Raw genomic sequence first — 284,684 nt, 5'->3', positions numbered from 1 at the left:
CGCTGCTATTCTTCTCTCATCTCCTTTTGCTCCCTTTATTCAGCTGTTCCTCACTCAGCCCTGAACGACTATTCGGCACTCCTTTAATTCCTTTATCCCATACCAACTCTCCTCACCCTTTGTAACCCTTTCTTCATTCCCGTACGAAATCTTTCTTCGAAATCCGTACTGCATCCTCTTTATGCAACAACTGGACGGGTTTCTTAGACGAGTTCCGTGAGAATTTCAAACCTTCTTTCCCCTTAACTTTTCTATCCCGTCTTTGCGAGTCGCACGCTCGTTAAACCGCACAACGATTTCCCCTTGTTAATCGGGTTAAGCCTCGGCCGATTGCCCTGGGAATATTTAATAAGCTGCCCTCTTCCACTTCCTTCTGCTTCTTCGATTTCCTTCAGCGCGAAGCCATATCTTTTTCATTATACAAATATATTAAAGACATTATAAGATACAATATACTGCCGTCGAAATACACAACGCTCCAACTAGAAGCTTTTCTTCTTAAATACTCTCTCCGGTACACTCGAATCTAGCATACCGAATTTTCGCCAACGCATTTTCTCCAGCGCGGAGAATCAAGAGGTGTTTACGGTTAATTGAATGGCGCACGAGAGAGCTGCTTATTTTGTTTCACAATCCTTTCTCCCTTCTGAAAAGCAACTAGCTTTCTTTCTCAACCCTTCTTCCCCGATCTCTTCATTTCTTCTTTCATAAACTCCTTCCCCAATCTCCACTAATTTTTTCCTGTTACGTGAGACAACGACTCCCATATTTTCACTACTTCAGATGCTCCTACTAATTGAACTCGTACCGTCATTATTCCCTCTCCGACTGTCCAATTGCAACATTCATTTCCATATTATCAGAGTGTTCGCAGACTCGCGCTAAAATATGAATCATACTATATTTGCGTTTATATTCTCCTACATCTCACCGATGCCGAAATATTCAGGCCAATATTACAATATCGTTTGTTCAGAATCTAAAACATTTGTTTCCGCAGTGCGAAATTACGATGCTTTAAACTTTCTATTAACTTATTAGCAAGAAGAAAGTAACCGCAGAAAGGATAATCGAGTGATTTTAGTGACTAAATGTCTGCACGATACACGTAGCTGAGCATATGCTGCAGGATTTCGAAACAACTAGTTTGGCGCATCAAGATAATTTTTCAAGTTTTGTACACAAGTTGCTATATAATAGTAAGAGTTTTGTTATGATAATAACAGATAAAGGGGTAATTTACAGTTGAGTAGTTGTAATTAGAGATCGGACTGGAGAATGACATTTAAACGCTCAAGTTTGGTAATTTCCTTTATTCCGTGTGGAATATTCACTTATCCGACGATAGTCATAATTTATTTCTTTGCTGAATTCCGCCCATGAGTATCCGGCCGAACTCTGAATTGTCGGAATATTCAAATGGGTTATCACTCCATGGCAAACTATGATTTTCCACGCGGAAATAAATATTGATGTAAAGCAGTTATCGGAGAGAAGTATCTCTGCGGTGTCGACGGTCGAAAGAACACTCATACATGAACGAAATTCACTGGCGTCATTCCATGCCCATTTTTCAACGCAGTTGTCGTGATATCTAAAAGTTAAAATCACAGAAACGAAGTTGAGAAGTTCCAACGAGTTCTTGGATTCGAAGACAGTTTTACAGCGTTATATTTAAAGGGGCCATTTAATGAAGGATGAAAAGATCGTACCCATGCAACGTCTATATATCTGGGGGAGAAAGTTCACCCTTTATTTTTGGAAGCTTCTTGATTTTTTCTGAACACCGTGCTCATTTGTATTGTTCGTCGTCGTAGTCATGTGGTTATATTCAGCCAAGATAAAAGGAAAATAAGAGCTCGTTGGGAATTTAAGAGGAACGAGAAAACGTGCAGGTTTGTACGGTTCTTCTTTTGCCACGTACGTCCTGTACGTGTCATACTCAAAGCTCCAGCCACGTCGACATATACATGTATGGAAGCTTTTCAGTATATACAAAATGCAGCTTTCAATGTTTGTATATATACGTCTACCAGCGAGTGTGAGTGTAAGTAGAATGAAAAGGGCTGAGGAATCCTGATGCCAGAGTAAAGAGAAACAACGCAGAACGACCCAGGTGAACATTCAGGGCTGGTTCCCACATTCACGTTGGTCTCGGGGTAGAGGTCGATTCGTTTAATTTTAGAGAGCGGTGTGTAGCCAGTGTGCCAACAACTCGGTACTCGCTTCTGAAATGGTCGAGAGATGCAATACCATTAAGCAACACAGGAAGAGACACGGCGGAAGAGAGGGATGGAGTGACCTACATATCTCTCCAACTCTGGCGGTTCCCTCTTTTACCGTGTGCGCCCTTCTCCCGCAACTTTAGATTTTGTCTCAAGCTTCGTTTGTTCTTTCGTACGTACAGTTTGTTTTATAAAAAACAAAAAAAAACAAACAAAAAAACAAAAAAGCCTTTCTATTTTCATTTCCCTCGAACTCGATGATAAGGGTAGCTCCGACGGTTACAAATTCTTTGCAGCCTTTTCGTTCTGACAGAATTCAGGCCGCATGCTTTCAGTTAAACGTTAAAAATCTCATGTGACATTGCGCCAGTAAAACTTTCTTTGGAGAAAGCAATAATAACGAAAAACAATTGTAAATAAAACTTATTATTACACCAGACCGGATTAGAGCTATCGAGAGCAAAACTCAAAAGCCATTGAAACGATGCGAGATCGCCGAGATATTCACACTAACTTGCCACAGGCGACGAGGCATATATGCCACGAGTTCTTCGAGGCTTAACGTAACGTGTCGCTAAGTCGACACAAATTAGATTCGAAGATTTTCGCTCCCATAGAAAAGCGTTGAGATTGTAGCCGCTCGAGCTTATCCTTCGCGATAAAAATCAACGTCTTATCTGCCACGACGATAACCGCATGATGTGTCTGACGGAAACTCTTCGTGGAGGAAACCACCTTTTCTCATCACGTCGACGCGATAATCAATAGTAAGGATAAAAATTTTCAACACGTTCTGCTCCCGATGACATGCCAATAATGTCATTTTAAATTGATATATCAGATGATCATTATTCGCTGGCTTGCTGACTGTACTACGGAACAGAGCTTTACGAACTAAAAGAGTATTCGTGATGATTCAAAACCAAAACATCGAAAGTTGCTAAACTACAAATTTTATGAGTTGTTAAATGCAACAAAAAAAATTATTAATTCAAAGACTGATTCATAATTGACCCACCCAATTTTTTCCAGTTTATTTTTATCAACTTATTCGAAGACTTTTTGGAACGCTAACTGTTTTTTTTCTTAGATGTGCATCTGCCTGAAAAGAGAATAAAAATAAATGCCGCAATAACATGTACAATCGATGTGTAACCATTGAAAAATGAGTAATTCCAGAGTGCTCAGAAAAGGCGTTTTGACGATTAGAGTTATTTAATTTAGAAGTTAATTTTCAGAGAGTGTAATCACTTGGATACGCTGTTTTTGTAGTGCCGAAAGAAAGGTCGGACAAGAGCTTTCCGAAAAATGAAGAACGGTGCGACGGAGTAAGGAAGAAAACGCCTCGGTTAAAGTGAGTGCTGGAGGCGAAAAAGAGTGTAAAATAACGAAGTTGGATCGGGGAAGCAAAAGGCAAAGTATACATATTCATAATCATGTAATTAAAGTGAATCCACGGGTTAATGCACATGAAAAAGCATGCCTGGTATATATTATTTGTCGCGGGGTTGGTTTGGTATGGAAATGGTGGGAAAAGGGTGGTCACAGATAAACGAAAACGTAATTTCACAGCTCGACAGAGAACAAGTTATACATCGCTCTTGGCAACACGTTCCCCTCACTCCTTCCTCCCTCATTCGTTTCTTTTTTTCGCTGCATTTATTCACGTTTTATTTGCCAGTTAATTATAAAATGTGTGCTATTCGACACGTGTGATTCTTTTTCATGGCATTTCCGCACTCGAGAACCGCCAACACCTCGCTATTCGTCATCCCGCGGACCTCTCTGACACTGGCAGATATATTTCCAACTTTTTCACTTTTATTTCTCACAAGAGGGAGAAAGAGTATAAACTAATGTTTGAGTGAGCTAGCAAACAAGAGGCCGAACAACTCTGTCATCGCTATATACTTTCATTCACTCGCCACAATTTAGGCAAGAAGTTCTTCCAGGTCCAAAATATTGTAATTATCATTTTAGAACAATTGATATTATTATTCATTATTACAATCACAACTACAATTCAGCGTAAAGCGCAAACTCCGAAGAATGAAGAACGAACGGTGGAATATAAAATCTGATTGTAATTGATACGCCGTAGCAGCTATTTCAATGAATGACGTATTCAATAACAGTAATAACAATAATAATTATAATAATATAGCATTGTGTGGAAATAATCTATATTAATCCGCCATAAAATTGACGCGGAAATAACCGGACATTGAAAATGTGGAATGGCTGCTCATAATTGTGTTTCTGGTTTCAGATGAAATATACGAATAATTAATCATTCTAATAGCAATAGTTATATCTGGATAGAAGTAAAACGGCGCAACGTAATGCCAGTGAAATCGAGTTGAATGTCGTACAGTTAAGAGTTCCATAAAACGTAAATACATGCTGCTCGATCGAGCAGATATTTTTGGGCGTTTATTCAACGTATACAGGCGAACAACCGACCCGAGCGTCAGACACATGCTTCGAAAATGTTTGTACATATTAAGCACATACTTCTTGGGCATTTATGTGAAAACGAGAGTTTGGTTGAATGCAACGTGTATGTTAGTGAGCAAGCTAGACCGATACATCATCATTTTAACACCATTATTTCGCCTGTCCCATAAACCGTCAAGAATATAAAAAGAAGGAAAGAATAAGAGTGCGAGGAACGGGACTACTCGAGGCTTTTCTGAGCAGAGGTCGTTCGTATCGTTCCCGCATGATTTAAATGGCTCGATTTGGCAGTAAAAGTTCTGACCCAAATATGAGCAAAAAAGACGGCAAGAGAAAGATAGACGGACAGAGTAAAAGAGAATGAGAGCTCTTTCGGCCCAAGAGGGCAATTACGTCGTTCAACAATGCTGACGACGAAGCGTTCTTCTCTCTCGCCGGTAATAACAACTTCAATTTGGCATTGGGCGTCTGACTTATGCTAGTCTGGTAAAACCGAGTGTACACGTACATATAAATTGTTGCGTTATGTATTACAACCAAACTGAGAATGCAAACGTTCCTTTTCGTTGTTTCGTGCTTCAAACGTCCTCTTAGCCCTCTTTCCTTCTTCACGGATGCAACTATTTGGCAGAGAGAACCGAGTCCCGACGGAGTACTCATACGAAAATTTACTTCTCCCCGTCGACGTCCTCCAACTTTTCTATTTTTCTCCTTAACATCGATAAAACGTTGCAAATTCTTACTCCTTCTTTTCTCAACCGGCACGGAATTCGGAAGCAATTTATACGCGAGAATGCTACAAACGCTCGATTCAACCTCGTTCCTTTCATGGGATTTGGAATTTGCTGGCCAATTGCGGCGCGTCACGAATCCACTTACTTGTCTGCATTAAATAGTCCGACCGAATATTTCGATAGTGCCGTCGAAAATTGCTCCCATCAAACGGATCTAAGTTTCCAATTACTCGAGATTGATTAACAGCATCTCGTACATTCAAATTGAAGGTATTAATGCGGAGATGAAAAGAATTGTTTTTGGCTGCGAGACGATATTTTATTGAATAAGTGATGCGTCATATTCAACTTCAAACAGCGAGCAGCAAGTTTGAGGGCGTTTCTTGAATACGAACTATTTAGGAAGACAGCCAGAGGCGGGGAGACTGCCAGACGCATTTGTTAAATAGATACAAAAAAGCTGAGATAAAGTGACGATCTAAATAAGAGTGGGAAGGCGAAGACGAGCAGGAAAATAGGTGGACGAGAAAATACAGAAAGCAAGCAGACAAGCAGAAGGAAGAGGAGAGCATGGGGATGACGAAGAAGAGCGCGCGTCTTCGGTTTATCGCGGAGCGTGTTTAATGAATTCAAAAGCGTGTTAACGCCGACGCCAAAGAGCCTCGTGAATATGCAGGCCACGCTGTAAACTTCGAGCAGTTATTTTTTAATTGCAGTTTTTTGTTTCCTCCTCCAGCCGCGAACGGGCAGCTTCACCACGCGTATACGACGGTCTGCAATTCCGTCGCACACCCTAATGTACTTCGGTGCAGAGAGGACATCGCGATTTTCAACGCGTCTCGCCTCCCGACGCCTTCCTCGTTCGTGCTCTTACGAAATATTATTAGCGGTGGGTACTGCAACGTTGCCGAACAATCTTTCATATATCTATATACGTTTAATCCTGTGCATACATTTTTGTATATATATATTTCTGTGCGAAAAGCTTTTAGCTCTTCTCAACGGAAAGAAGACTTTAAATATGACGAGATCCGAATACCGAAACTTATACGGTGACGCGATGACGACGGACTTCGGGTACCTTCAGATTTATAAATAAAAGTCTCGGATTTTTTACTGAAATGAAACCGTCGTCGGAAATCGTATCGGACCATGAGCGGCACATACCAAATTGTGCTTAATTTATATCCACTCTTATTAACGCTCATCGTTGTTTGACGATGCAAAAATGTGGAATTAAAATTGAAGGTTTTCATTAATGTTTTTCATGAAACATTAAACTATGAGATTTTTATTGAAAAAATCCAAGTTTTATATTCTTTCTAAATCTTCTCTCTCTCTCTCTCTCTCTCTCTTACATTTTTGTCTATATTTATCGAACTTTTGTCTCCGATATCTCGATAAAATTTATATATTTTTCGTGTATAAAGGATAAACGCTGAAAAAAAAACGGTAATATGCTTCGAGTTTCCTAAGCTCGTTCGGAAGAGAATAGAACACTGGTAGAAAAGAAATGCCCTGATTCTGGATCATTGTGTTCCCTCGACCTTCGTTCACGTTTTCATCCTGATAGCGGGTATAAGGGAGAGTCGAAATGGTTGCATAGAGAACACGAGCATTGACTATTTCGCCAGAAGGGGGGGGGGAAGGGTTTTCTCCGGCTCTTACATTCTATGACCGTTTTTCCTCTTCCATTCTCCCAAATGATTTTTCCTGTATAACCTTTTACCTTTCGCTCACCCCTTTCGCGAAGTCAAACTCCCCACCCCAGGCTACATCGGAGTAGCATCTCTCCAAGCTATTCGCATCCGAATGCAAATTTACTCGCGGTCCCGAAGCGATCCTCGACTCCTAGGTATCTTATATACCTTCACTTACACACGGACATATATGGATATAATTTTATGTACGGGCTGATCGACGTCAAATAACCTTACCCAACGATATTCACCGGATCCTTGGCCCGTTTGATAAAAAGTAGCAAAAAAATTTCTATTTTCTTCCTCGCGTTATGACGGATTAAATCCATATCGAAATTTTAAAGGATTATTCAGATCGATACAAATACACGAAACGAAAAGTGTAAAAATTAAAAAAAAAAGCGATTCAAGAAGATGTGGAAAAAAAACTTCTTGAACCAGAGCATATTAAATTGGTTTGGATTTTTTACTTTATCATGAATATTTTCTCGCCTTGCACTAATTTCAAAAAGTTTTTGAAACCCGACCAAGAAAATTGAGCGATCCAAATGTCTTGATAACATAAAACTCAATTCCTGTGAAAAGGGACTTTTGATTCATACAAAAATAATTTGTATGCCTCATCGTGATACAATATCTCATTTCTACCATGAAATGTGGATTAAAATCTCATACTTTAAAAACTTTGGAGAAAAGATTCGGATTTTTTCGCAAGGGTTTCGAGAATATCACTTTGTAGCAATAGACAGAGAGGCCAGAATGAGACGAGCAGGACGATTCGATGCGAAAAGACCCATGCATGTAGGTATGCGTAATTGTAAGGGTAGGGAGCATTCGCGCAACGGCCGAGGAGGGTGTATTACTAGCTCTCGGTGCGCATGCTATATACACCATACCACAACGTGGGTATTCAAGTCGTCGTTGCGTCGAGAGGGTTCCCGAGAGGTCGAGAGGGCTGAGACCGAAGGTTTCTTGTTCTCTCTCGCTCTCTCCCTCCGAATCTCTTTCTCTGTCTCGACCCCATTTGGTACGTCTCTGTGTCCTCTTGCTCTTCGCGCGGTATTGGAATATCTTCGAACTCGCAGACGAAGGGAGCACGAGCTGGTCTCGTTGCTATCCCGTTGCTTTCGTCTATATACACACGGGAGAACACCCCAGCTATTCGTACACAAGTTATATGTATACGTATACACACATTTTTTTACATATACAACGTACAGACCAATGTCAATACTCGAAGCTCGCGGGGGAGGCTTACAGCAGAAGAGCCCAAAAGGTTGTAAAAGGGAAGGACAGAAAGCGGATCGTAGAGGATCGGAGGCCACAGAGGGAGATCCGCTAAAAAAATTCTATTTCTAGGATCCCAAGTACGCCGCGCGCGCAATTCGCGAAACGCGCCAAAAAATCAGAAAGAACGAGAGATTCGTACGATAATTCAACCGTATTCCACAAAGGAACAATGGCACAAAGACTCCATCTCGTGTTCGAGGAGTAGAATAGGAAATGTAATGCAATGTCGAGGGAGTCTCGCGGTTACAATTTAAAGGATATTAATACTGAAAAAATCAAGTTTAAGTAGACTAGTTCGTCATCTCGAATGGTAACAAAAATATTAATAGAAATCATTTTTTAAGCACCTTCCGGAAGCTTCCATGGCACCAACGCTCTTCAGTTCGATGAAAATTCAAGAGCTACGCTACCGATGATACCGAAAAGACGAAAAATCATGCATTTATTGTACAATAAGTTTAAAAATACAATAAACCTTTGCAAAAATGGTCCTGTGAATGTTTCCCACATAAATTTCGAAACAATAAAATTTTATAAAAAAATCGTAACATATAAAATGAATTCAACGAGCAAAATACCGTGCGTGACTATTTCCGCCGACTTCGGCATTCGAAAAAATTTGAACGAATATTCGCTTGACCATTCCAAATAAAATTGGAAGTAGATGGGAGAAAAAAAAAATACGAGTTGCGACGAAAAAATTTTCCGTTAAAATGTCATACCTGCGAGAAAAATGTATGCTGCATAGATATATAACACTACGGTTATATAAGTACAAGCACGGTACAATTCGTACGAAAAAAAACTCACGCGTGAGTTTTGAAAAGTAGAAACTCAGCGCAGCGAGTATATAGTGACCGAAAAGATATATACCTTTCCACTTGAGGACCTTAACTACTTCGCGCCAGAGCCCTCGACTCTCGCATGGTGGAGCCGGAGCAGGGAAGGTCTGACCATTGAGAGTCCGTAACTACTGCCATGTGGATAGCGCCATATATGGGAGAGCGAGTACGGACGGAATAGCTTTTTCCCGGGCGCATAACATAGCTGCAGAGTCCTTCGCAACGTTCGTACGCTGGAAGTTAATAGGACTCGGTCAGAAAATATGGAAACAGTGCCTCTGCAAGCCCTTTGCCTCCAATACCTTTATATTGCGGCGTCCTTTATAAACGGACAATTGACTCGAATCCCGAGCGAAATGTTGAACTTTACAAAAGATAAAAATCACGTAAGGGAATCCATTGGATCTGCATCAATATATACGGACAGGAGAGACTATTAAATAAATATTGTCTTGACATTTATGCAGTTTATGCGAGATAAAGCAGCAGTTGCAATGTATATATACGTGTATAGGAGTATCCTTATAAACTTGAAAAGTCAATGCCGTCGAGTCCTTTCGAAACGAAAGGAGAGAGAAGGGAGAGCGTGGCAGCAACCGGGGGATGGGAATCTCACGCAAGAGGTAACTACCCTGAAAAACGTGTCTGGAACACGGGTGGGCAACGGAGGGAAGAAGGAGAAAGCTGAGCACGAAAGATAGTTCGAGCCGGCTCGGAGGAAAGCGCGCGATTGTGCAAGAGTTGGAGAAGCGATGGAGAGGGCGGAAGAAGAGAATACGGTAACATGTACCTATCCACTGATGTATGTGTATGGATGTATATACGTATAACAAACTCAAGAGTCAGCCGGGGGAAGGGATGCTGATAAATTCCGGTCAGATCTCATCGGAGATATACGGAGAAGGCGTTTTATTCCCCTTTCCTTTTCTCATTCGCTATCATCAATCGCTATCTCTTTTCCCCTCTTTATTTTTTCCCTCCCTTGGCCTGGTTGCATCACATACGAGAATACCTCCGAGAAATGGATCTCACAAATTTCTAAGCAACGATTCTCACCTGTATTCGGGTGGAAAAATGTTCATTAGCCTCGTTGAAACGTCGAGAAAAGAGATGAATCAGGATGGCGCAATTAAAGCAGCACATGCATCACCTCCGCGCTTTCTCTCGGCCATATATTTCTCTGTGTATCTCTGGCAGCGATCGCTGTCCAGGTTATTCCGTTTTATGCAATTCTTCGTGTCTCGTTAGTCTTTTGTTATGTGTCATGCTTTTTATTCGATATTCGCTCGATCACCATGTTTCCGTGGATAATGATGGATGTGCGCGGAGGACTCGAGGGAAGGTAGAGCAATAGGAAAAAAGTTGAGCTCTCCTCCATCGCTATATTTGCACAGAATCTTCCACCTAATTTAGTTACAGTTTACCTCCAGGCATTCAACTACTTCTACTGTATACAAATCCGTACCGTTCAAAACCTGACATGTATACGTAGCTCGTGTACCGAAGAGCTGAGTCGTCTGAACGTGCGAACTCTCATCTCGTGTCAAGGATTGTGTTAACCTATCTGCTGAACCGTCGAATTAACAACAACAGAAGCAGTCGAGGCAGACTCGCTGCAGGGCCTCTTTCCATCTCGATATTCTTTCCTCTTTCGATCTCCCTGCTTCTCTCCCTTTCTATCTTTCACCGACATTACGAACGATTCCCTCCACAGGAATCGGCCGAGTCGAGGGCGGACGCGGTGATGGTGTGTGGCGGCGTCCCGGCGCGTTGGTAGAACCGAGCTCGCCAGTTAGTTGGGTATTATAGCGTGCATGCTGGCCAGCCCCCGTAGTTTCAACTCTATAACTATTAACACGGTCGACCTGTGCATGTCCGTACCCACACCTAGCCCCGATCCTACCAGTAGACTATCTTTACCCTTCCCATACACGGACCTTTTATACGTATATTTACACACGCGCGCGCACACCCGCACACCGTGGATCTTTCCGTGTATAAAGCTCATCGAGCTTTCTCGCTCCATCTCGTATCCTCCGAACATTCGCTCTTTCTAACTCGGATATTTTCTCTCTTTCTCTCTCTCTCTCTCTCTCTCTGGCCTCTCTCTCCCTTTCGCTCCGACAGACTGCCAGCTATGCCAGCCAACCCCCTAATAATTTAATCGCTTTAGCGTCTGTGTTTTCACGCGCAAAGTAGGATTTACTGTAATGGCTCCCCGCTATACCCTCCTCACGTCCTCTTCCTCACGAGAGCGGAGCTACACTCTCGCGAGCGCGAGAACAATCCAAACCCCTCGCGTTTTCACCCGTCCTAACATTGCCTCCATTTCTCTCACTCCCCCTCGCTCATTCTTCCATTTTCTCACTCTTCCTTTTTCCTCCGTCTCTTCATCTCTTTTTATACCTGAATCTCTATTTCTCTTTAACCTTATCCATATTGTGTGTATTAATATATATCGACCTTCAGTAAGCGCAAGGGATTAACCGACATCACCTTATGTGTTAAGCCGCTTGGGTTATGCTATGTTCTCATTGTTATAAATCGATTGGATGGATACACTTTATTTACGCCATCTTTCTTTTATTCATATCCACAACGATCCTCTAACGTCTTACTCCATTTTCTTCGATAATCATTAACGGTATCAAGAAGAACGAACATTTCTCCATCACCCAGCTTCGGTCTATGACCAAACTGTTGACGAAGAGAATATCCGTATCGATTCGTTGATCAACGGTTTTATTTATGTTCAACGATTTTGGTCAGAAATCATGTCAGAAGCATTCCGTAATAGAGATGTGGCATTTGGACCAGGGTTCGTATCCAATCAAGGAGATTTACCTCTATGAATACTTTCAGGCAAGAATTGTAATGTTGTAAGCCAAACAAACATTATTGGATGCATGGATCTGCTCTATATTTGTATATCCGCAATAAGACACGTTACAGTATTCGATGACGTTGTCAGAATTATTGGAAAAATTGAAGCACGTATTCTAGATCATTGAACACCGGAGGTGAAGCTTCATGCTCACTGGGGCAGCTCTATAACGGTACAATCACATTTGTGAGCTCTGCACCGCGTTTTCTGGTATTGCTTGTCAAGCTAATTCTATTTGTTCTGACACCATGTTAATACAACGTTCGAGTTGCTCTCTCGACACATTTTTCCATAACTAAAATAGTTGGAGTAAATTTCAAGATGAAAATTGAAGCATTGCGGGCAATCGCCGAGTGCAAGAAATAATTTCTTGTAGTATTGATCACAATGCCTGATTGGAGAAGCGATAACCATTGTCCAGGCACCGATACACTTGTGCTAGTTTAACTTATATAAAATCAGTCAAAATTTGTGATGATCGCAGTGATTTTCAACGTTTTTGACACTTGCAACTCATATCCAATCGGCTTGTCGATTTCAGGCACGAATTGGATCGCTCAATGAACCGGGCCCGGTGGTCCAACGACTGTCGATCAATACAATCGACACTTAGCAACGTTTTATGTATAGTGACGCGCGATAATAATGACATTTGCGGCAATAAGTTACGATGACTCGCACCACTCTGAATTCCACAGAGCCTGCAAATACATGTCGAACTTGTGCTAAAAAGGTGTCCGCATTTTCGTTGGGAATGGAGTAGGTGCACATTGGGACACACGCACGAGACATGCGCACACGTCTTCGTCGGTCTCAGAGGGCTTTATAGACGTATACGGATAACTGGCGAACATAGCTCTCCATATTTCTCGGCATATTCGATTTCGATAAATCAACCACAGGCACATATATAGAACACATCCAGGCACCTATCGGCCATTATGCCTGTTGTCGTGATAAGCATCGATAATTTGAGCCCCGACGCTCGTCCCGCTTTTCGCAACAGGGACAGGAGCACGGCTATCCAGACTATAAGGCACCGAGGGTGCCGAAAGAGACGAAGGGGGAAATCGACGCGTGTTATATACAAAAGGCATTTATGTGTGCACCTAGCCCTGTTCGTATGCGTATGTATGCCGTCGAACAGTATTCGAACTGGGAATGCGATTACAGGATTTTCCTGTTGCACTCTGCGCGCGTCCAGCATGTCCAGGCCTAAAGGATTCGGGATGCGATACGCGAAATCGCGATTTGATACAATGTCTCTCATTCTCCCTCTCTCTCTCTCTCTTTCTAGCTTTCCCTCTCTTTAGCAGCCTCTCTCTCTCTCTTTCTCTTTCTCTTTCAATATCATATCGCTTTCAGTTTCTCTCTCCCAATGCTGCAACTCTTTGAATCGATCGAATCCCATGTCAAAGCCTCGAGGCAAACCAACACATCGTTCCGGGCAGTCTCTTCCTCTCGCTTTCTCCCCCGGTCATGCCGTTCTCAATACGTATGTACCCCCAACGTGCCAGCATTGTGCCAAAATTTTCAAATATCCGTATACAAATACGTACAAACTTCAATATCTCTTGACCATATTACAGATTCGAAATGATGGTTAGTTCGTCGCAGTGCAAACGCGATTTCCAATTGCACGAATTTATACTCCATTCTGAATTTGAAGCAGGGGAGGAATCGCGTGGCAAGATTATTAGATCCAACTTTAGTCATAATTTATTATTACAATGACGGTGTCAACGGTGTGCACTGCTAATATCAGCTGATGTGCACCGATGGTTCCATAAAAACATGCCCAATGCCTCCGAAACCATCGCACATACGTTGTCATGAAAAAGCTCAATCCACCTCGTCCTTTATGAACTTTATCGAACTGAACAAAATTAAACTATCGTTCTACCCAACCTTTTTACCCAAATAAATATACATTACAATATAACGGTTCGAAATTTAACGACCCTGTACTCCTCTTTTCACTAATCCTTATTTAATGTTATTTTACGAGGTCAAAAACATTAAATAAAATGGTACAAGTGAAAGATTCCGACGAATGATGCCGTCCCTGAAATTATATATCTCCCATAAAGTGCCAATTTGGATCACAGCGCTATATTGTATTTATGATTTCGTATTTCGCCGTTGTAGAAGAACGCATTACCGTGGACACTGCCAAGGGAAATACGAAATTCTATACGCCCTGTACCGTAATAAAGGAGGCTACTAACCATTAACGACCAGCGCATATACCAACCCCAAAATCGAATCCACGCAACAACGCGTGTAACGTGATCTCATCCCCGCCACGTAGTTTCTCCCTGGCTATGCGTGAATCTGCCGTACAGTTTTGTTTACCTAACACACCTGAGCTGTTCCGCCACCGCTTGTTTCGACGGCACTGTCCAGCGAGATCATTATTTTTTCTAACATCCCACCAATTCGACGTACTCTTTCGAAAAAGTGCACGATTTCTTCAGAGAATTTATTGCTGCTGTAAAAGTTTCATACAATCTACAACTAGAAACAACTTTCGTACCTAAAGGTACTATTTTATAATTTATAAAATTCTTTCGAGATGTTGAATCTAGTGTAGCTTCGAGGGCAATCGATGACGCAAACATTATAAAAAAAAAAAAGTAGAATTTTCAGCAGATTATTTTCAATGGTCTTAGTGAAACCAAACCATTTATCATTTTTTATAATCTTCCTATATACTTCAATATAGTTCGTATCGATCGGCTAAAAAAATCGTTACGTCCATGGCTGTGCTCCTGTTCCAGGAACACGGCAAGAATTTATATCAACGACGAATGTACATCAAGAGCCTTAAATTTGAGACGAGTTGACAATAACTGCAACGTTTATCGGTTCAATCTAATTCTGTTACGATTTTCAGATATGAAGGTATGAGCATGAAATTTCACATTTTGATATACAGATAATTCGCTTGTCCCTGCGACAGTACCATGGACGTACCGATTTTCGTGATAAATGTTATGCATCCGTTGTAAATCAGCTGATAAGTTATGAGTACGAAAAAATATTCTCCCTTAGGCTTGTCAAGACACAATTACTAATTTTCTGGTTTCACGATATAATTCGTGCCAGAATCTTCTAGATTGTGGTCTGAATAGTATCTTTCAACATTCATCAAGATCATTCTACAGACAACTTGAAAGATTATCGTGCAGAATCTTCGAGAGTGAGTAGATTGTGAAATAAAAATGGTCTACTATTGTTTTCTCTTGGAGTACCGATAACGGAATGATAAGAAACTAGAGATTGCTGCGTCGGAGTGATGATGTGACGAAGACAAAAAAGACAGTCGTTGAGAGATTAGCTCGAGCTTGTTCAGCGCACCTAGATGAAAGCTCACTTTCACTTTGAAGCGTTTCTTCCCACCAAACTATGGAACTGAAAAAATGCGGATCAGGAAACAACAGAAATAACGGAGCGTGCTTATCGAGTAAAAGTTTCGGCTCCGAATTTAACTACGTCATCAATATTCATCTAAAACAACCGAAGAAAGGTTTCGATGAAACCGGAACTGACGGTTAGAAAGAAAATATGAGAATGTACACGCATGATTGTGAGAGCGTACCGTTGCGTGCGAGCGACAGATGGCGGTGTGCACAACGCCATGGTTTGTGCGACACGAGGGTAAATGTCCACACGATAAAATCTAACGATCACACATATGTGTATATAATCGTACAATCGTATTCGAATTTTATCATTATTTCTGTACTGCAGGTTTGTAAACGGTAAAGACCGAAGGAGGTCATTTTGGGCTATAAAAAAATGATAGAAATATCGAGCTTGAGCACCGTTCAAATACCGTTTTTATAAGCAGCATAACTTCTTCTCGTTGTGCTTCGAATCTGTTTTGATTTACGAAGAAATGAGCGGGAAGCTACTCGTTTTGATAATTGCCGGGCAAAAAGTGTACAAATATATATGCCTTAAGGAACTGGGAGCAAAGAAAGCGGGAATTTCCCTGAAATTGTGAGGGTAAACGTCCGTCTCAATCGACTCCGTTAATTGGGAATAAATGAATTTAGCCAGCCACAAAGTGGGCAAATGAAAATATTTAATTTTCAGGATTGCTCGGATTTATTTATTTTGTTTTCTTTTTCTCTCGTTTTTTTCATCCCGAGCATTTCGCCGGCTTCATGGCCTCATTATGAGAACCCTATTCAGTTGCAGCTCCACCTCATCTCCCCCTCCCTCCGGACAGTATAATGAATCTGCGCGGTTCCGCAACTAATTCGCGACGATGAATAAGCCCAGGCTTTAGTATCACGGAACCAGCGATGGTTCATCGAGCCCATTAAAGAGCGCCGCGATCCACCTTTCCCTTCAGCCTCTCCGCTTCGTACCGAGCAGGTTTAATCTATCGGATTAATTATCTCGTCGACGGACCGCGAAAGCACTGGCACGCGATTCGTCCAACCGACGATCGCCCGCCTTCTGTATGTGCAATATACTCGCACCTAATACATAAATATATATGCTCACGAATATTCCATTACGAGCCCAAATGTTCTTTTCAATTTTGTCTTGCTGCCTCGTCATGCCAATAATAAGGGATCGGCTCGTTTATCTATGTTGTTACACCAACAAATTTTCAAACATTTTTAACATCAAATAATGGAATGACTACTTGGATCGGATTGCAATTACAATGATCAATTGAAACCTGGTGAATATTTAGTCGATGGCATTGCCGGTGCGAACTGGAAAAGTGGCACGGTGTGATTGAAACTCTACGAGAGTCGCAGAGTGGGGAGAAAGGAGACAGGACAAACTTAATGAGATGGCGTCGAAAAGCCCCGAAAGAATATATATAAAAAACGGTAACTGAAGGTGGAAATGATTAATTGCGACGTTCGAAGTATTCAATGTTTGTTCGTTTCGTGAGAAAAACAGTTCTCTCGCATGACTAACTGCGTCTTCTCGCTTTTTATTAGCGAAGAAAACAAATAAGGAAAGGTACTGAGCATGGAGTGGAGAGAGAGAGAGAGAGAGACACGACGGCGTGGGCTAACGACGATCGATGATGCATCACGCTGAAATTCTCGTCAACAAATTCCAGTTTAGAGAAATCAGAGAAGCGGAAACTGAGTCAAGGTCGTGCGGAAGGATGAGGCAACTCGACGAATCGATCGAGCTTTCAACGTGGTCCGCCCAAACGTTCTGTATAGCAAACATCCACTCCCCAAATTGCTGCTCATCAACTGCTTATGCAACCGTTATCAACGTTTCTACGGAGAGAATCTTACTCTAATTATTTAAGTAAATTTCAACACATTCGTCCTGCTTTGTAGCACCTTCATACAAAATTTCACGAAAACACATTTTGTCGACCGAAGCTTCATTGGATCATGTCATTTCGTAGATCTTTACGGCTTCGAAAAAATCAAGTTGATAGTGAAGAGTCTACTTATGTTCGATTGATTTGAGCTGGATGATTCGATTTTTCCTCGAGCGCTGTTCAAGAATTGTTATAACATACCTTAGTACCTTAGTATGCGCGTGTATGTGTCCATATACCAAGAACATATAACTACGTGAAGAAATAAGCGTTATGTTATTCACGAAACCGTTCAAGTAAAGTAAATAAGTAAGTGAATAAGCTTCAGCACGAAGGAAGGGAATAGCTATCAAAGCTATCAGCAACGGTGTCGACCAACTCGGTCGCAGCTCAAGCAACTGGCGGATGTCGGGGGTGACGACTCAGCCAGCACACTCCATTTCACTTCCTTTTCTCTCGCCTGCATCTTTCACTTTCTCTTATTTTTCGTCTTGTTTCTTCTCTGCTTCTTCCACTTTTGAGTCCGAACACGCCATCTTTATTTCTCTCACATCTGGAGGATCACTGCTTTCTTGACGTCCTTGGGATAATTCCTGCCTGGGTTCGGCTTTCCATATCCTCTTATCCCCTTCTCGAGATTTCTTTTCCTCCGTTTCTCTCAGTCCATCTCTTGTTGCAGTTTGCTTGAGTCGTTTTAAAGAGAAGAATGTGAAAGAGGTATTTTCGACTTTTATTATATCTCTTTATTCTCGACTTAATTTTCATTCTTCTTGCAGCACTTTTTTACTTTTTCAAACATGCGTAAGAAAACGGGAGCCGAGTTGGCCTCTATTCAATCCTCAAAGTTGATAAATCGATATCGTGGAGGAATCCTTGTCACGAAAAATGATGATTCACGTGGAGTAAGACGAGCGTAAATAAGAATCATGTTTTTTTTCCATATGGTTCGATCGATCGAATTCGAATCTACCGACCTTACAAAATAAAGAGAAAAGGTTGGGTACGGATAAAGGTACTTTAATTAAATATTAGCAACGAAATCCTGTTTACAAAGATCAACGAAAATGTTCTGAATCGTTTCTGGCATCCGGGTCAAGGTGGTCGAATAAGGATTCTTTGTCCAGCATATGGCAACTTCTATTCGGTGAGAGAGAAAAATGTGAAAAATTGTAGCAATTTTTACTCCACTAAAATATCCTGGCTGGTGGTCTCCAGGCTATAGTTTAAAAAGTTTTCATTGATGTCCAAGACACTTCCAAAAAGTAACGCCATCGAGAAGAAGCATCACACAAAAAAAATGCTTCAATCATGCTATGAACAGCTCACTCTCACCGTCAGCCGACTTGAGCTCGCCAGGCAAGCAATCAGACATTTCCAAGTTCCAGGGATCACAGGGCAGAGATATAGTGAGATAGAAAGGAGGGTGCGAGGGCTCGAACGCGAAGTGGCCAACAATTCATTTTGCCGCGTGGATTAGAGTAGGGGGCGGAAGATCACGTATTAAGGAAGAGCTGCGATTCCTCGAGGGACATTCAAGGGACCGGGCCTCCCTCCGGAGACCCCCTAATTCCTTTTCGAGTCTCCCCACTCTCAAATCATTCCTATTCTAACGGTGAAACAATCGAAGCAATATCTCATCTCCTCTCATCGTGGACCTTCACTTTCCTTCATTTTTTCTTTCTCACCAGTGAATCTGCTTCGACTCACGGCCGGCCTTCCCTTACGTGATGTTTTTATGGAGAAAAAGAACGAAGCAAGGGAGAGAGGAGAAGCGAATCAAGAGAGCAATTCAATACGTCGGACGAGCCTCGTAAGGTCGAGGGTCATGGGAGACAACAAACTAATTAACGCACTCATATTTACCCTCTAAAATAAATACGACCCGAAACTCATAACTCACAACTCATTTACCTAGAAAGCTTGATCATCATGGGATATACAGCTCAGCAGTATTAAATTTGCACCGTTATTTATAAATATATTCATAATTGAGTCAAGAAGGAACCTTAAATATTAAAAAGAAAATTAGTTGCGCTGATATTTCCGTTCAATCAATCAGACGCTTATGGATTTCAACTTAATCTGCTGAGTTAATCTAAACTTTTAATCCGGTAACCCTGAAATTTTCTAGAAATACTACTATGACCTGTCCCCCAGCAGGTAATTTGAAGTGATCAAAATACGATTATTTATAAAATTTTCGAGAGTCTTAACACATGATTTCTAATACTATAATACATAGAACATTTTTGTTCCCAAACTCATTATTTTACGTCCATCAAAACTGCGCTTTTTCTTTTTCGAAATAAAGGAGAGACACTGAATTTTTTATGGTCACGTGAAAAATCTAACGAGTCACGTTACGAAATATGTGACTTACCTTCGAATTAAACATTACACAAAAATAACATTTGAAACAGCGAGTTCTTCGAGAATATTCCGACTTTGAAACGTACCGGAGAAAGCAACTACGGGGATTTCTGACAATTAAGTCTAAAAGGTTGTTTAGCCACTGAGCTTATACATATGAATGTCTTGCAAGGTGCTTATCAGACTCCGTTGTCTGCAATCCTCTTTATTCGAGAAGTGTTTTTTTTTTTGGATCCAAGCATGTACTGTTCTAAGGGACAATTCGAGGACAAAAAAAGCTAATATAGGAAAAAATTCACATATTTACATATATGGACCCATTTTCTGCTGCGTCCCTTCACTCTGCATTACACTTGTTCACGTTTATGTGAATCTTAGGGATATCTCAGGCGCTTCTCCACCAACAAAAGCACGGCTTATCTCAACTCAGTGTACTTTCATTTTACTCAGTAACATTTCCGGAGAGTGGAACTCTGAAGGGCTCGACCCTTCATGGAAGGGTTGCTAATATCACTGAACACGCTTAACACGACATTACTGTGTAACCATTCAGTGGAATTTTCGTACCGGTTCATGATAAATATGAGCGACTCGGTAAACAAAAAACCTTGATACCGCCAGAATTTTGAATGATTAATGGAACTGCCGATGGGAAGCGCGCAGCAAAGTTTATCTCAAGACCTTGGCCCAATGAGTAAAACCCTTATTTATACGAATGCAAATTTTTATTATTACCCTTTTCCTGACGCTGAGAAAGAATAATGTTTTCGTAATACAATTAGTAAAATCAGCATTGATTTTGGTACCGCTCAAGTTCTGCTCCAGATATAAACATATCAACGATGATATTTATTGCAATTCTAGTGAAAAATTCATTATTGTCCATCTAGAAATCGAAGTGACGCAAATCATATTCCGTCACAAAATTTTTCGCAATTTTCGAATAAGCTATTTCAAGGTTTTACGAAGATAAATATTTAGCCAACTAACTTTTATTTTTATTTAACACAATTTAAATTAAAATATTTTTATTAAAATAAAATTTAGTATTAACTATTTATTGTTTTTATACAATTTAATTTAACGATCATTTTTATTTTAACTATTTTATTTTCCTTGATTTGTTCTAGAGTGATATTGACCCATATAAAAATACCACCCTAGCCAATCGCACCACTCAGGAACTCAGTTGGCGTAGTATCTAGAGACGTGGCAGCGTCTTGACGCCAAGTAATGAAAAAAAATTGATGAATTGGATGTGATTAATGCGCCCCCGATGATAAAAAATTTTTCTTGGTGAGACATCAGGAGAAGGATTAAATTGTAATTATAAGAATTAGGCACTCCGATTTCACGATCGAAAAATTTCTTCAACAATATATATAAAAAAACCGTCTCGTAAGATTGCCTGATATGGTTTTATTGTAACGTGCTCTTCGATTCGTCGCCCAAGACACTAACAACGTCCAATTGCTGAGTGTCTCATTGACCTCTTTAGTGTCATTTGTTTACATACGAGTAGACCATCTTCATACCGCTTAATAACTTCCGGTTTTTCACATTAACATTTAATCTTTGCCAACGTGTGATCCAAATTATCAATTTTTCCGATACAGATCGATATGACTGATATCTTGACTAATGTTGGGAACCTTCTTTAATAAGATGGGATAGTCTCCAAAACTGTTATCATGGATCTCGGACGGTGAAGATTCTCGGCATGTATATGTTTCTTTCAGAGCAATTACTTCGAAATAGCTCGTCATTCAAACTGACCACAGAGATGGCTCGAGATATGACTGACTTTGCACAAGTCGGCATCAGTTTTTGAATTTACAGCACGGTATGTGGACATAAACAATGGTGCGGTTTTTGACTCTTGCCATAAACTTGTGCCTCCGCCATATTCCTAAAAAGTGTTCGATTTAATTCTGCTATTGAAGTAAAAAAGATATTATAGATCTTGAAGATCATTATTGAGTAAATTATATTTTAAATATTTTAATTTAAATTTATAAATGATTTTAAATTAAAATTTTTAATTTACAAAAATATTATTAAAATTATAATAGATAAATTAACTTCGTGTGAAATAGATTACTGTAAAAAGGTCGGAACTGAAAGGGTTAAATGAAAATTTGGTTGTGAGAAGTAATAAGGCTTAAAATTTATAGGATTATGAGTTTTTAAGACATTTTGATTGACAAAGTAATGTATAAAATTTTTAGTGGATTTAAAAATGTTTTTTGGGAATTAAAAAAAAAATCCTGACGTGAAAGACCAAAACGGACTGCAGATTCATGTTCAGCGGGCAAAAATATACAAGAAGTTCTTAAATGTAATAATGACACAGAATTTTTTTTTTTTGTTGACCTGTATAATTCTTCCTTTGGATATTGATTTGATTGCCTCATTAGGATCTTTACGAATTTGAATCTAACTTGATAATTTTCATTCTAAAAGAGTTAAAAAAGCTACTCTTAGTTAATTAAATTATAGTTATTACAATAATTATAATAAAAGTTGAAATATTATATTAATGTAATTTTTTAATAATATTTGTGCTAATTTTCTTAATTAAAAATTTATATATAAAAATTAAGAAATATTAAGGGGTATAAACAGTGTAAACGTTGAAATTTTAGGTGTTGCTTGTTTATTTTATAAATAAAAATTGTTTGGGTGGATTTAAATAAAATCTTGAACACATCTTTTAATACTCAGAAATATTGGGAAATTTTTTTTTTTTTTATTTTTCCAATTGAAGAAAAAATGCACAACTTTGGTGGATTTTCCAGTAGAAAATTGTATGTTCTCGTCAGTATGTTCAACATATTTATCGAATTTCATTATCTGGAATAATAACTTCATATAATATACGTTGCACCGATGGATTTTTAATAATAATTTCTCATGGTTTATCTTTCTTTGGATTTTCTTTCTATTAAATATTATCTATAAACGTTTAAATTCTCGAAGTTTTATATTATAACTACTTGTCTTTCCCTTTCTCTTTTAATTTATTTAAAGAATTTTTTTAATTTAATTCCTTTTCCCTATGAAATAATTGAATATTAATTATTTCAATTATATTTTCATTGTTTAGAGTTGTTTATTCAATATATTTTCATTCGTATAGACAATATGAAAAAATTTCAATTTATTTTTTTAAAATATTGAATTTATAATTTAATTATTACATTGAATTTCTTTGAACTTTTTATTTATTTGCATTCATATATTTATATAGTTTAATAAAAATAATGATTTTTCGAATCAAAGTTATATTTAATATTTTATACATAATTAAAATAATAAAAAGTTTTATTTTTCGATCGATGACCTGGGTTTTCCACTGGGTTTTGCTGTGACGTTTCTTTGTCACAATAACGAGTCATTTCGCTTCAGTTTCCTTTCCCATTTGATAGTTGATCATTTCTAATCGTGCATGAGAATTTAATGAGGTTGTGTCATGCAATGGAAATATAGTTGCCTGGTACGTCGACTTTGAGCCACCAAATCGGAAAATCTAGGGAATGAGTCCGGCTGCTACAGCTTCACTGAAAATGTGAACATTTTGGGACAAACAAAAACATAGACTGCAAGTGTATGAATGAGTCTCCGTTCAGTTCCATCGTGTTTAGGAAAAAGCGAAACAATGAGTACTGGCACATGGAAAAGCTGGAAAAAAAAAATTATTTTAAGTAAAGTAGATCTTCTGAAAACTAGCTTCGTTACACACAATGACCCGAAGCAAAATATTCCTGAATGTTTATCAAACGATGTTTTAATGAAATTAATTTGCTGTGAATACGCAATCCGAATAATTCCAATTTGTGTATTTAATTGAAAGCCAAACAAACGAAAACTGGAAGAGAACTATACTCGGTGACTGGTGTTTCCCAAAAATTCCATACGCTTTCCCGTTTTTGCCTCTCGCCGAACTATTCTCGGACCATCTCGCGTTTACGTCTATCGAGGCAACATACGAGTTTGCTCAATGCTGGGGTGCGCTGGGACGGCTTCGTGGCTATATATGCAACGACGTGCTCCACGTCGAAATCGTCGAAGTAATTGTACAGAGTGGATGGTCCTCAGTTTTTAATTGTGTTCGTTAGCGAGAGTAGCGTGCAGTAACGTACATCATTATGGGACTGCCACGTTTTGCGCTCCATTATTTGATTCTCTGGTCTGCGAAGAGACATATAGCCAGCAAATGCATTCATATGTTTATAAGTTTCAAGGAGCACCGGGAATTGCATCTTTTTCAACTCGTTCCACTTTTCGATTTCATAATAAACTACAAGCCATGAAAAATATGCGCGGATTCGGGTTTTTCGTCCTTGAGTCACGATCGTCCAAACCTTTCGGCGTAAACGTTTCAACTGAAAAAGCACTTCAATGCCAATAATTTTGCTCTATCCGAATATTCGCGAGCTAGCTAATGATGTATAGAAAACTTTTGGAACCATTTTAAAAAATCGGAATCAAGCTTCCAACTTGAAAGTCAAAATTATTTTATGTTGAATTTCGTTGCTCTCAAATATTCCTCAACATTTTCCATTCATAAATATTTTTCAACCTGCATGAAGTCGTTTATTCCTTTTTTATTTATTCGCTTATTCGTTATTAATTATGTTCAATTTATTCCCATCGTGTCGGTTATTCTCATCTTATTGTACCTTGTTTCTCAGAAATTGGCCACGTAACGAAGTCCGTGCAAAAATATACACGCTTCAGACCCGTTTGAATACGAATTTCGGGTAAAATAATTGGTTGTATCAATCGATGAAAATTTTACAGAGGATGAAAATGGAACCATCTGATTTTGAACACCGTAGAATCGTCATCACGTTTAAGAGCTCTAGCTTTGTAAACTCAATTTCTCTGTAAATCCAATTTTTTTTCAACTGCCATTGTCACCATACTCAATTATACTAACTAGTTGAAAAATTTAGTCATAAAGTAAATGGTGAGATAATGAAACTCAACGAAAACGAAGCTTATGTAATCACAGGCAAGCCTTTACCTATCCATTTTGGCATCATTCATAGATTCGTGCTGAAGTTGAAAACGAAATAAATTTTGATCCTTTCAAAATGAATTCCCCGTTCGATGATGACGTCCTTGCAGAGTAAACTTGGATTAAAAGTTGCAATTTCATTCGGAACATTGATGGAACAAATTTGAGTAATTCAACTACGATGGGAAGGAGTATCACTGAACTTCAAAGTGATGTACACCCCTTGAATTTAATTACAATATTGAAAGCATGAGCCATGTTTATGAAAAGTGGATAATCGTATACACATTATAGCTCGTATATCACCTACTATGTCACGAGTTGTCAATAAAACTTGCCGGGTCTTGGGGAGTCGCAAAATAAAGGGACCACTTTATGCCCCAGGATATCTTTTGCGGATTCCGTAATATCTGTCGAAACGACACGGGATAGCTAGTTTTATGCCTTTTTCTTCTCTTCCTCTCTCTGTCTCCATAGCACAGCAGCGCGACCCCGCTAGTGTATACGTCGTATATTACGAGGATTGGGGGATATAAGTCCCACTGGGTAGAAACCTGTGCCCTCTCCCTGCCCGAGAAAGTAATATCCAGAAATTGATACAGCCTTATTTTATACCTGATTTTATGCACCTGATACACCAGAGTGCTTTTGGGTTGCCGAATACCTTATGCTTTTAATACATCGCAGGACAATTGTCCTGCTCGAGATTGCCGAGCTGCATTGTTCGTCTACGTGCATTCCAATTCCTTAATAATTCAAACGTATCCTCTTATTCCATTGTTCGTTAACAAAACATATATTTATTCGAGTTTATCTTTGAAGACCAGATAAATTAGTACATTTGCACCAAATTTGTTTTGTGAAGAAACCACCGAATAATATGCATTTTGGTTATTCCAGCCATTTTCCAGTCGAGAGAATTAGAAGAACGAAATGTTTCTGCGAAAATCTAATTTCCTCAATGTTCCCTTCTCTCTTTCTCTCACATCAAGAGTTCAAATTAATTTTCCTCGTGTATGTTAGCTATAAATCCAAACTTAAAGACAACTCGGAATATGCAGCAGAAGTTTTCGAGATACATTTCGAATTTCTTGGGGTACATGCTCGTTTGAGACTTTTTCTGATACAAGACTGTTGACAACAGAAGCATAGCCGACGATGAAAAACATCGCGGATGATTAAATATCAATTACTTTTATCATTCTGCGATGCGGAATCTCGATGACACGCAAGAACCGAGTACGAAGAATATTGTAAAAGATATCGCAGTTTCAAAAGGCACGTATAATGGCTGCCAAGAATGAGCGAGAATCAAAGCTTTCTTGCCCCGAGCCCCTCGTGATACCAGTGGAATGGTTTAATTAGGAAGTTCGAGTGAAATAACAGCCACCCTTTACCTAAGAAAGTTTCTTCGCTGTACGAGCCCTTTTCTCCTCCTGGACGCTCTTGTCCTCTTGCTCTTTCCGCTTCTTCAGTTCGTCGTTCCGACTCTCATGCCTTCCTGTATGATTCCGTTGTTGCACGAGCCAAGAAGTATTTCATGTTAACCTCCGCCTGTCTTTTTCCATCCCTCTCTTTTCCAGGGATAGCCTTCTTCGTCCCACTGCGACCGCTCCGATGGCTGCATCCTCTCACCCGTTCGTTCCCTTTCTCTCTCTTTTCTACTATCACGAACCCTTGACTGCCTGTACAGCACAACACTATGCATGTATATTGCGTGAAAAGCCGAATGTACCTCTGACGAACAGCATGCTCGCAACGCCATCAGTCTCATCCATTCGAGATGAGAGGCTAGCACAGCCGCTCCCGCGGTTTAATAAGCAAAGTTTTAAGGAGCGAGAGTTATAGAGAGAGAGAGAAAGAGAGAGAGAGAGAGAGAGAGAGAGAGAGAAAGGGATAGAGAGAGTCAGCAAAGCAGCGAGAAAAGGAGAGCAAGTGCTGGTTAGCGCACAAAGCACATCATGCACGGGCCTTGCACCCTCAGATCTACAATAAAGAGGGCACCACTCTCACGACATCACTCTTCAAATATCTCTCTGCTCTCAGCGCGCATCATTTTGTAAGCTGTTTCCCCTGGGGCTGCATATATCGTTACAAGGTCAGCAGCCCTGGTGAGCTCTTATCACCACGGGGCTGTTAGAATCAAAACTTTGACGAAGAACAATGAAGGGATTCAGATATTTTCTTAACTGATTATCGTTACGAGTGCTATGTCACCGGCATTGGTCGCTTCTCACGGACCGCATTCGCCGAGCTGCTCTGTTCCGTGATAAGCAGGATTGAGGAATCTGTTAAGTCTCCAGCGTCTCTTGGTATCTCCGAGAATAACTTTTCTACTGTCATACACGGATATTCGTGATTTCTGGGAGAATCGTAGAAGTGTAAGCGTAGGCGTTGTAACGATTCCCTACTGCCCAGTCATCGCTTAACGACACATGCTTTTTCAAATTTCCTTTTTACGAATGAGATATAATCTTCCGACTCGCTGAGATTCTCACTGATTTCCTTGGCAAATGCTCGGAACACGCGATACCACTCACACTTCTTCTGCCAAGGTTGCGATAGGGAATAATGACTTCAAGTGGAATACGCTTGTTAAAACTTTTTTTTTTTTTTTACTGTTAAAACGATCGGTTTTATACGTTACTGATTACACTATGCGCACCTGGTGAACAGATAACGAGTCGCGATAAAACGCCGACTCAACCGTTCATAAAATAACCCTCGTTTTTCCAAGGGACTGCGTTCTATCGATAACCAGTGTTTCTTTTACACTTTTTTATGCTAAAATCTGAGAATACATTTGCATGTTATTGTTAAGCAATTACCCACAATTTGTACGTGCCATGAGAGCAATAGCCGCGAAGTAATGAGACTTCGGTGAAAATTGACGTCGAAACTTTGAGCGGAAAACAATTGTTTCGATGAGTCGGTCTTATTGAATATACGAATATGAGAGGTATACTCGTGAAAATGTAAGTTCATAAAGATACTATTCCCACGGGAATTAATCTTTCGCGGATCCTTAACCACGTTGAGGCCGAAGAGAAGCAAGCATTACAAACGTAAGACAAAGGGCGAAATGTACACCGAAAGCAACTCATGCTCTTAAACATCATCGCACATTTTACCACTACTGCGATACCGTGCCTGCACAAGCGTATGTGTAAGTGAGTTGGCCGTCGGAAGGGCAAATGCTCCGGTCGGCTAATTCGCATAAACAAGCCACTTTTGCGGACCAACGTCTAATTGCGTTTTCTCTTTCTCTGTTTAACTCCTACTTCTCTCGACAACTCCTCCTACTTTCCACCCATTGCCCAACCCTTCTATCTCCCCACTCGGCGTTCTCGCTCTGTCTGCATCTACCTCCGTTCCACACACTCGCTCGGCATATTCCACGTACAATATTCTACTCTTTGTTTGGCCGAGGCTCGGTTCGTTTGCTATGCAGCCTCGCTGTAACAGTGTCGACAACGCTGCTAATGTACAAATGCTTCGCTGACATATGGGTCACTCAACGAGAGGAGACTGAAAAACTTTTCGGACATATCCCCTCGCCAGAAAATAAACGGGAAAGATAAAAATTCAAAATTGCATTAAACCTGCTCTTCATTAGCTTTGAACACGAGTAGCAATGAAAATCTTAATCCGTTATATCAAAGTGCTGCTTCGTCAGATTCCATGCTTATTATATACGTCCTCTCGTGAATTATAAGGATACTCCCATTTGCATCCAAAGTTTATAGATAGCACGGTTTGCCCGTACCATCGCAAATGAAACCTCCTTTCTGATTGGTACAACCAATTTCGCAAAAAGTGGGACCAAATAAGGTTTCTTGGGGAACCAGAATCTTGAGCATAAAATCGTCCAACGTTTAGATTCAAACAGTCCCGGAGGAGGAAGCTGGAAACAGTTTTTGTACAGGAAAATGGGAAGAGATTCTAAACGCATGTTGAATTGACCGAGTCTCAAGCCAAAAACAGTTCTAAATTCTGGATGCACACACCCCCGCATATATATTTTTGTCCTATACGTATAGAGAAGTATTCTCTGTTCTCGAGCACTGTAGTCGTCAAGCAGACAGGACGGAGCTTCCCCGTGTACCCCGGATCGAAGGTATATACAAGCGCGGCGTCCATGCGGCGCCCGTGGTCCGACTTCACGGCGCCTAGCGCGGTGGTGTGTGCTACGCGAAGTGGAGTGGCATAGCCGCCTGCGGTGTGCTTCCGCAATTGCTCTTTCCGTCTCTTTCTTTCTTCCTTCTCCCTATTCGTCTTCCTCCCCTTCTCTTTCTTTCTCCCTTTCTCTCACCCGAATTCGACTCTCTCCCTCTTCCTTTTTCTCCCTACTTCGGTCATACCGTAACTCCGACGATCATCCCTCTCGGTACGAGAGAGCGAGCTTTTCACTCGTTATTTTTTCCATCTCCTTTATCCTTGTATATTCATACTTGTACAGCGAGAGAAACGAGAGCAAACCAGCCGCCGTTTTCGGAAAATTATTTTCATCCCCGCATACAACTCTCTAACCTATCCCGTATAGTAGACCAACCCGACAGTCCCGTGAGCGAATAACGGCAGCGCAGCTCCCACGAATATCCATTAGCCCGTCGACGCGACGCGAAATGTATGGAAGAGGGTGTACGAAAATTAACGTATTTTATTCATTGTGCAACCGGAGCTTTTTGTACAAATATCCACTCCCCAACTGCTTTCAGTTATTAGCGACATGTTCATTATTCATTGTACATTTTTTGTATTACCTTGACTGGCTAATAGAGATATTGTGCCAGTTTTTCAAATAACTGCGGCCTATAAAATGGAACGATCATTTCGAATGAAATCCTATATGGAATTCCACTCAATGTGCAAGCGTATTAAAAGTCATTCAATGATTTCACGGTACCCTTTCATAACGGTAACCTTTGTTTCTTTCATTTCCATGATATAATCTTATTGAAGAATAATTAATACGAGGGTAAATGCGCCTTGTTGGAATTTATCGAGTTCACTACTGGAATTTACTTCCGCCCATGCAAACCTGTGAACATTAATGCTCGAGTGTTGTCGAATGAAATTCTGATTACATTCTCGATGTAATTTGTTCTGAAATCTGGAGAAACGAGCCTTGGGACGATAGGAACATCGTTGATGAGTTTTGACGAGCTCAAGGCTGCTTCACTACCAATTATCGTTCGAGGCGAATCACTCGAAGCATTTCAAGATATTTTATGCAAAGGAGATAAACATGAACGATATTGCATTATGGAGAATAAATTGTATTATAAAGGAAAAATCATTTCGTGTGGATTCGCAATTCAAAGAGGGCTCGAAAGAACTGCTGGAAAAAAAACCAAGAGGACGTAAAAACAACGTAATAAAGTATTTTCAATTTGAACCCGGCGGAAGTGAAGGTGGATGGCATCGAGCGTGATGCTTTCATATCACTGGCTCTAACCAAATTGGACCATCAAATCTTTTTTTTTACTGTCGTATACGCTTAGCCGAATTCGGTCAACGGAGTACTCTCCCCGGACAGCGAATCAGAAAACATAAATAACGGTCCTTCAATACTTTAGAGATAAATTAGAGATTGGAGGATTCGTTGAATACGCCGACTCTGCAAGAGGAAGAATCTCTGCACGAAATAATCGCGCATTCATCACCTTTAAAATACAAGCTCAGCTTCAAACTCAAAGCTCTCGAATGTTCTTTGATTTTTCAAATTCTTTTCAGACGTAAAGTAATTTATAATGGCTTTTGCAACGTGGAAGTATACGAAAGGTTCTCTCCTCTGCATTCCCTTTCCCGGCCAAACAAGGCCGCGTTAAAACCTAACTGTATAAATAACCTCGTTCACTCTGATTTATACATTTTAAGCCATGAATTCGATAGCGAGAGATGAAGCACGAGAGTGAAATATAACGAAGAAAAATCTCCACAGATAAAGACGGAGAGGGCAGACCGAGCAGAGCGGGAGAAAGGTACGTATTTTCGTCACGGTGAGCGAGAACGCTATTCCCAAGGCAATCTTGGGTGGTAATAGGGAAACGTAACAGAGTTACCTTTTGCACACGGTGTGCGCTTCAGCTGTTCAACGGACTATGAGTTCGTATGTCGGAACACGCGTTCTATGTGACGCATACACGTGTGCATACAGTGTCCTGAAAGCAACATTTTCAAATTCATCTGCCAAGTAGATGACTTGATTCAGATACGAATGGTCGCCATCCGTTATCTTTTCCAAGGCATCCTCGTTGGCGGATCCATCAATTTGGGGTAACTGATTGCGGAGAGGACTTCGTGGCTCCGGTTTCTCGGTAATTTTGCGTCTGCCATTTCACGACAACCGCGAACCGTCGAGTCGTCAATATCAACCGGACGTTTACTCATCAATTGTTTGCGATAGGAAAAGCTGCTTAAGCAGTTCACTCGGCAGAATTTGTCGGCCCGGAAACGCTCGTTCCTCCTCGCGCGACTTTCAGCACAGCCTGTATACTCCGATGCCCTTCTCGTCGTTTCTGTCGGTCTCTTCGTCGTTGTTTCTGCTTTCCCTTTATTCCCATCGTACCTGTACGATATAATCGCAAAACCAAATTCAATAAGGCCTTCCCAAGATTCCCCGTGAGATTGCGTCGCCACTAACATATGGGAGAAGAGGATCGTCCGAGGAAAAAACGAAAGTGCAAAAAATTTATCAAGAAAAACACAATCTAATCCGGCCGGTGGTATCTACAACGGCACAGTCCGTCCTGGCTATATATTTTTGATGTCTTATCTCTCGCGAAAATAAAATACCTTAAGACCACCCGGAAAGTCATGAAATTCTGGTCGACGAGAACACGCTACTTTTTTTATAATCCAAGATTTTCTTAGTGCGTTACTTAGCAGTTTTCTCTTGAAATTCCATCGAATGAATCTTCAAAATATTAAATATTCGTGAGACGGAAGTCCCTCGCGTCTAACTTGATCAACCAGCCTGGCATAGGTGGCTAGAAATAAATGACTTGCTCCCAATTTACCAAAATTGCAATAAAGTGCAATCAAATTTCAATAAACGAATCATTGAACAAACTCGTCTCTTCCAAAAGCCAATCTACAATACCAATCGCGAGTGATCGCGATGAATGTTAATGACGAAATCAAATGGTGTTGGATCGCACAGCGATCGTCGAGCATTGGCCCCTCCGCGGGCGTTTCATTATCGATTTTATTTAACGATGATATAACGATTTCGAATTTTTTTGGAAACCAAAATTATAGTTTTATCCCGAACCCAAACATAAATCAACTCAACTCCCTCAAATAAAAACTTCCAAATTGGGTATCATCACGCCTTTAAGAGAATGAAAAACTTTTCTTCCTCCATAGAAAAAATATCTATATACAACTTATATGGAATTGCAAAAAGTAGGTCCTTCATTGCAAAGAGCCTAAAAACCGTAGAGTACAAGAATAAGACACGTGTCGGATTCAGTAAGGCTCGTAAACGAGAGAATTGCCTCTCGAGTCCATTACAAAACAATATTCAGCAGGCCGCCTCCCTCAACACGTATCGCTATTTTCTCCTCTTCATTGTCTCTCTTTCGCCTCCGCTCTCTTTTCCTCTTTTTGCCTCTCGCTCTCGTATGTCTTTTGCCCTTCGCACCACTGTGACCATCATTTTCTTTTTTTTGCGTTTCCTATTCTCGTTTCGAGTTTTACGAGCCTCCCATACCAAGCGAGAGCCGCTCTCGTTATTCTATATATGCTTTGCTCCCTTATATACGCGAGCACAACTCCCATGAAACCCATGAAAAGTCCCCGAGTTTGCAACACGATATTCCCTCCGTCGACGATTACGTGATATTCGCGAGGGGAAGCGCGAGTTAGAATCGGGAAAAATTTTCCCCACCATGTACGAGTGAGTCAAGCTAAGAAATTCTAAGAAAACAATGCGAATTTCGTTTCTTCTCGGAATTATTCCGATATGAATCAATCTGATGATTCAAAGTTTCTTCGAAACTGTACATTTTTCTACATATACGTTCATTCGCGAAAAAAAAAACAGAATACCATTGAGATACGAGTGGAAGAAAATATGCGATCTCAGAGAAATAAATAGTAATATCATATCCACAAATTTCCAGAACAAAAAACTATCACTGGATGAAAGCGATCTTGAAAGTTACGGTAGAAAATTTGTTTCTTTCATTTGATAAAAATAGACCGTTTCATCACGACTATTCAGCCACGACCAGAGAAAACGCGTAGATTCTTTACAATTTTTCCTTATATACGACACTTTTATGGTAAAAACTTCTCGCTCACGTTCGCAGACGGTCTCGGAGTCGGATATTTTCATATCTCAATCAAATCCGTACGAATTTTTAGGAAAACCAATATTCCGACGTTTTCCGTTGAATATTTCGCGTTTCCCTCGGAAACTATCAACAATACTGATCGAAGCTGTTTGCTTCTTACTAAAACGAACCCTGGGATTGGGCCCTAAAATTCTGAAAATGTGTTATCACCAATTTTTCAAGTATATTATTGAAGAGCGCAGATTTAATCATCGAAAGTGAAACAAAGTTTCCTCCACAGCTCCAAAGCTTTTGAATATATTTCTCATTGGATTATCTTTCTCAGAAGAGAAGATTAAAGGGCGGCGAAAGGGGGGGGGGGAGCAAAAGAAATAAATGTAAAATTGAAATGTCAGGGTTCGCCATGAATTTCTAGCATTGTCTGCGACAAGTTTGTCAGTAATTTGTGAGATTCCTTCCATTTCATAAATAGCGTCGATATAATATCATGCCTCATCTCGTGTGCGCTCGATCTCGTTCTCATTCGTGAAATGAATCGTTTGTCATGGATGCAACGCGGAGTGCAGGGAAGAAGCATGGCACGTAAAACGTTATCGATTTCACTGATCGGTCAAAGAAAGAAATCTCATAAAATTAGCGAGCTAGAAGTTATCGTCGTCTATCTATACGTTAGAAGACGCACAAGGGAATGAGGGCTTTTGCGAGGCAAAACGTCGAAGGGATGCGAGAGCATATATACCCGAGGGCTTTGCCAATATTTGATCCTACGAAGCGTGGAGAAATGAACGATCGGAAGAGATGAGTAACCGAGAGTGAGCGTGAAAAAGCACAAGAAAAATGACAGAGACGGAGAAGGAAAAGATCGAAAAGGACCGAGGGACAGAAGAAGGGAAAAAGAGGAGAGCACGGGAAAGAGAATGAAAGAGAATCACGTTGAAATCAGGTGCAGCAACGAGAAGCTATGGAATTGATAACCAGGAGAAAAGCTCATCGTAGTCACGAAAGTCCTTGCTCTTCCGGTTATCGAACACATGATATCATACATATGATGTGCACTTTCGCGTCGGTATTGTAAAAACTGAAGAAGGAGAAAAAGTAGGAGCGTATTCATATGATAATGTTGGAGAACATGCCATCAGGGAAGCTCTCATCGTCTTTATTCTTTACCAGAGGCACCAACCCATCAGGCTTCGACGCATCTCTCGGCTCCGTTCCCTTTAGCAAACTCCTTCATTGCTATGTCAGTCGCAGAATATTCTTTGACGGGTGAGCCTCCAAGAATACATATCGGCCGCATATGAGAGTTGTGTTCGACGAGCAATTGTTTGTATAATGTCGATGTACGAAGGGTGAGTAATGCGAATGAGTTATTAATGTCAAAGCTTTTTTTGACTAGAATATCCAACCGAACATCACCGAATATTGACGCGTATATGACTCTGATTATTTTTCAAATTAGAGCGGGATTCATTAGAATATATTGATTACGTTGTTGCGAATCGTATTGTAAGCTATTGCAAATGTTTGGAATTTATGATTGAAGGATTTTATGTAGAGCTATTGAATCATCAATTGAACTGATAAAAACTTTATGGGTATTTGATTATTCAATGTATTTGGTCGTTATGGAGATAACTGTGACAGTGATTTCGCATTTGATCGATTATTCAATAGGACGTTTCAATCGTTGGAAAATAAAACAAAATAACCGGAGGGTCTTGCTTCGTTCAAAATATTCATCATTCGAGAGAGAAGAGACGCCAATAAACTCGACAACCATTGCCACGAATGAATGCAAACACTGTCGCCGTGGTTTCCCTTTGAAGCGACTCAAAACGAAACAATTCCAAATGCTGTTTCATTGTGCGTGTTAGAGTTGTGCTTTGTGGCCAAATGTATATGGAATTGCAACGATTGGACAAGGGGATGGTCGTCATTTCGAACTCTGCGTAAAACACATTTGAGTCCTTTTACGAACCTTTTGGGCTGTTGTCATGAAGCACGGACGGTTATATATCTACGTATGCACGAGATGTTTGAGCGTATTTTTTTCATACAATTTTTTTTTATGAATCGATTTGATTTTATCTCTATCACAAATAGTATATTACACTACAAGGGCAGAAAGTTTGAAATTCCGGCATTTGACGCGCAGTTCAGGGCTTTCAAACGTCTGCCCATGTGGTGTATACTATTTTTCTTTACAGCCGGTCGAAAGTACGTTTCTTCCGAAATGTTCATCTATCGATGAAGAATTTGGTGCCTGCCCCGACATTTGCGGCACGAGAGAAGCGAGTGCCAGCTGGTCGGGGGCAGGCATCAATACAAAAAAAAACAGCAATATAATTAGAGTGAAAAAACAACAATAATGAGTTCAAACTTATGCCATTTTTTTTATTTTAGGTTATAAATAACGGAACAAGTATAAATAATCGAACGATACAATTATTATAGTTTAAAGAAGGCTATGTCTACACGGAGAGAAAAAAATAGTAAGAATTACTATGCTGCCATGGTGTTGGGGTTCTATATCGCCCATTTTGAAGGTTTTTACCAAAAATATTGTAATTTCCAAATCAATTTTGAATGAAAATTTTTAAATTGCGTATTTTCATGTGACAAAGGTTTAAACTGTGCTTTTTTTTCTTAACATAGTTCACCAAGGAAACGTTGTAAAATTTATGTTGACTGGATGACAAACTGTCAAGTATAATTATTATGCCGTTTTGCTATATTTAGTGCCATTTTCACAATTGAAATTTACAGTTGACCATAGTAAAATTTGAGGAGCTCGAACACAAGCATAGAGAATACGCCAAAGTGTTTAGAAATTTACTATGGTAAATAACAGAATTTCATTCGCGATTGTACGATAATATATCGGTGTACATGTGTACCGATGTATTTATTTTGACATCACTCATCAATTTTCATCGAGTCGCTTCACAAAAAATTACTACGTATGTTCGTAAGAATTAATAAATATTACCGATATAGAACTCTACTTCTATGGGACCATAGTAGTTTTTACTGAAATTTTCTCTCCGTGTAGTTGTCTGGTAACCGTATGAATAAGGTTATGTTATCAAGACAGCGCTAAACTGCTACAAGCTACAAGTCCGGATGGTCCGGACTACGGATTACGAAAGTACACACGACAAAAGTTCTCAGCAGCAATATATAATCCGGACGAATAGGCTAATGCTAAATATACGGTAACCGGACGTCCAGACAATGCGTTTAAATAAACGTGTGTACTTTCGTAATGTGTCACTGCTTTTGTTAAATTTATTCTACGCATTTTTATTTTCCGCTACATTTAATAATTTCTCTATGAATATTTCCCGCTATACTTGATAATTTATATGAATATTTGCTTTCCTATGCACCTGAAAATAGATCATTGTTCCGGACATTTCATCAATCCGATTACATTATTTTTTGCCGTCAGACACAGCCTTTTTCAAAAACTGTGCAGGCAATATCGATCTAAACGTCAAACGTCAAAAAAATCACGTCAATAAAATCATGTCAAACCTTTGGGGATGCACAAAAAAATGTTTGTTCCCGTTGTAACAAATGACCCGCGTGCAGTTTTGACAGTGCAGAAATGTTAGACTTTCGCCTTTGAATTCGGTGCCAAAAGTATAAGTACTTTTGACCGAGGTGTAAAGAAAAATAAGTTCCTTATCTGGCATGATGTACCTTAATTCACCATTTTGCCCTAATAGATTAATACTGTTCAGCTTTATATTGATTTCATGAGAATCTTTTGATCGTTGTCAAGTGTTTTTAACTCTCGAGCAACATTTGAGTTCGAAAACTCGATTTTTAATAAATTTTATGGACAAACAATTCTTCTCCACGTTTCGTTACAATTTTTCGATTCCAATGTTTCAGCATGACTCATTGTTCATTAAAAGGGTTGTTTGACGCAGCCCGCTATCAAGGGCTCGACGAGAGTATCAAGTACGCAGCAGCATAAAAAAAAGACAAAATTCCGAGGCTTTTTGGTCAGAGACCACACGAAGTCCCGCTGTTCCGGACATGAAGGTAAGTGGCAAAAGCGGATGAAGAGGAGATACGGTTGGACCTTCACGTGCTCTCTTACCGGTCATAAAACTGCCCTTTCCGCCGTAGTATAGCATGACCCTCGTTTCGTTACCTGTAGCGAAAGATTCTATACAGGAATACGTACATACGTATATATACATGATGGGTCCACCTACACCGCATCCTTGCGATGGGCAGGATATAGAGTTGGCGAGAGAAAAAGAGGTTTGCGTGGTGAAGAGAAAGACGCTGGAACTAGTAATTCACCCCTGAGGCGAGAATCCAGAGGGAGAGCCTTCTGAGGTCGGGCCCTTTAACCGCCACATGATCCTGACCCCCCCCCCCCCCCCCCCCCGTGCTCCCGACCTCTGTTCAACCGGCAAAGCTCACACGGATCCACGGGGTCAGCCGAAGCACAGCATCATCACGGGGTTTCTTTGCGCGAGAAAACTCCGCTTCGTTCGAACCCTCAAGGCTATGCCACTCGCGTGAGTTCTATATATATATTAATATTCTTTTTTCTTCAACTACACGAGTACAAGAGATCGTGGTGAACATGATTTTTTACTCCGATATCAGGTCGCTCCTATATCTTACAAAGAAATAAAATGATAAGAAACGTCAACTTGATGCTGGTCCGGTAAGGTACACTGACAATGTTACACACTTTATTTACATTTGATTTTGTTGTCGATGTCGATTAATACCTTACATATAATAGCAGGATTTAAGCGAAAACTTTGAATACTAAGAGAAATGGAAGGTTGATTAAGTTCATGCACGAAACGATTTTCTTAAGAAAGTCTTGAAATTTTCATATAGTTTAAATGGATAGTCGACTGACACGCATTTCAAAGTTTAAAGGATTCCTCTTATTGGTTATTGAGATAAAAGTATTTGAATATGAAGAAAAATACACAGGGGCTATGCGTAAATAATCGTTTATCTTTATTCCATATAATGAATGAACGCTTTTTACGAAGTTTATGAAAAACGTACACAATGACAATGAAGTATATAATTAAGGTTTGGGAAAAAAACTCGAGACGATTGTTTTACTGGTAATAAAGAATATATTACGTTAAAGATTGAACGCAATTGGTAATGAGCACTCGTATAACCTCAGATTTGCTTATTTAGGCACTTTGTTTCTTCTTGGCTTAGGCCATTCCTGTCATAGCCTTCTGGCTTTTTGTTAATACTTTTATCTTGATCTATTGCCCTTTGTGTTTACCCTTTGCGCTCTCTAATGCGATTTATTACATAAAAAATAATAATATTTTCGCCAGAGACGAATGAAATTTCGGGTTCGGTCAGTGGTGGATCCTCGTTCAATTAATGGCTCGTAATTTCATTCGCCAAAAGATAAGTTGAAAAAATGTATTTACAATTTCGAATTAATAATTCAGGCATTAATTTAAAGTGATTATATCTTTAATTAGAAAGTAAAAATCGATCCAATTGAGACACCCACAAAATACGATTCTACGGGCATGATCTATCTTAAATGCCACTAGAATTGTATTTCGGAAGCAGCGACCGAAGATCTGAAACTACGAGATTTATTTGTGAATAGCTGAAGTTTAGATTGATAGTATAACTTTCCTGTGTCCCATTCGGGGGTTTTATTGCGAAAAATGAGGGGAAAAATCGTCACGATAAAAAAGATTGATAACTTCATTAGCATACGTGGAAAAAACGTTTTTTAGTTTCCGTACGTAAATTAGCTGAACAAAATGAAAAGTTTACCGACAAAACAATCGATTAATAGCAAATCAATGGTGGAACAAAGATGAATCAGGAAATTATTATCGAATCAAGCGAGATAACCATTCATATATACCAATACAAATGGAAGAGTCCCTCGCCGGTTCTGCGGTTTTTTTTCCGCCAGATAGAAAAAAAAGCCATACGATGATACTTCCTGCACTTTCAATCGCCATAGCTTCGGTACACGTACGACTATAGTATCTCCGACAGCAGGTATACATAGAAATATGGATCGTTCCGCTTACTCATCGTGTGGTCATTAACGTTGTCTGCCTTTTCAAGACTCGACGATATAGGGCGAGCGAGACGCTGCGCTATGCCCGCTCGTCGTTGTTTCTCATTCCAAGCCTCGCAGCAATACAGCACGGTATTTTGCTTGGTCTGCACCGTCTGCACTCAGTCAGTCCACGTACCTGTTTTACCACCAGCAATCTTGTATCATAACCGATACTAATGCTGCCTATACGACTTTCGATTTAGCTGTAATTATGACGTGTGTAGGAAGGTCTAAGAGGGTGACAGATAGCGCGATATTGCACCAGAAAGCAAGAACTACGAGCCCAATATCTCGGCAAAAGACGTCAAACGTTCTGAGCATAAACCTTGCGCGTTTAACTCGCAATCATCGTCGTCGTCGCCGTCGTCGTCGCCACCGCGTTGTCGTAGCTCGTGCCCGAATGTTGGATAGGCTCTATGGCGTCTCACGCGACTTACCAGACACCTTGGCGCCGCAACGTTTCCGCATTGCTTCGTTTCGTCCTAGCTAACCCAGCATGGGTCGATGCATCCTGGACTTTCGTATAACTGTACCCTACTCGTCTTGGGTACTGCATGTATGTTACGAGTTATTTCTGCAGTATTTCGCCCAATCATTACGTACATCGTTATGTTATCAAGGGACGACACTTCCCTGAAACTTGATGACTTTAACACTTTGGCTGGTCCGAAATTCGACAGTCTTAATAAAAGGTGGAAACCGCGTGATTCAGCTCTTTCGATTTGTCTCAAAAAGTGAGCGTTTCCAACGGTATGTAAAACGATGATCAATTCTTTCCATCGACACAGTGCTACTTTATTGAATTATAAACATTATCAATTAATCGATTCAAAGGCCACTAATGGAGTAATCGTATCAGCTCTTGTTTCAGCAAGTAATCTGCTAATAAGCTCTCATGCCACTTTATAATCGATAGACAAAGGAACTAAATTTGCTAGCATATGTAGAGTTTACATCAAGATTTCATGACGAGATACGACTGGAATCCTCAATGAAAGATTCCAGTGGAGAGATTAAACGAGAAAACACCGTGCATATATGGTCAATTTATAGAATTATGACTTCGTGATAGTTTTGACTGGATATATATTATACGATAACCGTGTCCGTTAGCAAACTCTTTTGTATACACTATTTATCAATATCGCACAAACATAGTTCAATGTTTAATAGCTTGCCTGTATCTGAAATAGTTATCTTGTATTTGAATATCGTAAAATTCTGAACAACGCAAAGGAAATGGCTCCTTCACAGATAATAACTTCGTTAAAAAATCATTGCAAATGGATTTTCACTCGAATCGTGCTCATCGCCGCCTAGCACGAGCTAACAAACGCAATGTTTGGAGTATATATTGAAAAAGAGAAATGTAGAACAGGCTTTGCAGTATAATAGCAAGTAGAAGTGCCGGCGGTAGTTATGATTACGAGCTTTCCTCATTCCCGCGAATAACCAACCCTCGGCAAACATATCACGATAACATTTTACCCGCTTCGAATGTCACGTTGTCACGCTCATTCCACTTCTATCGCTCCATCTCGTCATATCGTTATACCTACTCCGACACACGCGCTCTTGGAAGTGGCTGCGTTGAAAAAAGATGGAAGATTTAATGAAGGACAGCGATAATTAATTTCGATGAAGAACCAAGAGGGATATCAATATGACTAATGGAGGAGTCCAAGCATTTTGCGGTTCGGGCGTGTATTTCACATGTTTTTTGTGCTCACTGAACCCTTCGAGTTTTCAGCCCTCACTAGGTATAAAAGGTACTCTCCAGGGAGTCTTAACATCGAGCTCCGCTGGTGTGAAACAAAAAGTTTCCCCTCTGAAAGTGGAAGGAAACAACAAATATGTTTCAATTGACGTATTGTTTTCGCAGAATTTAGTTTTGATCGATATCTACGCCAAATAATACCACGGGCATAATACCACGACCGTAACAAAGTACGAACTCGAAATAATTTCGTCGTCAATACGTAGAATACAGTACGAAATGTTAATTATGATAATCCACCATTAGAAGTTTATCTCTACTAAAAAATGAACTTTCAACAGTGAGCGTGTTTCGCTATATGCTAGCTGCGGCAAAGTTGGTAAACTGGCCAACGGCTAACGATATGTGAAACGCTGTAAAAAGTAGTGACTAAATCGTCGAGCTGTATGGCCGCTAGTGAGCTAAATATCATAAAAATAATCCTTCAAATATATAAATAAAAACATGTTGTTAAAATATCGTAAATTTTGCTGCTACTGCAATAATGTTTAGTCCACCGTATTCAGTGAGTTATCGGTTTTCCGAAAGGTAAGAACTAAATTCAAAAATAACGCATATTATTATTTTTATAATTGGAAATACACTGGTGCGCAGCCAATAAAATTATAATAAATGACATGACTTTCGCTGAAACGTCAGAGCGTTCCATTTTCCGTTCGATCTTCCGGCGTTTTTCCTCTCACCGCGTGTTGAGAACTTTTTCCCTGAGCGCGACCGGGAATTCCCCCTCGGATTAAAAAAATATACTATTTCTTAAGCCTGGCCAAATATTTTTGTTTTCCAAATTCTTCATTTCTGACGACCAGTATTATTATATATTTTTCACCTTTCTCTTTTTACATTGATTTCCGGGAAATATAGTGCATTCAAAATTTAGTGCATAATCACGGAAGTTATAGAAGCAGCAGGAAAAATACTCACTCTTTTCACTGATGCGACCGAATTTTTTAGCCATCGTAGCTTGTTCAGTTGCTTATATCGCCAGAGGTGTCTTGCATCCTCTGCCGAGTCAAAAATTTTTTCCTCTCGGTGTCTTTTATGAATATCGACTAAAAATTTTCAATAATTTCATAACGATCGATCAATAACGAATAAGTTATTCATATGTATGACTTTCAACAGTTAACTCTATTTTAATAATTGTTTGAAAACAACTGACGACAAACAAAGTTTGTACAGAGTCCGTATCAAGAATTCCTTTTTTGAAATATGATAAATACAACACATTCGGGTGAAGCGAGGATCAACTTATTGATCGCAGTGTGTTAACATGCTACCAGCGACAACTTGAGATACGTTTGGCAAAAAGGACCGACCGATTATGGACATTCTTGAGAAAGTTTGAGCCAACATATGAAAACGGAATTGGCACTTTGGAAACGCTGGTCATTAAGGGGGAAAGGTTTCTATTTTAAAAAGACGTTTAGAATACAAAGCGGAATATTTCGATAAAACGTTAGAGTTTGGTCGGGGACACGAATACGATGAGCTCGAGAAAGAGGGTGGTAAAAAGAAAAAAATAAAAAGTAAGAGGTTTGGGTGCACCGGGCGTAATTCGATCCACAAGACCCGAGACTCAGAAGAGGTCCTTTTGATGCGTGGTGGTGGCAGCACAGCCCTCCGGACCTGATGTTGTGTTCGTCGAGCTATAAAGGGGATGGGTCAACCCTGGAAACGATTGAGACCGAGGGGGAGGGAAAAAGGAGAAGGCTTCGAACGAAAGGCTCGTTGGTTGTGTTTAGGACGAGAAAAAGAGGGAGATAGAAACGCGGGGTAGAAGCCAGACGGGATAAAATATTCAGCAAGAACAATTTTGTTTTAGTACACGTCGAGGTGCGGCTTGTGCTCTTTTCTCCTTGTCTATCCTCCTCGTCCAAGCCCACCCTTCGACTCGGTCTGCACCATCCACTCTCTATATTGAACTTACAAGGACGTTGGGACAAGAATCGAAGAAAAAGCGCTTCGATTCCGAACGAAATACATAGAGAGAAGTGAAAAAGCATGTGGAAGTTAAATGAAAAACGGAAGCCAAGGGTGAAATAAGTTTTCGATCGAATAATATTATATATTGCGTTTTCTTGTTCTGACTCATTCGCTTCTTATCAACTCATATAAAACGAGTGAAGATGACCAAAATCATTGAAATGAAAACCAATTTCACTGTCCAATTATTCCCCATCGTTAATCCCATAAAATATTGATTTTCAAAATATCCTTCAACTCCAATAATTCTGGCAACATACTGCCAGGAAATACTTTCAAAAACTCTCCAAAAAATACAATTCCTTTCTATACTATCGACACAGGAGACCTTTAAATATGTCAGTACCGAGTTTTTAGCGTCGAAGGCACACGAGAGCAGTTCAAGCTCACCAATACATTGAACTGTTGCAACCCATCATCACTTTTACGATATTTCTTTTTACTGATGCGAAAAGGATGCGCGAACCACGCAGCACACCCACGAGATATCGTAGAAAAATTCTTCCCTCGCACTAATTGCAACCTTACTCAAACCATCCACACCTACACCCGCTCCCCCCACACGTGCTCATACACATCCCCACAGAGATGAACTCGAGCGCACACTCATATGATACTGCACGGATCCTAGAATCGCAAAGCAGTGGATCGAGGTCACCTCTCGAGATCTGCGTACATCTAGGTCTGACCAAGCCTGACTTACTCCACTGTGACGCGTCTTCTATTTACCATATGAGTTCTGTTTCGATTGGATGGAGGTTCGATCCGCCAAGAACGTCAAATTTTCGAAGAAAAAAAATACAGATTTCGTGTAACGCTGAACATCAACTGAAATCAGTGCTCAAAGTTTGGTGATTGCTTTCAAACGAATGAAAACTCAAATTTAATCCCACTGGACGATTCGAAGGATTCCAGGAGCCCTTGAATCGAGCCTGTGCTAACAATTGATTAAGTTTCCCATGCAATTTTCGATTTCCTTCAGAAGTTATCGCCAATAAAATGCATACAAAAACGATATCATTAGTGGTAATGGATACGTCACATCTTCTCATAGTACGTGATAAGATAAGGTCGATAATGTTTTCAAGGACATCGCAGCCGGGCACCGGGCTGAAAATCACGTCCATGTTTAGCAGATATTGGAGGGGACGTGAATTTCTAGAGAGCATAAGAAAAATGATTTATCTTTGATAACTCTGAAGAAATAGAAATGCAGAAAAATCCTCCGAGTGTATATATAAAGGTGGGATCGTATGTGACGAGTCAGAGGCATCGGAACCTCGACGATTATTCGTACGTGCAAAGAATTATTTATTCTTCAATATTTTTTTGACTTACTGGCTTGCAAAATGACTTTGCACGGAACCACTGTGCTGCTCGGTATCAGCCTCCTGCTAGGAGTTACAAACAGCTTGAAATTGGCCGAGCCATGCATTCCGGATAAGTGTAAACTTCCTTCATGCAAGTGCAGCACTACGGAGAGCGAAAGTTCAATACCAACGGCGAAAATTCCCCAGGTAAAAACGTTGAAATATAACGAATCGAATGATATCTTGAGCCGAAACGAATGGTTTTGCTCGTCTCTTGTGTATTCACTCCGAGAAAGTGTCTTAATGACTGTTTTATCGAATCGTTATTCAGATCATCATGTCTTCTTTCGACGATGGAGTCAACCCCATCACTTATGGTAAATTCAACGAATCGCTTTTCGGTCGGAAAAATCCTGACGGATGTCCAATAGGAGTGACGCATTTTCTGTCCCACGAATACACCGATTATTCAAAAGTTCTCGATCTCTGGTTGAGAGGCCACGAGATTGCATTACATTCGGTGACGTATGTATTAAAGAACTGAAGATTTGCAGGCTTAAGGTATTCCTTTCAGGAACCCAAATATTCTACAAATAAGTGATTTTACATTACAGTTAAGTAAAAGTGCATACGAATAGACTGGCGAAATTTCCGGTCAGGTTATCGAACATATAATAAAGAATTAAAACTTGAAAAATCGTAAAATTTATACGGGAGCTTATGGAGATTCTATCATCACCACATTTCTATTCAATAATTCATATATACTAAATAATTCTAAATTCCTGATACAAACTGTCTTACTCAAAGAAAAAAATTTGCAAATTGCTTCCTCAAGATGGTCAAGATGCACGATGCTCAAAGCTTACTCTGTGAGGTGCTATATTTTTCATTTTGGCTTCGAATTTGTACCCCCAAAAAAAACGCTCATGCGAAAGGAATACCTTAAACTTTTGTCCGCAATTTTGTCATCGATTCAAATTCACACAGCCACAACGCCAATATCCCGAATTACTGGCGCGATATGAATCTAACGGTGTTCAAAAAGGAGTTCGGTGATATGAGAACCATGGCCAACAACTTCGGTCTCATTCCCATGAGCGAAATGCGAGGCGTCAGAATCCCGTTTCTGCAGCCATCCGGAGACGTAAGCTTTCAAGGACTCGAAGAACTCGGCCTCTCGTACGACAGCACACTACCAACACGTGCTTACGTTGATCCACCGATGTGGCCTTACACATTGGAGTACGCCACTCATCAAGACTGTCAGATAGAGCCCTGCCCAACAGCGAGCTTTCCAGGGGTCTGGGAAGTGCCGATGGTCATGTGGTTCGATCAGCAAGGCGTCGGTTGCAGCATGGTCGACTCGTGTGTCAATATGTGAGTACTCTTATTATAATCAATATCAATAGGAGGATTAAAATTATCATATCATAGCACTGAAGAAGAAAAAACTATTCAGTTTTTCTGGTTGTTCAAAATTAGAGAAGGAATTTTAACTTCTCGTTCGCCTGCCAGACAATTCTCGTTGAAAATCCTTTTCGGTTAATTTCACATCGCAGTATTCTTTCTAATTTACGCTTCCGTAGGATTTCACACGTGCTACGCATTTCCGGAAGTAGATGAAAGTTAATACTTAGTGGCTTACGAAGAGCTTATCCTGACTCAACGCTTTTTCAAATTTATGAGTGACTTTCAGAGGAACAAATCTCTCGTGAATTTTTGAAAAAAGAATGAAAATACAAAGAAGATGCATGAGGTAAAAGTCAATTCTTCCAAAAAGTCTAAGCCCAACGTCTAACTACGTATTGACAATCGTCTCGCTAATTGCCACGTTTGACTGATGCACAGTTCCTAGTGATTATTTTTTATTTTTCAAAAAAATTTTCTGAAGGATTATCATCTTGACTGCGTCAATTGGGATTTGAGGCGAAAGAATCGTCGAATCTGCTGTCGAAGCGTATAAACCAGCTCTCGTTATTGCTTCTCGTGTGTTTTCGGCCCAATTTCGATAATCCGGAGGGAGAACGGAGTTGGGTAAGCCGAGCGGGAATACAATGGACGAGAACACGTTTCGCGAATGAAATATAACATATATAGACTGGAGATAGTGAAAGACAGGATGATTGGATGCGCGAACGGTTTTACTATATAGCGAATGGGTTGATTCACGTGAATTTATCAAGAGACGAGTCAGCCTCGTCCTTCCACCGATTCATCGACGACGTCGAGTAATGAAACAGAAAGATTTTTGTGCCCGAATTATTCAACGCTGCCGTTCATTGTGTCTGTGTGTTATATATGTATGCGAAATTATGAAAAAATGGTTACTAGTTCGTCAACGTATTCTCCCAAGACCTAGTAGCTGCGTACCAATTTTCAATACCAAAGCTCTTCAAAGAGCAGTCCAAATCCCAATGTCTTGAGACCATCTAACTTGTTTTTTCCATTTGATGATTGAGAAAATAGTGAAAATTACAGCACCAGATGCATGAATAAAGAGCTTCACTGTTATTGCTGTTTTTTTTTTTCCAGACCAACGGACGCTCCCTCTATAACAAACTGGATAATCGAGCAGTTCAATCGTCATTATAAAACCAATCGTGCACCATTCCCTATCTTCATGCATGCAGCTTGGTTTCTTCGGAATCCTGAAAACTTCAAAGCTTACGTCAAGTGAGTATGACGTCATGGGAAACTCACTGGAGACTGATCAGCACTATTATGAATTTTAATAAACTATAACTTTGAATTTCTTCACTGCGTGGGTTCCTCGGGGTCGATCGATACAAAATCTACTTTTGCATTTAACCGTTTTACATTCGTCAATGAAAAAACTTTTGAGGCACTCAAAAGTTTGAGCGTTTCTACTGGAAAGTAAAATAGTGCAAATTCCTAAAAACTTACTTTCTCATCATTCAAGAAAATCTGCTTTGTATTTCTACTGATCGGCCTTAAGAAAACCTACGAGTTGAGAGATCGTTTGTTTTGCGAACTTTCAAACACAACAGTCATTCGAATATAACAATCCACTGAACCCTTTTATGACAATCGTATGATTTGTGTGATTCAGCTTTGTCGAATACGCACAATCTTTGCCGGACGTTTATTTCGTGACGGTGAACAAGACGATAGAGTGGATAAAAAACCCAAAGTCACTGGACAATAAAAAACCGTTTGGCGAATGCACAGTAAACAAAGCGCCGGGAACATGCAAGCCACTCGGTTGCTCTTTACCGACGAGTACTGGCGACGTTAGATGGTTCGTCTCATGTGCCAAAGTTTGCCCCAGAAATTATCCATGGCTTGGTAATCCGCTGGGCGAATGATGATCACGCTATAAACCAACGGAAATAGATCAAAAACACCGAAACTGTATACGAACAGAGAACACATTTTACATTGAAACATCTGTGTAAATAAATTTATTTAAAATGAATCAAAATATTAAGATGAAATAAAAAAAATAATAATTTGTGCGAAATTCTTTTGAAAAATTTAACGTCAAAGCCCGGATTTCATTTAATTTTTCAGAATGTCACTCGAATTCAGGGATTTCTACAGTTCAAAAGACGTCTCCAATTTACACGTGTAATTCGAAAAGAATCCGAGTGTACGGAGGTATCTTTTTCTTGCGAAAATCAAATAGGAATAACAGAATTTAGTTCTACTTTCATCTTCATAAAAATGGAATGAACGAGAAAAAAATTAATCGGTATGTTGTCAACACGCTGCAATATGACAAGGGAGTAAAGTAAAAATGAGCGTAAAAGTAAAAGTCGAACTGAAATTGGGATTTTTACTCCCTCGCTACTTTTTGTTGGCTGATTCATTTAAGGATTTCCGTAACGAGATTGCGGAAGGATGTTTCTTTATAGTGGGAAAGAGGACATACGCTGCTCTATGTTACTAATAACATCTCGGTACTGCAACAGGAGATGTATTAACTATAGGTGTATACCGATAGTACAGAAGGGCTAAATCTTTTACTGGACAACGCCGTAAGGAAGGAGCATTCGAAGTATAGGATAAGCTCACGGAACGTCACGAAATTGCTCGTCCACGAAGTATTAAGGTTACACCTTGCTGAGACTGCTCGTGTGCTCTAACCCGAGGAGCCATTTTCTCGAGCGCATTTTCTCTCTGTCTCTCGTTTCTCTCTTCCCTAAGACCACACATATCCTCCAGGTCGTAAAGTCCAAACCCAATTTCTGGCGAATGCCATTAGTGGGCCCCATTAAACATTAAACGACAAGGAAAATGTAACCGGAATCTCATTGAACCAGCAGCACGTCGAGCTATTCGTCGTTCTCGTTTTCCACTCGTGCTAGTGCCAATCGCAATTAGGATATTAATAATGGTCCAGTCCGTCAGTACATGTCCAGGGCATCGCTACGATGCCTGTATAATGTTCCCCCTTGGTCCTACTTACTTTCGTGACTACTTCAATTATTCGTGGCTCCTTCACCGGCCACTGTACGTCTTAAAAGTTCCATAAGTTGATTAATGGAAAGCAGTCCGCCAGACTATAGCCGACGTTTTCGGCGCCACGGTCTTTCATTTTTTATTGCAATCCCGAGAGCTTCGCTTCGTTCTTCTGCCTCTCGACTCCTCCCACGACTTTTCCCCACCTTTCATTCCATCGATGAGATTCTATCAGTTCGAAATAATTATTCGAAACGAAGCTCAAGTTCAGGAGGATTCGAACTACGAGAAACCAGCCAACGCCATCTCTCGCGAGGCGAACAGACCACCACGTATTGAAATATATGATAGCATGTTTTTACGACACACGACACCTTGGATAAAGTCGACGTAAATCTTTGATATAAATCAGTACGACAATTAAAAGCTTACGTATTTTATGATCATTCATGATAAATTGTAATATTCAGTCCAATGAAAACGTCCGAATGATTTAAATTACGCGTACCTGAAACCTTCCCATTTTTTATGTCGCTCTATCAGAATTATAATGATGTTTAATTTGTAATTGACACGGCACAAGTAGAAACTGAAAGTGCTTTTTTTTATTACATTTAAGTATAAAGTTGTTTCCATCGAGCGAATATAGTTTTTCGGGCAAAATATATTTCTTCTCGATGGCACATATCGGATACCGGATTTATAGATAAGAAAAAGTATTTCCCACAAGCCCAATGTCATCTTTATTCAGATGAGGCCACAGGATGTTTCAACAATAATAATAAATAAACGAAATTGTATAAGTTACGTAGAAACGACCGTTATGCATCTGGTTGTCCGTATCAGTCCCGTGATGAGATTCGTAAACGCGTCGTCGTATCGGATATCGACTTGCTGTTATATATGCGAGCATATACCATCCGATCGTAGCTAAATCGGCTCGCAGGATGTTCTCTATGGAAAGATCTGTACCATCGCTAGGTTTTCCTTTTCCTCTAGCCTCCTTTCTCTCTCTCTCTCCCATTGACGTTTCGTTCCTCATCTTCTTTTCATCCAGTCCACAAATCTTTTGTGATCGTTACATTTACAATCGTACGTACCAGATTTCGCTGCGCATTTACACAGCTGGAAGGGTCCTTGTTCCAACATCGATGTCTTTCGTTCCAGATGACGTGGGCTTTTGAAAAATAACTAAAATGGATTATGCTCGGCAGATTTTTGTATATCATTGACGAAAACACAAAAAGCGACGCATCCAGAATCGACCGGGATTGCCGAACTCGATCGACTCCAATGATGGAGAAAACTGATGCTTCGACGGAATCGAAGGTTCAGTTCTGCACAGCGATGCCTCGGTGAAAAAGTCATTCAAATTGATGGCACTCCTCGTTCGTCAAGGATACGAATTTGAAGTTCCTCGAAAAAGAGATTCCTGTACAAGGAAGCGGAAGAAGCTCACGTAGAACATCTCATATGTGCATTTCATTACCGAAAAAGTCCTTTTTTTTATTCAGGATGACACTCATACTTCCTACGGTTTCGGGTCGGTAAAATCTGCACCCATAGCACTCTTTTTATGTCCCCAACATACACCGGAAGAGGTTCTTTTCCTGCGCTACCACAGCTCGTACCCGTGTTTTTTATTATTTCATTTTTTAACTTCCATCAAATTGCGAGTATTACGGGGAAAGTTATATTAACTTGGGAGTTATAGTCGTACAAATATCTGGCGGGTGTTACATTTACAGGTTGTCGGATAACTTATGGCAGCACGTGACCCTTACGCGCGCACGATCGCCAAGTTTCTCTGTGTGCTTTTTCCCCCATTTCATGGCAGAAACAAGGGACACTTGGATTAAATTCAAGAAAAGTCGTATTTCTCGTCCCCCAACGCAACGTAAAAGACTAAAAATTCCTGATCGGCGAACACAGCGAAATGATGATTCACATTTCAAATAGATATTCCATGCCAATCTAAGATTTGACGAGTTTACTCGCGAGAGACGTATGACGAGACACTTCAGCTAATGCTCTGTATCCGAGATGATTCATAAATATTTCGTGAAAACGACGAATCTGCGTAAACTGTTTGTCATTTTGAGAGAAACAGAGACAGATGAAAATATCTGATTTTAACATTAACAACGAAAGACGAGCGAAAATGTTGCTCGACATTTGACAAAATGGAGAGTTCATTCCGAAGGATAATGCAAGCTCACGAATGTCAGCAGGAACATTTTGGAGTAGTGACTTTTTATAACAAGTACGTTCACAAGAGTGGGTGGACTTGAAAAGATCATGGAAGAGAGGACGAGGAAGAGAACTCTTTCGGTGCCTTTTCCTTGGAAAAGACAAACCACAAGAAGAGATGCAAAGTATTCAGCTCTCGAGCGTTTCCATCTCTGTCGCATCCCACTCTCTCGTTTCTTATTATCCCGTCACGTTTCACCCGTGTGTCCAGCAAATCTCGCAAGACGCATCAGGATTTTGTCATGGCAGCGTACAGCCCCGATAGAAACGCGAGAGACCAAGGGAGAGAGAAAGAGAGGGAGTAAAAGAAAGGAGGAGAGAATAGCTTTTCCAGAGTCACGGTTTTTCCATCTCTTGAAAGAGCTGAGACAGCAGAGCATACGCAGACAAGGAGACAGAGTAGTCGATGTGAAAGTTGAAGGAGAAAAGGTTGGCAAGAGTGAGAAGAATAGACGCTTCAGACGGGATGGCTTGATAAAATATTCTTGCTGCGTGAAGAGCATTAAGTCTAGCACACAGAAATCTCGTCCGGCACATCGTCAACGCGATCATTCGTCATTCTGCGAAAGTTTGCTTACCCGCGTTTCCTCTTTCTTTCTCTCTGCCTTTATAGCTAAAAGTGAGTAGGAGAAGAGAAGAGGAATAAAATGAAAATTTCTTTAACGCACCGGCTCTATGTGTGTACATTTTTTATCGCATATAATACACGCACTACAGTTTATAAAAGATGAGCGTTTCTCACCCGTTGTTTCCCTGCAACTAGCTGAAAAATCGCAACCCAACTAAATCCGGGGCTCTCGCGTCATTCGCGAAACACTCAAACATTTGGACGGAGATCAAGAGAATGATTTATTAGTCGCTCCAAGAACAAGGGATTCGACTGAAATAACGATTTTTGTTTATATACAGAGAAAACGAAACATCCTGTCGTTCCTAACTTACATTTCACTCACGTGTCCACCCGGAAGAGAAAATTCCCAGTTGTCCATTTATTTTCTCGTAGAAATAATACTGACTCCTATTTCAGCCAAATAAAATGATTCCGCTCAGTAAAATCCCTTATTCCAGTTGGGAAACTCGTTCAGTGTCGAATCAACCATTCTTTTGTCCAACTAAACGAGATTTCGTTGGAGAAACAAATTTTTTTTGCCCAGTCCGACGTTCGTACGTATTTATTTCCCCCCCCCCAAGTAATATTTTCTTATCGAAAAACAAAATGAATCCATCGAAGATGTTAATACGAAGAAAAACCTCAGTCGATGTTGCTCCTCGTATCTTCGTATCCTAAACGAAAATGAAAGCTGGATTTGCAGGAATAAGCTTTATCTCTTCAAAGTGGCATATTATGGCTCGCAATTGATCAGTCTATATGGCCTCGTACTTTTTCTTTCTGTTCGGCATTTCTGGGTGTCATAACCGTATCATATTTTTATACGCATGTGTTTAGTATCCAAAAGCATGTGATACAAATGGGCTTCGAGAGAGCTGATATGCGCTGCGTGATACACATTATTTACCGTTTTTGTCTTGACGGGAGCCACGCGAGTCTGTTTCCTCTTCTTTCTCTTCCCGCATCATCCTCCCGTCTGACCATCCTCCGCTTCCCGGCATTCCCCCTCTCCGAGGGTTGGAAAACCTGAAAAGTATATACATCGACGGAAAGGTACGCGGTGGGAAAGAGAGCGATCCTGCAATTCCCCGGTTTGAATAAGTTTTCGATTCTCCCTTTGACGTCGGACATTCGTCTTCTGTTCCTGAAGAAGTGAGAGAGCTTGCGTCGACATCCCAGTCACGGCGTCCCCTCGTTTGTCTGGATGAACGTAATGACGGTGCGCGCCGGCTTTTTATTACTTCTCAAACACCCGGCGCGTGGAATATCTTAAACCCATATGCCATCAGGGCCCAGTGCATACGTGCGTTTTCCAAACCGAAAGAGTCAGACCGAATATATACTACTACAGAATTTACGAAAACACAGAGTAAGAAATGCCAAACGTATCGAATAGCGTTGCAGTGTATCTACAGCCAACATTTTATTCGCTCAGTTCCCATTGCTTTTGTATCGACTAAGTGTACGCATTAGATATTGAAGAGGGCGATGTAAAAAATCTGAAATCATTGGAACATTGCGAGGGTAATTGAATATTCAGAATTATTAAAATTCCAAATCCTTATCCAGGTCTCACTTTCGCATGTCTCTCGAATCGTTAATCTCATTTTTATTACATGCTCAACGACTTCGGAGTTTTGGAGTTTTACACCCTAAGATCACACTCCAAACTCGATTCATCAGGTTTCGTACGTTACAGCAAAGTCGATTGAATCGTTTACGTTTCATAAACTCCGAGACCACTCTGCTGATCATTGATGCAGATCAATGATCGAGGTAATCCACTCAAAAAAGTGGGAAAAAATGAAAAATTCGTCAACTCGAGCAAAACTGGTTTACACGTGGTTATTTTAAGAAGCTTTTTTGTTTACTAAAGCTTAAGGGGTCTACCTTAATTAGGATTTTCAAAAAATTTATTTTGTTTATTGCATCTTTAGAAATTGCATATTTAAAAGTATTGTACTCAAATTTTATAAAGATCTGAGCAGTCCAGTTTTCCTCAAAGTGACGTTTTTGGACGGCTTGTTGATAAAATCTCCGAAATTGCTATAGCGCATTTCGTACGAATTTTGAAATTTTGAGCAGAACTATTTTTTTTTTTGCAAAAAACGATGAAAAAAAACACACTCTTTCGTAGTTTTTGGAAAAAGCGGCCGCCATATCGTCTAAAAATCGTATGATATGCGCTATAGCAATTTACCTATTGAATCTAAAACCGTTTTTATTTTCTTTCTGATCATCCATATTCTAGAGATTTTATTAACAGCGCACACCCATATTTTTTCTGGACCTGTCTTCTTCTCCATTTTTCTGTACTAAAACTGAGTAAAATAAAAATAAAATTTTTGTTTTTGTATATTTGAAAAGATATTTTTTAAGCCTAACACTTTTTATATCCATATTTATAATTTATACCGGTCAAAAAAATTCGTGAAAGCAGTCTTTTTTTGCCCGCCCAATTAGGGTAGATTCCTTAAGCGACTTTCCGTTCGGTTCCGAAAGAATTCTCAGCGTAGCCAAGCGGTTAATTCGCCCTAGGAAACGCCTCTTGTTTATAGCTGCGGATAAAAAAATGATAAAATATACTTGTCGAATCTTGGATTTAATCGCGAGTTCTACGACTTTTCTTAGCGCGCATTTGCTCTATATTATTAGAGTATCTCTCTCGAAGTGAATTGGTATTTTCCACCGTGGTGAGAGAAGACTCCGATATTAGCACCGGTGCGAGATCAAAGTAAAGTGATGCAAGATGGCGGCGTAGTCTCAAACGTGCGGAGAATGACAGCAGCATGCAAATGACGTGCAGCAAGGAGTAGCAGGCAGTAGACCCGTTAGCTAATGTGTCAGCGTAAAGACGTGGTGAGGGTGGGAACCGCGAAGCTCGCCCCCACTTTTCTGCATAGCCACTGGGGAAAGAGTTTTCCACAAAGACACTCGCTCCCGGTGCCGTGATAAAAAGAGAAAACACCGGCGCAGAAGAAACCACCGGGATAGAATCAGGAAGCGGATTTGGAAGATGGTGAAAAAAGTGAAGTTAAAAAAATGTTTCAAGAAAAACAAAGAAGCAGAGACAATATGAAGAAGCTTGAAGAGCAGCAAAGGGAGGAGCGTAGTAGAAAACACGAACAGAATGTGCGAGACCCAACTGTACGTTTCGTCTTTTCCTTCTGCTCGAGTAGTCCTGAAATGAAGAGAAAAAAAAATTGAGACCAAGAGGACTCCCTTTCTCCATGGTCGTCCATTTATTCACCAGCGTTTTTCCTATGTTACGTTCCTTCAAGTGCCATTTTAATTGATACAATCATGACAGATTAAATTTCTCTTTGAGAATCAGACCAGTACAAAGAACATAACAGAAAGAAAGGAAACACACGCACGTGAAAAAGCACCATGCCACGAGGCAGGGGGGTGAAAGGAGAGTGCAGCGACGAAAAGTTTCCTAGACGGAGGAATCGTCACGAAGGTATTTTCGGAGCTCACTGAGACTTCCGGAGTGTGGTTTCTCCCAACTCGAGAGCGTGGAGACTCCAAATGCCTCGGAGCTCCAACAAATGCCACCAGAGAAACGTAAACTTCTAATCGGATTTATTTATCTTGCGAACACAGTGTGAATAATATTCCGCTTAGATTAGATGCTATGATTACTATGTTTTCACTGTACGAGATGCTGCAGTCTACTAACTTTTATTTAAGCTGAAGGATCTTTCTTTTTGTAAGAATATTCCTTTTCGAAAAGTAGAGAGAGCACTGAAGCTACTAGCAAGTAGTTAATGTCAGCGTGTGGTCAACCACTTGATAGTCCGAATTGCTGAATAGCAAAAAATGATTTTCCAAGTCGAAACGTATATCGTAGTTAATAATGAAACACTTTAAAATACCAAATCACCATTCGTTAAACAGTTCAAACGTTAATCCTCTTACCCTTCGCAATGTCCCTTCTGATTCTTCTCCAGCGATACTTTGTGACTTGTGTAAGAAAAAGAAACCCAACCAACGGCAATTTGTTTCAAAATTTAATCAAATTCAAAAAGCATGCGAATCATTGATAAAGAATTCGATTGAGTTTCCTCAAGTAAGAAAAATCGTTGCATCAGGATCAAAACCTTTTGTTTTTCTTCGCATTGAGCCCTCACAAAAAGACTTCATTTTCGTAGAACAAAATTCCCTATCAGTTTCCAGTCGATGGGAAAAGCATTTCGCTGAATAGGACGAGGCCATTCGAACTATACGCGCAGGTATATTCATACGGTATGGTAATGTTCGAAATGCCACGAAATCAGTTTTCACGTGCACAGACGCTAGTGAAGTCATTTTCGTTCGCGAATGGGCGCTGAATCGTTTCAACCGAAAGAGACTTTTTATGCAGCTCAAGAATAATCTAGATATAATAGAAGGGGAAAAAAGAAAAAATGGAGCAAGAGAGAATGAGATCTATCAAAATATACTGGGGGAATCCGAAAAAGCGAATAGCATGAAACCGCGAGTGGAGAGCCGCGCGGATTACGATGGATTAGGAACGTTTTGTCATTCTGCCAAAGGTATTTACTCCATGTGTTTCCCCCTTTCGTAATCCTGCGTGGGTTGCTACGGCGCTCTCTCGGAACACGACGGTTAGCAAACGAAAGGATGTAACGGAAACGATATCCAACACGTGCGACGACCTGGGCGAAGACCTTTCGTTTCCAGCCAGTATATTTATGTCTGCAAAACAGTCGAATCATGATCACTGTGTACGTCTTTGTAAATGTATAAACGCAGTAAGGATGGTGGGTGTAGCTCAGTCCCTTGAGCGATACAAAGGTATAGTCGTGAGAACTTCGTGGCGGGATACGGGGCAGGACGAGATCCTTGACTGCAGAAGAAGATCGATGAGGAAGCTTGTTCCAACGCTCTTTCTCCCCGCTCAATATTCTCTGTCTTCCCTTCCAAAAATCTTTGTCTCCCCACGCTGTTATGGTTCGAATTTCTGCTGCTCCTTTTTCGGTTTTCTCTCTTGGACCAACTATTTTCTCTTCCATGCACAGAGTTATGACCGAATGGAATGGTATCCTCTATCGTCGACTTCGCACTTAGCAGACAAATACCCTGAACCGCTGAAGCTACAATGCGGTAGACCAAGCAATTTTGCAGTTTACGTTGTAAGTTATAAGCTTATTCGGTTCGCCACCGAATGATGTACCGCCGGAGGTCGATATAGAACGACGATTTTCGATTCAACCCGCCGCTCATACTATTTATATCCACAAATGGCTTGAAGAATTCAAAAATATGTTGGGCTCGTGGCGATGACTCGTTTCAACACTCCGAGATGCTGATTCAGCTTCGTGTGTAAAGAAAACTTGGGCGATTTCAACATCGAAATGTTTCGAATTGTTTTGATGTGAGAATTTTTGAGATTTCATGCAATATTCGTATCGGGATGGTTTGAAAGGATTACAAAATGCTGAAATAAGGAGTCCGAAGGAAAAAACACATGAGATTTTTCATAGCCAGACCGAGACACTGATAAATTTGGCAAAGAATATCCTGTGCCTCAACATTTTTGCATCTTCCTTCTTTTATTCTTGTTTCTGGAGGAGCCTCGCGGGGCATCCAGTTGAGCATCAGTGAAAGAAGAAGAGAAAGAGGAGATGAAGAAGAGCCGGAACTTTTAATTTCACGCTGTTGGCTGCAGAGACCGCGGCGCGCGCGCGCCTTGTCTCTCCGTCTCGTCTCGGCAAACGTCACCGGTGGATACGTGTACGCAGCCGAGCGATCAGTCATCTTCGTCGGCGTGTCTTCTGCAACTCAGACAAACATATATATGACAAGACCAATGTGCTACGAGTCTCGAGCCTCAGGCATTTTTCTATTCACCGTAGTTACTCCCGAGGGGTATAAATCCAAGTCAGTGGTACCGTAGATTTTCATCAATGCGATACGAGCCGAGAGAGTGAGTAAATTTTCGATACTCCCATCTTGCTTAAGAGCGCGTACTTTTCTTTGGTTGCATTTCTGCAAATGATCAATTTTCTACCCTTACAGTGTCAATTACATTTCATTCAAGGATCCAACAATTTTCCAATAATTCATGTATCAAAACATTGCAAACAAACAACAGACCCAACGTCAAATCAAGTCCCATTTTGACACTGTCCAAGCTCAGAACCTGATTGTGGGTCGCAGTGCAACGAAAGATCACGATAGTCTCTTTTGCTACGGAAGTGCCTATAGATATTGCGTGAAGGTCATATTGTCTCTGATATTGTGGCATTATATATAGGACAATAAACTCTAATAGTTCAGTATACGAGGACACCACCGCTGTTGCTCGGATGCTGTTGCGACCTGCTGTTACCGGGAGCTGCTGAAGAGACGCACGTGGCGCCAAACAAGGAAGCGCATAGGGCGATGGGTAATATAACGATATCCACAGTTCTCCTCGTTTATATCTTTATATCTCTCGTCCCGTCTCATTCTTTTGCTTTTCTTACAACTGGCACGAAATATTTCGTGCTCGGGAAAATGACTACAGCGGAGTTTCCTGCTTGAATACAAAAATGACGGTGAGAAAAAAGGAGAAAAACAACGGTGTAACTAGAACTTTTGGAACCGCTCGTTTGGCCGTGTCTCTCATTGTATGATAAAACAAGAAAAACTGGCGCGCTACTTGATCGAGCTATATCTCTATGAAGGAGGAAAAGTCGTGTAAGAACGCGACAACGAAAAACAGAAAAAGGGGCAAAATCTCTTGGCACATAGTTGGAGGCTCTTCCCTCGTAACGCCGAGGAAAAAGCAGAAAGATAAAGTTCATAAGACACGAGGAAGGAGAAAGAGAGAAGCTTGAGAACGAGATCAAGGCAAACAAAGTTTTAAGATTCTGCGTATACCAATCGGCACTAATTGTAAGAAGAAACAAAACGAAGCGAGCCGACGGTTGATCCGACAACAACCGTCCCTCGGACATCGCTCAATTTCGAGTCATAGACCGTGAATAACACTAAATATCATTATCAGCTTATCCGCGTCTCGTATTCTCGCTGTAAATGAAATCCAGGGGATGAAAATAAAAACCGATAATCCAATTCGTCCTTGTTGCAGCACGCTCGGAAATAAATGTATTTTTACACTTTCTCGCAATGGCGCAAAAGCAACTTTCTATACCCGTCACGAGAAACGAGCTCGATGAAGTCGTAAACGGAATATAGGCAGGCGTAAAAATTCGTGAGAAAGTAGGAAATGGGAGATGAAATACCAATACATGTCCTCCGTATACCGAAGTTCCACGTCGAGTCTCCAACAATTCCTCATAAAAAATCAACGATTTTAGTTCTCATTTACATGAAGCTCACGGTCCGAAACATTTGTTGTAGATTAAGCTGCGGTCACGGAACAAAGATTTTTCATGGATTGCAAATATAGTAATATCGACGAGGATATGCCACCGAAAAAGTGCTTATTATCTGTAAATAATAGTGATCGAAATTCACGAACGCGGTATACGAAAAAAAAAAAAAAAAAAAAAAAAAAATCACCGAGCTATCGCTATAAACAAAATTTTATTGAGTGTTCCATGAAAAGCTTGGAGAAATAGTTTCTCGATATGGAGCAAAGATGAAAAAGAAAAATGAGCGGCCACCATTATCCGATTCTCGAGTATAGCCGGTCCATGTCTATATATTTCGTGCACCTATAATATCGCCCTGATTCATATAGGGCTCCCTCGACGCAAAGAGGGTGAAAGTGCAAGAACCGAGAAGCGGAAAGCTTTTTATTTTCTCAGCCGCCAAACTTTCTTTATTCCACAGCGCGGGCGTGACAAAACATCATAACGTGTACCCTCTGTTCTTGTACACCGTCGGCTTTTTTTCACGCTCGTTTTACTCACCCCAGTAAAGAGCAAAGTTTACTTTTTTTCTTCGCCGTTTTTACCTCCTCTCAGTGGCGTACTCTCTTTGCCCTTTTCCCAGCTACCATTTCGGTCATTGCACATACATTTATGAGCTAGTGTACGTACTTTCAGGCTTTATGAACCAGGAGGAGCTTTTTCTCACGGTTTCTCTTATTCTCAACGGTTTTCGAAACAGCGGCTCAAATGAGCTGAAAGTAACAGCACGAGTGTTTTCCACACTCGTGTATAACGTTACGTGTTATTCAAGCCCCCGCCCGTTCGAGCTCGATCTCGCTTTATGATTGGGCAAAACTGTTCACCATATTGAAACACTGTTCGACCGGAATAGTTACGGTGGTACGTGACGATTGGACTAAAACTGATGCACTGTTGTACCATCGATTAATGAAAATAATTTTCGACGATCAAATTGTTCTTTTGTTTTGTTTTTTCAGCGTAGCAAAGCAGGACGAGTAATGAATCGAATCGCTCCTCGTCAGAGAGAGCGCAGCAAGATGCGTCTCCTTAAAATCCTCACTCTCTATTACATTCGACTCAGGTCAATAATTTCATTTTCCACGACACACCCTACGCAAATTTCTATGCATAACTGTGCATGCTACACGCAGATGCCGAAGGCTAAGGGAAAGCGTGTAGCTGGGCAAAACTACTGGCAGAAGTCTCGAGGGAGCCTATTACTACAGCGGGGGAATTCATTCGTTTCCTGCTTCGCATCACTCACGACTATTCCTATTTTCGAGTGTAGGGTTTTCACGATGTCTTCGTTCTCTTCGCGGCGGTGTGTTGCCAGGAGGAACTCGGATCTCGGTGAGTCACGTTTTTCGCTTCTGAGAGAAGAAAAACTGGCGAGAAAAGCTCGGAGTACGAGGCTCCGTAAGGGCTAAGACGAAGGGTGAAGCATCAGTTGAAAGAAAGGTGTGTACGAAGGAGGAGAGTGTGCTGGTTTTACTGGCGACATACACACACGTGGGTGTAATTCGACTTCCACTTCCAGCGGTGGTGCGCGAAGCTGCACGTCCCTCTGTCGACAGTGGACGATTTCGTTAGTGAGAGGGCACGTGCCGAATACGAGACCTTAGGGATAGAATTATATGTACGAGGGGCGTAAGAGAAGGAAGCGGATAACGCACAGGAAGACAAACGTGAACTTTACCGAGAAAAAAGGGATAAACGACGAGCATCGGAGACTACATAGACGCTTCCGCATCAACACAACTAATAAAAGACTCTCGAGCTAGGTTATGAAGCCTTGCCGGAGGTGTTGACTCGGTTCAATGAATGAGACACAGAAAAGCATGCGCGCAGTAACAATCGGTCAGTGAAGATTCCAAAAGAATGACCTTTCGGTAGAAAGTAAAACTCCGAATCCGCAACGATATTCGCAAAAAATCACCAATCAAATGGCCCGAAACTGGAGATTGAGCCTCGATATTGAGTATCCACAGATGAGGAATAAAAAAATGTTGTTCACTTGCACCGGTCGATCCACTTTTTCCCTCCCCTCGTACGAACGACCATTGCGCTTTTTCAATTTGTCATAGATTCATTTTTCATATGACGATGATTTTCTATTCGCATATAAATTGATTCCTCGCGGAGGGCTAGCTGTTTAGGAGGGCCCTTGAGAGAATTGTCAAAAGGTAAAATAGGGGAGTGTCTGGTTGTCGGGACTCGAGACTAGCGTACCGCGCTGCCGGATATGCTTTTGGTGGATCATGTGGAAGTTCTACAGAGCAAGATATACATGTATATAAATAAATAAATATATACATACATAATACATGCCGAAAGGTAGGTCGGTCGCGTTTGAGGTTTCACCTTCAAGGGGATGAGTGAAGTGTAGAATGGGATTAAGCGGGGTTATACGTTGGTGCTACTGGGTGGGTGGGCGGGTTAACCGTCCCCGCAACACACGCGTGTCTAAACCGCCACGACGACTCGCCGCTATAGTAATAATATTAGCACGCTACGCGAAGGATAAGGGGTTAAACGAACGACGCAAGAGATAGAGAAGGCAGGGGGGAAGAGGGGGAACGAGTAAGCGAGCAAGAGAGCGCTTTCGTAGCAGCGTCTCTTCCAAGTACTCGATGAGGCTACGCTATGCGGCAAACGCGAATCTATGTTACAGGAAAGCCGTAGATCTGTCTGAGTTGGAACGCACGCGGCACCGAATCAGAGAATACGGTATAAAAGAGCTCAAGGGGCGAGTCAGCATCATCGATACAATAATTGGCCATTTTAATAACGCCCGGATCAGTTATTGACACAGCTGCTTCACTGGGTAAACAAAGCAGCTTGCCGGACGCGTTGCCAATCACTGGAACATCGTTCATTACCGCAGAATGTAGCTAAGTGCATCGCGAAAGATTTACTGAATATATGCAGTTGTGTCGTCGTTACTTAGCACTCAAGCTGCTCAGCTCTTTCTCTTCCTTCCTAACATTCCATCACTCGATTTATTCCTTTTGCCTCTGCTGCAGACTGACTTCCCTATTCCCTTGTCCTTTCGTGCATCGAACGCAACACAATGCGCTCTCCTTGCCCTTCCTCGTTCGCAGCTATTGCCGTATCAGCCATATTCCATTAATCACGGACAAGAAGAATTCAAACGAGTGAGAACTTTGACCTCGGCCTCGCTCCAAAATCATCTTCGAAGTTGATACTGCGGAAACGAAGAAACACACGCGCAATATTCCATAAAAAAGAGAGACGAACAAAGGTGAACGGTATTATACTGAATAAGAATTGAAAAGCAGTATTTTTTCACGCTCTGGAAATGCGGCAAAGTTTTTAATAAATCAAACAACATGCATGACTGGGGTGTGAGCACACCCCACGCGAACTTCAAACTACGCTCCTGTCCCAACAAGCGACATTATCGAATGATTATCGACGGATTTTTTTATATATACATTCAATTGAAATTATTTTTATCGTACATCATTCTTTTCGTTATAAAAAAAACGAAGAAAATGGTGTAGGATAAAGTCAGTTTAGCATCGTAGGACCGGATTTATAAGCAGAAAAAAAGTGGGGTGCGTTCGAACCCCGGTCATGAGGTTGAGGGTATGAAAAAAGGCACATGAGGTGTAGGGTTAAGGTAGTAGTTCGATAGTTAAGTGCCGTATAAAAAATAGGGTGCAGCCCCCTTCGTGTATGAACATTATTCGTTGTGAAATATATGTTCCAAAAATCATTCAAATTATCGTTAATGACCGGTAAAAAAATTTATTGTTACGATATTTTACTAAAATTTCATAATTGCTCGTGATTTTATAATTTTTATATTTTTTCTTTCGCCTACACCCCCGCTAGAAAAATGCCGTATTCTGTATGACTTCGTGCCGTGTGCACATATACGAGCATATAAATGAACGCTCAGAAACGCATGAATCGTGACAACACTGTATACAGGCAACTGTCCGAGACGAGGGCAGCGTCCTAGAGTATAGTGATAATCATGGCTTGTCTTACGCGACGGCGTTGCCACGTTGCGATCCTTGAAATTCTCCCACTCAAATTCTCATACGAATTTCATTAAAATCATTTTTTTCTCTCAAAAACTAGACGGTAGATCGTGTTTTTTTTTTTTTTTTTCTTCGCAGAAGATACTCTAACACTGTGTTTTTTAAAATCAAAATCGTAAGAACCGTTTTCGAGTTATTTCGATACACATTTTTTGTTTGACGATTACCATGTGTTCGGATGGAGAAACCATAGAACTTTAACCTGCAATATCTCAAAAATCGATTCGTTAGATTTTTCGGCGCGACATATATTTTTTTCAAAATTTCCGTAAGAAATCGGGTTTTGCTATTGAACGACTTTAAGAGCTTTCAGGCCGGGCTATGACCGAGTGAATGGTTGCAACTTCGGTGTAATTTTTGTGCGCAAGCATACGATTCAATTCGACATGCATCACGGATTGTTAGCCTCAAGTTACGCCACGATAACGCGACATTTCAGACTCACGGCCAAAGTAAATCTGAAAGAGAAAAGAAAGTTGAAGATTAAAGGTGAAAATTTGTGAAACGAATTTCCGCATGGGCGTCTAATTTCTCTGGAGAAATCAGAAATTCAGAAGTGACTTTTCCGCGGACGGTCCTTTACTTATCTCTCTTTTGGCACCACCAATACCAAGAGCTGGCACATCTCGATGTTAATAAATATTCAGCCTGTGATCCACTGTAAAATTTGCATGTAAAAATATCACATCTCGATTTGTACGAGTAAGAAATACGAGTCGCAGGGACTTTGATTTCTCTAAGGATTCCTCTGTCCTCCTTCTCAAGAGAAACTTCGACACGTTTCGTGTAATAATGTTGCCCTCAAATTTAAACGTGTCTCTTTGATATTCACACACGTGACATGCAATATCTTTTTACTATTGAAACGAAGATTCTATTCTCGTTTGACTTAGATATTTTACCGACGAGAGATTGAGCAGTTTGCGAGTATTGCACAACTGAAAAAAGATCGGCGAGTCATTATAGTTAGGGAAAATTATGAGAATGACAACAGTCGAGAAAGTCTCATAAAGCCAAGTTTATTACGTTAGTCCAATTGCGAATATAATTTGTCGACATTGGATGATGTATTTGTTCGAGGCAACGAGCCTTACACGGAGGATTTATGATAGCCAGTAAGCAAGTTACCGTGACGACGCTTTTAATTTTCGCACCCTATCGCAGGGGAGACTCGCCCAGAGACTTTTCCAGCATGCACACACTAGAAAAAGGCCAAATGACGGAAAAATGAAGATGCGGCGTTCATCGTATAAGTACGAACAGCCCTTGTCGCTTCCTACTCACTGTTCGTGCTACATGCACATGGTAATGTACATAGTTATACGTACAGAGAGCTTAAAAAGCGAGGCTGGTACGATAGATACTATTATGGGCCGTTATACGGTGGTCCCTCGCTCTCTCTCTCTCTCTCTCTCTCTCTCTCTCTCTCTCTCTCTCTCCTGCTCTCCTTCTCTCAGTCTCTCCCGGTCTCTCGCTACCGACGAGCTAGCATCGTATTTTAACTTAACTGCTATGCATCCCTTGGCGCCTAACAATTTATTACCATAATTGACATCGTTAACATCGCGCCGCCTGTGCACCTCTAAACTTTTGTGCCTCGATCTCGGCCTCCTTCACCTTTTCTATTTCTGCTTTTTTCGTCCCTGGACGTCCTTCTTTCTCCCTTATTTCCCGAAGGTGAATTCGTCTTGGGTTCACGTCGATGGGCAATAATAATAAAAATAATATTAAACGAGGAAAGAGCATTAAAATAGGGAAGAAATATACCTCTGAATTAAAGTTGACGAGCATAACAGCTGTTAAGTTAATTCCGTCAGTGCTACGAGCAGCTCCACGTATTTAGCAGGTATTTCACATACCTTTCTCGCAAATTTATGGATCCCTCTTTTTAATGCATATAACTTTCGTTTTCTGCCTTGTTTCCGCTCGGGAAATTGATAAAACAGAAAGAAGAAGATTAAAACGATGAAATATGCGTCTCGTACGCACGGGAACGCGCGGAAGCCTCCTCGTCTCTCTCTCTCGCGATTCTATCGTGACGAAAATTTCAAATTCTTTAATATAACGCGAGCACACGGGCCGGGGGCTGGTACAGTTAACGTCAGAGTCACGCAAAAATTTCCATTCCTTCGACCACCGATCCCAGCCCTCAAAAATCCCCTTTTCCCCTTTCCCTCCCTCTCCGTCCAAGTATTTCGAAGCGGATGCGACTTGATCTTATTCTAAACGCGTCAGAATTGAGCGTGCTACTCGATGGCTCATACGCAGAACTTCTACATACGAACGGTTTCGGCGAAACTGAGCAATCGTGAAGCGGCTACGCAGGAGTCCATGTGTGCCTCAAGTCTGCTCCAACACTAAAAAACTCGTTTTTTTTACGCGACCCGATCAAATCGCTATCGTGTAATTCCTCGAAAAACTTTCCTCCGTTAAACAGTCCTATGAAATAGGTACACGAGCTATCTGCATTGATTTCAGTTGTTTAAATAACTTTGCAAACGCCCTCGTCTTTTAACTCTTCGCAAAGTTTTTTAACCCCGACGTAGGGAGAATGCCCTATTTCGACATACGCCCTTTCTCCTTCCTTCGAAACGCTTTCTCCGGAGCTGGAATTTTTTTCCAATATTCGCTAAATGGATTCACGACACGAATGTTATAAGGGAGCGAGAGAGAAAGAAAGAGGAAAAGAGTGCGTTTGAAGAGATAGAACGCGGTGCTGGTGTCGCATGCGATATCGAGAAATTATTGTTTCTCGGTAGTCATAGACCGGAAGGAGGAGACAAGGCCGGAGGAAAACACGCAAAGGGTAAGAGCGAGATATGGCGAAAGAGAAACGACGAAGCGTAGTTAAATATTTGTCGAAGGTGTATAATCGCTCTTGCTCTATTGTTAACTATATTGGGCTTCGGGGCTGGAAGAGCGTTGTACGTAAATGAGAGCCTAAGGCCTAGCACACATGCGGCGTTTCACTGACGCGCACTTCACACTTGCAACAAACGAAACGTTGTTTTCGAAAATAACAAGAGAAAAAGAAACAGGGTATTTATGAAAGAGTCTAAAAAACACTCATTTGAATTCGAATCCGGAAACCTCTGCGGGGAAATAAAATCCTCACGAGTCAAGAGCAGTGTTTTAAAAACTAGAGAATCAGAGCTATAACATGGAAGCAAAAAACCTTCGCAATGGTCAACAGGGCCATGATCGTCGTTAGAATCTTTCGTTCCATTCCGAAACTGAGTGTTTATCCTAGGTGAGAAACAATGAGTGGGCTGCTAAAGGCTCGAGGCCCAAAACTCGTGTTGCAACAAGCGAGGAAAACGTGCGTTCGAAGACACCGCGTGTGTACCAGGCCTAACCTTCCATTGCCCTGTTCTCCTGCGATCCTTTGTTAATTTCCATACAGCGCATAAATTACATAATGTGTATGTGGTTAACCCCGCGTAATGCATGTGAATTTTTCGTTATTATATCGAGCTTGTGCTACATGCTTCCTCTGCGTTGTTTGAATAACAATCAACTTATTGCCTTTATTGCCAAGGTGCGTTCTTAATTGACGCTAATAAAACCGTATGAAAAATGAAATGAAATAACAATAAAGCTGTAAACTCTGTCCTCGATAATGAGAGATTTTCCAAGCTTGACATTCAAAGTTTTCACGCTTAAGAGGATCGATCAGTCGGTACATCGCAACCGTGAGTGCGAGAGAGATTTCGATTGGAAAATTTCGAAATCGAAATTCTTTGACACAGTCTGACCGATTAAAAAACGGCTCTGCCAGCCGATTTTTGCCATCGTCCTGCGCAGGCTGACAGAGCCTTTTTTTAATCGGTCAAACTGTGTAGAAGAATTTCAATCTCAAAAATTCCAAGTGAGATTAGTCGATTGATCCATACTCTCGACGATTGTTCGATAATAAATCGATTAAAAAGTTCGAAGAAATACGATAATTGTGAAAAAATTCTCAAATTTCTTATACGAAATGGACGAAAAGAAAAACGCGCAAGATTTTAATGATGGCAACTGCGAAGAAGCGTAGTCGCTGGAATACCGTTGCAGTATCTATGACATCCGACTAACCGTAATTTTACAAAGAGGAAGATGGTATAACTACAGGTCAAGCCGTCACGAAAGAGCCGCAGTGCTGTTATCCAAAGACGCAAGGACTGGTGACTATTCTTATACACGAGAGCTTGCCAAATACATAAATCAACGCCTTAAAAAGAAGTCCCGATGTTTCCGTCGTTGTTTCGCTAGCGGAGTTTTATGATACGCTGCTACTTCCACGGCTCTCAGTTACTTTCTCTTTCTTTACCTTTTTTCCATTCCTTTCCCAGCTTCCTTCGGACTGTTTACTCCTGCTTCTGCGGGAGCTTCCTTTTTCGCCGGCCACGTTTCTTTTATTATTTCAACTCGTCGGCTCGAATGTCAACGTTGAAAAAAGGAATAGGCGCCAGCCCCAATCTCATTCTACCACGCGCTCACCCCGCCCTCACCGCTCCTCTCACAATGAGTTTTACCTCTCGGGTAGCATGTTCGCTGTAAAATACTAACTGCTACTTCTCCACTCGCTATTGCGTCTTCTACATTCCACTGGCAGTCGAAAGCTCATTCACGCGAGATTTGTACCAGCGACAAATTAAATGGCTGTGATTTATCACAGTTTCCGGTAAATCTTTTTCTCGCATTTCCGCACAGAACCCTCTGCGCGTTTTCTTTCCTGGTACACGGAAGTAAACGATTCTTTGCTCTTCGGCTCTATACCTTCTCTAATCGATCGCAAGCTTCCTAGCAGACTACAAAGTTCGAAAAAACCCTGTGGCAAATTGCCTCAATGTGGCTACCAAAATGTATTAACAACGCGCTTTAACCGACACCCACTTTCAGTCTAACTTTCCTGATTCACCTAAATAACGTACACTTTCTACTTGATAAATCTTTCTGAAGTAATAACTGTTGAACTAAAAAACCAACTCTACTGTGTCAACTAATATCATTTTGTAATTCAAAACTTTCGTTAAGGAAGTTGAGGCATTAGAATGAAAATGATGTCACCGTTTTTAAACCGATTGCATCTTATAAAGTGAAGTGAAAAAAAAATCAGTTACATTTTCAGACAGTTTAGGAGCGTCGTTGCTGAGAAAAATCAATAACAATTTGGACCAAATAACATGTAATCTTATGGAAGTCAAGACACATTCAGTGATATCTCCGTTAAAAATGATGCTAAAAATATGAAATTTTTTGGGCAACATGAGCAAGGCTTGCCGAATAATTTCAATTTTTTCAGATTTATTAGGAGATTTGCTGAGATTATATTAATAATAATCTGTTTTCCATGCAGTTTTTTGAGGCTAGGATCGTCACCGTTCGTGTTTTCGACTGAGCTTTCACCAGTTTTTCGTCTTTTTTTCCCCAACTTTTCTTTAAAGTGTATGCAACATTGCCAAACTGTAAACTGGCCTAACTTTTGAAAGGTACAGGTCATCACTTTTGGGTAAAAAAAATGACTGTACAGCCTCAACTTCCTTAAGCAAGTTCACGTGAATCTAATGGAAATCGGAAATTCCAACTTTAAGAATTGAAATTTGAAAATCTCCAAGAAATATACAGCGTGCATCTGTTCCTGGAATTATTATAGGATCTACCGTCTAGTTGTCGAGAAAACAATTAACGAAAATCTCATTTTTTGAAGGGTTATACACTGGCTCTTATGGCAGGTACACACTTCCTCTGCGACGATTTGGATTTAATGAAATAGGATCCTCCCAACTTTGAAGAGCCAAAAACGAGAATAAGAAAACAGAGTATTTTTAGATATCAATGATGTCTTGAGAAAGCCTTGTTACCGGTGAAAATCTCTTGGGAATAAAAAAAGAAACACTTATTTGAGGTTAACGAATAATAACGACATAAACGGTGGAAGGTTTGACAACATGATCATGAGCCAGCTGGTTTAAAACATAGATATGCATACGCATATAAATAGAAAATGGCTCTTGTCACATTTTGCTTGACGATTTTACTACGAAATTGTTTTAACCGCTATCATTATATTAAAAATTCATCTGTCTCGACAAATAAATTACATATAATTTTAATAATAGCGAGAATAAATTTTATCCGTTTTTTTAATCATCAAAAGAGTAAAAAAGATCAACGTTTCAAAATTTTTGCACGGTGATTGCACGCACCCATATATCGGTGGAAATCTCGCCAATGAATAATGACTCAATCATCACGCGAGAGGCTCCGAAAAAATGAATTTGCCGAATAGTGAACAAGCGACAAGCGTTGAGTCCGGCGTTGAAGCATATGAGAATAAATTCGAATTGATTTACTCGAAATTAAAAGTATAGCTACGAGTTCATTTCGATTAAAACCGAAAAAATCGTTTCCCTTTTTCTCGCAGTCCGTCGTGTAGCAGCCGCTCAGTATTCTGATAGACTTTAATTCCAGAGACAACGTACAGTGGTAGAGGAAAACCTCCCTCGATGAAAAGTAATGTAACGTAATCGAGGCCCGCGACAATCGTTTAGTCCACAGCGACGACCGGAATGATCCTGCTCTGCGCTCAAAACTTCTATATCTATGTATGTGTCTACCTAAAAATATATATGTATACATGGCATGAGAAAAGGACGCTGGTACGTGTTCCGACTTTCGATACAGTCAGCCCCATCGATGCTCTCATCACGTTGCTCGTCAAAGGGCTCGAATCAACTTTACTCGCGCGCACACACACGCACGCGAGAGCGAGCACACAAACACGCGCAGAGACACACGTAGTTATATATTATCAGATTTTCCTCATCCATCCGATGCCTGGAGCTTAATGGAAGGATCTTCCATGGCTCAGCTCAGTCAGTTCTGTGTTCTCCTCTTCACCGCTGGAACATTCGATATCTCGTCCCCGGCGACGTGGCTATGCGCCACGATGAAATGTCCTTCATTTGATGAGCCGCATCTTCGACATAACGGATACAGTAAGCGTTGAATAACGAAATGCAAAATCTAAACGAAACTCATACTTTGCCAACTTGATCGAGAAATCTGACTTTTTTCACATCACTGTGGAGAAATTTCGTAAATTCAGTGGATGCTTGCGCGTGAGCTTATATACCCACTTGCCGCCGATACCGATGAGAAAAAAAAACGTTCAATCTCATGAATGAATTTGCGATATTTCGATACCATGAATTTGAATAAGTCTTTTCGAATTTGGAGAGCAAACCCGGTCTCAAGTACGTGAAAGTTGATCGTAAAATCGAGATTGAGGTGAAATGTGAAAGTTCCGATTGTTGTCATAGATATCAATTTTCCAGAAACAAACTTCTTTTATTACATTTATTTGATCGACGAAATAATTGTCGATCGTTTCATTATACAGAAGATTGTAGCAATATACTTTTATCTTCTCTTTTCTCTGGGTGGAATTAACGACGACCGCTGCCGTAATGTCACTTTAATGGGTACTAAAGCTACAATTTTCTCGTTCTCTTCATTGTGTTATTTAATTAACATTTTGATGAAGTCAAGGTGTCGCGAAAGGTTTTAACGATCCCCAATATTTCAACACTAATGCTCTTACATATTTTTGTAGAAATGCTAAGTCCTCAAATTCGGTACAGCTCTTGTTCATCCTTGAAACCGAAGGAAGAATTCCGTGAGAAGCCAAGCCTGAGGGTATTCTTGAGAGGCCTCGAAGGTGCTGAACAATACGTTATAACAAGTAATTCATATTCATACGAGAATCGAGAGTCTCGAGATTTTATTAAAAAAAAAAAAAACGACGTTGCAGGAGAAGCAGTGATATTTTTATTATATTTTCCACTTACCTCCAACAGCAGCTTCGGCGAAAGGCTTATTCTCGGATATATTCGCGTACAACGAGTGAGGTGAAAGAAAAATGTTGTTTGGAATGCGTGGAGAATCGATAATCTGTCGATTGAAATACGTTAATTATGAAATAACTCGGTTTCATAGATCATTTATCATTTTTTCGAGAATACAAAGCAAAGATTTATTCGATGATTGGTGTAGTTCTGACAACACGAGTCAAAGCATGTAAAACCACTTTTACTCGTCTGGCTTAATCGCGGCCAATACTGCAATCCTCGTTATTTCTGCACGGGTACGTATTATTAGGAGTGAGAACAAAACGAGAAGGAAGCAGGCAACGAAAAAAAAAAAAAAAAAAAAAAAAAGAAGCAATTATGGGAGTTTTGCACGGTTATGTCAGAGCCACAGCCGGGCTTTTAAACGCAGATAACTATCATTATCGGATATACATATAAATACGTATGAAATAAACATACACTTGAGGCATACATGCATTTTTCAACTGACTGACCGATCTAACTCACCTTGACTGGTATGAGATGCAGATTTCCACGACTCGCGGCACAATAAACTTCAGCTCTCGGTCTAGAAGCCAGCTGTACCATGCCCGAGCGTATTAACTTGACCAGCTGTTGTTGAGGCGCCTTTGATTATTTAAACATCAAATCCATTGATACCCCTTTTTTATTCCGCTCATCGAAACGTATTCCAATCAATAACTATTTAGTCCACTTACCATTGAGTGTGCTTCAATCAAATTCCAACCTCCGAGCCACGACTACCGAAATTCTTTGACGCAGCCTTTTGTTCGAGTTCAGTGAACAAAATCTTCGACATGTTTTTGTTTCGGACGTATTCGCGCCACGGATGAATCGATCCGAACGGACATTTGTATCGTCGATGGAATTATGAGCATATTTCCGAGAAACAGCGAACCTGAAGTTCGCGATATTAACACACTTAGCATCTTCAATCCGTGCCTGAAGCGTGCAAGTAAAAACTGCTCGCGCAACTTTAATTGTATACACAGATGAAATAAATTAGAGCAACTTCTTGAAACACAATAGAATCATCAAAGTATGCAAAGCACCGGTAAAGTGAGAATTTAGCAAGCGGTTATGGTGGTGAAAAACCCTCTTATAAAATGTATCCCAGCCAAGTGAAATTCTCCGGGTGGAAAAGCTTCTAGCCGGCATGCCTATATCGCGATATGAAAAGCACAGTTAGACACAAAACAGCGGCAGTAGCAGCAATGAAATAAGCAAGAGAGCGTAAGGTGAAGGAAAATATATCCATGTTGTAAAATAGAAGCAATTGCGCTTCGTACACCTCCCCCTGTTTCTCTCTTTTTCTCTCTCGTACTCCAAAGAAAAGAACAGTCCCAGGTATATTCATGGAAAAATATGTATATATACATACAGCGAGAGACGTACGATCAAGACGTATATTTGTATGTATATAAATCGAGAGAACAGCAAGGAGTGCAAACGTAACGAGATAATAAAAGAGAAATCTCATTCATAACTTTCGCTTTTCATGCATACGAAATTATGTTCGCTTCTATCTTCAACTCCTATACTTTCTCGCTCTCGATGTACACGAAGCCACCACGCCTCCTCTCGAGAGCGCTCCCCCTCGTGCCTTAACCGCCCTCGCGCCTTGCCATCGTTTTCTTTTATATAATTAGCCGCTACTACGAGAGGAAGGAAAAGAGGGACGAGTGGGTACGCACAGATAAAAAGGGCGTAAGAGGGTGAGCCCGACGGTACGACGCGGCTTGTAAGAGTCCTACTCTTGGAGCCTCTGAGGCTACTACTACGCGCGTTCTACCGAGAAGAGGGGTTGCGATGCGCGTAGTTTGCACCAGCGAGATAGAGAGACTGAGAAAGTGTCAAAGGAAGAGGGACGAAGAATTGGCCTATTATACCATGACAAACACGCCCCCGTGGGCGCTGCGGAGCAAAAGTATGCGCATTCTCGAGGCGTCTACCTCACCGTTCTTATATTAGCATCCGGTAATAGGCCTGTCACTATTCACTGCCTGTTTGCAATCAAGGCTGCCTTTTCCTCCCGGTCTCTTCTCCTGGGTACATATTTTTCCGCGTTTTTTCCTAGCTTACATTACGAAAAATAAAAACAATGCGGCCGGAAGAGCGCAGCGAGATTCCACGAGTGAAGACGGCTTCTCCGAACCCAAAATGGATTCGTGTACAAAACGCTACCAAGAATAAGATACAAGAAAAAATAATAGATTAATTCACCTTGAACTCCGGCCAGGAAACACTCAGATTTGATCCAGTGGCTGTCGAGATGAATCTTCTGGCTCCCTTTTCTTCTGGATTACGCCCTTCTGAATAATTTCTCTCAACCTCCTGCAATTTATCACTCACCGTTCTCCATCCTCGTCCCTCTTCTGCCTTGCTCCATCTCTCGTTTCCTCTGGCACTGTGATATCCTCCGCGTGACAAAGTCCATAGAGGAAAATGTCTCGAACCCCGAGATATCCGCACGTATTGCGATTCCTTTCCCTCGGTCACTGCTAAAACTTATTTCGCCTCAATTGGCCGTATTCGCACAACACTTCCCTGCGCTCTCTTCGTTAACGACTTTACCTACTGCGCGCGCTTCAGCTGAATTCGTGTCACAGCGGCCGTTAAAACCGTTACTGACTGCCCAGAGTCTTCCAAATATGCTTTTTATATGCGCAATCAATTTGTATTGAGGTAAACGCATAAGCTGATTCGTGCACAAGGCTCCAACGGGAAGGAATACAATTTACTTGAAAGCACCGAAATCTTGGAATAACGAACGGACAGTAATACGGAGGAAGGACACGAGTGTTATTATTTTCACAGTAAAAAGAAAGTGTCCATCCCGACGTATGAGTGCCACCTGTAATCCCGGATGTAGCTCGATTTCTAATCATCCTTTTCATCGGTTATAAAAACTCCATACGACACGAAGAGGCAAGAAAAATGGCGATTCTTTTATGCGGTAACACAGTAATGTCATTGGAGCACAAAGAAGCAGAAGAAGAAGCTGCTTGGCGACACCGAGAGGATTCTTAAAATCTTTATATACGTTGTATAGCATACACGGTCAATGGTGAACCAGGGGAGTTGAGCCATTTCGGACGAGCGCGTTATACGAGCTGCAAAACGAGAGAGGACAGCAACACGGACCCACACAAATTCACGTATATAAAAGCCATTTCAGTTGATATCAGTGACAGCGCTGGAGCGTATATAATATATGTTTTAGGTAAGGAGAGAATGGTGAGGAAATACTAGAGAATGGTGGTCTAGCTCGTAAAAGTACTAGCAAGGGGGTCAGACAAGACGAGAGACAAAATCGAGGAAGTATTAGACACATTGGCACACCGGCGAATTTATATCTACGTATATCTATGCGAGTATATACGTATATGTGTTTCGAGGGTGCAAGAGGGTCTCTCGTCTTGAATGCGTTTGTTCGTAAACCACAATAGTAGCGTCGAGACGTTAAAGTTAAGAGAGCTCGCGAGCTCGACTACGAGAAGCGAGCCGAGACGAGCAACAAGAGATATACAGAAAGAGCGCGAGCCTCCGACTGTTACATGAACTAAGAGAGATGAAACGAATGGTCTGTGAGATGGATAGAGACGCCTCTCCGTTGAAACCCCTCTGGTATTCTCTATAACCATAACTGGGGACGGCTAACACGCACAATCTCTCCTTGATTCTACCGAGATATCTCTCCCCTGCTCCTCTCTGTACATGTACATAAATATTGCATATATATAGTGATCTCAGTTTTATGCCTCGACTCCCCAGCTTCTTGGATCTTCTTTTCGAAATAAACTGTAGCAAATTGCCCTCGAACATACTCTGTCTATACACGTATATAGGTGGGTTACTACTAGCCAGTCATTTGGAAAGCCTGCACGCTCTCTTCATTATTTTACCATTGAGTCAAGCCAGCTACACCGCTGCAGACACTTCCTAATAAGTTAAGAACCTGCAGTCGATCATAAAAAAACGTATCTCGACACTAGTTCACCCAAATTATTGTTTTTACAACCGCGCGCATCTTAATTGAGAAAATGCACTTTATTCCTATTTCTCGTGTCGCTCTAACGTTCACGAGATTAGTTCTCAATTGGGCATGAAAAAAAAAAAAAATAAATAAAAATAAAAAGGAATTGAGATCCAGCTGGTTGAACTACTGCTCCAATTCACATGCGCTTTTATACCCCGATTTCCAGTTACGCCGATTATCGCCTCGACTAACGCTCGAGGCTTTCCATCTTTTTTTAAACTTTCCTTCAGTTTCTTATGGTTTTGTTTTGTTTTAATTCAAAAGCAAATTCGGTTTTTTTTAATAGTAACGGATCAGACATGCGATCCCGTTCGAATTGATGTCTGTAAATATATGTCGCAGTAAAACAAAATTGGTTGATGGCGTTGCAAATACGTCAAGCAAGTGTGCTCGGGTGAAATTGAAGCGAGGCTTCAATTTCAGGAGTCAAAAGATGGATCGTTGCTAAGGGTTGTTTAATAAAGAAAAGTGTAGAAAAGAAAAGGTTGAAAAAAAAGAAATAATTATTGAATACAAATAATTATAATTATTTGAATAAAAGAAAAGCTGTTAAACGCGATAAAGATGAATGAAAGTCAAAATGAAACAAATTTTAATTTTAATAATTCTACATATGTATTAATTGATTGTTATAATATTAGATTATGCATCCACGAGTTCAACATCCACCAATGAGCAGTCGACGAAGAGGAAGCCACTCGGATTTCCAATCAAAGTTTATCCTCATTCTAAGAACATTATAATATGGTTATATTTCACATCGAAATGTGCACGTGATGACCCTCAAATCCTTACTCACTGCCACGACGAGTAGCGACCAACTTTACCAGCCGTTGATGTCCACTGACTTATTATGTGTTCGAGGTCGTGTAAGACCAGTCAGGAGAGGCGCCAAAGTCGCGAACGAATCGATGCTAGTGTTATCATCTCATGAGACACGATATTTTTGAATTTTTGAGTTTTGACATCTTAGATTATGCACTAGCTCATCCAACCACACATCGATCCTTGGCTCTTGGCAGTCAGGACACTCCGAGCACAGATTCTAGAAATGATAATCGCGCGTCCTTTCAAATGTGTATTTTATATTGAAATTCCAATGAAGAATTTTGAAGTGCAATTACAGAACAATTCCGTTTAATCCATCAAACGTAATCATTGATCTGTTGGAACTTCGATCTCTACGGGGTGCACGACTGATAGAAAATCATGGATTCTGGCTTATCGGTTAACGACAAGTGCATGTTGTCCAATCGTTGGATTCTATCTTCGATTCCTTTTTGAAAGTATCCCATTAATGGATCTATCTATTATTGATGCAAGATTTGAACGCCGCTTGGCAGATTGATCCAGACAACGATGAAATTTCACGGATCGATTGAAATTGTTCGTGTCATACAAGCCTGCTTGACGAGTATACAAAAATATCTACTTGCTACGCAGAAACACGCTAATACACGGTGATACAATGACGAAAGGCGATAATTCTGACGTTGTGAATCATTAATCAAATGTTGAAAATACAAGGAATAGAGGCGTAAATAATCAGGATTCGATCATTTATCAAGTTTTTAAAGCATATTAGGAATGGAGGCGTAAATAATTAGGGTTTGAGAATCGAATATTTTTCCACATTAGTTTTTGTTCGTTCGATTCACCGAGCTGGCAAATTTACATACTGCTGCCATTTTTCCCTCGTTGAAATGTTCTCTCTCATAACAGAGTTTATACGAGCGATAATTCCAAGCCGGGTGTAGCCACGTATGTGGGACCGAAAATAATTTCGTATCATGAATAAAAGTTGGCAAATTGATATAAAACGGCTGGTGCGCTTCGAGCTTCATTGATTGAAAGTTCGTTTTTTACACGAGAACTCTGAAAAGGGTTTTTCGTTGTGACTGTCACTTTTTTGCGATGCAATATGATCGATTTCCACATCAACTCGGACCGTTATTGTCACGCGCGGCTAAGCAAATATTTTTTCATGAAACTTTTCAGATGTGATTGAATGTGTCACAGCAGTTTTTTCGTCGTTCGGATCGTCATCGAATATCGAATCCACGTTTGCCCAAAGCTATGAAACTTTTGGATACGTGAACAATGTTGTTTCAAGCTCTAACCCTGAAAAGTGTGTCCAGCTGATTTTTTTCCATATCTAATTTTCGCTACGATTGCATCTCGATGCAGAAAATTTTATTCGTTAATGATTGCACGCGTAATAAATTTTTCGCCGCATGAACAGATTTGAATCTAAAAAATGCGCAAATCTCACCAATTTCAGGTTTCAGGGATGCGCTTTTTTAATTCGAAATGCGCGAGGTCATTTGGGAATCATTAATGAAATCATATTCGAACGTTACGAAAGAGCGCGGTGCTTTCTCTCGATAAATCGAACGTTATGAACGAAGGAGGAGAAAGACGAGTGAGAAAATGAGCCCGGAAGCGTTGTATTTTCGCCTCGTATATCCCCAGCCGATTTATACTTATATATACGTCTTTTGGACGTGTAGAAACGATTCGAAGATGAGATTATCTGAAGCGACGCCCCGCCGTCGGCATTGTTCGATTCTATTGTCTCAGAAAAACTTGGGGAAAGCGCCAAGGTTATATTTTACGTGCTGGAAATATCTCGATGCAAGAAATTATTATCGTACGTGCGAATACGAGCCGCGCACATGAACAGCGGCGTCCTCGTCATCGTCTATATAGATTTTCCATACATGCGAAGTGTCTTTCGTAAACCTGCCCTTCGGCAAATTTCGTTTTCAAAGCGTATACGTGAAAATAAAGCCCACAGCTTACCATTCTCTTATCCTCCAAATTTCTGCAACACGTTCGCACCCTCAGAATTATCTTGGGCCGTTGCTTTTCAATGGATTTTCATGGTCCTCATAAATACCGACGGGAGCTCGGTGCTGCACGCAGAAAAGTGAACGTGCTTGATGGAAAAATACCAACGATAAAGGAATCTTACGTCGACGTTCGGTATGAAAACTAATTATTCAAAAATATATATATAAACGTTTTTTTTACCTGCGGAATGTCTGAGAGTAAACATTCTCGAAAATTTAATGAAAGCATCAAAACATTGGCGCGAGCGTTACCAATATTGGCGAAGAATCTCATAACGCATTGAGTTATTTGTTTGCGCTTGAGCTCGTCGTAACTGTGTGTTGCGCACAGCGATAATGATTGATGGCAAACAAAAAGTTCATGAAAGTCGATAAATATTTGACGCGTTACTTACAAAGAATAAGAAAATTTCATAATTGTTTTGACACCCGCTATTGTAACGAGGCGAGGAAAAAATGCGAAATTTAATGGGATGGTCAAACAAAGGTCGCATCGGGTTCTACATCGTTGACGTTTTCACTTTATTCTCAATATGTATCGACAAAGCATTTACAATGTATATAATCTCTGTAGACTATTGCATTAACGTAATTAGGAAGCGATGTACACGCAGAAGCAAATTTCATTCACGCACGCACAAAGGTTCGTCGGTGGAAGACTCGAGCCGCTCAAAATCGCAGGCTCTTCCACAGCTGACTCTCAAACTCCAAATCCATCGAATGGATTCTAATTAAATAACAAATAAATAGTAGTGAAAAAAAGGTTCGGTCGTGTTCGAACGTATTTATGATGAGTGCGCGAGGTAAAGTTTTCCAACGACGGACACTACGAGGCCGAACCGTCCGATCCGTTTCCGTTTCGCAGTCAACCTCGTACATTCCTTCGCTAATACATTTAGCATTATACTTATATACTCGACTATCCATAATGTTCAGCGTACATACTATATCACAGATATCTTCTTTAAGCGAGAGACAAACGCACTGATTTCCCTGTCTGAGCCTTGACCGAGTTAGGTCGTACCGGAAATTCTCAGAGTTATTCGAGATATTTGTGCAACTTGTGGATTATCTCAGATATCGAGATTTGTCGATATTTTTATTCCTTTTCATTTCCACTTTCGCGGCTTGATTCGTTTGAATTTATTTAAACGAGTCATCGCCGAACATATTCCATTGTTTTTTAACTGCATCATGTTAACAGCATGTTGCTAATCAAACTTGCGTATGAACGAAGACTCGCTTTGCGTTTTATTGTGGAATATTTCATTTTGTAGATACTTCGCATCTTTTCAGAGCAGCTTTCGAAACACGAATCCCCCGGAGAAAGAGGAAGTTTCATCGTTATGCCAAAATAGCCGATATCATTAAATACAAATTTATCTATGGGACAATCTAACGTTCGATTCGTTGAAATTAAAATATCAAAATCGAATCCAATGAGCACAGGTTTGATTGTTGCTATCGAGCAATTCGTAATGAGTTATAATTCAGGTACCTCTGAATAAAGGTGATTGACGTTTCACCGAAAATCACTTATTTAAGACAATCTAACACAAAATTCATCATAACCGATTGCTAGACGATGCTGACAGATTTTCCGATCGATTCCAAGGTAATGAGACGCATTGTTATAGTTGGGACGAGAAGATGCAGGCTCCACCGACGTACTCTCATCTTCGCGTATGGCACGTCGAACTTGCAACGCAGCTCTTTGTTGTAACTTTTCAAAAGATTGAAAGGTTATTTACCTACGAATTACAGAGCAAGTAAGTTATAGAAATGAATTCTTCAGGTGTGAGCACATTTACTGTGAACGAATGTCCGTGGCACTCGAAAACGAGATTTCACTGATAAAATAATAGTTTTGATGAGCCAATCATGACGAAAATGACAAACTCTGGTTTCTTAATTGATCAAAACATCATAAAAATCAGTGGAGATTGAAAGAAAAAGCAAAACCATGTGTATGGGATCTTGAGTATTTCGTTCGAGAAATTTGGAAAGATGAAAAATCTGGAGATTGTGAAATATCGTTGAATCAGTCGAGCATTTACCTCTTTAATTCGATCTTCACGCTTCGGATGGTTGTACAGTAGTCGGGTTCAACAGTTTCTGTATCTCTTCGAGGCTCTTGCCCTTGGTTTCCGGTGTTATAAAATAGACGAAGAGCGTGCCAATGGCACAAGATATAGCGAATATCCAGAAGGTCCATTGTATACCAACAACGGAATTGAGACCTTCGAAGCCAAGTCCGACGACGAATGCGAAGAGTGAACCGACGATCATGCCGCTCGCGACAGCCGGGGCTTTGACATTCGTTGGGAATAATTCGCCGAGGAGGACGTAGGGTAATGTGCCAATTCCGAGGGTGGTCACGACTTCGTAAGTTATAATGGCAGCGACTGGTAGCCATGATATAGCGGACACATCATTTTTCGCGACGTATTTGAGGTGGAAAAACATGCCAACGGCGATGAGTGCAACAGTAGCGGATAAGCCGGAAACGAGCATAAGAATACGGCGCCCAACACGATCTACCAAACCGGCGGCAGTAATTCCAGCGATGAGTTGGGCGACGCCGAGGACGACGACGGCCTCGGCCGGACTTATGGCTGTTCCACCGTGACTGAAGATCTCTTGAGTGTAAGCAACGATTGCCATGTGGCCCGAAAATTGTTGGGTAGCTTTCAGGCCCAGAAGGATGAGCAGACCTCGACGGTTGCCTCTCGTTCGAAAGAGCTCGAGCAGAGAGCTCTTCTTGTTCTCCTGCCCTTGGACAACCGCATCCTTCATGCAGCTCATATCATCCTTGACCGTTTCCGTTTTGCGGAGTCGACGCAGCTTCATCAAGCACTTCTCGGCCCTCGTGTCATTGCCCCGAATCAAATGGAAATACGGCGTGTCCGGCATGAAGGAAAACGTCACGACGAACAGCAGGGGTATTGACATTGCAACGATATTGAGCTCCCAATAAGGCAAATAAGCTCCGATAGTCGTTATGAAAAGACTACCAAGGTTCGTTGACAGCTTTAGAAACGTTCCGAGCGCTCCTCGAATATTCTTATCAGCAATTTCCCCGAGATAAATCACTCCCGCGTTGTATATACCACCGTGACCAACTCCGGCGACGAACCTCGCTACGTAGAGAATGACGACGCTACGAGCTCCTATGATGAGACCCCAACCCGCCAACTGGGGTAATGCAAACGCCAGCAGTGTCATCTTCCGACCCAATCTGTCGACACATACCGGACTCAAAATTGAGCCGAACAGACTCCCGAGGGTGTACAACGATACGATCCATGAACCTTGACCCGCGGTCACTGTGAATCTCGAATCTGGTCCCTTGAGAAACGGTAGAGCCGGTGATGTCCAGCTCAAATGTTCACCGCACGCCACCACAGCCAGGCAGGCTACAAAACACGAATATCATCGAATTGTTAAACAAAATAAAACACCAATCAATACTATTTGACGTTAATGTCAAAACGTTGGTCAACTGATAATGATTCTGGTGCGTCACTCAATAATTCATATACTCAGCAAAGGCATCGGTGCAACTTTTCAAAACTAAAGATCTACGATGATTCTGAAAGCCACTTTCGAATTAAATGAACCCTTGAAACAATCCTACACAAATCGTATAATTCGTGTGCGTAATGGAAAACTTGATGCAACCAAAAAAACTTCGATTAGCCCAAACGGCTCTTGGTGCGACTAAATATTTCAAAGTAATTGTCACGCAGACTTTTCGTTATACAATAGTTTTGGATAATCGAAAAAACTATTTCCAACGGATTCGCGACTCAAAAGTGACAAAGGGTTCTCAAGTTTTTGGTGCATTGGCCAGCAGTGGTCTGCCGGTCATGTAGCATCGCTCGAGCATATAAGGCGATAAACATCGATGTGCTAATAGCTTTACAATCTCTGTATTTGTGTATAAAATTAACCCCTAAAAACGGTGACATTATAAGGTCGTGCGTTCTTTACGTATATCCGTGCAATGAACCGTCCCCGTGTCTTGGCTCGTTGCGAAAGAATTTTCATGCCTCAAATTTGAATTTTTCCTGAGTCAACGCGGTTGGTTTTTCCATTACTCGGCTAAGGAAAACGAACGTATTTTCTATGAACTTCAATAAAACCGCATAAATCATAAGCATCGGAAAGTAGGATTTTCCTACACTTGGAACAAAATCATCGTCGAGGCCATACGTCAAAACTCTCGGGACATCCAGTGAACAGGAAACTCCTATTTTTTTCGTCATTCTAAAGATCTTAAAAATGATTCATTTTTTGGTGATGCGTCAATAAATCTTAACAGACAATTTCTTTATTTAAACGTGGCTTATTCTGAAAGATGATGAAATTTCTTCAAGTATTTCACCCAACCTCATTCCCAGCTTGTGCAGCCAACCAGTAAAATTTTTGTCCCATTCATTTCGCTGCCACTTGTTAAAAATTCATTCCACGAACTCCCACGCTTTCTCTAAACATCAATCTCCAAGATCAATGTTTCTCAGAACTCTTCTTCCTCTTTTGAAACCCTCGCGGAACATATTCCGTGCATGTCGCAGTTTTTAACGAGAACTGTTACTGCTATTGCCAGTTGTGAGCAGGTGATAATGAAAGTTAAATCGAGGCGTCCTGACGTTGACATTATACCCGCGTACGATATACTAAACGATTGTTCCATCACTGCGCGTTAGATCATTCTGAACCGCAATCCAGTGAAGCTTTTCCCCTTCGTGTTTGATCGTCACGAACTCATTTTATCCTCTTTTTAAAGATATAAAAATTCGAATCCTTAGTAACCTGACTGGGGATATTCCTCCTGTATAATTAACTCGCATCACTCATTTCGCATATTCGTATTTCATTATACACAACTCATACCAACACTGAACTCCCTCGTGAGCTGTGACGTCGTCGGGATTTTCTTTTTCAATTTCGTGTAATAGTTAATGTCAGCGAGTGCAAATGCACATTAAATATCGATATTTTCATACGTATACATGGTCGTCGGTGCTCAGGCAACGATTAACAAATAACATCATGGATATGCGGGTAGTTCGATTGCTTTATGCTTGAAAGTAGTCCTGCCGAGGCTGGAGTAACGTCATAAATCGCGTTGGGTTATTATGAAATTTGCCAAGAATCCCCAGATCGTTCTTGTCGCTCGCTGACAATATATTACGTTTAATAAGAGGGAGAATGGTGATAACATGCGCGGTATATCACATCACATTTTGCTTCAAAGAGGTTTCGACGTTACAACGAGGTCAATCAAGTTCTATCATTTAAATAATCGTTTACACAACTCGTGAAAAGAAATAGTGAAATTAATCGCGGTTTATGGAGGCTGCAGAATTTGCCATTTTCCATCGATAAATTCTACGATCGATGGTATTTGCAATACACTGTTTGATGAATCTTTTTCCCAGGAGAGAATTCCTTCGTTGACGGAGACTCCGTTTCTCGTACGCTCGGGAGAATCAATTTGACTTTCAAGATCATGCAGACATTCCCTTATACATCGCTTTAGTAAAAGTGAGAATCGTGACTTCACGAGAATAAGTTGATGTTGGAAAAACGTCAGTGTTTATTAATACTGAGGAGAGACTTCCATTGCACCGAAACGAACGTTGATTTCAAATAAAAGAGATCAATATTTACGGTGAATCGACAAAAAATTATTTCAATTCGCAAAGGTGTTGTAACGATTTATTGCAAAATATATTGCGACATACGGAACGAGAAATTTGGCAACGGTAACGGAGTCTTTTTCATGGACACTACTTTCCTTTTCGATTGTACACCGCGAGACTCGATATTACTGCGTTATCGTTTTTGTAATTGGGTCCAGTCGTGCTCATTACGTAATCGTCGAAACATGCGCATTTTCAATCGTAGTAATCATACAAATAATATGCAGACGAATGACAAGTGTAATTATTGTTCTGTTGTAACTGCTCTAAAATGAATAGCCGAGAAGATAAATTTGCGGTTAATTGTACTCCGGCAAAGCTTAGAATATCTCAGTCTGATCATAATATGGCAAAAAAGGTGGAAAAAATACGCCAAAGACAGAGGATATGAATAACAAGCCCCTGGACGTGATTACTGTAATTAGTGAATAATTTGCTTTAGTGAATAATTGGCAGAATCAAACCAAAACAATAGTTGTCGGTAAATCACACGATTGGAAAAGAGAACGAAAAGTTACTACCGAAGGGAAATGATTGTAGGGTAACTACACAAAACTAATGTTTAAGCACGTTTAGCATATTCTACGAGGTCGAAGATACGTTACCATTGTCAGGTATTGGCCCTACTATCATTCAAAATAATTGGGATTCTTTTTGTCATTCGAATGTCGTAAATAATAACCATTTTACAAAGTCCCAAGCTCTTATCGCCTTCTCGTGATTCTCCGATCTCATCGTTTGATCAGTCAGTATAAATTAACTGCGACATGCAATGTATGCTGTTAATGGTCAGGCCAATGTTATTATTCATTTTTTTCCTTATTTCCAAAACAATAGAAAAAATTCAATCTGACTATTTTTTCAGACGCGGCTTATTCCAGTTTTCATCAGTTCTCCATTCGAGGGCTCGAAAAAATTGAATAAATACAAACGTTACTCGACAAAATCACGCAATAATTAATCGATATTTTATTCTATTGGCATCATTTTTTCCATGACACAGACATTGAAAATCTCAATAACTCACAAGAAAGAATTCCTACAACATCGAGTCTTGAAACTTCTAAACGCACGTATGAATACGCCCAAAATGTACGGATTCCATGAAAAATATGGAGCGAGCTCAAACTCGATAGAAGATCATTTTAATCTCGTTTCCTTCGAAACAAAATTATATTAAACTTTTTTAGTACAATTCCCGTCCGCCGCTATGTTTGAAAATAGAATGATTCGGAGAGATGCGAACTGAGAAAAATTGTTGATCGAGGAAAATTCTGTTTCCTTAATTCAACAGAAATACTCGATTAAGGAGGTGGATAAAAATATTTTCGAAATAAGATAAAATGGTTTGCAATACTGGAACAAATTATTGGTCGAGTCAACAAGACAGCGAGCGGCCAAACACAGTAATATCAACGCAGGGAACTGTCATGCGAATAAATCAATGAACGTATTTATCCTATCGACAGAGTTTAGTTAATTTGATATATGAGATTAAAGCAAATATTTCGTTGAGACAAAAGTATGCTCGAGCAAGAAAATGACAAGAAAAAAAATTATTTTACTACGCCCGTGTAAATGAGCCTCTCGCAGAAAAATTTCAAGACCTCGTTGAACAAATATTCGCCTTCTAACTTAAAAAAGTCGGATCCTTCGTGTACCATTCAGCAAAAAAAAATTCGCTCACCATTCCTGTTTCTCGGGTTTCTCCCTTCCAATAAAGCCACGCAGTGTCAGAAATAATGTGAAGTCATGACACTGAGTGTTAACAGGATGATACGAGATCCAGAAAACGTGAAAAAACCTCACCGAGCAGAGAAAACACTATCGCGAGGGTCATTCGTGCATTAGCCGAAGGTGTGCTAGGCCAGACATTCAATACACTGATAGTTTAGGCGGAACAAAACGAGCCGCGCTCTGTATCTAATGACGCGAGATGAAACGCTTGCTCGTTCAGCCGTGTCGATTTAACAGGTCCAGGCTATAATAGGATTGTGTGTATCGTGGGATCAATCTCGTTTAATCAACGACCGATGCTTCCCGAGTAATCGCGAACATATGCAATTACATAAAACCAACGAAATAGCTGGTTAGACGGGATCGATATGATATAAAACGCATTCAACTTTCGTGCGACATCACAACTGGTAGTACAAAACAGTTAAACGAAGAGATATTGATATCGAAAACCGAAAATTCCGTGCTCTTACAATGCAGCGTCTCGAAATCGATTCTTCTGCGTGGAATAAAAAATTTAAGCGTTCGATCTGAGAATCATCGGTCCCGCCACTTTCGCGATTGTACGAAAAAGTTATTGAGGATTTCGGATGAGAATTCTTCGTTGCATTTGTATGGAACGCTCGTACGATGTATGACGGTGAAAAAAAAAACGACACTTTTTCCGAAATGGTCCGTTTTTCATAGAAAATTGATAGAAAATAACTCGTTTGATCACCCGAGCATCGTGTTTCGTACACAATTGCTATTACACAATTGAGTATTTCTATCGAAAGATCGCTCCGTTGACTGAAACTGTTTATGGACAATTGAAAAGAAATTATCGTTTCTCATTAAAGAGCGTTGTGTGATTCAATGACTTTTATTTATCAACGTAATGGAGGTTCGCGAATGAACGAAAGCATCGGTACAGTTTTGCCGTTACAGAGTTACCGAACCGGTAAATTCTTAAGAGAATGAAATAAAATATGCTCGCGCGTGCTTTATTTCCTGTGTTTGTTTAAGTCGTTTACATTCATTCGATAATGAATTCACACTTGAATGAATATGGATCGAGTACAGTGTGTAAGAAACGGAAGCATGAAATTTGGCGATGATCGTGAAAGTTTGAATTTTAAAGGTGACACTCACCACTTATGGCAGCGGCGAACTGTAACCACTGGCTGCCAAGCTCTTCGGAAACGGCATAACTCTCGCTCTCGATTTCCTTCGGCACTTTGCTCGTCACGCTCGCTCTCCTCTCGTCACGACGCGACAGGGGCATGAATATCTTGGGTAACTTCATGGTTTTTCAAATAAATTTATTGTCTCTCGCTAAGACGATTTCTCTGTTTTTACGGCAAGCAGTGCAAGTACAACGGTCTGGTAAAAAGGTAAAAAAACGAGGGTGAATACAGTTCCGTGTATGGGATAAATTCTTGCTTGACACTTGAGGTACTTCTGAGTAAAGTCGATTTTCTTTCGAGCGAAAGCAATCGCCGCCCGCCAACTGAAAATAGTGTATCTTTCGAATTTCCGTAAACCGAGCAAATAAGGTACGTTAGCCGAGCACTTTTGTGTTTGAGCAATAACAATATTTTTCACTGTCAATAAGCTGAGCAACAATCCGGCTCGCACACAGAATTTTCGCAACGGTTACGGGCCTTTTTAAAGACCGACAAAAAATCTCGTCGGCACGAACGACTCTTCGCCGTGACTTAACTTCTTTATCTTTCTTCGCTATTCACTCCTGCCGGTACGCTTATCATGCGAGAGTTTCGCGAAAGAAATAGATTCGGCCACGATTTCAGTCGTCGTTGACGACACGTGGTGCCGAACTGAAGTCGCCTCTCGTACGGACTGTGCCTTTAAAGCCGATTGAATGACAGGACAGGTATGCCAGCGTCAAAGTAGTGGGGCCCGACCGATCGCTCAGCTCTTACGACTGTGCAGGCCCAACTTCCTTCTCCCATCGCTCTCTCTCACTCGCTCTCCCTCTTTCCCTCAGTCTTTTTTCTCCGGCCAATCAACGTTACTTTTCTCGCCTGGGAGATCTGTCGCTGTCTCGCTTCTTTTCATTCTCCATCGCCTGAGTCTGTGCTCCTCGAGCCAGCCAGCAATTGGCAAAAGGAATCACGGACGGAGCTATGAGCTTATAGCTACGGCGCGTGTCGAGACCAGCCTCGAGCAAGGCGGCTATACTTTTAATGCGTTCGAGAGCACCGCACTGTACATGCTCATTTAATTGGGCACTGCTGCTTCAATTGCGCCCTTGTGTCGATCAGCAGCCGGAAAGTAACAGCAACAGTGAATCGTACGGCGTAACCATCGATGAGAAACCCTATCGTGCCGATCGCTACGCGTATGTACAAAATGTACAGTTATCGACTGTTCTTTGACCCAAGAGCGGGGAAAATAATCGTCGAGTATTGAGAATATCGATGAAAATCGCCGTTAAAAGCCGTTTCGTATAGTCGAGGATCTGAATATGGAAAAACTGGCGTGAAACTGCGTCCGCTGGATGAATAGTGTGCAGTTGTACGATTCATCCAATGATTTACATTTTTATGTAGTTTACATCTTAGAGCGAACTTTCGAGATGACGTATATGCGAAAGAATTATCTCATCCCCGTTGCCAGGAGCTTTCAGGCACCGTGCAGTCGGGGTTTTAGTCGATGCTCCTTTCTCCAGAATCTCTGACTGAAAAAATCTAGGCGACCAAATGGAAACAATTTATTCCAAACTGCCATGCAATTTCGCAGGCTATTCGCGAAGATTTTCTCCTCGTCCATATGATGCAAAGCGTATCGACGAACATCTACTTCGAAAACTCGATGATCCGTCACGAGAAAACGTCACGTAAAGCCCCGGGCGAGAAAAGAACGATCAGCAAAGAGAAAATAGTAAAAGAAGAGCTTCGAAATTTGTCATATTCGAAGACGAGCTCGTCAGTGTTCTCCCCCTAGCTTTTTCCTAGCACTCGCAGCGTCGAGTCGCTATCGCGTCTCTTAGTTTCCCTACGTAAAGAAATATAAATATGTGCATGTATGAATGAGTAGATGCGAATTCGTGGTAATTGGCATCGCTCGCTTTGAAGGCGGATCACGCTTGTCCCCAACTACGTATGCATTACGTACAATGCGCAAAATGTCGCGGTTCCTCCGCGGACAGCAGTTCGATACGCCTTTTCTTCCGGGATCGACATCGACCCTCGATTTGCAAAATGCGTACATCGATCCAACGGTCTTTCCTCTCTGTCACGGAAGACCTTCGTGCCGACTTCCGAAACCGGCGAGTCACGTGGAGCGGGACGCGCGCTACGGTGGACATAATTTTAAGTACCTCTTTCGTATGCGATTAGCCACTGAACTGTGGAAGGTCGCAAAGGAGGGAAGATCCAATGGCAAAAAAAATTCGCGTTTAAAAAGTTACCTTCATATATATTTGCGAATGATTTTTGTTTTCTGGAAATATCTAAACGGATAGATCATTCGAAGGATTACAAAATAGCCGAGAAAACTTGGACAGTTTCATCGAAGTTGAGACAAACTTGTGTCTTTTTATTAATACTTTTTTTTATCCATTTCCCTTTGTGCTTTCTATTGCGCTTTCTAATGCGATTTTTTACATTTTCGCCAGGGACGAGTGAAATTTGGGGTTCGGTCAGTGATGGATCCCTCTTTAATTAATGGCTTGTAATTTCATCCCCCAAAAGATAAATTAAAATAATTTATTTACAATTTCGAACTAATTACTCTGACACTAATTTAGAATGATAAGATCCTTAATTATGGAGTAAAAATCGATCGAATTTAGACACCCATAAAATACGTCCCTTCGGGCATGATCTACCTTAAGAGACGTTCGTGTAACGTGTCAATTTTCATAGATATCCTTAATTTTCTGTGCAGATTCCACGAGGCGACTGTTATGTAAAAAACATTTCGAAACTCGGAAGAGGATGGAGCTCGAAAGGAATTCCGAGAAATTTATTTTCTCATACTTCTTTCGAGGGAATGCAAATGATTGACAAACAGCGATCGTAACGAGCCTAGCTATGTCTATATGCTGTGCATCTAGACGTCCGATAGTTACGCGTACGTAGATAGATGTCCTTTATATGTAAATATATAAGCTATGCAACGAGATGTGACATTCTTTACCAAGTCGATCTTGAGCTGACCCCCGGCGACTAATTTCGTCCACAAGTCCACGAATATTCCATGAACGACGTCAAAACTCGTGTCAATCATAATTCGTTGTCCATTATCATTGCGAATTTATGCATCTACGAAGCGAATCTTGAGTCTTGTTTTTATCGATTATACTGAATTTTGATAGACCCCTTCAAACCTTGTCAGAAGAAGTTTTTTCAACAATAAGAACAATCGTCTCACCGAGAAACTACATTTTTTTATTCAAATGGCAAGCAATCTGGTTCATCCAACGAAAAAATCTTGAATCCACCTCATTTTCGTCCAACTGATTGTATTTTGTTCCGCGCAAAAAATTTTTGTCTCAGATCAGACGCAAGTGCTCCATGTTCTTCGACAAAGTCAAATATAATATGAAATTAATGTAAATATTCTAAATGGACGTTCATCAAATGAAAATGTATATGCACAGAGTATCGAGAAGCAATTTCCACGGAGTAAAAATGGTAGACGCGTAGTTACTGTTGGCCTGGAATGTCCCCATGCATATGCATCACGAAGGTTTTGATACACAGACGTTAGTAGGTTTCCCTCACGTTTACAACACACTTGGACGCGCAGTTATGTATAGATGTAGAGCGTTGATCGTTGGCAAATGATTCCCTCGAAGTCGATGCGCAATGGTCATTATGTCAGACCTGCATTCCAGCATGTCGTTGCGAGCGATCTGCGGACGGTGCTTGGCATATGTGTATAGATACACGTTTGCATTCGTCGAGGCACACCGATGAAAAAAAGACTCGATTCCCGGCGGTTCACGGATCGCGTCGTGCGAGTTGTGCCCTTTCGTTTGACAGCCGTTCGACGTATGACCATGCGGCACCAACTCAAGCTCGCTATTCTTCCTCGATCTGACAATTCCCCGTGTATAGCGAACGCGAGTGAGCGCCGCGTCTTTCCATAATACGGCGCGAAAAGTTCCCAGACAGGAATACACAGTAGAGAGAGACAGACAGATCGCATTCCTCAGATTCTAATCATTTATCTCGCGTGAACGGTGAAAAAAGGATCGACATTTGCGCCATTAAGCTGCAGGTACGACGGAGCCAGGAATTCCACCTGATGACTGTGTGATTTTTCTTAGCGTCGAATACCGTGCCACTTTTTTCGTCCTCCGCTCATTACACCTACTGTTATCATATTCGCTTCTTCGAAGATGAAGGTTAACGAAACTCTTCGTTTTCGCTTGACATTGCTTGGAGAAAAAAATCTGTAGAAACGAACCTGTACAATTGAATCGCATCAGACTTCAAGGGCTGAAAGCACAATACACGAATTGACAGACGCTCTTATCAAAAGATCGATCAATCTTCATCGTAATTTTGATTTCATTGCATACCATTGAACGGCCGGCTTATTTGCAGCTCGAAGTGAGTTTCGATGATCGTGAAAATTATTGTGCATTTTATGTCTGCCAAGTTTCATCTCAACGGTCGCGAGCACGCGATGCGAATTTTCGAGGTCAATCTTTTTTATCAAACGGGAATAATTGGCTCGATGATTACATGTCTAAAACGTACCACTTTTCAACGCTTAGATTGAAATATTTCTCATGCTATAAAGTAGATTTAAAAAAAAAAACAATACGTTCCAGTTTCTCCTTTTCCTTATTTCGAGAAAATGTGACTTTTCTCACCCCGCACTTTGGCGCATGATCAATAATCGTAGTGCTAAATCACAATCATCCTGAAAATATCGATTGACGATAACTTGAGCAGAAACTTTCGGTCTGTAACGATTCCAAGGTCTAAAACCGATCATGTCTTATGAATGGAAATGAAATGATCATCTATTTCAGCACCTACGTACATCGAACATGAAATCCGATATTCGCTGAATAGATAATCGAATAGACACGGAGGAATTCGCTCCTATCGAACAAGGATATATATTAGACATTCCCCCTCAAATCACTCGCTTACATAACTCGATAGTAATTGAGGAATCACTGAATTCATTAAGCGCAGATAAAAGCGACGAGATTAAATGAATCCCGGAAAATATTGTTCATAAACTGTTGTAAGTGAAGAATCAGCAATTCGAAGCTTAATATAAGAAGTACATTTCAGTGGAGAGACCAAGACTCAGAGTGCGACCAATTTTCTTCACTCCTCAATCACGATTGCCAAAATTGTATCCCCAAAATTTGAACGCTTAGTCGAATATTTTAAATAATTTAAGGATAGTGGTATTTTGCAGTATTTTTTGCTAAAAAACGGTTTACAAATAAATCGCGATTCAGCGAAAGGGCAATCAAAAATTCCTCCCCCATTTTGTGTAACCTCAAACGATCTGCGGAGGGATCATTTTGAAGCCTCGAGAAATTTTGATTCCAGTGACCATTAATAGTAACAATGAGTTGGAATGTACACAGTCGCATTTGAAGGTGACAGAGAACCATCAGAATCAATTAATTCTCTATTAAAAGGATGCAATGAAATTCCAGCATGGAACTACAATGTACAGAATTATGTAGAGGGAAATCACTCAAATGAAAATAATTATCGGTATTACGCATATTAGCAATCCACTATTTCCAACCATAATTCCAATAGCTCATTGTACCTACAACAAAATAAAATTGTTGTTGCAATAACTAGATAGGGAAGACCGAAACAAAACGGAGTGACTAACGAAATATACTGCTTTTCATAGAAGTTTCACAGGCTTCATCTTTATCCTCAAACATCAAGAAACGTATACGGTCATTTTTTTCAATTTTCGAGAAAAAAATTTTTTTTTTTTTAAATTGACGCAATTTTCGTTTTCACTACAATTTCAATCCAATGGATTTTGACTCCTTCTTTCAAAAAGCGGTCGAAAAAACAATTAATGTTTATTTATTTTTCTTCCTTTTGATATTCTTTTTGGTATACTTGAAAAGTATTATTTTTTTCATTTTCTGGGAAAAAAGTACGAAGTTACAAGAATGAAAAAAAAAACACAAATTTCGCAACTTCTTAAGGTAGACCATGCCCGAAGAATCGTATTTTATGAGTGTCTAAATTGGATCGATTTTTACTCCATAATTAAGGATATTATCACTCTAAATTAATGTCAGAGTTATTAATTCGAAATTGTAAATACATTTTTTCAACTTATTTTATGGCGAATGAAATTACAAGCCAATAATTAAGCGGGGATTCATCACTGACCGAACCCCAAATTTCACTCGTCCCTGGCGAAAATACTACAGTTTTTTATGTAAAAAATCGCATTAGAATGCGCAAATAGAAAACACAAAGGGAAATGGATAAAAAAAAAGTATTAATAAAAAGACGAAAGGTCATGACAGAAATGGCTCAAGCCAAGAAGAAACAAAATTCCGGAATAAGCAAATGTGAGATTATACGAGTGCTCATTATCCGTTCAATCTTTAACATAACATATCTTTATTACTGGTAAGACAATCGTCTCGAATTTTTTCCCAAACCTTCATTATATACTTCATTGCTATTGTGTACGTTTTTCATAAACTTCGTAAGAAGCGTCCATTCGTTATATGGAAATGTAAACAATTTTTTACGCATAGTCCCCGCAACCCTGTGTATATTTCTTCATATTTAAAAACGTTTATCTCAATAACCAATAATACGAACCCGTTAAAATTTGATATTTAATGTGTTAAATGAATCGACTACTAATTTTTAAACTCTGTGCAAATTTCAAGACTTTCTTAAGAAAATAGTTTCGTGCATGAACTACCTTAAGGAGTTTCGGTACAAAAGTCTAAATGTTAAGAAATTGATCAAATTTGGTGATAATGTTCTTCAACATCAAGTGCGAAAACACAAATTTTTTCAAAATTTTCTTCTACTTAGTTATCGAGTAATTACGCATTAAAGCAGATTTCTTATGCCCGGAATGTATACCTATATATATGGAAACGCTATGCTTATACACGTGAACTTTAGTGATTAATTACTCGATAACTGTGTAGAAGAAAAATCTTAAAAAATTTGTATAGTAAAATTTGGCACTAAAGAATATGTTCACCAAATTTTATAAAATTCTGAACTTTTTGAATTTTTAAAATTTTTTTTGCATGGATTAGCATGGCAACATTGTATCGCCTGTACCGAAACTCCTTAAGCACCTCATTTTTCCTCGTTACCCCGTATTTCCCCAATCTTCGCTATGTCATGGGAAAATTTTGTTGATCACACTTCAGTTATTTCCATTACGATGAAAGTGCGACTTCATGGAAAAAAAATCGGTTTTATCTTTTTAATACCTTCTGGTATCGTGATCGATTTCTTTACGACTTCTTATAACAAGATACGTGCACAAAACTCGATCAATTTCAAACCCGAGATCAGTTCAGTGGCTCCATTCGACCCAATTTCCTGTCCTCGAATCCTTGATCGTTGAATCCAATAATCAAACCTAGCATCAACGTACAAAAAAGCTAATCCCAAGTGACGTATTGAATCTCGAGTACCTCACACACGATAATTCATATAAAACGACGCTTCGATACAACCAAATGAACCAACGATCCATAGATCGATTTGGCTGCTTTCAACAATATTTTTCCTACAAAAGAACACCAAAACTTCAACAACGAAATTTCTGTTAGGGAAAACTATAAATCATTTATACGTACGAAAGTGCGGCATCTTGGGAATATCCATCGTCGTCAATGTAACACCGCATGGTACAAGGAACTACCGAGGTCAACGCAACTCCAAGTAAGTGTTTTTCCCCTTCGAATTTTATATACGTCAAGACGATGCAACAATGTACAGGATGTCTGGACCGTTAGCAATATCATAAAAATGTAAAAACTGTGACCAGATCATGTTTAGATAAATCTGCTCGATCCGAGCTGATCGTAGGTCGACGTTAAGGATATTTGATACAGGCTTACAATGTTGCCATGCTAAACCATGCTAAAAACATAAAAAATTTCAAAATGATAAGAATTTTATAAAATTTGGTGAACATATTCTTCAGTGCCAAATTTGACAATACTAATTTTTTAAGATTTTTATCCTTCTGTACAGTTATCGAGTAATTCATCACTAAAGTTCACGTACATAAGCATAACGTTTCCACATAAATAGCTATACATTCCGGAGCATAAGAAATCTGCTTTAATCCGTAATTACTCGATAACTAAGCAGAAGATAATTTTGAAAAAAATTTTATTTTCGCGATTGATGGTGAAGAACATCATCACCAAATTTCATCAATTTCTAATTATTTAGACTTTTGTACGATACATCGTTAAAGCCAATTGAAGATTACTTTTCACAAATCTCGAAAGTCAGTCATATTTCCATTGAGACTGATGTTGCAGCCAAGGACTCGAGTCGAAGATGAGAACGGGACACTTCGAGCGTTGTTTTCTAGAACTCGATTATTTCCCGATAATGTTTACGACACTTGAAATCCGGTCACCTTATACATGCACACGGAAATCAGCTTGGAACGTTAACGCCTGTGATTTCCGTTCAAGGATAGATACTTGTTGTGCCGTCTACGAGCAGGAACGCGACCATAATGCTGCGAGATTAGGTACGCTGCGAAGCGTGCCTTCGAAAAGAAATTTATGGCTATCGAATATGCGAGATGAAAAAAAGTTTCTCCTTCACCCTGTTGCTCGGCGTCGACTGCAACACTTCCGAGGAAAGGCTGTTATGTAAATGGATATTTTCTTCTATCAAGTATCGTCGCATGAGCGGCTTTAACCGGGAAAAAAACGACTTTTAAACAGTGGCTAAATTTGAATGAATATGAGGAAATGCGTTTCCGAGCATGTCCATTACATCCCTGACGATGAAGCCAGTCGGAACGTCGCGCGTAAAACAAAGGAAACTTCGATGAGAAATAAAAGTCGCGTGAAAATGAATGTTTTTCTTAAGATCCCGCGTGTTTTTCATGGCGCAGCAAGGGCACCTAATTTTTTTTTTTTTTTTTTTTTTCATCTCTACGTGGCCCGGGTCGAGCTCCGCTCGAGGATTGACGAGGAAGCCTGTGTACGTGAGCAATTTTGTCGAAACGCACGTAAATATATTTTTTTTTTTACGATTGTAAGGCGTAGCCAGGAAGTTTTATTCGAAAAGTCTAACCGAGTTTCGTCGTCTTTATACATATGTTTGCGTGTAAAACGAAGGAGAGTCGGGAACACTGGCGGTCTATAAAGAGAGCTCAAAAAGTTCTGTGCAAACCAGCCCACGATGTAAGTGCACCTTTTTACATACGTCTTTATCGAGCCCCCGGTAGATAAAGCTCGCGAACGAGTTTTAAATAAATAAAGTAGGCGAAGAGCCAAGAAACGTCGTCGGTAGGCGTGAATAAGATGTGTAATCGCCTGGCTTGCCGGAACCACGAGATCGAGCTTCCAAGACGAAAGTGGGTTGAAAGCTCGACACAGCCAACCAATCGTACACATGAAGCTTCCGCTCTCGAAACACCAAGGGGTTGGGTTTTCTCATGACGTGAGACTCCCAGGTAACGCCTACACGGATTTCCTCTAGTCATCTTCGTCAAGGGAATCCTCCCTGCGTACATTCCTCACGAAGACTTCGTGATGTGCATATATATTTTCCTGTATTACACTCGCATATGCACAAGATTGATGTCAAACTTCGCCACGAGAGCTTCGTGCAACAAGTACGTGGGACTGGAACTCAATTTCGGGAACTTGGTGACGTTGGAGACGAACAAGCATAATATGGAACATGAAAAATAAAGTGATTATCAGCACCGATGCTGATTCGACAACATTTCATCTGAGAGGATCAGCAATCTTGAAGTTTTCTTTTTTTGTATCAACGTTGCGGTATTACAAAAATGCTGAAATTTTCTCTACCGCGATGTAGTTTATATCTGCATTCTTCGTTCGTGGCCAAAGTGTGTTTTTGAGGACGAAATGGAGATCCGTCCGGCACAGGGTTTAGGAATTTCTCGAGAGTTCGAAAATCGCATTACGTAAAAGCCTGAACGAGGGCGTGTGGGCTTCTAACTGCGGTAACGTAACTCTCCAAAAATTCACTCCGCTCGAACTAATGAGCAAGAGCAATTGAAGACAACGAGCTGAAGTGTATCACTTAACCGGAGCAGTGACTTATCATCAGTCTTTCTTGTTTTGTACGAAGCATAACGAACGTGGTTGTTCCATGGTCCTTGAATAAAACAGTAACCATTTTATCACTAACACTTGCCCTGCTCTTTATCAAACTTATCCCCAAAATTGACCAATAGCCCAATTAGCCGTCGTAATGTAGTATGGAGAATGAACCGTAAATGGATGACCTTCAACAGCGGTGGAGAACATCAGAACGTGGTCAGAAAATTACGTTCCGTTTCCAGTGAAAATCTTTCAATTTTTCCACGCATATTTGGACTTTTTTAAATTTTCGAAAAATTCGCATCTCTCTTCCCTCTTCCGATTAACGTTTTCGCGTGAAGAAACTCAAATTTTAAATGTATTCAAAATGCATATTAAGTGTAAGTTCACGCGAGTCTAATGGAAATATAAAATTTCAACTTTGAGAGTTTAAATTTGGAAATATGCTAGAAATATACAGCGTGCATCTATGCCCGGAATTATTATAGGATCTACGGTCTAGTTGTCGAGAAAACAATTAACGAAAATCTCATTTTTTGAAGGGTTTTACACGGGCTCTTATGGCAGGCGCACTTCCTGTGGGACGATTTGGATTTAATGAAATAGAATCCTCCCAAGTTTGAAGAGCCAAAAACGAGAATAAGAAAACAGAGTATTTTTAGATATCAATGATGTCTTGAGAAAGCCTTGTTACCGGTGAAAATCTCTTGGGAATAAAAAAAGAAACACTTATTTGAGGTTAACGAATAATAACGACATAAGCGGTGGAAGGTTTGACAACATCATGAGCCAGCTGGTTTAAAATATAGATATGCAAATAAAATATAAAATGGCTCTTGTCACATTTTGCTTGACGATTTTACTACGAAATTGTTTTAATCGCTATAAATATATTAAAAATTTATCAATTTCAACAAATAAGTTATACATAATTTTAATAATTGTGAGAATAAATTTTAATTGTTTCTTTGATCATCAAAAGAGCAAAAAAGTTCAGTTGCTTTTTTGAATTACAAGTAACGCATGATCTTCCTTAATCGAAAAAATCGAACGATTCTGTTTTTTTCTATGACCGCGTGAGACATTTACTTCGGATAATTCCGCATTTGGATACGAAAGAATTGTAATTCCATCGAAATACGATGCCTGATTACAACGTGTCATAGCGTAAATTACGTTAGCGTTACACTCAGCAACCGTGTAACAAGCACGTTCATTGGTTAAATTATAAATATTCTCTGGTCACGAAGCATTTGTCATATATGAAGTCCGTTATTTATGTGAATTTTCATAAAATCGATTGCAGGATGAGAGAAGAACGCGATTGATGAGCCTTCAGAGTGACCCTCGCCGAATTTGCTGTCGAGTTACTTGCGCAGTCAAAAAACAACAGAAACCATAAATTCAAGACGCAAGTCTCTTGGTTGGCACTAGAAAAAAATGACTGTAGAATGAATCTGCAAAATTGGAGAAAAGCGTGGGCTACTTGAGGCAGAAAAGCCCATAGAGGAAAAACGTAGATACGACCGTAGATGTTCCAAGGAAAGCATCAACGTGCTTACCAACACTCCGGTAAGCAACGAGTAGAGACAAACGTGTTTGGTCAAACGAACTCAGTCAAGGATGCCGAGACGGAAGTTTAGTTACGGGGACGGAGGTGAAGAGTAAGGAAGAAAATACGTGTGTTTCAGAGACACGGATGCTTCATCAAGACGACGCCAATTCAATTAATGTAATCTCCTGAGACACTCGCGTTTTCCTTCCCCCCTCCTCCTCCTCCTCCACCGTCGCCCCTCTCGCTCATCCTTTCTCGCATTTTCATCTTCCGCTTTCCTTTCGGAAGCGTGCACGCATAAGATCTACGAGGTTGAGCGAAGCCGAAAAAGGAGGGAAGCATGTACACGTACACACACACACACACACACACACGCACGCACATGTCGACGTGCATAGTTGAGAATCGAGGACTCGGAAACTGACTGGAATAATAATGTTTGCTTCTATCCGCGATCACCGTATCTTATTCTTTAAAAAAAACGTAAAAAATTCTGTTGCAACAATATACGCGGTTCTTTTACGTTTACCCACACCTGTTGCTCTGCTCGTACGGAGCCGACTTTTTAAACGAAAAGACTTTTGATAAGAGTTAACTTCGTTATATATACGCGCGAAAGATGTTATCGACGAACGCGTGTACGCACGGACTGCGTTGTCGCCACGTGGGTATCCGGAAGTGAACAGGAAAAAACAGGGCCATCCGTACTGACGATTCTGAGCTTAAATAATAATGAAGAATTTCATCTATGAACCGGACTTCGGTGAAGGTCTCGGTGAATTTAAGGACAAGGCACTTTGCCTATATTTCTTATATTTTCTTCGTGATCTAATCGGAAGTGCGGACGGTGATGGAGAATAAAAAGCCGCAGTTCCTTGACTTCGTGTAGAGTTAGAGCTTGAGGCTTGTTAAACTGTTGCTCGAATATCACTGAAACTGAAATGATGCGTTTGAATTTCATCGATCTTTTTCTATGAGAGCATTCGATTGAATTTTTCTAACGGAATTGGAACAGTCCAACTTTCACTGTTTCTCTGCGTTCGTGTCCAATAAAAAATCGGGCGTACGATTTGACGAAAAGTCTGTGATTCTCCTTGTGTGGAAAGCTTCAAAGTCTTTCCGAGACAAATTAGCTGCAATGGAAAGTTCCATAACTGAGATTAAATGAGAATGGATTTAAATGAGTTGCCACGAAATAGGATGATCGTCGCTCGATGCCGAGGGAGGAGAAAAATAAAATTACCCCCTTTTTTCTCGGCTCCCGTTACACGCGAAAACTTTACATTTTCGGGGACGCACCCTCCGGAGCGTTCAATCGATACTCCGAAGGATTATGGCTTCCTGGACGATTAATGGACAATTTAGCGTGTAATCCAATTGGCTGAGAGAATTCGAGGAGAAAGTAGAACAAATCGTACTTCGCGATTTCGCTTTCAGATCCTTTACAATTAGAGCATCGCTGGCCCGTTCTCCTTTGCGCTGGAGTTTATATACACGCGAGACTCAAATGGGCCAACTTTGATGACTCCGGTATAATACTTGCGCTAAGTGTATGCCGTGAATACGTAAATACCCTTTGTCTTTGATACACGTTTTCGCGGAGGACTCTCTCTCTCTCTCTCTCTCTCGTTTTATCGCGCACAATACCAACGTGCGTATCTGCACGTACACATTTGTGTGCGCAAGTATACGCACCGCGCTTATTATACACGTAACGCGGTCCCTGATGAGAAAATACGGAGGGCTGGATGGTCGTGTGTGGCCTGTACTCTATGCGCGTATCCTTTCTTCGACATGAAATATAACGAGATAGTTGCCTATGAAATTTCAGTGTGTAATACAATCGCATCTATCTATCCACAATTTCTCTCTCTCTCTCTCTCTCTCGCTTTCTGTCATCTCATCTCTCGTACTCGAAGATTCCTCATTTTAATGCCTATCCACTCCCCGTCCTCGGGATATCGCGTCGCAACAGGGGAACGATAATGTTATTATCCAGTCGGCAATTCCGGGCACGTCCTTAATAATATCTTGCCGAAGACGACGCCGAGACACCCGACCTCTGTGTATCTCGCTCTCTCTCTCTCTCTCTGTCTCTGTCTGGGTTTCTCTCGACTCTCTTTCTCTTGCTCCCTCGCTGCTCTCGCCAATCCCATCCTTCCATCATTCGATCTCGAGAACACGCGACTACATCTGACGAACGACACGTTCTCACACGATCCTCGCGAGAAAATACCCTCGCGAACGTCGGAAACAGTGAGTATGACACTGAGAACAAGGCGAGGGGGTGGACGAGCAAACGCACGAGGATGATGAAAGATCTACGACACGTTTTGCCTACGAGAGTACATTACAAATAGACAAATTGGTCCTGAAATGCACGTCCAAAATTCGAAGGACGACTCTGCAAACATGTTTTTGAACTTTTCCGCTTGATTCTCTCGCGTTGCAAATCGTTTCGTGCTGCTCTCCTCATCGGCCTTCAACGAAAGGCTCACGAACGCAGATTTATGCGTAAAGAAATAAAAACGACGGTAAATATTTGCGATGCTTATTTTTACTGAAAATGCTCGTAACATTTTTTTTCAGCATTATTATCAATAAAAATCGACGTGCGGGTTCATTTTAGAGAGAGGAAATGTACATAAACTAAAAAAAGAATTTTGAAAAAATCCAGATTAAATTTACGTTCCTTCGCTATTGGCATCAATAAAAAATAGTCCCAAAATTTTTGGCGACGTGTAATATTGATCAAAAATTATATTACGATTAATTTTAAGAGTGGGGAAAGTAAAAAGAACACAATTTTGTTTTTATAAGCGAAATTTCAATTTCTTAGCTACTGTAATCATTCATTCTTTCAGTATTCATTGTTCCAAACTCGTACAACCCCTTATCTTTAACGCGTAGAAGTGATTGGGTGGGTCTGGAACGTCTTTCTATGTGTGGGCGAAATCGTCGGGTGGGTTCGGAACACTTAATGTGTGTGCGGTATCGTTGGATGAGTGTGGAACATCTTCCTTATTTTTTATTTTGATTTTTCTACTTTCCCTTTCGTGGGTTTTTTCGAATTTAAAAAGAAAATTCTTACCTTCCTCCTCCCTAAAATTAATCGCGGTATCATTTTTCATCGATGATAATGCTCAAAAATAATTTGGCATGCTTTTTAACAAAAGTATTGTAAACATTGTAAAAAAGGAAAAAAGTAAAAACAAAAAAACGACCCCGAGACATCAAAATATCAATCATTCGATAGCAGTAATTGAAAAATATGCTGCTTTCTTTCTTATTGAACCTCAACGACTGTTTTTTTCTTTTCATTTCATCTTTTCGCAATAATATAAAAAAGCGAAAGTTAAAATGAAACAGAAATAACTTCGTTTAATTACAGCGGTCAAACAATTTGTTTCGTTCGTGGATGATTTAAAAATTTGACGGTTTAGAAGGAACCTGTGCATTAAAATTTCTTTCGTTCGTACAAGCAAGTAAGAATCATGGATTCCGGGCTACAATAATAAATGAAAATAATCGTCAGAAATGTGCAACGCACTAGCAAAACCGTAAGTTGTAAAAGTATATCGGAATTTCGCATAATTTTATTCCAACGATCATTCAAATATGAGAATTAAATTTGTAAATCAATAGTGCTACCAAAGCGATGTTTCGAGACCGATTTTTTTTCCAATGAAAAACGGGTGGAAATACAAAAAAAGAATCGCGATGGATGGATGCGGATGAGTGTTAATCGAAGCTGAGTTGTTTGAAGCTACCGTCGACTCCAAAGAGATCCATTCCGGAAATCGGTTTGCCAGGTCTCATGGACTCGTTAACGCGATATTTCTCGTCCTCGAGGAACCACTCTCGTCTATCCGTCACCTTATTTTTCCAGTCCTCTGCAAACAGCGAATACATTTTTTTTCGTAACTGCACGCAATCGAAGACTTTTGCACAGTTTCCGTTAAGACACAATTATTTTGAGCGCTATTATTGTAATGGATTCTTTGGGAAGTCGTTACGTAGTCGCACTCACTCGTCATGGCCTCGATCGAAGGTCCTTCACCACCGTAATCCGAAGGTAAAACGCTCTTCGGTATGTATTTATACAAGTCGTTGGGATTGTTGTGGACCATGATCTATAAAAACGAAGGAATTGTTCAGTCTCACTCTTCACCGCCTGTCTAACTGGATTCTTCATCTTATCTTACCCTCCGTCTCAACTTTTCGGACATGAATGTCTTGAATATTACGAATATAGCGTCGAACGTTGGTGGCGCGTTGATGAAGTGCAAGCTCTTCGTTTTCATGGGGTAAGCATTCTGAAAAAATATCAATCTTTTGGTTTAACAGATGTTGGAGCATGCGGAGGGTTGCGGCCTCGATAAAGTAGCAGCAAAAGTGCTGCTGCATCGGCATCATCGTATGTGCGACAACTGGGATTAATTTTTGTTAAACAATCAAAATAATTTCACTGAATTCGAATGAAAATAATGACTCGAGTGTCGGTTGAATAATCGAGCCGTTTGCAACGAACGAACCGCATCGTTTCATTATTCTTACAGTGTGCAATCCGAGAGTCGACAATAAATTCTGTAACATCGGAAATCTACGATCGATTCAGACGCCATTCGAACAAATTATTCTAAGACAATAGTTTTTATCGTTCTATTGACGTATAAAAGAAGCGATGAGATTGCACCGCTTCCTTCGCTGAACTCCTATGACTGGAGAGTCAGTCACATACGAGATTGAAAATCGACAAAATTGCTTTAAGGTATAATTCTATCGCCAGGCTTAATTCATAAGATTTAAAAAAAAAAATGTTATTTAATAAAGGGCTGTGTCAAATTTCAGGATCGGTTATCGACCTAATTTCAGAGAAATTAATTATTAAAATTGGTGGTTTTCGTGAAAGAATTTCAAAACAGCATTCAAAAACCTAACTTTCGGTTGCTACAAAAGGGTATATTTGCCTAGAAATCCATAAAATTCTGGAAAAAAACTGCAATTCGTATACTTAACATTTGTAGTAATCTAATACTCCCAAAAAAAGTTGCCCTTAACGATCTATTTTTTACGGAATATTAAGTTTAATTTGAACTTCCGGCATTGGATTTCCTACGACTCGCTATGATAAAGAGACATGACAGTAAGGCATCAGCTGAGTGTAGTCCTAACCTCAATTTGACAGATCAGCAGAAAAGAGGTTAAGGAGGGTGGCTACCGACGATACAATGTTGCCATGCTAAACCATGTTAAATGCATTAAAAATTTCAAAATGATAAAAATTTAATAAAATTTGGTGAACATATTCTTTAGGGCCAAATTTGATAATACAATTTTTTTAAGATTTTTCTTCTGTACAGTTATCGAGTAATTGATCACTAAAGTTCAAGTGTATAAGCATAGCGTTTCCATACATATAGGTATACATTCCGGGCATAAGAAATCTGCTTTAATGCGTAATTACTCGATAACTAAGCAGAAGAAAATTTTGAAAAAAATTGTGTCTTCGCACTTGATGTTGAAGAACATTATCACCAAATTTGATCAATTTCTTATCATTTAGACGAGTGTAGCCACCCTCCTTAAACACTCTCACGAGTGGTCGAGTAGAAAAAGACGGAGAGAACCGGTGTTGTTGCCAAACGTAAACCTGGGGATACTACGCGAATCGTTGGACTAACTTTTTTTTAATTTTTATAATTCAGTGCGAGCATTCATTTAAAGGATTACATATGGAAAATTTTACTTATAAGAAATAATTTTTTTCCATATGTCAATAATATTAATTACTATAAGTCTTAACTATTAGCAGTGGTACGACTAGACTGAAGCGATAGAATTACCTTAAGGTAAATCATGCCCTTATAGGATCGTATTTTATGGGTGTCTAAATTGGGTCGACTTTTACTTCCTAATAGAAGATATTATCACTCTAAATTAATGAGTTATTAATTCAAAATAGCAAATAAACTTTTTTAACTTATTTTTTACAAGCCATTCATTAAACGGAGATCCATCACTGACTGAACCCGAAATTTTATTCGTCCCTGGCTAAAATACTATAGTTTTTTATGTAAAAAATCGCTTCGGAGAAGGCAAAGGGAAAACACGAAGGGAAATGGATCAAGAAAAAAGTGTTAATAAGAAAACAAAATGCCGAAATGAGCGAATGTGAGGTTACGAGTGCTCATTTTACCAATTTCGTTCAATCTTTATTAAAATTAATATATATAATTATTATTTATATTTTATTTTTATTTATATTATTTATATTATATTATATAAATTAATATAATATAAATATTAATAAAATAATAAGAATAATATAAAAATAAAATGAAATAAAATAATAAAATTAAAATTAAAATTAAAAAAATAAAAAGTAAAATATCTTTTTACAGTAAATATCTGGTTACCGCGTACTTTTTCATAAGCTTCGTAAGAAGCGTTCATTCGTTAAAACGATTTTTTATGCATAGTCTCCATACCCCTGTGCATTTTTCTTCATATTTAAACACGCTTATCTACATAACCAATAAGACGAAGCCTTTAAAATTTGATGTGCTCGTCAGTCGACTACCCATTTAAACTCTGTGTAGATATCAAAACTTTCTTAAGAAAATCGTTTCGTGCATGAACTACTTTAATTAAAATGTATGAAGAATTATTTTCGAAATGGCCTACCTGAAAACAAGTAACAGCTTTCTTGATGACGGAAGGAGTGAATTGACTGGCATGCTCAAGACGACTTCCGGTGAGGTCTAGCACGATGTCCTGGCCTGCTACATTCAACCTTGCATCGACAAGGATATCGGATTTCAACAAATTCTTTTTTCTTCGTAATTGTTCGTTTCAGCTGAAGCGCACTAATGAAATGCGTCGCAGAAAGAATTACAGCCGGACGGCGAAGCACGTAATAATACATATTGATGCGAAAATGAATTGAAAAATAATGCACAAGCCAACTAACCGATCGTCCTCGAGCAACAGGACATCCATTATCATAAAGAAGACCACCAGCACGTCCAGGAAAGTATATTTCTTCGGATCCCATATCGCTCCACGTACTAGAATCACTCGGGGACTCGACGAGCTTGCGGTTAGTGGCAACGGCAGGTAAGTACTGCGAGAAAAAAACGAGACGATAGAAACTGCGAGGAAGAGTCGATGGAAGTCATGAAAAAAGTTTCTCTTGTAAACACTTGATTGAAGTCAATAAAAGTGATGGAAAAAGTTTTCTTTCTTAAATCATAGCTATTCGATTGTTTTTGTACGCCCTCGGATGACCGGACGATCGAGTCGAGGGACTTCAATATTGCTTCGAACTATTCACGAGGAAAATGAACGTTCCGGGGATCCGATTGTGTGATTTTCTCCTTAGCACGAACCCTGAACTCAGTATTTCCTTGATCTTTCCTTTCTTCGGATCTCGATTCGTGAATATTTCCGGCAAATGTGTTCTTATCGTGTAATAAGCGTCCAACTTTTCTTTCGTTCTCTCCAAACTGTACTTGCAACCGCGCAAAAAACTTGCGAGCCATTGAGGCTCCGTTCGCGCTACGATGTGAGGCGTTTTACTCAGCCACTCGTCGATGTACCGAATAGCCTCTTTCAGCTGATCGTCATTTTCGTTCAGCTCCCGAGCAGCCAGGCTCACCAGATCCGGAGTCAACGGACGGAGACTCATCGTTCCTCGTATCTGAAAAAAAAACCATCAAATTTTATTTTCACTTCTTTTCATATTCCCGATTTTTCATTTCAGAAGAAAATTTCAACGGGACTTTTTCACGAGTCAAACTCTAACGTTTCAATGTTTTTTGGAGCACGCTTCGATTCTATGAAAAGAAATCGTTCGACGAGAAACGCCTTTGAAACGCTTTGACCGAGTGAAATCGTGCAGGAATTCGGACCTCGCTTTTAACAATATTTGGAACTTTTGAACCGCTTCCTCCGGAATCCAAATGACCGAGAATAGAAAAGAAATGAGTGAAATTTGTTCGTCCGTTTAAACGTGTACACGACTTCTCGAATCCAATCGCGACTTTCAGAATTGAGACACGAAATTTGGAACATCCAGTAATCGATGTCGAAAAAAACGAGATAAAAATCATTGACAAATTTACGTTTAGTCAAATATGTTTACTCAGCCAATAAAAATAATATCAGAACAATATTTATCGACAATTTCTTCCACACTTTAATAAACCGAAATAAATCACGTAATTAATCTTCATACGTGCAAACAAGCTCGTAAAAAAACTTTGTTCACGTCAATTATCAGTGAATGTGCGATGCGATAACGAGCCCCTCATCAGATAAGATTCTTTTATACACCGACAAAAATGCTCAATCATCGACTCCCTTAACTTCATTTTTAATTCGCTTTTCCTTTACCTCAACGTTGCTCAGGCCGAAATTGCCCGGGTTATAGTGAAGTGCCCAAGCTTTTTCGCACGGTTAACCTTTAAAAAACGAGTCTGGTCGAAGTGCCCGAGCACTAGTTTGGTCGCTCAAATTGAAAAATTCATCGATATTGTGCACAAATTTCGTGTAAAAAAAGGGTCGATTTCAACGTAAAAATTCCGGTTTTTCAAAGGTTAGGAAACCAACTATTTTTCCCGGCTCAATTGTTAGGTGAAAATTATCCACGATCAAGATAATTGCATCGATCTCAAACCGATAATACCGAAGATTCAACAAAAAAATGTCGTTTTTATTCTCCGGGGATTCAGACTCGAGCGAATAGATAAAGATCGTTCGTGATTGAAATAACTTTCAGCAAAGTCGATCTGGTGTTGCTGAGTACGCGGATTACATCGAATTCATTAAATCAACTTTGCAAAGTTATCTCGAACGTCCGATCTAGCATTCGAGTACGATTTTTTCTTAAGGAGGATGGCTACATTCGTCAAAATGATAAGAAGTTGATGAAATTTGGTGATAATGTTCTTCAACATCAAGTGCGAAAACACAAATTTTTTCAAAATTTTCTTCTGCTTAGTTATCGAGTAATTACGCATTAAAGCAGATTTCTTATGCCCGGAATGTATGCCTATATATATGGAAACGCTATGCTTATACACGTAAACTTTAGGGATCAATTACTCGATAACTGTGTAGGAGAAAAATCTTAAAAAATTTGTATTGTCAAATTTGGCACTAAAGAATATGTTCACCAAATTTTATAAAATTCTAAACTTTTTGAAATTTTTTATGTTTTTAGCATGGTTTAGCATGGCAACGTTGTATCGCCTGTACCGAAACTCCTTAAGGCACTTTTATCTTTTTTTTATCTTTTCGACTCTCGCAGACTTCTGTGTCGCGATAGATTTTTTCTTTGTTATTTTCTCACAAAACTGGATTTCGAATTTTCGAGATTACACGAAAAACGAAAAAAAATCTGTGCGGCTTGGAAAAACTGCGTCGCACTTGAACATCGAAGCTCGAAAACAGTCTACAGATATTTTTCAAGTGTCGGAGCTGCTGACAAAAAGACGCTGATTCATAACAGAAATGCGCATAACGGCGCATGTTAAAAACTTACTTGCAAATGAACTCGGTTTGACGAGCCCGGAACGATTATCAGCGACGATTCGAAGCACACAATCCGAGGAGCTCGAAATCGGGAGGAGACTATCGCGAAGACTCTCTTATCAAGCTGCATAGAACACGCTCCGATTGGTCATTCGCGAAGCTATATCTTCGATCGACAAATAATGGAAATTGAAATTCAGTGCTTGACGCAGTGGGAATGTAAATGGCAAAAAAATATTCTTCGGTGACACTTCGTAAGGGATCAAAGTGTAATAAAAAGGCAGCAAATTATTTCTGATTCGCGCGCGCGTGCATCCGTTATTTTTATTGCGCTCGTTGCAAAACACTATTTTTGCCCCAATTTCCAACGTTCATTTTTTTACATACAACCTTTCATTTTTTCAATTTAATGTGAAAGTTCCACGAAAAATCTGTTCGCAGCGATTTAGCCAAACGAGTCCCGGCAATCATTTTCCCCGTTTTTCCACATCGAACTTGTTTTCAATAAGTTCCGATCTCTCACGCTGAATTCATGTCGCTGGGCACTGTCAAAAAATGTCAAAAAATACTCCCGAAACTCCCTGCCAAAATTCGAACACGATAAATGTCGAAAATTCCGAACCTCCGCTTCCGTTTTCGTCGCAATCGAAAGCGTCAAGGGAACCAAAAGCTGTCTCAAAATAGTTAAAAACACGATCACGTGATTTTCGTGTTTAACGATTTTTAAGAATTTTTTTACCCAAGCGAAATGAGTCTAAGAAAGAGCATCAAAATGTATATTACTGCAATGCACCTATTAATATAAAGTTACTCAAGAAAAAGAGATCGTTGAAAAGCTTGGCCGTTTATGTCCATCACCCACGTCGATTAATCGTCCAATTTTCTTTTTCTTTTTTAACGATACGCGCAAACCGTCGGTGATGTAATTAACTTCGTGGTCCATTACCCATGGTCACGGCCAACCTCGGCTCGCATGTGTTACATAAAGTGAATAATGATGATAATAATAATAATAATAATAATTGGGAATGGCACACGAATAACGCGAGACGTAATACATGGTTTCGTGTGATTATGATGCTTTTGCGATTGTTATTATTGAGCGTTCTCGCGTGCGTTGGTCGGAGCGGCTCGAGCGACGAAAATCCATTGGGAATGGATGCAATTATTATATAATTCGGGTGTGCGGCATTATCAAATTTACCTGCGTTTTACACTCTGCTCGACGCGAGTTATTCCAGGTCTCGATGATTTCGTCTATTACTCACAGAGCGATGAGCAACGTTGTTCAACGCTGTTCGCGCTGTTAAAACCACAAAACTATCCACCCGAAGGAGCGACTGGGAGAGAGGAGAGAAATTCTGTTGCTAGCATACGAGGATATCTCGACTTTACGCACTGATGGATTTTCAGGAAATACACACAGCCCGGGAGTCCCGATACCTCGCTATCTTTACGGGTAAACGAGAACGGCGAGCCCCACCTGTTGCAATCTCTCCCAATGATTCGCTATGAGTACCACGCTTTTTTATTGCCGCATTTTTTAGCAGGCACAAGCAATGTTGCTGTCGGTGATTTCAGCCGAGGAGCTCGCTTTTTAATGCCTCTCTGAAAAATGGTGTTCGAAGAAAACATGAATTCCTGAGCACAAAACTCTCGGCGCGAAGCGTTCCTTTGTTTCCCTTTCTAGGTGAGATGTCTTTTGAAAAATCAGTCGATTGTGTTTTTGAACGATGGGGAAAAAAAAACGAGGATGCGGACGCGTTCATGAAACGCGCATTCTTCGTTGCTCGTTAATGGAGCCAGTGATATTTTTCGATGCTCCCTCGTGCGGTCTCGCCAATTTTCCTGTCTTTTCTTCTTCTTGAAAAATTCATGCTTTTCAGCGCGAACGTGACTCGATTTCGAGAGCCGAGGCTGGGGAAACAAAATCTTAGCGTTCGAAGAAAACGGCCAGTTTCTAAACTCGGAAAACGAGCGTTTGAGAGGAGGAACCGGAAGTTTGGAAGTGGAGTGATGGAGGCTTCGGAGGCAAAGAAAATATAGTGGAATCGTCCACTCAACGGTTTTATTTCTTACTCAAAAGTATACTTTGAACATTCTACTTTTCGCCGGTCACGATGAGTTCATAATCATTTTAATGTTTCTATATAATGCATCTATGAAAGGTGTTCCATTTTTTCAGCCTCGAAAGCGCTTTTCCACTCAAAATTTCAGGAGGAACTCAACCTGGAAACGATCGTGTCCATAGCAGCTTCGTTTGGAGTCTCTTCGCGTGTTATAGCCGAAGCTTTGTTCTATATATTTTCCACGAAACCTCAACAACGGAAGAAGATTCGAAAGATTGCATCGATCGTCTTATTGAAATGAAAAAATCTCAAATGGCAGAGCGTTTTTATCGAAAATCCGACAAGATCCAGCAAAGAAAATGCATCTGTTTTGTTTCACTTCGTATTCCACTGTTTTTTCTCTCAAAAATATTCGTCAGACCGGAAATAGAAGTGATCTGAATCGTGAAAACTGACGAAAATGAATGGCCCTGAAGGTTCATCGTCTCCCCGACGTTCCCCTGCAACCTTTAGTTTTATTCGACAATGGTCGAGTTGGAAAATACAAAAGCAGTAGATTAAACGATCAAAACGAAACACCTTTTATACACACATGCATTGCAGTACTCGTACATATAATTTCATACTTTTCAACGGAGTCGATAGAGCTCGAGAGACTTTTCGTCAACTTCTATACCAATAATTAATGGAGACACTCGTGTTCTAAACTATTATTTTTCTCTTTGTTATATACTCGTTTTATTTCATCGATATAATTCACAAGATATTACGTGTTTCGTGGATTCCTCTTCGTACAGTAAACATCGTCGAAACATCATTTTTATTTGAAAAATCAATAATAATAAAAAAGAAAACAATAATGATTAAAAAAAAGCAATGACAATAATAATAATAATAATAATATATAATTTCAGCCCACAGTTAATAGGCCGGTAATAAATGAAGTATTGACGTTTTGTGAAATCTATAAAAATGGTGTTTTCGTTCTCGGGATCTATAGTAGACTTGAAATTTCATTCTATAAATCCAGGACGGCGATGGTTTAATAACTACAGCGAATACTATCGACGTAATACTAGTGACTTAACGAGGATTTATTTTCCTATTTTGTTTGTTTCATTGCTTTCGTATAATCTCATTTAAGTGGATATACTTTTATTCTTTGATTTCGTTCCAAGTTGACGGAAAAGATTTTTCGTTGGGAGGACGACGACTCACGGTAAATTTCGATCGATCTTCCAACAGCCTCGATAAATCCGGGACGACGCGTCTCTTCCTTGTTTTCTTTCTATCTTTTATTCATTATTCCTTCCATCTTTTGCTTTTTTCTCTGAATCATCGGATCTCTTGCGAAACGAGGTGAAAGCCCCACAAGTCGAGCAACCGTACGTCTTTTTGGGCTTTCCTTTCCTCCTCGCGCCACAACCCTCTTTCCTGCTAAACATTCCACACGTCACATGTACACACTTATTTTTTCTTTTCATATTCTACATTTTACTCTATTCCTCTTTCGCTCTCTTTTTTACTCTTTTTCCTCTTTCTTGTGTTCATTTTGTCTCATCATCTTGCTCCAGCGATCTTACATTTTACTTTCTTAGGTACAAGTACAAATTTAAATATATCGGCACTACGATACCCGAGCCCAGATTCTCGTGCAACAGTCGAAAACTTCATTGAACCGTTAGGAAATCCCGATATTAAACAATCGAACTTCAAAAATGGAGTAGAAAGTCATTTTCATTTATTTTGACACGTTTTTCCCAATGATCGTGACCTTTCGTATCAGCAAAGACCAAGTTAATGTTTTTCCTTGGAGAGGAAAAAAAAAACGTATGAGTTTGAGCCTGAAAACTACTTCGAATCGAGATGGTTCGTTATTCGAAAACGATGCTCCGAAACAAGACAGCAATTTTTTCTTGAATACTGCAGATAAACTGAACGCGGGTATAATGTGAAATTTTTTCGGAGCTATTGCACGAGAATTTCACGCCGGGATTAAGCTTCATATTCGGAAAGAAAAATCCAAGTTTTTGCATTGGTTGAGAAAAAAAAGCCAACAATGAAAATCGAATCAGTAGAGGGAATGCGATTTCGGTAAAATTTGTTCGTCAATTCTTTAGGCTCTACTCTAAAAACTCGTCGGCATGATTATTAAAGCGCTTCGTCCATTTGTATTTTGTAATGTTATGCGTTTTCATACTTTTCTCTTAGTTCGGAGTTTTGTTGTGATGCGGCATGAAGCTCGTGTCCTTCAATATTTCATCGTTTAACTCGTTTACTCTTTAGATCTTATTTGTAATAAATTTTACGGTCTACGTATACTCCATTTAATTCTACGACACACACCTCCTTAATTACTGTTCTCTTTCTCTCCCTTTCGAGCACTCACACGAAAGAATTTACACACCATCAAACCCAAGCTGATAAACCAATTCCATCGTTACTTTTATAATCGTAAGAATGTCAAAGAATCAGTGAAAATAACGCCGAGATAAAACTCAATCGTCGAGTAAGAACAATCAACGGAGAGAAAAAATACTTTCAAGCGTTTCCGAAATCAACGTACGACCAAGTCATTTCACGTTAAATACTATCTAGCGAAATGCAAGTGAAAAAAAATCCTCTTTGCGAAGTTGTAACAGGGGCGAATCATCTAACCTCGTAATTTAATGATCTTAAATAAATATCATAAGCATCACGATTACATACACGAAATAGATCACATTAGTTTTTTTTGGTTGGCAAACCTTGTGCTTTGCGAATTATTTATAGCGGGAAGCATCGTTCAACAACAGTCATTGATTTGCTCGATCATCTCACAACGTTCAAACATTTCTTCCGGACAGGCGTGAAATTTGACTAAAAATAAATTTCTTCGGAAGCGGTTCGTTATAATCAATTTACGTACGGATGTAAAATCAAGTTGACACATGTATTTCAAATATCCACTGTACAAAATGTCAGAAAATCGTTTCCCAAAGTGTGAAGAAACATTTGAAGGACGTTCAATTTTCAATGTAAATGAATGGCGAACAAAGTATTGCACTGTTTATAATCGAATATTGTATTCGGAAAATTTGTTTGAAAGTGGAAAAATATACGAATCAACTCAATCGATTCTCATCTTTTTACGTACCAGAATCAAAATTTTTTATGGAAATAGTATGGTTGACATCGATTCCAGAAACACGAACTGATGCAAAAATGTGAAACGAAACTTAATTGAAAATAGAATTCATCAATGGCTTCTTGACCCACTTCCAAAATAGAATTTCGATTTCAGTCAAATTTTTGAGCCTCTATTTCTCTGATGAGAACATGGATGAAGGAGTCGGTGGCGTGGATTCTTGATACTTTCATAATAATTGATAAAAACGTTGAATTTGATCTGTGTAGTAATAGCGAGGGTGCGTTGTGAAACATTTGCAAAATTTTTAAGAAAATTAATGATAAATCAAAGTGAAGAAAATAAATCTCCGTCAACTCAAAGATAAAGACTTGTAAAAACCATGATTCCCAATCGTTTAAAAACTTCGCATTCACTAAAAAAAACTGTTATTTTTCCCTAAAATAAACTCTCAAAAGCAATAACCTCGCGTCCCACCGACTGCATCGTGCAAAAGTCTCGAAACGCAATCAGAAGTTGAATGTATAAAATGATGGGTTTAGAGATAAGAAAAAAGAACCGAAAAACAAATAAAACAAATCATCCACCGACGCTATTCCTCGGTATACTTTTTCTTAGCAACAGTGCCAACGGTTTTGGCAATTCGACAATGCCTGCGCTTCAACGGGGCTCGATATCTAGCCCTGAATAATGCATTTTTGATTCGTTGTAAAAGTAATACAACTTTGTGTAGTTCGACCGCGGACTGTTGTCGCCTATAATCAATTGGAAGCCATTATTGACGACGCCTAACGACGACTCACGAACAACGCTATATCACATGGGAAATGATAACTTTACTGTTTTACATATCCTCTCATTTGGCGGCCACCGAAAACGAGCCATACGTTATTACATCAATTCGTATTCATATGACAATACATATTCAAATTTATCTATATCGATACAGATAAATCGAAATAAATATAAGCTTCATCGATATAAATACGAATTTATGTGAGAAAATAAGCATTTACACCTACATGGTCATCCTGTAAATCGCCTACAAACAACGCTACTTTTCTGTAAATGGTGTACGCAAATTTGAGCTACAAGAGAAAGCCCCTTTGGCGATCTACAAAAGCCTTAGGTTTATCCAATATCCATGTTCCAACGCAACAAACGCATATTGTCGGGATAAAACTGAATAGAGTTTAAATATAAACATACATATATATGAAAATATACGTTTACGTGTACATCAATATATATATGTATAGATATATATGATGTGTTCACTTATACTCTCACTTATCGGACAACCTCAAAGCGTAAACATTTCGATTACGCTACTTTCCCAAAAAAAAAAGGTCTAAATTTGATCACGTTTTCTTTTGTTTCTGTAATGTGTCTGGGTGTTGATGTTGCGTGTCTCTATTTGGTCGAATTAGAATCTGACTTTATTTCACTATCACGGGATGGCACGCACTTGGTGTTGTTCTCCGAAGTATTACTGTCCAACGACTCGTCGTCATCAGCCTCTACATCTTCTTCATCTCCCTCATCACCATCCTCCTCTTCATCCTCGTCCTCTTCCAGAAGCTTTTTCCGTGCCAGTTGCACCGCTTCCCATTCTCTGTAGTGGCCCTTTCTCTTGGCTTCGAACGCTCTTCGCTTTTCTACCAGTCAGAATGCATTGCAGCCTTAGAATGTAGTTCAAATGGGTGAGAAATATTTATTCAAAGGTTATACTCACCCCGCTCTTCTGGAGTTTCCTCTTCTTCTTCGTCACTCGATTCTTCAAATATTTTTGGCTTACTACTTTTTGCCAACCTGACAAATAAAAATGCATTTAAAACGTTTTCCTTGTAAATACTTTGTTGTCGCTAACTTTTTATGTTTCCTCAAAGTTGTTAATTATCCTTTAATCAGTTTCATTTGGGAATATTACAGTCCAATTACAAAGCATTACTCACTTTTCTGCTATAATGGCTGAATCAAGCTCTTCGTGCTCGTGTTCATTGCCAATGCCTTCATAATTGTAGGGAGTCTTTGGCTCATCTATTTTCATGTGACCATAGTCCTTTTCAGCTGGATGTAATGTCGCTATGATATTCATTTCATCCCATTTCGTCTCTTTGTTCGGTCTGCAATATATTGTGAGACATAAATGTAAATACTCCAACAATAAATCGAAAGTGGGAAATTTTTTTTTTTTTAATTTGCTTCAATTTTCATGACTTTTCTTGTTTAATATTTTTGATTCAATTTTTCAGTCTTATTTCTGCTGCTTAACTAACAATATATAACATGAATCAATTTGTTGATGTCATATCGATGTTCACATTGAATAAACAGATAAAACACTAATTACCATGGATATTTTAGGGATATAATGAAAAATTGAAAAAAGTTCAGTGATCTCATATCTCACATAACCTTTATATTCGAAATCCGTGTATTTAACAACATTAATAATAATAAATAGAGCAATGTAATGTGGAAAAATTCTAGGCTTTCGTGTGATCGAATAAAACGTGGTGCAAAAAGTTATTCTTTAAAAATTAAAACCTCTCAACGTTTCACTTGTTGCTTTAATACTAAACGACATAGAATAGATCGATTTTGCAAACGTAAATAACTAATAAACAAAAATGAACAAAGGAAATACTGTGGTCAAGTTATATTTACCTTGGTGCTTCATGGCTATCAAAACTACTTGATGTTTTCAAAATTCCCTTGGAGGGTCTCTTCCCAAGATTCTCAGCCATTTTATAAATACGCAGATTAAAAAAAATACAACCACACTAAACGTTAAAAAATGTATTCATCACCGCATCAATTTTTATTACGATCGTTTCGCACAAAAGTTATGAAATTCCAGAGAAGTGTTTTTTTTTGTGTATCGACGTAAAATCCACCGCATGACCTCATGACCTCATACTGCTAACGGTACTACGTATATGTCACGAAACTAAATAGGATTTTTTTTCGTGTAGTATATGTATTATAAACAGTATCATGTATCGTCACTCGGTCGAGAAGGGAGAATGACAAACGCCGCGAACTTGTGTAGCTGGCCAGAAAAGGATGGAAGATGGAAATGCGGTATTCACCGAGAGCTTTATTTTTTTTAACTTTTTGTAAAAAAAATCAAGTGCGTTTCATGAGATAAAGCAATATGGCTGACGCGAGTGATGATGTCATAATTTGTGCGCAGGTTCGATGCTTTTTTCTCTGTTCTCTCAAAAAGTGTTGCTATATCATCGAGCCCAATCGAGCCATATCTCTTAATTCTTCGGATGTATGTATTTTTTGGCAATGTTCCATATTTACGTATACGAAATAGAAAAGTATTAACGACTAAAGTAACCGTGTGTGTCACGGTCTCCGACCAAGTATGAGTATGAACAAATTAACAAATTAGATATAACCGCGATATAGAACCAATTCAGCCAATACACGACACTTATTAGGAGCGCTGGGAGCGCTTCAGACTGCAGCGCCAACCTAATTTTGTAATTCTCGCGGACGCTCTGAGAACACCACAAAATGAATACCACGGACTCTCTCGAGCGCCAACTCTTGCATATTCAGTCTTCATGCTCCGGGCCATTTAAATTTCGAATTTCGAGATCCTTTACCTAACTTTACCTTTCACACTTCAGATTTTTTTTTTTTTACCGCTCTGAAAATCTTTTTCCGCAAGTACGGTTCTGATAGGTCATGACTGTGAGGTGACAATAATAATGTGGCAATTTTATCTCACGATCTTGTTTACTTTTTTCATTATTGTGAAACATGTCACTTGTTCATTGGGTGACAGATCACAGTTTTACAGAGATTGCATTTTTGAGTGTTATGCCTCCGTTTGCGAACACAGTAAGAACTGTCTCGTTTACAATTCTTTAGTCCGATTTTATGACCAAAGTTATAATAATTTTGTTTGTTCATTAATTCATCAGGGAAATTAAAAACTGACATGGCGTACAGGTTAACTAGAAAAAAACATTGACACTGAAGTTCTGAGGATCTTCAATGAGAAAATTGACTTAGAATAACTGTTCTTTTTTTATAAATTCATTTGTCTAACGAAATGACACACTTTTTGCTGTTAGATGCCCAATTTGAAGTACGAGGCTCATCGATTGACAGACCACTAACCGAATGGAGCTGCGAAGATGACTGCGCTTATAATTGCATGTGGGAGACCGTCGATCATTTTTTGCAACATGGACACAAAGTTCCACAATTCCATGGGAAGGTATTTTTCTCCATTTCAAAACTATATTTTCCAAGTTTTTGAAAGTTAGTAGTATTACTTCAGAATCGATTGTGAATACTGCTCTAAGCAATTCTATTTATCTTTGACTACTCCATATAATTTAAAAAGGAAAAATGTTTCAATTTACTAACATAACAAATTTTTTGATCGTTAATATTTGAGTTTAAAACAAATGCATTCTACTTATAAATGCAAAAAATTCAATTTCAGTGGCCATTTGCAAGAATTTATGGATTCCAAGAACCAGCTTCCGTGATATTTTCCATTTTCAATTTTTGGGCTCATGTTTTAATGTATATCCGTTTTCGAAAGGAAACCCGGCCAGGTTCGCCAATGGCACTTTTATGGACTTATTTTACAGTGGTAAATTATTTTATTCTGCATAATTTCATTTTACTCTCATTTTTCATTAACAAATGATAATATCATTGTGTTTTATGTTTTCATATTTGTCCTATTCTTTTGAACTACTTAACCCTTTTTGTACACCTGGGTCCAGTGGCCCCCAGACTTTTCTGTGTGTTCTTACAGGAATTGGGCTGGAGGTGTTTACTCAAAGGGTTAAATACATCTGATTTTCCCAAATTTAATTGAATTAAAATTTGCCCAACTCAAAAAAATCTTTAATTTCAGGTATGTTTGAATGCGTGGTTTTGGTCAGCAATATTTCACGCCCGAGATAGACCGTTTACCGAAATGATGGATTACTCGTGTGCTTTTGCAATGGTCATCACACTCTTCTACTGCATGCTAATGAGGTGATTTATTGTACACACATATTCCACTATCCAACAAAATGTTGCCAATGAAACTTTTTCGATTTGGTACAAGCTCTATACATAATCCACTGCCAATGGATTTTTAATGTTTATATTATTATTGCAGCCAAACATTTTCCAGTACTATTCTCATATGTGAAAGAAACTAAAAACAAAACTCAAACAATGGTGAAATTCGATTTCTCATGTTTCGAATATCGAATTGTTGTTTGATCATTTATTTTATTGTTATTTTCAGAATTGCTTACAATAACAAGAAAGCATATCTCGTTATAACTTGTGCCTACATCAGTATTTTATTCACTCATTTGTCCCATCTGTGGTCGGGAAAAATCAACTATGGATACAATATGAAAATCAATATACTGATTGGTAATTATACCCTCTTGTTCCATCATAGTTCTTCATATCTTCAGTCATAATTGTATCAAATTATATGTTTCAGGTTTTCTCACTTTTCTGATAACAATAATCTGGTGGTATTTAAATCACAGAAGATTGAGGCACGCTTATCTTATTGGCTGGTTCAATATCTTAACTGTTCTGGTCACTCTTTTTGAAGTGGCTGATTTTCCACCGTATCGTTGGATTTTCGACGCTCATGCTCTCTGGCACGCATCTACAGCGCCACTTACTTTTTTCTTATACAGGTATTTCGTTTTTTATTTCGATCGAGCCCGCAAATTTGTTTAGTACTCAAAAATTCCACGCGATTTACCAACAATCATATAAATTATCTGAAATGAATTAGGCTGAATGATTAATTTATGGTGTGCAATTTTCATAATTCTTGTAATTAAACTGTCCATTAATAAATAAATCTCTAATCGCAGGTTCATCATTTCGGACTGTCAATACTTGAGAAAGCAAAGTACGCAAGTGCAGTTGGATTATCGTCAATTTTACAACTGAAATTTCTCATTATTAACTTTAATTAGCCAATAATAGGAATCCCTGTAATAATGACGATGCATACAAAAATTCAGTGACAGTAATTACTCGAATATCAGCATTTATTTTGAATGTTTAACGTAGTTGAGTAAATGAAATCCTCATTCCACAATGTTGATTTATAAGTTATTAAGATGTACTGATGGGGGAAAGAGAGCAGGAAAAATGAAAAGAAAAGTGTGGTTCTGTGAATCTTGATCTATTTTTCGAGATTACAGTTTATATGATTTTTCAAATTATTTCGTCGCATTTTTTTGTATCTTAAGTAGACTCTGAATAATTAATCGCTTAATTAATTAATTTACATAAAAGTAAAGCACTTAAGTATCATTCCATTTGCGTATTATTTTAATTATTTACTAGTTCAAGGTTTTTCAAACGTTGCAGAGACTTTAGTCAATTTGAAGGAATGTTTGTCGATAATTAACACTCGTTAGAGAAAAAAAACGAGAAATGTTGATTTAAAATCGTTAAAAACAATGTATGAATTAGGTTAACCGACGTCGTAAAGTTGATTTTTAAGTACTCGTCTGTGTTATACCCCCAAGTTAAAAAAGGCCCGATAAGAAAATCAATGCCACGACATGAATGCAATTCGTCAACAATAAATCTAGTCGATTTTTTTAAATAAGCTCGTCTTCCTAGAATTTCTATTTTTTTAACACGCATCAATAACACTGGTTGCATCTTTTGTTTTTCGTATAAAAATAGTTTCAAGTTTTATGGTTGGATGATTTATCGAGATACGAGTCAAACGAGAAAAATTAATAAAATTCTAAAAGTTTACAAATCGTTTTTTTTTCTTTCGGAAACAATAAAATTAGACGAATAACAATTTTCAGTAAAATCCGTAATTCAGGTCGCCAGTTGAACCATTCTGAATCAACTTTCATTCTTAAGTCGAAACGTTTTTCGAATCAATCATAAATCGCAATTAATGCTGGACATAAAAAATTCCATTAAGAAAAAAAATTTATATATATATATATAGAATATATATTAAAAATAAGTCTCCGATAGTCGCGTAAAATGATAGTATTTTACACGAGTAGTTAAGTTAGTGTGCGTGTATCTTACGTGATATTTTCATGTCTCGCTATAGTTTCACATTTCACCAACGGATTTGAAGCGATCCAAATGAAACCGTTGATGAAAATAAAAAAAATCATTTCCAAAAGTTTATCGACAATTATTTCTACACGATCAAGTTTGACAATTTTTTAAAATGAATATGTGCAATAATTAAATGCAATTACCGTCGATCGACGACGAGAACAGGAGCTGTTTCGCAACGATTAATCTACGTAATATACTCCACGACAAGCAGAAGGTTTAAGTCAGTTCTAAATATTTCAGAACATTTTGAGATATTTCGTTAACAAGAAGAAAATGTATTCCTTCCAAGAGAAATTCATTAAAAAAAAAGATAATTTCGCAAAAATGCGAACAATCGTACGTTACAATTATTTCAATAAAAATAATTTTTGTGATTTTTGTTATTTCTACTCGTCCTTGATATTGAGAGATTTTAAAAAATGATCTATTGGCCTCAGTAGTAAAATATAGTACCGGTGCGTATGTCAGTCTTGAGTTGATTTTTTTCTTCGTCAGGGACCAGATCTCGATTATTCAAATCTCAAGCTCACTGGTTGGACGATTAGATTTCTCAGGGTGTTTTATTTTATGGCAGTGATACTTCATCTGCAGCTGCTTTTCTCATATATAGATATATATATATATAAAGCTCACGTTGTCGAGGTTTTCTAATGTTTTATCTCGACTCTCTCAATGTTTGAAAAGTGCTTCATTCTCGGGATTATCAGCTTCTCTGTGCTTCTCAAGATTACCTGACAAAGTAGGATCTGGTCGACGTCTCTTGAAAAAGCCTAGTTTCCATAGCACGAGGATCAAAAGAATAAGCAGCAACAGACCCGCGATTATCGCTACGATTATTATCCAAATAGGCACCGGCTCGCCTTCTTGTTGATCCAAAAGATCGGGATAAGCAATTGTTTCAGCCTGTTGAAATTTGAAAATATCATTAACCATTATGTTAACGAACTTCCATTTCGTTATAGGTATTGTGGAATTTCAAGTAAATCAATAGAAAATTCGAGATTTTTATCCAAATAACAATACAAAAAAATACTAACGATCGCTTGGTCATCGCTCATGTTTTCTTGTTGGATTTCAACGTTTGAGGGAATAACGATCCTTGCATTTGAACCGATCCTCACCATATCAACCTTCGGATAATCTTCCACTAGGGTCGAATTCCAAAGTCTGAAAACAACAGAATCAACGACAGTGATTTATCGTTTGCCAGTCTATTTATTCTATTGTATCGGAAAGTCAATAAATGATTCATCCTGACCTCGCTTTAACCGTGATCGTTGCTTCTTGCTTTCTTTGCAAATTGTAAATGGTGCATTTTATATCGAAACATTTAGCGGTCCCAGCTTTGCAATTCTGTTAAAAAAAAATAAAAAATAATACTCTCAAACAAAACACTTTACGATTTTCTTCAAATTGTGCAATTTTATTCGAAATTAATTTTATTCCTTCTATTTTTCGAATTCAGCCGAAAATATTTCCCTTTTCTTCAGGAACGTTTACAAAAATATTTTAGATTTCTGGAGAATTTTTTACTTTGAATACATTTTTTCGAATAAAATAAAATTCAATGAATGAAGATCGATGAACATTTTTTCTTACCATCGATACTACTTGATGACGATGCCCATCGTTGTCGATGATGGTTCTTGTATTCACCACTTTTTCGGTGTCTCTCCTCTCTCTAATATGATTGTAAGTACGATTTCGGTAATAAGTTATTGGCGGATATGTAGTCGTCGAAAATAATGGATCAAAATCATCCATGCTCATGCTACCTTGAAGCTTCAATGGATTCACGACGTGGCCAGGAGCAAGGGTACAGTCTCCGAGATCTCCGAGAGCTGAAAAAATTGCCAAAAGTTGATTGTAAAGATTAACTCAGAATTCAGCATCGATAAAAATTATGCTAATTCTCAAAAAAAATGTATAATTATTTTTTAAATGAATATTCTCGTGAAAATTTTAATTCAACAATATATCATACGAAAAAATTTCAACGGTATTTCGAATCATAATTTTCTTTGAAGATAATTTTTCGAACCTTTGCACGACTCTATCAGAAAACAGCTATTACTCTATAAAATGGATTGATTGTTTCTTAAAAGATATTTTTTTGCTCACCTTGCACCGTAGGCATTTCCTCGAGATACAAAAGCCATTTCCCATGAGGTTTGTCATTGGCAACCTCGTAAGGCCACGAAATATGAACATCGACGCTTGAAACTTTCCAGGGACCTTCATTGAAAACTTGATAAATGTGTGACACTTTGGGCCCGATTTGGTTCAAATGTTTTATCGCTGATTCGCCGACGACGGGCCCACCATAATAGGCCCATTGAGTTTTGGCGCTCCTACAAAAATTTTATAAATTCAAGATATAAGAAAATTCTATAAAAATATCAATTGAGAAGCAAATTACTCGATACAATTAATAAATAATTTTTACATCGACGTTTTCATATTTCTTACCCCTTGATGGAAAGTTCAGCTCTCTTAAGTACAACAGCGTGTAATTTGGTTGGTTCTTTTTCAGTAACCTCCTTGGATGTTGAATTAGCAAAAATAACAAAACCAAGTTGAGGCTCGTCATCCTCGACGCCTTTCGGATCGAATCTGACTTGAATATTAACAGCTTTCGAATTTCTGAATGGATTTCCAATTGCGCATACGACCGTTGTTGAATTGTGCAGATTGCAAATAACCGATTCGTTGCTTTTGCTCGCAATGTAATTCAAGCTCGGTGAATGTACGATAAAAACTTGTGCCTCGTATGCGGATTCGCCGATATTTGCGGCATTCACGTCAACCACAACTTCTTCTACTTCGCCCAACAAAAGTTCGTAGAAATTGGGCTTTACTGCTGAGGCTGAAAAACAATGAAAATCAGAAACTCCTTATAACTATTGGGAAAGCAAAAAATTATGGAAGATTTAAGAAATACAAAATGTGCTGGAAAGCAGTATAAAATATTACATTATTAGTCGAAGGACAACGGAAAACATTCATGAAATCGATTAGTTTTTTAATCTGACGATTTTTATGATTGATATAATTTTGTCCCACAATTTTTCAACGACGAACCCAAGGGTTAATTTTGAGACCATAATAATAATAATAATAATAATAATAATAATAATAATAATAATAATGAGAAAAACTGGATAAAAAATAATCATTTGAGGAATTTTACCGGACAAGTTCAATCGAGCTTCAACTTGTAAATCGCTCTCGCAGATGTCATTATCGCCGCAGTCTTTTTGGAAAGTGGCTTCGAAAATTCTGGCAGCTTCTTGTTGATTTAAAATAGGATAATTTTTTATATCCGGAAGAGGACGGCCTTCAAGTGGCATAATCGGTTCTTCTTGAACCAAAGTGTAATTAAGACGAAATTTGATCGGAGACTGTATGTCTCTCGTGTTTTCTTTCAGATAAACTGTTTCTCGTTGACAGTGTACGAGTTTCGATGGGTCTAAACTGACCGTGCGATTCACATAATGAGATTTCGTTTTTCCTGATCCAAACCAGACTCTGGAGAACTTTCTAACACCCGAATAAGTCTCAGCTTCGATGTAATAATTTAACTGCAGATATTGCATGTCTTCATTTTTCGTTAACGATTCCGTTCTGCAGCAAGCCTCAAACGTAAAACTGAAAATGAATGATCTATTTGTATTGTATTTCTAAGATCACACATAAGTTATGAAATCCCATATTTTGTAGATATTAGAATTATTTCCGCTTTATACAAAGTTCAATAATTGAATAAATAAATTGATAGTATCAAAATAGCTCTCATGCATTGATTAATTTATCAAGAAATTATCCATTCTCCTACCAAGTGTAATTCGAAGTTGGATCGGCCGTACATCCCAGTTTGTTGGGGTCAATAGCTTCGATTTTGTCCTGATAAGTACCATTTTTCTTTAAATAACGTATCGAAGTCGTAATATCAATGATTTTCCTCGCTCGAAACAGAGCCACGGCGTCGTCGTCGTAAGCACCAACGAGGAGATCAGGATATCCATTCCTATCCATGTCGATTCCACCGCTCAACGAGTATCCAAATGTTGCGAGAGGAACTGGAGTGTCTTCCGCATGAATAACCTAATTGACGTGAGGAAAAAAATTATGCGGGCTAATTTTATTTCATAATTTCATTTCGAAAATTAGATTTTAACCTAAGTTTACCTGCGACGGAACAGTGATTAATCCTTTTTTCGATCCCAAATAAATATAAACGGTTCCTTTTCCCTCGTAAGGCGCACCGATCGCGATATCCTCGAATCCATCCTTGTTAAGGTCACCTAAATTCGCGAGAGCAAAGCCAAACCTCGATTCTTCACGACCTACGAGTTTCGTCGGTTTACATTCATTGCTCTCCTTTTTCGTTTTACACAAATTCGTGTAAACGTAAACTGCTCCACCTTCGGCTTTGTTGAAGTAAAACGGTGCGGATATTATGAGATCAGTAATTCTGTAAAATTCACAAAATCTGTTCAATTTTCTGATGTAAACTGTATTGGAGATAGAAAAAACAAACTGGAAATGTGCTTGACGGATTTTCCAACGATCTATTTAACGCTTAATTAATTATTCCACCAATTTTTATAGATTCTATTTTCAATTATTACTTGTCACCGTTGACATCAGCAGCCGCAATTTCGTAACCGAAACTTGAAGCGAATTGTTCACCGTCCAAAGTCAAAGTTACGTCCATGTCGGGTCTGAGATGTTGGCGGGTGAGAATTATTACTTGGCCCGTGCCATTTGCACGGGGAGCACCTGCTGCATAGGCCAAATCACGGCCGAAAAAGTTGCCAACGGTCACTGACATGCCTAAAAAGAAAATTTTTATATTTGAAGATCCATCACATCATTTATTTCTAATATTCTTCGATTTAACGATTCGCAGTCTTTTTATGATTTTTGCTGCTGCAGTGAAATTTACCGAGATAGCTGTATTTGCTGACGGGCGAAGCGTCTTGCATCGGCGCGTGATAAGCGGTATTATCGCGTGTTAAAAATTCATCGGAAACACTGAAAATGTAAACGGTTCCGCGCCAGGTGTGCGGTCCTGGTGTGCCGATAACAACTCGATCATCCGATGTTAATATGCCGCTTGTTCCAGCTTGACAATAGCCAAATTGTTCGTGCGCTCTGGAAATATAAGAATTAAATGAAAATAGACTCAAAGCAAAAGTGGACCGAATACAGAAATTAAGATCGAAATAACACATAAAAAGAAAAATCCTGGATGTGCTGCTATTAATGAGAGAAAATACTTGCTTGGTAGTCGGTTTTCCAGCACAAGGCCTTTTTAGATCGAGGTATTTCAAGTCGTGCGTTAAAATATAACATTGTCCTTGTCCCCATCTGGAATCTGGAGTCTTGACGACATGTCGATGAGCGCAAACCTAATAAATAAATAAAAATTCATACTTGAGAAATATTTTATGCGAATAAATAATCAATACGATTAAATTTCTTTCGCAAATGCGATCAAATGTATTAAAAATCTGAAGTGAGACTTTAGCTCAAATTCAATGAATAATTTATAAAAAAAAGATGATAGAAATAAGTTGAAGATTATACCATAACTTTCCCACCGACACCTTGACTTTTGACAGTGACACCGAGCCATTGGTTATCCTTGATCTCGTCAGGTTTGGGAGGATCCAGTTTATTAGAATCGAAGCCTGTGAAAGAAAAATTAATTTTTGTTAATCATTAATTTTCGTAAACAGGAATGTCGTCAAATTCTCAAGTGGGGTAAAAATTGCACAATGCGAATCGGTTAGTAGTAAGGCATAACTCGCATAATATTATAAGAAAGAAAATCAGATAAAAGTGGTTTGAGTATCGGAAAAAATGCAAAAATCTGTTAGTCAAAGCTGGTAGAAATAATTTTCTTGGCGATCCATATTTTAGCTGCGGTGAACAAATAAAAATTGCGGCAGGCCCATTGTGCGCTGGTAAGTTTTTCTTCACTTTTTTCAATCATGGTGCTCTCAAGCAAGCTCAATTGAAAAATTGGCATTTCTCATGCTCAAGGACTTGTTTTTATTCATTTCTCAAAAATCCTGCAAAAGACTTGGTAAAAAAAATCGTGAAATAAAGAGCAAAAACGTGTCCAAGGACATCCGAATTCTGGCGAAGCCTTCTTCGATTCACTTACTTGGATCGCTCAGACCATCTTCCGCTGTTGAGACAATCAAAAGATATTTTTTCAACATAAATTCTCATGTAGGAATTAGAAATTATAATGAAGATGATGATGAGTTGTTACTCTATGGGATAAAGCTAGTTAATAATGGCTGAGTTTAGTTGATGCTTCTACTTATTTATTACTTATCATTCTTCAGCTTAAATAATAGATTAAACATCAAGTAACTATAAAGAATGAGATTAACTTAGAACAGCAATGAATTATCTAATGTATGATTTTGCTACTGCTATAATTCTTTAGTTCATTCAGTCCATTCGCTCGAGTTACAAGAATACTCAATTGCTTACCAATATTGTATACAATTATTTTTATCATACGTGTTTAATAGATTTTTATTGATATTTGTTATCCAATAGAAGGCTGTTCGAAGGGTGAACTAACAATTAGCTATTTAAAAAATAATTTTTTATTCAAACTTTGTTTTATATACGTGTTTAAATATTTTGATAAGGTTGAAGTTAAAATTTTAAATTGAATCATTCGACTTGTATTAAAGTGCCTTGATCACAATGAGATCAGAATAATATTGATTCGATAAAATATATTTATACGAATCTAAAGACCTCAATGGAGTCAAATTGAAGTTTTCACTCGATACGAGTATTAACCCTTTGAGTGCACACTTCTTGCGTCATCCATATGCTTATGGGGTCAAAACGACCCAGTGTGCACTTTAAGAGTTTAAATAGTACATCAGAATACCCTAATCAAATAAAAAATCTATGGAAAGTGATAATTTTTTCAAATATTACAAAAAAGTCAAAAGTTAAATGTTCTATTGAAAGATTAACAACACATGTTTTTTAGCCGAATTTAAAAAAAATTAAAATTCTAGTATTTTGCAGTACTGCAAAGATTCAAATTAATTCAACCAAAATAAATTAACAGATAAAATATGATTCACAAAATAAACTGCATTTTTCTGCTCATTATGCACCAATTAATTTTGTGGTATTTTCAACGTAATATAAGTATAGATAACTTTTTCCAAACTTTCAACACATCTGACTACTCGAAGCTTTGTCGAATGGAATCATTGATATAATTGCATGGGTGGTTCATCCTTAGATTTTTTGATGTCAAGGAATTAAAAAGAACAAGGATGTTTACTCACTAGCACGTCCGTCAGTTATAACTTGAGTGCAATCCTCTGTTACAGTGCTCAGAGGACATTGCCAAAGGGCACCCGACCTATTGGTTTGCGGTTGCTTGTTCTGTCCCAAGGGAGCACCAACCAACATCCTGAATAAAATAGCACAAAAATCTCATCATTCAAAGATAAAAAAATATCATTTTTCCAAAATTATTTGTGTGCCAATTCATGAAATTTTCGAGAGCTGCGAACTCTGCAAAGTTCTATTTATAATTTGAAAATATATGGGCCAAGAAATCCAGAAAGGCTTGACTGAAAAATAACTCACCGTCAAAACGGTTGTGCCTAAGATAAAACATGCGAACTGAAAAATACTTCTAACAATATAATCAATAACTATAAGTATATTGATAATTCAATTATGTCATGGAATGAGATTTTCCAAAATCATCAAAATGTTGGTTATTCATCAAAGTTCCTAATAATATCTGAGTATTCTACAGTTGTAATAGAACTGTAATTTGAAAAACAAAAAAAAATCGAAATATTCCGATTAGGATATTCGTAATTAAAACAAAAACATGTTTTTTTTTCATTTATTTTAAAAAACTTGTGTAACATTTGTAGAACACATAAATGAAGAAAAAAAAGATGTAATTATGTAAAATGAAAGGAGCCGAGTACGGAAATTACCATTTACATACATAATTGATAAAGTGTGATTGTGTGAGTCATGTGATAGTGAGTAATGAAAGGGGAAAGAAGTATAAAGAAAAGAACGGCTTACCAGCTTCTTGGTTTACCGCTGCCTTCTTCTGGCAGTTCCTGATGCTCGGCAACGGAATAACCGAAATACGAGCCCGCTGGTCCTCGTTTGATAACAGGTATTCTTGCGTCAAGGTTAAAAGCGTACGCCGAAACACACATTACGAGGATGATAATTCCGAGTTCTACCGACGTTGAATTCCATTTCGCCATCTCGTACTCCGTATAATTTGGTTCTATCTCGTTTCTTAACCCTTTCACTCTATGACACTAATAATTACGATACGGAGAAGATTAATTAACGCGGAGAAAATCCTTCGGTCCAGTCAGCATCTCTCATCTCAAAGAGATATTCTATATGCTGTATAATTCCGTAACTCTCTAATTTTGAGGCATTAACATTTGGTAAGAGACGCCGAGTTGGACCGACTTTTATTGTTACGAAGAGACTAACACTCGCGCAAACGGTTATAAAAACCGTGTATATACTTTCGATCGAGGATCCACCCACGCTGCGCGCAGATCGGCGGCTACAGCTCAGGCATAAGCAGAGACGCGCGAGGCCTACACACGGGAATCGGTTTACGCCTAACCTCAGTGACGGTACACAAACCCCGATGCAGTAGTACAATACACTGACAGTCGCCAGTAACAAGTAACAAACCGCGGCGGCACATGAGCCTCTCTCGGACTCTCGCTCTTATCTCCTCCTCCTTCTCCTCCTCCTCTTTCTTCTCTCTATTTCTATTTTCTTGTATGACGCATTTGAAGGATCATCCACACTGTGAGAAACTAATGATACTTGAAGGAAAACTATTTACTGCAAATTTAACACGCACGTTTATTTTTCATTTTAATTATTAATTTGAAAATAACAATAAATTTATCATATGTTTTGTAACTAAAATTAATTGAAACCAAAAGTTTTTCACAAAAACTGAAAAGGTAATGGAAGAAAAAATCACTACAATTAAATAACTAATCGATACTGAATAAAAGTGTTTATTCATTTTTTCAACTTTTACGAGTTGTAAATTTAATCTGTGGGCTGTCCGATTAATTTTGCATTTTTAATATAAAACCGTTATTTCGATTCTCGTCAGTAATAGCAGGTCACAATCGGCGCTTGTCGTCGTAAAAAATAAGTTAGTGAGAAAAATCAAAACTGAAAATCTGGGCGAAGTTTGCTGATTTTTTTTTCCAATTCAGAGAAACGAATTTCCAAAGGCCGAATTAAAACGCAATCATGCACATATTTGTCGGTCAGGAACATTATGAATAAAAAGCTTGTCGCCGCGATATCGGTTCTGTAGAAATATAAGAAAAAATCGTTTCGAGAGCTTCCTAGAGCAATTGTCGAGTTTCACTCTCATTACATGAAACAAAAACATATTTTATGTGTAAAGATGAAAAAACCAGTACATCCAAAACAGTCTTATGGAACGATTAAAGCCAATAACCCACAAAATCCTTACCACATACAATATTTTAATTCCTTGCAGAATATTCGTCAGTTTATTAATGATTACAGAAAATTGTTGGATAAACCACGAAATAACAGCTTACGTATACTGTAAAACAAGATAAGTCCGTAGATTTCCTCCAATAAATCATTCCGAGTAGCATATAAATCTAAGTCAAGACTTTCAAATTAAAACTAGTCAAAATATACATTGAAACTAATTTCAGGAACCTCCTAATGAGACTATCGAATTATTAAAAACCTCTGTCATAAAAAAATCCCTGATAAAATCTAAAGAAACCATAACCACTCAATATTTGGGTTAAAATAATGTATGTGGGCCATATGAATATTCCTCCAGTACTAATGATTATTATTTTCAATGGATATATAAATGTGAGCCCCAATCTTGCTAAATACAAATAAACCAATGGTGCTCCCTTGGCAATTTTTTCCAGTAGGCAAACAAAATTCACAATGAATTCATGATCATTTAATATTGCTGATTTTTCGCTAGCTCCGTTTGGTGTGTTTACATTCGTGGAACCTCGACTTTGTCTCCGTCTGTCCCCTGACTGACGACAATACCGTGATTTACGGTGTTGGGTGTTGGGTGTTGGAAGGGCTATTATGAACTCTGCAGTTTCGGTGTTGACACCGAAACTCGATGAATATAAATCGCTATTAAAGTGTCGACACTGTGCAGTTTCGGTGTTGACACCGAAACTCGATGAATATAAATCGATACTAGAGTGTCGACCGTGTCGACCAAGGAGACTATAGGGGGAAGGAGTCCAATCTCGGCAATCGGGCACGTCCGTAAAAGTGTCGGGAAAGAGGGTTCCTCTCGAGCGGCGCTGTTGTAGGTACTGTACGGGTTAACGCATGCGCATTATGTACACGTTATCACGCGCATGCGTTGCGGCCAGCTGACACTGTTGATAGTTTTTGTGGGTCTAACCTATCTTTGTAAAATGGAATACACTGACACAGTGGCTATTGCTGTTAAAATAAATTAACATATTGCAGTCATTTTTTATATGAATGAATAAAAAAAAAACATAATTCAACAAAATCAATTGATTTTTTAAAATTTCTGCTATAGTCAAAGAACAATAACTATCTATGATGAAAAAAAAAATAAAACAAAAGAGGATTTGAACCGCGGACTTCACGAGTATCAGCCTGTCATTGAATCACTACACCACGTAAGCTAATGACATCTTAATTAAGGTAATTCTATCGGTTCATATTTCGTTTTGTTTTCGAGGGTTATTCATCATGTCAGACTAGCACTTACTGATAAGTGGAAATATATTGTAAATCACAAATTTTCACTGTCAGCATAGTAAATTCTATGATAAATACACGAATATACACCAAATACGTGTGACATTTTACCATACATATCGTTTTTTTTGTCTTTTGAATAAAAGGGATGAGTATTGGTCTTTTTATTATGGTGGATAGAACAGTTCTTAATTATTACTGTCCCCGAGATACTATATTTTTAGTACTTTCCTCTAGAATTTTTGGTCTCGTTTTCTCCGTGTAGTTCCATCAAGCAAGGTTAGATTGCACGATAGATACTCTTAAGGAGGGTGGCTACCTCGTCAAAATGATAAGAAATTGATCAAATTTGGTGATAATGTTCTTCAACATCAAGTGCGAAGACACAATTTTTTTCAAAATTTCATCTGCTTAGTTATCGAGTAATTACGCATTAAAGCAGATTTATTATGTCCGGAATGTATACCTATATCTATATATATGGAATCGCTATGCTTATACACGTGAACTTTAGTGATCAATTACTCGATAACTATACAGAAGAAAAATCTTTAAAAATTTGTATTCTCAAATTTGGCACTAAAGAATATATTCACCATATTTTGTTAAATTCTTATCATTTTGAAATTTTTAATGTATATTTAACATGGTTTCGCATGGCAACATTGTATCGTCGCTAGCCACCCTCCTTAAACCAAGAGATAAATTGCTTTAAGGAGTTTCGGTACAGGCGATACAATGTTGCCATGCTAAACTATGCTAAAAGCATAAAAAATTTCAAAAACTTCAGAATTTTATAAAATTTGGTGAACATATTCTTTAGTGCCAAATTTGATAATACAAATTTTTATAGATTTTTCTTCTACACAGTTATCGAGTAATTGATCACTAAAGTTTACGTGTATAAGCATAGCGTTTCCATATATTTAGGTATACATTCTGGGCATAAGAAATCCGCTTTAATGCGTAATTACTAGATAACTAAGTAGAAGAAAATTTTGAAAAAATTTATGTCTTCGCACTTGATGATGTTGAAGAACATTATCACCAAATTTAATCAATTTCTTAATATTTAGACTTCTGTACCGAAACTCCTTAACCCATCGAAATATCAATACGAAGTCGGCGTTTCGTGTTGAATTGGCGTTATGTGAAAACCTAAAAGAAAAGTGGGTACACACATTTGTTTTTTATACTCCAAACGTTGTATCCTTTCAAAGGGAAGCTAATATGATGTATTTTAAGATGTCAGGTGCTAGATTAATTCGTGAATTTTTCTTATTTTATCCCCCCCCCCCCCCCCTCCAAGTACCTGGTGCTGCGCGCATCCAACATTCAAAAATTCGTATTTCCCAACAAAAAAATTGAAATGTCATAATGGATTCGTAAACTAGAAAATATTTTGAGATAATAATATGCATAATTTTCCTTCAACGTGAAATAAACACGAATTGTATGATAAATTCTCGACATGGAAAATCCTAGTGCGGTAAGTGGCGAGACTAGTCACGTCCGTGATGATGAAAATAAGATGTTTGCGAAATATAGATGATAATAATTATTATTTATTTATTATATATATATAATTATATAATAATATGAGAATAATCTATTATAATAGATGATTCTCAAGTGAAGTCAAAAATTGCTGGGTCGGAAAGAAAAATGGATAAAATTTCTAGCGCTTATCTTCTCATCGTTGTTACAACTTTCATCACTGATCAAGTATTTTGCGATGGGTCTCCGCAAGCTCATCAGATGCCATGGCAGTACCCAGGGGATCTCCGATCGAAACGACAACTGGCGTACGGCAACAATGTCGACTACTGCTATCTCTCATTTTGTAGACCGAATGAAGACACCCTCTGCCGATTCTCTGTAAGTTTTAGTCTCATTAAATCTTCAATGGAGCACAGTTACCACCATTTGAAAATTACGTGCTTGGCTAAATGATTGAACCGGAAAAAAAGACAAAATTTGACTCGTCTATTTGAGACTTTCAGTCTGACCGTTTATTTGCTGCTCTTCCAAATTTTTTCAAACGATTATCTTTATTCATTGTGCAGAGAAAAAAATTTTATTCACCAAACTTTTGTTTCATGAACTGAATTCCAATAAGATATTTAATTAATTAATTGTATTATTATTATTATTTTAATGATTAATTATTAATAAATATTAATATATAATAAATAATTAAATCCACTCGATATTGGTCCAAACTAGCTATAAGTATTAGGTCTACCGGAAAGTTCTGTTCGCTTTTGAAATAAAACAAAATACAAAGAAAAGGACAGAACTTTCCGGTAAAGCTAATATATTCACGATCATTAAAAAATCACCTCCCTGGAAAAATGAAAAAACCCCGAATATTGAAAATAAATTTGACTTATTCATTCCAAATTCCAAGGCTGATCGGACCTCAACTTACTCCATGTCTATTGAGGAAAAAAACCAAGTTCTATCCAAGCACAACGAACTCAGACAAAAAATTGCGAATGGCTATGAATCACAGGGTACGACCGGGGGTCAACCGGCTGCGAAGAACCTGTACTCATTGGTAAAAAATACAATTTTCTCATCGCGCAATACGTGTTTCGTCAAAAAATATTCATATTTCGATGATATTTACAAAAATATAGAGGTAGAACGATTAACTGGCAAGAAGCGCACAAGCTTGGGCCAATCAATGCATTTTCAAACGCGATGACTGCAACGCAAACGGTGAGAGTTCATTTTTATCTTCATTACGGTCCAATTAAAAATAGTGAGCTTTTTATGAACAACCGTTTTTCTTGATTTCGCAGTGAATGGTCTAGTTGGTCAAAACGTAGGTTATCTTGAATTTGAAAATTATAATGACCCAGCTCGACCCTCGGCTCGTTCCGATATCGTTCAAAGCTGGTATAACGAAGTCCGATTCTACAATGGCCAAGAAGTCGGATCTTACAAGTGAGCGATAACTTGTAGGATTTTAGAGCTTTCAGAAATCGTACATTTCATTACACAATTTGCGTTCGATATGATCTCGGATAAATCAATCACGAAACTCACGAATTCTATCAATTTTGAAATATATAAATTGGCTTTTAAAATCATTATAAATAAAGAAGTAAAATATTCATTACAATGTTACTGAAAAAAAAAAAAAAAATTGTAAAGCCAGTGATCGAACAATGTCAACCCATTCCCTCTGTAAATCATCTGGGTTCATCGACTTCTTGATGGAAAACTTATCGACTGTTTTCCGTTACCACATACAGATATAAATTGTTTCTCTTGTTCGAACATTACAGACCGAACAACAGAGCTTTTCATTACACCCAATTGGTTTGGGCAGAAACGACAGAAGTTGGTTGTGGCCTTGTGCGATTCAATGACAGATTTGGGAGCAACGGGCGGTACAGAACTCAACTCGTCTGCAACTACGCTCCTACTGGCAACCGAGTAAATCGTCCTGTTTATCAGACGTAAACGTTGGAATAAAACATGCAACGATGAAGGATCCACATTCAACAATGATACGATTATCCGGCTTGTGATAAAATATTAGAAAACAGAAACATGTTCAAGCATAAAGCTCATGACAATTGGTCGAATGTATAGAGATTATCATGCGTACAAAAAAACATGATCTTTGTAAAAAATCGAAACAGATAAATTACGAATAAACTGTATAATTAGCACATTAAAATATGAGAAATCATTGTGCAATATCATCATAAGGCCTACGGCTGCGCGTATGAAAAATTTGAGTAAAGATTCCGTGATTAATCAGTTGCATAAACGGGGGTTCGATAACTTTAATATACTTTCATATACTACAAAAATTACTTGAAAAATAATCTTGTTGCTGCGGATGTTTCTATTTATTCAAAGTACGCATGCGCAGTTGCTCTTCAGACCAGGAATCATAATGAAAAATGAACATTTCTGACACAGAAAAATTTGCATACATTGCGATTCGAGATAATAAAAGTTGCATCAAGTATTTGGCTATTGTATAAGCATTACTGGAAATAATACTACTTGTACAAAAGTACTGTTATTTCAGTTTATATTCACAAGTAAATAATTAAAACAAATGCCAACTTGGCAACATTTTGAAATCTCATGCCGTTTCACAACGCGCGCGTGAATGAAATTGAAGATTTTATTGTTTTAAAAAGTTCAATTTCCAACCGACTAATTACTTCAGCGCTTTAATCCGTGACGAATTTTACTAGATCTAATGCCGAAGGGACAGGCTGTGTGACTTCTTTTTGTACTCTATCGATTGCATGAAGAAACAATGATTTCAGCAACAAAAACACAATTGACAAGGTGTTAAATGTGGGAATATATTCGAAGATTCTTTTATCTCGGTTGATGAAGAATATTTATGGTTCTTTCATCTGAAAAGAGTGAAATTCAAGTTTATTTAATATTAAGATTGAAACCAAAATCCACAATAAGTAATTGTTTATTTCGAATAAATCATGACAGTTCATGACAACGAGTACGCATTAGGATTCTACATCCAACAAAAGGTCTCACAAGATTGACATATGACATATGACCTCCAAGGTGGCACGTCTAAATATCACAGTCGAAATATCACGCACACAAAATCTCACACGACCAAAAATAACTGTAACAAAATATCACGTCGAAAACATGTGAAGGGTGAGTGTGTTAGTGCGGCGCGCTAAAATAATTTAAGAGGATGGATCAGTCGGTATATCGCAACCGTGAGTGCGAGAGAGATAGCTGCAAATTTCGAAATCGAAATTCTTTGACACAGTTTGACCGATTAAAAAAAGGCTCTGTCAGTCGATTTTTGCCATCCTTCTGCGTAGGCTGACAGAGCCTTTTTTTAATCAGTCAAACCGTGTCAAAGAATTTCAATTTAAAAAATTCCAAAAAAGGCACAAGAGACACCTCATGTGCCTTTTTTCATACCCTCAACCTCATGACCGGGGTTTGAACGCACCCCACTCTTTTTCTGCTTATAAATCCGGTCCTACGATGCTAAACTGACTTTATCCTACACCATTTTCTTCGTTTTTTTATAACGAAAAGAATGATGTACGATAAAACTAATTTCAATTGAATTTATATATAAAAAAATCCGTCGATAATCAGTCGATAATGTGACTTGTTAGGACGGGAGCGTAGTTTGAAGTTTGCGTGGGGTGTGCTCACACCCCAGTCATGCGTTCTAGGGTTAATGGTGATATTTCGTCCATGTGATATTTTGTCGGTGTTATTTTGTTGTGTGATTTATAGTAATGGAACCGAACTCCAACTACTATTTTGTGAGACGATTAGCATCATCAAACGTAATGATCGTGGTTTATCGCTAACTAATACAATAATATATTAAATCAGACACGATTACCTTGGACATGATCAAAATTAATGTGTAAAATTGTTTGACCGTGAAATTTCTAATGGCATTGAAACCAATAATAAAATAATTTGATTTTAAAACTAACGGTTGAATCGGTTGATGTCGTGGTCTTATTTCGTCAAGATTTGTTAATGGATTAACAATTGAGCAGCCAAACAAAAGCCGCATTAAACTATTTTTCATTTAATTCTAGTTTCTTATGTTTTAGTAAAACATCAATTATGAACCGGCAATATTCACGGGGCCAGAAAGCTCAAAATTCACCCTAGATAATAAACGTCGAATATGTAATAAATCACGTGACATTTAAACATTTTAAACACAAGGAAAAGCCGAGGATGATGACCCCCAAAAATTGTCAACTTGTCGGAATCCATTTTACAGCATTGATGCTGAGGTTTCTGGATTATTATATTGAAGTATTGTCGTCGGATAATCCCGACAGCAAGCAGCTTGTCGATGGTTTCATCCAGGCTCGCTCGACACGGCGATCTTTCGGTCAGTCAAAAGCCCAAGTGGTCGGTCCAGAAACCAGAATGGTTTGGCTAGTTTTGTAGCGGGTCGTTCGTGTAACACGTATACTTATTGGTACAATTTTGTCCCTTTTACCCTTCAACACATTAGCAAGGAGACCCGAATGTCTTCAGATTTTACTGACCCCTATACGTAAGCTTAAAATCCTCCATCAATTGTTCCAGATTGAAACATACGCAGCACCTTTATTCCATTGGATTCGAATTGATTTTTTTGTTTTACACGCACCCTGATAGAAGCTTCAAAGCCATGACTCCTGTAAAATCGCCTACGGAGTAGTACGATGTAGCATTTATTCGAAATTAATTTATCCGTGACATTGCGACTTGCATTCTATGCATTCATCGCCTGACTCGCACAAATCATATATGCATATGAAGTATTTCAAATCACAAAGAGTCGCATTAGCCGAGTGTATGGAACTTTTTGTTTACCTTTTATTGTTGAAATTGTTAATTTTGATTGAATCGATTTGGAAAATCAGCCGCGCTGATTCGGGCGGTTATTATCTTCCTAATCGAAAGAATGTTTCCATTTTTTTTCGTGTAAATATTCGTGATTTTGTAAATATTTCTGTATTATCATCCATTACTGTTTTTCAAACTATTTTTTTGCTGATACACGAAGTTTTGTTCGAAAAGTCAAGGATAGCGTTATATCGCGGTCTTAAAAATGTAAGACCGTGATGATAGCAGAGGTGGCAGGAATGCAACGCTCGTCGCATACGAAAATTTATGATTCAAGTTTTCTATTATTAAAATGAAAATTATCACATCATTTTTATATTCACACAAAATGTAAAATATATTCTTTACATGAAAAATGCCAGTGCGGCAGACAACGAGACGCACCACTCGTCACGTACGTGATGATAAAAAAAGTATAAAATTTACTAAAGATTTTCTACCGTAAAAAGGATAATTATCAGCATTCTATAGGTGAAAAGCTGAAGTTATCAGCGCAGCATGTGGCGGAATGCCCAACGTCGTCAGAGAAGTTGATGATCATACGTGACAATTGTTGTATGCGCCACATTCTTACTTCATTGTCCGAAAAATTCTTCTGAGTTCGGTATATACTGTGTCGAGGATATAAAAACGAATCGATCGATGAGTAAAGTTAACAAACGAGTTTTAAGTACAGTGAAAGAGTTATTGGCTCAAGTAGAAAAATGAATCAACTCTCTATTTCGTATCTTCTCATAATTGGTGTAACCACCATGATCGTACATGTGTTTTGCGATGGGCCTTCCCAATATAATGAGGTATGGCGATACGAATGCAAATGGATACCAGTTTATAATTCAAGCTACTCACGACGAGGCCCTGACTCAAGCAATCCACGACGAGGTCCTAACTCAAGCTACTCACGACGAGGCCCTGACTCAAGTTATTCACAACGAGGCCCTGACTCAAGAAATCCACGACGAGGCCCTAACTCAAGCTACTCGCGATCGAATCAACGACCAGTGATAACTAACGTCTACTGCAATTTGAAATATTGTGATACCAATACGACGCACTCTCTCTGCAAATTCTCTGTAAGTTACCAAAATTAAGGATTATTTTTATGAATTTTTACTTAAAGTTGTATACCGGATTGATTACCATCGTCATCGCGCCAGAAAAAAAATGATTGCATACTTTCAGTCTGACCGTTATTCGCTTCTCTTCCAAATTTGTTCAAATGATTATCTTTATTCATTGCACAAAGAAAAAAATTTTGTTCACCAGACTTTAGTTACATGGACTAAATTATTTGGCTTACAATGAGATATATGCATCAGAGGTAAACGTAATTTCACACGATCATGTTGAATTTTGCGTGAGGGACGCATTAATAAACTTTTATTATTCAGGAACACAAATATATTTTGATAAATATAGATTCGATTTCAAAGATGTATTGTCTCTTCGATTTTCTCATTGACTGCTCCTCCGTTCTTCGTTTATTTTCTTAGTCGATTTTTCAAAACAAAAGAAAACCTCATCTTTCCGCCAATTCTCCGATATGTATGTAAAAAAAATAGATATTTTCTTTTCACAGAGCTCCAATGGAAATGGTTAGTACATAAAAAAATACCAGACTTTGAAATAGCGAATTTGAATTCGACAAAATTTTGAAAAACTGTTTTTGCAAAATACAGAATAGACAAGACAAGAATAGTTATTTTTAGTCACACATTTTTTAATCCTATAATTTATAGCTAAATATACAGAAAAAAAAGAAATAAATTATGCGAGGTAGCCTTAACATATTTTTAAAAGTGACAAAATTTTATTAAATTTATGATTCCAAGGAGTATATACTAACACTTTCTGCTATGAGAGCAAACAAAAATATTTTTGTCTCACGATTTTTGAGAAAAAACAAGAAAATATCAAAAAGTGGCTTGAGCACCATTTGAAATTTTTTTTTTCATCTGAAATTTTGGGAAAATTACTTTTTTTTTTTATTTACTAACGATTCCCGTTGGAGCTCCGAGAAAAAAAAATATTGATTTCTTTTACATCACTCTAATTATATATTGAAATCCACTCGATATTGATTCTTGATTCAACTAGCTATATGCATACACGGAGAGAAAATTTCACTAAAAACTACGATGGTGCCATAGAAGTAGGGTTCTATATCGTAATATTTATTAATTCTTACGAGCATACATAGTAATTTTTTGTGAAACGACTCGATGAAAATTGATGTGTGATGTCAAAATAAATACATCGGTACACATGTATACCGGTATATTATCGTACAATCGCGAATAAAATTCTGTTATTTACCATAGTAAATTTCGAAACACTTCGGCGTATGATCGATGCTAGTGTTCGAGCTTCTCAAATTTTACTATGTTCAACTGTAAATTTCAATTGTGAAAACGGTACTAAGCATAGCTAAACGACATAATAATTCTACTTGACAGTTCATCATCGAGTCAACATAAATTTTACAACGTTTCCTTGGTGAACTATGTAGGAAAAAATAGGACAGTTTAAACCTTTGTCACAGCAAAACGCAATTTAAAAATCCCCAAAATGGGCGATATAGAACTCCAATACCATGGCAGCATAGTAATTCTTACTATTTTTTCTCTCCGTGTAGTCACGATCATTAAAAAATCACCTCCCTGAAAAAATGAAGAAAAATAAATTTGACTTATCCATTTCGAGGTTGATCGAACTTCAACTCAATGCGGCTCAGTGTATTCTTACTCCATGTCTGCTGATGAAAAAATTCAAGTTCTATTGAAGCATAACGAACTCAGACAAAGAATTGCGCGTGGCTACGAGTCACAGGGAAAAACCGGGGGTCAACCGGCTGCGAAGAACCTATACGCATTGGTAAAAAAATACAATTTTCTCATCTCGCGCGATACATGGCCAAAAAATATTTATATTTCGATGCTATTTACAAAAATATAGAGGTGGAACGAAGAACTGGAAAAAAGTGCACAAGCTTGGGCTAATCAATGCATTTTCGGACACGACGAATGTCGCGTGAAGGGTTAGATTTATTATTCTCGATTACAATTCCATAACTAATAGCCAAGTTTTGAGAAACAACTATTCTTAACTCCACAGTACATGGTTCATCAGTTGGTCAAAACATAGGTTTTTCCTCATTTGACGATACTTATCGCACAGTTCTTCCGGATCTCGTTCAAGACTGGTATAACGAAGTCCAATTCTACGACGGTCGAGAAGTCAGATCTTACAGGTGAGTGCTAACTTGTAATATTTTAACAATACATCGGACGTCGAATATCGGTGTTATAGATCCTCCCCCCTCCCCCTAAAAATCATATCGAATTACAATATACGTTCAGTCATCTTGAAGAAATCACTCGTGTTTGGATTATCATGAAATTTGAATTCTACCAACAATGCTAAATAGAAATGGAATTATAAAATTATTTTGAAAAGTACATCACTCGGTATAATTTAATGTCATCCCACTCCTTTTGTAAATCATAAAAATTTATCGAATTTTTGGAAAAATTTCCGATTGTTTTCCGTTCCTAGATTACGGGTATGTATTTGTTTTCGTTGTTAAAAAATTACAGATCAAACGGAAGAGCTCTTCATTACACCCAATTGGTTTGGGCAGCAACTAAAGAAGTTGGTTGTGGCCTTGTGCGATTCAATGATAAATTAAAAAGCAAGGGACTGTACAGAACTCAACTCGTCTGCAACTACGCACCTGAGGGCAATCAGTTCGGACAGCCTGTTTATCTGACGTATTAGCGTTCTTATACGAAATAATAGTACATTATAACACTAGGACGAAAAAGTTTTTCGTACGCGTGTTATAAAAAATATTAAATAAAGAATATAGATGATACATAGAAATATAACGGCCGAAACTGATGAAATTACAAAAAAATGATATTTTAAAAAAATTGAGAGAAAGAAATTTCGAATGAACCTTTCAATGCTTTGGAACGTGAGCACATTCACTGTTGGTATCCTTGAACTCTGATAAATCCTGAAAAAAAAATTTAATTCGAACGTACAATAACAAGTCTTCATTTGAAAATTCTTGGATTTTCAGTTTATCATAAAATAAAAATCTCTATTTTTATACAACTGCGAATGACGCTGAAGTTTCCAACGTTGGAGTCCAACGAAATGACCGAAAAAAACTCTCCAATAATTCCAGTAATTCTTCTATTTTGTTCCCTGCCAAATTTGCGATTCGTAGTTTTTCAAGCTGCACCAACGATTCGTGAAATAAAAAATTGGTGAATTACAAACGTTTTTTTCCGTTCATTTCGTTGGACTCCAACGTTGGAAACTTCAGCGTCGTAACTGCGACGCATTCGAGAGCTTTTTCTGAAACAATTGATTTTCTGGATTTTTAACTCATAAGAAAATAACTGCATTCTGTATATTCGTTCGTCCCCCGCCGCCGACTTGTTTTCTCTACGATTCGCTTTTGGAATGAAATTAGTCTCGGATGGAAATGTTTTCAGGTTTATCAGCTTATCCGTTCTCTTATTCTTCAGACTATTTCGTGCTGCGTCATACAAATAAAGTTTTTCATTTCAAATCGATACACGATGTAAACACGTACCAAGCGGAATATGTACGTGTATATAGTTGTCCATAAAAACATTGGAATGTCTTGACGTATCGATTTTTGTGTGCAACCTTTTTCCTGCTCCGTCGCTGTATTTCACTTCGGTACCTGCACGATCTTCGTACTTGCAAAATGAGCTAGCAAATTTCACATATATGTCAGAGGCTCTTTATTCGCGAGGCTCATGTCTGCACTGTGCACACATTGTCATGCTACTACAGACATGCGGATGAAACGAAATATAAATAACCGCTCAATACATCGTTCATAAATCGATTCTTGGACTGTTCCTCGTCAACTCGAGCACAATAAATTCGGGAATAATTTTATTTCTCATTCGAAATGTCAGAACAGAGATATATGTCAGACGAAATAGCAAAAATTCCGTAATTCGTACCTACCTGTGTATGTTGTATTTATATGTAGTTATTTGACGAATTATAGGAAATAAGATATCGGGTCGTCGGTGCTCTCGATAGGATTTTCGACAAGCAGTCACGTTTGTGTACATACATGTACGTGAATGTTCACGTTTATATCTCTGCGATTCATTCCAATCGTGAACGATCGAAGATGGTTTTTTCATACATGACTTACAACCTGTTATTTTACAAGGAGAGAGAAACGGAGACAAAAATATAAACGTACACACAACGATCGAACAGCGACAGTACTCTCGCTTGTACTCGACCTTTATATCTGCAAGTGTGATCTGGCTTGTAATGCTTCTGCGTGAAGCCTCTGCTCTCCTCGCTGTTGTCGCTGTGTGTGCAAGGGGTGTCGCGAGACGCGCACACGAGGACGCACACGCATACACCCAGAACAACCATTCAACACACGTCAAACTCTCAGTATCGGAATTTTTTTCGCTCTCCTCTTCGTTCACGCGGTCCATCATCCCTATTTTTCCATTTCGTCAAGAATAAAAACATCATAAAGTCGTGCATACAAATATCTAGGATATAAGATTAATACTTCAAGAACTATATAAACATTCCGCAGATCGATGTATCATTTCAGTGAATTTCATAAAACTCGATATGTTATAAAGCTCGTGAAACAACGGAATATTTGTGTAAAAACCTCCCTCACATATTCTCGGGGACGAACTCGAGCAGCCTGGATACAATGAAATACAAGATCCTTCAGCAACGAGACTGAATATCGGAAAAAAAACTATCGAAATTTTTAAATTGTTATCATACAAGTGACAATCGGATTTGTAAAAAAATCGAAAACTCACTGTGATTATTGTTATTTGGGTGATGTGGAAAAAGCTATCGAAATCAGGATGTACGAAGCTCAAACGACAACGCTTTCGAGTGATTTTTCGTTTTAAGAAAGGCTGTCTTCGGGAGGGTTGTTAAAAAATATAAAAACTTGAGTTATTCATAAAATTGTGGAACAGGAAATGTCTTACAGCGATGGCGGACGTTCGATACGTAAATCCGGCTCGAAATCGCCGAAAAGGTTACGCGTAACAAAAACCGAAAACAGTGACAAAGCCACCACCACTATTAGTTATGGTAATGGCAATAATAATAATCGTTACCTCGATAATCCACTGTCACAACCGTCCGTACACAAACGCAATCTTTACGTAGTATCCTTCCCTCTCATTTTACTTTTCAACGCCTTGCGTACGTTGCTCTATCAGCTGTTCGTTGTTTTCAAATACATCTACGCGTCTACGTCACATCTCATTATAAGGAGACGTCAAGCCTCGCGTAACAATTGTCAATTGGAAATTGTTGTTGGACGCGAAATTGATAACGATCTTCTGGGTGTCACGAGTTCTCGTTCAGAAACCAACGAAATGTCGAACGCACCGAGGACCAGACCCGCGGGTCCTGGACCTGGGGATCCTCTTCTTGCCAAACAAAAACATCATCATCGTCGGGCTTTCGAATTCATTAGCAAAGCCCTCAAAATCGACGAGGAAAATGAAGGTATTTGAACTTTTTTCTTTGAACTTTTACTTCTTTTTCCCCGACTGCCCAAAAGCTTGATTTTCAAGTTGATAAAAAACAATTAAACAAAACACATAATTAACTATGAGGTTATGTTTTTTCTACGTCGCATTTTTTTCTTATCTCTGTCTCTGGAGTAGGTTTGGTCTAGGTTATATTTAATATTTTCATTCAAATATCTAAATCTGACATTTTTGACACTAAATCATTGAAATGAAAAATATTTGTTTCCTACTTTGCCACACACACACAACTTTGTCAAAATTCACTTTATAATTATACTGTCAAACCTTAAGAACATTCCTCCTGTCGATGACAAAACTTGGTAAAAAAATTTTAATGTATTTGGAAATATTCTTTGTTTATTGGAGGGTTTTCCTGAAAAGAATTCCAATTGTAACAGAATTTTTTAGGTGATAACTCATTCATAAAAGTTATTTTGCACGGTAAAACAGGCAGAAAGTTTGATCAAATTTAAAAAACTAAATGGCCGAATGGCAAGATAAACACTGGTGAAACAAGTTTTGAATTAACCTGTGAACAATCACAGAATTCACAAATGACAATTATTGGACGGATGAGAATATTTACAAATGATCGAATATGAAAAATTCATATTTCCAGGTCATAAAGAGATGGCCATCGAACTATACAAAAAAGGAATCGGAGAACTCGAAAAAGGAGTGGCAGTGGAATGCAACGGCGGCCGAGGGGAAGTTTGGGAAAGAGCTCAAAGATTGCACGACAAAATGCGTACCAATCTTGCAATGGCCAAGGACAGACTTGATTTCCTTGGTGAATATGTTTTCCTTGTTCCGTCAAAATGCTGAAGCAAAAAAATGAAATTAGGCAAACATTTAAAATCAAAAATTCTAATAGAAAGTTTATTTTTATAAGAGTTCCAAAAACCTCTGGCACTTCCAAAGTATGCTTTTTTTAAAAACAATACTATAAAAGTACTCAATTCTCGTTATAGTTTTTTTTAACCTTGTCACAATTATAGAAAAATTTCAACAGAATCATCAAACAATTTCGATTTTATAATGAGAGTAAAAGATCGATTTAGAAGGATGATGATGAGGGTATAAATTGAGAGAATATTTTTTAAATAAAAGAAATTGCGCTGTGAAATGAATTCGCTATTTCATTCATCAATGTGTCGTGTTTTTCAATAGCTAAGGCTGGCAGTGGCTTTTATTGAATTTTGAGCTGAAAAAGACCTATGTTTTTTTTCTGTCAAGTGTGCAACTCGCCTTTATATTTGTGTTTTCATCTCGGCATGTAATTGTGCTATACATTGTCTGCTAAATTTTTCTCCGTGTATATTGTATGAAGTGATGTATAAAAGAATATTGAGTTTGACAATAACGCAAATATATTAAATAAAGAAACGATTCGAGAAGAGATTCCATGGAAGATTGAGCTAATGAAACTGTAAATTATTTTCATTCAATAGTTCGATTATTCGTTTCTCTGCTTCCATTTCAAGTCACCCTTTATTTCAATGACAGAAGATTTTTTGTTTGTATCGACACAACTGTAAATTTTTCAAATTTATTATTCCAGAAAAGATATGCTTCCCTGTAAATAAATTTTAGTACTTTGATCAAGTTTTTATTCCATTCAATCTCGGGAATAAAAAATTGGTTCAAACCCAACCCTCTTGATGCCGAGCGTTTTTTATGGAAATCTAAAAACATTAGTAAACTCAGTACACACCTGTACATACACAAATATTTATATGTTAATATTTTTTTTTGTTTTTGTTTTTGTGTTTTATTATTTTTTTTTTTTAATCCAGCCGCAATATGCCTACATGCAAGCATGGCAGAGAATGTTTATTATTTTTTGTAGCGAGTGTTTGTGAGCTGAAAAATTTGGCGATTGACAACAACAGTCATGGGATAAATGGAAGATGTACGGAGGCAGAGCATCCTGGAAAATATCTAAAGGCCAGACGCAACGCCCAAACCGTACGATCGAATCAAACATTAACGAACGATGCGAGACACTCGAGTAATGCACAAACAATCAATGCGTCGCACAATACGTATACACTGAATCCAAAACCGGTGGTACGGTCACGTTCACCGAAAAACTCCTATTCTCGTATACCCGAAGGTATCGTGCTATTATTCCAACCTTTTTATTTTATCTCATTTATTTTCTGTTTTCATCTACCAAATATTTCTTGTCCCCCACCGTTGCAATCCTTTTATGTCTTTTTGTTGTGTACGTGTCGCATGATTTTGAGCTCAAATTTCTTTGTGATTATGATTTTAAAATAATTTAAGATGACTAACAATGATTCAGGTTTAAATTTGACAATAGATTTTTATTCAAGACCTAGAAATTTTTTGATCCATTCTCGGGTCCACTCAAATGCATTTTGGTTCATAGTGCTCAGCACTAAAATTCTATAAGTAAATTTGCAGAGCTCCACAGTCAAAATATGTTCGAGTAATACTGAAAAAAAAATCTTATTTTTCTTTTTCAGTCATACGACATCGACTGTTTTTCAATCGCATGCCAGACTTGAATTTCATGTCGCATAAACAATTCCATTTTAGCGCATTCAAAATTGAATAGATGCAAGTGTTGAAGTTCCTTCAATTATTTCAAATCTATAACTCATGGAAATACTGAAATTCCATTGTTGACAGTTATCGGCATAAAAACAAATGGTTTCAGGGATATCGAATCATCCCAGTTCGACCGACTATTATTTCAATTTGGAAATATAATGATCGATAGATTCGTTGTTTTTTGTTGCATTAGCATCCGGAAGAAAACTAAATGTACCGGGAAAACGACTCGCAGGATCGGTAATGAGCAAAAGTCAAACGTTGCCACGGAGCATGGGTCGATCTACGCCGACGCTTCCTTGCCACAGAACGACGCCGGTAAAACCATCGGGAACACCACCCTCGATAAAGAGACAATTATCAGTGCCTGGCAATGGCTCGCCAATTCGGCGTCCTGGCACACCAAGCGGTACTAATAGCAACCGTGGAACTCCGACGAGAAAAGTTCCTATCCTTAAAGGCGTTGATCCCAAACTCGCTCAAGTTATACTCGATGAAATTCTCGAGGGTAGCACCGCCGTACAATGGGAAGATATTGCCGGACAAGAGGTAAAGTATTATCGTCAGTGCGGGAAAAATATTTACGTTCGAAAATTCTTTATGAAATATTCTATCGAAAACATCGAAAAGTGCCAAAAATAAGATTGATTTCGAGCATTTTTTTAAATTCCTCATTTTCTTCTGTTTTGACAACGTCTTATGCATTTTACGAAAATGATTGTTTTGCGAAACGCTATTTGCACGGAGACTGCGCATCCGATTGGAACTGAAAAATAGAACAAAAACGTTTAACTTTTAACTTTGAAAAGAACTTTTGACACTGTAACGCAAAGAAATATTCTTCCTCATTTTCAAAATATTTTTATTAAAACTTCGGAGAGTCTGGAAATAAAAAAAAAATATTATGGCTGTTTTGACGTTTGCAGAAGATTTTAATATGAATTTTTATTTCTTAGTGACAATAATATATTTTTATGATTATTTCGTCAGTTTTGTTTCGGAATGGAAACTTTAACAACACTCGACATTTTTTTTTATAGATAGCAAAGCAAGCGCTCCAAGAAATGGTCATTCTGCCGTCACTGAGACCGGAACTTTTCACGGGTTTGCGAACACCAGCTCGCGGATTATTGTTGTTTGGTCCTCCAGGCAACGGGAAAACGTTGCTGGCGCGTGCGGTAGCAACACAATGCAACGCGACCTTTTTTTCGATATCAGCAGCGAGTTTGACATCGAAATATGTGGGCGAGGGTGAAAAATTGGTGCGAGCGTTATTCGCGATAGCTCGAGAGCTGCAGCCATCAGTGATTTTCGTTGACGAAGTCGACTCGTTGTTGAGCGAAAGAAGGGACAACGAGCACGAGGCATCGAGGCGACTGAAGACTGAATTTCTCGTCGAATTCGACGGTTTGCCTTGCAATCCTGAGGAAAGAGTTTTAGTTATGGCTGCAACAAATCGTCCACAAGAATTGGATGAAGCGGCGCTTCGGAGATTCACGAAACGCGTTTATGTCACTCTGCCGGATACTCAAACGAGAATAATGCTGTTGACGAGATTACTCGGTAAACACAATAATCCATTATCGAAAGAAGAATTGGAAGAGATGGCGGTTCTCACGGAAGGTTATTCCGGCAGCGATTTAACCGGATTAGCGAAAGATGCTGCCCTCGGACCGATTCGTGAATTGAATCCAGAGCAGGTAAAAGCCCTTGATTTGAATCTCGTTCGTAATATAAAAATGCAAGATTTCATGGATTCGTTGAAGAGAATTCGTCGTTCCGTGTCACCGGCCAGTTTAGCCGCGTACGAAAAATGGAGCCTCGAATATGGCGATGTCAGTCTGTGATTTGAATAATGCCCGCCGAACGAGCTGAGGCTGCGTTAGTTCCTTAATCGTTACTACAAACTTCCATTTATCCTTCGTTCTTGTCACGTTGGAGGAAAATGCTTTGTCTGTGTCGACAAATTCTCCAGGACTCGAAAAAGAAAGTTTGCCAGAAAAAATCTTGTTGTAATTGTTCATTCACAGCCAACAACTTTATCCTTTTTAAGCATTTAAACACATAAATATTCGACAAAAATCCGACAATGTTTCGGTTTTTAACGATGATGTTGATTATGATAGAGCATAAAAAATCTCACAGTATATCAATAATGGTTTCACTATTGTTGAACATTCAGCCATTAAAAAAAAAAAAAAAAATGAATGCGACATTATCCTGAACATCTTTGAATTTATTCAGAATTTTACTATCGAAACTTCTTCGGAGGAAAACATTTTGGGTAACGTTTAGGAGGCTCCAGAAAAATCGTCATATTTGTGTCATTTAAGGGGAGAAGGATATTTGTAAAGTCTTAATTACAGTAGCCGAATTTTTCAAGATTTTTCCCTAATTACTGGATATAGAAACTCCAATGAAATATCTTTTTTGGCTGAAAATTATAAGTAAAAATCCTCACTGGAGATATCATACACCAAGGCTTTTACCAATTTTTGCAAGCACCCTCGGGTTATAGAAGATCTTAAAAAAAATGTAAAAATTAAAAATCATACAAATGCAACCACGCACGTCCAAGGGAGATAATAAACAAAGCGATCGAGTAAATCGCACATATATCTATAGTTTAAAATCGAAATATCCACATGTACAAAAATCACGAAAAAATTTCCCTTGTATATCAGAACATATTGGTGCGTTTGAGAAAAGCGTGAATGAGAGTAAGAATCTGATGATTTGGTGAGTTTTCGTTATTTTCATAACGGAAAGCAGAATAATAATACAGGCCTTGCTAGAATGTCGATTTTGCAAAATATTCAGAAATCTCGGGAAGCACAAATCGAACGCGGTGTTAAGAAAAAACAAAACCCTTCAACTACAACGAAAAAAAAGAACGTCTGTGAGATTAACTCTCTTCCCTTTCAACTTAGTAATAAGATGAAGCGTAAATCCATCACCGTATTTATTTTGTCTCAATGAATTATTGTGATAACGATTGCTCTGTCGAAATCGTTCGTTTTTGTCATGTTTTAAATACTCCGTAGTAATAAGCAGTTATTTAATTATTTGTAAAGAAAAGTGCTATGCAAAGAACAGTTTTTTTGTATATTTCTTTTCACCAAAGATAATTTATTTAGTAATTGTCTTCGAGATCTCTGTAATAACGAGCATTTATGTCATTTCCTGTAAAGGACGTATAATGCGACGAATCGCACCTCTTTCACGTAAAGAAAAAGATTTTCGTGCATTCAGAGTTACCACTGTTCGTGATTATCATTTTCTTTTGAGCCAACGCGTGGAATAAAGGTTTTGATGTTTTGCCCTGTAAACGATGTGATGTTAAAGCTAATTCATACGTTAAATTGAAAAATCGATAACGCGAAGCGATCGAATTTTTAAGAGAGACTCTCTTCGTCGAAATGTTAATGGTACAATAGCAAAACTGATATTTACTTGTAAGTTTAAAACGAAGAGAGAAAAAAAAGAGTACAAACGCGGGTTGGTAAAAAAAAATTTCAAAGCTTTCTTGAGACAGTTACGATCTTTGATTTGTTAGAAATTTGTGACGTATTCAAGTATTCGCTTCGTCTTTGTATACCGTTATTTACGTATATACGTATTAAATTTTACTAGACAATTGCATCTGTATATGGATGTTTAGGTGTAAGATTCATGATATAAACTTGTATTTTCGTAGCCAACATTGCCCCAATTCAATTTCATTTTGATATAACGTTTTGTTTTCCTGTCAATTATAATATATGTTTCTTCGTCATGGATGTACGAAAGAAAAAATCCATTCAGGCGTTTTTTCGTTTCGAATTTAGCGCTGTTCCAGTAAGAAAATAATAAATAAACCCAAACGTATCTGTAATTTCGAGGATAAACAAGAAAACAAAGCAAAACATCCAACAACGCGAAGATACTATGTAACTCGAACGCGATCTTCCACAGCCTTCCGATTGCGAAACAGCTCAGCCTTGATCCGGTTATTTTGCTACTTTTATAAAATCATAGCAATAAGAAAAAAAAAATGTTGTAATATTGCTCGCGAAAAATAATCGGCTGATATTGTAATTGTTATATCAGCAACGTCACCAACGTACTCACGGGCTCACGGGTTTTTTCGGTGAGCAAAAAACTGCGAGTCGCTCGCTTTAATTTCTGCTCAAAACATGTAAAAAAAATAAAAGAATGATTTTTCTGAGCGAAAGAAAAAAATTGTATTTATACGTTCGAAAATTGCGTACGATCAATTCGCCAGACCTTTATTTATTCAAAATATTGTTGTAAATCAGAGTTGGGCATATTTTTGAGACGTAAGAACATAAAATTGTTCCTCTCAACAATGATATCTGTATATACTCGACTTGTCAATTGTAGTGTGCGATTTCTTTTTTGTACAGAGTTTGTTAAGTTAACTTTTTTTGCTTGTAAATAAATCATTTTCTCAGTGTGATTGAACCCATGTTCTCCTGGGAAAATATTTTTCGAGCAGTTGTTTAAATCTTCTGTTGTACTTCTCAAACTGTACGTATCATTAGCGAAACGAAATTGAATTTTCTACGGAGTATGTCAAAGGAATAATAAACATACAATAAGAATTTTTTCGAAATATCGAAACTCAATAACAAAATTACACTATGTAAATTGGAATGGAATAATTTTCAATCGTTCATGACTTCGAGCCCAACTCTATTTGAAAATTGTTAAGACGAAAAATCGCTCGAAATATTTCATAGATTATATATTATTCGCCTATTAATTTTACCTTCAGTCGATTTGCAGCCAATTGAATTGAATCCGAGCAAAACTTTCAGTCTTTGACTTCCGGTGCATAGTGAAATAATTCCGCCATTGACATAGATGTAAATTCATCCGTTAAGAGAAACGTTCACGCGATATTCAAGGAAAATACAAGTAATAATAATTGAGGATAAGAAAAAGAAATAGTTTAGAATGATGCGAAAATACAAATAAACAATAAAAAGTTTTATAACTAACATAGTTGGACCTCATTCGATTTTGTATATTTTACGTTGCATCGTTGCGTTGTTATAAGTAATTTACACTCCTAACCGTGTTGTTGAATAAGTTTTCACCAAAACAACTTAAATGGTATATATCTATATATATCACATATGCGACAAGAGGCACACGAATTAGTTTACTAGTTATAAACGCATCACACGATTCTATCGTTACCGATAAGAGTCCTGTTTGTATGAATTAAGAGGAAAAAGATCACTTTGCTAACGGATGAATATCAAAAATAAATAACAAAAGGAATGAAACCAAGAGTAATTATTTTACAATAAGAATCTCCGGATAAATTTATCTTTGATTTGAAGATGCAACGTTTCGTTGGTATACGCCACCGATATTATTTTCAGCACTGAAGGAAAGCAACCCGCAATCAACATCGTGTTTTTGTAATTATTTTTCAACTTTTCATTTGTATCATGAACGTTTTTGATGAAATCCTTCTCTCCTATGTTTTGAGTCCGTGACGTGGCATTCTCAAAAATTATTTTTCATCCAATTTTTATCAATTGTTTACCCGGTCTATTTGAAGCTCTCACCCTCCAGAGGACGAATACATCCTCCTCATTATAGTTTTCGTTCGAAATGATAAAAAAAGCGAACGAAAACGGGCTTAAATAGGACAACTTTGAGAGAGTAGCAATGTATTTTAAATATTTATTCCTTTTTCTTTCATCAAAGGACAATTTGTTTGTTTTTTTTTATTTTATTTTTTTTTTATTTTTTTATTATAAGATAACATTATCCTATGCATTGTCGAGGGGCTTCTCACCCTGCTGTACCTAAATTACTCTTTATATAACATTCTTTACTTTATGTCTTCCATCGCTTCACTGATTAGTTATCGATAGTCAAATTCTTACGCTCGCTTCTTTCCGTCATTGTTTCATACTCAGCCTTTTTTCTTTCTTTTTATTTCTCTTTAGTACGCCATTGCTATGTTCAAGTGTCGTGTTTTAATTTTTTCTTTTAATTGTTTGAATTTTTTCGTCACTATTATTCCTCTTTTTATTAACTCCAGTAACGGATGGTGATTACAAAAAATTTGGTTTTTTTTGTATACCGGATCAGGGGAAAGGGAGGGCTCTTCAAAAACGTTTTATCGTCGGTGGTTGCATTGTGCTTGATACTCATTCGCGCGCGCGTAAATTTACTTTAACAATGTTCAAAATACTTTGCATGTTTAAGTGTATTGTTTTTTAATCATTTTTTCAGGGAGAGGAACTCCTTTCTGTCTGATCGTGTAAACATGCTGTAAATAATTGCTCCCCGTTGTCTTGACGCAAATTTCGACCGATTCATAATTTATTCTTTTTTTGGGGAAAAAAAGAAATGCATTTGGAATGATAAGACTGTGAATATCGAAAAAAGACCCCCAAATATATCAAGCCCCTAAATCTCGTCGATATATTTAAATAGATAGAAATAATAAAAGAGAAATAAATATTAAAGCTAAGTGCAATCAACACGACGGCAGACACACGTTTATCCTCGCCTCTCGGTTACCAAAAAAAAAAAGAAAAACAGAAGAAAAATGCGATGCAATCCAAATCGGCGTTTATAATATTTAACATTGGAAGACACGAGTTGATGGAAACATATTACAAGTCGTTTTTTCCCCACCACCCTCTTTGACACCGGACATAAACAAACAATTGTTTCGTTCACAAGTTGCAATCACCCCAATTCACTAATTAACCATAACTGGACAATTTACATTCACACGTTTCTTTTGCTCTCGTTCGTTCATTAAAAAAGAGCGGGCAGGGGGGGTGGGGGGGGATTTATCAACGGGATATTCGGCGCAAGACTGGTAAGAATGAATAAAGAATTAATGGAAATATAAGTTTAGTTTCTCTGTACAACGGCGAAAAAAGAAATATATTCAGAGATTACTTTCGTTTCCTTAATGATTAGGCGCTCAATCCTGCTAAAGGATGTTGATTTCGGTGTTGTTGATGCTGTTTGTTGTTTCGATGGAAGAATTGATCCGGTCGTTTCCAAAGATTACATTTCATTTTATTCTAACAATCTTCTTTTATCAGTAGATTTAACAGAATCTATCGTTAATTTCGTCTGCGTTTTCATTCCTTTGATTTTTTACATTCCACACACAAGAGACGAAATTTCGTACAGTGTCCGACGCGACGTGTCGTTCGTAAAATCGTCACGATTGTCAGAAGATAATGTCAGGGCTGGGGGTACAAAATGACGGGGCAGAATGGATTATTTGAGCGAAACCGAACCACCGACGACAGTTACACGCATATCGTCAACGACTGCGTTCTCTGGTTTTCATTGATACTCATAACAAATTGTCTTTTGCGTACGAAATAAAGGACAATGACGGTGTGTCAGTTCGAGAAACCGCGCCTCGAAAAATGTATGAAAAAACTGTACCTTTAAACGTTTTTTTTCTTATTATTTTAGTTTGTTTTTTTTTGTTTTTACGAAAAACCACGCTTAAAAGAAAAAAATCAAATACAACTTCGCAATCATAAATCCGATCGTCATAGGTCAAAAAGGGGTCAACCAAAAGAGATTTCTCGCATATGCAAATATTTGCTAATCTAGCAAATCTAGCAAGAAATATTCGTAACTGAAAACGACGGTAATGAGAAGAGAACAAAAAAATATATATTCGTGTCTCGAAATAACGCAGGAGTTGCGTTCAAAAATTGAACGAAAACTTGTAGTTTTTGCGTCATTTTTTTTTGGGTTTATATTAACTGCAAATCAAAGGCCCTCCTCGTTGCGTATGACGATCGGAACTTACAAAAAGAAAAAAGTTCGAGGGCTGCTCAATCCGCAGAGTCAAAGTTCGATACTTCTTTTTCTGGCGGGGCGGGAGGGTAAAGAATACGAGAGAGTTTAGATATGCAGAGTGTTGTCGTCACAACAAAGGGACAAGGCTCCTTTCTCTTCTTTTTCGGCTAATTTTGTCGTGTGTATGTGTGTGTGTGTGTGTGTTTTTTTTTGCGTGCGCGTGTTCGTGTGTGTGTGTTGTGTGCGCGTGTGTGCTCACGCGCGCTGTAACTCTCTCGCTTTTATGTCAAATATGAATGTCACCGTTTTTGTTGTTGTCATCTTTTCATGTGTTTTTTTTGTTTTATTTAATCTTCGAAGAACAAACACCCGTATTCGTTGAAAAACTGTTGAGAAATGAACGATTTTCGAAGGAATCCCCGGTCTCAAATAATCCGTGCGAAAATTCTCCACTTTGTCGTTATCTTTTTTTTACCTTTTTTCTTTTTTACTTCCGTTTTGTTTTTGTTCATATATGTGTATGTGTGTTTATGTACGTGTGTGTATGTGTGTATTGTTTTTCCTTTAGTTATTTTGTTTTCCCTTGTATTTTTCTTTATGTTTCGTTATCTTCTTCTTGAAAGATTTTTCATTGCGTTGGGTATTGGGGCATGGTATATGCTACCATTGCCGGCTGTTGACCTGGTTGTAAAGGTGCCGATGGTGTCGGTGGCGCTGCCGTTGCTTGTCCAGGTTGCCATGTACCTGCTCCCGGTGCTTGCATCCTCATACTATTCATGTACTGTGGTTGACCATAGTACTGGCCGTAATATGGAGGTTGTTGCATAAACTGACTCTGCATCGGTGGATAACCCTGCTGGTACCAATAGGGTGTCATCTGCGGACCATATCCGTAAGCGTATTGTCCAGCACCAGCTGTCACCTATTTTCAAAACAATTCAATTTTCAATTTACACACATTGTGTCGACGATCAATTTAAGCGTCACAATTTAAGCGCCAATATCAATGATGGAACATACATGAGTTTCAATTTCTCATTTTCAATTCTCATTCTACACAAAAATTTTTTCACAATATCTTCAATTGTTTGATGTGAAACTTTTTTTTCTCAAGTTTTTAGGACAATTTGGAAAAATTTAATTTTGAAATTAGTAATGGAAAGAAATGTCATTAAAAAGTTGGTAAGTTAAGAATTTTACTGTAAATTTTAAGATTTTTAATGAACATAGAATTGCAAAATTCAAGTGAAAAATAAATTCGTTGGATGCATGAAAATTCATAAAATTCGTCTTTTCTCAGCACCGCTTATGCTAAATTTCTGTGAATTATTTCTCACTAATAATGTTAAAGTGATAAAATAATTATTGAAATCCGAGAATAATACAGCTGAGAAGAATTGAGCGGGACTCTCTCAATTTTTATGCTATTACAAAATTGTGACTTTGTTTAGATACTAAAAAAATTTGCATAACACCATCAAATACCTGTTGAGCTTGCTGGTTAGCATTCGGTCCTACACTGTTTGGATCGCCATTTTCCTTGCCCCAGAAACACTTAACAGTGCAACCATTAATCTCAGTATTATGCGTTGCTTCAATAGCATGCGTCGCAGCCTCTTTAGTTGTAAATTTGATGAATGCATAGCCCTTGTCCTTGAACACTCTTATATCCTGGATAGTACCGAACGGTGAGAATGTTTTCTTTATCAGGTCGTCGGTTATACCATTTGTAAAACCTCCACAATAGACCGTACAGTTCGTTGGACTGCTTAGATTGTACACCTAATAAAACAAAAGTAGGGAAAAAAATAATTTTACAGTTTCGTGACAATAAAATAGTTCAAAATACAGGTAACAATTTCAATATTTCAATTGTATCAACAACTTTATAATTTGGATATAGATATTTTTCCACAATAAACATACTCTGTAAAATAACATGTAGATTGAAAAGCCCATTTTAGTTTCCAAAATTGAATATTTCAACAAAAAAACCCCAATATCAACAGTAGCATACACAAAAGAGTAATTCCTCTGGATTAACAATGAAATATTTGCATGAAAATGAAAGTAATAGTATAAAAATGTCATCACAAGACAGATAAAAAGTTTCATTTTGATTTATCAAGCTACTTGTATTGCAAATTGGTACAAAAGATTCTACAACATTTTTCACTTAACGTACACAATTTTGAATACACGTAACGATAAACCTATTATTCTGCAGCTATGCCATCATATTTTTTTACCAAAAGCATAACAAGGATCCGCTTGTTCTAGTTTTTTGCACCAAAAAAATTGTAACCGCGAATAAATTGATGAGTGCAATTTCTGCAAGTCTTGTTCCTTTTCAAAATTCATTGGATTGAAATATATATACATGAAAATGCAATCACAGTGAGAGTTATCAACCGACGATCATTTGAGTTAAGTTGCCATATGTATTAATGAGACTGGAAAATGGATAGACATAGCAAATATATGATAATTCCTCAGGAAGATATTTGTTTTTTGGTTTTTTAACAATTTTCTATTACTACAAATTCATTTTTTTATGTGTGAAGAATATTGAGGTCCACTAAGTACGTCGAATGATGTATCGAGTCCCAGGCATCATGAGCTATTTTTAATAATTATAAAGCGATGTGGAATAAGTCTGAAGAGAAAAAAAAGGAAAATTATAAGAAAATGTGTCAGTTGCATGAAATTATACCTCATCGTAGTTAGGTTTGCTATTGTTGGAGTGTCTCGGCCTTTCAGTTCTCGGGGGAGGTGGTTTTCTGGTGGACCAATTTGTCCTAATGCTACGTGATCCTAGCCATTGTCCGTTCATAGCGCTTATCGCAGCCTCGGCTTCGGTTTTCTTAACGAATGAAACGAAAGCATATCCCTTGCTCTTGTTTGTTTGTGCATCACGTACGATCCGACAGTTGCTTATTTCGCCGAACGGTGCAAATGCTTCTTTAAGGGTGTCAGTGTCAATTTCGGGTGACAGGTCACCAACGAATATATGATGATGATTGCTCGTGTCGAGTTTTGGGTGATTGCCGGGACTCGTTGCCCAGTTAACCTTCATCTCACGATCGAGAAAGGATCTCTTATTCATGGCGGCAAGAGCGGTGGCGGCGCACTGATGATTGGTAAATTCAACGAAGGCGTAAGGATCATTGCCGGGTTCGCGTATTATCTTAGAGCCTTTAACCTCTCCAATTTGTGAGAAAAGGGCGCACAAAAGTTCGTCGGAAACCGAAGCGTCTAGATTTCCCACGTAAAGAGTACGGGGATGGCTTTCTTCGCTCATGCTTGTTCCGTTTTTTTTCCAACTCGCCGAACACACACACACACACTGTTTCTCTTTCTCTCACGCTTCGCACTCGCTACTTCGGCACTTTTTCTCTTTCTCTCTTTCGCTCTAGCTCACTATCTCTCTCTCTCTCTCTCTCTTCGTTGAATTCTATCTCTTTTTCTCTTTAGCTGTCGCACACGTTCTCGTTCTCACTCTGTACCCTCAACCACCTTTATCTTGTCTACGGCTTAATTTACGAATCACAATGTTTCTTGTTTCACCGTTCATTTACCTCCCTTACGCAAGCATACGCTTATAAGTTTCTTATTTTCGACCGCACAAGATGTATATTTGATTAAATATCGTAAACTAACACCCGAAAAAAACGTTTTTAACGCGAAGCTGTGCTACACCCAGCCTCTACGTCATACTAACATAAAATGGCCGCTTCCCACTCTAGTCACTCTAGTGTGTTTCTGTCGCCGCTGCCGTACTACTTACTCTATCTCTCTCGTTCGAGTGAATTTTTTTTCTCCTTTCTCCTTCTCGCTCTTTCTATCGCTTTGCGTTCAAAGGTTCTGTCTCATTTACTTGTGCCAACTTTCCCCCCCGATCGTAGCGCGAATTTTCCAACTTTTCTTTCGTACCGGAACAATCTCAAGCGGAAAAAGAGATTTAGGGAGATTTGTTTTTATACACAGTTAACATTCGATCCGATGCCAAATTATTTCTATAATACGAATTCGTTAATTTCCTCAACAACGATCGATTATCTAATTAAATGAGTTACACTAAGATTCGATGCGTAGATCATTTCTCAAATAGACACACGTGTTTGTATCACATTCGGTCTCTGATCAAGAGACTCGGTAGATTTTTTTTTTTTTAGTTACCAGAATGACAGAAAACTTATCTAACCGAAATTTAATTCTTTTTTTTTAGCCTTCTCATTGGTGGAAACAATTTTTGCAGTTCACCGAGTTTGAATCTGGACAATTTTTCATTTTCATTAATTTTGAAACGAAATTTAATTTATTTGACATATTATCGAAGATTGGGAACTATTAAAATAACAAATATACTAATTGAGCATATTGATCTATACCAACATACGAAACCGATTTTGTTTTGGATTTTTCGGACTATATATTTAGTGACACATTTTTTTGGTTTTAATTCTCTGCGGTAATTTTCTTCATTTATATTATTATTATTATTAAATAAAACCGCTGACGAGAAATTCTATTTCCAGGAAATTCGAACGAAGGTCAAAAAAAAATGAAGTCAAAGAAACAACAACCAACCGCGCTATATGGGGGCGGGGGGGGGGGGGCAATGGTGTGGAGTAAGCCAATGAAAGTAACGGGATGAAATAATATTTTCAAAATTCACCGGCTTTTGTTGATTTTCACCCAATTACAACACAACCTCTGCGGTAACAATATAAAAAAAACATTCTTGGCTAACTTCATGCCGTCCGATATAATTGAAAGATAAGAAAAAAAAACAGTTGGACGCTCATTTAACAGTGGCATTCGAATCTGGCAAAATCGAACGACAGAAGAAAAATTGGCTCTTCACGATGTAAAATGAAACGGAGTAGCGTTTGACATTAAATGTCTTATTTCTATATAAGTAACAATTTTTTTATAATATTTTCGTGATACTCCGTTTATTTGTCTCGGAGGTTATATTTAACCGGAAGTAATATTTTTTCTCTGCCTTAATTACATTTATCAGACTTTCGGCAAACTATTGCTCTATTGCATTTGAAAAAAATACTCAAGTAAAAATGTCACACACTGAATCCTGTCGTGATCGTCAAGAGAATGAACTCGAAGTTCTGAAGGTAATTTGTAAAACGTATTTTGCATGGGTACTTTGCAGTTTGCCGCGTTTTCTGATAATTTTTTTTTTTTTTGATTGTCTGACGTTGATAATTTTTTTAGTCCATTTTCGGTGACGAATTAAAAGATCTGCGAAAAAACAAGCAGAAAAAAAAATGGCAGCCGCTGGAAATTTTGATTACATTGATACCGCAACAAGGCATGTCAGGACCTGTTGAAGTTTATGCACAAATTGATCTCCATATATTCTGCGACGACAAATATCCTGTGGAGTAAGTTATATCTACTGTACTGTAACATAAATATTCTGCATTTTTATCTATATTTGTATCCGGTAAAACAAAGTGATTCCGAAACCAATTTATAATATTTCATCACCACCGATTTAATAAAACTCAAGCTATTTCATCACTCTACACGCAATATGTCAACGATATTTCAAAAGATGTCTCCAAGCTAATGATTAAATATCCAAAGATCATTACTAAATCATAGGCTAAATCGTATGGCATGCATGAAATGCCCTATCTATTGCACAATTTTTGTTGTAGATCTGTATCGGATGACTCATTCCACTGAAACTAATCATAAATTAACATCGGATCAAATTTGAGTCGATCATAACCATATTGTTATTTTGAATTATTTTGAAATTTGAGTATTAACTCATTGATTATTTAAGAAATCTGGTAGATTTTTGTTTATCTATCAATACATTATGAATTTTACTTTTCATGTTTCTTACATGAGAATTGAATCATTCGCATTATTGCAATTTTTTAAATGAATTTTTAAAAAATTGTATGTTTATTAAATGGAATTAATAAAAATCATGTTTTATGGAACGAAAACTTTTTTGTTTTGCTCATAATTGAATTTCAAAAGAAATTATTGTAAAAAATTAATAATAACTGTATTTCCACAATCTAGAGTTCCAACTATCAAGTTCAAAAACAGTAGAGGATTGTCCAACGAACAAATAGCAGTTTTGGTCTCAGAAACAGAACGTCTTGCGGATCAGTTGAAAGGGGAAGTCATGATATTCGAATTGGCTCAACATGTTCAAAAATTTCTTCACAAGCACAACAAACCTGGCTACAGTAGTTTTTACGAAGAAATGGTTTCCAGACATAGGGAACAGTTGCAAAGTGAGCTCGAAAAGAAACAATTGATCGAAGACAAAGAGAGACAGGTATGAAATATAATCTGTCTGGATGCATTCAAAGTAACAAACAGTTGCGATGGAATGGGTGGTTTAAATCAATTTTACATATTCGTATTACCGATCGTTCGCATCACAGGTGCTGCAGGATGAAATACAAAAACGTCAAGAGGCATTAAAGGCTGAGTTACGAGATCGTCGAGAAATGGTTCGTTTATCAATGGAATCGCGAACGCTGTCGCAGTCGATACCATCGTCACCGCATGAGCGTGTGCGAACATATTCTCGGAGACGTTGTATGAGTACGTCTGAAAGTTCTGAAGGCTCCTTATGTGAGCATCGCGGTACTAAACTCATTCACTTCGACAACAGCAGAGGTGAGAGACAAGTGCATCGTGGAAAATGTCTTGGTCACAGTACAAAGGGCTCAATCGTTTATGCCGGCGTTGATATGACAACTGGCGAATTATTGGCTATTTCCGAATGGTCCCTAAAGTGTGGGACCACCGGCACCAGCCTTGAGGGCGAAACTACCGATTTGCAACACTCGATGAAACAAATTGGAAGCATTGAACAAGAACTGAATCATCTTCACAAACTTCACCATCCCAATATTGTTCATTATCTAAATATGAAGTATCTTCAAAATAAGGACAGCATCATTATCTATATTTTACAGGAATTCGTCGTAAGTTTTTGGCGACTCTTCATTCAATAAACGAAGATTCGATTTACTTTACAGAATAAGTGTTTGAGTCTATGTCGAATATTGGGTTCATTTTCAATTTTCGAAAAAGAAATGAAAATTCCTTACATTTACAAATAAATTCGAGCTCTTCATTGTATTTTTCATTTCGCTAATGAAATTTTTTTTAAATCATTCAACAAATTCAAAGTTTTCGTTTTTATTTTCTAGAAATGTCTAGTTTACAAACTAAGTTTTGAATCATTCTAAGAGAATAATTAACGATATTTATGGTCGGAATTTTTCAGGTCGGAACGACATGCAGCTTTTTCTTATCGGATAATATTCCCGTAGCGGCTGATATGCTAAGGCACATAGCGTCTGGTGTTCTCGACGCTTTATTATATCTCCACGACAATAACATCGTGCATCGTGATCTGAGGGATACGAGTGTTCACATTGATACAACGGGAGTCGTAAAAGTTTCCGATTTTTCACTTAACAAACGTCTCTCAGACATTTATCGGTCGAGCTGTTTGGCTAAAGCCGAGCACGATTTTCCTACGATACAAGGGAGAGGCGGAAAAAAAACTGACATATACAGATTCGGTATACTTCTGGTGTCGTTGTTCCGAGGAGCTCTTATTTCGGAAAATGATACCGGTTGGGATTTGAATATGCAGGTACGAAATTCGTGCAGCAAACATTACGCCGATTAAATTTTTGGTTATTTCTACCGAGTTTCTTCACCCTCCAAAACTGGTACAAGGTGAAGAAGGTCACCTTGCAAAACTCTCTATTCAAAAGTGTTTTTTATTAATTTTTTATCCGTTGCAGCCCGACTTGAAAGACTTTCTTTCGAAATGTTTGAACAGTAACGAAAGATCTCGTTGGTCCGCGGAACAATTATTACAACACTGTTTTATTCGAACTCCGTTGGACCATGGAATGTCGCCAGCTCGGGTGGATCGTAACAAAGAGCAGGACATTTCGGAACCGGAAGAGCCAGCCTCGGACATACATTTTCACTTGGTTCCAGCCTTAGGTGGACAATCGCGAATTCAAAATGAATTCGAGATTCTTAAGTGGTTAGGAAAAGGAGCGTTTGGCGATGTTTTCAAAGTTCGCAACAAATTGGATGGCGGTGTATACGCGATAAAGCGAATTGAATTAAATCCGAAGAATCGTCAACTCAACCGAAAGATAACGCGCGAAGTTAAATTGCTATCACGATTGAATCACGAGAATGTCGTTAGATATTACAATTCGTGGATCGAAAGCGCAACATTGGATGATCCTGCGAGGCACAGCAGTTTAACACCTGCTGTTACACCGACCACCACAACAGACCAACACGATAATGATGATGTAAATATTTAATACCTTTTTCCATTACTTTCGCGCGGGTAAATTCAGCGATATTGAAAAGCTAAAAAAAATAAGATGAGAGCGTATTAAAAGAAAATATTTCTTTGCGTTATAATTGTGATCGGTGAGAGCAGCTTCATCGAATCGAGTCAACTTTCAGCGACTGAATGCTGATATAGAGAACCTTGCGCCTCCGATGCATGATGTCGAATGGAGTATTTCGTATGAATCCCGTGCCAGCGCTGCTCAGTCGGCCAATAGCGAGGAAGACACCAGCGATGAAAGCTCCACTAGCTCTGACAGTGACGAAGATTGGGCTTTTCTGTAAGATTCTTTTTTTTTCAACAATATTATTTTCCGTATCAATACCGTATTGCTCCAGGTAGACTCAATTTGAGTACATAATAATCCGACAATGAGTTCAAGAAATTCAACTTTAAGATTCGTAAAGTACCAACATCGTATGGTTGTATTAGCAGATGATTGCAACTATAAAAATGTTCACAATATCCGAAACATAATTTTCAAGAAAGGCCATAACGTTTCAGAATGCGAACAAGAATAGACAGCTCGGATAGTGTGGAATTCGAAAGAGATTGCATATCGCAGACGTCAGATTCGGATAAAGAATTGCGAGGTACAGCAGAGAAAAATGTGACCGCAAAGAATGAATGCCAGTTGGGCAATGAGATACAATTTATGTACATACAAATGGAATTTTGTGAGAAAAGCACCTTGAGAACAGCTATAGATAATGGATTGTATGAGGATGAGGAACGTTTGTGGCGTTTGTTTCGAGAAATGGTTGACGGATTGGCTCACATACATCAACAGGGAATGATTCATCGTGATCTCAAACCTGTAAATATTTTTCTTGACAGCAACGATCATGTGAAAATCGGTGATTTTGGTCTGGCTACAACGAATATACTTTCGTCCCTAACTCACCAAAGTATGGACATCGAAAAGGAAATTTTGTTGAGTGATAAAGGTGAAGATTCTACATTCTTTCCTCTCCCTATCTTTGAACTTACTGCTCCAAAGTTTTGTTCACTTAAAATTTGGTTGCAAGACAAAAACACTAATTTGTATAAATTTACATTTCATAGTAACGAGTTTCGATATGGAAGACGTCGGTTCGTTGACGGGACAAGTCGGCACTGCACTGTATGTGGCACCAGAGCTCAGTACTAAAGCTGCCAAAGCTATTTACAATCAAAAAGTGGATATTTATAGTTTGGGAATAATTCTTTTCGAAATGTGCTACAAGCCTCTGAATACTGGCATGGAAAGAGTGAAAATTTTGTTGAATCTACGCTGCAAAGAAATCATTCTTCCTGATGACATGACAGAAACCGAGATGCCTCATCAAGTTCATCTTTTACGGTAATAGAAACCATGCTTTCAAGGCTCTGCCATGCTAAAGAAAATTAAAGATACCATAATGTTAATTATTCTCCACGAATGAATTAATGAAAATACGATCGTTAATAGTTCTTAGAGCGAAAATCAAAAGTCGTTCGAAATCTTCTTTCAATCAACAACATATTTTGAGAATTCTTTTTTCTTTTCGCCATATTTGTTCAGTGATTTTTTTCTCTGATCAAGTTCTTAGATATATTTTATTGGTTAAAAATTCATGTCTGGATCACAAATTTGTTTACGATAGATGGTTGTTGAACCACGATCCGAGTCAACGTCCCACGGCCCAAGAATTACTCGCTTCAGAATATTTGCCACCGCCTCAACTAGAAGAAGCAGAACTTCAAGAAATGGTCCGTCATACATTGTCTAACAGTCAGAGCAAAGCTTACAAGTATCTTGTTGCTTGTTGCTTCGACCAACAAGTTACTCCTGCGGAAGACATTACTTATGATATGAATTTGCCATCGAGAGGAATCGCGAATTCTCTGTCAGCGAAGAGTCAATTTATCCAAGAAAACGTGAGGACAAAAGTCGTTGAAGTTTTTCGTCGCCACGGTGGCGTTAATTTGGCAACGCCTCTCTTAATGCCGAAGTCAGGACAGTTGTACAACCTAACGGACTCTTGCGTTAAATTAATGACTCGAGCGGGTAGTATCGTTTCCGTTCCTCACGATCTTAGGGCTCCGTTCGCCCGATACACCGCTTGGAACAACATCACAAATCTTCGGCGTTATGCCATTGAGCGAGTTTATCGAGAAAAGAAGGTAAGTAACTGAATTTTGAATATATTTATGAAAAAAAGGAACGGACTGAAAAATTATTTAATAATTCATTTATCTCCTCTATACAGGTTCACGGATTTCATCCTCGCGAACTTTACGAATGTGCCTTCGACATAATAAGCTCGGCGCCCAACAATCTCATGATGGAAGCGGAATTAATTTGTATAGCTTGGGAAATATTCAGTGAAATTCCGGAATTGCGTGATCGAAATTTCACCGTACGCATCAATCACACGTCTCTGTTACAAGCGGTACTAATGTACTGCGGGATTGAGCGTGAAAAATATCAAGACATATTTTCTATTCTTTGCGACGCGAGGGACGGCAAATTTTCGAAATTCCAAGTGCAGACCCATCTAATAAGTTTGTGTCTGACTGATCAAGCTATGGAAACACTTTTCAATCTATTTGAAACTGAGAGCTCGGTGGCGAAAATAGCGAGTGTTTTGCGAACGATAACGAGGCGAAAAGGCGATGCGGCTGCGTTGGCGAAGGAAGGATTGCGGGAAATGGAAATTGTCATTGCAAACGCGGAAGCTTTGGGAGTCAAGGTAATTTGCTGATGCAATTTCGACTGATATCTTGTAAAAAAAAAAGTAATTTTTTACAACTGTTTCTCTGATTGGTTTTTTAAAATTTTTTTTTATAGTGGCCCATTACCGTCGTGCCACTTTTGGTTTACAATACGCAGCAGCACAGCGGCGTAACTTTTCAGATAACTTGCGAGTCGAAGAGACGTCGAAAAAAAGGAGGTCAGGAAGTAATAGCTGCTGGAGGACGCTACGACAACATGTTAAAATCGTTACGTCGAGTATTGGAAAGAACAGGTTTGGCGAGTAACGAAGTGAAACAATATGGTGCCGGCATAAGTATTTCATTGGACAAGCTCGTGGGCATCGTTGCCGAGACGACGAAAGAATTTTTGGAGGGAAAATTTGGCATCGACGTAGCCGTTTGTTGTGTCGATGGTTTGCCAAAGCGTGAGAGAGAAATGGCCGATGTTCTACGTGAATTGTGGACCCTCGGACTACGAATAACGACATTGGATCTTTCAACCACCGAGGAAGTTCTCGAATATTGCCGTGAGAACTCCATAACTCACGTGGTTATGCTTAAATGTGGAGAAAAGGGCAATCTTCGTGTACAAACGTGGGAACGAGACAGATACCAAGAACGAAAAATTCATTCGATCGACGTATTGGATTATCTGCAAAGACAAACAGAAAATGTACTGCCCGCACTAAACAGATCTGAGAGTAAAATAAGCACCAACAACGAAGCCCCCGTTGTCACTTCGCATAATCCGGTAAACGTTAATATCAATTTCGTACTTTCCGAGAGGGATAAAATCTCTGGGAGTGGACGAAGAAGCTTCAAAAATACTATTCTCGCTCAAATGACATCGTGCCTACAAAGAATATCTCACAAAGTCACTATCGAGGTCTTCGCAGTTTTCCTTGAAATTTCTGTCATACGCACTATGGTCAGCATGCTCGAGATCGATGAAAAGGAGCAAGACTTTGAAAAAAGCATTCAATTAGTTATCGACAAGTAAGCATTCATCTTCTATTTCCGGGAAAAAATGCTTTATATATTTTTTATATTTACATCCGAGCAGTAGAAGCGTTTAAAAAATGGAATTGTTTAGATAGGAATCCTATTGTTTAAAAATATCTCTTTTTTTTATTACAGGCATCCACGACACAAGAAATACATTATACAAATTTGTGAGGAAATGAGCGACATTCGTAACGAAAAACAACGGCCAGTGGTTGGTCTCTACAGTCTCGTTGACAACCGATATATTATTTTAATGTAAATTCATCATTTATACAGAAATATGTACAAAAACTAAAATCACTCTGAAGTATACACACTTATATATATTTTCAAAATACGTTTGTCACGTTTATTTTATCAAGATTTCAGTTTCTTCGTTCCTTCTTCAAAGGATGTCCAATTCTATTTCGAACTGCCGCTCAGCTAATAATTAAAAAAAAAATCATGCTTTTCTTCAACTTTGAGAAAAATTTATGTTTTTGGAATATTTATAAAATTACTATAATCGAAATTATTGATGGTTATACATGGGCGGAAAAGGGACGACGAGTTTAAAAAGGCGCGCGTGAAAATATATTTTTAAAAGTGACATGGCTACCAACAATCTGATCAGCTGACTTTGTCTTTGTATCATAATCACTGCGACTCATGTGTTATCCACGATGCAACGTTTTTATTGCAGTTCCACTGAAATAAGCTCTGATCTAATAGTTTCATCCGATTCATAAAAGAATAATCTAAAAATTACCTCAATGACCTTTGAACCGAGTGATCGTAATAATAGAACAGAAAATCGGATACACGGCACGACGTTTCGAGCAAAGGGTTATGTTTTGCGACCACCAACGTCTAAACAAAAATGTCAAAACAAACGAATCTGATGAAACTCGAAAAGTGCATTGTCTCGCGACTTTGGTATGTCGCTACAGTTTTACATGAAAAAGAATCTACCGATCGTTGCAGACATTATCGTGATGTGAAGAAATTGATTAATTTAATTGATTCCTGGTGAGTCAGACAAATTTGTATCGTTTAATTTTTTCTTGTCACGTAGTTTGTTTTTCTTTTTGTTACAAAAGTACATTTTTTTCTGTCAAGACGATTATTTTTGCCTTTATGTTGATTCTTTATTCAATGACGATTTCTTGCAGCTTCGAACAACAACTCGACGAACAGAAATGGATTGCCTACAACTTGGCCTTTAAGCTCGATAAGAATGAAGAAGCAAAAAAAAGACTTTTTCATGAGGAATTTGTTCATACCGTCAAACTGCTGGATACTCGAATACCTCCGTGTACAAGAGAGGTAAGGCTTTATTTTAAAAAATACTTCTAGAAACCTTAATCTATTTTATTTGTTAATATTTCAAAGTTCCGTTATAGGTGCTATGGCAGGCACCTTTCTGTGCAACAAATAACTCAATAATTTGTTCTGTGGAGGATCTAGCCAGTAGAAAATGTTTTAAACTGAAATGGAGTTTGGAGAAATTTATATAAAATTCAAAAAAAAAACAATAAATGTCCAATTCCCTAGTAGCAATTTTCAAAAGTGTGCCAAAAAGTTACCTTAATGGAATACAAATGTCCGCCAAAAAGTTATCCGAAAGTTAACAGTTGTCTAAAAATTGACAGTTAACAGTTTTCTGAAAGACAACTTTCAGATAACTTTTTGGCGGACATTTGTATACCATTAAGGTAACTTTTTGGCACACTTTTGAAAAGTGCTACTAGGGTTATTGATAGATTGAATAATTCCTCGGACATATTATAGCAACTCTTCGACCCTTAGCTTTGTAACTTATTCAAGTAAACATAATAGTTTACTTTAATCTTCAAGCAAAGAAAAATAAGTTTTTCACTGTTCAAGTTACTTTTCTAACATCGCTCACCGTCATATTATTTTTTGCTTGAAGGAATTACTGAGACTGTTCAAAGCAGTTACAGCTGCTCCAGAGAATACTGAAGTTCCTACATGCATTTTATCTCAAGAAAGTCTGCAGTGCCTGGAAAAAAATATGTTGGAATATCCAGCATTGATTCATTGGATCGTTAACGCATTATTGTGTATCTGGTTGCCAACAAAATTTGCTCCAACAGATTCATCGTTGCAGCAAGTTTATTTGAGTAGCATGAAGCAATTACTTGAAACATTTCCACAGAGAGCTCATGAAGTGAATGTTAAAAATACAATTTCATTTCTCACTAATAACCTGATCAACGAAGTGGAAAACAAAAATTTGGGAATATTACTTTCGATTTTATCAAAACTCGAAATGACTGATGCTAAAGAAAACGAGATGCTTGAATGGCTGTTTCCCGCTCTATTAGACAAAACGAATACCGACGATATCGAATTAGCTTTTTATTCGAGGAAAAATCCAAATATTTTTCGTGCCTGGCACGAGTTTCTTGACGACATTTACGTTCGTTGTCACGAAGTCAGGGATTTGGAAAATTCCTTGAAAATCAGCAGGGTTATGTTCAAATCGAAAGACAATTTATCGGTCGCTTTCAACGCGAATGAAATTTTCAAGAGAGTACTTCGAAGGAAAACGCACTGGCTGAACGATATTTTGGTAAGTTGCGAAAACGATTCATGGTAAAAAAAAGATTTCCATTATCGCATTTTTTTCTACAATGAATTTTCACTTTTAGGATGTTTGTTACGTCCCACTCATGAACGAAGAGTACACAGAAGTTGAAAGAATATTGAGCACACCGGCTCTCGGAAGCTTCTGGTTGCCTCTACTATTGAAACTTTTAAAGGATTGTCCGAACGTGTTGATATTTCCGATTCAAGAAAAATCCGAAAAAGGTACAGTCGTTTGCGATGCCTTGAGATTCGTGTTGAAAAAATTGTCAAAGGAAGCACGCGATGATACGACGTTACAACTTTTAACAAGCACTTTGGAGAATCACTTGAAAGTTTTGGATTGGATATTGGAAAACAAAGCAAGTTCTACAACGGGGAGTAAAATCTCTTTGCCCAACACCGTTTTTCCAAATTTTAGTGTTAAGTACGCTCTGAATCTGCTTCAAAGTCACAGTATTCTCTCTGTATTAAAAATGACAACGAATATTCACGAAAAATCATCCAAAGACATTTGTTCTCTGCTCAGCGAGACTGATTCGAAGAACACTTTCCAAGCGTACCACACAATGCTGAGTGCGCTCAAGGGGATTCTCAGCTGCGAATATTACAACGAAAAATATAATGAAGTAGCAAAACATTTGGACGAAATGGAAAAGTCGCTCGGAAGACTTTTTCCTCTTGATCTTCGACTACAAGTGATCGAGAATATATTTTCGATGATTTTTTTACGCTACGAGCACTTCATCGAGGTCGACAGTGCCTCGGACATCGGCGAGGAGGATTTTACCTTGCGGGGAAAAGAGAATTCAATGACGATAAAAAATTCGGCCGAATCTGAAATTGGATTCGTTTGCAACAAATATGCAACGCGTGAAATTCTCATTCGTCTCCGACGCAGCCTCAATGGGCTTGTACTCGAAAGCGCCGATCAGAAAAAGGATGGTACGTTGTCGATGGAAACTCGTGATTATCTCGAAAAAAATACGAGTCTTCTTTCCAAAGCGTTGGTCGATGCGAGTTGGCGTTTGGAACTTCTGACAAGTGTCGATTTCGTCAAAAGACAAGGCACGCCGGACGTGGATTCCCAAAAAACTAAAGTTTTTAACACTCCCACATTCGGCGATGGAATGATTGGATTTTCAACCAACTCGAAAAACAAATATTCGTTTTACGAACCAAACGAAAGCTCCTCAGATGAAAGTGAGTTAATGAAATCTGATATTGAGGGAAGTTCGGAAAATGGATCTCAAGGGAACACCACCAACAGCAAACGTAGAAAGCGATCAAAAAATCTCTCATCACCGATGAGCAAAGGCTCGACCAACGCCTCCAAAGAATCCAAGAATCCGGAACGGACTTTGAACTCTATGTTAGCATCCAATGAAAGCCTCGTGTTACAATGCTTATGGAGATGCGATTACGATAGAGCTTTACAAGTTATTGAGGTAAGCACCGACTCTATGATATTTCGAAACATTTTTTTACATTTGGTTATAAATATCATTACCTGCCAAATTGCTATTTATATGAATGGAAGGGATTACAAATGTAAAATTAAGAAACAACGACATGTTAACATCAGAACTTTAAACCGTAGAATTTTTTTTCATTGCTCAACAATTTGACAATATTGATTACGCTAAGGAATATAGAATATTGCAAGTTTACAATTGAAATCAACACCTTTACAGAAATAATTTTTGTAGTCGAAATTAATACATTAATCGAAGTACAAAGAAAAAATTATTTTTCTCATATTTTATGATGAAAAAATGAATATGTTGAAATATTATAACAGGTTTCTGCTGCTTTCGTTAGAAACTACAAATTTCTTATAGCGCTTTCCAAATCTTCGTACGCATCAATTTCGAAAAGTGTTGGTTTGTAATGAAGGGGTTCTGGATTTTTTTTCCCGGGTTGATCGACGAGGATGCCTGGTTCGTTGCGAGCGTAGTACGCTTTTGCAACGGAAATCCTTTCATGAGGAAAACATACACTGCAACGAAAGCAACAGCAGCACCAACCTGCAATTGAGTGAACGGAGAATTCAATTAATAAGAATTTTTGGTTTACTTTCACTTTAGTCTCTGAGAAGTGATCAAAAATATTAATGGATTTCGATAGGACTTGAAAGAGATATATAATTTGCTGGAAAACCATTTTTACTGGGTTTTTCAAATTCATCTGTTTCAGAAATCTGGAATTTAAACGATGATTAATTGAGAGAAAACTCTTGCAGAGGAAAAATAAAATCTAAATATATTTCAAACCTTTTTGACACCACGCAGGTACAGCAATGCAGATGTAAATGCAAATCCAAATTTTCATCACTCGCCAAGTTTTGGAAATGATTTTTTGTACCTCGGTGTGATTTTTTGCCTTTTGGTAATCATGTGCAAGGCAAGCGAGAGCCTGCCCCCCAAATTTTGATAATTCTTCCTCGGTACAGTTTTTCGGCAACTCAAAGTCAACGATTTTCTTAATCGCGTCTTTTGAGCCTTCTTCGGGTTCCTCCATATCTGTGATATTGTAAGTTAAGTTATTTTTCTTTGCTTCCTCTATTTGCAGCTCGTACTCGACACGCAAGCTTTCGTAATCGTAAGTTTCTTCGGGATTTTCTTTATTTGCTGATTCGGAATCGTCGGAAGTTTTCATTGTTTTTCCTTCGGTTATGTCCTTATTGACATTTTTATCATTAACCGGAGAGGCGTTTCCAACGGTGGTGGTATGTTCATTCTCGAAATCCTGAATTTTTTCTGTCTTCGGAACCGAAAACCTCTCTGGAAGATCCGAAATCGCGTGAAAATCTTCCGATGAATAATTTCTCGTACTCGTCGTCTTTTCGTGATCGTTTTCAGTGTCATAAATTTCTTCATCTTCTTCTTCTTCATACTCGTCTTCATCTTCATCCTTTACTTCGTGTTTTTTCTCGTCGTCATTCTCTTTATCCTCGTCTCTTTTCCCACGATCCTTCTTTTTTTCATAATTTCTGCGTACTTTTTTCTTCTTCGATTTTCTAATAGTTTTACTCATCTTTTTCGCTTTCGATAAAACACGAGATTTTGATTTTTCTGCTGTTATAGAATAGTACTGGAACAAAACGGTGGTAGTGAATATTAAAAAAATTTTCCTTCAAGTGCGAAAACATTTTTTTTCTAATTTTGAAAGTTAAATTGATTGAAATGTCGAAGCATGAATATGTAACCTTATCCAATTCATGCTTGAATCCAGCGATAAAAGGTTTTTCTTCTTCAATGAAGTGATTTTCTTTCAAATTTATTTCTAAATCAGAAATATAAGAGGAATATTTTTTCGCCGCTTCCGCTGCGCGACGATTGTAATGCTCGACGTGAGAATGCAAGGGCTTGTATTTTTCATCATCTTTTTGAAGGTCTACAATTTCCAGAAGATCGTTCGGCCGTATCATTTCGATTTCTTCGTCCTCGTCACCATTTTCACCAGCTGTTATGACAAAAGTTTTTCGATCGTTCAACTCAACCTGTAAAATAAAAAAAAAAAAATTTGACAGATTTTCAGTCGTTTTTTGTCGAATTACAAAATCTTGGGGGCACCTAGTATTTTTTCTAACCCTGTAAGGAACGGGCCAGAAGGAATTGGTAAATTTGGAAAATCCCAGAATTGTCATAACAATACAATAGTAGTTCATTATAAATGACGATGTCACTAAAAACTAAAACTCATCGATTGTTTATTAATTACGGATTTTTATTTTTCTACGGACCTCCATTATTTTCGACGCGATTATAGAACTTTTGTCTTGATTTTCAGATGTTTCAGATGAAGAATACTCCACTGGACGGTGAGATTCTTTTTTCACGAGCTATGCGGATGTTCAGGAAAGATATGAGAGCACAATGGAATAATTCGAACGGCGTTGATTCTACTGATGGTGTTTCGGAACAATCGACACTGGAGGTGAAAAAAATCATTATTATTCCATCCGTCTCTTCTGTAAATTTTTAAAAATTTTTTCCATACAGAACTGAATTCATATAATTTTTTTAAATATTTGATCTGAATAACATCTTATAAAAATATTAGTACTAAAATTCATTGATCTCATAAGAAATAATATGTGCTGATAATTTGCAGAATATTAGAAGGGCTGTTCAGGGCGGATTTCAGACCTCCCGTACAACGAGCCAGATAGAAACGTTCTTAGCATCTCAAGAGTCGTCGATTCGTTCGTTAAATGCGGATTCAATGAGCGCAAAAGAATTATTAACAATGGCATCGTTGGATCTCGCGCTCACGATGGCGCGAACGCACCAGGATTCGATAAATTTGAGTGATGTAACCATGAAGTATTTAAAATGTTGCAAAAAATTAGCAAACACGCGTTACCACGTATTTTTCGATAGTATTTATGAGTTATTGTACGAGAAGGACGATTTATCGATGAAGGAAATTCTCTGTGACGCTAGAATACCATTGTCGGTGAAGGAAGCTCGAGAAAAGAAAGAATTTTGGTCACGTTTGAGAAAAAAATTGGACGACTTTCATCGATCATTGGTCGAACAGTACGAGAATAATTTCGACGAAACCGGGATAGAGAACTCGACGGAAATTTGCGACGAAAATTTCCAAGACGTCATATCAATGTGCGATAACGGTGAATTGTATTTGTTCCGAGTATACGCTCACTTGAAACTGCTGCGTACAATCGTACCGGACAATTTCGAAACTTTAGGCGAAAATTCGCATCTGCTAGAAATTTCCTTGGACACTTATATCGGCGATCAAATATTCCGCTTGAACGCCGAGCTCGAAGAGATCGAACCAATCGCGTCGCAACTCCGAGTCAATCTCGTTCACAGTATTCTCGTTAATTGCTGTCCAAAATTGTCATGCTCTTCAGAAATTAGTACGAGGATCAATGACACTTGGGGATTTGTAGTACTGAACAAATGTTGTGGAACTGATGGTTCATCGAATGTCAGTTACGAGCCTAATCAATGTGTAAAAGATATTCTGTCCGAGCTCATCGAAGCGATTCAAGAAGAACTGCCTACGGGCAGCTCTACACTGAGACGCGTAGAAGCGATAGAAATGGGTGAAAAAGAGAAAATTCGTGAAATCCTCAGAAAAAGCGAACGTCTCGCCATGCTGGATCTGAGCAATCTTTCGTTCGGTCATCACACGCTCGCGTTTTTCATCAATGTGTGGAATCTCTTGATGATTCATGCGCTCCTCGAAATATGGTCGAAAGATCCACCGATTGATGAGCTTCGTCACGAAATATCCTTATCGAGCGTTGGTTACAACATCGGTGACCTCGGAACCGTGAGCCTTGGTGCTCTCAGATCAAAACTTATTGGACAATCGCAGCTTTGGGGTACGCGATATTTTTCTCAAACGGAAGAGCTCAACGAGCCTGCTTGGCAGGATTTGGATGTGCCTCACGAGCCCAGAGTACTTTTTGCCATGGTAAACGAGCACGAGAATAGTCCGATCATTCGAGTTTACGATCTTAAGACTCTGGACGATGACCTTCGAACATCGATGATGAATTACACCAGTCATCACGAAACTCGAGATACAAGTATGCAACGTACCAAGAAAAAAACAGCATTTGCATCGGAATTATTACAATTTTACGACGATTTAATCGCAAAAAGAACAAACAGTTTAAACGACGAGAATAATTCAAGCACGGAAAGAGAAAGTGTGTCTACGATCGATTCCAAATCACCAAAATGTCTGCCCTGCTTATATCACGTGAGTTTTTCATACACCGAAGAATTTACAGAAACCGAAGATGACGAGACAAGAGTTATGAGGCAAAACGACGATGAATTCCCATGGCAAAGTCGCTTAGTGCGGCCCAATTTGTTGCAATATCTTGAGGGACATTGCTGGTTGCTGTCCTATCTGGTGCAGAGAATTCACGAAGAGAGTCCAACGATATTAGATAGCAATTGTGAAAACCTCGGTCGCACCGCAGCCCTAGAGAATCTCTTGAAATCATCGTGGATCAACGATCTCAAGTATTTATGTGATAACAACGAGACCGTCGCGGGTTTACGTAATACAACAGCATCGGAAGCGATTTGGAAGATTTTCGAGACTCTCCTCGTCAATGAGGAATTTTACAAATGCCTGGAAATTTTGCAAGCACTGCCAGAATCTCTTGTCACCAGAAACACCGAGATTCAACGTTTGACCGACAAAATTCTTGTAAAATTAATCACAAACCCGAACGATCGGAATATCTCCGAGACTATGAGCTACGTCTATCGAATCAAAGACGTGCACGTTTTGGTACAAATGATTCTCGAGAACGCGAACGATTTGCCGGTAAAGGTTTGCCAGGAATCTCTGAAACACATTCTCAGTCATAGAAACAAAGACAAATTACCAATTCACTGTAAATCACGAATGAACGAAATACTTTGTCGAGTTACTGTTTTTTATAAAATGTTACCCTACTGTGCGAAGAAAAACAGCGAGGACGGTGAGAGCTGGGGTAACCTCGTTTATCATACCGAAAAAACAAATCCTGTGCGAATCGTCAAGTCTCTTATCGATGCTAACCAATACGAACTTTGTCTCGAATGGCTCGAGTATCAAGCAGTATCATCGGAAATCCATTCTCTCATAACTCAGGATCTTCTCATCGGTTTGTTGAACAACGACGAAAATGATTATAAACAATCCTTGAAATTATTGCGAGCTTTGCCGACGAAGAAATCGGTTAATCTTTGCTTAGGCGTGCTCGGGAAGCTCGAATCGATCGGCGCATTACGTTTTGTCGTTGGATATCTTCAGGAAAATGTTTCGTCCATCGAAGTCTCGAAATATCGTCGTGCTTCGCTTGGAATCGACATACTCGAACAACTTGACGTTAAAGAAAGACGTTCTTATCTTCATCTCATCGAACAACCACTCCACATGCTTGAACAACTGCTGATGAATTGTCGTCTCGACTGCCTCCAAAAAATCGTCCTCGCTGCCCGTGAAAAGCACCACGATAAATTCAATCTCTACACCGAACATTTCGACGAGATTGTCAGGTTTTATGCTAAAAAATCGTTGGATTTTCGCGTTGCTGTTCAAACGGATGCTACTGATAAAATTAAGGACGCTTCAATCTCCAGCAATAAAAGCCAGAACGGTGATTTCGTTATGCCTATCAATATTCCCACGAAAGAGGAATGGGTTCCGAACGACAAGGTTCGTTGATCAAGTTAATCGCATATTCATCACCAATAGTTTATTTTTCCGTATTCGGAATAAAGTCAATGAATAACGAAATATTTATAATTATCTTCATTTAGAGCAAAGACGATTAATCTTAAGAGCTCGGAATAAATTCAACAATTTATCTCAATGCAATTTCGAACGGAAGGAATTTTTTACAGACCAACTTGGAGCTTAGAAAATCTGAAAAAACATCCGCACAGAGTTAAGAACGACACGGATTCAATAATTAAACATTATAATAACAAATTTTCGAGTCGAAATAAAAATGACAAGAAAAATTTCAAATGTTATCAAAGATCAATTTTAAGTTTCCTCTAAAAATTGTGAGTTTTCCAAAACAAAGAAAAACGATTCACCGAATTATACGTTTTTTTTCGATTTACAGGCGAGCGAATGCAGTTGTTGCCGTGTCGTGATATTCTCGATGTTCAACAGACGACATCACTGTCGTCGTTGCGGTCGCGTCGTTTGTGGCGCTTGTTCACCGCAGCGAATGAGACTTCCGAGCTATTCGACTTCCGTTCCCGTTCGTGTTTGCAACGATTGCAAACGTCAGAGTCTCGTTCAAATGCAGACTGCTCCGTCAACACCGAGCAGTGAGACTTTCGATTGTTGGAGGTTGACCGTCGACGAAACGCACAACACAACCCTGAGGGAGGAATTCTCTTTCGAAAATGCTCCAAACATATCGTTGTGCTTGGCCATTCTAAATTTACATTCCGATCACGAAGCGTATTCGAAGTAAGTGATCAAAAAAATCATGAATGTTCACTCGTTGGTTAAAAATTATAACGGATACAACGAAAAAACCTAAAACACCAAGTTTTTTCAAGTTTGAAACTGGGGAAAATTGAGTATTTATTGAAGATCGCACGGTGAAAAAAGGAATAATTGATTTTTTAAATATGTAATTAATAATTTGTTTATTGTTTCCAACAGCTTTCTCTTAGACAGGTGCGATGAGATGAAGTCTCTTTTGCGACCTGATAGCAAAGGTCGGATAAATCCTGAGGTCGATCACGCTCTCATAATAAAAATGATAAAATCTTTGTTGGTAGCAGCAAAAGTAAAATGTGCTGAGCTCGGCCTAAACACAGGATTTACGCATTGTGACCGTTTCCTATCGCAAGTCGATTTGATTATGACACTCGTTAATTCGGATTGTTCGTATCTGATACCGCGTACTGACGCAGACGATCACTTGGACGAGCACACGTTACGGAGATTGCGAGATATGCTAACGGAAAAGGAACAATGGACGATCGCATTGGACGTGAGTACAAAAACGGGACTGGATACTCACGGGGTTTGGGCCGCTTGGGGAACGGCCTGCCTCAAAGTCGGTAATTACGAGCGTGCACGAGATAAATTTGTTCATTGTCTCGACAAAGTATCGCGGGAGGATTCCGACGATTGGGTAATGTTGTCATATCCGAGTGATTCGTACGGGGAAAGAAACAAGAGACTCAGCGAATCGTGGAATTCGGGAGAAGATTTTCGAAGAAGAAATGCGAGTTTCAAGTCGCAGGAAGGTTTGAAAAACCGTCCAAGCAAAGATCCACCTTTGCTGACGGAAATATTGCAGATTCTGGAAAGAATAAACCCCAATGATGCTTATGCTCATGCGAAACCGAAGTGTAACGGAGCTCAAGAAATATTAAATACATTAAACAGCCTTAAAGCAGTAAGTCAAGGACAATACACGATCGGTCATACGAATCTTGCTCCGAAAAATGTTCGTTATCAAGAGAGTCTCTACTATCTTCTGATGTACGGCAGTTTTAATTCGATTCTCGGATTTTTTATCAAACACAGCGAATACGAAAAATGTCTAGCTTACATTCTCGAGAACGAGGTTGAGCCTGAGCTCTTCATGAACTGTGTCTTTTTATCCTGTGTGAAGAACGGCTGCATGATGAATCTTTGCGAATCGATGAGATCAAAAGACCCGAGCCTCGGAGTTTTCAAAAAATATCTTCTGTACACTTGTCACAGCTTGGAAAGAAAACAATTGTTACACACGTTACATCAGCTCCAATTGTTCATGAAGGATTACGTCAGGGCAGCAATGACTTGCATACGTTTTTACATCACTGACGCAACGAGCTATGAAGATCTTTGCTCGAGAACGCAGCTCCTTGTTGAAGCACAAAAACATCTCGAATCGGAACTCCAAATTGAAACATTCGGTAAAAAACGACGCAAGAGCGTCACCTCTTCACACAGTGGACAAAATAATCTCACCTTGGAAATGGATCCCATCGAAATCGATCGACACATTAATACCATCTCCAGACAAATGGAAATCGCTAAATTTCTCAGTAATCGCGAACAGGAAGGCAAATCCGTAAGCGAGTTCATGAACAAACTATCCTACATGGACAGCGAAAGCTCAAATACGCGAACCGTTCCTACTCTCTTCGGCAATCAACAGGAAAAATCCTATCTCGCTGTTTTGGCGATTCTTTGCGGGCGCGACGTCGAGGAAGGCTTTGGTATTGCATTTCGAATAATGCAAGGTAAGGTAGCCAATGATTTCACTTATTTTACAGCTGTAAAAACTCTAATGGAACATGAATTTTTCGTCAACGAACGAATAATCAGTCGATCGAACTTTCATAAAGATGGTTACAATTTTAGACTACAATCTGCGGCCCCAAAAAATCTATTCTCAGGTTGGTCACATGTTGGCTCTCGATCGAAAGGTCAGCTCGATCGAGCAATTGATAAAATGTTGCCGCAGCTCGGGTGCACCGAATTCAAGTGCGATTTCCGATCGTGTTCTTGCTCATTGCGTCAAACTGTTGCTCGATAGATCCCGTACAGATTCCGATCCAAGTCCAAAAGATCAAATTGATAGTCTCATTCGCATCATAACCGATGTCGAACTGAAGGTAATTAAAAAAATTACAATAATTCTATTTGACAATATAAAAGCTTCCATTCTCACTCGTTAAAGAAAAAAATACAGTTTGAAACATTTTATATATTTATTTAAATTGCTGATTATTTTTTTCTCTAATAAATTGCTCCGTGAACATCCCGATTCTTGAGAACGTTGAAGCGTGAAGTGAAAAGGAACAAAATATGAATGCTTTGTTTCTTTTTTTTTGCAGATTGAATCATACATCGAGAGTAGGCAATTAAAGGCCGCATATTTATTGGCAGTAAAACACTCGAGAGCTCAGGATATAAAAAAAATATTAAAAGAGGCCGACAGACTGGGACAAATAGCTATAAAGTCGATTTGCACAAAGTGGCTTCAACAAACACAGAAATCGCGGGACGATCTGCTGTAAATTGAGCCGACATGAGTAACATGAAAATCCTCGCTCCTTCTTTTTTAACAATCGATTATGGGTTAAACCATTGATTGATTAATCGTGATAATATTTCGTTGCCTTAAAATAAATAGCAGTAATGTTGCGATAGGGCTGTAATAAAAAAGAATTAGTATAAATTATTCCTTCAATACCAATGAAATTTCAAATGTTTACTTCGTGAGACTAGCTCAAGGATGAGAATATAAATTTTTTATAAGACAAAAATTCTGTATAATAAAATTGATTACTTTTAATAATTTATTTACCAATCTCCAAAACTATATATTAATAAGATGAAAAACTTTCTTCTCTTTATGCAAAATTGAGACTCTGGTCCAGGTTAATGGAAAGAGGAAGGGAATTATAAATTTGAGTTTATGTCAACGCAGTTTCGTTGGATGAAATTCACATTTTTTCTTTTTCAATCAGCTGCCATGATTTTTATTTAAAAGTTTAGTAAATTCATTAATGCGTGCTAGGGGTTGCCGCCAATGAATAAACTGCTGGAAATTCATTATACGTAAAGTATTTAAAAACATTTGTAGAAGGAATGTACTGAAGCTCAGAAGTATGTTCTTACAAATATTTTCCCTAAGGGAAACAGATCACTTATTTTTCACGAGTGGAGTATTTCTTACAAAATCGCACGACGAGGCAATAAAAAATTATTTGCCAAGTGTGCAATGCCAAGGAATGTACCCAATTCACTTGCAACTGAGTTCATTTTCTATGCTCGGCCTCTGGTCATATTTTTCAGCAAACTTAGGATCTATGTTCTTTATCGATGACACGAGCCCGTCTTTCTCTTGCTGAGACCAATTTTGACTCCATTCGTGAAATAATTTCACCCGACATTGGAAGAGACTCGGAGGTCGATTGGATTCTTCTTTACAACTCATGCTGTCTACCAATGATGCTAGCCCATTAACTGAACTTGGCTGTCCACATCTTTCCGCTAGAATCTCTAAAAAATCTGCTCGCTGCATTTCAGACCATTCCCGAAACCATTCCACCACATAACGCAGTTGCTCTTCGTTTGACAGGGTTGACATTTTTCAGCTGGAAAAATCGATGGATGGCTTAGCAATTAAGGAACCAAAAAAAAATTGAATATTACATTTCAAATTTATTCTACGATGCAATTGAATTTCTCAAATTTATAGCGTTTATCATTTGTACAATTTAACACATCCAGAACAAATATTTAGGTATAAAAATGTTTGATTCTGAGCTTACTAGCACTTCATTTTATTTTTATTCAAATTTCTCGAAAATTGGTGAACAGTGTCATTGTAAAAAAAAAGGGACAGTTTATGAAGGAATATGGAAACTGCCAGCACATGCTGTCAGGAATATAAGAGAAAAAATGTTGATCACAGGTTAGGAAATTCGTGTCATTAAAAAATCTAATAATGAGGTTAAACAAGTATATTTCTGAGAATCTTGAAGAATAAACATTACCAGTTATGTGTCGTTCGCTTGCCAGATGATTTTCGTGAGGTTAGAAACGTCAACTTTTTATTTGTGTATATACAATTATTTTTATTATTGTATATTCGCAGTCTCCCAAGCGCCCTATTGTCTCGGTTCCAATTCGCCCGTTACTGAAGAATGCGGGAAGAATGTCAGAGGTCAAAAAAAAACAGTCGAAAAAGAGATAAAAAAAATTCACGTCGAAAATTTTTGAGAATTACTTGCCAGGAAGTGGCAAATTGGAAATTCTTTATTCAAAATCAATTGGATAGTTTACATTTTTTTGGGTTAACTTGCGAATCAAAATCATCGTCTCCGTCTGAATTGCTTAACGAGTCTTCCCACTGATCTGAAATTAATTATAATATTGAAATTTATGAGGCTTGATGAACGGTAAAAATAAATTGAGGACACAGTATTTTGTATTTTTTAATTGAATTCCCGTTAATTCTTTCCTAATCGCGTGGTTACCTTTCGAAACATCATTTTGTTCCTGTTGGATGAGATTTGTTAGAACATCGTTCACTTTTTGTTGGGTTATTCGCAGAGTTTCAATTAAATTATTGTACTGATTCTTTTCAGGAATTTGCAATTTATCTTCGTAAATAGAAGTATTATTCTTTTTTATTTCAATTCGAATGTTAGTGTCACCCATGCTTCTGATTGATCGAGAACTCAAATGATTATTATAACAGAATTTCAATCAATTCCCGTAACCAATTGGAAATACTCCATCAAGACGAAAAAATTTACGTTCAAATTAATAAAATTATAGAATAAATCGAAACATTGAATTAATGAAAGTTGTAAAATTGTTTATTTATCACAAAAATTAATAACCAAATTTAGAAAATGCACACAACGCTATCTGATGGTATATATACTAACAGATTATCGACAGCGGTGGAGGAATCTTATAGCAGTAAATATATATATACATCGAAATTAAAGACCGAAATGCGTCGAGACGGAAAAAAAATTCTACGGTCCCCACCAACACTAAAAAGAGCATTCAAATCGTGAGATTTTGCAGACTTAAAATGATCAGTACATGTTCAGTCTTTAGTTTCGGTTTCTCCGTGATCCCGCAATAGCGATTTCAACTATATAGCTATGATATAGTATGGTTCAAATAGGTGACCGCCAAAAGCTGCGCTGAGTGATGCACCGGCTCCAGTTCAGGTCGCTGCGCAGTTTTTTTGAATTTTAATTGTCAGAATCTCTACACTCTACACGTTCAGGAAAATGCAGTGAAAGTGCATTAAGATTAGTTTCGTACAATAGTTTTCAGAGAGTTTTATAGGAACATAGAAATCAATAAAATGTCGGATAGAAGTATTTGAAATTCATGAATATATACCAACAGTTGACTGCAAGTCAGCTAAAATAAATCCACAATTGACGTGTCAACCATTTTTTATTTATAGCAAATTGCTAACTTTACATTTGACATTTGTAACTTCGATGATATCAATAATCCTTATAAAAACTAGAGGAAACATTTTACACAAACCAACTGATAAAGCATATTATCGTAGTACAGTACTCAGAGCATGTCAAGTCTTATTCCGCACTTCATGAGCTCCAAAAAAATCGTAAGCATTAAACGTACAAGGAGAGGAAAGATCTTATAATTATATTATAATACAATTTTCATTGGTATATATATATATATTCACTTATCTATATATATATATATATATATAACTGTAAGTTCAAAAGGACTGTGTAGTTCTCAAAAAATATATGTATTCGAGTTTTTTCCTTTCGAAATTGTTGAATCTTTAGAACTTTGAACTCACATTACTCATGACCCCAAAAAGGAATATAAATTCTATTCTTTTCTGAAAGAACTTCGGTGCTATCAATGTTGTAAAACAATTTGCGTATATTCATATAAAACGAAAGAATTTTCAAAAACTCACAACATATTTCGTTGGGAGAGTAAAGAGGAGTCTGAAGGCACTGAATTTAAGATCGAGAGTACGAGAGTTGCACATACGGTAGTTTTTTTTCTGTGAAATATTATTTAAACCTTATTTCTACGTTACATGTCAAGGAAAAATATATATAAAATAATTAAAAAAAGAAAAAAAAACAATCGTAACTTTACAGACAAAAGCAAAAGTAGAACAGAGTTATTCATTTCAGAAAAATAATGTTGTTGGTACGCATTTCAAGGACAAAGTAGCACTTTTTAATTTATATTCCGGGCCTTCATTATCAAATCGAATCGCCGATTTGTGCGCACACCTTTGAGAAGGCTTCGATTTTCACTCTGCTTCGTTTCCCTGTAGGGTAATAAAAGTTATAAATTCATTATTCATTTTGAGTATTTACGTGTTTGAATCTTTGAAGGATAACTTATTGTTCGTAATTTCATCAATTTGAGTTATCAAAAAATGTTCATAGTTTTCCTCGTAATAGCAATTTAAAAGATTTTTTTATTATATTTAATATTTATAACCCGATGAATCGTAAAATACAACAACTATAATTATTGTCCAGAATTTTGCTGTATTTTAGAAGAAATCTTTAGTCAGGAATGAACAAAGGGAGAGAAATGTACCTTTTTGGAACTGGCTGTTGTTTCTGCGAAACAATTTTGATAGCCTCATTCTTCCTCAATTTAAATCCATATCGATTGTAAGCACCATTTACAGGGACACTTGGAGTCGAACTTTTCGGTGACATTTTTGGCTTAGAACGAGTGGCTGTATTAACTGTTGAAAACCAATGTTAACAATAAAAGTATAATGGAATAATATTGGAAAGTAAAATCAGACCGGATAATACAAACCTTTCGATAAACTTGTCGGGATTTGAGTGCTTATAGCCAAGTGACGTTTTTCGACTCTCCTTTTGGCGTCGACGAGAGATTCCATTTGGGCGAATTTTTTCTGGTGAATTTGAGCGAAATTGGGAACTTTTCTGGCAAGTGGCGTTTTCGACTCTGCATAAAAAGATGGAGAAATAGAAAATTGTAAAAAAAAAAACAATAAGAATTCGTCAGTTTTCTGGGATTTACCTGTTTTTTTGTTTGATTGGTGGATCGAGAGTCTGGGTTTGCTGAGTCTGTTGACAGATGCAAGTTGAGCGGATTTACTAATCGGGACAACGTTCGCACCGGTGGTGGAATTCGATCTCCTTTTAGAACTGGCGGCAATCGGCGTTTTCAGAACAGAAACGTCACTCAAAGAGTTGGATCTCTTACGGTCAGCGATTTTCCTCGGAACAGTAACTTTGCCGCTTCCGGGAGTGAAGCGTCTTTCACTAACTCGTGGTCCAGGTGTAGCCGATTTTGCTCTTCCCGTTTCGTGCGGCTTATTTTCTTCGAGGTTGGGTGGCGGACTTGCAAATCTTACTCGACAAGCGCGTTTGGTTATTCTTTCATCGGTGCTCGTGTCAATCTCTGCTATACTTCGTTTGGCCGCTTTACGACGCAAAACCGGTGTTTTTGGCTCGATCAATTCGTACGTTCCGTCAGCAGTTTTCTCCTCTTCAGCCTCGTCGCTGTTTGATACATTTTTCTTGGCTATTTCAAAGGTCCCGTCTAAACACGTTTCTTCTCCTTTTTTCGAGGCTTCGATCAGAGAAATTGAATCATCGTCCTCGCTTATAAGCGGATTCGATATGTCCTCGATATTCAAACTCCGGTTTGCACGCCCTTCGGTGATTAGTGTCGAACTGCCAACAAGTCGCCCGTTGATGGGAGGACTGTCAGGAATTGCGGTTAAAGACGTACCAAGACTCGGTGAAAGATTCAACGATCGACGAATCCTCTCGCGCGGTGTCGACGATAACATTCGTACGTTGTTCTCCCCCACATTTCTCGTTATTCTTGTCTCTGCTGGTGTGTTCTTTTCTGATCCAAGAGAATTGACGATCGATATCCTCCCGGAACTGGTACGAGGACTTTCGATCGGTCTCAATGGCGTACCTGAATCTGTGATCGGTGTACGTTTTTTCACGGTTGATTTGGGTCTCCGCGGGCTTTCTCCACCTTGAGACATACGTTTCTCGGCACTTGGGGTTTTGATCGGTGTTACTTTCAGGGAACTGTCGATCGAGGCGTTATTGCTCTTAGGCGACGAAGATTTCCTCGTCTTTTTCGGCGTGATCACTGTTTCATCTTGCATTTTGTTAAGTACGACTATCGGCAAATTCGTTTGACCGCTCGGGTTTACGTATTTAGGGGAGTTCGAGGGTTTAGAAGTTTGCGGCGACGCTTTGTTACTCTGTGACTCGATTCCTCTGAGATTTAACGCACTTGAAGGTGTTACGGATTTCTTTGAACTGGCCGGTCTTTTTTCTTTCTTCGCACTTGCCGGTGAATCGATTTTATCAACAATTGCATCCTCACTCTTTTCTGTCGGGCTCTTCAGATTCTTCAACTTAATTGGACTTTTGGCAGAAGATTTTAGCTTTGGCGATTTCTTGGCTTTGCTCGCAACTACCCGAGGACTCTTCTTCTGTGATTTTGCTTTAGGCGTTGCGAGCACGATTTTCGGGGATTTCGAGAATTTGCGCACTACGAGATCCTTCGATGGAGTTTTACGAGGCGATTTCACTGGTGATTTTATTTTAGGCGTACGCTTTTTTTTACTCGCGCTGTTCCCCCCGACGAGATTTGTATTACTTGGGCTTGTATGATTTGGCGATTCTTTTGATGTACCGTTGATCGACGAATCGATCGACTTTTCCGAACCTGCAGGCGATTCAACGACGACCGGCAACTTCCTCGGGGTTCTTGTCAACCGAAGAGGCTGCTCGGCGTGTGACTTTGGCGAACCAAAATTCATGGGTGATTTCCTCGGGGTTTTAGTTGTACGATGTGGCGATAAATTTATCGCTATCGGGCTACTCTCTGGGGTAAAATCTTCCAGTCTTGTTTTATTAGTAGGACGACCTCGTCGCTTTGCAACCGAACGTGCACTCGATGGCGTTGAAATCGACGGTACTCTTGAATCCGGAGTTTTATCAGAAGCATGTTTAACTTCCGCGCCCTCGACCGACATTGGAACTTCTTCGGTTTCCGAATTCGTCAAAACCTCAGTATCGGTTCCTACTACCGATACATTTTCTCGAATCATCCCGTTCCTTCTCTTTCCTCGCCTTGCTTCCCCGCTTTCCTCCGCGCTTTTCGAATCTTCTTTTTTTGTTGTTCTCTTGCGCGATTTTGTCGCTTGCACTTTTTCAACTTGTGAATCGTTCACATTCGAATTGTCCAACAGAATCGACTGCTCGATTGGTCCTTCGTTGTTCTTCCCTCTTCTACCACGTTTCATTGTTCTTGACGATTCGATATCTTGAGCGCTCGACTCATCAAGTACAACTACATCTGCTTTTGCCTTTTTTCGTGATTTGGCAGCTTTACTCCTCGGTGTGTTTTGGGCTAACGTATTTTGTGTTTTATTAATCTGTGGCGAATCTTCTACGTCTGAATCTTGAGATATAGTCTTTGACAATTGACGTCCTTGAAGAATCAATATGTTGCAATAATTAATAATTAATTGGATAAATATTATTTTTTACCATTATAAGTTTGAGAATATTACCAGAAACTATAGCAATGTAAATAGTTTATTTGAACAAAGGAATCTCAATATTACTAAATAGTTCAAGTAAAAAATCTGACTAATTTACTTTTAAAGTTACTCAATTTTGCAGCAAAGATACAAAGATGCTGTCACTGCTTCGATAAAACCAAATCTTGAAAAATAAAGATTTCTTTATGTGATTTTATAACGTACAATTTTTATATTGTCTGGCAAAGTAAATGTCTTACGTGTTCGTAGTGTGCGTGCACTGGTTGGCGGAGAACATTCCAGAGACTTTTTCATGGTTGTTTCTAAAAGAGTTTCATTAGCATCGTCGATCTTTGCACCTGTAATAAATATTCCAATTGCTGAATGAAGAGCACCAAAAAAATGAATGACATTTTGTCTATTATTATTAGATTAGAAAAAAATATGTAAAGTTTGGAGGTTCATAGAGCTTAAAATTCTTCAAAATTATTTACCTCAAAATAAACAATCAATACTTGTCCCAAGACGCTCCCGAAACTTTATGTATTTAAATAAATTTCTGCATAAATGTTCATGACGAAAATCCTGTCAGTAATTTATACGAACATGATTTTACATTAGAATTTAATAGTACGATTAAAGATTTCTATGTTTTGACGAAAATATGATGGAGAATTTTTGTAGAAAAAATTGAGAGAAATCTATTGTGAAAAAATAAAATTGCGGAAAACGAGTTTGAGCGGGAAAATCTTGCATCATAACAAAGAAACAGTTCATGCGAACCGCCGAACCAGCGGCCATCTTTAAGTTTTCAGCCCGCCCAAATACACACCAGATGCACGCGCATTTATTTTTTTTTTCATGTGGAGTTTTGGTGAATTCAACGAGATAACCTACGCGGCGATAATAAAAATTTAACAAGCGTACCTCGTCTCGTTTTTCTTGGCGACATTCTTGCTGAATTTTTGAATACTTCAGTTTTTTTCAATATATATATCGGTTAAAAACGAAAACAAGGGCCGGCTTCGATTAAAATCGGCGTTGTATTATACTTTTTTTTATCTTATCGCGCACGGAAAACTAACACGCCACAGGAAACTACCGCGATGCTTTTAAAACTGCCGTTCACGGCGCTGTCGAGTGTCGAGAAATAACAAAATTCGCAACCGACTTTCCTTTCACCCCTCTTTTGCCGTCACTTCATTTCATTCGTTGATACCAGAGATATTCAAAAATTCTCATTGGCCAATGTGGGGCCTCAGTGACTGTTAACCAATGGTGACGTTGGAAGTGAATCAGTCGCTAGAAGATTACCTACTATTACCATGCAATTCTATTATTTTATTCTCGACGTTTTTTATTTAACGTGTCTTTGAAACCACAGCTGTAGTCTGAGATTTTATTATTGATGTTGAAAGATCTTCCGATTGAATGAATAATTTTCCAAGAATAATTTTAACGTAAATTTTTCTTAAGCACTTCAGAAATTCTTGAATGAACAGAAATTAAAAATATACGTAACAATCGATTCCGTGTGTGCAAATATATCTGAATCCAATAAGATGAAATAAAAAACTGGGAATTCAATTAGGGGGCGGAGGTGTACTTGAAGTATAGACACTTAAGAATTGGGAGAAGGGAGAACATCGCATCATCACTCGAAAACAGTTGGAAACTTCCTGAAATTTCCAATTGGAATTCGCGAAGGTGTCCAGTAAACTAACCAAAGTGAATAACTTATATATAAAACTCTATAAACTTGAAAATTTATTCTTATAAATATCCGTTATGCAAGAAAAAGAAATATTTAACAAAATAATAAATAACGTAACATAAAAAATTATATAGATATTGTAGTCTCTGATGGTCTGTTGACAAACCAATTACTTTTGAAGTAATTTAACCAAGTTACTTGACCGTTTGCATTGTTCTCTGATAGCTCCTCTGTATCACGGTCTTACATACAGGTCTGGAAACTCTGCCCAAATTTTGGTGGTGGGGGTAGGTCTCTTACACATGAAAATTTTTGTCAAAAAAATCGACACCACGTGGTGTTGAGATCTTGCCTACCGGATAATCATAACCTTAAAATCTAACTGAACGTGACGTATAAACAAACATGAATTATTTATATCGCATTAAATCGTTGAAAGAAAAAAAATGCCGATTGTTTGCGTCATTGTGTATTGTTATTTATTTAACCATAAATATTAACGTATAACGTCGGCCAATAAATTATTGCAAAAAAATATCTATTCAAAAACTTATTCGAACTTTTTACGTTATTGTATATTGATTGCTATTCAACTATAGTAAGCTCTTGTGAAAAAGCATTTCAAAATTGAATTAAATTATCATAATATTGGAAAGAATGAATGGTACTGTCAGCAAATTTTAAATAAAAATGAATCAGCATCACGTTTCAAACATTGGGGTTAGGTGTGACGGATATAGGCAGATGTGGGATTGCGGTTACTAGTGCTGTCTTTGTTGTTCAACACCCCCGCACCGTCCCGCACCATCGTGGTTTATAAGATAGCTGCGCCTCTAGCGGTCAATGTAGTAAAAAAATTTCTTCAATAAGAGACCCTCGCTCGAAATCTGGCCGAGTTTTCAGACCTGTATGTAAGTAAGACCGTGTCCTGTATAGAGGACATAGAGGAGTAGAGAAATCATCAGCTGAACGAGTTCCATTACGTAAAAGTTTTGCCGTGAACGTATCCATCGCAAGAGATCCGTCAAGTGCAGACCGAGGTAAAAAAAGAACAATATTACTTACATTTATTTTTCGATTCTCGGTTATAGAAAACGTTCACATGAGTTTCATCAGTTGCATAGGCAAAATTTCCGAAGAAACTTAAAACATCGATGTCTTCAAAATATGCTGAAGCACGTTGGAAACTTCTGTGTCCAAGCTCAAAAAAATATTCCACATGCCCAACGATCTCCACTGACCTCGAAGTTTCTTCGAAATTCCTAACTCTTTAGTGTTTCACAAAGATTTATTAATTACTCTCATCATTACTAATAATCAAAGTTATCGGCATTCGTTGCTATCGTATTTGAATTTTGTTATTACTTAACAAATATTGTTTGGAAAAAATCTTTAGTTTTGGTCTTTTCCTGTGCAGCTCATCATGTCGCAAATGAACCCTGTGGACCGTCGGATGAAATATCCGTACACTTATACCGCCAAGCTTATGAGCTTTCCTTTTGCTCATTATTACAAACATGCTTGGGTTGCTAAATATTTCGTATTTGGATTCCTCCTGACCCTTCCGGTCATGGCTAAAATCACTACCGCAGGTAAAACATGAAACTACTTAAATATTTAATGTGACTATTGCTGATCGATCAGTAGAATTGTATTCAATTTCATACAATCAATTCATGAAAGGATCGAAATGCTTCTGGAAAATATACACACTTCTCAAATTTGGTTTTCATGTTTCTTCTTCTTTTTTAGTCAACAACCCTGAAAATGTTGCTAAATGGAAGGAAATCAGAAGGAAGCAATTCTCCGGCGAACACTAAGGTGAAAAAAACATAGATGTCGGAAAAAAGTTATCCGTAGCAATCTGTAAATGCAATCGATTAACTCGAGTTATAAAAACAACAGGAATTCGTACATGTAATTCAGACATCAATAAATAATGCAATGAATTATTCCCTAAACCAATTGATACATCGAATGTACTCTAATCTCATTTGGTATGCAGTTAATTTCTTTTGATAGTCAAAAGATTTAAGTGAAAACATGAATTTGTCCGATGTTTGCAATTTTTACAGAGATTGTTGAATCATTCTCAAAACTGGGTTTCCAATGGGACGTACGTTCGGAATTTCGTATTCATCACTCATTGTTAGAAAAATTACTCACCTCCATGAGAAATTAAGTTTTCGAAAAAACTCAACGTTGATGAGATGTTGATTAACATTGAAAATCAATTTCGGATTATAAGGATATAAGAAAAGGTGTTTCGTTTAGGACAAGCAAAAATATCAGTTTTGAGGGTGTTTATTACCAAATTAATTGTATAAAACATACATCATTCTAAACGACCGTCCCTCGATGATTGTGGTGTACAATTCAATGGACAATAACATTTCGTGAATCTTAAATTGTACGTGTAGGCCCAGCCTAAATGTCAAACAACTCGAGGTTTAGCGGATGTTGATGGTAAAGAGAAAAAAATATATATATCAATGGAAAAAAAGATAAGTACCGTCATTTTTGTCTAATCGTTATATTGTTACAACGAAATCATATTAATTTTGGAACATAGTTATGAGCCGCGCGAGGTCACGAGAACTTTTTTTCAACTGCTAAATTCGAGTTGTTAGTTTGCCAAAGGTGACGGTGTGACAGGGTGAAAATTTCGCGTCAAACTGAATCTGCAATTTGATCAGTGATGGTGAAATTTTACAATGAAAATTAATATTAATAAATAGTGCCGACGATGATGGGAAAAGTGATTCTGGAACGAAATCATATTTACTTAATGAATAACTACTTGTGAGAAGAGGAGATGAGAGAGGGTATTAATAATTACGATATTATAGGTCTCAAGCGTACCGAGTCCTCTCGCTTGTACTGGCTTCTTAGTTACAGCAGAGGATTTCTACAAATACACATCTCAGATTCTTCCGAAGCAACTTTTTTTGTATACCTTTTTTGTTTTCACTTCGCCACGGCTCCAATTACAACCATTCGCATTAATCTCTGGTAAATAATACTGCGTGCATCCGTGTCACGAATCAGTCTCGGATAGAAAGCAGAAAAAAAAGAAACGTAATTAAAAAAAAATAATAATAATTAGAAGCTACAAGTATCAAGAATCGCGTTCGATATTTTTGTTCGTTTTTTTCTTCTTTGTTTGCATTTTCGTGTTTTCGCAGTGGTAAAGGTACAGAAAATCACGGAGCGCGCTTACGATGGTTCTATAATACAGTATACATATTTTTGTTTATAAGGTACATACGATTCATCATTTTAATCGCGTTTTTCAAATCTCATCAACGATTCCTCAGAATCGATCGTGTTTCCCTTTATTCTTAACTTCCGTACGTTGAATCGTTGTCATCTTCAGCTTCTTCATTTTCTTCCTCGTCTTCGTCTTCCTCATCCTCATCCTCATCCACCTCCATCTCTGCATCGTTCCCTTCATTGTCCTCTTCCTCGTCGCTCTCCTCTTCCTCCTCATGAAGACCGTTGCTCGCCAGTCTCGGCTTTTTCTCAGGTGGCTGCTCCTCCGCCTGATCGATCTCTTCTTCCACCGTTAAACCCAGTGCTTTGCATTTTTTCTCAAAGTACGCCGACAGTCGCATACCGGCCCTGTGAACAAAACTATTTTTACAAGGACATAGCCGAATTCTGTAGATTGAGCGAACGCTTCGTTCGTTCGGAGGCCAAAGATTATGGTTGCGATACTTTCAATCGAAAAATATTATGAAACTCGACAAATCTAGTGTTCGAACATTACTATAATCCAGACTTGAAAATCCAACTTGATCGCTGCCGAGATTGATGGGCACTTTAAATTCGTTAGTTTTTTATCTTCTGCCCCCGTTAAATTCGAACGGAAGCTTCGATCTTGCAATCACATTTCATTTTATAACACAGTTACATTGATTAGCCAAACTACAGAATTATTCAAATGAAAAATGAATTTTGAAAATCGGATACAACACGTTGAATTTACTGAACTCACATGAACGCACTAATAAAAAATATCATTGTTTTCCATTTGTTACTTATTCGTTCCAATCAGAATCTGAAAAACTTCTTTAACGGTCTGAATTATGAATTAAAAGAAAAAGTGAAATGAGGCAAATTATGTTCAGGGTTATATTAAGAAATACACATTCTGGGTTAGGCAGGGCCCCACATTTTTGGTGGGGATCCGCCGGCTTATTTAGTAGGAGATTCAAGAATAAATTTGATGCGACATAAAATTTTGGCATGCGTAAAAAAAATGCAATTATTCTTTTTTGGCCAAACATCGTCGAGGCGAGCAAGCAGGAAACGAGCATGAGAAAAAGCGAACAAAAGTGACGTTAGTCTGAAGGACAAACGACTGTTATACGACGACACATGTAGGGTTAGTAAAATCATATAAAAAAAAAAAATTGAAGCTTCGAGTTGTCTCTGGCGTCCGAACCCAAAAAACAATAATCCGGTGAATTCTTCGCTACGTATACTCACTTGTACACGACACTGTGCTCTTGATTATAAGTGTCACAGTTTTCAAACACCAATTGACAATCGGTTACAAATTCTTTAACGTTCCCATATTTGCCACTCTCGAGTTTAGTCTTTATTGTGCCAAAATCCATGGGATTTTTAATGTAATCGTAGTAATCCGGAACCTCGTCAATCGTAACGGGTGTCAAGAAAGGCCACGAGTCAACATGTTTCATTACATCCGCCAACAGTTCTTTCAGCTGAGTTGTTGTCGACTTCTCTTCGAATGCCGCACGCTTTGTTGTTCGTCTCGTTTGGCGAGCTGTAGTTTCCTCCGACGCGCTTCCGGCTGTTTTTAACAACAATATCATCTTCAATATTCTCTCGAGATCTTTACTAATTTCGTCAAATATACATCGATCAAAATGTTCCGAAGCAAACATATTCATGTTTTTTTTATAACTTGAAAAGAAAACTTTAATTGAATGATACTTCATTTACTTTTTTAGCAGGACTAAATAAATAAAATCACTCAATACACGTGCTTTGAAACATTTGACCAGTAATAATAAAACCAAAAGCAGGATAAATTATCGATGATAAATTGCTACTTGAGTGAGTGGTGCTGTAATAATTTTATCGATGTGTGTTATTGTTTTAATCTGATGATATCACCGGAAGCAAAATTCACAATATGAAATGAGTAGAGGTTTGGGAAATAAGGAAAGCGAGAATTAGAATCAAGTAGATCTGGATTATCATTTGAATTAGATTTGGATAGTTCGTGGTTTTCACGAATTGTCTCCGGTTTTTGAGAGATTTCATTTTTGATTCCCAGATCAAGGTTCGTTATATTCGCAGCTCAAAGTTAAAAATGTCTTTTGAGTACGGCTCGAAAGGAAGGATCTTTGTTGGGTTCCAATTTTGAAAATTTCGATCGTATTATTGTTCGAGCATTGATTCAGCGAAGATGAATCGTATAAAAAAATGCACGATTTTCAATTTTCATATTTTCATGATAATTGAAAACTTCGTTAATATTGACTTTCAAATAGGAAGTAGCTTAATTTGTGAGCATTGGTTATCAGGATTTCTAGCAGTGATCAGCTCGTGGGTATGGAATGAGCCGATGATTTGGACGAGAGTCAATAATTGAAGTCTTAACGCGGCAGAACCGATTAGCTGTAAAATCGGATATCCGAGAGAAGGATTCTCCGAAAATTTGACCAAAAAAATTCATGCACAGAAAACCTCCAACAAAGGGGATACGACGGTGCTGCCGCAACGAGACCGAAATGAATGAAGAGAGAAAAATGTGAAACCAGTGATTTAATGCCAAATTGAAGACGATTTTAATACAGACCGTCCCAATCAGCAGAATCTGTAGTGAGAAGAGTCTTGACGAAGCCGTGAATGCGCGAGCGGGCGGCAGCCGCGCTCAGCCTCTCATTGTCCCTCTCTCTTTCTCGCCCTCGGACTATCAAAACACATACACGGAAAAATCATTGAAGAATGCACTAAATCTGAGTTCAAATGGGCAGAAACGAACTCTTGTTAGTTGGAATCATTTTTCCTTGGAAATTACGATATTTTTGGCTCCTTTTACAATACTAAATCGGTGATAATAGAGAGGGGTCGATGATACTGAATATATCTTGTTTTTATGTTTGCACTAACAAAAAGTTCGTTTACGAGCCTGTGAACTCAAATTCGGTCCATTCGCCAATTGTTTTCCTTCGGCGCACACCCAAAGCTAACTCTGACTTTTCGAAATTTCGTTTAAATTGGGATAGACTCTTACTAGGGGTAATAAAACATACGATAAATTCGTTGTACACATAAGCGACCGACGCCACAAGTAAATTGATGGGACGAAAACAGGTAAAGAAATTATACTCCTGTTCAAGAAATTTTGAGAAAAAAAAACCGAACGAGACGAGACAACATTGAAATGCGAAAATCCCAAAGCAAAAATAAAATTGTTATTTTATTCATTTACTTTGATGAAAGTATTGGTCTTGCATCTTCGGTCCAAAGATTGCAATTATTTGCGACCGATTGTCTTACCTATTCTGCTGGAGTGTTTACGTGGATTTCTACAGTCGTGGCAAGTCCACTTGCCACGAGGGATTCTGACCAAAGGTGGCTCGAGGCAATCGATGTGGAAACGCTGAGGACACGAATCACACGAAACCAATCGACCGTTACCTCGGCAGCTTGTACACACGGGTTCCGCTTTCGAGCTATAAACGTGAAAAATACGGTTGGAAGAAATTCAACTGATTGGCAAGCTTTCCTCGGAAATTGTGCTATCGTCGGAATTTCTAACGTTAAACTGTTAACAATTATTTTTGGTACGGACCCTGCATCGGTATCTTCTTCTTTATCGTCGTCGTCACCATCTTCATCCCCGTTTTCCACGTCGCCGCAGTCACTGTCAGGCACGCGTTTCGCTCGATTGTGCCTGGTTTCTTTGGTCAAAATGACCGTTTCTTCCTCGGACTCATCTTCGAATTTCTTCCGTTTCTTTATTTTTTCTTTCGGCTTTGTTTCACGAGGTTTGCAGCTGGAGCAGAACCAATCGCCTTCGGGTACGGTCTGTATGTTGAAAAAGTAGGTTACAAGTCGAAAATAGTTTTTACTAAATAAAAAAAATTGAGTTTTTGAGAAATAAGAGCGATCTCAACGAACCGTTAATTTAGGCTTCAAACAGTAAAGATGGTGGCCTTTGTTGCAGCCGTCGCATAGGAGCATAATTTCAGCATTCTTTCTCCTTCGACAAACACGACAACGAGCGTGAGTGACGCTTTTTCCCCAAGCAACCTTGTTCTCGAGTGTATTGAGATGAACGAAAAGTTGAGACCAGCTTGTCGAAGCCATCAACGATTGTTCCCATCTTTCGCGACTTTCTTCGATCGAGACTTTGTCTTTATCGTCAGCGCCGCTTGGTTTTTTCAAGAATTTCGGTTCTACGGCGTTAGACAGTTGGAGAATGGCGCACGCCATTTGCCTAATGCTGGTTTGTTGTTTAGGATCGGGAGTAATGTCGTTTTCACCAGGAGGACCGAGGTATTTACCAGGATCTCTGTAAACTTTTCCGATTGCACTGCCGACTTCCGAATCAGGAGTGCCGGGTCGGCTGTTTCTTGATTCGCTCTTTATTTTGTCGAGAGTTGAATTGAAAGGTAGATCAACTTCGGACTCGTGCGGACCGTAAACGAGTTTGTCACACTGTTTATCGTATTTGCCATTTGTTATTGCATCTCTCCAGGCATCACGATCTTTCACTTTCAAGGAGCCAAGACAACCAGCTGACAATTTCTCCTCGAGATCGAGTATCGAGTCTCGTAGCGTCAGCTCCATGACGTCGTCGATCGCCATGTCTGCGGGGAAATTCAAATTGAAATTTTCGTTTTTGTTGCTCTTCTTAGACGTCTTGGCCGTAGTGTCCTTTGGAGGTGGTCCAAACTGCAAAAACATGATAAATAAATAAAAACTTTAATTTGCAGAATGTGCCAAGTTGAACGATCGATGATAGAAACTTAGATGTATGATCAAATTTCTATGTTACTGGCCGTTCGAGAAAGGATTTTTTTATCTATCAATTTTCAAGGTGCTCGAATAACGCATCACAGTGTTTTATGCTTTGGAGCAGAAAAAATGAAAAATTCGCAAGTGGTGAAAAAAATTGGTATTAAAAAAATCTTACTTTTTCGAGAAAAAAAAGGTTGAAAAGTGAAAGTTTTGAGTATTTCCAATATATTTTCAAATTCTAAAAGTTGCCGAAAATCAGAGCAACAATATTACTACGATTCGTGAACTCACCAATTCTGGATTGAGTTTGTATTTCGGACAATTTTCAATAACCGAGATCAAGCTATCGGTTTCGTGAATGAGATTATTCTTGAGTTCGCCTTCCCGGATGCCACGTTTGTTTAAACCATTTATCACAGCCTCAAGATCCTCTCGTATACCGTAAAAACTCCACTTTGGTTCAGCTCGCTTCCGGTGAACCGGACATTCGGCATTGCCGGTGCAACACATGAGCTTCCGTCTAATTTCGTTGAAATCTTGTTTTGATTCTTTTCTCGGTGATTTTATACCATTCTTGTCAGCGGTACCACCTTTTTTGGGAGATTTTGATGCCTTGTTAACGCTGTTCTCCTTGTCGCTGAGCTCGTCTTCGAATTTATTTCTTAGATACGTATAAGTTGCATCACCATCCTGAAGTTCTGGTAAATACGGAGTTCCGTCTCGAAGACAAGTGCCCGGCCACCATTCATCGTTTTCCACAAAAAGTCCTGTTTTTCAATATAACGCTCATCAGTTGTATGATTAAAAAAATACTATGAATATCGAATCAATGTACGAAAATGAAAAAATAATTTTTCGTGTAGTTGGTGTTTTTTTTTTAATTTTCTTTTTTTTCACAGATGTGGGATAAACAATTTTTTGAGTGTCAGCAAAATGTAATCTTTTGCGTTTCGGAAAAAAAAGCAGGAGGAACTTACCAGGGATAGAAAGGAAACGCCAATATCTGCGATGAGAACGATCAGAGCCCAAATAGAGCATCATTTGATCATCTTTCGAGGCTTGCCGCAATTCCGTTAATTTATTTTCATAATCCTCTCGCTTTTTCTCCTCGCCGCGATTGCCGCGTGTTACCTTTTTCGGTTCTTGTTCTAAATCCGGCTCAACTTTGTTGCCGTCTTTTTCACGTTCCTTCATTTTCTCTTTTTCTTCGCGTTCTTTTTTCTGTTCGGCGAGGAGAAATAATTTTAGCTCGCGTCGTGCTTGATGTACTTTTTCATGACGTTCCTCGATCACGTCGCGTATTGACGCAAATGTGAGCAGTTGATTTATCAAACATATTGTTAAGGTGAGACGATCGGCAAGATCGAACTCGCAGACGCTACGATGACCGAGTGTGCGAAGAATTCTTGCTTCGTTCATGCGCAGTTGTAATGCCGGATCGTCATGATTTGTATAACCCCCTAGGGAATAATATTTTTCACAATTTAATCAAAATTGAATTTCCTAAAAGGAAATATTGTATATTTTTTATTATGTATACAAAGATTGTTACCGCGTTGAGAGTATCGCCATTTGGAAGCAGCTTCGCTGATCCGTCCACCCGAGCTGAGAAGGTGTTGTCGCAAAATCTCACTTAGGGTAACATGATCCAACGTAATTTCAGAGAGCTGGCAGCCTTGCTGATTTTGGCACCAAGAGGAAGCCATGGTAGCGAGTTTGACGGCTTCGGCCATCGAGGAAACCCCATGTTCCATATTGACATCGTCCCCACCGTCGTCAGCATGAATCTCATCTTCTTCCTCCGCCTGATACTTGAAAATATTTGCTAACAATAGCTGCAACAATTCGCTCCACGATCCTGAAGTCTCTTTGACCATCATGGCTCTTTCCAGAATATCCAAGTTGATGCCATTCGGGAAATACGTTGAGACTTCAAGTTCTTCTTTGAAGAATTGTAAAAATTCAAGTATCATAGCAAAATCTCCGAAACTCTCGTTCGGCACGCCACATTTTATCGCTGTGGGCTCGTGCAACGGTCTCAAATCTTCGCATTCGAGATCCTCACGAGGTTTGTTCCATTCACGAACGTAAGCCGCTAAAGCAGCGAGCTTTTGTTTCTCCTCTTTCTTTCGCTCCCGATTTTCGTTGCGTTGCTCTTGCCTCTTTGCTTTGTTCTCTAAAGCACGAGCTTTCAAATCTTCCTTGACTCTACCGTTCGTTCTGTACAAAATATAAATTTATTCAATTTCATCCGCTTTCACATTGCCAACATTTCGGCTGGTTATCATTTCATCCCAATGAATCACTTTGATATATATTTTTTATTACAAACTTCAACCGGAAAAAAATAAATAACCAGTCGAACTGAAATATTCCGCCGTGTAATAATATACTTACAATTTTTTAGAACTTTCGAATAGGAATATTCAAAGAGAAGCAAAACAAAAAACATACAACACACGGTTAGAATGCGCTAAATAATTTAACGATAGATTACTGTCACGGTAGAGTTTTCAGCTAAACATAATTTTTTTCAAAATTTTACCTGGGTTTACGAAATTTTTTAACGACGATCGAAGTCTCGTTGAGTTTACGGAGCGGATCAGGTTTCTCGAACTGTCGGTGTTTCGTTGTATCCGCCGTTAGGAATTTATCCAATGTTTCTTGCTTCTGTTTGATTATTTTTTTCGGTTGCGGGGTGAAGTCTGGCAACGGTCCGGCAAATATTGTATCGAAACGGACTTTCGCTATGCCGTATTTTTGTTGAACGCTTTCCTAAACAACGGAAAGGCGATTAATAAATAAATGAATGCGAAAACCAAAAAACTTTTTCGGAAATTTCGCTTTTCCGAAATTCACTTCGAACATAAACTCGAAAAACTGATTTCTCTTTTCAGAAGTCATTATGAAACAAACGGATTTAAGTACACTCCTTAATATACTTTGCGGCAAAATCTTTTCATCGTAGTGACTATTGTTTGTAATTTCAAGAGAATGCATTTAAAATGAGTTGAGAATATATTCAATTTAGGTCATACAATCAATGCATTGCCGATTTCCATATACTTTAGAGAAATATTATCAAATGTATTTGAAAATGTTTGAAAAGCTTACTTTTATGACCCAGATGCCATTGCTGTTCAATTCACAGAGAAGTCTAAGGAAAATCTTGTTTCGTTCTCTGCTGTACTGTTGTTTTCTTCTTCTAACTTGGGCTGCCTCAACAATCATTAATTGGCTAACGTCGGAATCTCCACAATCGAGTTGTTCAACCTCGTATCTGAATAGTTTTGCCGGTGGATGGTAATGTCTGTCCTGTGGATTTCTGTAATAAAATGAAGGAAAAATACATATCAAACATGAAACAAAGAACATTTCACGGTAAAAATTAATTTCTATTAGTCTTTGTTACCTATTGGCTTCTGGAACATATGCTTCTATTTGAGCCTCCGTTGGTTCAATGACCTGGAGAACGTGACACTCGCACCAAGAATCTTCTGTGAAACTTGCCTCCACCATTTCTCCAACAAAAAAACGATCTCTTGCAAATTGGTAAACATCTTCTATCATTTCGTTAAAAGAGGTTCTGCATGTCCGATTTGCCAGATACAATATTGGGATTCTCAGCTGAAATATTACAACTCGTATCATGGTGAAAAAAATCAGAAGATGAAAATAAAGAAAAAGTTTTTACAGCCGAAACATGATTCAATTCCAATTTTCAGGATTTTTTCAAGCAATAATTGCAAAAACCTGAAAGGTTTGATGATGAATGTAAAATAGAAAATCAAGTTACGGTTATTCCATAGAAATGTGTTTACCTCCATGGGAAATTCCTTGAGACTTTTCTTTGCATTTTCCTCGCATACAAGAGCTTCCTCGAATGTCATGTTGGTTTTTCCTGTGATACTGCATGACCATATGGTCGAGTTGCATAGAATGATTCTCTCACAAAATTCACTGAAAGCACGCAGAACAAAATATTGTTAATAAAATATTGCAAGAAAACATCTGTAAAAACATAAAAAGTTTATACCGAGATTCATTTAATAATTACACACGTTGAAAAAGACCTTGAAATAGTTCTTGACTTTTAAGAGTTCAAAAATACATTTTTTATTGCCCAGTAGAATTTTTCAGCTTAGATAGCTGAACACAATGAAACTTTTGATATTCAAATTTACATTTTTCAATAATGTCTATTCAGAGCCTAAAAAATTACCCTACAATACAGAATCATGGTAAATTCAAAAACAATAAAACATTTTTTTGCAGCGTTACAGCAACGCAAGCTCCAATATTATTTTGAAGGAAAACATCATTATTTTTCAACTTATATTTTTGCACTTGTGTTCAATTTGATTGTTAATAGAATATCAAATGTCAAAAAAACATTCTCCTCAATATCTTTATTGCTTGCAAGTATTATTGATCATAACAAAGATTTGAATTCAGCATATACAGTAAAATACATTGGAAATTTTATTGAGGTCATCGGATGATTATCTTCCAGAATGGGATTTAAAAAAATATCCGTGTTTTACGGTGAAATGAAATGAAATTTCACTCATGGAATAAAAGTTTTTTAAATTATATTTCATGACATATACCCTCTGAGAAGTTTGAAAATGACTCAACTATTTTTAGTTTTTTGCCACTGCCTGGCATCATCCCTGTATTGACTGTTAACAATTTTTCATTTTAATATAAAAAATGAAATAAGATTAGATTGTATGAATATTAAGAAAAATCAAAAGCTATTCGGAACCTTTAAAAAAAAAAAACAAGAAATGAATCTTTACTTTAGTGAAACTGAGTTACATATTTGCTTCATATAGTAAAAAAAGTTGGAACAGTATGAATGTATGATTCGTTGGTAAAGTTCATTGCCGCCTGCAATGCGCGATCTGGCAAGAGAACGAAATGTGAAAAAAAAAAGAATTTGTTAGAACGCCGTTAAAGGCGTTCTAACAGTGACAAATCGAAGTCGTTTCTCGAGCAATTGGATGAGAAGTGAAGGGATAACAATCGAATGGTTCAAATGTCACGAAGGAAATTATCGCCACAGAAAATGCTATTGTCTTTTTTAACAATCCGGAAGGACTGTCATGCCCATAAGAGGGATAGACTTACTTGTAATCTTTGAAGACTTCGTTCGTAACCTCGCAATGAAAGACCTCATCGTCGTCCTTATAGTCGGAGGAAACGTGAAGCCGTTGAAACGGTTTTTTCCTCAAATACGGCATTGTAGAGCGTCACTGTTTTATTATCTCTGCCGCGATTCCTCTCGTCCGGAATAACGAGCAGTTTGATGAGATACTTATCTTTTCTTTCTTACTTTTTCACTCTATTAAAAGGAAATCAATTGTAAAGATTGGCAGCAGCAGAGCACGCCGAGACGTTCATGCACCTACGTTCTTTCCGGAAAAGCGCGGACCACCTAACCCACCACTCAAAAAACACATACGCAGTAGAACAATACCCGCGTTCGCTGTCGAATTACGAACGAGCGAGTGTAGATAGAAAAATCTTCTCGAACCGTGCACACGATATTATTTCTTCGGTCTTCCTTTCCCCGAGTCTATGATCAAACGGGATTTTAAGATGAATCGATCGTGCGTCTTTCAAGCGATTTTAGCAGCATCGTGAATCAATGGAAAAAAACGCCGTTGTTGTATCGCGTTTTAGTATGACAGTGGATGTCTTTTTTTCTTCGCTTTCTCGCCGAAGAACGTTCCCGTTTTGCCAAACGCGCAATGTACACGCATATATAGATATATCTATAGGAGCGATACACACTGGTGACCGTGCGCCTTGCGTCTGTGAACTGACTCGCGCGCGACAGACTCTTCCTTTTGACTGCTTTTGACCTATCGGAGCTCGATTATACCACGAAGAAAAAATGAAAAACTCGTTTCTCATTGGCTCTCGGCTCCCCCTCATACAGGAGTGCCAACTTTTCGGAATTCGACTTTGCCGCCACGGATGCATGACGCTTGGAATCTTAAATCAAGCTCAACTATTGACAATAAATACTTTATATATGATAATCTTTAATTTATTAAAATCGAAATTTGTGGCCATTCCAATTAATTCATGACATTTCACAATCTGTCAGTGTGGGCTTCTTGCGTTTCTTGTGACAGGTGGCAAGCGACATTTTGGAAATCCTCTGATGAAGTTGGTAAACGTCAATGGCTCGACGAATTGTAAGAAAATTTTCGATTTGGCGGGAGTTGGCTCAATTCATTTTTGCGATTCGGAAAATGAGCGGGAATTTTCATGGAATTTTGGATCAATTTTCATTTGTGTATTCGTATGCCGGTTCACTATAAAAGGGAAACGGAAAAAACTCATACTAGTGCTTTACGTGGATCGTAGTGGAAAACCGTGATCATTATCGCTATAAATTTTGAAAAACAAGTGAAAACAAACTTTCCAGAACAAATAATTACAATAATCAATTCAAGTATAAAGTCAAAGTTGAACGAATCATTTTCTCATTGATTTTTCAGCCCAATGTTTATTACGAAGTCTTCGAAAAATTGGTTCTTAAGCTAATTTAAAAAAGTTACAAATCCAACCATTCCGTGATGTATTGGCATTTAATTGGCGAAACGTCTCCAACGTCGCAGCAGTTTTTCCTCACCTAAGAATGAAAATAATCGTATGAATTTTTATTTCTCCGAAATACCGAGCATTTCTGAACAATACAAATATCGGCTTTTAAACTGACCGATCAGATGCATGACTGAAGAGTTGATAACCGAAAAGTAGATACACGTCGGTTTCTGATAAGAAAATAACGTATAATTTTTTTAATTTTTTTGAAATATCAAGCATGTTCAAGAAAAAATATGTATCTACTTTTCAGTTTTACTGGTAGATCACCTTGAGGTGAGATACTTTCTCCGACTCGTATGTAATAGGAGAGGCTGATATGCCTCTTCGAAACAGATTTAAAAAAACGATTTTTACCGGGCAAACTCCACAGGGAGTTTTTATGAGCCCTGGTGGACTCAACATTGGTTGTATAGCTCTGTATAAATTATTTCCATCTGACGAAAGTATTCTTTCAACTTTACCATCATAAACAAGGGTATTCAAAATCATTTCAAGGTCTTCCACTGATAATTTCACCTGTAAAAAATAGAAAGTCATAAAAAATTTTGAAAGTATGCGATAGAAAAAAATTTGAAAAACACAAAAAATAAAGGGGGTATTTTGTTATGAAATAATTTTTCAATTTGATCCAAAGTATTTCAGCTCTTCGTTCAACTCTGCCCATGAGATAATTACTTTTGAATTTTTTTTTTCAAATCATATCAGAGTTTTATCCACTATAAATACGAAAAAAGGTTCCGAATTTTATGGAAATTTCTAAAGATGTACCTTACTAATGCCAAGGTCAGAAATAAATTTCCAAACTTCTTTAGAAGATGCAAAAGTGGAATTTCTTGCATCGATCGGGCCAAGTCTACAGTCTTTATTATCTTCTCGTTTTTGATCAAGAAATCTGAAGCATTGTTGATTGAGAACATCAACAAATTCAGCTTCAAAGTCCTGATCCTGATACCAAGCACCACCAGTGATAGTTCTGTCTGGCTCAAGGTTGTAAAGCATGTAAACTTTCTTTTTGCTTGCTGCTACAGATTTCACAGCTTTGATAAGTTTTTTTGTCTCTAAATTTTTTAATATTTTATTCAACTGGGTCAGCATGAGATTGGACTTGAAGCGAATATCTCGTATCCATATTCCCTTGCTGCCGGCATCCTCTATTATCGAATAAACTATTTTTTCCTCGTTGTCTGCTCCTTTTACAGCTTTTCCTTTGTTAGGATCTTTCAATCGATAAAGCAACGATCCTCCTTGCTTGAACAAATCGATGTATCCTCGGGACAAAAGCTTGTTCACTATTTGGGCCTTCTGCAGAGGTTCCAAATCAGGCATTTCCATTGATATATCCTTATCAGATATACCCTTTGGTTTTGTTTTTGCAAGTGCAATCATTCTGCAAATATAGAATATATTGTATTTATTTGAATTTTCATTTATTGAATTTCATTTGTGGATTTCCAATTTTAATTATGAGAAAGCTGATGACGATCCCAATGTCTTGTTTTTTATTTGCAAATTTCATATGCACGAAATTTTTTAAGATTTCATCATACTTTTTGAGATTTGGTATTATTGTGTACTGTAAAATGATTATAGGATCATTTCATTGTTTTTTTCCAGAATCGATGTTTCTCAGCATTTTTTTCATATACCTGAGTGTACACATAACCTTAAAATCTTACAATATATCGCTTCGTGAGGTGTCACCGAATAGTAGAAAGTAAATAATTTACCTCTGTTCGATAGCCCCGAGATCATCGGGCTCACTAGAACTCGTCGGTTCCGGATCATCGACTAATTCCGAATTTTCATCCATTTAAAAAAAAATATTTTTCGGAAAACTGTCAACACTTTTCTCTGCTTTTCTCGATCGCAGTTTTGTAAACTCGCGCCTTATTTAGAGGTTAGGCCTGACTTGAAAGTTGTTATATTCTTAATATACAACATTTGTCATTTTTATTTCACATATTGTTTTCGTATGCATTATTTTTATGAGAATCCCAATATTTTTCTGGTCAACTTTAATTCACGCAAGAGTTTGAGATAAAAATTTCTATTCAATTTTTTCCTATATATAGCTTTTTCATTGAATGCCAATTAAAATTATTTAGGCAAATGTTAATTTCAGATAAAGAATTTAATGAGAAAAATTCAATTATTAAAAAGCTCCAATCATTCAAGATATTTTCGAATCTAACCTCCAATACATCGGAGTCTATTTTTCGAAACGTGGATTTTGAATTCATGTACGTTATGTAGGGAGGAATGCGAATTTTTCATTCCGTCTTAATTTTGTCTTATCATAAATTGCTTCCCAAATTCAAAATTTTTTTTTTCATGAGTCATCATGATTCGTGAATTCCATTGATTTTTTTCAGATTTTCTTGAAAATTTGGAAATTTGGAACAAATCCAGTCATCGCCAACGCCATTTTCAGTCGATCGCAATTTATATGTGTATGAAAATGGACGACCATAGCGATTCTGAAGATTCACTGATGATAGCTCAAAAATCGTGGACTCGCGTAATTGATGCTGCTTCTAAAGTAATTATTTTGTAACGACCGTTGTTGGAGTTTTCCCTATTTGAAGGATGCCTTCCTAGAATTTTTCGCATTCCATTCCATTGCCCAAAAATTTAAAACGTTTCCAGCTTGAATATTTGAACAACTTGTCATATCGAAAAATCCTATCTTTTCTCAAAGGTTACAAAAATTATGGACACAAAATAATAAAAAAAATGAAGGCTTCTTGAAAATATTTTTGGATAACTTGAATATCGAAAGGCCCAAGGTTTTATGGCCAATTTTTATTATTTCTAGACCGGATATCGTGACGGAATTGAAGAAGGTTCACAAGCGGTTCTCCAAAAAGATTTTGATCAGGGTTACGAGGATGGTTTCAAAGCTGCTTTCGAATTGGGAAAGTACAAAGGTCTGTCGTCAATATATTTCAAAGATCATGCACATCCGGACGAAATAGTTGGAATACTCGAGAAAACAAGAAGAGGAGCGTGTCACATTTGTATATCGGAATCGAAGGAAAGGGCATCAGGGGACGAGAATTCATCAACGACGAAGATAATTGAAGATCATCGAAAACACGTAGAATCGAGGTTAAAAGTTTTGCGAGAATATTTCGAGCCTCTCATGAAGGAAAAAAGGATAAATGTTGTTTCGCTCGAAAATTGAACTCCTAAATAAAATTGTACATATTTTAAAAATATTTTGACGACTTGGCTGGAAGAATAAATTTGGACATGAAAATCATTGGATGTTTCGACAAGGTGTTTCATTTATTTTTATTTATATATTTAACGAATACGTTTGCGATACAAAAGAAAATTTGATCTGCGAGAAAAATGTGCAAGAATTTTCTTACAAGTACAATCCTTCAGGAGATCCTTCCTTTTTGCGGTACAGTACGCTCTCCTTTGATTTTTTGAAATCCTCGCTGGTCACTTTCATTCTTCTTTCACGAAGGGCCATCAATCCCGCTTCAGTACAAATCGCCTAGAAAGAATTTTACATTTTATCTGAATATTTTTTTAACGAATCTCCCACTTACGTACAGGCACATGATTTTTTCATTTTTAATTTGAATCATGAATGAGTTAACAATTAGGAAAAGTATGTCAAAAATTAGTAATTTTTTTAAGAAAACATTTCTTGATCCGAGACCAAACATTTTGCTGATCATTGAAATGTATTCTTCCAACTAAATTCAACCATTAAGAATTTTTATTTTCATTATTCGAATTCAATATGCTGAAGATTTCTCTGAATCCAATTTTTCGTGTAGATGATGTAGGCATATGAAATATAAAAATATTCTTTCAAAGATTTGTAATGAAAAATCTTATTGATATGTATTTGAGGGTGTTTGTACAATCAGAATTTTTTTTCCAAAGTTTTTGATGCGCTTAAATCACGAAAAGTTGCTAATTCACCTTGATGTCAGCGCCTGATAAATCGTCTTTAGCCATAATAAGTTCCGCAAGATTAACATCGGGTGCGAGTGTCATTCTGCTTGTGTGAATGCTGAATATACGTCTTTTCGATTTCTCATCCGGCAGTGGAAATTCGATTTTACGATCGATACGACCAGGTCTGATCAATGCGGGATCCAGAGTTTCAATTCTGTTCGTTGCCATGACAACTTTAACATCACCACGACTGTCGAAACCTGAATTCCGAATCCACAGGTTAAATATAAATGAAACAATTGTAGGGCTCCTCGTTTGAAGAGTTCTCAAAATTATATATCCACTTGAATAATGAATTATGGGAATAACAGAAAAGACAATGTGAAAAAACGTCTTTCTTCCATCTCAAGACCAGATCAAGATGAATTAAATAAATAATGTATCAATAAAACCAGGTAAAAATGTTGAAAATTCCGTTTCTCAGTTTGTTTCCGTACCGTCAAGTTGATTGAGTAATTCCAACATGGTTCTCTGAATTTCACGTTCTCCTCCACTATTGCTATCGTAACGTTTTGTGCCCACGGCATCAATTTCGTCGATGAAAACGATGGAAGGTGCATGTTCTTCAGCCACTCGGAACAATTCGCGAACAAGTTTAGGCCCATCACCTAAATATTTTTGGATAAGTTCCGAACCGACGACTCGCAAGAACGTCGCGGATGTTTGATTTGCGACAGCTTTTGCCAGCAATGTTTTTCCCGTTCCAGGCGGACCATAAAGAATAACACCTTTTGGTGGCTTTATGCCCATTTCCTCGTAATACTCCGGATGGGTTAGTGGCAATTCTACAGACTCTTTGATTTCTTGAATTTGTGTGTCAAGGCCTGTAAGAATGTTTCGAAAAAAAATAAAACAATGAATAACACGAATAAAAGTCACTTTAAAGAGAAAACTAGAACTTTTTTCACTCAATCAATTGTGCTCCAAGTCTTCAAAACGAAGTAGGATTATTTTAAATATACTTGCGATAACTATAGGGAAAATTGGGAGAAACGTTTTGACAATATAGAAAAATAAATGATATTCATTTTAAAATGTACTGTTATAAAATTCCAGCTAGCAATATCATAATTAAAAAAATTTCAAACCTCTGAGGCTTTCGCATGAAAAAAATAATAGTTGAAGTACAGTTTTGATCTTGAATGGGTAGAAAAAACTAATTGGGAAGTGGGAAGAATTGACGAAAATTGAGTTTCAAATGAAGAGAAATAAATAATTACCGCCAATGTCGGCATAAGTTTCTTGAGGTGCTTTTTCCAATTTCATTACAGTGACCATGGGATCAGTATCATCGCCAAGCACTCCGACAACAGCGTGAACTTTATGATTAAGAAGGACGGAACAACCGGGCTCGAGTTGATCTTTGTCAACGAAGGATAGAATGGATACATAGTGTTCTGAGCCTACAGAAGTTGAAACTATAGCATGATTGTCGTCAATTATTTCTTCCAATGTTCCGACTGACATTGGAGTTCCTCGAAGGTCATCGACCTTGGATCTTTCCTCTTCGTTCTTTTCCTCCTGAGGTTTTAATCTCTCCTGGTTCCTTATAAATTCTTCCTCCATCAGAAGATAATCCTTTATCCTCTCGAGCTTCAAAAGCTTCAGCCTGCATCTTGTATGTGGTGTTACCTGAGGCAGCTTAAGTGCCACATCCGGTCCCTTTATGCGTCGTTTCTTTTTACCTACTCTCGTTGGAATTGGAGGTTCATATTTTTTCTTCTTGTCTTTGTCGTCTTTCTTGTCACCCCCTGTTCCACCTGCCCCTGACTGATTCTGACCCTGGAGTTGATAAAAAAAAATATATGGTATGCACATTTTTCTAAAACGTACATAATATATATAAAGTATTTTAAGATTGATTTTAATTTAAATTCATAAATTTCATTGTGCATTAAAAAAAAACCTCACAATGGTATGGCTTGATTCAAACAAGACATTATTGTTGTAAGTCAATTCTAAATAAGTAATCAATACGACAATATACAAGAGATTTTGGAAGTCCAAGCGTAAAGTTTTTTATCACAATTATATATTGATGTTTCATAAGTGTTTCCAAATGAAAACAGAAACAAAAAAAAGTATATTTTGTGGTGGCTATAGAAAACATTGTACGTCATGGTAAAATTTAATAATAGACTGACAAAGGACAAAGCAAGCTTTGATTAAAAGTGAATTTTCAAGGATTTGCTCATTGAGTCTGCAAATAATTCGTTTTATTCTCTAGTAATTTCATAAAGGCGTTTGTGAAAATATTATAAACACTGAGCGAACTTGTGAAGTCATGAGTGTTACATTTTTCTTTTTTCATGTCCGTAAACGATTCGTTGTCAAAACATGTCGACATGAAATTGAATTTACGAAAAATGTAATCCAATTTTGAAAAATTTCCCCAACTTTAATCACAATGAAGCTAACCTATATATCTTAAAATTTTTAAATAAATGAATGAATGTGAGATTAAAATAAAAATGGAATATATCAATTGACGTTTGCGCATCGGGATATTCGAAACGAAAATACATGAAATTTAGGAATGTTTAGAGAACTTACCATTGTCGCGAAGTCTTTTTTGACAGTAAACCCGAAATCACAAGTCACTGGATTTTGTTAAAATCAGAAGCAGCAGTGGCCATCTTGAACTTGAGTGCCATCGATAACAATCGATGTCGTTCGATATATAATTTTATTTTATCGATATAAATATATCGATCGATACGTATATGCACCTACGTGAATTTGTTCGTCTGCTTTTGGATTAATTTCTGGATTTTTTTTTAGTATTACGGATTCCATAGATAAAAAGTTTTTTCTATGTCCGTTCATTAGAAAAATATGAAAAAATAATTTTGTGTGATTTGTCAGCAGATCTTGTCCGAATTGGAAGTAATTTATATATTTTAATTCCGAAGCCTGGCTAAAGTGCGAGTGGCTATATAAATAAGTTTTTTATCAGTTACGAATTTGATATAATTAAAAATATTGTCGGATGTCTGCTCATTGGAAAATTATTTTATAAAACGATCAAAATTGATTGCAAAAATAACCGATTTTAAAAAATATCCTATTCATTGTTTATATATATATATATATATATGTATATATATATATATATATAAACAATGAATAGGATATTGTGGATTGTGCTTTGTGCTACAAAAATATATATATATATACATATATATATAGCGCAAATACGAACAACAATATTATTTGCTTTTAACGCAAATAGAAGCATCTCTCTATTATTGAGAGCAAAATCATTAATTGGGACCGGCTCAGTATGAAAGGATTAAAAAAAAAAATTAATTGAGTAAATAAAACCATGAATATAATTTTGGAATTGATCATCAAAATTTTTGCCCATTGTGCAAAACCTAAAATTTAATCTTTTCTTGAAAGTACGGACCAAGTACACCTGCGACGAGGCTTCGTTTGGTTTTGGTAATTTACATCAGAGCAGAAAACACACATTGCACGAACTCATTATGAACGCATTGCGATTTTTGTTGACCTACTGAAAAAACCGCCAATTAAGCGAACACTATTAGATTTTTTTAATAACCACTGTTTTTATCGTAAAATAGACAATCCATGGAGCTACAATAATCAGGCTCTAATAAGAAATATGTTATATTTTTCAAATGAACAAGTCCTCAGGATTTGTGAACGATTACCCTTCCATTATAACGGCGTTTGAAAATTCATGATATTAAATCTCAAAACTGAAAAAAATTAGCCAACTTCACACGAATTTTTGTTTCCGATTTTTTTAATAAACTAATTTCTCAGAATAAGCATCGATTTTGAACCAACATTCACCGACAAAGTTCGCGACAAAAAATAAACGTATAAATTCAAAATCAGTCGGCCAAGCTCATGGAGGTCTAAAGCTTTGTGCTTTTTTTTAAAAATAGACCGCGACGCTGGCAATCGTGCGCCACCACCTCGAAGAAATATCGAACAATTATAGGAATTTTTTACTGATGGGAGCTACGGAATGAAAACCCTGATAGTAATAAAAATGAGAATGAAAAAAAATTGTTCGGTCACGTGAGTTTTGGTCGTAAGGTGCGGCAGCACAACAAAAAAGTGTAATCGCGGCGCGGCGCTATCCCCATTTGGCTCCGCCCGCCGGATCTTTGGCAAACTTACTATACACCTTCACACCGCTTCACTGTCCACGGTTCATTTTTCCCACCTACTATATTCCCGTGTATACCCATCCTCCACATAGGACTGTGTCGGTTTTTTTTCCTCCTCTCTGTCATCACGGGGATCCTTCACCGAGAGTGTATAAACGTTTAACTTTAGTCCCCGAGGATGGCCGCGATGCTGTCCAATTGTTCGCGGATCGCTCCGCGGGCTTTGACACGTTTATCAGCTTCACGAGTCAAGGTAATGACTTTTTATTTAATACAACAAAATATCTTTCATCCGTAATCTTAACCTTAATTTTATCGGCGATCTCATAGCAGCCGACAAAAAGTCTCAGAGTTAAAAAAAAACGAAAAAGTAATTCGAGCCTCTTTTTCAACTACACTCGTGTTCTACGAAATCCTCATGAACTTTTGTCATCTTTCTCGCATTATTGCCTTCCGCAAAAATTTCGATATTCTTACTATGTTTCTCAAGACGTTACATAATACTCGATTTTCTCAACGAACTGATCTGTGTCATTTCCTCACGTTTGTTCGCATAACGGCTGTGTAACTCGGCTCTGTCAATCAATCTTTCATTACTCCAATCTTTCATTTTATTGCTGAATGTTTACCTCAGTCTATGTAGTAACTATTTTTCGAGAACTCCATAGTCCTTGTGACTTTGGTAAGGATGAATCCAATTTCTCTTTCCTTATTTTATTGCAATTTATTTTTGACCTGTGCCCACCCACACATTTCTTTTCAACCTCAATATGTTTTTTTCCCATTGATTATGTCATCACGAAAAAAATTACGATAAATCATTTAGCCGAATTTGACAGAGCTGCTTTTAGCCTTAAATGTGTGCTCAACATTTTTCTTGCTTCAAGAATTCTTAACGCCCAGTTTTCGTTTTTATTTTGCAGATTGTGAGAACGTTTCACCAAGAAGGTATTTGCAAGATTTTTTTAAAATCCAGAAGCCTTTGTAGTTTTTTGATTCAATTTTGACATATTGATTTTATTTTTCCTTATCTGTTTTACCAGGGCGCATTATTCTACTGCAAACAAAATGCGACACTATTTCACCACGGTAAGCTATGATTTGAAATATATAATTTCTAAATCAAAATTTAATACCTATTTTCCATAACATTCAGATCCAAGATCCTTTCTTGAATTGTAGTTATTTTAAAATTTGATTCACTTCCATTCACGTTTAACTAGCAAAATAGATAATAAAAATGATAATGAAAATGAAAAATAATGATAGTGGAAAAATGTTCATTTACAGTTTGAGCAAGTGCGGGGTCCCCCATTGCTGGAAGTTACAAACACGGCAGATTCGTTCGACACAGGCCTTATGTGAGTTTTCTGTTGAGTAAATGAGTTTTTACATTGATTGATAATTAATGTTACTATCTCATGGTCTTTCAAACTATTCATAAAGGGGAGATAAAGGAGGTGGTGGTTCCTGCATTTGCGGACAGTATCAGCGAGGGCGATGTCAGGTGGGAACGAAAAGCTGGAGACCAAGTGAAAGAGGATGATGTTTTGTGTGAGATCGAAACTGATAAGGTAAAGCAATCGACCGTGAAAAACAATCTAAATTCAAAGATATTATGACGCTGTGTGAGAATTTTGAACAAGCATTGGAAATCACATAATTTTGAATAAACAGTGACATTGGATTTGCTACATTATTTGGAAATGTTTCCTTTGCAGACCTCTGTCCCTGTACCATCACCCGGACCTGGTGTCATAAAGGAATTGTTTGTCAAAGATGGAGATACGGTGAAGCCCGGCCAAAAGCTTTGCACCATCGATATTGGAGCAAGTGGAGGAGCTGCAGCTGCTGCGCCACCCAAAGCTGCTCCTGCTGCTGCTGCTGCTCCGCCATCACCCCCACCTTCTCCACCAACGCCACCGCCTACTGCCTCAGCAGCCGCTGCGCCGCCACAACCAGCAGCGCCGGCCCCACCAACTCCACCTGCTTCAAGACCTCCGCCACCCCAAACACCCACTGCCTCAATGCCGGTCGCTGCCATCAAACATGCTCAGGCAAATAATCTTTACGCATTAAAAACAAATCATTGCTCATGTACAATATCTTCTTTTTCGTTTTGATTCTTACATTTATTAACGTGATCAATATTGACGTCAAAAATACAAAAACTTTGAAAGTTTGCTGCGTTATTTAGTGGTCAGTTTATCAAGTTTGTTGTTCATTTACTTATTCGAGGGATTTTTTTTCATACAATTCGTTGCACTTGAATTTTTGCAGTCTCTGGAAGGAGCAAAAGTTCAACTGCCTCCGACCGATTACACGCGCGAGATAATTGGTACGCGAACGGAGCAACGTGTCAAGATGAATCGTATGAGACTACGTATCGCAGAGCGGCTCAAAGATGCCCAAAATACCAACGCTATGCTCACCACTTTCAACGAGCTCGATATGAGGCAAATTTATTTCGCATTTCTCATTTCTAAATCGCCATTTAAATTCGTTTTATTAAATTTCAATTGGGTAAAATTAATTCTCAATGCATCGTTCACATCGCAATTTCCTTTTGGTGTCATAACGTTTTCAAATTGTTTTATGAATTATTTTCGTGTAGTGTGCAGAACAACACGGAAATGTCGTTCTGACAATCAAATGCTTGTTTTTTTCTTTTTCAGTCGTATCATGGAATTCCGTAAGACAAATCAAGAGGCCTTCATGAAGAAGTACGGTCTGAAATTGGGCTTCATGAGTGCTTTCATAGCCGCGAGTGCGTACGCATTGAAGGATCAACCAGTGGTCAATGCGGTTATCGACGGTGGCGACATAGTGTACAGAGATTACGTCGACATAAGTGTCGCCGTGGCGACACCGAAAGGTCTCGTTGTACCAGTTTTACGAAGCGTCGAGAACAAAAATTACGCTGAAATTGAGATAGCCCTCGCAGCCATTAGCGACAAAGCCAGAAAAGGCAAAATATCTGTTGAGGACATGGACGGTGGAACTTTCACGATAAGCAACGGTGGAGTTTTCGGTTCTCTTCTTGGTACACCCATTATAAATCCACCCCAGAGCGCTATTCTCGGTATGCACGGCACTTTCGAACGACCAATTGCGGTCAAGGGACAGGTTAATATTCTACCAATTTTTATCATGTACTTTACTACCAAAGTAAATCAAGTGAAACATCAATTCCTGGGAGCACCGATTCCAGGATGGATGTGCACCTTTCTTCGCTATAATTCGATTCTATCAGAATTTCAAGGTCGAATAACAGTCAATAAAATCAGAATAATATATTGAAGTGACAATGTTTTGAGAGAAAGTATCTTAGAGACGCCGAGATTCGTGTCGTTGAAGTGCAACGAATTTTATATTTCCAAAAATATCGATTATTATTTCATACACATTTGAGCAATGAGCAATCAGCGAATATCGTTGACAGCTTGATAAGTAACAAATCTACTGAAGAACCGAATAATATTTCGTTGTACTTAAACGAGGTGAGCTCCAACACCACAAAAATAACGGGCTTCATATTTCGTATAGCTCATGAATTTAGCAACAAGATTTTCCCTGGGTCCGCAGAAGATATTGAAAATAACGTTGGGCATAATAGCAAATTTTTTAAAAAGGCCGCTTCAGGTGTGAAAAATATGAGCTTTAATAATATCCTTCGAAATGATAATATTGACAGAAGAATTTACCTTTTCCAGGTTGTAATTCGTCCGATGATGTACATCGCTCTGACCTACGACCATCGATTGATCGATGGACGTGAGGCTGTTATGTTCCTGCGGAAGATCAAAGACGCGGTCGAAGATCCCCGAATTATTTTAGCTGGCCTTTAAAAAAATTAAAAAAAGACACAAGGATATCTGAAGAAAAAATAACAACAAAAAATAAGTGCCGCGCTAACATTCTCGTCGAATCGCTTCGAAGGCGCCTCTCATCCCTTCCAGGACGAATGTACAGTAAACTATAATTATATTACGTTCATCGAGTTTCGATTCGTTCCTCAAGCTCTTTTATTTCATTTATTTCCATTAAAACGTATTTTTATTCAAATTCTTTAAAGAAAAAAAAAAAAATCTTCTCAAATGACTTATTGATATTCTCGATATTCGAAAATAACTATAATCCGCCCAACTACAAAAATACTCCACGTTTTCTATCGTTTTTCGATAATTTTTTGTCCCCGAGAAGTATTGACGCGAGATGACGAGTCTCGGACTCTAATAACCTTTGAAAGGTCTTCGGGAGTCCTCGAATTCGCTATCCTATTTTTTTTCACTCCTCATCTTCGTTGTTGAACGTTGTAAATAAATGTGCGGAGAGTGTTACCGTTTGCGTAAGAAATTGGTGTCTCCGCGAGGGGTTGCGAGGCAATGAGAAGATTTTCTGACTGAGGATAAGCGCGAGTTATCAAACAGAACGCGAAATACGAGCGAACGATTGTTTCGGCAGAGATGAAAATTCGAACAGACGATACTGAATTTTAATTGATCAGGAAGAAAATCCTGCGATACTGTGGTGGTTCAACGCCGAAACAATCGTTCGTCGAGGCTCCGGATTTTTCATCGAAAGATTATAGAGACGGAAATGTCGGTAAAGTCGAATAGCGGATAAATATATGAAAAAAGTGTTCTCGAAGATATCATGGTCAAGAACACGATTTTTGTTGGAATTTTCGGAAGCTGTGGTGGCTCGAGCGAAGAATCATTTTATATCACACCACTCGTTCGTATCGTTAAATTTTCACGAAGCTTTGATCCTGCCTCAAACTTACTTTAACCATCGTTTTAATATTTATATCGCATTGTCAAACAAAAATAAACAAACTGCACCGAGAGCCGTTTCATCGGCCGTTGACTCGAGAGAAGACACGAGATCAAATTCGTTGAACGGTATGTTTGGCGGTAGACATTCGTAGTTCATATTTACATCGTTTCCCGCAAATAGTTTATTTATTTTTACTCCCCCAACGTATCTCGAGAGGAATTAATTGAGACTCCAAGGAGGTGCGCAAATTACGTTGTAGAACGAAGCTCAGATTTGTTATAGCTGTAACCGAAACAAGAAAGCAAAAAGGAAATAAAACAAATCTTTACCTTGGATACGGCTCGTTTGATCTTCGATACCCGTGCAAGTTTCGCTCCTAATTTCCTTGAAAATAAAACGCTAGAGAGCCGCAAAGAATGATTAAATTTTAAGACAAAAATTTCATATTATGTAAGAAAAACGATGAAATCACAACTGCTCGCAGAGGAGAGCTCATTTCGCCTCGTTTCTTTCCTCGGCAATCTTTCAAATCTCTCGTTTTTAAGGGCGTGCCAGCCCACAGTCTCCAGTCTGAAAAATTTATTAAAAAAAGTCGTCATTCTATTTCAAATGGCGGATAAAAAGTGAATAACGATTTCGAAAAGCTGAGATCCTCAACAACGACCTTCGAGTGTTTCTTGTCGCGTCTCTCTCTAATTTTTTTATGTCTCACAATCCAAGATTTCTTTTCCATACCTGTGAAATTTCAAGAACCCTTATCGATTAAAACCATTATTTATACGAATTGAATCACGCGGAATCTAATGGTACGTTAAAAAACGGGGGGAGTCAACGGCCACCTGAATAAGAAATATCTAATCTGATCTAATCTGTCAACTGACTACGGTCAACTTTGTCAAAAGTTGCCTTTTCGCAATGTATTATCGAATCATGTAAAAGACTCGGAATGAATATTATGTTCTGCAATGAACTCAACTTAATAGTATATTACACACCTAGGGAGGGAAAATAGACTACTTCAAACCGCGGGCAGAATTGTCACCCGAGCCGAAGGCGAGGGTGATAAGCACGCGGTTTGAGGTGGTCTAATTTCACTCCCGTGGAGTGTATACGATTTTTCGGTCCGACGCAGGCGGAATGCGGCAACTTCGGCACGCGCAGCGGGCCGAAAGTTGCCACTTTCCGCCCGGAGGGCTGAAAATATTATTTACGATTTAAAAATTAAGGTAACGCTTTTTTACTAGTATTCTGCTGTATACGAATGACCGAGGTAATTATTTTTAAAAAAATATGGAAAGACTGTCAACTGACAAATACGACGCGCGCGTACTTTCTTAATCGAGTGAATCTCGAGATCTGCCTACGATGTTTACCGACTTTGGAAAAACTGTTTCGGGAGAAACCTTATGTTTTTTGCTCGTTTTTCTGTATTATTTTTTGACTTATTTAAGGCTCATAACGAACGATTGTTTGTGTCGAAAAAAAATGAGTTTTTTCGCCACTAACCGGTTTGCTTGAGAAAAGGATAAAAAGTAAGACACTCTCGTCGAGCTCCACCTTCGATCTGCTTGTTTTTTTTCTCACAAATACGTTTCAAGAACATTATTTTGGATCGAATTCAGGGAAGCATGAACGAACAAGAATTCTCGTGAATGATTTTATATTCATACATATGAATATATAGATATATATTTTCTTTCAATAATTCACCTTCCAATTATTCGCAACTTTTACTTTAGTCCGTCATAACACAATTCAGTTACAATTTACATTGATTTACGAGGCTCGATATCCGGCGGCTACTTCTACCGATAAAACATAACGAACTGTGAACACGCATATAAATATTTGATATACGCATCGTGTTTAATCGTAACTCCAGTCTTGCAACGCGTCATAACAATTATATATATATATATATATTTGTATAGAACGTTTTCGTCGTCGTTCGCGTCGGGTCTATAATTTCACTGATCACAAATGCATATTGATCATCCGAATATCTCCCTTCATTGGAGTTCTCCTCTAATTTTTGTCTCTACTCATATACCGATCGAATCGAACCGGGAGATCGCTCATTTTATTTTTCCAATTTTTACATTTAAATGCATTAACACCGATAACACCTAAACAGTAATCGTATACCTTTTTTCTCGTCTCTACATGACCTCAGCAGTATTTTCTGCGTCAATAACCGAATGGCATCTTTGCCGGAATATGTCAGTGTCAGAAAAACGTAAAATTACTACTGAAATTGACTTCATCAACGTTTCTCGAAAGCCTCGGAAAGCTCGGTTAAAAAATCGTTTTGTCATCGCTCTCTTCGATGCTTTTTTAACGGATAAATTATCGCGAAAATTTAACGCTGATTATATTCTCCAAAATGAGAAAGTCTCTCGAAGATCAATCTTTTTTTACGAATCTTTAGATTTTTGGTGGTAATATTTCGAAACTACTGTACCGAATGACCGTCAAATATTTCAAAACAATTTTCTATGAAATGCGAATCAATACGTTGCCAAAATGGAACGTTTTCTCCAATTAACCTAATAAGTATCGATCGACACCTTTCTTTTTACTCGGGAAAACACCGTTTTCGTCGCTCTGTTCAAATCGCTGAAGAATTTTCGACTCGAAGTATATTGCAATCTATCGATGAAGTACAGTGGGAAAAACGTTCGTTACAATCAGCGAAAATGTGAAATGAATAGAGACCCATAAATCATCGAGATCGAGAGCAGTTGACAAAATTCTTTTTTTTTTATCAGAAATATAATTTTTTTTTGTTTTGTTTTGTTTTTTTTTTAATTATTATTTTCTATGGAGAATTAACATTCTTCATGGTGTAATGTTATATTGAGTTTTACCATTCGGCAATGAAGCTCTTGATTACGAGAATGATCGAAGCCACTTTTAACTTGGCTTTTTTCAATGGTTTCGCTTCTTCTCTTGTAACATAAATCCATAAATGTCGCGCTTAGTCGCGTTCCAAACGACGTCGAGCCACACGAATATCAGCTTTTTCTATAATTGTTTTTTTAAGCCTTCTAGATAAATGGTTTACGCGAATGAATTGTTTCGTCGTTTTCATGAATTTTCGAGTGCAAATTTTCAGAGTTTTCTTAGGTTCCTGGCAAAAAACGATTGAATGTTTTTAGGTACGCGTAGATATGCACTGATTTCATTGCGTTCGTACGATCTCGATATCTTCGATCTGCGTTGAATGAACGAATTTTTTCTTTGGCTGAATATCTTCAAAGCCACTGGCTCAATTGCTTGTTCTTTTGTCGTTCAAATTTCAAGCCTTTTTCTTCAGATATTCGAAGTTTATAATGTTTTTTTTTCTAACGATCAATCGGTTCACCGAATCTGTTCAAATAAAATTGCCAATAAATTCGAATCCCTTGCGAATTCGACTCCTGCGAAAATCTTCAGCGATGTCGAACGCAATTTTTCCCATTTTCGATCTGCGCTCCCCCGTCCCCTGCCTCCCGCTCTAGAATTCGGTCTGTGGCCGTTTTGCAAGCCACTCGACGATAGCTGGGATCTCATGAACTCGCTGCTTCAGCCCACGCAATGCTGGATAACTCTCGAGCGGTGCTGTACCGAATATTTGCTCGAAATTTTCGAGAGCAACCGCAAAGACGAAATCCGCCCACGTCGTCTGAAAAAAATACACGAAAATGGAGCTAAAAATGATTGAAAAATCGACTTTCGAAGAAACTTGATTTTTTATAACTTTCAAAAAAGTTGTCAAACAATGGCGAGAAGAATTAAAAACAAGAAAATCGGGGTCAGGCAATTCTCATATTTGGAATTAAAGCAGCCGCGCGAAAGCTGTGAAACAAAATCAGAAAAGAGACAGTTTGTGTTGACAATAAACTTGGTAGAATCGCGGAAACTTTTATGCCAAAAACACGTGAGAATATATCGCTCAAGGAAAGCATTGGAAAAAGTGTTTACTCACATTGGAACCGACAGCAAATCCATCGTTCTCCTTGATGGTCTGTTCGAACTTGTTCAGATAAAACGGTATTGTTTCCCTGAGGAGTTTCACTTTGCGTTCTTCCTTTTTGAACAGATCCTCCTCCGTTCTGAATTGGAATAGAACTGCAATTTTTCAAATCGTACATTTCGATGTTGTGATAATTCACAATTTCGAAAAAAACGTCTGTGGCTGGATCGATGAGAATCGAACTTTGATCTTTGCAACGGTTTTCACCGGACCAATATAAAAAAATTTAAGCCTTTATTCATTTGTTGTTTCAGTTAAGACCAGTGTAAACGTTGGAATTTTAGGTCTTTTTTGTTTATTTTATAAATAAACATTGGTTCGATGGATTTTTAATAAAACCAGAAGTACTGGAAAATTTATTATTTCTTTATTTTTTTCATCGAATTTTTCTGTACAATGATGTATTGAAAATGGTACCCCTTGATTCGCCGCTGACAACAAATCTCAAATTTTTAAATATTATTTGGAATAAAAATGGCGACCATTTGAAGAAAAAAATTACAATTTTTGTGGATTTCTCAGTAGAAAATTGTTTATAAAAGAGAAAGAAAAAAGTTATCAAAAAACGGCTACGTTGTGCTGAAAACACGCGTTTTCCCTACAAAATACAATTTTAATCAAGTCAAGGGTGCCATTTTTGACGCACCATTGTCCAAAAATATATCATTAAACATTTTTTTTTAAATTATTTTCCAGTATTTCTGACTATGTAATGAAAGATGTGTACACGCGGTTTTATGTAAATCCATCCAACCAATTGTTATTTATAAAAGAAATAAAAAACACCTAAAATTCCAACGTTTGAACTGTTCATAATCCTTAAGGGGGAATATCCTCCAGAACTTTCAATTTGTGCATGTTTTTTGCTTTGTAAATTCATTTACAACAACGGTCCTATGGCATTGGGGGGATAAAGCTTGAGTAACTAAAAATTGTTTCTAACTCGCACAAGAACGTTTTAAACTTTAATCGCGTTTGTTTAAAACCATGGTTTTTTCTGCGTTGTCGCGATTATGATTTAAAAAGTAATGAAGCTATCGACTTGAAATTAAGCACAAATATTTTTAAATGTATTGACCTTTGGATATACACACTTAATAAATTTCTATTAATTATCACTAGTAATATTGTTTTCAACACTTTTTTTCTTGTCGTCTTCAAATATTCATTTTTTCCGTTAATATTAGGTACGCGCAAAGTGAAAAAATTTATTTCATAATAAAAAACTTTTGTTTGGTTCGTTTCAATTGAGCTGGGCATCCCACGGACCAAATCAACGAAGCCAAGATTTTTTATTACAAAAAAATGTGTGTTTGTATATAAATTTAAACATCAATGTTCCATTCGATGTAATAAATACTCTCAGTTTTTTCAAAAAAATTATTGAAAAACGTACTGTCCGAGGAGGTTTTCCCCCTTAAATAATTTCGTCGTTTACCTAATTTGAGATCGCCGACAGTGTCGACGAGAGCATCACAGAGCATGGACTCCCATTCGTTTTCGCCCGCGAGACCGTGTTTCCGGGCCAAATATCTGGCGATTGCGTTGCTTTGGGCGATCGGTTTTCCATCAATTTCCAGCACGGGTAACATGCCATAAGGCATCGCTAAATGCACGGGAGATCCAACGAATTAAAAATTTGTCAAAGATTATCACAGAAAGGGAAAAAAACGAGTGATATTTGGGCTGCCGGCCAATCGATGCGCGAGTATTAGAGCGTCGGAAACACACGAGTTCATTGAATATGTGAAGCACTCCATTAGCTAATCCGGTTTCATGATAAAAAGCAGTGAACTTACTTTTTTTGAGCTCGGGCCAACGCTCTTTCGGAATTCTCTCGTCGACGTAATCTATACCGGCGTGAGCGAATATGTAACGAATGTGCTCGGCTCGACCGCGAGCATTAAAGTAGATGAGCTTATAGTTCGGTTTGTCCTCCGCCATTCTCCGACGTTACTGCACGATTTATGCTGTAACTAAAGTAAATCGAAATACATTAACGATCGTTCAAACATCTTCTGGCATATCATGTTATTTCGTAATTTTTCATATTTTATTTTTTTTTTTCGTTCTTATATTATTTTGTATTTATTTTCAAATATATTTTTTTGAAATGACGATCGATTTAATTCGTTCGAAAATAAGGATGTACAGGCGCCAGGGCTATTTTTAGATAGCACTATAATTTTTTTTACGTCTCACGATCCAAGATTCTTTTCTATAGCTGTGAAATTTCAAGAACCCTTATCGAACAGTCGAAGAGTAAAGAAATTAACATGTATATTTCGTATATTTATAAATTACATGTAAAAGATTAAAACCATTATTTATACGAATTGAATCGCGCGGAATCTAATGGTACGTTAAAAATGGAGGGTCAGCGGCCACCTGAATTAGAAATATCGAGTCGAAGACGACAAATGGTTACAGAATCTTGAAATTTTGCAGGTCCATGCGTCACTTGTCTCTGTGATCCAGTGATCTCTGATTATTCACGATTAAAAAATTAAGGTAACGCTTTTTTAATGACCAAAAGGTAATTCTTCGAAAAAAATATGGAAAGACTGTCAACTGATTAATGCGACGCGCACGTAAATCTTTTTTTAATCACATTTTTGTACGATCAAACGGTGTTTAAGGTACACCACTTTTTTTCAGTTTGCAGTTTGCAGTTTCGGAAATTTTTCCTGATATTGAGCTGAATACTTTGTTTTTCTTGGTGAATGAACGCACGAATGCAATTTTGCGAATTCAGTTATTGCGTTGACGTATATACGAAAGCATATCTGTGAATTGATTTTCATGATTTGAGTGCAAAAGTGGAGTTGTGAAAAGTGATTGAACATTGGTGTATAATGAAGCATTGGAGCGTTTTGATCCAAGTTTTTCGAGACTAAAAACCTTCATTTGTAACAATAAAAATTTGAAAATACAATGAAAAACAAATATTTCTTTGGGGCGAAATGGCAGGATATTTTGCACCCAAAATTCGAGCTCCATTTTCAAAAGCGTTTCCCAATTTGCATTTTCAACTTTGGCCGCCTTTCCGAAAACTTGCCTACCTCCGTAATTTTGTAAAACGTATTATTAAAAAGAGAGAATGCGACAGCAAGAAAAGGCATCCGATTTTTCCGAGCGACTGAACAAACCTTTTTAAGCGAAAGAAATACGAGTGAGAATTCCCGCGTGTTTCTTTCGATCGGCAGTGTGCGCCGAAAAAGTACCAAGTATTTTTATTAAAAGGCGGAAATATGTGTGCGAAGGAAATGGAAGAAACAAATCGTACTAAATTCCCGGCTCATTGGCGAGAGTCGAGAGCATCGCGGGCTCGATATATTAAAAGCGGGGGAGGGCAACCGTATCGCCATGCAATTCTATAGGAATATTTGAGCCCCGCTTCTCCCAGGCACAGCCGGAAGCAAGTGTACGGTTTCGACTATTCCGGCCTATGCAAATGTGCGTCTATGTAATCAAGAGCATACGTGGATGGACAAACGTACATTCCCATTTCCACAACGCACACATCTACCGCAACCTGCCTATGAACACGCATAAAGCCCTGTGTATTGTGCACGCTCGTGATAATGGTCGTCGATTCTCGATGTATGATAAGCCATGCAGGTAACGCACTCGTGGCACGCGATCCGATCGTTACCCTCGAAATAAACCGTGGCTATCTAGCTCCTCCGGCATCGACATAGACACATGCACGCTGCGCGACATACCAAAGACCGCAATCTCCGATGTAACATCGAAATCGAAGATTGTATCGGTTGATGAAAATTCGTGAGTTCCAACTTATCTCGCCATGGGAAATTCGTCACTTTTCATCATTTTGGGTTGCTTCACTCCATATTTTCCGCGGATGTGAGTACGGCCTGAGTCATTGACTACAGTTTATTATTAAGGGAGGGAGTAGAACTGTATTTTCATAAACAATCGAATTCATGAGTTTCAAAATTTTTTATTTCATTCATGAGTGTCAACGAGACTCTTTAGGGGGAACAATTCCTTAGTAATCGATTACAATGATTAAAAAATAGAAAAATGGAGTTTTTTTTAAATAGAAAAATTGTGAAATTGAAATTGAAGAATGCGACGAACGTAGTTCGATTTTTGGCAGGAGCTCAACAAATGCCGATAAAATTATCGCTCGATTAGATTAAGCAAAGTGTTTGCAGAAGCCGAAAACAAAGGGTGGGAGATGACGCACAGAGTTTTTTTACATCGTTTCGTTCCTGCGCTTGGAAGTCTTTTCAACAACGATTTAAATCTTCGCGCAAAACAAATATTTACGTTTCATTTCCCCGGCTATCACTTCGATCGCAAACTGCTGATTTCATGAGACTTTTGCTCGCTTCGCTGAGACTTGTTTTCGATGCTAATGAAATCTTCGTTGTAAGACTTTCTCTGAGGAGTGTGAAATCTTATGAAAATCCGATCTCTAGTAACAAACAAAAATATGAAGTTTTACACCGTGAAAAAAGTCATTGGGACGAACGAATAAAATATGGTTTAAAATCACACTGCAGATTCATTCTTTGCAAAAACATTGCAATCAAATGAAGAAAACTCTTTCAACAACATTAATTGCTATTGAATCAACAATTTTTTTTTCACAGTCTTTGAGCAGGATGCCACTGAAAAATGAGAGTGCGAAATGAGAATTGTACGGGTTTTCCGTTTTTATTAAATCCCAAATCAGTATCAATGAGCTTTGGGATAACCGATGAAAATGAAGAGGTTAAAGTGAACTCGCTGAATGGGAAATGACGAGGAGCGAGTGGAATAAAATAACACGAAATCATGCCGATTTGTGTGAAACGTGGACCTCGTCTCGAGGAAAGCTGCAGGTAAAATGTACGGATTTGGCGAAATTGGGTCAAGTTGTAAGCAGCAAGTAAGTTCGTACTCGAGAACGACGTACGGTCGAACAATTCAGTCTCGACAATGACTCTCCGGTGAAACTTCACGTTTGAGGGTGGATAGAGCTCAATAGCAGCAAAAAGGTGGAAAGAAAGAGCAGAGTGAGGAGGAAGAGAAAGTTAAGCGATGAGAGGAAGAGCTGCGGAGACGGTGCGGACGCGGACGGTCACACAGAGAGAGAGAGAGAGAGAGAGAGAGAGAGAGAGAAAAGCACGCGAAGGATCTATCGATATTGCGGGGGATTCGATCAGGCGAGATCAACCGAGGAAGAAAATAATAAGAACTTCTTTAGCTTCGAGGCGGATTATCGAGTTCCTTTTCAAGTCCGAAGAATACAGAAGAGCGTCTTATCCCGCGATGCTTCCCTCTCGGGACACGAGTCCATCGTGATGAAATTTGTTGTTGAAACACATCAATGGTAGTCATTATTAGAACGATTTATTAGCTAATTCGTCAGCTCGTATGGCTCGTGTACGATTACAAAAACAAAATAAATCAATCAGAATAATTGCGGAAGTTTGTTGACGCGAGCGCACGAAGAGAAGCGAGGAGAATCTTGGGTGATCGAAGATATTCGATAAACTCCCGATTCAATTTGACGATTTAATCTTTTGCAAACATTTCGTTGCGTGTACGTTGTGGAAAAAATTCACACTCTCGTAAGCCGACCTTTTTCTTGGTTATTTCGCACTTTTTATTTTATATCGCAATTTCCTCACGTATGAGACGGGGCGGGAATGGGCGAGGGGAAGAGTTGGAATTTCCATTTGTTTCGCGAGGGATAGACGAGAGGAATTTGCAAATATTTTTCATTTCGCACACGTTAAGTAAAAAAAGAGAGAACATATGAAAGCGATATACATACGGAGACTGAATACAAGTCCGACTCGCTTGAGAAGAAGTTTCGCCGTTGAAATATCGCCGGCCTGCTATTTTTCACCCCGAAAATCCCTTTTTTCTCCTGGCAAAAGTTTCCAAGGGAAACGCAATTTCGCACACGGTCGTTCTCCGTAAAGACGCTCGATTCACATTCGGACTTAGTCTACCGCGGACTTTTCTTTTCTGATTCACATCGACGGCGACCTATTTCGAATCTCGGCGCCGCCTGGCGTTCACAGAAAAGTCGATATCATCGACATTCTCGTATCTTCCTCACGAGCTCGAAACTTGATATCAAACCACTATCGTTGCTACACCTTTGAAAACGATATTCTTGGCTTGAGCTCGTTCAACCTGCTTTTCGACCCCTCGCCTCCCCCCTTAACACAAATCTGGACAAATTAGTTTCTTGTGCTTTCATTTTCGTCGCATTTCCAAGCTGCAAGCTGCAAGGTCATGAAAGGCAGCAGCCGATCGAAAGACTGCGAAATTTATTTTATTTCGTACTCTCGTCGTTTCGCTCGTGTGAATTTAATCGAAAATGAAATCGAACGAAAACGAGGAACGAAAATTATTATCATGGGGATACTAAATTATTGGTATTAAGGGTGTTCGGGCGAGAACGATTAGAATTTATATCTCGCTCTAGACCCACACTATAGATCTCAATGAAGAAAAGTTTTTCCTGGTTTTTCCTAAGGAGGAGCTGAGAATTGGAATCGATGCTTGAGAGACGATCGTATATTTGCCATGTATTCCAGTGTTTTTCTCGCTTATAAGAGACAGCGAACCTCCGGGAATATACGAAGATGTATAACCCTCGGTGCGAAAACTTTCTATCCCTTGGTTTCTTACTCGAGATTTTTCTCGTAGCATCTCTTGGGATTTTTCAATGTGAAAAGTACACTTCGTTCTATCGCCAAACAGAGCGCATCGAAACATCATTCCAATGAAGAAATAAATGAGATTTATCTGTTCTCCTTCTTCGCCAGAGACAATAATCTTCGAGATTCCAATCTAGTTTCTTGATGACTTTTTTTTTCATTGCCAAAAGTAGCCAGCACGAGTTTTCATCGCGAGGGCTCCAAAAATGTTGTTTCTACGATCCTCTTAATGAAAAACCGTTTTAATTCATTGGCTCGTTAAATTCTCGCCACGTTCGAGGACATCGAGTATTAGCCGCATACAACCAGAATTTGAATAAACGATTCATCAACGACAGGATTTTTTTTTTAGTACACTCGTTGGAGGAAAACGATAATGCAAATCTCTGGTTACCAGTTTTTCAATGAATCTCGCTTGCATGATTTCCACGAAGAGCGTGCTATTTTTTCATATCCGCTATAAGAAGCCAGACACACGAAGGAATTCCAAATCTCTTTTTTGCCTTGATTTTTGTTCAACAATTTTTAAATTTCCATTACGGAATGGCCCAAGTGCGAGATCGTTTTTTATTTCTCGGATCCCCGGAGCATTTTTGCAACGGAGAATCGAGAATGAAATTTGTGTCGTCGTTGAGATGCGATGAGCCTCGAGGGTGCGGAAACCTGTGAATTTTGTAGCGACCCTGCAAATTAATGATTTCTTTTTCAAAGCGGGAAGAGCGAGAGCGGAGCTTTTCAGTGGCAAAGGAAAAATGTGTCGAGGCCGCTTGGAAAGAAGAGCAGCAGAAAGCTCGAAGGGGAAGCGATAAGGGAACGAATTTTCATCGATGGACGAACATGACCCGCTGGGTCACCGCATGGAATGGTAAACTCGATGAATATTCCGTTTAGCGACAGGGGGTTAGTGAACCTCCACGGACAAAAGCACCCGCACCGGCATTACAGGAGAAAGAGTGCGAGGGGGAGAGGGGGATTCGCGCGTCGACGTAAAATCAATGTCCACAGCTGATGTTACGAAGGGGCCGAAACACGAAATTTGGCGAGGAAGCAAGTGACGTTATGGTTAACCCGCATAGAGTTGTGTCGAGGTGAAATTCGCCTAATTAGCGCAAAGTTCAAAAACTTGCGGAGAAGACGGAACTCGATCGAGGAGGACGATTAACGTGAAAGGAACAATCGTAAGAAAGAACAAAAAAAAATTGAATCATCGTGTTTCAGACTTTCGTCGATTCGAGTCGATCTCATTTCGGAGAATTTCGATAACAAAATTCTTCCAAATAGTCCGATACACCGGGAAGAAAATGCCGCTGGTTGACCAGTCCGCGACCGCATTTGTACGATGGAGAGCAGAATGAACGCCGAAGGAAATTCTATTCCGCTCGGTATCGGGACTGATGAAAAAGTAACAAATGAAAACGGAGTAAAATCCATCGGGAAGCATACAAAATTGTTTTCATTAAATCCGCATTATCCAATCGAGAGAATATTCCTCGAGATTGCAGGACGCAGAAGATTACGTGACTTGTAAAAGTATTAGTTTCGCGATCGTACTACGTGAGTGAATTAAATATTTCCCTCCCCACAGATATACGCGGATACTGGTACCATTATTTTCCTGCACACCCGAGTACTCATCCGTCTTGACCCGACATCCTTTCGTAATCCTCTGTTCCATGCGACTACAAGAGAAGTAGCCTCGTCGTTAATACTCCGTGGGACGCGTTTTCTCAGGAGCCTGCTTTAAGGAAGCTTCAATCGAGACGATGAGACGTTTTTTTTCAGTGCTGAACGAGAAGACTGATGGCCGCGGTACAAAGAATTTGTCTTCGGCGTTTTCACGGCCAATTTCACACTTTTGCGTTTCCCTTTTTTTCTCGAATTCTCGGGGCTCTAATCATGATTTTTCTGTCTCCGGAGACATCGTGCCCTCCCTCCTTCCCTTCGTAGCCTCCTCCTCTTCCTGTCGAACCGCGCTTGGACGAGGGCTCAGAAAAACTGTGTAAAATTTGCTTGACTCGGGCGACAACACTTTTTGCTCGCAGTTTTCAGCGAGTTAACACGCTATCGGAAGAAGAGAAAAACCGGCTTTCAATCAGCAATCGAAACGCGCGCGAGGCGCTCGTTCGGCGATCACCGAACCGAGTATTGCTCGCGGAACCGCTCGACGTACGCATTCACCGGGTGAAAGAAGTGGCACGAATTCAGGGTCCAAAATAACAGGAAAATTGCTTCCCCAAATTGACTGAACCTGCTCCTCCTATCGCTTGGGTTCTGATACAAAACTTTTAAGGTAGTTCGTGCACGAAACGATTTTTTAAAGAAAGTCTTGAAATTTACACAGAGTTTAAATGGGCAGTCGACTGAAACGGGTATCAAATTTTAAAGGGTTTGTCTTATTATTTATTGACATAAATGTCTTTAAATATACGGAGAGAATTAACGAGTTTCGGTACAAAAGTCAAAATATTAAGAAATTGATCAAATTTGGTGATAATGTTCTTCAACATCAAGTGCGAAAACACAAATTTTTTCAAAATTTTCTTCTACTTAGTTATCGAGTAATTACACATTAAAGCAGATTTCTTATGCCCGGAATGTATACCTATATATATGGAAACGCTATGCTTATACACGTAAACTTTAGTGATCAATTACTCGATAACTGTGCAGAAGAAAAATCTTAAAAAATTTGTATTGTCAAATTTGGCACTAAAGAATATGTTCACCAAATTTTATAAAATTCTAAACTTTTTGAAATTTTTTATGTTTTTAGCATGGTTTAGCATGGCAACATTGTATCGCCTGTACCGAAACTCCTTAAATGGTAAAATCCACCGGATATATTTGACTGCGGGGACAATTTAACGAAAAATATTTATTCCGCAGTAATGCACTGTAAAATTTTCAATATTTTGCACAATTTTCAGTTTTATAGTAGTAAATATTGCGGATTGTGTAATTTCCTGTACGTACATTAAATTTGCAAAACGTTTAGTAAATTTGACGGTGCATCACGGTAAAATGTCTTTGCTCTGACGTAGGTATCGAGGAATTTCGTAGCATACTAAAACGTTGATCTACACACTTCAACAAAGGACTGAGCATATATAAAAATAATGGGGAAATAGGCCGATAAACATTCGTACGGAAATTTGTACAGTGCAGTGCGGTTAAATTCACCGTGACGTAAAAATTTACTAAATACTCTGGTGAAAGTTCCTACTGTAAACAATGAATATCATTTTATTTATAGGAAAATTCAATTTCTTTCCCATAATAATATTATTAATCGCGGCTCGTCACCGCACCATCGTTACTAGACGCTAATTTTTCAAATTTAATTCTCTCCGTGTTAATTTAATTAACTCCTTTTTACGAAGTTTATGAAAGAGTACACAATAACGATTAAGCATTCAGGGAAGATCTGGAAAAAAAATCGAACCGATTGTTTTACAAGTAATAAAGATTGAACCTTAAAGACTGAACGAAATTGGTAACGAGCACTCGTATAACCCCACATATCCTCGTTTCGGCATTTTGTTTCTTCTTGGCTTTTGGTCCATTCCTGTCATTGTCTTTTGTCTTCTTATTAATTATTTTTTCTCGTTCCATTTCCCTTTATTGTGTTCTCTCTTTGCGGCGCTCTCTAAAGCGATTTTTTATATAATAAGTATAGTATTTACGCCGGAGACGAATGAAATTCAATTTTACTCCCCAAAAGATAAGTTGAAAAAATGTATTTACAATTTTTAATGAATAACTCTGACATGAATTTGAAGTGATTATATCTTTAATTATAGGCAGTAAAAATCGGTCCAATTTAAAAACCCATAAAATACAATTCTTCGGGCATGATCAACCTCAATTCGAATTTTCTCAAGAATAATATTTTCAACAGTATTCAACGAAAGCGAACAAAGAATCAAAGTCTTCGAAATTGATATGGAAAATCGTGAAATTATTGAATAATAAAGATTCTGAGATGCCACAGAATTTGGAGTTGCGGTTCGAAGGGAAAGTTCAGCGCTGCGTATTTATTCGATTACAAATACGCGGTATTTCGGGAAAATGGAGAAAAAGAAATACGTTTCCTGCGAGCTCGGTCATAGTTCGTGACTTACTAAATCCCGAGAAAAATAGGTTGATGTTCGAGAGTACAAGCGACGGGTGGAAGGCCGCGGGAGGTAGGGAGCGGAAAGAAAAATTGTGCAGATTCAATTGCGCGATGTCAGAGAATGGAGAAGTGAGTTCTCTCGTCATCGTCGCGGAGAAAGAAGAGCGCGAGAAAGAATTAAGTATATAAAGGTAGGTGCGATGACAAAGGAGAGTAATTTTCAAGAGGTTTCAACCCCTCGCACTTTCCTCGGTGAGTGGCGGAGTCACGGAAGGCTCGGAGATTGCAAAAGTACGTCCATTATATTCTCATCAAGATTTGCTTCATTTGGCACCGGGTTGTGACGTCTTCGTGGATTTATTTGACGCTCGCACTCCGAGCCGGACGAAGAATTTCTTCTTTTTCCTCGGGATGAGTCGTGTATCTTTTATCCTCGCGCGTGCATGCTCTTCACATCGTCGTTATCAAGCGCGCCGCTTGGCGGAGGTAAAAAAAGGCCGAGTCGACGCGTCGACCTCGGTGGAATTTTTAACGAAGCGCATGTAAGAAGAAAAAGAATCTGCCAGAATCTCGACCAATTTTTATTCCCGTCCTCTTCTTCGACGCCCTTGGAAGCCCGATCTTTTTTCCGTCCTCATCCCTCTTCAACATGTCACGGCCTCGAGGTAGAATCCCCTCGTCAGGCACGTGCACGCGCGTACCAGTCGCCTCGAAACCTCAACGAGACTGACGTCCCTCAATGTACTTCTATATACTTCTCGATAAAAAGGCGGCGTTTCTCTTTCTCCCAGCGCCATGACGAGCTGTCAAACGAGTATTTATATTTACGAGCAAATCGAAGCGAATAATCCTCATGAAATAATCGATCGTTGGACGATCATCCAGCGACGCGGAAAAGCTGCTTTCAACGACCATCCGAATTCCACTAAAGAAGAACATTCAAACATCCCCGAGGCTTGTTCATCGTCCGGGCTAATTGAAATTAGCTTCTCGTGGGCGATGGCAGTTTCGAGCGAGAACGTACAACTGTTTGTTCGCATACAGTTGTACATACATATTGCGTACCTGACAAACACATTTAAGGGACGTTAGATTTATGGGTCCGTGAATTATACTGCTTCGCCGTTGACGACGAGAGAATCCAACGGTGGGTTGCAGACAGACGTATCTTCGGATGTTTACGCACACGAATGTGGCATGCGGAGTCAAATGGAAGCTCTCGAGGGTTGGAAATTCCTCTTGAAATTTTGACCAACTCCACTGGGAATTTCGAAGCAATTTATTATTTATAGTTTATGCAGATTAATTCCCCGCACGCTCAAAGGTCTCGTTAACGCGCCTCCGTTATAATTGAAAGCCTGGGAAATTTCGATCGCACTCACTCTTCCGAAGAACGATTTTCCCTGACGTGACTCATCGCTAAAAAGCTTTTCGGAGACACGAAACTCTGCCATTATTCATAATCCGTCAGTGGCTTCCAAGGAGACAGATTTTTCAATTGATAACGCTCGTCAGTATTGCCACAAATAGCTACGAAGATTCGACTATTCGTCGTCAATAATTTGACATTCTTTGCGTGACTCGCTTGTGGGAGATTATTGGGCAGTACCGCGTTGGGAATGATCGAAAGTATTCGACTTTCAATTTCAAACATTTTATGTCAGCTCAAAGTTTTGGTGCTCCCGGATGCTGTAAACGCCCGGAAAGTCACAGCTTCGAATCTGATCCGTACAATAAAAAACGTCATTCAGAGTGTGAGCTTCGCGATTGATAAAATTGATAAAAAAATCCACCATCGGTGCATCGTGAACGATGGTCTTTGCTGTTTTAACAATTCATTTATAATCGTTATCTTAAACCATTCAAGACAAAAAGAAATTCAATATTATTGAATGAAAAAAGAACTCTCCATCCCTTCGCAATAAACATTTCTGTTTACCATATCCAGAATCGTTCCAGAATTGGTAATTCATTGTTTCAGGTTGCTACACACGAATACACTTATTTTTGTATAAAAAAAAATGAATCACGAAAAAAATTTGGAAGGTTATTATGAAAAAAACCAAGGTTGACGCGATACGTTAAGAGAAAATATATTTTCATTTCGGGTCTCGCGGAATGAGACGTCACCGGTAAGAGGGTGGAAAAAATGTTGGGCTGCTATTTAATTGGAGGAGACTCACCGAGTAATCGACGCAAGTCCAAAATGCGATAGGCACTCGAGCGGATCTCGGGACGAACTGAGACGTCCGAACTCGTATGAACTGATCCCTAGCTGGCCGTTAGTTTCGGGCTTGGTGGAGGAGTACGAGGGTGGTTGAGGGTGGTTAAGAATCGGGTAGTCGAGCCCTTACTCCTCCTCGTCTGTGTACTTCGTTTCTTCGTCTCAGCTTTTTCCCGCGAGCTCGAGGTGTCTTTGTTCCTTTCGCGCATTTCACTCTACAAATAGGAACGCGCGGCGTTAAAACCCGCCGCGCAACTTCCCCCGAATTTATGACGTAGCACTTGCGGGGGTGGTCTACCCCCGCCGAGCAGCCCTCGTGCTTTGCAACCCCCGCCCTGAGCCTTTTCGGCGAGCACGCCATGGGAGCGCCCTCTGGCGCGCTTCCATTCTACACATGTAACTAGGGTGTCCTCAGAACCGACGCTGACCTTCGCTCTGTCGCAAATCCGTGCTTTCAACTCTGCCAAATGAAGATTTTAAGATCTCTATTCCGCTAAGAACAAAAGTCGAAGAAAATAATAATGTTCTCATTTCAAAATTTCACATAACTCCGCTAATTTTTAACATTCGGTTTTATTCGAGGCTTGGAAGGGGAGAAAAAATCTCGTAAGAGGCCACAGAAGTTCCGAGGGTCGCCTGCAACAGTAAAATTTTATCTCGATTTTCGAAAGTTTTCGAATCCGCTCTTGGATTTAGAAGGTTTTCGAAAAAAACGTTTGTCTCATATCTCACGTACCATATGAAACTTGATGGAAAACCTGGTACTGTGCAACAATATTCTTTCAAATTAGTAAGAGAAATAATAATCGATGAAAGAGAAAAAACAGTGAGAGGCGGCAGTTTTTCTGTTACGTCAACGTGTTGAAATGTTTGCATTGAAGCTGAACGTGAATGCGAAGAATCCAGCACGTACGTGATAAATAAAGCCTGAAACAATTTCCCTCCGATGTTCCACGGTTCATATACCCTGAGAATGAGAACGGTAACGGGCTTGGGTTGATAATAACAGAGTAGGTGTTGAGCCAGAAGCTCTTTAATCTGCACTGTCCCTCCCTCCCACTCTCTCTCTCTCTCTCTCTCTCTCTCTACCTCTGCTGAGTCCATTTTCATTTTTCGTTTTCCACGTCACAGAGCCCAAGAAGAGAAAGAGTACCGATAAATGGTAGCGCCACTTACGAGCGATTACTTGGTCCCCTCGAGTTCATCTTTCATCGAGAAGTCTTTTTACACCGGAAAAGGAGATGCGGAGAAGGAATGCACGGGGAAGAGCAGGTGGAAAAACGGTCGGATAATCGCCCAGGTTTTATTCTTGTTTTATTTTCGTGCTAAATGTCAGCGTACAAGAGAAGCTTCTTTTTTCAACAAGGTTTAAATCTTTTCCTGCTACTCGAAACGTTGCGTTCCAATCCGCATCAACGAAGCAGGAGACAAAGTTTTGGGATCACATATGAAATAAAAGTCGACTGTATATGCGATTCCAGAAACCCGAGTTCCGAGTCTCGTGATATGTAGCGTGTGCGCGCAGTTATCCATGCGGGGTCGAAGCTTCGAGGGAATGAAAATACGATAAGAGCCAGTAAATATATGAGCGGCCGATAAATATTTAGGGTCTTGCTCGAAGAAACGACGTCGATACGGAAAGCCACAAACTTCGTGAATAATGAGTGTAACGGGGGCTAGGAAAATGACGTTTAGTGGGTGAGCCACGTGTCAGGATTTCCGCGTAACACAATATAGCGGCTGGTGTTTTGTTGCGCGCATGGGAGCCCGAAGAGTACATTTTTAATACACGAGGCGTTGAAGCTCAAGTCGACGCTCGCATTTCGCGGCTGTTAAAAGCTCGGGAAGAAGCGTCAGAGATAGCAAATATCTACATTGACAGTCGGGAGTGTTGAATGGGTAGTAAAGAGCATCCTATATATGCGTGCGCGCATAAACAAAGCTGTACGCGCGCAGAGGAAAAGAGAGCGAGGGAGAAAAAGAGAGACGAATAGTGTGCATTAAATATTATCCCGTTAATTGGCCAGGCCGAGCCAGTTAGTTCTCATTACGTTGCCTCCATCTTCGTGGGTTTCACACAATGGAACAACCTCCGACTCCTCAACTCACGGGACATTGGGGCCACTAGGCCTCCATTCGGCTCTATACGTCCATGTATATTCCTCTCCTCTCTGGCAACACGTATACACTCCACTTTTTCTGCAATACTTCATTATTTTTTCTTTAGTCTCATCAAATTGAGTGAGAAAACAGAGACGGAAATCGCTCGAGAAGTCGTCGATGGCGGCGACGGCTGGATCGTATTGTTTCCTCCTCCGCACTGCGATCTCGAACAAAGTTAATGACGTCTTGAGGCTAAGGTCAAGTTGGTTGGAGATGGCAGGAAAGAGTTGGGGTCGAGAGAGTGAAACGGGGTCTCGCGACAAAATTCCGAGTGATGAGACCGTTTTTTGTGGATTTTATTGGAAAGAGCTACATTGAAAGTTCATTTTGGGAATTCGGGTTCGTGAATTCCCATTGGAATCGATTGAATTTTAATAGATTCACCGTGCATTGAGAGAGACCTCCGAGAGGCACCGGTAAATTCAAATTACTAATGAGCTCAATTCCCAATCGACACGGCTGCGCGAGAAAAAAGTTCGGTGGAATCGAGGATAACGAAGACTAAATTTGGTTTTCCAATAGTTTGGACGTCACGCAATCGATTTTCGTCCCTTTGCGTCAAGATTTCTGTTGCATTTTTAAATACATTGGTATGCTGGACGGAGATCAACGTCACGGTGATTGCGGGCTTTCGGAATCGATTTGTGATGCGAAGAACGAACGATGACAAATTATCTGATTTTTTTTCAAGGAACATTGAAATCTGTAACTTTTGATGAAACCTTTTAATGTGAGTGCGAAAAAGACGGGTGCAAAAAGGTTGCACGATTTACTCGGAGAGCCTTGATTTTTTGAGAATAATACGAGTATATTCTTGTTGTGTGATAAAATTAAAATAGCGTGTAACTTATATTTTTTTTTTCAAATATCAAGCTACTCGGAATAAACCGCGCAGCAGGATTTTTACCGACTGAACAAATGATTGATCACTTTAAGAATATGGATCAGTCGATTAACCTCACTTGGAATTGTCGAAATAAAAATTCTTTTATAAAAAAAAAAGGCTCTGTCAGCCTACGCAGGGCGATGGCAAAAATGGGCTGACATTTTTATTATTTTGATCGGGCGAACGGTGTGAAAAAATTTGACTTTCCAAAATCGCAGCTATCTTTCTCGCACTCACGGTTGCGATATACCGAGTGATCGATCCTCTTAAGGAGTTTCGGTACAAAAGTCTAAATATTAAGAAATTGATGAAATTTGGTGATAATGTTCTTCAACATCGAGTGCGAAAACACAAATTTTTTCAAAATTTTCTTCTACTTAGTTATCGAGTAATTACGCATTAAAGCAGATTTCTTATGCCCGGAATGTATACCTATATATATGGAAACGCTATGCTTATACACGTCAACTTTAGTGATCAATTGCTCGATAACTGTGTAGAAGAAAAATCTTAAAAAATTTGTATTGTCAAATTTGGCACTAAAGAATATGTTCACCAAATTTTATAAAATTCTGAACTTTTTGAAATTTTTAATGCTTTTAGCATGGTTTAGCATGGCAACATTGTATCGCCTGTACCGAAACTCCTTAAGGTGTATCGCATGACCGTATTTTTTGGTGGCACAAATTGGGGCACTCGAAATTTCGACTGAGAAGCTTTTCGACTGGTAACCTTTATTTATTCTTATGATCGCCATGGATTCCTTACATTTTGTGCTATCTGTGGGACAGTTTGTATCAGCAATTTAGAATTATTTAGTATATGAATAATCGAATATAAATGTGGCGATTATGGAATCTCCATAAGCTCCCATATAAATTTTACGATTTTTGGAGTTTCAAGTCTTCGTTAAATGTTCGATAATCTGGCCTGAAATTTCGCCAATCCATTTGCATGGACTTTTTTACTTCACTGTTATTTGAAATCAGTGATTCGGGTCCGTGAATAAAGGAATACCTTAAGCCACTGACTGATTTTCCTGACTACTGCAACGATATTTCAAATAAATAACTGCTCACGCGCACGTGTGTGTACGTGTTTGCATGTGGCAAAAGAAAAAAGAGGATTATTAGTCAGAAGTCTCATTGAACTTGGTTAAAAGGCACTGAGGCAGATGAGAGGATTAGCTCGAGTCTGTGATGAAGTTAAATCGCGAGCTATACGTCGGCATCAACAACTTGGAATGGGATTGGTACACGCGTAGGAGTCTACGGATAAATGAAAGCCCTCTAAAAAGTTCCTCTCTCGTTAGATGCGTCCGCAACGTCCGCAACTTTTGTTATCTCGCGGTCTATGATGAAGCAGATGATGCAGTTTAGTGCAAGGTTAGCGGGCGATGAGTGGAGTGCTAGCGATCGGCTCTGTTGAGGACCGTTTTTCTCGGTCTCGCAGATAGGCCGGTTTACACAACGAAGAAAAAGCGGAAAAAACGTTTAAAAAGCCGGAAAAAACGCATCGACGTTTCAATCACCGATTCGAACGTGAGTCAAAAGCAGCTCGTATTATCGTAGTCATGAAGTACGTCAATAGTCTCGCGCACATAAATATGCATAGAGATAAAACCGGATAAAACGGGGCTGAAAATGATCGACATCCATTTCCCAGCAGACCACCCTGGGGATCCGTTAACTTGTTCTTATAAAAAAAGGCCTCGTGACCTTGACCCAGAAGTGCTTCGACATTGAGAGCTCAAAGGGAGGCTCAACCGAGTGACCCATGAAATCCCAAGCCCGTCATTAAAATAACACCTTCTCAACCATCACATTTTCCAATAAACTCAAACACGAACCCTTCGTTGTACTCGCTATTTTTGAGTCCAAGTGGTTCGAAAGATTGATTCGAAAAGTCATGTTTTTCCACATTGTTCCGCGTAGCTTCAACCAATTCCGACGATATTTCCAGTGCTCGAAAATAAAACGAACTAATTACAGATTTTTTATCACAAGTTTTTTGTCTGCTCACTACTCCAATATTCCGCTCAACCAAAAATTCTTCGATCCCCCCTGAACACGCTTTTTTCCACTTGTTTCTTTCCATCCGAACGTACTCAAAATGCGGCTATAAAAAAAAACACAGCCACTGAGAAAAGCGGGACACGTGGAGACACTTTTATGATTTTTTTAATTTTAATCCTATTTATTAATAAACTCTGAAGAATCAGAGCTCACCTTGTGGCTCGTGCGGAAGTTTCGTTTATCCGTTTATCTACTCGTAAATACTCGTTCCAATGTACAAAGATTTCTACATATCTACGGTTATATCACCGCTCATCAGATTTAACTGTCGGCTGCTGATAACGACCTATGTGTAGTCGTAAAATGTGTCTCAATCGTTTTTACGCACTTTTTAGAAAATTTCCAGTGAAACGTTCCATGTTTAGCGGCTTGTGGTTTCGAGTCTTGTCTATGCACGGAAAGAAAAAAGTCATTGCAACAACGAAATGTGGTGGCACTACGTGGGGTGCCCATGAAATAAATGATCACCACAAGGTTAAAAATGATTGAAAGACTAAAATTGTTTAAGCAGATCAAACTGCAGATTCATTCGCTCCGAAAACATTGCAGTCGAATGAAGAAAACTCTTTCAATAACGTCAATTTCTATTGAACCAATGACTTTTTTTTCTCAGTGTGATTGTTTGCTTCTCCGAGTCATGCTTCAAGTAGTTTCAGTTGAAATAAATCGAGAAACAATCGATCGTTGAGAAGAACAACAATCCGATCGAATTCATTATTTTTTAACTCTCCATCGCATCCGATTATTTCGGATTAACAATATTCTCGTAAAAAGTAGAAATTTCAAGTTCCAATAATGCCCGGTTTCAATCAGGCTCATCAAGAATGACGAGGGAGAAAAGCCCCGAAGAACGGCCTCGCTCATTTGAGCTGAGAAACAAAAACGTTATTGATCGAAGCTTCGGTTAAAAATGCGGAAAGACGACCTGGAATACTCGTGATTGGAATTTCTCTATATAAATGGAAACGGTGAGCCGAATAAAAAACGGAGCTATATATTTAAGCTGTCGGCTTACTTGGGCGCGATGCGGGGAAGGGGCGAGCGCGAAATTACACTACGAGACTGCGCTTTCGACGAATCGCAACAAATAAATTGGGAAAATTAATTGGAATATCTCCGCAGGAGCATGACAACGAAGCTCTCGAGTAACCCGACATGGTGTGTTGTTACCGAGAGCTTTTATAACTCCTACCGATACACGTGTTTTCTGTTCACACGAGCCACATATGAAGTATGAACATCCGTGTATGTGAGCGCGTGTACCTTTTGTTACGAATCGCATAACGAGCGGTGAAATAGTCCAGTTTTATCAGTAAACTTCGTTCCTTCAATCGTGTGCTGCAGTATAATATTTAATGAATCATAACAAATGATCAGTATGAATAAGTGCACGTTGGATCAAGCCTCGAATCGTTCGCGGAATCAAGGAATCCATAAATCGTCCATTAGCAGATAAGAATGAATGACATTTTCTTAGTCGTTGTGTCTCCTTTATCGGGACTCGAATCAGCTCGAGTTTCGAAAAATTAATCACTTCGTTCGATACGAATATGGGTGAAAATAGAGAAAAAAACTCGTTTCCTATAGGCGGCAAGGACGGTTGAAGGCTCGTCCGTTCATTAATAACACGATTAATAATCCATCGATCCATTTTTCGTTTTGAGAAGCACGATGAATAATGGAGAAGCACGCGCTTATTGATAAACCGAGCGATATATCTTTGCATAAATGTATATTGCCAGCACGTGAAGTCGTTGGTGAACGGAGGTGTGGCAGTTTCTGTATTCCACGTTCGTTCCCTTCACTCCCCCCCGCACCGAAAAGCGTGTATTTATTTTGTCCCGGATAAAGCGATTTCCGCTTTTGTTTTTCGCAACGATTTTTATCTCTCTTATACTTGCATAACAAGATCGATGTTTCCATGTTGACAGTTGCAGTAGACGAGAGGAAAAAAGATTTGAAAAAGTTTCTTTTCGTGAGATACTGATTTGGTTTTTTAATGAAATAAATTATTGCTCGTCGACTCATTAATGCTACGATCTTAAGGAAGATCATGAGAATCTAATGGGACTCGAAAATTCCAACTTTAAGATGTGTAGTTCGAAAATATGCTAGAAATATGCAGCGCGCATCTGTTCCCGGAATTATTATAGGATCTAGAAAACAATTAACGAAAATCACATTTTTTAAGGGTCATACATAGGCTCTTGTGGGAGGGACACTTCCTGTGCGACGATTTGGATTTAATGGAATAAGATCCTCCCAATTTTAGAGTGCCAAAATCGAGAATAAGAAAATAAAATGTTTTTAGATATCAATGATGTCTTGAGAAAGCCTTGTTACCGGTGAGAATCACTTGGGAATGGAAAAAGAAAAACATTTATTTGAGGTTATGGAGCAACAACGACGCAAACGGTGGAAAATTTGACAACACCATGAGCCAGTTGGTTTAAAATATATTCAAAATGTATCAATCTCAAAAAATAAGTAACACATAACTTTAAAAACTGCTCGAATAAATTTCAATCAATCGTTCGTTTCTTTCATTATCAAACGAGCAAAAAAGTTCGTGCAGTTGCTTTTTTGGGTGGAGGTCGAAAGAGCGAACGATCAAAATAGCGTATATATGATCAATATATGCATATATAGATATACAGAATGCCTGTTCGCTGTTTTGATCGTTCGCTGTTTCGACCCCCACCCGCTTTTTTGAATGACGAGTAACGCATGATGATCCTCCTTAAAAAAAACTCGGAGGGAGAGCAGTTGTCCATTTCAACAACTGTATATATAGAAACGTAAATGCGTCCAGCCTCGTCGTTTGACTCGACCTGGCCTTTCTCCCCCTTCTCAAGACCGCAGCCACTGAATGTAGGAGAATTTTTCGATTGACGAGAAACAAGATCGATCCTGAGCTGTGGAGTGTAAAAAAACTTAAACCGCTTTTGTAACGTCGCCTCGAAATGTGCTCGCACGTGGTCGAATGCAGAAAAAATAATGGATCTTATGAGAGAAAAGGGAAGGAGGAGAAAAAGAGCGTGCGGAGAAGCACAATGGCGGACCGTGGGGAGGTCGTTACGATTGACCAAGAATGATGATCCATCTTGTCGTCGCACTCGATTGGCTTGTTATCGCTGATTCGATTGAATTTAATCGCATCATAGCGCCCAATGTAAAAGTGTCAGCGACAACGACAACGACGACGTCGATTCAAACATCACTCTCGCCTTCCAATCACATTGCCTGCTATACCTAAGTCTAATATCACTATACGACGCTCAATCATCACGCTTTCGTGTTCATATGTACACATGGTTATTTTGTGTACACGTTTATATTAATGATACAGACAAGGAGACGCTCTGTACGATGAGAGGATTCGTTTGAATGGCACCCAGGTCAATTCTCTCGTTGGGCATCCGTTTAAATAAGCTCAAGTGTTCTCAAGTGAAGCTTGTATGTCATGGATACGATCGCCAAGATTTCTTCACGTTCCCCGCCCAAGTAACTGCATTTTAAAACGTCTTTATTGAGTATATATAAGAGAATGGAAAAGACGAAAGTATTTGAGGTTTTTCAGCTGAAGTTTCGCCTTTCCTGAAACTCGGCTCATTCTCAGTGGCATTTGTCCAAATAATTTTTCGATTGTAGTACTTTGAAACTTTTGTTGGATCCAGAACATATTTACATCGTGTCCCATATCCCATTACTGAAGAGTTAAAAAACGACTCGATCGAGCGAAACTCGATGGGAGGCCAACACATAAAGTTTACGAGTCGATTTTCGTGTACGTTTATTAAGATTAGAACTTGAGAATTAGAGAAAAAAGAGTCTGGGGAGGTGCGCGGTGTTATGGGGATTAACTAGATTATTTTGGCATCAACGTTGTGCGATGCTGTCGGTTACAACGAGAGTGGCTCGAACATATAGGTCTTTGGGATTACGAAAGTAGAGCTTACACGTTTCCCTGTTTTGCGGCTTTCTCGCTATACCTCCTGTTATCTTTGGAACCTCTTTGGAACCTCTTCTCCCAGCTTTTCTCTTTTTCTTCTTCTTTTTTACTCCTCTCTTCCTCCGTCCCTCTTATCGTCGAGTTCTTCATCCCTTTCTTGAGCCTTTTTCCCCATTCTCTTCCTATTTTTCCTCCTCCCTTATATGCTTTTATTTCTCTTCTCGTATTTCCCTGTACCCAGCACGAGACTGGAGCATTTCTCATCAGCATCTCGTACGCACATCGTTCGTTCTCTCTCGCTTTCCCCTATGCAAATCGATTGCACCCTGTGAATCTAAAGGCCGAGTTATCGGTGTGACAGCCCTCGCTTGTACGTCTCCCTGCTTCTCAGTCACAGACTCTTTTGTATAGACGAACGTGGGGAAGAAAAAGACGACACAGAAGGAAGAGAGAAAATTTAAAAAAGCAAGAAAACTACAGAGACGAGACAGAGAGAGAGAAGGTGATAAGGATTGAAAAGTAGAAAAAGGTAGGAATAAAGTACGAAGCATTCACTCATTGGCATTACACTCACAGCTCCAGGAAATGTCGAGACCAAGGCGCGAGGGAGCTTTCAGCTTTAGGTCGTTCTATCTAGGTTCGAATCTGACTCGGCATAGCAACGAGGGAGATCGATGCCAAGGCACCGCTGAAGGGATGAACCGGAGAGAGATAAAATCCTAAAAACTACTGCTTTCACATTTATCTGGCCCCAAACGGCGACAATCGGATGTCAACTTCTTCAAATTCATTCCTCATTTATTTGCGAACCGCTTATTTTGGAGTTGGAGCTCGATAGATCTTTGTATGGTGATTCATTTTCCAACGAACAGTCGCGACGAAAATGACCCGATGTTTGTCATTCTGCGTATCATTGATCATTATAGCTTTTTCAATGATCCAGCATCGTTTCAAAATTGTTTTACCCACCCCAGTCTCTGTTTTTTATCTCAAAGAAAAGAAAACAATTTTGAAAAACATGCACTAAATATTGTGAATGCTTTTTAAAAGCCAGAATAATCTCCGGTTGGCAATGTGGTCGTAACGCAGCCTCGTCTTACGATGCCAATATATCCGGAATTGCTCGGATTCATAGAGTACGTTTCCCGAAATTAACTTCCGTCCCCGAGCAGCCTCCGGGTCAGCTAAATATTATCTTCTTGTTTACGATCAAAACTACACGAGGGATGGACAGAACGAAAATCGTTCTTCGGAGGGTAAAAAAAGTTTGACAAATTGAAGGATTAAAATCTAAGCAGGAAACACCTGTGACCGTTTTACCCGGTTGGATTGATTTTGTTCAAATTTGACGGGAAGTAAAATTTAATAGGATTTCTGCGTTAATAGGATGGCGGTAAAAAAGTGGTGAGCGAATGAAAATGGGGAAGACTGACGTTCTTTTCACGCACGCAATTTTCATCCGGTTGACAAGCTACGAAATAAATCGCTTTTCAATAATAATAATAATGATCAGGCACGTGAAAAAGCTGCAATTCATTCTCTATGGAATGTACTGTGAGCTTCGACTCGCACAACAGTCCTTGCCACCTCCCATTTTATATTTTGTTTAACCTCCGAACGATATTCCGCTCATCTCTATAGTTTGATATTAACGTTGCAGCGAATCAAATTGAATATTCAATTTCGCTGCTTCTGCCACTCTCTTCCGGTTCTATGGATCGATTTGATTCGACGACCTTCACCTTTTATTCTCGAATAAAGGAAAAATCCTCTTTTAAGGTAGATCATGCTCATAGAATCGTATTTTATGAATGTCTGAATTGGCTCGATTTTTATTTCCTAATAAAAGATATTATCACGCTGAATTAATGTCAGAGTTATTCATTTGAAATTGTAAATAAATTTTTTCTTCCTTCAATAACGATTTAAAAAAAAATAACATTTCTTAATGAAACGGTTAGAGACTTTTATAGTTTGTTTGAACACAATTTCACAATCGTATTTCATTGCCTCTGATAAACAAAGAATTAAGTATGAGGAATGCTGCTGAAACTAGTTTGCACTTTTTCTGAGTACGAAGCTGAAGAATTAGCGAGAATTTGCAAAAGTTTAAAGCCTCACGGAAATACGGAGAGTTTCTCGACTGTGGCACTTGGTCATTTAAGTTAAGTAGTCACAAGGTCGAGCGTTCCCGCCAGCTTTTTATTTCCAGCTTCGGTTATGTACCATCCTACTATGTACAAATATAAACCGCGCATACGAGCCAGAATTGCATAAAAATTCACTGATGAAAATTTATGAAAATCACAATACTTTTATGACACGCGGTGACGAACAAAATTTACAAAGTACATTCGTAATGAAAATTATCTGTATACCAAGCTTTAGTTGTGAACGTAAATTCAGTCATTAATGCGGAATCTTGTCAATCGAGGAAAATTATTTTGTTCTTCGAACAAAAAACCATTTAGCCGGATAAAAGTATAGTGAATTTAATAAAATCATTTGCCATTTCAGAAGAAAAAAAATATACTCGAATCTATCACAGTCCAACGAGAATGGATGCTGCTCGGAAAAAAAATTTTACTCTCAATGTTTCGTAACTCGAAAGTAAATATTTCTTTGTATACATTGAGTTATATGAATAAATTGAAAATCATTAGTAAATAGTATCAATGAGATTATGAGTCGTGAATATATGCTTCACTTGAAGCTCGTGACCGTTGCTCGTCATCGCTAATGGTCAAGCCCGAGTTCGTACTATCTTAATTATGTTGTACGATCTTTATGGAATTCTAACGATGTATTTGAAGAACTCGAGGAGATGTCCTCGATCTATCAATGAGAAAATTGGCTGAAAATCTGCTGCAGACTGTAAAAAATTTCTGTATTTGAATATACACACTTGCATTGGAAGCTCTCGTCTGCATGAATATCGCTTATAGATAATCAGATTAGCAGAGGAATATTCAGATTCGTGGAAATATGAGTAATGTTCAGTCATATCGATATACTTGTTTGCTCGAAATGTTGAAAAAAATTGTACAAAATGAAAAATAAAATTGGATATTGATATTCGAATCGAAGGCTACTGCATTCCAACGTATTGGCGGATATGGGGCTCAATATGTCGAATAACCGAATTGTAGAGCGGTCGATATTTCGCAATTAAAAAATTCATGATGTGAGATTGAAGAAAAATATGTAATTCGAAATTCTTATTCCCGATTGACTATTTAGGAGATTACGTTTTTAATCGAATATATTCCTTCTTTGAATTCGTATTTACTCGAAAGTATACATTTCGATGGTTTGCATTTCGAATGCATATTTTACAGACCATACGAATGTCAAAAGTTGATATTTTTGAGTAGCGAAAAATCGAGAGTGAATTTTTCGAGCTTATAAAACTTATAGATATGCAGAATAGCGATGGCTCGAAAAAGCGAAAGCCAAAATGACGATGGTTGATGTTGGGGATTGGGGATTACTAGTCTGAGTGAGCGAGTGAGTGAGAAGCGTGTATTTTGAGCTCCGCTGCGTTTCTTTATTTCGATCGGTCGACTTTCTAACATTTCGCCATTTTGACCGTTCGACTTTTTGGTGTTTCAGTATTTCAACCTCAGTAATATTTACTCTTTCGTTATTATATTTTCGAAATAGTGAATATTCACAGTATTACCGATTGCAGTAATTTATGAATCTAAAAGTGATAGTCGAATTTTCGGAAAATCGATATTTCGGTCGTCCTTCTATGGGCGATTGTTTCATTCTATTTTCGACGTAAACTTTGAAGTTTCTATTTCATTTATATTCGACATTCAAAGCTCTAGTCGAATTGATCTGTCTCCATATTATCATTCCAAGTTTATAAACTTGAGATTTAAACTGTTCAAATTTTTATTCATTCTAACATTTTATTTTCACCTCGAATAATCGATAACGTTCTAAGTCATTTATGATTTCTTGAAAGAAATAAGTTCATCAATAAACTATCAAGTTACATTTTTTGAAGTCACACGAGTCATGGTCACACCGGCGTTTCATGAAATTGGTTAGAGTGTCGATCGCCACTTGATAATATCGAGTCAATCGTGTCAAGCAATTGTAGAAAAAGTTATTACGAAACTAAACATCATGTGATTGGATCGATTCGACACAATTTTGTTGTTCTACGTATTCGTGTTACTGGCCTCAGCATTTTTTTGTGAAAATAAACTTTCGATCCTTCTCCACTATGACGTAGTCACATATTTTATCCAGTTATAACGTAAAAAATTAGAGCAACATTAAGCAGTTTTAAATTCCAACGGAATCATCGGTCATTGTTGAAAAATTTTTTCTTTATCATTTTGGTCGTAGAATTTACCTATGACATGATTTTTTCCTGACTGTTCATTCAGGAACAATTCGTTCGTATATCAATGTAAACATGTAGCTAGCAAATTATCAATAAAAAGTAATGGACCGACCGAAAATACGTAGCGCATTCAAAACAGAGTCAAACTACCACCACATTTACAGACGATCGCAAAATCAGAAGACACGTGCAACAGAAACGTAAAGTTTTCCGATGCAAGGAACACAAAAAAATCAATGTTCGCAGTGTTTGCTCTGCCACAAAGTTTAAAATGGTCAGCGCAATCGCCAGTAGGGAAAATAACATGAAAACAACTTGGACCCGCAGCATTTACCAAAATACTTTGATCGTCAAATATCACATGAACAATTGTGGAAAAGTTCTGGAAAAATGATTGGAAACACGGTCCCTTCGGTAAAGATACTCAAAGCAAATTTTTATTTTCGAGAGAATATGGAGCAAAGTGGCCACCCACTTTTCTGGGGCGAAGTATCCACCTACGAAATTCCGATTTCTGGGGCATCCAGCAAGGATTCTTTGTTTTTCTAGAAACTAATTGCTAGCTAAGACAATGAGGGGGAGAATAATCATTGTGCAAATTCCTCACAGATGTTTATTTTATTTTGATTATCGCCAAAAATCGCATTTATAACCGACGTCATCGTTATAACCTGCACACAAGGTGTGAGCCCATTTTGCGCATGCCCTCCAGCAAATCGAGTATTTTATTCGTCAGAAAATCTATCGCAACGCCTGATCGCTAATCACTCGGACTCGTCAACGATAGCAACGACAGATTTCCACCGCAGCTTGAGAGGGTTTGCTCCAAAAAAATCATTCAACCAGATTTGAAACTGTGAGACTGATTCTGGTCTGAAAGTTCAGCGGGGATGAAAAAAAATGAGGCAAAATAAACCGAATAATTTTTGACTTATTTTGTTTCATACCATCCGAGTGAGGGTCCATCGTGCCTTGTTCCTTTTTTTATCGCAGCCTCCATGTTTTAAGCGAGAACGGTAAATCGCAACGTCTGTATAACGAGAATTGACAATTATGGATTTCTACTGCACTTAAGGGGGTGCGGCCACTTTGGCACAAAAAGTCTTTGGCACTTTGGCGTCGAGTCCCTGTCGCGACTTTAAAAGATACATTTGCCTTCGAATCCGAATACTTATTATCACATAAAATTCGACGTTAGCGACTGAAATTTATGTTTTTGTCTTAAGGCCGGGGTAACGTCTATTCGGTGGTAAAAAGGCCCAATTTTAAGAATTTTTTTAGACGCTACAGGTTATAACAAGTCAATTTTATTAATTGTGACATCATGTTACAATACATGAACAATATTTCCGAAATTTTTAAAACCCGAACAACAATAATTAACTCGCTGGTTGCAAATCTTCAGAGGCCCTTCACAAAAAAGTTGCTCATCGGTGAACAGTATAAATCGAAATCTACTCGACCGATCCTTTTGAAATTTGGCACGTTACTTCCTTACACAATTGACGAGGTATCTACGAAAGGATTATTTTCTCGATTTTTTGCATTTTTTGTGACACTTGAAAGTGAAAACACTGATTTTCGCCTAAAAAATGAGCCTATTTGTAATGATAAAACTGATAATTATGAAAAATTGAAAAAAAGCTCTCGTAGATCCCTGATCAATTGTATAAGGAAGTACCATGTCAAATTTCAAAAGAATCCATCGAGTAGATTTCGATGTACACTGTTCACCGGTGGACAACGTTTTTTTCGAAGTGTCTCTGCTGTGATCGAGTTAATTATTGATACTCGAGTTTTTACAATTCACGAAATCTTGTTCATATATTTAATCATTATGTCACAATCAATAAAATAGATTTGTATTATAGCGTCTAAAAAAATATGATAATTGGAATGAAAATTCATGTGTGAGTAACCGCGAACGAGGTGAAAAAGGAATTTAATCGAATATCGACAACCGAACAAAAGGTAATAAAATTTGTAAATATATGAGACTCGACATTTTTTCTGCCCTTTGAAACGTCCCAATATCCTGGTCGTTGTCGTATCATTGAAAAGAGTATTCAAATTATGAAACGCGAATTCCTCAAGGCTGAATTCTTCTTCGATATATTTGTAATGGAAAGTATTTGCAGCACATAAATCAACGCGATACAGAATTTCTGCGATTAAAATTCCGCAGTGAGAGCTGTGGCTTTCGATATCGTTGCGGTGCAAATAGACGAAGGAAGATGCAGCATGACTGGAAACTATTGCGAGGTTGAATTCATTTGTGACTGCTTTTTCGGGAACGAGATTCTCTCACGTTTTCAACTCGACGTTGTACTTTATACAGAACCTGAACCTACAAATTTTCAGCAATGTAAACACACTTATAAGCGCGTGCGCACGGCGCGTTCGCGTGGAATTGGATCTTGAAAATCTTCGCGTACAAACGCTTTCTCATATATTATGCATAGAAAATTAATCGTCAGGGACTCGGGCGCCGAGTCGCGTACGATCGTAATACTTTTTAGGATATATTTACCGAACGACTGTAAAAAAGTGATGCGGGCTCGGTGTGTGGTCTCCGAGGTTATGCTGTCATATTTCTTGATAACCGATTCGAGCGTAGAGAAACAGAGTCGTTATAAAATATCTTCGTGAGGATGAAGAACAAATATTTAAAATCGTCGGTACGTTGTCGATTAATCAAAAGTAGCGTTTCCATATAGCTCCAAAAAAATTCAGCCCGCATGTTATCACACAACCGTTATTGGATTTCTCGGTGTTCACATATTCTAACGATATCAGGTTTCTTCTACTCATTTTATTGTTTTATATATTTATTATTTATAAATTATTATTTTTTATTATAAATGTTTAAATTTTTATTCAATTTTTTGTATTATTTAATTAATTAATATAAATTAAGATGAATTAAATTAAATTAAAACGAAGAAATTTGAATAAATCATCGAATAATTTACTCGGGGATGAAAATAATCGTTGTCAATAAAAGTGCAAATCGCGTTATCTTATCAATCGGTGAAATGTTTCGTGCCTATTTTTCGCTCCAGAAAGACTCGGTGAATTGAGCGCATTCCATTATTTTATTTAGCCTCGTGCGTGGTGAACGAATTATAATGAAACGTTCCAGTTCGTTCAACTTCTGACGTGGTGGAGCTGTCGCGTCTTCCGATGGCGCAAAGTACACAAAGTTCTATTAAAATCATTATTTATAATTTCCCGGAGAGGCTGCTTCGTTTCGTAGCGAGTTTATTCGAGTCTTTCAACATTTGATGAAACACCTTGGCACTCTCGTACATTGTGTGAAATAATAAAAGTGTGCGCAAACATAAAAATAGTAACGTATATACATTGATTGTGTAATAAAATGAGTTTGAATGCATTTGTTAATAATCATCATCGGGTTCGACATTAGCACAAAAATACGGGAACCCAATCATTATAATACATTGTATAATCCTCGTAAAAGAAACTTTTTAGCCATTTTCATTGGGATTGGAATGAATCAGCGCAATAACGCTCGAAGCGACACGCGAAATCAGCATCTTTATTTCTCGCCACGATATTTGTACCTTCCTCTCGTAAAGCTCACCCGCGAACGGCGATGAATTATTGATGAAGCGTGTGTGAGAACGAATCTTTAAATATACGCCACAGCAGTCGCGGTATCTTGCACGAGCAGTTTGAGTGCTGATACAACAACAAAAATGTTGTTAAATGTGTCTGTGTTTATCTGTATCACGACCAATTAATATCCAATCTCGTGATTTCGAACGAGAATTTCTTTGAGTTACGTTATTTCGCGTAATTCTCTTTGATAGATTCTTGAAATTGCAATGCAGTTTATCGATGGAAAAGGCGTTCTATTAAAACGCAATTCACGCGTGTAAATTCGTGAAGAATCCTCTTTCTTGCTAATTCCTTTTCACACACATAATCAGCGACAAGGTTGCGACGAAAAGCCGTAAATTGAAGATCAATTTTCGACGATTTTCTTATTAATTTTGTGCAATTAAAAAAAAAAAAAAAAAAACAACAAAAAACAAAGCAAAATAATATCCGCATCCTCGCACGACTATCATTGCACGATAATTCATGCGAGTGAGGCGATTGAGAAATCGAGTTTGATGAATCTATCAAGCGTGCTGACAGCCAATAAGGAGGCAAGGATAAGGCGCGACGCGTTATAATAAGCGTTTGTGTAAATGAAAATATACAACACAGAAATACATTCACAGCTGCAGGGGTAAGTCTGTTTTTGTTCCCGTTGATCCGTAATTGTCATACGAAGCCAGGAAGACAGGAAATTCTCAGTGACATAACAATATCGAACTGAGTCTCAATACGGAACGCATTTAATTACTTTTTTATCACAACACCCACACGCAACACTTTGCGTCCTTATGCATAAGTTTTATGAATACTTAAGGAACGTTGTGAAAAAAGTGCAAGGATACCGAGCATGATATTGTGCATGCACTCGAGTGTTTTTAAATCAAATAATTCGAGGATCAAAAAGGGGGTAATAAATGAATAAATTGATAATTGATGTTGAGAAGGAAATTGAATCAAATGGTAAAATTAAAAGTCGTGGGAAAATTATCGAGCCAGTGCCAAAATTAAAGTCAAGTGAAATAATTAAAAAAATAAAAATAAAAAAAAAATGCTCAGCCAATGCAAAATTTGATTTTTAATCAAGAAAATGACAATGATGAAATAACAATCGACGGGATCAACGAAATCGTGGATCAGACCGAACTCTCCGAACATGAAAAAGAAATTCACAAACAGGTACTTTGGAACAGACGAAATGTCTTTGATGCATCGTCAAAAAATGCGATAAAGAAATTGTCAAATTATTAAATTATGGTATTATTCAAAGATCCAGTAGTCCGTTGCTTAGAGGCGAGAGAATTGAATCAAGTTATGGAGGACGACCACGAGTAGGTCCCTAATATCGGAAAAGTCTTTAAGAAATGTCGTACGGCAAAAATCATGACAAATATCGATTAAAATAACAGTTTTTGGCAAATTTCATTACATCCAGATTCTATGAAGAACACAGCTTTTCGATATCGTGGAAAAGTTAACGAGTCTGCAGTGACTTCATTTGGTTTAAAAACGAGCACTGCTGCTCTCGAAGGAGCAGTAACGAGTCGATTCATCCGTGCGGAAATCGATCGAAATTAGCTGTTACAATTGCATTAAAATGATGCTCGTTACTACTTTAAGCTCGAGGCCGTCAAGAAACGTTATTACGCAGGGATATCCAGGTAGAGTAGTGCACTCGAATTATTGTAATTAGTATAATTGAACGATCGAAATCTTACTACCAGGAGCACAAATGATGTTTCGACCTGCTCCTCGAGGTTGGAATCGTTTCATCAACTCAAGAATTTTATATATTGACCGGATCGAATCTCCGAATTCTCATATTTTTTAAAACTGAGAGTGATTTTTTGTGAATCATGCTTTGAAAACCGGTCGAAGACCCTTCCGGCGGAAGGTTACGTCCGAAGCTCAGATCCGACGGTAAACGAATCCGAAAAGTCCTGGAGACGATTTCACTCTTTTTGCTTCTCTACTCCCGGGCTGTTTTTCCGTTCCAAACGACTTTTTCTATCCCTCGGGCGGTTCTCCCCAATATCGACTTTTTTTATCGCACGTATATCGAAGTCTGATAAAACGAAATAGCAGGCGATTCGAAATCACGTTAGATCCGGAGACATGGAACACTTCCAGAGCACTCACATTAAGTGAATCTATAAAAATGTCGCGAAATAAAAACGAAACCGTGTTTCGGGCGAGTAAAATTGATCGGTGGAAAATATTCATGAATCGGTTGACCCACTTCCACGTATTTTAAGATACAAATATACCGACTAACCCAAACTCCTCGAGAGTTCTTTTGGTCTTCCAAGACGTTACATCAATAGACTCGTTCAAATAATAAAATCGATTCAATTCTTCTGATGAATGACCCGTCGGTACGTTAATGCTCGCGTAAACGACCTAAAAAAAACTTTGCAGTTTACTCGCGAAAAAAGAAAAAAAAACATGAGCATCTGAATCCATTAAAAATTCTTGTTGTTCGCGAGCGTATTTGTATGCAGACGAATAAAAATCGTTATACTGATAAAACTGGTTTCTCATTTGTCAGCTCGCGTGAAAATCGCTTTAGTTGTGTTCGTTGAAAGAAAAATTAAAAACAAATAATCGAATGCTCGTTCACTGATGGCGTGGGAACAATGTGAGCCCTCAGAATGGCCCTTGAGCTGTGAAAGAGATTACAAAAAGTCTGTATAAAACATTAAAGGGAGCAATGCGAAAAGTTTGATGAACAGTCGCAGAAACCGTTATAGTCTTCGCCTCGTAAATGTTCGTTCCATCAACTCGTTGGTATCGGAAATACAAATTACCTTAAACTAGTATCTCCGGATTTGTAGGCAATTAAAAACAAATTCCAACGGCATGGCGTACCAATGAAATCGCAGAGTCAAGTAAATATGTATATGAATTGCGAGTTTGTTTTCGTTTTTTTCATGAAACGCTGCGAGTAGCTACGGACGAAGAAATTTCAAACTACGGCCCAACAATAATCAATTTTCTCATGAAACTTTTATTCGCGCAGCCGAGCTCTCGTCGGGACGCACAGAAATCACGACACGCTTTTCTTTCAACTCGAAATTCTTTGTCATCAATTTTTTTCAAGCTATTTTTTTGGAACTTGACGCTGCTATCGAACCAGCTCGTTACGAAGGGAATAGAATAGCGAAGGTTCAAATTTGATGGTCAACGTGCCAAGAAATAACGTTTTGCAAGTCGGAAATATCGACGGGTCACTTTGGATCAACATAATCGGTTACGCTGAGAGAAAAAAAGCCATTGCAACAACGAAATTTGGCACTACGCGGAGTGCCAATGAAATAAATGATTTAGATCAAACTACAGACTCATTCTCTCCGAAAACGTTGCAGTTGAACGAAGAAAACTCTTCCAATAACGTCAATTTCTATTGAATCAATAACTTTTTATCCTCAGTCTATTGATTTTTGGAATTTTGCTCATGAATCTCTCATGAATCTCCTCACAACTTATTTCTACTTTATTTTGTAAATCTACTTGGAAGTCTCTCGTCTAAGGAAAAAAGTGCTTCCATGAAAAACCATTACCAATGCTGGGTTATGCATCGAGTTGAACTGATCAAGTAAAAATTTGTGGCTTCCCTGCGCTTCCTACGCAATTTTCCTCGCATTTTACTCGGAATCGAGAAACCGAGAGAGAGAGAGAGAGAGAGAGAGAGAGATTTATTCGAAGGTTGTGCGATCGCTACGCGTCATTAAGTAACTAATTTTATGTAACGCGTCGAAGTGCTCAGAACGTTGTCAAACAAAAGTATGGGCGATTCCGTGTCAGTGCATATATTCGCAGCGAAGTTCAACTCGGAAAAAGAGATTTTCACGTATCACTTACGATTTCAGGTGATAATTCATACAAATTTTCGAGCCCTTCGAATACACGCGAAAAGCCTTCATTCGGGTCTACAAATGTGAAGACATTCCGCGGTAACTAAAAAATCTTGAAAGTTCTTAAATGTGATTGAACGTTGCGAAAAATGGTCGCCCAGATGGTCAAGAAACGTTTCGCACACAAAGTGACGGCGACGATATAAGAAAACATGGCGTACGCACGCGGAGCATTTGACGAGCACATTTTCCGGCTCCACGACCTTGCCAACCTTGCGCGAGTCATCACACGCGACATTTCAACACTCTGCAGACGTTATAACGATAATAATCATGAAAAAGTGACGTTGACACGTGCATATTAATTCCTCTTTATTATTTTTAACTCAAAAGCTTCTTTATACGAGGAAGTGCTCATCGCCATTTTCACTCGGTCGTTTTAATGTCATTAATCAGAATAATCAGAAAAATTGACTCGAGGAATAAAACAAATAAAATCCCTGGCAATTCGTCAAAACTCGATTTATCACATTAAACGTTACGGTTTTTCTGTACCAGAGATAAGAAGCTTTTTACGCTCACGAAGACAGTCGTAAAGTCCCGACAATAAAACGTGCGGGAGCAAAATAAAATCACGAAGACAATAAATGAATGAAGGCAGCATGACTTGGAATTTTTATTTCTCCTTTCTTCGGCCCAAACTTGAGAAATTATTTACACATTTTTTCATCCGCTCGACGATTTAGAAATCTTTTTTTATTGAGATCGTAAACGTGTAATCCACTTGCCAAACACGAGTGTACAGTTCTTGGAACACGAACTTTTTTATCTATTTATTCTAATGGTGAGTCTATACGTATTTTGCTAAGGAGTCCCGAAAATAATCGCTACTTATCTGTGTCATAATTGAATGTTGATTAACCAATGAGAATCGTTGAGAAGCAGAAAAAAATAAACTACCTTCGAATCTCCGCCTCCTTCGTCGAGTTGATAAAACGTGATATTCGGGAAATCTTTTTTCCGGAAACATTCGTTTCTTCAGGGGACAGTATCGGGTCGAGCGACGTTTGTATACGTTGACTTTTTAGAGGATTCAAGCGCAGAATGTACTCGGCGTTCGAATGTACTTTTTTTCGTACAATCTGATGAACTTGTAAATCGGGTGTGTCCATTCTGTTAAATGTTAAGGTAGTGCTCAATTCAAGCGAGAAGTTTCAAGCGACTGCTGAGAGTTTCCGTCATTTTTCGTTTCGTTTGAAGAACGAGTCGCCACGAATCTTTTGAACCTTGACGGAAAACTTTCTCAAAGTATCGTTACTCGCTGAGCAGCTTTCATTAAGGTAGTAAACGCCTCATCTTAGCCGGTAACGAAACACTTGCGGCCGCAAATGTTAATCTGATAAATTAAATTTATTTTCCGAGTCAGGTCACATCAGAAAACCAAATATTGATTCTCGATTTTCCCAATTTGACTTACTTTTTAAATCATTCGAGAATTAAATGATTGAAAAGTGGTTGAAAATCTGCGTGCTTCCATCTGCGTCCTTTGCCGTTCATTCACGCAATCAGAGACATCCAAGGACATTTTTGTGACGATAGAATATTATTTGACAACCATGAACTATCATTTTTACTGATGAAACTGCGGGGCAAAGCGATCCTCTGTGCAGAAAAAAGACGAAAAAACCGGTTCCATCGCCTTTTGATTATCGTTACATCGATTCGGAAGAAGCTTTGACATTCTCGTGTGAATATTCGTAATAAAAAAATCACTAAATATACGAATAGTTTGAATACTGATTCTTTGAAAAATTATAACCAACGATACATTTTTCAAGCATATGCGTTTCAACAGAAACTGTCCCGGTATTAAGGTATTCCTCTCCCATGACCGTATTTTTTGGTCGCGCCAATTGGGGCACTCGAAATTTCGACTGATTCCTAACCTCTGCGAGAAGAGCCGCGGTTGAAAAGCTTCTGGTTCTGCCATTTTTCCAACTTCTATCCTTAATATCTCTTTTAAGGAGGGTGGCTATGTTCGTCAAATTGATAAGAAATTGATCAAATTTGGTGATAATGTTCTTCAATATCAAGTGCGAAGACTCAATTTTTTTCAAAATTTTCTTCTGCTTAGTTATCGAGTAATTACGCATTAAAGCAGATTTCTTATGCCCAGAATGTATACCTATAGGAAACGCTATGCTTATACACGTGAACTTTATTGATCAATTACTCGATAACTGTACAGAAGAAAAATCTTTAAAAATTTGTATTGTCAAATTTAACTCTAAAGAATATGTTCACCAAATTTTATTAAATTCTTATCATTTTGAAATTTTTAATGTATTTTACATGGTTTAGCATGGCAACATTGTATCGTCCCTAGCCACCCTCCTTAAGCATTCGGTAACCCTTTATTTTTATTGTCGCTATAGTTTTCTTAATTTTTTTTTCATCAGAGAGACAGTTTGAGTAAGGAATTTAGAATTATTTGGTATATATGAATTATCGAATAGAAATGTGGTGATGATGCTCTTTAAGCTTCCGTATAAATTTGACGATTTTTTAAGCTTTAATTCATTATTAAATGTTCGATAACCTGACCTATTCGCATGCACTTTTACTTTACTGTTATTTAGAATCAGTTATTCGTAGAATATTTGGGTTCGTATTGAGATACCACTTGAGATCGAAGCCTCGACCGTGCGAATGTATACGTTTTAATGATGATAACTGGTGCGAAGGTCTCGTGTGAATTTTTCCATTTCAAATGCCATTTTTTTGACGTGGATATTCTCGGAGCGGTTGAACCTGGAGAAAAAATATGTAGAAACGATCTTCCAAGAGATTGAATACTCTGAAAAAGTTCCTGACGACACATTTCTATGGTTGGTAGCCGCGGTAATGAGAACGCTTCGAAAAACATCGTGATTTCCGACCCTCGTACCGGGGGCGTTCAAAGTATTTTTCGGTGCACTTTCAGAACTAAAATATTGGAGATTGGAGAATGGCATGTTGGAGTTTTTCAAAGGAAATTCGAGGCACTTTGGAAATGCTCGTAAGCTGTTTCATTGCAACCCCTCGCGCCAGTGAGTGCGAGTCGAAAAGCTCGTTTTCACAAACTTCAATGAGTCGATTATACCGAAGGAGAAATTTTGATTGGAATTCACAGTTTTGAATTTCGTGCAGAAAATGAGTTTGGAGTATCGCTTAGTTAACGAGTGATAAATGGTTTGTGTATGCACGCCCTTTTTTGTATGGTACACGAAACTTTATCTTGCACGCTTCATCGAAAATGAACTGACGTAGATAACCGAGATTCGGCGTAAAGAGGCTTACCGAGTTTTGCGATTGCCAAGGCTCCTTTTTATTTCAATCTCTCCGGAGGGTGACGTGAGTGCGATACTCGCGTTCATTCGATTCGAGTACAATCATTGCATATGACATTCTTCTGTCCTTTACAAGTTTAATAACTTGTACGAAAATCGAAGAATCGAAAGAGTCGATATTTCTTATTCTCGAGAAATCAATATATTCAAATTATGGTAATTGGTGCAGTTTTTGGTTAAATTAGTCACCAGTAATAAAATTTCGTCGGGGAAAGCTGACATTTTCCATAAACTTCGAGAAGAAAACAAATTTGTTGCATCGATTTTCGAAAAGGTAACCAAACTGCACAATTACCCAAATTAATTTATTTGACTGGAAATTACAATTATGGGATACGAGAGTGGTACGATCCCGGTCGTTTCATCGATTGTCAACTCGAGTGTGAGATGAGAAAAACAGCTTTAAAAGAGATTTGAAACTCTTAAGACGGTACTGCGTGAAATAATGAGCTGCAATTTTTAGAGTCGAGAGTTTTTAATGATCGGTCCGGTATGGATTGTCCAATGAAGCCCTTCGGATGGATTCGTTGGTGTGGAATGTCTCGTGTACCAGTACGAGAGTATTTATGTAAATGTAACTCCGGATGAAAATCAATGGAATTCGAACCGGAAATCCGTGACTCAAGAACACATAATCGTTCTGTTTTTCTTGATGAAGAGTACAGCATCAACGCGAATTGCTCGCTATACATAAATCGCGAAATAATTCAAATGAAATTATACCTCGGAATCGTATCTGAAACATTTTCAAACAAATAAGGAGGCCCAAAGAGCACAAAAATCTTCGCTGTCGATCTCTCGATGTTCGATTAAGGTATTCCTTTCGCAAGACCGTATTTTTGGTGGCGCAAATTGGGGCACTCGAAATTTCGACTGATTCGTAACCTCTGAGGAGTCGCGGTTGAAAAGCTTCTGCTTCTGTCATTTTTCCAACTTCTGTCGCGTTAATATCTCTTTCAAGCATTCGGTAACCCTTTATTTTTATCGTCGTTATGGATTCCTTAAATTTTGTTCTATCTGTGAGACAGTTTGTGTCAGAGGAATTTAGAATTATTTGCTATATGAATTATCGAATAGAAATGTGGTGACGATAGAATCTCTTTTACTTTTACTTTCACTTTACTGTTATTTAAAATCAGTTATTTGTAGAATATTCGGGTTCGTGAAAGGAATACCTTAAACGTGAGAAGTGCACCGGACGCTCATTATTTCCTCAAACCTCCGCGTGACGTCGCTATATGCGAGTTTTCATGAAAAAATAATGGAAACAACCATTCACGTTGAATAATTACGATCAAGAGCAAGTTTGTTTCTCAGCTTTTTTTTCCTCATCCACATCATATCTATCTGTTTGCGAGCGCGAATATTGTTCGAATTATTTCGACTCGGTATTATCGCGAGGCTCGACACGAACGTAAACAATGACGATCGATTTCGGTTACGACAAACAATGAAATATATCAACGCTCTATCATACACGCGGGCTTCGAAATTCATGAAAATATCTGTGCCTTCGGATCTTGATGCTTGAGATAAATTGCAATTATTCCTGTCACGTCTATTGTGAGCGCAAATCATACATGAAACTGAAACGACGACGTTTACGCTAAATCGTTAAATCCTCGAAAACGACAAGTGTTTCCATCGAACGTTACGGAAAAATAAACAATTTTTCTGGCAAATGAGATTTTCCGGGATGAAATTCTCTGTATAACGAAGCGATACTTTCCTCGGAGGGGATCAAACAAAAAAAATGTATTCGCGTATGACATCAACTCGTTCTTCGTAAGTGCGAGGAACCAGTGTAGAGGGTCTTCCCCGAGCGGGACTGGTTCGCGACACAAAACCGCCGTTTCCACGATGCGTCATGGGGAAATGTCGGCTCTCTCGTGACGAGAGTCCGCGTTGTGAGAGAAGTTCATCGAGTCGTTGAAGTTCCCGGAGGGAACGAGAGCGAAAACGGCCTTGCGAGTCTCGCCTTGATTCGACAATTAAATCATTGAATTCTTAAAACTTAATGGCCCAATACGACGCAACAAAGGATTCATGCTATGTGAGAAATCGTCGATGTCCATGCTTCATTAAGATTCATGCAATTTTTAAGAGCAATTAAAAACAGTATTTAAGACTAGAAAAGTGAAGAATGTCGTGAGTGACGTATCACCTTAATTATAAAAAATATTTTTCCTTTTTGCACACCTTTTATTTAAGTGCGGCTCTAAAAAACTGTCTAATTGCACTCGATATTCCGAACTAGTTATTAAAATATGCGTATCACGAACGGAACGCTGAACGCGTACATTGGGAGTCCGAGAATATTGGCCAATTGAAAATGCTAAATACACGAGGAGAATTCGCCTTCTGGGCAAATCCAACGAGCCGGCCAGTTATTCTTATGTAAATTATAACTTATTCATACTTTCCTACGTTCCCTTGCATTCCGCACGGTAACCGTGGTTCGAACAAAGGAAAAGTAGCGATTCCCTACCGAAAATTCGGTGAAAATTAAAGAAAATTTCGAGCAGATCGGTCCAATGGCGTGTCGCAAGGGCGAGAGATCGGTCGCTCGATCTTCATTCCAGTGACGTCATAGATGGTAGTCCCAGAAAGACGAGACGCGTCCAATGATGTTAGAGAGATCATTGTGTGCTCCTCCGGTAACTTTTCGGAGTGGGGAGTGTGCGGAGCGATCGTGTTTGTTCGTTCGATCTCATTTGTGTGTGCGAGAGTTGCCTCTTGCCAGACGAGACGTTAAAGAGGTAGTCGGCATATAAAAACCCCTACCTCGCATTTTCATTCGTGTACGACGAGTCAACGGATTCTCCCGTACGCAAACGGCCTCTAGTCGTTTTTTCAATTGTGGGGATAAATAAAAAAACAACGAAAATTTCGAACTTCTGCCAGTTTTAATATAAAAGGGAGCGAGAATCTCGGCGAGGTTCGGTGAATGTCGATCGAGAAATTCACCTCGTTCATCATGCTGAATCGTTAATCCTCTCATTACCCGTAATAAAATGCATTCTTTGGAAAGTTGATAGAAATACTGAATGAAAAAGTGGCTGCATGGGAAGAATCGAAGGATCGATATTTTACACGTTCCCAAATCGATCGAATCGGATCGACATTCATCTTCGGAATCTCCTAGTGAAAACAGTGCGACGAGGTCCTTAAAACCTGTGGGCCGTTCCGAGTATGGAATTTTTCTGGTTGCCCGGTCGGTTAAATTCATCGACGCTCGTTAAGTAATCGGACTCGCGAAAACAAACGTGTGAATCTTCGCTTTTATTGTGAAAACAATTTTCCTGGCGAATAATCCTTGAGTACACGACAAAAAGTGACGATCCTCGTGATATTTGGATACATCACTGAGCACTAGAATTTGACGAGGAAGAAAAACACGTTGTCGAAGGCAGGCCATAACTAGAAAAATGTGAGTATTGTCAGGGAAATCGAGGCTGCGGGTTGTTCGTTTTTATCTATTACTATTTTTTTTTCTTTCTTTTTTTTTTTTTTTCGTTGCGAAACCATGGGATGGCACCTGAAACACGTGGTCTTGTGTGACTACACACATTTTTGTAATGTCTCGTTCGTAACGTACTCGCACGATTTGAATGTAACTCGGAACAACTGCTGGAGTGATAACGATTTTTAGTGTGCTTTCAACCTTCGGGCCGTCGTTGCACAGACTTTTCGATCGTTAGTTTTTTTATTCAGGATTTCCACTGAATTGATGGAGCTCGCGCGGAGACGGGGATGGAGAAAAAATTTCACTCGCTCCTGCTGAATATGCATTCCCCGCTGCTTGCGCGAATCGATAAAAACCGCGTGGTAACGATCGGCATTGAAAACCCACTGAAATATCTAAACTAGTTGCCGAAAAAATGCCGAAATTTCGACTCCCGATTAGAACGATGCGGTATTATTTCGAATCCGAAGAACACACCGCTTCGAAAAGTGGACTGACACACACGTGTTATGTCACAAATATCAATTCTTTCCGCATTCATAATCATCGCATTTTTGCGCGCTCGATAATTAACGTGCGGTAATTAGAAAACCTCTGCACCGCCTTATTAAATGCCGCACAAAGAGAACGCCAAGTTCTTATGAATAAATAATTAATGCCGAGGATAGCGATCGAAGTGTAGTTGCAGTTTAATCTCAGCGTCTTTACAGTGCACATAAATACGTCGCGCTACCGATCAGATTTCTCGCCCTTGTCAATAGATCTCACGTCGTAGTTATCACTTTTTTATCATTATCATTCGCATTATTATAATTATGATTATCATTGTTGTTATTGTACCTATATCTGGCAATCGACCGTTAATTCATTGGCAGGAATCACAAGAATCATTTTACAATCGTGACTGATAACAGTATCGTATCTCGTCTTTGACTTCTGTCTTTGACTTTCCTGCATCCTTCGTCGCTTTCATTATCCTTCAGAATTGCTGCTTTTAAGGGGTCTATCCTAATTAGAATTTTCAAAAAATCGATTTTTTTTATTGCATCTTTCGAAAGTATACATATTTAAATGTATCATAATAAAATTTTATGAAGATCTGAGCAGTCCAAGTGTACTTTTGAGCGACGTTTACTCGGCTGTCTGAGGAGCGAATATCCACCCACCGCCCGGTGCGGTACGCCTGCCTCGTTGTCGTTTAAACGCGTTTTTCTCAAAATTACGTTTTTCGAGGGCTCGTTGATAAAATATCCGGAACTGTTCAACCGATCCTTATCGAAATTTTACCACGTGTTCTTTATGACTGTAGCTATAGCGCATATACGATTTTGTGTGTATTTCCAGAGTGCATTTTTTAGGCCTAACACTTTTTATATCCATATTTATAATTTACAGAGGTGAAGAAATTCGTGAAAATAGTCTTTTTTTATGCCCGTCCAATTAGGGTAGACCCCTTAATTGATCCGCAATACGATTATCCAACTGTGTGTGTCGAATGGGATGAGAATCAAATAAATTCATAGTTAGAATAAAGATTCCAGGGACACAGAAAAATGACGTGAACTATCAACGAGATTTGAAAAACTTTAGCAACTAATGGAATTTCGTTGGAAGAAAAAAACCTTCGCTCTGGAGGTAAATGAGCACGAATTCACCAGTACAAACGTCGTTACATGGCGGCGAAGTACATTCTCATGTCGCCAGTGATGAGTTTACCGCGTGAACAACGGATTTACGTGAACGACTAAATTACTTTTTTACGTTCATCCTCAGGAAAGTGAGTGTGATTTATCGAGTTAGTGGCAAAATGAAATTCGGATTGTTCAAAGAATCGTTTCAATATTGAACATCTTCAATATTTTATCTTCGATATTTGAACATCTTCAACGGTCGTTCGGCTACATTTCACTTTTGGGAAGCCACCGAGACTCGCCGAAGGTGCTGTTCATTGAAAACTAAGGAAATCACAGTCCCTGGCAGGTGTATAGCAAAGTTTATTTTGACGAGGTTTAGTCGTGGACGCTCTTCGAGCTCAAACGGTTTGATTAACTAAAATTGAAAAATCAAGCGAATCGCTCGGGCTAACGACGCATTCATAGAAGTTATTCTTAAAGTGTCGTGTCTACTTTACGAAAAAATTTTCGATATATAAACGTCGTGTTTTCGTGGTTTTTCTACTTAGAATTTTTTTTTTCAAAAATCGCTGCAAAAAATTCATTTTTTTTCATCGATGGTTTATCAGAGAGAAGGATCGAAGTTTTGACATTTTTTTCGAGAAGTTTGCACGAGAATAACGCTTCAAGAGAACCGAGTGGTTGGAGAACCGAGTATCTTTTTCACGCTCGATGGAATATTGCTCCAAATTATTCCACTGAAGTATATTTTCGTGCGCACCCATACATCGCCATATTCGTGTACTCGTCGAAAGCTCAAACGATAAATCATCGCGAGATGACGTTTTTAGTAAACGACACTTTGTTTCGTTCTCCTACATCGTATAATTCATGTGCGAGAGCGATTAGGCCTTTATCACATGTGTTGTTCAACACGATCATTGACGAACCCATCCAATTTGGAATCACTTAGCGAGATTCGGGTTATTCTGAACTCGAATATTTGAATATTCGTGTCTAGTGAAGAATTCCAATGATTTTTACGGGGTCACTTGAATTGATCTTAAATACGTGCTCTTTATAAACTCTATTTACTTTTTAATGACTTCTAAAGTGGAAATAAATGTATATACACAAAATGGGTAAAATTTAAAAAATGAAAAGTGCGTCTGGATTATTTTTTCGGATTTCTTCCCAATTTTTTCAAAAGTCATCCTCCAGTTGCTATCGCGGTCCTTCATTATTCTCTTTAAAGTAGTTTATCGTTATTCGATAATAGCTTACAAAACACATGTTGGCGGGCTTTACCGCGTCAGGTTGATTGACAGTCTTTGTGGAAGGTCCATATTTTTAGCTCTACATTTGCCAATTTTATTGAATTAATTCTAGTGTTTTGTGAGCCCGTTTTGGAGTGAAATATTTTTCATCGATTCGTAATACCAGATCGAAAAGGAACAATTTTGAGAATGTAAGAAACGAGTTTTTCGATAGAGAGTTTGAAGAAGAGATAACGATCATTGCGGGATCAATATAAAAGAATAAATTTTGTAAACGGTCCCCGGTTTCCTTCGTTTCCATTATTTTCTTTCAGAATTTTGATTATATTGTTTTGTTTTTCTTTTTCAGCTACCGAAATGACTGTCGCCATGGAAACGACAAAGGCGGAAGAGGGCGAGGGCCGAAAAAAGATCGAGACTTTCGACGACATCCTGCCACACGTTGGCGAGGCTGGCTGTTATCAGTGGATGCTTTTCATACTTCTGCTGCCATTCACATTCGTCTACGCTTTTCTTTATTTCACACAATTCTTCTTGACGCTCGTCCCAAACGAGCACTGGTGTACTGTACCTGAGCTTGACGCCTACAATCTTACAGATTTAGAAAAGTAAGTTGATTATTTGACGCAACGATACTCACTTTCGTCGTAGAATGTCCGATTATCACGGTCGACGATTTTTCTTTCGTATTTTCTTCACGAATTCCTTCACGATTTTAAAGTTCCCATGAATTGGCGCCGAGGACTAGAAGCATTTGAAGAAAAAACTGAATAAAGTTTCGTACTATAAATAAAGAATTTGAAGAAAAAAAACAGCTGTTTGGCGTTTACAGCAAACAATCGTTATCGCGTCACCGGTAATATCGCCGATATTTTCATATTTAAAGATCGACAACGATCTTGATCTAGAAAAGCTTGACATACGAATTTGAAGGAGGAAAAAATTTCATGAAAAACTGACGGAATTGAAGAATATTTCTTCCAGCCGCGTTGCCGCGATTTCACGCTTCGGTAACGTGTCTATTCTTCGAAATATTTGAACGTGAACTTCCACGAGGATCGTTAATCCCCGTGGTGTCGTTAAAAAAAACTACGCAGTCGTTAGCCTCGGGCACACGGAGAGAAAGAAGTATTTCTCGCTACGTCCAATCGTAGGTTTGATGGGATAAAAATGTACAAACTGCTGGGGAATATTTTACATGAATGTCTCTCGAGGAGGCCAAAATTCTTATGATTATCGGTTATCAATTGTTATTTATGGTTTAATGAATTTGACCTATTTTTAGAAAAATTTTGACGACTTGCTTTTTTGAGATTGCTCAAGAAATTTTTTTTCTTTGTAGCCATTAAGAATGTCCAAAATATTGAAGATTAATCGTCTGTGCTTTATCTGCCCGTTGCTTAATTAGTCGACTGCATGTGCAGGTGATAAAAACAAAGATAAATAATCATAATTCGATATCAAGATCTGCAAATTGGAAGCTATTTATTTCATTCGATTATTTTTCTTCAATAAACCTGCGATAAAAGTCGAATTGCTTATACTAAAAATAAGTGAACAAAGATATCGTACATTTCGATGATTCTGCAACTTGAAACGAAGCGTTCCGAGGTCAGAAATAAATGTTTATTTACAAACTAATGATTTTAATTAAAAATTCAAAACCTCGCTATTATTTCCACTGAAAAAATGAAGCTCAAATGATTGCACTGAATTAAAGAGTTTTGAAACAACTCAAACGCGCTACTTTCCTGCTTGCAATTTCCTCGTACGTTTTCCTCAATATCGCAAAATATAATAAATCATTAATGCTCCAAAAAAGTCGCATACCTCAAACATTCATCATTTTTATGACACGAATTTGCCTCGAGGAATAATACCGAAGGGAAATTCAGCGCGGAGCGACTAGCGATTTTTTGTGTCAACAAGCGTACGGTTTCGCTCGAATAGGAAGTTCAAAAAGTCGGAAGAATGCATCGCGGGGTTCAGAACAGTCTGTACACGCAACGCTACCCCACTCGCATAAAAAACCAGTTCGCGGAATCGACCTTGCGTAGATTCCACGAGATGGGAAGTCTTTGACTTGCGGAACTCCGCTTACGGCGAAGGCCATTCCGTCAGACATTGCCGCAGCATTTTACCTGCACGTGCTCCGTATCGAGCTCCTGATATTTATTTATTTTTTCCTCATTTTTTACCCGTTTACAGACCTTTTCAGACGCTTTTACCTGTTACTCCGAACGAGGCAAACTCCAGCCTCGTTATTATCCCGAGATCCATTGTTACAAGTGTGCACGTTGAAAAATTTTACTCATTTTTTCTATGCATTTTATTCCACTGCTTTTTCCTCTCGCACCAATCCATTCGGTGTCACAAAAGTCGCTTCAATGTTGATTTTCACCGGAGTTTTTATCGAGTCTTAAACATTTTCATTTTATACGATCTTGAATACGAACTAACAAATATTTGATCATAGTTGCTTGTCGTCGCTTGCAAGATTTCTTCCCCATAATTCCGTTATTAAAGTGAACGATCGAAAGCGACATTCACTCTCTCCGCGATCGTTCGCGGCAAGCCTTTTTGCTCTCCTCTTAATAGGTCGAACACGTGTTCCAATCGATAATGCAACCACATGAAATTGAGGTTTTTCTTCACCGTTTCATTCATGTTGAGTTTACTCCTTTATTGGAAATTTCCAGGCAAACACGATCTCGCCACGCTCACGTACGCGACGACTTCGTCACCAGGCCTTAGATGCAATTTCGTTTGTTTTATATAGTCTTATCAAAATAACGGTAATGAAACGCACTTTGTGACGAAACGACGTTACTCACAGATGTCTGGACGATAAATTACGCTCCGAACGCCTGAAATACGATCGTTTTCGTAATCAAGCCATTAATATCACTGATGATAAATATTTTGCAATTTCGGATGATCCGAAGTATACTTCCATATCCGGAAACAAAAAAAAACAGTCGATTCATCCTCGGTGCAGTAAACGTTGCCTTGCTCGGCATTCTTTTTGCTTATTTTCGCTGAAATTAGGTGTTTGGATTCGCGGATATCGAGTTGGAGCAGGAAAGAGTATAAATATTTTAGTTTTTCATCGAGTCTATTTTTAGTATTCTGTGCAAAAATCCTTTGAAAAAAATGTGCAAATTTTTCAATCATAGTCCAATTTGCTCCTTAAATGCCAGTCATTAAAATACAATCAACCGCTCCTTTGTGCAATTGCCACAGTCGAGATTCTTATTGATGACTGACGGGGTTGTTAACGATGCTTTCCTCCGACTCTTTTAAAGTGTCGTTTCAGGCGAACAACTCATTTACAGAAACAATGTTGCATTCTCGGCTTGAGGTATAAATTGAAACAATTATTAGATCATTCCGATTGGCAGGAAAAGTCGCAATTTTATTCCTGACACTCTCGTTTCCTAGAATTTAATGATTTCACATGCACGACTGAAAATTTTCATAATCACGACGAAAACATCGTGACATTGGTTAATTTTTTTGGAAAAGTGACCCCGGAAAAGTCCGACGCGAGGATTCAGGTTCGACTTTTACTTTTTTTAAATAAAATATTAAAAAATTCATTGACTTTCATCAAAATGATTTTAGTCCCTTGATAAACAAGAAATCACTTATTTTTAATGAATTCTTCATTCATGCGTTCAAATGTATATCAAGCAAGTTTGCAACGAACTTAAAAAATTCGGAATTGTACCATCTGGACGATATCTTTTGTTATGAAAATCGAAACAATAATTGTGGCTAAGATGTCTAACGAGAGCATATTTTTCTAACCAATGAAACAATGATTTACAGAATTGCTCTTTCGATTCCCAAAGCCAATGCCATTGAACTGGCGAACGAGGGCGCCGTAGAGTTTTCAAGATGTCAAATGTACGACGTTAATTTTACTCAATTATTGGAAGATGGCATAACGGAAGGTAATTCGAGCTGGAAAATTGTGCCTTGTCGACATGGATGGAGCTTCAATTATACGAGAATTCCATACGCATCGATCGCTGCTGAGGTAAATTGCGGGAAACAGTTTTTCGTTTTAATTTCAATGATGATTTATTGATTTTAATGTTTCGATTTTATTATTCGACTCGAAATTATTTCATCGCGTATTGCATTTTTTTGATTCGTAACATTTTCGACATTTTCTTAACTCATTATTGATGCACAAAATGCGACAATTTTGGACACGCAATTTCAAGTACACTGTTTTAACTGAGGAACGAAAAAAAATTCTTCAAAATCTCATACAGGGGCTTTTCGATGGTGCTCTTTCAGAATTTGGCATTTATTTCGCAAAATTAAATCAAAATCTTTATTATTTTTGCCTTTTTAATTAAAAAGTCAAGAATTTTCGTGGTTTTTTTTCTTTCAAATTGATTTTCGTCATTGTATAAGCAAAAATAACTCAACAGCTTTGCGTGCCGGGCTATTTATATTTTCACAAAACGTGTTTTGATTTTGCACAGGCAAATGATGAATAGTTATAAAATAATAAAACTTTATTCATATTGAAAAAAAAAAACAAAGTTCTCTATTATCGTCCATCTCGCCGTGGGGACAACTGGGCAACGGTGTATTATTTAGATATAATAGCAGAGTGACGATTATGTTATGTCCTCAATCCATTGTAACTTTTTGTCAGTCGCATAATAAGTGGGTTCATGATTTTTATCTCAAAAAGTTTCAACTTTACGAAAAAATATTATAGAAGAAAAAGTGTTTAGAATCCAAAGAATATGTGTGAATTTTTTCAGAATTTTTTAAATTAAAAAAAAATTGTCAAAATTGAAAAATAGCTAGAAAATAAAAAAAAAACGCACGTGTTCTTTGGATGATTATAAACACCTTTTTCTATAATATTTTTTCGTAAAGTCGATACTTTTCGAGAAAAAAAATCATGAAAATTTACATCATGCTGTTTTGCAAAAACCGCCATCTTGGTAAAATTGAGAATGAAAAAAAGAGTTCATAATCAGTGTTCTCGAAACGTCAGACATTGGGGACACCTTTATTAGCGAGCAAGTGCAGCAACAATAACGAATGTCAAATTGAAAGAAAAAAAAACGTCGAAAATTCTTGAGTTTTTAATTAAAAATGCAAAAATAATAAAGATTTTGACTTAATTTCACAAAATAAATGCCAGATTTTGAAAGAGCACCCTTGAAAATCCCTATGAGATTTTGAAGAATTTTTCTTTTGTTCCTCAGTTAAAACTGTGTACTTGAAATTGCGTGTCCAAAATTGTCGCGTTTTGCGCATTAATGGGTTAAACTTAAAAGCGTCAAGGAATTGTTAAAATATGTGAAAATTACTTAAACGATTTGTTAGAAATTAATTTGTTATTTTTATGTCGACAGCTTGAATGGGTTTGTGACAAGACTTACTTGTCATCGGCCGCACAATCGGCGTTTTTCGTCGGTAGTATAATCGGTGGATTTATATTCGGTTACATAGCCGATCACTACGGTCGAATACCGGCGCTGGTGTCGTGCAATGCCGTTGGTTTTTTTGCATCCGTAGCCACTGCATTTTGCAACAGTTTTTGGAGTTTTGCTCTCGCGAGGCTCATCGTCGGTACCTCTTTCGACAATTGTTTCAATATACTCTTTATTATAGGTAAGTCACGTCAGTGTGCTTCTTTTAAGGGCTTATATACACTTGCAGCGATCGAAAAAACGTCGTTTTCATAATTTTTTTTCAACAATAAAATAAGCGTTTATTGAAAAACTGTGAACGACATTCATCTGTACATATGTTCGTGTACTTGTACAATTTTTTTCATCAAAAAATTTCTCAAAATGGCGCAACTCCAACTGTATTCCATTAGCAGCTTTTTTTGAGCATCAGTTGCGGTGGACATGATAACTAAAAAACTATTAATCCGATCCATACCAAATTTACACCACTTATTTATTAAAATAATAGCTTGGGCAAGGACCAAGGATTTGTAAAAACTTAGATCAAAAAAATAAATGGCGACAGTTTTAACAAAAAATTCATTTTTCGAGGTGCTAAATTTTCGGTTTTTTTGGTACGATTTTTTTTTTCCAACAAAACACGAAATTCTTCGTCCAGGTCCGAGCTATTATTATAATAAATAAGTGGTATTAATTTGGTATCGATCGGATTAATAGTTTTTTAGTAATCGTGTCCACCGCAAAGTTATTTAAAAAAAAAGACGATTCTGAGATAATCGCGTTTAAAGATTCAAGTATAAGACGACCCATAGCTACGAATCTAATGCTCCGATCTTTATGAAATTTGGTGAGAATATTCTTCAGACACTGTACTTGAAGAAAATCTAATAAAAAAATTTTCGATTTTTCCACTCATCACAAGGCCTTAAACTTGTCGAGTTTGAGTTGTCGAGGGATGAAACTATAAACGTATCTATTACTCGCTTTTTTACGTCAGCTCGATCCCATTTTTGAAAGCACAGCTTCCTCGAACAAATCTTTCGAGACCTCTTATCGCAGACCCAACAATTTATTATTATCAGCCCCAATTCGGTTGATGAAATTGCCATTTTAATTGTTTATCTCAAATATTGTAACACCGATCGAGAGTAATGCAAATTTTAGTCGATTATTTTATTATATTTATCAAGATTCTAATCCGAAGCCTTTGGGCGTTTAATATGCTTGTAGTTATCGAGTACGTGGGCCCGAAATATAGAACGTTGATGGCGAACGCTTCTTTCGGTCTTTATTTCGCGCTTGCGGCGAGTATTTTGCCTTGGATGGCATTCTGGATCGCCGATTGGAGGATACTCAGTGTCGTAACAGCAGTGCCATTGGTCACGGCGTTTTTGGGTCCTTGGCTCGCTCCCGAAAGTGCAAGGTGAGCAGGAGCTTAAAAATTTTCTGAAAACCGAAACGTTTATCGAAACTGCTGATTGATCCTGAACAGTGTGGTTTCCCCGCAGAATATACTTTGGTGAAAAGTCGTTTTGCATTTCTTCTTTATCCGCAGATGGTATCTCATGAGCGGTAAACCGGACAAGGCTGTTTTGATGCTGAAGAAGTTCGCTAAAGTCAATGGGAAGACTGTAAAGCCAGAGATATTCGATGAATTCGAGAAAAGTTGCAAAGCCAATATCGAGAAGGACAAAAATCTCAATCAGTACACCGTTTTGGATCTATTCAAGAAACCACGACTCGCCAGAATCACAGTCGTCCTCGTCATTTACTGGTAATTCCAATCATCATGTCTTGCTTTATTGAATGTATATCGATTTACTGTTTTCATTCAAATCGCCATTCAAAATGTAGAAACAAAAATTGCCGGATCTTTGTATCCGCAATTGATGTTCTGTCGATTAAACGCGCTTGAATTGAACTGTGTACGCGTTCAATTGACATGAGATCTTCAGTCAAAAAAGATTTAAACGTTTCTCACTCTCAGCGATGATGCGTGAACAAGTTTTCGAAATTCAATCGAAAGTAATATTTATATAGCGTTGATTTTGGATCGAAGATTAGACAATTGTTTAACGTCGTTTTCGTGCAGGCTCCTCATCGTCCTGGTATTCGACGGTCATGTCTGGAACATGAAGCTGCTGGATCCCGATGTCTTTACCTCGTTCTCGTTAGCGGCACTGACGGAACTTCCGGCTGCGATATTGCTGGCCCTTTTCTTGGATCGATGGGGCAGACGGTGGATGGGTTTTGCGTCGATGTTCATCTGCGGTATTTTCTCCTTTGTGGCTTTGGCGACACCACCCGGTGAGTTTCCCTCCGAATTAGCATACACGATAAATAAGCAATGAGAGATTGATGAATGGAGGAAGACGGAGAAATGGGGGAGTGGAAGGAGAGAGAAAGGAAGATTGTGAGAGCGACACTGAACGCCCGGGGGTTAAACATGAACCGTTTTCGATCGATAGATTATTTCTCCAGGTCCCATCACGGTCGCCATGGCGATTCTTGCCCGTCTGGGTGTCAATGTCGCCGCCAACATCGGCTTCCAATACGCTGCCGAGATGTTACCGACCGTTGTGCGAGCTCAGGGCGTATCACTCATTCATATCATCGGTTACTTTGCTCACATTATCGGACCCTACGTCGTCTACTTGGTAAGCTCTATCGCTAGCTTGAAAAAACAGCTCTTCTATCGTTCGAGTTACCCGAAACAATGATTCCAATGGGAAAGGAAACTAAATTTTTCTTTATTACTACACGAGTCATGACATTTTGACCTTTGAAAAAATAGTTTCACTGTATATGAAAGTACTTTATTTTGTTCTTGTGATATCGATTTTTCTTCGGCGCTTAGTCGTACAAATTTCAAAGAAGAATTCCTCATTTTTGTGAATGTCGTTCCCGTCGAGATTCTTCCCTATTACGTATACATATTTTTCTAAAACTATAAAACTTGAGGAAACTAAGAAAATGTGGGGGGAATTTATATTAAAAGAAATTCAGTATTAAAGGGGCTGCTGGTTAGCGACGATACAATGTTGCCATGCTAAACCATGTTAGATACATTAAAAATTTCAAAATGATAAGAATTTAATAAATTTTTGTCAACATATTCTTCAGTGCCAAATTTGAGAATACAAATTTTTTAAGATTTTTCTTCTGTACAGTTATCGAGTAATCGATCACTAAAGTTCACGTGCATAAGCATAGCGTTTCCATATAAATAGGCATACATTCCGGGCATAAGAAATCTGCTTTAATGCGTAATTACTCGATAACTAAGCAGAAGAAAATTTAAAAAAAAATTGTGTCTTCGGACTTGATGTTGAACAACATTATCACCAAATTTGATAAATTTCTTATCATTTTGACGAATGTAGCCACCCTCCTTAATTGAATACGTTCAGGGAGTTGTTCAACTAAAATTTAAAAAAAGAAAAAAAAACAATGAAATTTAGTATGACTATGGAAATACTGAGATTAGAATATAACGCTATTTGCTTAACCAGCTGCGATTACGTAATAAGATTCAGTGATAATGGCATAATGAGGATCGAAGTAACGATATTTAATGAAACTTTTCAGGCTGACGTATCGCCAGCCTTGCCGCTAATATGCCTCGGGGCGATATCAATATTCGACGCTTTTCTGACCTTGACATTGCCGGAAACGATTGACCAAGATCTTCCCGGATCTCTTCAGGAGGGCAATGACTTTGGGAAGGATCAGAGTTTCTGGTGGATCCCATGTGTTTCTTCGTAAGTTTAAACCATTCGCTTTCCGCAGCTTTGAAAAAGGCAGAAAAAGCTCGAAAACTTTCTATTCCATTTCATCGCGTTATACACACTGCTCGATTATTCAGTTTGACAAAAAATATGATTCGTTTCAGTTCGCACGAGAAAAAGAAGAAGTACAGAAAGAAAATTGGTGCTACGAACGCGGGTTACAATCCGGGCAGCTTGACGAGGATTGACTCGACGAGGTTATAGCACCTCCATCATCTTGTGTGTCTGAGTGTGCGTGCGTGATGAGATAGCAATGTAAAAAAATCCTGACCAAATCTGAAATCGGTTGATCGTCAACCGAATTTTCCATTTTGTTCTCTACCATCAGTTCGATATAGCGATGAATACCAGGAAATTGTGTAGTTCTTACGATCGATTTCGATTTCGGTTTCATCGAGATCGTGACAAATCGAGATAAAGCGAATCCGACGACGAAGATTTTGTTTCCTGTCGCGCGGAGATTCGTTCCTCTTGGTTCGTTCCTGTTAGCCGTAAACTGATTTTTTCTCCTGTTTCCGACTCGCAATTTCATCAAGTTTTTTCTAATTTTCGTCACGGACTTTTCATTTTTTTCCACTTTTTTTGGCTCGAAGCAAAGGAAAAATGGATGAACCATTTTTCTCTGTTTCGTCGACGCCGGTTCGACGAAAATGGTACAAGCGTTACAAAGTCTTTGTCTTGCTCATTCGAATAGATTAATTTGAAGAAATCGTCCGAATATTCATCATTTTCCTGTCGTTGTTGAAAATGCATTCCTCTCCACCGTCCCAAATACATAATGCCATTGAGCTTTCCCGCGAATAATCCTCGACCAGGGTGTTTGGAATTCGTAATTGGTATTGTTCGCGTACTTATGAAACGTGTGAGTATAACGACGGCGACGAGAAGGAATGTATTTTGGAACTGGAATAAGCTTTTAAAATCGTTTAAACCGGCTCGATCCTATGATAACGACCGCGTCGAAAACTATAATTTCTGGAAAGATTCGACGACGAAACGCTCGGGAACGACTGGATCGAGGTTGTCACACTCCTCGGAAAACAATCATTTCCGAAAGCTTCCAACCCCGGAGTCGTGGAGAAATCATACTTTCTCAACCTATTTTCTTTCAATCACTCATTCCTTGCATTAATGCGCATGTATTTATAGTTCTAATAAGAAAAAACCGAACACGAGAAACCTCAATCTCGCGTCCGTCATTGTACAGTTACTTTTTAAGTGAGAGAAGAATAATCGAATTTAAGGACGTAGTACAATGCTCGTTAAATAGATTTATAATTATAGAAATAAACAGCTAAAGATGAAATGGATAACAACGAAGACGTGCTGTAGTTAAAAAGGCGAAATAAAATGTGAGTTTTATTCTTTAAAAACATATTTTTTCACTCATCAGCATCATTTTTTTCCTCTATACATGAAAAGGGACGATGACACCAAATTCCATTAGAAAATTGCCGTAGGAAGTTGTGCTTGGAATCCATTTTCTCGATTCTTAGGAACATACGTAAAGAATGAACAAAAAAAAACGATCTTTAGCATTATTTCGATCGACTGTTGCGTCGATCCACCGCCGTCTTTTGAGAACAAGGCAACGACCAGAATTTGTCACCTCGTCCAAAATTTTCGCCTTGACTGAGCGTCTGTGGAAGATCGCGACCCAATGTTTCCGGAAGGAAAAGCACCAGAGTTGCCGTTACAAAGGAAATCACACCGAGTATCAACATCGGCAAAACCGTCCAGTATTTTGCCTGCAATCATTAACGATTTTTATTTAATAATGAATTCGTTGTCGTTGAACTGTCACGAGTTTTCGATAAATGTATTAATTTCTATTCCAAATTGTTATCGAATAGCGATCATATTATTTTGAGCGCTCTTTGAAACGTTAGAAAAGACATTTCCGCTTTTTTGATTGATTTGATTTGCTGTCGTCGAATTATTTGGATGGTTTCTAATTGAATATGTGAATTTTTAAAAAATCATAATTTCGAACGAATAAAATATTTATTGCGTTGTTCGAGCAATTTTTCAAACCCACCGTATCGACGAGATAAGGAGCGACGCAGTGAGCCAGTATTCCAAAAATATGTATCAAAGAAACCCCCTGAGCTCGCACCGGAGTTGGAAGCAATTCCGCAGCATATTGGAGACCGATGTTTGCCGCCATATTCAATGAAAAGCGAGCGAGTACCGACATCGATAGTTGAGCTGCGCCTGAATTCATTTAAAAATCGATTATGAGAAAATATAAATTAGTAGAAGGCTGCAAATCGTTCATTTATTCTTGGATGACGAGAAACTGTGGTGGTTCTAAGAATCAAGAAAATGATTTTTTATCATAAATTACTTGTCCTTCGATTGATATCATAAATTTTAATGCTGCACGTAAATTAGATGGAATTTTTTTAAATTGATTTAGCTGTTCGAATAAAATAAGAAGAATGAGGCATCGGTTTCCAAAATGATTTCAAGCGCGATTCTTCGGTTTTTTATTTTTTAGTTGTTTTTTGATTTTTTGACACTTTAAAAAATAGATACAGATTAGTTTTTTTTTAAGATAATGTTTTTTTCCAAGATTTGTGAAATTTTTTCCAATTGTTCTGTATTTTTTTTTTTATAAAATAATTTTTTTTTAAGTTTTTTTTATGGATGGAATTATGAGCAAACGGAGGACCATCAATGTACTTGTCCCAAAACCTATTTTTTCCTAGGGGAAGTTTATGGTTTTGATTTTTTATTATAGGAAGTGCAGCATATGTGGAATACTGCAGGTAACCTGGAATACTGAAACTTCTCAGTAACTACTGACGCGCCATCTCCGTTAATGATCAGAGTTTTATAATTTTTTTTAACATTTTCATGCAGTTTTCCTCTTGTTATCTCCTGTAATGTTTCAGATGTTTCTTAAAAATAAACTGGCATTTCATATAAGCTACGTTTCCTCTACTCATATTTGCATGACACCACAAATGTGGAAAAAGAACATTAAAAATGTGTTGAATTTTCATATCAATCGATGCATCATACAAAATGATTAGTTACATCAATTTTATTGTGTTTTCTGCACGCTATACGCTCGAGTGCCAATATTTCCTGGACGCAAATCGCGATAAGAATTTCAACATACCAGAAGTGAGGTACAATTCACCAAAACTGAAGATTCCAGTTGCGGCCATGGTCAGAAAACCGCAGAATCGTCGGCCCCACCGATCAAGAGTGAGAGTGAGTAATAAGCCTGCTGGCAATTCAGTTGCACAAGCTAATGAGAAAGAGACGAAAACGTTGCTTTGGAGAAGTTTCAAAGAATACACGTGTCCGTCGAATACTATTACTGTGAGGAACCTGAAAACTAAGAAATTTAGAAACCACAACAACGGATGTATCAGCAAAAGATGAAAAAGAAGGCTATCGATGTTGTTTAAATACTTGCCAGAAAGCTGTCAGCATTATGACATTCCTGGCGAGACGCGGCGTTTTGAAAAGATCGAGAAACGTTGCGCTTTCAGTTTGAATCTGCGCATTGTGGGCGTTCCTCTAACAGCACAAAAAATACATAAAAACGTTAAATAGACGACGAACAAATATGATGAGCTTGAAAAATATGCTGATCACTTAATCTCAACATCTTCCTTCGTAAGCACAATTTTTTCGTTCATTCAACCAAATTGTACTGTCAATGAGTCGTAATATTGATCAAAGATTCAATTGAGGCGGGACTCACAAAAAAAAGTTGGTAAATCCGGGGATCTGGATTCTTGCGGTTTATCTTAGCGATTTTACGCAATTTTTCCACGACCTTGTCGAGCTTCCCACTTGCGACGTACCAGCTTGAAAAAAAAATAAAAATAAATCAAATTTGAAAAGGGGCGAGAGCTTCGAACGAAAATTAGTGGAATTTTTCTCGCTCAGATATCCAACTCAAATGTCGGCAGAATAACAACTTTCCCCTCTACTCGAAAACAAAACAGCTCTGCTTAAGGAGGGTGGATCACGAAATGAAAATAATCAGAATTTGATAAAATTTGGTGATAACATTCTTTGGCATCTTGTGTACAAATACGATTTTTTTCAAATTTTTTTTACTACATGGTTATCGCATAATTGAGCGTTAAATCGAAGTTCTTATGCACGAGGTGTATAACTGTATATATGTAAACTCTATGCTTATACACGTGAACTTTAGTGTTCAATTACTCGAGAGCTATGTGGTAGAAAAATCTATAAAAATTTAGATTGTCTTATATGTTTTTAAAGAAAACATTTACCAAATTTTATGAAATTCTTATCATTTTGAAATTCTTAATATTTTTAACATGCATTAGTATAGCAACATTGTATTGTCGCGATCCACCCTCCTTAAGATATGTTCCGAAATCATCATGAGTAGAGATATTGGGGATTAAATATCACACCAGAATAGATATGTTACGGAGGGTAGATATTCTCTAAGTAGATCCGCAGTTAAGGAGGGTGGCTACGTTCGTCAAATTGATAAGAAATTGATCAAATTTGGTGATAATGTTCTTCAACATCAAGTGCGAAGACACAATTTTTTTCAAAATTTTTTTCTGCTTAGTTATCGAGTAATTACGGATTAAAGCAGATTTCTTATGCCCGGAATGTATACCTATATATGGGGAAACGCTATGCTTATACACTTGAACTTTAGTGATCAATTACTCGATAACTGTACAGAAGAAAAATCTTAAAAAAATTGTACTGTTAAATTTGGCCCTAAAGAATATGTTCACCAAATTTTATTAAATTCTTATCATTTTGAAATTTTTAATGTATTTAACATGGTTTAGCATGGCAACATTGTATCGTCGGTAGCCACCCTCCTTAATAAGAAGCGGAGTTGTTGTCAAGATTGGCTACCGATAGAGTTGTTAATAGCAGTTATTTATAGCTGTACTCGTCGCAGCTCTACTCGATGAAAACTTCGCTCTTTGAACATGTATTTAGAGGAGAACTGTTGTTGAATTCATTTATTGAGAGTAGAATTTTTGACTCGCTGCAACATAACTCTCGACTTTTATAAATCTACTCGGTGACACTTCCACTCTAAATATTTTTATTTTATGCATGAATAACGTCTCTACTGTTTAACATGTTTAGGCGGATAACACAGATGATTAATGACAAAAGAAGAGGCATATTACATTGTATTGATATTGAAATTTTGAAAGTAGGCCTGATATTGGAGGAGCGTTGTTTTTGAGTAGAGCCGTTGAGAGGACGATTGTTATTCAGCTCAAATGTCCGCGGTAACCGTTTAGATAACCCAAAATATCTCTCGATCAGCGGATTTCTTACCGAGCACTTTCCGGCAATATCCACGGTGTAAACAAGCCACAGAAAAGTGGAATCGCACTGACGTATGCAAAGTATCTCCAATTTGCAATGTAATAAGCGAGCCACGGTAAGATTGTACTACCGGCAGCGAAATATAGGCCGAAAGCGATGTTAAAGACCAAAGTTCGTCTCTTTACGGCCATGTACTCGACAACTGCGTGAACGTAAAGAAAAATATGGTGGAAGATGAAAAAGTAGAACGTTGTAGGGCCAATTGGCAGATAATAATCACGCGAGATCGATTTTTTAAAAATGTGTTAACCAGAATGATATTTCGGTTCGATAGAAAAAATTGCAACTTCTATTTATTGTACCCACGAAACCAATATTTTGACTCACCAATGATGAGTGGAATGTTGACGCAGTTATCGAAGGCGAGTCCTGTGAGGAATCGGCATAAAGCGAAGGACCAAAAATTGGTAGTGCTCGCAGTGGCTATCGTGGCTAAAAGACTAGCGAAATAGCACAAGAAAAGGGCCGGTATTCGACCTCTGTGATCCGCGATCCATCCGAATAATACACCACCGATGATAGAGCCAGCAAAAAATATCGCCTGTGCCGTCGAAATGAGGTACTCTTTCTCGCATACCCAATTTAGCTAATTGGCAAGGGTCACGAAACAGTCAATTCGCATTCTCCTTTGCTATTCATCATTTTGGTTTTTTTTTTTTTTTTTAATAAACAAAGTTAAATTAACTGTAAATGAATTTTCAAAACTTAATTAAAACAATAATCCATCAGAACCGATGTTGATCGAGTTATTGAATAATACGTTATTCATAGAAAATTCGTTAATTACGATTTCTTCTTTATTATGGATTCAGAGTTAAGGATGTATAGGCGCGAGAGCTTTTTTTTAGACAGCACTCTAATTTTTTTATGTCTTACAATCCAAGATTTATTTTCTATGCCTGTGAAATTTCAAGACTCCTTATCGACTGTTTGGTTGAAATATTAATACAGTCGAAACGTACAGAAATTAACGTGTCGCTTGTGGCCACAATGACAAAATTTAATATATTTCTAAATTACATATGTCAAAGATTAAAACCATTATTTATACGAATCGAATCGCGCGGAATCTAATGGTACGTTAAAAAGTGGGGGGGTCAACCGCCATTTGAATTAGAAATATTGAATCGAAGACGACAAATGTGGTAACAGAATCTTGAAATTTTGCAGGCCCATTCGTCACTTGTCATATATAGCGCAACCTATATCGTATTGTCAATGGAAGTGACAGCTGTACTTTTTAGGGTTGTGTATGGTGATCTCTGATCTAATCTGTCAACTGACTACGTTCAACTTTGTCAAAAGTTGCCTTTTCGCAATGTTTTAATCGAATCATGTAAAATACTCGGAATGAATTATGTTCTGCAATGAAACTCAACTTAAATATTATTTACGATATAAAAATTAAGGTAACGCTTTTTTACTAATATTCTGCTGTATGTGAATGACCGAGGTAATTCTTTTAAAAAAATATGAAAAGACTGTCAACTGACTTATGCGACGCGTACATCCTTAAGGAATATGTAATTGAAATGTTTAATTTTGTGAATCCACTTCGTTCCGGTACAGACATCGATTCGTTTAAAGATCGATTATTTAAAAAATCGTATTTACACATTATTTTTTATATTTCCAATATTATTTTGTTCGAATTTGATCGCACCTCAACACCGATGCTCTTGTACGGTATTTGCGTGAAGTTGTATTCCCAGTTGTCACATTCCACAGTCCTGTTAGTTTGCCACTTTGGCGAATAAAAATTCTTTTCATTGCTTACGAGCCTCGAAAAGTTTAAATCCTTCATTCGACACTTGTCGTAATACGGATAAACGTTGGATTCTGGTATCGCAATCAGTACCCTAGAATTCAATCGGAATATAAATATTATTGAAAAATATGAAAATACACCCACACAACGAATTGGAGCCGCAAAAAAAGTGTTTCAGTTTTTTTTTACAATTTTTCAATGAATCCTAGAAAATTATTTTGAAGTTTTCAATTTCAAGATCGTTCAATCAACTTTTCTTCGTGCCACATTCTTTGTAAAATCTAAGAAAAAATCACGACACAGAAATTTTTCAGAATCTTTTTTTCTTCACAATTTTACCACGAAACCAAAAAATTTTTACGACCAAACCAATACCACGACCGTTCAGTCTCATCACGTAGCTTTCATATTTGATTTTTGCTGGTCCCTGCACAACAATTTGTCACTGAGACGTCAAATCTTCATTGACTTTTCCCCCTCCAACGCTTCAATTCTTCGAGTGAGTGTACGCGTTAGTCTACATTTTGACGGCAACAAAAATTCGACTGGCCTTTCTTCCTGAGTCATGTTGGTGTCCTGTAGCGCATCAACATAGCACCAATGTTCGTTTGGCACGAGGGTAAAGAAAATTTGGGAAAAGTAGAGATTCGAGTAAGCAATACTGTAGGGCAGCAACGCAAGAAGAAGGTACCACTGATATCTGCCGAAGTTCCCAACGTAGGGTAACATGTCGTCGATTGACTCGAGCTTTTGTCTCAGCGCTGTTGTCTCACTGGGTTCATTGTCGCCGGACATGCTTATCGTTTTCATTTCTTCCTTCATGATTCCGAGTGTCTGAGGGCTGAAAATGTCGTCGTTAAAAAGTTTTTTCTCCAAACAATATCTGTTTTTTTTTGCCATTAAAAAAGCTCCACTCGATCCAGAGATTTGAAAAATCCATCAAGCAAGAACCAGATGGAAGATCTTTTGGAGAAAAAAAAATCAAACGATTTTCCAGATCAAATAATGAAAGCGGTGAGAAAATTGGTAGTTTTGAAACTGGAGTTACATTTCACAAGTTTACATGATTGCACACTCTATTCCTCGAACTCTGAAGAATGACAGATATCTTGAAACTTGCGTATTTGCATTAATATAATTCGAACGAATTCATGTACCCAGTAGCACTTTTGCATAACAATTGTTGCTTCGTTCCATCCATTATATAGACACGGTAAAATTAGCAAACGATGATAATTACCGGGTGAAAGGTCACACGGTTATCAGAGGGTAAGAAATAAATCGTTTCAGATCTAATAATAACTTCGACATGGCAGAAACATTGGTACGGATGAGCAGCGAACTTTTCATTGATAAGTTTAATCACGTTTCTAATTATAAAGTTGAATCAATTAATAACCGTTTCGACGTTTTTACGGTTTTGTAAAAGACCTACGAGTGCAACAAATTGCTGTGACATTACGAGTTTGTTGGGGGGGAGGGAATTGCTCTCGATAGAACAGCGGTTTGAGTATCTATTTACATGGGATTCATTCGTATCGATAGTAAATTGCAAATTCGCATATTCGTAAACAAAAATCATTACCAAATCGAACCGAACGCTTATGCGAACTGTCCAATCAGTGTATCACTGATTTTTTTGAAATTAGTTATATACGAACCGATGTGAGTTGAAATGTATAGAGATTTGACAAGCACTCTGATTGAGCCTTGCGCAATGTAAAACTCTAAATGGTGTACGATGATTTTTCAATTTCCAGAGATCAAGCGCTCAAGATTGATAGAATCTTGACCTCCCAGTCCCACGGAATAATTGCTCTGATTGCGTCTGGACAATGAACATTGAAAACTTTCCGTGAAAAAAATTTGACAGGATCACCAGTTTGAACAAATATTTTCGCTCTTGAAAGTGTGGCAAGTTGATATCAATTGTGAGGAGATAATTCGTGATTTTCGAACGTTTTGTAGTTTTGTTTTCAACAAAGTTACGGAACAAGAAAAATATCGTCAGATATTTTCACTGAAATGGGGGAGCTCCGGATCAATCTGAAAGGATGTTTGATCACATTGAGCCAAAATTGGGTCAGTAGGGTTTGTTCGCGATAATACAATTCTCGTTTCGTCTCATCGTGTGATCGCGTTATTCATTTTATAGGAAGAATTCTTCAACGATTGACGAGCATTGGAATGGCTTCTGATCGAAGAACGAAATTCGCGGTTGATCGTTGCTTTGTCCTTGCAGTTGAGTAAACAAAAATATCTTCGATATGAATAACGTTTGCATCAAGTTTCTGCGAACCCCAGAAAACTCACAAAATCCATCACAAATGTCAAAGTCAGGAGAAATAATTATTAGCAACGAGAAATGAGCCGGAGCCGGGGTTTGATCAGATCGGAGCAAAATCGACATCGTTTTATCTCCTTAATCGCGATCTTATCGCATACCCAATAATTTCATTGGAAAAATCGTTGCTTTTGCCTCAAATACCATTGAAATTAGACTCAACCTTCGTTTCAGGGGTAAAAATAAACCGTGATAAATATTCAAATTGTACGGTAATCGTGTGTTACCTTTTTCATTCAAACCTCGCGCAGACGCACCTCAATATTGTCAGCCCCTATTTTTCCGCTCAGCTGCGTCGATCGTGTATATTCCTCTCGTTGAGAGTTGCTCGAAATGCGCGTGCACTGTTAAAATAAACCGTTCATCGTTCCTCGGTTCACAGTCGTGGATTATTTCTTCCTCGACATATTATATGACACGACAGGTCTGCAGGTGTTTATTTATCAACGTACACACATAAATCGTGAGTTTGAATTCATACTGCACATAAGAAAAAATATTTCTGTACAACTTAATATGCAATGATGCGTCTCTACGTTCAAAAAAGCATGAACGCTAATTGTGATTACAATTGAACGTCGCTTTCACGGTGAAAGCCGAGAGATTTCGTGTCAGACTTGTCTCGAGTCGTCGTACTACTCGTCTCGTTCTTTCGACTCCGACAAATAATCGATGGATCACGCTAGCTACTCCAAGTTCATAACATTGGAGGGGATATCGCGTAACTCGAGCATCTGCAGACCTATAGTCCATTCTCGTATTTCGAGTATCTGTATCCATCTAGAACGGACACATGTGCACCGCGTAATTTCAAAAAAAGTAGCTGGTTCAAATAAAAATTTCGTTTTTTTCATTCGTACCGATTCGAGGTGCTATAAAAACTGAAACGATTTCCAATGAGACCGAAGAGGATTTGAAAAAAAAAAAAACAAAAAAAAATCGGAAAATCTTTGTCGAAAATGGATGGAGATTTTTTTATCGAATTTAAGTAACACCAAAAAGTTTCGTGCTCATTTTTTTCATCGAAGATTCGATGGTGTTAAAATTTTCAATGACGAGCCTTTTGGAATAGAACGGCTCATATGCAGTGCGAATATGCGTGTTTGGAAAGTAGCCAACTCAGAGACTTGACTTGTATCCCAGTAGAGCTCCAATACACACTCGAAATAATGCCCTTTGTATGCCAATGTCCGACGTGTACGTGTAGATTTTTAATTGGCGTTATGACTGCGTCGTTGTTCGTTGAACGCAGGCCACTTAACCCTCATCTAATTCATTAACATGTGGTTAAGCATGTGCTCCTACAAAACTTGGCCCAGCATACTTTTAATCTTGAGAAAATCATTGAATGAGTTGCGATGGATATGAAACAGTGGGTAAATCAAACGCTGTTTCTGGCTTGGAATTTATAACTTCGTCCTCATTGGTGAAAAAATATTGAAACGAAAGAAATTATTTTTAAATTTGTTTTTTATTGAGTTTCTATAATTTTCCAACTGATCCAATGCAATTCGAAGGATTTTCATTTGAATAGTTCAAATTGATCCGAAATTTGTCGTAATTTGTTCGATCAATTAATTGAGACTCACCTACAGAAGTATGGAGAAAACGTTTCCAAAATTTTTGTCCATTCTCGAGCTGTGCTCCAATAATGATAAAATTTCAGAATTAGCTTCTCGTACAATACATTGTTGGCATTGCACGAAACTAGATGCCACGAACTCCATTCACACACTTCTCAAATTCCTCAGTTCGCTTGATACACGCACTCGTCAATTGCACAGACGAGACACCTCGAGTGAATGCATCCACCGTGCACTAGTCGTGATTTTTTTCCTTCAGTTGCGCCATGTTGCCGACTGATTTTTTCACTTCTGTTATTCAAATTCCAAGGCTCTTTGCCATTGTGCATAAATGAAAACTCACACGTGTTTGGGGTTCTTGTTTCGTATATAAATTTCCTTCGCGATGCTATTTCTCCAGTGAGGTCGCGAAGCTCATTACAAGAATGTGACGAAAGAAGTGATAAGATATCGTACTCAAACTCAGTCGAAGATGACTAGTTTTGGGTTGAAACAAATAAATAAAAAAAACGTGAATTTACAGTACTCTCTGAAATGCTGTAATTAATTAATTATTAAAAAAACAAATATTAAAAGTTTTCGAAAACAATTGGAAACGCTACCGCTCCGGTAATAAAGACTCTCTGGCAGCAACTCGTCATATATCATAAATGTACTTGTCTCAGAATCGCTTACACGACTCTAGACAAGTCCAGATAATTCAGGTATGAAGTGAACGTTATTTTAAACTTGGACAAGCTGGTAAAATACCAAATAAATGTGGCATTCGAAACAATAGAAATAAGATAAACGAATACTCAAACGTGTTTCAATAATAGGCTATTTTTATTTGTCATCAGTTACATCGAATTAGAAGAGAGAAAGAAAAAGATCGTTCTTAACAGTAATTAAATTAATTAAAGTACATATCACGTGTTAATTATTATTTCGCTGAGTATCAACGAATAAATAATAAATAAAATCTGAGATTTTTATAAAAACGATGCGTATGAAAAACGGAATTATTTTACTTGTATTCGAATTGGCCCCATTCTCCGGTGGAATAAAACAAACGTTTTTTCTTCAATTTTTTTCGAGAGTAAA

The 284,684-nt window shown here is 38.3% G+C and overlaps 24 protein-coding genes across 53 annotated transcripts; 11 read left to right on the top strand and 13 right to left on the bottom strand.

Moving 5' to 3' along the window:
* Positions 1-44,251: 44,251 nt before the first annotated feature.
* Positions 44,252-47,796, top strand: Cda9 (Chitin deacetylase-like 9). Its single transcript, XM_043416078.1, has 5 exons — positions 44,252-44,519; positions 44,644-44,837; positions 45,303-45,692; positions 46,848-46,988; positions 47,386-47,796. Exons 1-5 carry the CDS (start codon positions 44,352-44,354, stop codon positions 47,639-47,641), a joined length of 1,149 nt encoding a protein of 382 aa, XP_043272013.1. The 5' UTR covers positions 44,252-44,351; the 3' UTR covers positions 47,642-47,796.
* Positions 47,797-70,416: 22,620 nt separating this feature from the next.
* Positions 70,417-71,655, bottom strand: LOC122409423 (uncharacterized). Its single transcript, XM_043416992.1, has 4 exons — positions 71,592-71,655; positions 71,380-71,499; positions 70,852-70,954; positions 70,417-70,724 (listed from the first exon to the last, which is right to left on the bottom strand). The coding sequence occupies exons 1-4, from the start codon at positions 71,592-71,594 to the stop codon at positions 70,630-70,632; spliced, it is 321 nt and encodes a 106-aa protein (XP_043272927.1). The 5' UTR covers positions 71,595-71,655; the 3' UTR covers positions 70,417-70,629.
* A 6,630-nt stretch (positions 71,656-78,285) lies between these two features.
* On the bottom strand, positions 78,286-87,035 carry LOC122409476 (facilitated trehalose transporter Tret1-like). Its single transcript, XM_043417085.1, has 3 exons — positions 86,361-87,035; positions 79,842-81,200; positions 78,286-79,535 (listed from the first exon to the last, which is right to left on the bottom strand). The coding sequence occupies exons 1-2, from the start codon at positions 86,512-86,514 to the stop codon at positions 79,858-79,860; spliced, it is 1,497 nt and encodes a 498-aa protein (XP_043273020.1). The 5' UTR covers positions 86,515-87,035; the 3' UTR covers positions 78,286-79,535; positions 79,842-79,857.
* A 13,557-nt stretch (positions 87,036-100,592) lies between these two features.
* LOC122409426 (retinol-binding protein pinta-like) lies at positions 100,593-109,067 on the bottom strand. 3 transcript variants are annotated; one of them, XM_043416995.1, is made up of 8 exons: positions 108,795-109,067; positions 107,601-107,756; positions 105,445-105,755; positions 105,027-105,179; positions 104,741-104,849; positions 102,259-102,369; positions 102,084-102,186; positions 100,593-101,946 (listed from the first exon to the last, which is right to left on the bottom strand). In XM_043416995.1, exons 2-8 carry the CDS (start codon positions 107,718-107,720, stop codon positions 101,795-101,797), a joined length of 1,059 nt encoding a protein of 352 aa, XP_043272930.1. In that variant the 5' UTR covers positions 107,721-107,756; positions 108,795-109,067; the 3' UTR covers positions 100,593-101,794. The 3 variants fall into 3 exon arrangements, with proteins under 3 accessions (XP_043272930.1, XP_043272931.1, XP_043272932.1); XM_043416996.1 differs by lacking the exon at positions 107,601-107,756 and having other exon boundaries at positions 108,795-109,062; XM_043416997.1 differs by lacking the exons at positions 107,601-107,756; positions 108,795-109,067 and adding an exon at positions 106,451-107,009.
* Positions 109,068-109,644: 577 nt separating this feature from the next.
* Positions 109,645-115,595, bottom strand: LOC122409506 (protein phosphatase inhibitor 2-like). 2 transcript variants are annotated; one of them, XM_043417135.1, is made up of 5 exons: positions 115,457-115,595; positions 114,742-114,912; positions 114,522-114,598; positions 114,255-114,444; positions 109,645-111,096 (listed from the first exon to the last, which is right to left on the bottom strand). In XM_043417135.1, the coding sequence occupies exons 1-5, from the start codon at positions 115,534-115,536 to the stop codon at positions 110,955-110,957; spliced, it is 660 nt and encodes a 219-aa protein (XP_043273070.1). In that variant the 5' UTR covers positions 115,537-115,595; the 3' UTR covers positions 109,645-110,954. The 2 variants fall into 2 exon arrangements, with proteins under 2 accessions (XP_043273070.1, XP_043273071.1); XM_043417136.1 differs by having other exon boundaries at positions 109,645-111,093.
* A 172-nt stretch (positions 115,596-115,767) lies between these two features.
* On the top strand, positions 115,768-119,411 carry PGAP3 (Per1-like protein PGAP3). 2 transcript variants are annotated; one of them, XM_043417133.1, is made up of 7 exons: positions 115,768-115,873; positions 116,884-117,029; positions 117,261-117,413; positions 117,684-117,808; positions 118,068-118,201; positions 118,275-118,479; positions 118,663-119,411. In XM_043417133.1, the coding sequence occupies exons 1-7, from the start codon at positions 115,768-115,770 to the stop codon at positions 118,739-118,741; spliced, it is 948 nt and encodes a 315-aa protein (XP_043273068.1). In that variant the 3' UTR covers positions 118,742-119,411. The 2 variants fall into 2 exon arrangements, with proteins under 2 accessions (XP_043273068.1, XP_043273067.1); XM_043417132.1 differs by lacking the exon at positions 115,768-115,873 and adding an exon at positions 116,406-116,647.
* mew (multiple edematous wings) lies at positions 118,961-128,634 on the bottom strand. 4 transcript variants are annotated; one of them, XM_043417124.1, is made up of 17 exons: positions 128,435-128,634; positions 128,003-128,250; positions 127,237-127,364; positions 126,072-126,095; positions 125,489-125,592; positions 125,183-125,310; positions 124,845-125,053; positions 124,528-124,732; positions 124,085-124,370; positions 123,732-124,000; positions 123,087-123,544; positions 122,366-122,762; positions 122,018-122,247; positions 121,496-121,737; positions 121,155-121,249; positions 120,934-121,063; positions 118,961-120,799 (listed from the first exon to the last, which is right to left on the bottom strand). In XM_043417124.1, exons 2-17 carry the CDS (start codon positions 128,191-128,193, stop codon positions 120,566-120,568), a joined length of 3,330 nt encoding a protein of 1,109 aa, XP_043273059.1. In that variant the 5' UTR covers positions 128,194-128,250; positions 128,435-128,634; the 3' UTR covers positions 118,961-120,565. The 4 variants fall into 4 exon arrangements, with proteins under 4 accessions (XP_043273059.1, XP_043273060.1, XP_043273058.1 ...); XM_043417125.1 differs by having other exon boundaries at positions 128,470-128,634; XM_043417123.1 differs by having other exon boundaries at positions 128,003-128,634.
* A 3,136-nt stretch (positions 128,635-131,770) lies between these two features.
* LOC122409507 (venom allergen 5-like) lies at positions 131,771-134,723 on the top strand. The gene is made up of 5 exons (XM_043417137.1): positions 131,771-131,938; positions 132,218-132,221; positions 132,354-132,610; positions 133,143-133,292; positions 134,029-134,723. The coding sequence occupies exons 3-5, from the start codon at positions 132,398-132,400 to the stop codon at positions 134,110-134,112; spliced, it is 447 nt and encodes a 148-aa protein (XP_043273072.1). The 5' UTR covers positions 131,771-131,938; positions 132,218-132,221; positions 132,354-132,397; the 3' UTR covers positions 134,113-134,723.
* A 3,046-nt stretch (positions 134,724-137,769) lies between these two features.
* LOC122409505 (venom allergen 5-like) lies at positions 137,770-141,160 on the top strand. The gene is made up of 5 exons (XM_043417134.1): positions 137,770-138,198; positions 139,829-139,999; positions 140,081-140,162; positions 140,240-140,375; positions 140,722-141,160. The coding sequence occupies exons 1-5, from the start codon at positions 137,830-137,832 to the stop codon at positions 140,900-140,902; spliced, it is 939 nt and encodes a 312-aa protein (XP_043273069.1). The 5' UTR covers positions 137,770-137,829; the 3' UTR covers positions 140,903-141,160.
* A 1,275-nt stretch (positions 141,161-142,435) lies between these two features.
* spas (spastin) lies at positions 142,436-151,586 on the top strand. 3 transcript variants are annotated; one of them, XM_043417128.1, is made up of 5 exons: positions 142,436-143,686; positions 144,332-144,502; positions 145,562-145,828; positions 146,486-146,841; positions 147,333-151,586. In XM_043417128.1, exons 1-5 carry the CDS (start codon positions 143,149-143,151, stop codon positions 148,137-148,139), a joined length of 2,139 nt encoding a protein of 712 aa, XP_043273063.1. In that variant the 5' UTR covers positions 142,436-143,148; the 3' UTR covers positions 148,140-151,586. The 3 variants fall into 3 exon arrangements, with proteins under 3 accessions (XP_043273063.1, XP_043273062.1, XP_043273064.1); XM_043417127.1 differs by having other exon boundaries at positions 146,462-146,841; XM_043417129.1 differs by lacking the exon at positions 145,562-145,828.
* Positions 151,587-153,166: 1,580 nt separating this feature from the next.
* Positions 153,167-158,229, bottom strand: Rox8 (TIA1 cytotoxic granule associated RNA binding protein Rox8). Its single transcript, XM_043417131.1, has 3 exons — positions 156,815-158,229; positions 155,587-155,883; positions 153,167-155,023 (listed from the first exon to the last, which is right to left on the bottom strand). Exons 1-3 carry the CDS (start codon positions 157,400-157,402, stop codon positions 154,730-154,732), a joined length of 1,179 nt encoding a protein of 392 aa, XP_043273066.1. The 5' UTR covers positions 157,403-158,229; the 3' UTR covers positions 153,167-154,729.
* Positions 158,230-158,747: 518 nt separating this feature from the next.
* On the top strand, positions 158,748-166,551 carry Gcn2 (eukaryotic translation initiation factor 2 alpha kinase Gcn2). Of its 2 annotated transcripts, XM_043415525.1 has the most exons (14): positions 158,748-159,022; positions 159,128-159,236; positions 159,337-159,506; positions 160,165-160,426; positions 160,536-161,084; positions 161,390-161,764; positions 161,919-162,449; positions 162,610-162,773; positions 162,998-163,440; positions 163,559-163,835; positions 164,119-164,638; positions 164,725-165,207; positions 165,306-166,207; positions 166,349-166,551. In XM_043415525.1, exons 2-14 carry the CDS (start codon positions 159,180-159,182, stop codon positions 166,473-166,475), a joined length of 4,860 nt encoding a protein of 1,619 aa, XP_043271460.1. In that variant the 5' UTR covers positions 158,748-159,022; positions 159,128-159,179; the 3' UTR covers positions 166,476-166,551. The 2 variants fall into 2 exon arrangements, with proteins under 2 accessions (XP_043271460.1, XP_043271459.1); XM_043415524.1 differs by having other exon boundaries at positions 158,748-159,236.
* Positions 166,552-166,836: 285 nt separating this feature from the next.
* Sptz (Spastizin) lies at positions 166,837-179,616 on the top strand. Its single transcript, XM_043415523.1, has 10 exons — positions 166,837-167,224; positions 167,368-167,521; positions 168,129-168,791; positions 168,871-170,253; positions 172,598-172,744; positions 172,922-176,002; positions 176,418-176,773; positions 176,972-178,551; positions 178,673-178,926; positions 179,149-179,616. Exons 1-10 carry the CDS (start codon positions 167,076-167,078, stop codon positions 179,329-179,331), a joined length of 7,950 nt encoding a protein of 2,649 aa, XP_043271458.1. The 5' UTR covers positions 166,837-167,075; the 3' UTR covers positions 179,332-179,616.
* Positions 171,799-172,663, bottom strand: LOC122408653 (uncharacterized). Its single transcript, XM_043415557.1, has 2 exons — positions 172,551-172,663; positions 171,799-172,307 (listed from the first exon to the last, which is right to left on the bottom strand). The coding sequence occupies exons 1-2, from the start codon at positions 172,554-172,556 to the stop codon at positions 171,834-171,836; spliced, it is 480 nt and encodes a 159-aa protein (XP_043271492.1). The 5' UTR covers positions 172,557-172,663; the 3' UTR covers positions 171,799-171,833.
* A 2,610-nt stretch (positions 179,617-182,226) lies between the features above and the next one.
* On the bottom strand, positions 182,227-187,880 carry LOC122408643 (muscle M-line assembly protein unc-89-like). Of its 2 annotated transcripts, none has more exons than XM_043415532.1 (6): positions 187,284-187,880; positions 186,617-186,715; positions 183,857-186,304; positions 183,629-183,781; positions 183,398-183,551; positions 182,227-183,119 (listed from the first exon to the last, which is right to left on the bottom strand). In XM_043415532.1, the coding sequence occupies exons 1-6, from the start codon at positions 187,306-187,308 to the stop codon at positions 183,026-183,028; spliced, it is 2,973 nt and encodes a 990-aa protein (XP_043271467.1). In that variant the 5' UTR covers positions 187,309-187,880; the 3' UTR covers positions 182,227-183,025. The 2 variants fall into 2 exon arrangements, with proteins under 2 accessions (XP_043271467.1, XP_043271468.1); XM_043415533.1 differs by lacking the exon at positions 187,284-187,880 and adding an exon at positions 186,851-186,961.
* Positions 187,881-188,949: 1,069 nt separating this feature from the next.
* roh (reduction of Rh1) lies at positions 188,950-190,031 on the top strand. The gene is made up of 3 exons (XM_043415558.1): positions 188,950-189,110; positions 189,488-189,662; positions 189,823-190,031. Exons 2-3 carry the CDS (start codon positions 189,494-189,496, stop codon positions 189,888-189,890), a joined length of 237 nt encoding a protein of 78 aa, XP_043271493.1. The 5' UTR covers positions 188,950-189,110; positions 189,488-189,493; the 3' UTR covers positions 189,891-190,031.
* Positions 190,032-190,358: 327 nt separating this feature from the next.
* On the bottom strand, positions 190,359-201,880 carry Acf (ATP-dependent chromatin assembly factor large subunit). Of its 5 annotated transcripts, XM_043415527.1 has the most exons (16): positions 201,489-201,880; positions 201,208-201,421; positions 199,896-200,034; positions 199,487-199,701; positions 199,189-199,399; positions 198,620-198,849; positions 198,472-198,483; positions 197,627-198,294; positions 197,052-197,534; positions 196,366-196,841; positions 195,232-196,008; positions 194,903-195,138; positions 194,608-194,783; positions 193,904-194,017; positions 192,562-192,889; positions 190,359-191,703 (listed from the first exon to the last, which is right to left on the bottom strand). In XM_043415527.1, the coding sequence occupies exons 2-16, from the start codon at positions 201,318-201,320 to the stop codon at positions 191,412-191,414; spliced, it is 4,470 nt and encodes a 1,489-aa protein (XP_043271462.1). In that variant the 5' UTR covers positions 201,321-201,421; positions 201,489-201,880; the 3' UTR covers positions 190,359-191,411. The 5 variants fall into 5 exon arrangements, with proteins under 5 accessions (XP_043271462.1, XP_043271461.1, XP_043271464.1 ...); XM_043415526.1 differs by having other exon boundaries at positions 201,208-201,880; XM_043415529.1 differs by having other exon boundaries at positions 190,359-191,691; positions 201,208-201,880.
* A 183-nt stretch (positions 201,881-202,063) lies between these two features.
* LOC122408652 (protein YAE1 homolog) lies at positions 202,064-205,960 on the top strand. Of its 3 annotated transcripts, none has more exons than XM_043415554.1 (3): positions 202,064-202,283; positions 205,071-205,237; positions 205,514-205,960. In XM_043415554.1, the coding sequence occupies exons 1-3, from the start codon at positions 202,250-202,252 to the stop codon at positions 205,880-205,882; spliced, it is 570 nt and encodes a 189-aa protein (XP_043271489.1). In that variant the 5' UTR covers positions 202,064-202,249; the 3' UTR covers positions 205,883-205,960. The 3 variants fall into 3 exon arrangements, with proteins under 3 accessions (XP_043271489.1, XP_043271491.1, XP_043271490.1); XM_043415556.1 differs by lacking the exon at positions 202,064-202,283 and adding an exon at positions 204,362-204,412; XM_043415555.1 differs by lacking the exon at positions 202,064-202,283 and adding an exon at positions 204,461-204,595.
* Positions 202,117-204,566, bottom strand: Polr3F (RNA polymerase III subunit F). Of its 4 annotated transcripts, XM_043415549.1 has the most exons (6): positions 204,426-204,566; positions 203,467-204,085; positions 202,966-203,214; positions 202,811-202,865; positions 202,659-202,723; positions 202,117-202,403 (listed from the first exon to the last, which is right to left on the bottom strand). In XM_043415549.1, the coding sequence occupies exons 1-5, from the start codon at positions 204,506-204,508 to the stop codon at positions 202,680-202,682; spliced, it is 1,050 nt and encodes a 349-aa protein (XP_043271484.1). In that variant the 5' UTR covers positions 204,509-204,566; the 3' UTR covers positions 202,117-202,403; positions 202,659-202,679. The 4 variants fall into 4 exon arrangements, 3 of the variants coding, with proteins under 3 accessions (XP_043271484.1, XP_043271485.1, XP_043271483.1); XM_043415550.1 differs by lacking the exon at positions 202,811-202,865 and having other exon boundaries at positions 203,053-203,214; XR_006260511.1 differs by lacking the exon at positions 202,117-202,403 and having other exon boundaries at positions 202,578-202,723; positions 202,942-203,214.
* A 7-nt stretch (positions 205,961-205,967) lies between the features above and the next one.
* On the bottom strand, positions 205,968-209,377 carry Rpt2 (26S proteasome regulatory subunit Rpt2). Its single transcript, XM_043415547.1, has 5 exons — positions 209,230-209,377; positions 207,897-208,458; positions 207,114-207,500; positions 206,641-206,876; positions 205,968-206,203 (listed from the first exon to the last, which is right to left on the bottom strand). The coding sequence occupies exons 1-5, from the start codon at positions 209,230-209,232 to the stop codon at positions 206,069-206,071; spliced, it is 1,323 nt and encodes a 440-aa protein (XP_043271482.1). The 5' UTR covers positions 209,233-209,377; the 3' UTR covers positions 205,968-206,068.
* A 1,366-nt stretch (positions 209,378-210,743) lies between these two features.
* Positions 210,744-215,935, top strand: LOC122408648 (dihydrolipoyllysine-residue succinyltransferase component of 2-oxoglutarate dehydrogenase complex, mitochondrial). Its single transcript, XM_043415546.1, has 9 exons — positions 210,744-211,074; positions 211,745-211,769; positions 211,865-211,910; positions 212,112-212,182; positions 212,268-212,395; positions 212,543-212,878; positions 213,102-213,277; positions 213,497-213,947; positions 214,535-215,935. The coding sequence occupies exons 1-9, from the start codon at positions 211,000-211,002 to the stop codon at positions 214,667-214,669; spliced, it is 1,443 nt and encodes a 480-aa protein (XP_043271481.1). The 5' UTR covers positions 210,744-210,999; the 3' UTR covers positions 214,670-215,935.
* A 1,308-nt stretch (positions 215,936-217,243) lies between these two features.
* On the bottom strand, positions 217,244-264,031 carry LOC122408651 (glutathione S-transferase-like). Of its 2 annotated transcripts, none has more exons than XM_043415552.1 (5): positions 263,942-264,031; positions 221,415-221,591; positions 221,054-221,221; positions 219,568-219,710; positions 217,244-219,264 (listed from the first exon to the last, which is right to left on the bottom strand). In XM_043415552.1, the coding sequence occupies exons 2-5, from the start codon at positions 221,557-221,559 to the stop codon at positions 219,097-219,099; spliced, it is 624 nt and encodes a 207-aa protein (XP_043271487.1). In that variant the 5' UTR covers positions 221,560-221,591; positions 263,942-264,031; the 3' UTR covers positions 217,244-219,096. The 2 variants fall into 2 exon arrangements, with proteins under 2 accessions (XP_043271487.1, XP_043271486.1); XM_043415551.1 differs by lacking the exon at positions 263,942-264,031 and adding an exon at positions 232,602-232,851.
* LOC122408646 (carcinine transporter-like) lies at positions 237,057-273,912 on the top strand. Of its 5 annotated transcripts, none has more exons than XM_043415541.1 (10): positions 237,057-237,232; positions 263,651-263,909; positions 267,133-267,343; positions 268,692-268,950; positions 269,982-270,174; positions 270,307-270,525; positions 270,844-271,058; positions 271,233-271,408; positions 272,340-272,512; positions 272,644-273,912. In XM_043415541.1, the coding sequence occupies exons 2-10, from the start codon at positions 263,659-263,661 to the stop codon at positions 272,741-272,743; spliced, it is 1,797 nt and encodes a 598-aa protein (XP_043271476.1). In that variant the 5' UTR covers positions 237,057-237,232; positions 263,651-263,658; the 3' UTR covers positions 272,744-273,912. The 5 variants fall into 5 exon arrangements, with proteins under 5 accessions (XP_043271476.1, XP_043271479.1, XP_043271475.1 ...); XM_043415540.1 differs by lacking the exon at positions 237,057-237,232 and adding an exon at positions 259,677-260,375; XM_043415542.1 differs by lacking the exon at positions 237,057-237,232 and adding an exon at positions 261,620-262,391.
* Positions 273,872-283,904, bottom strand: LOC122408645 (carcinine transporter-like). 5 transcript variants are annotated; one of them, XM_043415537.1, is made up of 11 exons: positions 282,588-282,675; positions 282,246-282,498; positions 280,225-280,515; positions 279,570-279,765; positions 278,234-278,492; positions 277,856-278,048; positions 276,261-276,366; positions 275,970-276,073; positions 275,667-275,881; positions 274,578-274,753; positions 273,872-274,287 (listed from the first exon to the last, which is right to left on the bottom strand). In XM_043415537.1, the coding sequence occupies exons 3-11, from the start codon at positions 280,494-280,496 to the stop codon at positions 274,078-274,080; spliced, it is 1,731 nt and encodes a 576-aa protein (XP_043271472.1). In that variant the 5' UTR covers positions 280,497-280,515; positions 282,246-282,498; positions 282,588-282,675; the 3' UTR covers positions 273,872-274,077. The 5 variants fall into 5 exon arrangements, with proteins under 5 accessions (XP_043271472.1, XP_043271470.1, XP_043271474.1 ...); XM_043415535.1 differs by lacking the exons at positions 282,246-282,498; positions 282,588-282,675 and adding an exon at positions 283,612-283,904; XM_043415539.1 differs by lacking the exons at positions 282,246-282,498; positions 282,588-282,675 and adding an exon at positions 283,608-283,899.
* Positions 283,905-284,684: the final 780 nt, after the last annotated feature.

This window comes from Venturia canescens, chromosome 4, assembly GCF_019457755.1.
Source record: "Venturia canescens isolate UGA chromosome 4, ASM1945775v1, whole genome shotgun sequence".
Lineage (NCBI taxonomy): Eukaryota > Metazoa > Arthropoda > Insecta > Hymenoptera > Ichneumonidae > Venturia > Venturia canescens.
This window is presented reverse-complemented; position numbering and strand designations above follow the sequence as displayed.

Bases quoted from the DNA above. Each gene is read 5' to 3' on its own strand.
- Cda9 (XM_043416078.1), top strand. From the start codon at position 44,352: ATGACTTTGCACGGAACCACTGTGCTGCTCGGTATCAGCCTCCTGCTA. The intron at 44,520-44,643 runs GTAAAAACGTTG...ATCGTTATTCAG, and splicing joins CAACGGCGAAAATTCCCCAG to ATCATCATGTCTTCTTTCGA. The intron at 46,989-47,385 runs GTGAGTATGACG...TGTGTGATTCAG, and splicing joins AACTTCAAAGCTTACGTCAA to CTTTGTCGAATACGCACAAT.
- LOC122409423 (XM_043416992.1), bottom strand. The intron at 70,955-71,379 runs GTGAGTTAGATC...TTCAATCGACAG, and splicing joins TGCATCTCATACCAGTCAAG to ATTATCGATTCTCCACGCAT. The intron at 70,725-70,851 runs GTAAGTGGAAAA...CGTATTGTTCAG, and splicing joins CGCCGAAGCTGCTGTTGGAG to CACCTTCGAGGCCTCTCAAG.
- LOC122409476 (XM_043417085.1), bottom strand. From the start codon at position 86,514: ATGAAGTTACCCAAGATATTCATGCCCCTGTCGCGTCGTGACGAGAGG. The intron at 81,201-86,360 runs GTGAGTGTCACC...CGTGTTTTGTAG, and splicing joins GTTCGCCGCTGCCATAAGTG to CCTGCCTGGCTGTGGTGGCG.
- LOC122409426 (XM_043416995.1), bottom strand. From the start codon at position 107,720: ATGCAGCTTGATAAGAGAGTCTTCGCGATAGTCTCCTCCCGATTTCGA. The intron at 102,370-104,740 runs GTAGGCCATTTC...ATATTTTTTCAG, and splicing joins AAGCTGTTACTTGTTTTCAG to AATGCTTACCCCATGAAAAC. The intron at 102,187-102,258 runs GTAAGATAAGAT...TCGTTTTTATAG, and splicing joins CCGAAAAGTTGAGACGGAGG to ATCATGGTCCACAACAATCC.
- LOC122409506 (XM_043417135.1), bottom strand. From the start codon at position 115,536: ATGGCTGAGAATCTTGGGAAGAGACCCTCCAAGGGAATTTTGAAAACA. The intron at 114,599-114,741 runs GTGAGTAATGCT...TTTATTTGTCAG, and splicing joins TCAGCCATTATAGCAGAAAA to GTTGGCAAAAAGTAGTAAGC. The intron at 114,445-114,521 runs GTGAGTATAACC...TCTGACTGGTAG, and splicing joins GGAAACTCCAGAAGAGCGGG to AAAAGCGAAGAGCGTTCGAA.
- PGAP3 (XM_043417132.1), top strand. From the start codon at position 116,515: ATGTGGCAATTTTATCTCACGATCTTGTTTACTTTTTTCATTATTGTG. The intron at 116,648-116,883 runs GTAAGAACTGTC...TTTTGCTGTTAG, and splicing joins TGCCTCCGTTTGCGAACACA to ATGCCCAATTTGAAGTACGA. The intron at 117,030-117,260 runs GTATTTTTCTCC...ATTCAATTTCAG, and splicing joins TTCCACAATTCCATGGGAAG to TGGCCATTTGCAAGAATTTA.
- mew (XM_043417123.1), bottom strand. From the start codon at position 128,193: ATGGCGAAATGGAATTCAACGTCGGTAGAACTCGGAATTATCATCCTC. The intron at 127,365-128,002 runs GTAAGCCGTTCT...TATTTTATTCAG, and splicing joins AGCGGTAAACCAAGAAGCTG to GATGTTGGTTGGTGCTCCCT. The intron at 124,733-124,844 runs GTAAATTTCACT...TTTTCTTTTTAG, and splicing joins CAGCAAATACAGCTATCTCG to GCATGTCAGTGACCGTTGGC.
- LOC122409507 (XM_043417137.1), top strand. From the start codon at position 132,398: ATGGATAAAATTTCTAGCGCTTATCTTCTCATCGTTGTTACAACTTTC. The intron at 132,611-133,142 runs GTAAGTTTTAGT...CCAAATTCCAAG, and splicing joins ACACCCTCTGCCGATTCTCT to GCTGATCGGACCTCAACTTA. The intron at 133,293-134,028 runs GTAAAAAATACA...CGAACATTACAG, and splicing joins CGAAGAACCTGTACTCATTG to ACCGAACAACAGAGCTTTTC.
- LOC122409505 (XM_043417134.1), top strand. From the start codon at position 137,830: ATGAATCAACTCTCTATTTCGTATCTTCTCATAATTGGTGTAACCACC. The intron at 138,199-139,828 runs GTAAGTTACCAA...ATCCATTTCGAG, and splicing joins ACTCTCTCTGCAAATTCTCT to GTTGATCGAACTTCAACTCA. The intron at 140,163-140,239 runs GTTAGATTTATT...TTAACTCCACAG, and splicing joins CGACGAATGTCGCGTGAAGG to TACATGGTTCATCAGTTGGT.
- spas (XM_043417127.1), top strand. From the start codon at position 143,149: ATGTCTTACAGCGATGGCGGACGTTCGATACGTAAATCCGGCTCGAAA. The intron at 143,687-144,331 runs GTATTTGAACTT...TCATATTTCCAG, and splicing joins AATCGACGAGGAAAATGAAG to GTCATAAAGAGATGGCCATC. The intron at 145,829-146,461 runs GTATCGTGCTAT...AATGATCGATAG, and splicing joins CTATTCTCGTATACCCGAAG to ATTCGTTGTTTTTTGTTGCA.
- Rox8 (XM_043417131.1), bottom strand. From the start codon at position 157,402: ATGAGCGAAGAAAGCCATCCCCGTACTCTTTACGTGGGAAATCTAGAC. The intron at 155,884-156,814 runs GTATAATTTCAT...TTGTTTTATTAG, and splicing joins GCAAACCTAACTACGATGAG to GTGTACAATCTAAGCAGTCC. The intron at 155,024-155,586 runs GTATTTGATGGT...TTTTGAAAATAG, and splicing joins CTAACCAGCAAGCTCAACAG to GTGACAGCTGGTGCTGGACA.
- Gcn2 (XM_043415525.1), top strand. From the start codon at position 159,180: ATGTCACACACTGAATCCTGTCGTGATCGTCAAGAGAATGAACTCGAA. The intron at 159,237-159,336 runs GTAATTTGTAAA...TAATTTTTTTAG, and splicing joins ATGAACTCGAAGTTCTGAAG to TCCATTTTCGGTGACGAATT. The intron at 162,774-162,997 runs GTAAGATTCTTT...ATAACGTTTCAG, and splicing joins GACGAAGATTGGGCTTTTCT to AATGCGAACAAGAATAGACA.
- Sptz (XM_043415523.1), top strand. From the start codon at position 167,076: ATGTCAAAACAAACGAATCTGATGAAACTCGAAAAGTGCATTGTCTCG. The intron at 170,254-172,597 runs GTAAGCACCGAC...CTTGATTTTCAG, and splicing joins GAGCTTTACAAGTTATTGAG to ATGTTTCAGATGAAGAATAC. The intron at 172,745-172,921 runs GTGAAAAAAATC...GATAATTTGCAG, and splicing joins CGGAACAATCGACACTGGAG to AATATTAGAAGGGCTGTTCA.
- LOC122408643 (XM_043415532.1), bottom strand. From the start codon at position 187,308: ATGTCGCCAAGAAAAACGAGACGAG. The intron at 186,305-186,616 runs GTAAGACATTTA...TGATTCTTCAAG, and splicing joins TGCACGCACACTACGAACAC to GACGTCAATTGTCAAAGACT. The intron at 183,782-183,856 runs GTAAATCCCAGA...CTTTTTATGCAG, and splicing joins CCAATCAAACAAAAAAACAG to AGTCGAAAACGCCACTTGCC.
- roh (XM_043415558.1), top strand. From the start codon at position 189,494: ATGTCGCAAATGAACCCTGTGGACCGTCGGATGAAATATCCGTACACT. The intron at 189,663-189,822 runs GTAAAACATGAA...CTTCTTTTTTAG, and splicing joins GGCTAAAATCACTACCGCAG to TCAACAACCCTGAAAATGTT.
- Acf (XM_043415526.1), bottom strand. From the start codon at position 201,320: ATGCCGTATTTGAGGAAAAAACCGTTTCAACGGCTTCACGTTTCCTCC. The intron at 194,784-194,902 runs GTCCGTACCAAA...TCACGTTTATAG, and splicing joins GAAGAAGATACCGATGCAGG to CTCGAAAGCGGAACCCGTGT. The intron at 194,018-194,607 runs GTAAGACAATCG...GTGTTTTGATAG, and splicing joins TAAACACTCCAGCAGAATAG to TCCGAGGGCGAGAAAGAGAG.
- LOC122408652 (XM_043415554.1), top strand. From the start codon at position 202,250: ATGAAGTTGGTAAACGTCAATGGCTCGACGAATT. The intron at 202,284-205,070 runs GTAAGAAAATTT...GATTTTTTTCAG, and splicing joins CGTCAATGGCTCGACGAATT to ATTTTCTTGAAAATTTGGAA. The intron at 205,238-205,513 runs GTAATTATTTTG...TATTATTTCTAG, and splicing joins TAATTGATGCTGCTTCTAAA to ACCGGATATCGTGACGGAAT.
- Polr3F (XM_043415549.1), bottom strand. From the start codon at position 204,508: ATGGATGAAAATTCGGAATTAGTCGATGATCCGGAACCGACGAGTTCT. The intron at 204,086-204,425 runs GTAAATTATTTA...CTATATTTGCAG, and splicing joins CTCGGGGCTATCGAACAGAG to AATGATTGCACTTGCAAAAA. The intron at 203,215-203,466 runs GTACATCTTTAG...TATTTTTTACAG, and splicing joins CTGACCTTGGCATTAGTAAG to GTGAAATTATCAGTGGAAGA.
- Rpt2 (XM_043415547.1), bottom strand. The intron at 206,877-207,113 runs GTACGGAAACAA...TTCGGAATTCAG, and splicing joins ATTACTCAATCAACTTGACG to GTTTCGACAGTCGTGGTGAT. The intron at 206,204-206,640 runs GTGAATTAGCAA...AATTCTTTCTAG, and splicing joins TATCAGGCGCTGACATCAAG to GCGATTTGTACTGAAGCGGG.
- LOC122408648 (XM_043415546.1), top strand. From the start codon at position 211,000: ATGGCCGCGATGCTGTCCAATTGTTCGCGGATCGCTCCGCGGGCTTTG. The intron at 212,183-212,267 runs GTGAGTTTTCTG...CTATTCATAAAG, and splicing joins TCGTTCGACACAGGCCTTAT to GGGAGATAAAGGAGGTGGTG. The intron at 213,278-213,496 runs GCAAATTTATTT...TTTCTTTTTCAG, and splicing joins TTCAACGAGCTCGATATGAG to TCGTATCATGGAATTCCGTA.
- LOC122408651 (XM_043415552.1), bottom strand. From the start codon at position 221,559: ATGGCGGAGGACAAACCGAACTATAAGCTCATCTACTTTAATGCTCGC. The intron at 219,711-221,053 runs GTAAACGACGAA...GAAAAATTGCAG, and splicing joins TGTCGGCGATCTCAAATTAG to TTCTATTCCAATTCAGAACG. The intron at 219,265-219,567 runs GTGAGTAAACAC...TATTTTTTTCAG, and splicing joins GATTTGCTGTCGGTTCCAAT to ACGACGTGGGCGGATTTCGT.
- LOC122408646 (XM_043415541.1), top strand. From the start codon at position 263,659: ATGACTGTCGCCATGGAAACGACAAAGGCGGAAGAGGGCGAGGGCCGA. The intron at 263,910-267,132 runs GTAAGTTGATTA...AATGATTTACAG, and splicing joins AATCTTACAGATTTAGAAAA to AATTGCTCTTTCGATTCCCA. The intron at 268,951-269,981 runs GTAAGTCACGTC...ATATGCTTGTAG, and splicing joins CAATATACTCTTTATTATAG to TTATCGAGTACGTGGGCCCG.
- LOC122408645 (XM_043415535.1), bottom strand. From the start codon at position 283,745: ATGGAGTTCGTGGCATCTAGTTTCGTGCAATGCCAACAATGTATTGTA. The intron at 280,516-283,611 runs GTAGGTGAGTCT...CGACATTTTCAG, and splicing joins AACGTTTTCTCCATACTTCT to CCCTCAGACACTCGGAATCA. The intron at 274,288-274,577 runs GTGGGTTTGAAA...TAATGATTGCAG, and splicing joins CTCCTTATCTCGTCGATACG to GCAAAATACTGGACGGTTTT.